The sequence below is a fragment of the Dermacentor variabilis genome, chromosome 2, assembly GCF_050947875.1.
Source record: "Dermacentor variabilis isolate Ectoservices chromosome 2, ASM5094787v1, whole genome shotgun sequence".
NCBI classification, from domain to species: Eukaryota; Metazoa; Arthropoda; class Arachnida; order Ixodida; family Ixodidae; genus Dermacentor; species Dermacentor variabilis.
The window spans coordinates 206222767-206511124 of NC_134569.1; the positions used below are offsets into that span (position 1 = coordinate 206222767).

At 46.8% G+C, this 288358-nt stretch overlaps 4 protein-coding genes across 7 annotated transcripts; 1 reads left to right on the forward strand and 3 right to left on the reverse strand.

Annotated features, from left to right (window-relative positions):
• Positions 1-19000: 19000 nt before the first annotated feature.
• On the reverse strand, positions 19001-61647 carry LOC142573060 (insulin-like growth factor-binding protein-related protein 1). Its single transcript, XM_075682570.1, has 3 exons — positions 61039-61647; positions 21763-21906; positions 19001-19253 (listed from the first exon to the last, which is right to left on the reverse strand). The coding sequence occupies exons 1-3, from the start codon at positions 61475-61477 to the stop codon at positions 19081-19083; spliced, it is 756 nt and encodes a 251-aa protein (XP_075538685.1). The 5' UTR covers positions 61478-61647; the 3' UTR covers positions 19001-19080.
• A 2850-nt stretch (positions 61648-64497) lies between these two features.
• LOC142573061 (uncharacterized) lies at positions 64498-66157 on the reverse strand. The gene has a single exon (XM_075682571.1). The coding sequence runs from the start codon at positions 66069-66071 to the stop codon at positions 65166-65168; it is 906 nt and encodes a 301-aa protein (XP_075538686.1). The 5' UTR covers positions 66072-66157; the 3' UTR covers positions 64498-65165.
• A 771-nt stretch (positions 66158-66928) lies between these two features.
• Positions 66929-154593, forward strand: LOC142573059 (shootin-1-like). 3 transcript variants are annotated; one of them, XM_075682567.1, is made up of 17 exons: positions 66940-67920; positions 72196-72290; positions 76216-76276; positions 82517-82611; positions 97269-97461; positions 100006-100103; positions 104952-105033; positions 105775-105869; positions 106578-106724; positions 108784-108919; positions 115904-116018; positions 123867-123934; positions 125876-125973; positions 129825-129881; positions 139020-139067; positions 139584-139731; positions 141356-142078. In XM_075682567.1, the coding sequence occupies exons 1-17, from the start codon at positions 67827-67829 to the stop codon at positions 141415-141417; spliced, it is 1692 nt and encodes a 563-aa protein (XP_075538682.1). In that variant the 5' UTR covers positions 66940-67826; the 3' UTR covers positions 141418-142078. The 3 variants fall into 3 exon arrangements, with proteins under 3 accessions (XP_075538683.1, XP_075538682.1, XP_075538684.1); XM_075682569.1 differs by lacking the exon at positions 139020-139067 and having other exon boundaries at positions 66944-67920; XM_075682568.1 differs by lacking the exons at positions 139020-139067; positions 139584-139731; positions 141356-142078 and adding an exon at positions 153688-154593 and having other exon boundaries at positions 66929-67920.
• A 24044-nt stretch (positions 154594-178637) lies between these two features.
• Positions 178638-223933, reverse strand: LOC142573062 (uncharacterized). 2 transcript variants are annotated; one of them, XM_075682572.1, is made up of 6 exons: positions 223828-223933; positions 212453-212559; positions 186931-186996; positions 186202-186276; positions 180897-180950; positions 178638-178820 (listed from the first exon to the last, which is right to left on the reverse strand). In XM_075682572.1, the coding sequence occupies exons 1-6, from the start codon at positions 223913-223915 to the stop codon at positions 178719-178721; spliced, it is 492 nt and encodes a 163-aa protein (XP_075538687.1). In that variant the 5' UTR covers positions 223916-223933; the 3' UTR covers positions 178638-178718. The 2 variants fall into 2 exon arrangements, with proteins under 2 accessions (XP_075538687.1, XP_075538688.1); XM_075682573.1 differs by lacking the exon at positions 186931-186996.
• Between the last annotated feature and the right edge of the window lie 64425 nt (positions 223934-288358).

Sequence of the window (288358 nt, forward strand, 5' to 3'; positions counted from 1 at the left end):
ATTGCCTGTAGTTGTCTGGAGCGATGCGCTCCGGAGTCCCTCTTCCCAGTCGGCTTCGCTGGATAGAGGGCCGTTAGGTAACGCGGGGAATTGCCAGAGCGTGTGCGCTAAGGAACAATAAATCTCATTACAGTCCGGACAGTTGGTGTCTGTAGTGATACGGCTGAGAAAGCCCCGCTAGAGGAATGATAAGGTGATTTCCTGCTCGTTGAAAATTCTGGGAGCCATGCAGGCCCCGTTTAGGATGCGTCTCCCTGCCCTGGTTGACGAGAGCATGACTACCTGAGCAGTGACCTGCGCTTCGATCACTTCATCGATGTCGTTGTGCATGCCGAGTTTGCTTAACCTGTCTGAGCAAGTGATTACTGGTAACCCCGGTACCTTTTTGATGCCCTTGCACATTAAAATGTTAAGCTTATTTTTTTCGGTTTTGGTCCAGTTAAGGGCCAAGGCTACATAGTTGATGTGACTTATTAGATAAGCGTGATGGATCCTGAGGAGGTTGTCTTCACCTAGTCCCTTCTTTTGTCCGGATACTCTAGCAACGAGTCTTAGCATGCTTTCGGTTTTGCCCGTGATGTGCATGAGCATTTTGGCGTTACATGCTCTTGTGTCAATCAGTAATCCTAGGATTTGGATAGATTCAACTTGAGGAATGGGCTGCTCGTTTCTTGCACAGAGGAATATGGGAAGTTGATTAAGGGGGGTGAGCCCTCTAACACCTTGCCTTGCCGGCCTGTACAGTAACAATTCAGATTTGTTTGGGGACAGTTGGAGGCCTGTGTCTTCAAGGTAGGACTCCGTGGCATCCAGGGCTGATTGCAGCACGTGCTCTACTTCTGCGAGTGATCCTCCCGGGCACCTGATCATGATATCGTTCCGCGTATAGCGAGTGGCCTATATTAGGAAGGGATTTGAGCCTCTCCAATAAGCCCTTCATGACTGTGTTGAATAGCAAGGAGGAAATGACCGCTATTTGGGGAGCGCCTCAATAATTGAACATTAATGCTTTTTATTTTGTACACTCATGACGTGGTGCCACCTCCTCCTTGATGGCTGTACCATCATGCACCCAATGACGCATGAACTAGGCCACACTTTTCGATGTGACGTGTGCAGTGACGCACGCATAGGCACAGGTTTAGTCAACCAGAACTGTGGAGCCACTGTGGCATCGGGGGAACATGCACCCCGGAGGCCTGGGTTCGATTCCCACCCAGACCGAAACTTAGCAAATTTTCTTTTCAAAGCCATGAATTTACTTTGTTTACAGGAACCTCCCTGAGAAATTTTACATCATTTCGAGCATTTTTGACGTGTTTTTACTTTTTACAATGTCGGCCATTTTTGTTACCTTCGCTCAGTGGCAATGCCGATGACGCCTGATTTCGGATACGCAGCATGCATAGACGGCAAGAAGAAATGCAGTGAAAGAGAACACAACATTAATTTAATTTCATTTAGTTGAAAAACGATCGGCTATAAAACCAAGAGAAACATAAGAAACACGGTAATAAACCTTGCAAAATGCAAGCTCTCTCATTTTTAAGAAAACAGCCATACCACTTTCCTTCATGCTTTCTCTAAGAGATCACAGTACTGTGCTCAATTTTACTTTCTATTTTTCCGTTTACTTTTTCTCTCCAGAAACATTATGGTCACCTGTCAATTCAATGTAATGAAGTGCATTCGTGGCCAATGAAATAGATGCTTCACGGACACTCATTGCTGGGGTTCTTATTGGTCTAATAGGAAACAAAACTATATGAAAAACAGGATTGGACTGTCTTTATTATCTTGTTTACTATTACAATAACGATAATAGCCCAGCCAAAAGTAGCGATACTTTACTGGAACTGGTTCATTTTAAACTGCAACACGCTACAACCCTGCATGCTGCATTTGCAGGCAGTGATGACAGCTTGGACAGTGCTTGGAAGGCAAACGGCGATGCTGGTGTCTGGGTGCAGGTGGTTCCGAGAATACAGTCGGAATCGTGTAATGGAAAGGGCCAGAGAGCTGCACACCGTGCGTTGTTCATTCGCTGAATGGTACTCCGTAAGGGAGTAAAGAAGTTCCTGTTTCACTGGTATGTTAGTTGGCATGCATGGTTCACCTGTTTAACCTAGCGACAGGCGTGGAAGACTTACATGCAACTGAAAACTTTCCCAACACCTTAAATGTTTTGGACGAGCTCAGCTCTTCAACTGCAGTAATACAGTTTTCAAAGTGATTTGGATGAATTCGGCATGTCCACTTAGTTTTTCTTCTGCTACATGGATGGTTGCAGTGCTGGCATTTAAAATATGCATTTATTCCGCTCTGTTTTGTTTTACTACCTGGATGTCGGCACTTATTCAGCGCCTGGAACACCTGGAAGGTCGCGTTGATTGAGTCTTCATGTTCTACAACATAGATGGTAGCCATTTCGTCAGCGCTGGAGACGTATGTATTGCACTTTTAGTTTTCTGCTCGTAAATGGCAGAACTTTGTCAGCCTTCAAAGACCCCGTTCTTGGAATAGCACACTTTTTGAGCCTTCTGGCAGATTCGAAACAACGGTGTCTGTCACTGACAGCTTGCATATGCAAAGGAAAGCCATTGTTCTGCTCTGACAGGGAAACTGAGAGGGAAAGCAATTCAGCAGTGCTTTCTTCTTGATCGCGATAGTCTTTTCATTGCTTCTTTACCTAAAGTGATGATTCGGAAAACAAAGACGTAATTTACTTGTCCCGACAATAATGCAGCAGTTTCACGCTTTTAACACAAAGCAAATTGGTTGAAAAGGTTTTGATGGAGTGAAGTTTGAAAATAAGCCATAAGAAAGGCAAAGTAAAGTGACTTGGTCAACATAATAAAACACATAGGGGTTAAATAAAGAATTTTGTCCTACTGAGCTTAGTTCTCTAGATTTATCTGGCTACGTATTTTGGAAACTATGAATGCACACCTTTAAAAGCATATCCGAAAATCCTAAATCCATAAATCTACTAGAAATTCTGTATATACCAAGTAGGTGTTTCTATATTTTTTTTTTATTGGTGCATGCTTTACAAACTTCGTGCACTGATGAAAATCGACTGCTTTCTTTTTTCTGTTCTCCTTCACAACACTTTGGACCAAGGTAGTATGCCCTATGCTGTGTAGAAATGTATCAGATAAACTGTCAACAGCTCGTAACAACTTCGGTTGAGAAGTAGGAACATAGCTGCCAACTTTGACGAGTTTATCGTAAACAGCCCGAATTTTAGAACTTGTTTACGGTTGTATGGACACGGATGATTTTACAAATTTCTTAATTTTCATTAAATTATTTACTATTATTACCTTCCTGTCTAGTTTATAGGACAGATTCGAATTCAACGTGTAAAGAATGTAGCAGATTCAACGTGCCCTGTTCGAATCTAATACAGCAAAGCTTACGAGGCAGTGTTCACGAGTACGTTCTCATCTGGCTCAAGGATGCCCTGAAGGAGCTCTAGTGCAATGCACCTTTGAACGCAACCAGCTTTATAGAGGTTGAAAAAGGCAAGCTTACTTTCTGCGCCATTTGTCTAGAATAGCCTACCTCGCCTTAGAGGCGCAAATGCGACCGTCCACGTGGTTGCCAGGCGGCGCAAAGCATGCGCAAACTGAGGCCATCTCCTCCGGTGCAGTCTCCGTGTCGCGGCCCCCCTCGCCCTCTCTATCAACGTTCAACGCCCCGCATGCTCAGACCGGCTTCCCGCCTTCTACCTTTCACGGCTGCGGGCGAAGTAGTATGAGCCATCACTTCTAGATGACCCCGCCGTCTTCACTTTAAAGCTACAAAGCGATTCAACCACCAGTTTAGGTCGACCAAAGACGATGTCTTTCTGAGCGACGATGGGGTGAGAATGGGGCTGAATCACTGTGCACGGCAACTCTCTCCTAGATGGCACCGCCTTACCGCAGCCGAGTGTGAGCTATTGGGCGAAAACGCACGAGCAGCAGCAAGCGACACTGCGGTGAGCAGGGGAGGTCGCAGAAAAAGCTTTGCTTTGAAATTAGGAAGCGATTCAACCACCAGTTGCTTAGTGGCTATGGTGTCGGGCTGCAAAGCACGGGGTCGTCGTGGGATTGAATCCCGGCCACGGCGGCCGCATCGCGTTGGGTGCAAAATGCGAAAACGTCCGTGCACTTAGGTGCACGTTGAAGAACCCCAGGTGATCCAAATTTCCGGAATCCCCCACTACGGCGTGCCTCATAATCAGATCGAGGTTGCGGCACGTAAAATCTCATACCAGCCTAAGTCGATCAAAGACGATGTCTTCCTGAGTGACGGTGGTGTGAGAATAGGGCTGAATCGCTACACGCGGTACTCTCTCCTAGACGGCAACCTCGTCTCGCAGCTGAGTGTCAGCTATTCGGCGAGAACGCGCGAGCAAGTGGCAGCCACGGTGAGGAAAAGGGATAGCTTGCTGAGAAAGTTTCGCTTTAAAGCTACAGACGCCGACGGATTTTTCAGAGCCAGATATTACGGACCCACTCGATTCAGAACAAAAACAGCGCGACACAGGACGAGCGAGTAAAGAGCACAGGACAAAGCGCTCTGTCCTGTGCTCTTTGCTCGCTCGTACGGTGTTGCGCTCTTTCTGTTTTCATTCTGACGATGAACCAACCGGCCCCTTCGAACACACTGCCCACTCGGTTATTCGGACGCATACCCGCAGGGCCGCCAGACACTCCACACAACCAGTGTAGAACGGCGTGTACCTGTGTATAACGGAAAATGTACATCGGTGCATAACCAATGTATAATACAGGTATGTAGCGTCCGCCGGCATGACGCCTACCGATGAACGCTGGAAGTGGGCGGTGACCGCGTGACTACCGCATTTGGGTGCCAGTAAAAATTAAGGAGTCATGTGAATAAGAGCGCCACAGTATAGTAGTATTCAGGCCACACGGTGGCCTTCTTTGTTTTCACGTCGTAATTACAGGCCTGGTAGCTCTGTTACGATCGACCAGCGTGTGAAAGTGACCTTCCATCCTCTCCTGCCCTACTGCGACGAATCTCTTCGTGAAGCTAACAATGCGGCCTCGGACAGACCAGCGGTGACACCAAGGCGAGCGAGACACGTCTGGCGAATAAAGCGTTGGTGGATGCCACACTGCCGCCGACACTGACGCTGGGACCAAGAAACTGTTGGAAAAGGGCGTTCTAAGCCGCTTCCTCACGGCCCCTGCTTAATGCCAAGGTCGTTTGACAGACACGCCAGCCAATTGCTGGGCCATCGCAGGAACCAAGACGCGCCACTTAAGTCAAGCGTGACAACCCCTGTACGAGCGTACCCCCCTCCTTTCTCTGGGGCAGTGACCAGGGTTCCCTGGAGGTATTTCACCGCTTATGTTCAGTGAACAAAGGTGCCGGAGTGATTGTGTTCACCCTCGCCCTCAAGGCTTCGGCGACTTTGGACGCTCCGATTGGACGAAGGCGTGACGGCAGATTTCCCGGGCCTAGGGACCTAGGGAGGACAGAGGAAATTTAAGACGACATTTTCGGCTCCTCAGTGGTCTTATTTTGTTGTAGCGCAAGCTGAACAAGGACAACAGAAAGGCACATATGACACACATCTGCTGTCTTTATTCATCTGCGCTACAACAAAATAAGATATGCCGTACCAACAAGCCCTATATAGCTATCCTCATCGTCCTCAGTGGTGCTTCAATGCAGGCATGCTATACTGTTGAGACGTAACGTTCTCTATGCCTCAGGTGGATATTGTCAATAAATCCAGTACTCTTCGTTTTCGATAAGAACCTGTTCCTTCCTCCAGCAACGTCCTCAGCGTGGATGAGTCGGACGATGGCATGGGTCAGCCTTTTGACATGCCCGACCCCAACTCTTCCAGCTCGCAACCCGACCAGGGTGCGACCGCCTCTGGCGCACATGTGGTACTCGATATATTCAGGGGGTGATTGGATGTATGGTTCAGCTCAGTCGATATTGAGCTGCGTGCGATTCGCTGTGTCTCTCGTCTACTGTGTTGTCGTCGGGCCACTGTGGCAAAATATGTTGGCAAATGCTTAGCTTTACAAAAAGGTGGCATGGGCGACAGCAAACGAAGCGTTAGGTTCTGGAAGGGCACCTTCCACCTATTCGCCACGCAAAAACGCCTTATCTGACCGCCACTCCTATTTATTTAAGACCTCTTATGTGACAGCCTTGAACTCAACCCAGTTCTTGCGACGCGCCTAAGAAAATTTGTCAATGTGCGCGTGCGTGAAATGTGCATCTTCCTCACTCGTTACAGGTGGCTTCACCACAGCGGGGGTGTTTATGCGGAGAAGCCAGTGTTTCGGTAGCTCGCTTTGTTTCGGTCTCTGTGTTTGTGTGCACGCGTGCCATGTATGTTGTTGCTTTGCTTTACCAAAGTGCTACGCGTGATTTTTGTTCTACCTGTATTGATGTCTGGCGTCCACGTTGTGCGCGCAAGATTAGTGCAAGTTGCCATCAATATGCATTATCTGCTACTATCGCTTGAGTGTCATTGCACACTGATTAATTGGCTTTCTTTATTATGTACGAAAGCTGCCAAACGGGCTATAAGAAGCGCCGTACGGAGAGGCGCCAGATTCATTTTCACCGCCTAGTTAACTCGCCTTTAAATCTCAGCATACGAGCGTCCGACCTTTTGGCACCGTCGAAACGCGGCCACGACGGCTTGTAATTGAACGAACAACCTTGCACTCAGGAGCGTCACAATTACGTTACTCGAACATAATCGGCACCAAGTCACAGCGGCAGGTAATGATCATTAAAATTATCGGACGAAAAATAACATTGTATTGTAGTTTTTTTGTGATTGTTTTCCTTTTTTTTTTTTTAGCTGTCCGAGTACGTTTAGCGCCGCTTCGAGTGGGACGCCTGCTCCCCCAAGCAAACGCAAATCTCTTGCGACATCGCGTGTATAATTCCCTAACGGGCTCGCTTGAGCTCACTTTCCGAAGGGCAGCGACGTTATTATTTGGGGGTGCATTAATTTGTGTCCAAGACTGTACATGTCGAGCCATGTTATATGCCACCATCGTCCTCGTTTCCTGCCGCTGCCTTCGTACAAGCTACTAAGAATGCAGTGACCACCGCATGGCCAGTGCACGTCGTGCGTGCATTTTTCGATTTAAGACGATCATCTGCACTGCTGTATAAGGTGCCCCAACCGCAGTGACAGTAAAGGGAGAAAGCAGCTATCAGCTAACCAACACGAACGTTTCGAGCGCATGTGTCGTCTCTAAGCGCAAGACGACGCAGTTTGGGACAAAGCGTGTGAATCTTGACGCAGCGAGCCCCAGCGTGCGAGTTTGTGACGAACACTTCGTAACAGGCAAAGCTCGTAGAAGTGTCTGCAAACTAGGCGACGTGTCAATCATGGGAACACGCGAGGCGGGTTTTCATTTTGGTACAACGCAAGATACGCTTTCTTTTGTGTGTGTGTGTGACATATTTGCAAAGCGGCCGTCGAAGCTTTTAGAGGATGCGCATTCGGAGTGGGACCTAACCCTTCGACCGGGCTACAACACCGACCCCGAAAGTTCCATGTGTCACGACCGCCGGGAAAGCGACATGCGAAGAAGCGCACTACCGCGAGAGAGGCGTTTGTGGAGAATGCGGAGAGAGAGCCGTGTACCTACGGCAGATTCTGCTCCATCGATAGATGATGGAACAGTCGCTGACAAAACACATTGCAACTGAATGCACTCATAAAGTTTAGACTTCAACGAAAGCTTCAGCATACATGTTCAAGTAGGAGCATTTTACTTTTGTGGAACCGTTTCGCCGATAGGCTTTTCACCTATCCGCTCGCAGAATAGTTCTGAAATTCCGCTGACTTGTAGACCTTTGTTTGTTCGGAGATAACAATGTTGGCTGAGAACACAAGATAGCTAACGATGTTATCGTGAGTTATCTCCGTGACGACGCTGACATCGGTAGTCGTTTCTGTTCCCGGTATCGACACGTACGAATCAATCTATCGGTGCCGCATTTTCCCCCTGTGTCGTGAATGCGTCGATCCGATCAGCTGTGAGTAGCACTCGGCTTGATCAAACACTGTTTACTCGAACTTGGCGGCACTCTGAGCCAAAGATTGGGGAGCTCGCGTCACACCATCGTGCACTTTACCGCTGCCATATACGTCGCGCGGTCACGGCCATGTTGCGGCCGCCGCAGTGGTCCATTAATATGACCACCGCACGTACTACCAACCCCGTCTAGAGAATTTAAAGCCTTCTGGCTCTCGCCTTGAGGTACGTCACGCAAAAGAAGCCCACATAGAAGTTCCGTGCAGCGTGCTACGAAGCTCCGAGCAGCGCACCTGTGTTGAAAATGAGACGCGGAAGACCGAGTGGGTGACGACGGTGATAACAATTCGATTAGTTCCGGGAACCCTGCCGCTCTTTGGATAATAATATTTGGGGTTTTACGTGCCAAAACCACTTTCTGATTATGAGGCACGCCGTAGTGGAGGACTCCGGAAATTTTGACCACCTGGGGTTCTTTAACGTGCACCTAAATCTAAGCACACGGGTGTTTTCGCATTTCGCCCCCATCGAAATGCGGCCGCCGTGGCCGGGATTCGATCCCGCGACCTCGTGCTCAGCAGCCCAACACCATAGCCACTGAGCAACCACGGCGGGTAAGCTCTTTGGATAGCTTCAGGATTATAAAAGTCCTCGCATGCTGCGACATGTTTCCGAACGCACTTTTTTTCTGGACGCTAACCGTGCAAGTAGTCTCTGCGCTTGTGCTGCGATTGCAGTTGTGCGTCCGGCAAGCCTTCATTGCCGCGGAATGTGGATTAGGTACGTTCATGCCAGGATATTCCTAATAAGTGCTGCGTGCCTAATTGCTGGAGCAATTACAAATCGGGGCCGAAAAATCATCCGTTCATGTTTCCGCAAGATCAATGGCAGAATATTGGGTGCCAATACTAAGGCAAGGAAGAGACAAGCTGGAATTCTGCGGAATAAGGCAGCTGTTTCTTTATTAATAGTTGCACGAATGTTTTGTATCTCCATTTCTAAACTCATTTGAGGTGTTGTAAATATGTGGACTGCGGTACTGTACGTAATAATGCCTCGAAAGCGAAATCGTGGTGTCGTCTGCCTTCTGTCCTTGTTCGCTGGCGCTAAATATGCTTTCCAAGTCAGTGTACCTACACACCCAACAAATGGCAATGAGAAATTATTAGTTTAGCGCCTAATCTAGACTGGGATAAATACAGACGTCCCGAATGTGAAGAAGGGCACACTAGTGAAGTTGTCTTGAGGTATGTGCTATGGTGCAGTGCTAACATTTTGTTGAAGAACTTTTGTGGTCGCATGAACGACAAACTCTTTGACGCCGACGATAAATCAAGGCAAAGAAGCTACTCTGAAGAAGAGGGCAGCACTGTGACTTTTCAATATAAGCCATGCTCCCTGTCATCATTTACCCGAAATTCGTTCTCAATCCTAAGGTTGAACCATTTCATTCTTTATGGACGGGCTTTTTAATAATGCAACAAGTAAATAGCTTTGCATAAGTAAAATCTTGGAACACCCTCTGTTCTCTGCGGGCCATCTGCTCAACTATGCCTAAAAAAGAACAATAACTGCGCTCTGGTTAACGTTGCCCATAAGGGCGCGATCCCGTCATTCAACCCGTATCCCCGAGCACGCCGCCGGCCTCTTCTCCGTGACATCACTCGCCGAGCGCTCAGGCCTTCTCTTGTCTAGGTGGCGTTGGTACTAGTCGGCAGATGCGACGTCACGCGCAACTTGCAAGCCGGGCGTGCACGTATACATACGTCACTCAGTTGCCTTTGCTTCTTGTGGCCCGTCTATCACGACCATTGTCACGAGGGGCGGTGCGTGGGCGCGCTTGTTCGTTAACGGTGCAAAACAAGTCCTCGTGTAGTTGGAGTGGGGTGCGGTGCGCGTTCGCCTCGGCGGCCGTGCTGTATTACTTCGAAGTGACGTCACAGCAACGTCTCTGCCGTGCGTGCGTGTTTGTGCGGGCGGCAAGCCTCGAAGAGCACCTCTCTTTCTCGTGTCTACTACAGCAGCAAAATGATATGCTACTTTATTAAAACGCGGAAGAACGGAAAGTAGGTGCAGCGCATTTTCGTGGGAGAGACTTCTTCTGTGTCCTTAACGTCCATCCCACGAAACACAGAACCTCTTAAAAACTTCTTGAAACGGCTACAAACGGCTATAGACGTCTTGGTCTATGATAAGACTGAAAATAGAATTTCTTTTAAACATAACCTCAGCACTTGGAATATGCTAGTATATATTCTATCTGCGGCAAAACCCACTACTGGTGTCACTAGAGTCTGTTTTGGTAAACGCATTCAGAATGTTAACTCAAGAACTTTTCTAGATCTTTTTGTCTAAAAGTGCATAAAATGCCAAACGACGTGTTAAATGTGCGCTTACCGTCGGCCGTCGGCGTTAGCGAATAAAAGACGCCACAGACAAATCGAACCCGTTGGAAGCAACATAAGTTAATTGGCTTTAATAATAAATAATTTCACACCAGAACTTCAACAATCAAAGGCGTGTTATTGTTTTCCATACGGGGCGCGCACACGACGCCTGGAAACCATTCTATGCTCGCGCAGCAGGTATTGACAGCAGCAGGAGCGAAACGCCGGTGTTGCACAGCGGTGTCACAGAGCCACCACGCTGCGATCACTTCGGCGGCACAATCCAAATTTGTTGGACATCTCATTCTGTGCTGGAAACACTGGGAGGCAGGAAGTTTGAAAAAATGGCTATTGCCGCCCGCTATGTCTCGGTCGTGGGTTCGTTATCCATTGTGCGTCATTCTAAGCCGTTCTGTACATTTATACTGGATATTAACTGGAGTCATTTAGCTGTGCTGATGCTGTGTGCCGTGTGTTTTGCATCACTGCTTCGTGACATCGGCTGTATTGCGTGTTTTCGCCGACGGCTTACTACCACAATGGCGGGATCTGCGTTCGCCGCCTTCGTGTCTCGGTGCGTCTTTGTACGTCGCACGTTCGGATAATACTTTTTCCGGTAAGTTAAATACATTGCGCTTCGTTTTTCGTCAACAATGTGAATATATTTAGGTGTTACCCACGACAATTCTTGATATATGGGCTCTTCTGCCCTACGAGTTTTTGTCATTACTTTTATACGAGGGTTCTGCTTGTGTTCAGCCGTTCAGCACTACGGCGCTCCACGTCTTCCGCAGCAACAGTCAGAACTTTGCCCTGCTTGTTAGCCTGTGGTTAACGTAGCACGAACCAACCGAAAGGAGTGCATTCGAAGACGACGCACTGACTGTAATGCTGAACCAGACTGAACTCGCCCTATTTTGTGTCCTTTTGTTCTTACGTGTGCGCGCGTGTGTGTCAGTGACTATGCAGTTTGTAGCCTTCCCACTTTATAGTAAAACAAAAAATATAACTGCAGTGTTTACTTCATCTATACAATTCCAAATTAAATCGTCTGCTGATGTACAAATTTCACTTGTGTTTTGTTCTAAATAAGCAGCAAAACCTTTAACCTAGTAGTTGCTTCATCTGGGAGTGAAATCACGACAGCTTGGCATTTATTAATGAATGACTGTGACCGGGTCACCTTATTTGTATTGCAAATTTGCCTTTCAACTGACTTGATGCTATCTTATTTTGTCCCTTTCACTCTATAGACGGCTGGACATCCTTCTTGTACCTTGGCACTAGCTGGATGACGGGACCTCATCATGATCAGTGTAAGCCAATGTACTGTACCCTCTCTGGTCCTCCCAGTGCTTTTTATATGGGTTAAGGCCAGGGAGCGCTTCGTGGTAAAATAGCTAGTTGGTGTCTCACAAATGGCCATTTTTTTTGCACTGGTCCATTATAAGCTGCCACTATTATAACCAATTTCTCAGTGCCAGTGTGCATACACAGTTCTACTAATAATTAGTTTCCCTAAGCCTTACAAAATTTACCTGTAGGTGGTCATTGCTATGTAAGAGCTCACAAATTAACTCTGCTGTGTCATAGAAGTATTCCATACATGAGTAAAAATTTTCTACAACAGTGTACATTACACCTTGCTTCCCTAATGCATAAATGTATTCAAGCCAGTATTTGATTAGTTTGGTATTCTAAATGTTTTCTGTGTGATTTAGTTTCTTTACAGGAACTTACTGTACAGCATCAGCAAGCAGTCTAATTTAAGATTTATGTGTGCTGTAATAGGTGTGCTTTGCCGCTAGAATTGATAAAACATGGGCCAAGGCTTCCATATAAGGACAAACTTCAATTTCGCTCTACCACCATCAGCACTTGGCTGGCGCTTGCAAAATGAATCACATCAAGTAGCTTGTGCCAGACTGTTTTTTAACCTTATTGTGAGGAGATCACAAAGTGATCTGTGGAGGTGCCTGCGTCTGAGATATAGATTGCGCTGCAACATATGTGCGTGTAGAACCGGCATGATGCTGAGGGTTCCAGCAGTTTGCAGAGGTGCTTTTAAAATTTTGTCATAACTGCAATTTTACCTGTGCTGTTTTTTATCACCTATTTCAATAATATCATTGGAGGTGTTATCAGAATTTATCAATCTATTTGCCCTGGCCCATTAGCCTGCCACATTTGCCTTTTCACTAGGTGGGCAATTATTCTGCATGGACCATTACTTGAATACACCTTTTTGTGTGCAGCGGCTTCTCAGTTGCAAGTCAGCATAGATGCTCAGAATTACCTGAGGCTATAGATACACTGATGAATTTGCCACCTATACGAATCATTTTGCACTTTCTCACGCAAACAGCATGCTAACACTTCCAAGTCAGTGGGCAATGTTATTGTTTGATCACATCATGATATACTTTCAACTTTGTATGACGCATCATCCAAGGTGTTGCGTCATTTGTGTGAGGTATTGGCCGAAGCCAATTAGGGTCACATGAAAATATATCAACAAAGTGATTGATCCAGCTAGGAGTGTTGCTTTGGAACACTACTTTATCACCAGTCCTCCTTTGCATGCTACCTGCTTACTCTGTACTGTGTGATGTTTAAGTTTGAAAGAAAGGCAACAGCTAGGCAGTGCAAAATGCCCAACTTGTTTTTAGTTCAACAATATAAAACGCTATTTAGCTTTTTAATTAAGTTAGTACATCATTTACCTGCAGAGTGAATTACTGTTTTAAACTGATTATATCTTGCAGGAAGCTTCTGAGACTTGTTTTACAGGTTGATAAGTGGCTTTTTAGCCACAAAACACCATACAATAAATTAAAGGCTGACTTTGACTCTGCTATGCAACTTAATGACTATATGCCAGGAACAAGGTCTCTGAGTTGTGGCGCTGGCTAACACTCCCAGCGTTCGACTAGGACACATAAATACCCAAGAAAGTGGATGGGAAAACGACGCCGCTGTAGCTCAATTGGTAGAGCATAGCACGCGAAATGCGAAGGTTGCGAGTTCAGTTCCCACCTGCGGCAAGGTGTTTTTTCATCCACTTTAATTTCCATTAATTTATCGTTTCTTTATATAATCTATTAAGCACAAGTAATTTCCCCTATGTTGTCCTTGGTGTCAGTGTTTGTTGGCTTTTTATGATAGGAAATATACTAGTCATTTTAAACATCATCGCATACATACCTTAAGATACCCGTAATTTAAGAGAAATGAGTGCTTAAATTTATTTTTAATGTGAGCCAAACTTTTTACTTAGCACATATTTCTAATTGAAGTTCCAATTTCAACATTCACATTTTTTTCCTGTTCTGTGCAGGTATTGCTTTCCTATGTCTACAAGAACCGTCACGCGTGGCCTGTGAAAGCAAGCTTTTGTGGGCAGCCAGTTGCTCTCCTACGAAGGCTGGCCTACTCTGGCAGCGGCGGCAATCATCTTGAAGATTTATCCATGATCACCTTTGCTGCTATTTGTCACTCTTGTTAATTACACTTTCTGCATCTTTTCTAATTCATTAGGTAATAAAGTATGAGTATGTGACATGATGTGAAGTTGATGCCTTGCTGCATTTTCGCTTGCAATCACCTTTTATGCATGAAAAGCTCATCATACAGTTTATGAAAAAAAATAACAGCATATTATGATTTATCTTTCAGTTCTTCTAACATGCAACATACAAGGAATTCACTAATGTATGGTATGCTGAACTCGCCATTATTTCCGCGTGATGCTGTGCAAGCATGTGGCGCTACCTTACATGAGGCACCCAGAAAGTAAGTTACAATTTACTTTTAAATGAAGCATGGACATCAGAAAAAATATATTTATATTGCTAGTTAGAGTGGTTCGCAGAGTGTTTTTCCAGATGTGTACTATCCTTTATTTCTTAACTCATTGCAGCACAGTGTTCTGTTTCGTATACTGGTGTAAGGCTATTGTGCCCCCTGTAGCTGAAACAAGGATGTAATTTTTGCCTGAACTGCAGCATCACTGACAAAATTTTTCTTTGCTAGAAACTATTTCAATTTGGTGGAGACCCAGCAGGGCGAAGTTTTGTCAATAATGACTTGTTTCACGCAGAGATGTTCTTGTTTAGGTCAATGAGTGAACATTGGAATTATATCAGCATACAATACAGATAGTTTTATTTGCAAAATAATTCTGACAGGTGGCATTCAATTGATTGGTCTAATTAAAAAGCACAAATTGACCAATGAGGCAGTACTATTCCCATGGTTCACATCTGGAAAAACTATCTCTGCATCACTCTATCCGACAATATAAACTTTTTTTTTCTGATGTCCATGCCTCGTTTGAAATAAATTGTAACTGTGGGCAAACGTTGTGTTACTGTAACGGCTGCCGCAAAAATTTGAGGGAATGTCTAATAAAAGTCTTCAGTTGTTCTTGTCAAGCTGTCCATTAGCCAACTTTTAGCGTAACGTTAGCAGGGCTTACTGAAGTATTTCTAGACGTCCATGGCTACAAAATGTCTTGATCAAGACAGCTACTAGGCTTTTGAATTAGCCGTTCAAGACATCTTTTAGACATCAAATAGCTGCTTGCGTGTTTCGTGGGATGTAATGTAATGTGCCATTCTCGCAGCTATAGCTGTTCTCGCGAGCAGTTCGCAGAGTCCACCTGATTCCCTCCCCGCTCAAGCACCCTGCAGAGTCAAGTTAAACTCCTCAAGCAAGGGATGTTTCAGACGTGTGCACATGTGTAACATGTGCACCATCAATTTCTTTAGGCTTGCTTTAGCGATGCTTACACGAATTCGAAGGGGCTGAATTGACCCGTCGCTTGGACATTCGTTGCCGCTGCTTCCTGTCAGCTCAGTTCGAGCGCGAGTGGCAGGACTCGACCGCTTGATCTCTTCAACGAGTTGCATGTAAGACGGGTGATAGGGTTTCCAGGGATGGCGCTCCAAATTTCCCCTTCACGCTTGCCGTTAACCCACTGTTCAGAAGCGCCGAAGAAGCACAGGTACACATTAAAACAGGAGGAGGAAGAAAGATAAGGCGCTATGTTATTTTTTCGAAACGGAGCGTAAATTTCTTCCTCATATATTTGTTCGTCGTGGTTCTTGCACACCTAGCATAGCGGCCTGTACTAACCTCTACCAAGCAACGAATCCCTGGAAAGCTGGACGTCTGGCCGGGAGTACTGCTTGTGCCCGTCTTGCAAAGCCGGTGGGTGTCTGGCGGTGGGAATCGAACCACGCACGTCCAACAGCCGAGCCGGGCATACGTACCCACTGGGTCACGACTGCTTGTCCTCGCTTATATAGTGTTCTGTGCCTTCGAAGCGGCGATGTTCCCAGTAATTACGAACGCTCGACTTCTTGCAAGCTCGTATGCCATATACCGTCGAAGCCAGCGATGTTCCCAATCATTGCGGACACTCGATTTCTTGCACCTCCCAACGCACTCTGCGTGCGTAAAAGTTGACTTGGCGGCGTAAACGGTATAGTGGTACTTTAGCAGCAAGGGAAGAGCTGTCACTGGGTCACCCACTTTAGAAGCTGTGTGCGCAACTGTGCGCGACAATATCGCACCATTAACTAACCTTTGGCTATTGTTCCTATAAGTGTTTGCACACCTTTCATGCGTTAATCGAAAAATAGAGTGAACGAATGAAAAGCGCGTTAAAAGTTTAAGCACTGCTTAAGGTAATGATACTTAAAACTTATCGTATACGTTTGAGACGCTTCTGACATGAACCTTTGCTGCGAATATGGGAATAAAAAGTGGCACTTCCGCCCGCTAAGCGAAGCATCGATAGCAATGACAACTGCGCGAAGTAAGGTTCGTAATTTTATCGGCCATGTACACTGCAGCAAACATTCGCTTACCAATTTAATTAAGAAGCTTGTTGTCCCACGCACTCGGGCAAACTTGAAGAGATCTCACTGCATGGCCGCGAGCATCTAGCTGTCACAACGCTGGCGCATTGAAGAGCGCCGGCAGATGGAAGGGGAGAGAACGCTTCGCCATGCTTCACCGCATCTCCGAAGCTTAAGATTACATGATTTCCAAAGCTAAGTGCGCGAGAATACAGCGCGCATTAAGCCATGCACCAGCCATTTCGGCTCACTACAGATTATACCTCCAGGATATGATGCGAGAACAGGCATGCTCAGCCACGGTCGCGTCAGGGGAGGAGATGCGCGCTCTCCTCCTTTAGCCCGCGCTAGATCGCGTAACCTCCAGCACTAGACGCGCGCGAGTACGGCGCGCACCAAGCCACCATGCATCCTCGGCTCACTCTCGCACGCATACGCCGCGCGGGGCGCGATAGGGCTATCGCTCTTGGGCATTACACGGAACATCATGGCAACGGCGAAAATTTTGCCTTGAGCGTTCATATAATTGCTATCGCAATAATAAGTGTCTTAGTGGAAGGGGTTGGAAGGTCCTGGTGTTTGCTCTCGGCGCTAGTGTGTTGTCGCCCAGCGGGTTCACTTCTTCCATTTTTTTTTTCTGACAATGTGTTACGTGAAAATTATCTCTCAAGTGACTCTGTGGGTGCGAATTCCAAGTATGGTAGGCGTAGAGTGGTTGATTTTGTAATATGTGACGTTCCTGTAGAAATATCACGCATGAGTCCACATTTTGTAATCATTAATTACAAAACTCGGAGAATGCGAAAATATGTATCTTGCATGAATGGAGTACAAATATACATATATATGTATGCATGTATGCATAATAACACAAACTGAGAATTGTCTGCTACAAGCAGAAAATCGATTTTTAGGAGCCTCCACCGATGACGTCGTTTCGTGAGCCGCATTGAGCATTCGTTCACGCAATAAATGGTCAAGAAGCAACTTTTGTAAAGTTCTTTATTGCAATATATCTTTCTCTAAAAAAAAAAAAGCGAAAGTAGACCGCGCAAGCGAATGCCGATTTCTACAACAAGGAAAAAAAAGGCATTACGGCTCGTATATTTCAGAGCACGATTAAGTGCCAACGGTCGAAAAAGAAAATAACAGACTGGCAGGACTTGCAGCACCATAAAAAAGAAAGTGCTTGTTGCTCGCACAAATGCACGGCTCTGCCAGGATCTATAGGAGTCTGTGCGCACAAAAAAGTATGTGTCGCCCTCTACATCCTGTAAGCATACAGCGAAGCACGGTGGCAGTGAGTAATGAACTGACACGCGACTAGAATCTCGGCTAGTGCGCCCATACGTGTCGTCATTGGCGCTGGCATAGTACAAATGCAGTAGAGAATGGACCGTCGTTGAAATGGCAGGATCCAGTCGTAAGAAGTCGTCTGAAAATGTGGTCAGCTTCTACTCTGTTTCTCTTCGATGTCCATTTTTTTGACGGTTTCCGCCAGAAGGTCCCTATTAATACCGGCCGTAAGTTGGAAGCTGCACAGCTTACTATACTAAAGCCCCTCCATACACGTTTCCGCCGACCAGGTTAAGTACAGCCAACTTGCCCTCCTCCTCCACGCCCGTCTCCCACTCACCCCCTTAGCTTCCGGTGCCAAGCGGAACTTACGTAGCTGCAGCTTCCTGTTCCGAGTGGAAGTGACGTTTTGTTTTTTAGCGTTGTTTACTTTCGCGTCACTGGAGAGGCTTTAATTGCACCAGCTGCGGTTGAAACTGTGAGTGCAATTCCAGTCAAGAACCACCGCCTATTGTAACCAGCGATCTGCTCGTGTTCGCTGCTTCGCGTCAACCTGCGACCGGTTGTGGCACGAGCGACAACGTACAGTGGAATGTAGGGCCTGGGCGCTTGGAGACCACTGCCGTTTTTCGTGCATTTGGAAAACAGTGACCGCCAACTACTACTTCAGGGGAATACAACAGCTTGTCCCCTTTGCATTCTTCTTATGGCGACTGCCACAGCTCAACTAAGCACGCGCGGGCGTCTCACCATCGTCTAACAGCAGTCAAAGCGGAAATTCCCGCAGCGCAACTCCAGGAAGCGGAAACGCCGGAACCGGAAATTTTAAACCGGAAATGCCGGAACCGGAAATACCGGAACCGGATTTTTGGCGTGAGGAGAAAAGCGGCGCACAACAAAGGTTGGCGCTACTTAAGAAAGCGGCGGTGGCGCGTGGATGCAGGGGCTTTAACTATACGAGCGCGTTAGCGCGGCAAGTTTTATCTCTTGGTGCAACCTCTGCTTCAGCACTAGTTCTTTTTTTTTTTTGCGTGAGTATCGACCTTTCGTAAATTGCACATAATTTCTCGACAGTAGTCTCCTTATAACGGTCTCACGTGACCACTGCAACAATCTCGCAGTGCATCATCGTCTCTCCTGTCTGCGATCCGCGGCAATGTGTATCTTTTCTTCTTCTTCCTTTTTGTGTGTTTGTGTGGAAGGTGACACGCGATGCCATGCTACAACGCGTGAAGAAGATTAAGAATGAGCGGCTTTGGTCTCTGAAGTATAGTCTATACAGTCACATTACGACACCGAAAGCATTTGTGACAGTGAACCGTGTCAGAACAGTATATACTCGAGAAACGAGACACGCGGCACTTTTACGTAGACGAAACAAAAACAAATAAAAAAAGACACACGAACGAAGTGAACGAGGCGCGACTGTGCAATCGTGTATACGTAACAAAAAAGCTGAGTCAACAAAAAAGACAAAAGAAAAGAGCCTCTCTACGGCAGCACGTTGAGCTTGGCGGAGGCCGACGCCTCTCCGTTCTCGTTGGCCCCCACGCACCAGTAGGTGGCCGTGTCCTCGGGGAGCAGATCGAGCAGCTGCAGCCAGCTGGTCACCTCGAAGCTGTCCGGTCCGCCGCGGCTCTGCACGCTGATGCGAGAGCTGTCCGCTGCGAGGAGAGAGAGAGAAGGACAGAGTTTGCAACTTCGCATGCGGCGTTCTCGTCGCGGCTGAGAAATTCGCGGCTTTGAATCGCAGCCAATGAGGCGTTGGCTCCGAACTTGCGGACCGCTTTCTCTTTAATTTCTATTCGATTCCGTTTAGTCGGTCGCTCGTATCATCGGGCGCTCGTATGATGCGTGAATGGAAACTTGAATGGCCACCGTGCCCCCCGAGATAGCACCAGCGTGCCTTATCGATATCGCAGTTGACGATACCACAGGAGCGCGCTGGTCGAGGTTCTTTGTGCGATATTTCGCGGACGGGCTTCCTCCTTCCCGGCGCTAATCGCAGCTGCCAAGAACAGAGTGCCTTGGAAGGGGGTTATGCTTAAAGTGTGGGGTGGGTTATAATTATTATTATTATTACTATTATGTGGGGTGGGTGGGTTAAAGCGGGTTATAAGGGGTGTACAGCTTGCGCACTTCTAGTCTTTATTATTTGGGTCTATGTATTTGTGTTTTATGCATTTTACACTTACCTAATGTATTTTCTGTTCGTGCGCTCCGTTATGTAATATGCAAGTTATGTGCTGATGTATTCCCAGTCCTTATGCAGTATCCTTTACAAGAGGTCTCTAATATTAAAGCGAATAGAAGCAAAGGGGCGCTATAGTAACACTAATTGAATCTCGAGCGGTGGCCATTATATATATTCTAGTTTTCTCTCATTTGGCGGAAAAAGGGATGACCGGAGAAAATGAAGGCCACACTTGCCTTTCTCGAATTTTTGCGCCGGAGCCTGCTCCTGTACACCAGAGCGACGTAATAGTTATCGCGGTTTTTTTCTAGATATTTCGGCCGTCTTGGAGCATGAAAATATTTCCATCACTTGCTAAAATAATTAAGTTAAATCTTCGGTTCTTTCAGAATGCATGCATTGTATTCCTTCTATGGTGATAAATAATTAACCAGCTCACGCGTAGACGCTCTCAAAATACATGCCGTCACTGCGAGGTGTTTCAGGAACTAAGTGCTTTATATAGCAGGTGACCTCAGGGGCGGCGGCGTCACCCTATTTCATTTTTGCGTATTTTCAATGCTTATACCGCGCTTCCTCTTACGGTAAGTGCGCTATTTCGGAGGTGCATGTAATTTGCCAATACAGTCTAACAACAAATCGCTCTTTAGTGTCCCTTGAAGGTACCGTTAAAGAGCACGTAAGTAGTGGCTGCGACGTCGATATGCGACGGTTCTGACGACGTTGGCATGCTCACGGTCTTTGTCAAAGTTCCGGACCCGCTGCTCGCGTAACTGGGCCTGTCGCTGGAGCGTGTATAGTCAGGATTCTGTAGAGTCTCAATACTCGCAGCTCCTCTGTCTTCAGGGCTCCGGAACGCTAAGCGTTGTAAAGGGGTCGGAGACACAGGCACGTGATTCGTGGGATCGGTATAAGAAGCAGTCACGTGCCCACCACTGTGCCAGTGCCGGTGCGAATGTCTGCAGTGACATTTATTCACAAATTTGGGTAAGGTCTGTCCTCGACGCCACTGGTAAATAGGTGATTTCAGTTTGACTCCATATGACTGTATCCGTTACATTAGAGAAAACACCCGTGTACTTAGATTTATGTGCGCTTTAAAGAACCCCAGGTGGTCCAAATTTCCGCAGTCCCCCACTATGGCGTGCCTCGTAATCAGAAAGTGGTTTTGGCACGTAAAACCCCATAACTTAATTTTTAATCCGTTATATTAGAGCGCAGCTGTATAGGCGCCCGTTCATGGGCCCGTTCACGTTGCTGTGCTCGTTCGCTCGGACGAAACCGAGCGAACGAGCACAGCAAAGGATCAAAGAACCAACGCGGAGCTCAGCGGGTGATGAAAGACGGCGATAGCGAAGAGAGCGCAAGGAGGAAAGTGGAGGAGGAGAGTATGGCGAAAGTGTGAGAAGAAAAGCGTGGTGCCGCTCGGGACAGGCTCTGCGGCGACGATGGCTACGAGATGGCGCCAAAGTAGCGCGCGTTGTCTGTTCATCGATGACGCCGCAGATCACATGTATGGAAGCAAAGCGGTCTGTCTGCGGCGTCTGCTGTGAATCGCGCCCACGCGCTGCCTCTCGCGATCTCCAGATCAGTGCGGCAGTCGCGCCACACTTCGCTCCATTCGCAACGTGTCGCACGAGACAGATTGTGCGCTCCAGCCAATATATCGCGAATTGAAAACATGTATAGAGTTGCGCTCAAATTTCGCATTAGGGAGTATCGTAATCGTCAGTGAATCCTTTCACTATACCAACGTTTTGTCCCTTTTGTGCTAATTTACGCCATCATGTGCACTTGTGGAAAGCCAGTTGCGCATTGTGGTACCTAAATGTCATTGAAGTGCCGAGTATTCGCACCTGCACCAGCCCCACGTTCGCAACGGTGGAGCGTTTCATCGACGAGGCCGCTCCTTGTAACGAGCTTCGCGAAGGGCGAGCGCGTCCCACTTTATGTGAACACACACTCTAATGTATACTCACTGGGCAGTGCCTTGAGTGGTCCGTCTCCGTGGTCGACGCGCCACTCGATGGTGGGCACCGGGAAGCCAGTCACCTCACACGTCATGGCGGCCCGGCCTCCCGTCCGGTTGCGGGTGTTCTCGGGAGCGGTCACCACGCGGGGCGCTGCGCACAGAAAAAGGAGAAGAAAACGGACAAGCTCCAATCGGCTGTCGCAAGGAAAGAGAGCTATAGACCTCAGACTCTGCCCAGGCGGCGCTGCGGAAAAAGCCGTCACCAGCGCCCCCATCGGAGCCTTGGCGCAAACTGAGTAGTGCAAGGAGAGCTGTCCGCAAGCGAAGGTGCATTGGCCACAATGGACCCTTCTCTTTCGTTTGTGTTGAGGCACGGTTTCCTAAAAATCAAGGACCTGGAAAGCTTCTTCCGCCCATCCACGCTTCGGAAAGGAAGCTCAGCAGAGCGAAGTACTTGTACAATATAAAATAAAGTCTCAAGTGTTATTTCGGCGTGCTGCAACTCGCAAGTACAGAGAGCATCAGGTTTGTCTGTATGCATATCAGCATAAAAATCTAAGCATTTCAAAATGGCTCATATTGAATATGTCCTGAACACAAGACTTAAGTATCTCCTATATTTTTGTGTATTTTATCGTAATGTTTAGTCTCGCAATTATTTACAGAGAGTATCCTTTCATAACCTTTTCCAGGGCAGCAAACAGCGTGAGATCATAACGAAAGAAGCTTCCTACAGTGCCTACGCGCTGCATCTTTCTTTCTCGCAGGAGCTACAGCATCGCCCGTACCTTAATTTGAACTTTTCGCAGACGCTTCGAGCAACAAGCGCGCACAAATAAATGTAAATACACACGACATTCTTTTTCTTTACATATGTGCGTTACTTCGCAATTACTCGTCCAGTGCTCCTACAGCAACTTCATTGCTCACATTTGAAAAACGCAGTCGAGCAGGCTCAGCACATTGCGAAGCGTGCTTGTATCGGCGCAGGACATACAAAATACCGAAAGTAGAAATGAGCTCGCGATACAACGATGCTCTAGAACAGGACTTTGAATTCATAAATGAACCAAAATGTTTGGTTAAGCTGACCTGCCAAATCTCTCCGTTCCACTTGTTGAATCAGGCGGAGGCGGACGTGTTAAAAGGTGGAGATATCGATGGCACAGGACGGTTCGCAACGTTGTCTTTTTCAGTTACCAACGAAGTGGCGGCTGCAAATTCTTGAGTTCTCGCTTGGTTACCACGGTCCTCCGTCATGGCTAGGCAACACAATTACAGAAGAACAAAATTGTCGCACTTTCTCATGCGAGCCGCTGTGTTGTGGGGAATGCAAGTAATCCGATTACCTAACAGGTTGAACGGTCCGTATCCAGCGCTCTCGCCTTTCCCCTTCATACGATCGCGATGGAAATCGGTAAAACTGAACGTTGTTATTCCGTCCTTCACGTTCATGGCAATTCACAACACAACAGTAGCGTCGATTGCGGCGTTTCTTCGTAGCGCGCGGAGCTAATGCGGTTGCCGTCGTTTCCGCCATCACTCTGAAAAGTGAGCCAGCAAGCGCTTTATGGCAGTTCGGCGGCGCGTCCGACTAGCGTAGAAATCCATAGCTCTCTGTCTGGGTGGTAAATGCGCAAAACACTCGCAATATGGACCAAAATCTAGTTAAATTGTTGTTTCGCCGTCGCTAGCTGCATAGGCAACTTAGCAAGGGAGTCGGGCTTCGCACTACTCAATTACTGCCTCTTCGCACCGGCAGGTGGCGCTACGCGTCTTACAAAACTCCAGAGCCTGACGTCCATAGCGGAGGCGTACCACAATTTAGAAACATACAGCTATACGACTATAGGAGCTCATTATGCAACTACGCGTGGATGTTACTGCCGCTACAGAAACCCGATTCATAGGGGGCGATCAATGGCCCTAAGACAACAGTCCAAAGAGCCCCGAGTTCTCGACACATTTCTGCCCGGAAAAGTTATATGCAGCGGAAAGAAAGGATGCAGCTTTTGAAGTCTTGCAGGGTAGCGTCAGGACCTCCTCAACACACCATCGTAGAGGCATTCGAGAGAGGACGTCTCCTTTATACAAAAAGCACAAACACATACGGTACTCGCACCACAGTATACGCATTATACAGGGTCTGTACTGAAATTAAGGAGACAGAGTATAGAAAATGTACTGTATTTGACAAAATAGTTCGATACACCTGGTATTGTTCGGATTAAGAACCTTGGACATCGGCACAGCTAGCCTAGGGGGTTTCCCGCTGTTTGTAGGCGTCTTGGAAGTCATGTTCTTGAATCTCATTGAGCACCTTCGTTGCAGCCATTTGAACGTCTTCGGCGGTGTCGTATCGGTGTCCTTTCAACGCACGTTTCATTCTCGGAAGCAGCAACAAGTCACGGGGAGAGAGGTCGGGGCTCTATGGTGGCTGGGCGAAGCGTGGTTTTTCCTTACCCGGTCTAAAACTCTCTGACAGCGGACTACATGTGCGATGGAGCGCGTTGTCGCGGTACAGAACCCATGATGTCGCGATCTCTCGACACACGCGCAGGGACGCGTTGTCTCCGTCTCTGGGAAACTTTCGCGTAGAAGCACGCATTCACCGTCGTCCCGGAGGGAACAAATTCCTTGTGGACGATTCCCTTATACCGTCACGGAACACGATTGGGGGACTTGCTCAGTTTAACGCAAAACTTCACCGAGTAGCGCTGTCCCAGCGTTAGCTCCATTGTTGTCGTAGCTCAGCGACGATACAGGGGTGCACCGTCAAGCGTGCCCACTCGTTTCTCCTGCTCGACTGAGCTCGTCGCGTTGTGAAGCTGACGATTTCTCCCCTTCTCCCCCTCTCCCCCACGGTTGTCCCGATTAACTCCACCTGCGCGCAACGCCACAACCTGTCTCCTTGCTTTCAGCACATACCCTGTATTAACATGTACCCAGGTTCCCCCCACTTGTAGAAACTGTGGAACCTATCCATAAAATAAACACGCCTTGTGGGAACTGCCCCTGCAACTTTAGCTCGTCCAGCTTCTATTGCTTTGTTATATGAACAACGGTTATTATCCACCGGCGATGGTGCGGGCAGAGCGCCGCTCGGACCGCTGACGAAATGCGACAATGTATACATTATGAGCATCGGAATAGAATTATTACGTTATCCCGGTCCAGGTTTCATTTATCTTGGTAACAGAAAATCTAGCGACCATACATCGAGGCCCCTCCGTCAAAGAAGGCGTGAACTTTGTGCGCTTCGGTGAACAGCTTGTCGATTTACAATGCGCCAACTCTGCGGCACAAATCTTGCGTGTGCAACAATTCGATCCTCAAACATTTCCGTTTTTAGGGAACTTTTATCATTGTCCAAGTATGCGTCGTCAATGTACGGTTCACCTGTAGCCGTTATTTCGAACCGTTCGTCCATATATGACTGCTGCGGGCTTGTAAAGGTGAGTCCCTCTTCGATACTCTGTTGTGCAATATGGCTCAAAATAACACAGTACGTGAGGAGAGAACCAAACCGAACGTAGACAGCATTCCCTTCGTCTTTGGTGCCGCGGTGTCGGCCTACGTATCACTGACACGTCTTCGTTGCCATGACGTGGACAACCGGCGCATAGAATTCAGAACGTCAATTATAAGCAGTGCCTGTATTGAATGCATTTCGAAACAAGAGAGGCAAACGAAACACAATCTAAAATCGTTAGTGGCAAGAAACGTTTGCCCACAGGAAAAGTTTCGGCACGGACGCGTTGGTGTGAGCCCTGTATCAAGCTGGAAATGTCTGGCACAGCCAGTTGCGACGGCGATATTACATTTCCCTCCGACTCCCCGTGTTCTGTTTGGCATGACACATTTTTCTAACAAAAGCGTTAGATGTTCTGCTCAAACCTCTGGAAGGACTTCGCTGACCACATCGTGTATGCACATGGCGTTACCAGATTTATTTCTTCATTTTTTTTGGGGGGGGGGACGCGAAAGCCCTTAAACTTCGTAAAGTAGCGACACTTTCCTCCTCCGCCTTCACTCCTCGTTTGTCCTCTCTGTCACGCTTCCTCCTCGACCGTGGCGCCGCCTACAGTGCTCGAGCGTAGCAACGGCACCAACATGCACTCCTCGCCCCTCCGTAGACGCTTATCGAGCAAAAGTGGCGATGATGCACGGCGCGAAGGCCCACGTGATGCTATTAGGCCAATAGCAGCGCGGCGTCGGCCTCGGCCAGAGCGCGCGAGGAGGAGGCCGCATTCTTCAAAGCGTGGCAGTACTTTACGAAGTTTAAGGGGTTTTAGGGCACGCACTTGACCGGGGAGGAAACGGGAGGTTGATAAGGGGGGCGGGGGGGGGGTGAGGGGGCACGTGCCCAGTGTGCCGCCTCCTCGCTACGCCACTGTGCACAATTTATTCACTTACGTTTCCGAACATGCATGATGGTTAAGGCGCACGCCAAATCAGCCAACTCGGAGCATCGCGCATGTAACTGGCTCCTCTAACACAAGACACCGAGGCCAAACCTGCACAAGCCGTGGTTATAGTAACGCGTTCGTAATTGCGAACGTGCCCTCGATGCGGCTTGTCGGCCGACCCTGCCAATTAATTAACGCGAAGGGCCGCGTATGCGCGCGCCTCGGCGTGTCACCCTCGGCGTGGGCTTCATCTTCCAAGGCGCGCGACTTGTTATCTCTGAAGGGAGCGCATCGCGGCGGCGTCTTGTGTCCTTGGCCACGAAGGCCTGCCTCGCCAGCGTCTCGTAACGCGATCCTGAGCCGCTGCCTCCTCCTCCTCTTCCTCGCCGCTCCCCTTACACGTCGGCAGCGCAGAGAACTGGGCGCCGGCCGACCCACGCAAGAACGCACGTATACCGAACGACCGAACCCGTGCAGACGGCGCCTCAGCTAGACCCGCCGTGCACCGCCAAGAACAAGGCGCGCCGCCATGTGGCCGGAAACTGCTCCGTTCCCCGCATGGCATGTTCTCGTCAGTTGGGTGCATTGAGGTGCAAGCATGGCAGGGTTCCGCGAAGCGGGCGAAAAGACTGCCGAGAGCTCCGTGTTATTATTAGCGGGTGCGCGAGCTTTGTGCTGTACTATCACTTGATGAGGGCCTAAGCCCACCACGTAAAACGAAAGAAATAAAGAAGTCCGAGAGTCCTCCGGAAAGACAATGAGCGTCGTGCGATTGCTGGCAAACAATGACGCGGATGACACCAAGAACGCAGTATGCCACAGCGCGATTTCTCGGCGTAGCCGCTCACGAGATCTGGACGCCAGTCACCCCCCCAGGTTACTGCGAGTTCCACCCTGGCTGCTGCTAATAGGGCTGGTGGCGACGCCACCTTGAAGTTCCCAGAGCTCACTGTGACGCCATAGATTTTTGACGGCGTTTGTCCGGGCCTTTAGCCGTTTTGTGCCGGCAAAAATGAATTACACTGTATTCTAAAAGAGCCGAAGACTTAACTTCGCAAGTTTCAGTAACATCTACTGCGCCACAAAGGCTCGCCAATATGGGAAGATACTTTGAAATCCGTGACATCTCACTGACACATAGGCCGACGCTAGCGTTTCGGCGTGGAATTGGTGAAATGGAAGTCTGGCGTTATTTTCCCTTCTTTTAGTCAACCCATATTACAGCGAAATGATGGAAAAGAACGTTTCGAATGAATACTTTGTCAGCTCAAATTGATTTAGCGTTGCCTTAGTGTTCCTTCCAGTGGAGAAAGGAGAGTACAGCTTTTTTGTTTTCAACTCCTACTGTGAGCTGCCGGATCACAAATAACGATGACCGTACAAGACATGAGCTAGGCACACAGGCGATGTGAGCAGAGCCTTCAACAGGAGGCGGTCTTCAACAGGTGCCGCGTCTGAGATGCGCTTGCAACGAAGACGCAGACTTGCACAGCGGACCAGCATATGTTTACAAAATGTGTTATCACGGTATTTCGTCATTACAAACGGAAAGAACGAAGCTCGTGCAGCTACATAAGTATAGCTATAGCTGCTAAACAGGAATATACGTATACTGTTATAAGCTGTGAAGCGTGTGAATCAGTGAAGCAGCAGAGGATGCATGAAATGGGACATATATGTCGCATGCGTTGGTAGTAAACGGTGCGCAATTGCCACTTAATTTTCTGATGCGTAACCGCTGGAGCCACGGGTTTATTCAACGGCGAGGCATTAGTCGCAGCGCCACGTGGTACAAATGGAGCGCTCCGTCCCCATCCATCCACGCCCGACGCATCCGACATGAGTGCCCGCGTGCTGTCGCCGACTCCTTGATGAAATTAGCAGCTGCGATCAAATTTATGCCCCCCCCCCCCTACAACGTCGATTCCATCTCGCTATTGCACTTCCGAACTTGTTTACGTCACAAGGCTACCGTGTACTGGTCCCAATCAATCAATCGACGCCGACTAATAGCGGTTCTCCTTTCTCGTACTCCGAAGCCATGCCCAGAATTTTGCCCAGCCAGTGCAACAGCTGGTTCCGTGTTCTTTATTTTTTCTCTCTGCATTCGCCTGCCGAATCTCCGCTCCCGGAATAGACGCGTGCAGCGGCGGCTGCCTCTCCAGACTCCGCCGCGCGGCCGTGTGTTTATCGTGGAGAAGAAACGACGGCGGAAGAGCGCGGACGCGAAGGGCCTCGGTCGGCGAGCCCGCCTGCAAGCTGCCCTTCGCGCGCGGTTCTCCGCCACCCGCAATAAATATACACGCAAGCACCGCGCTCGTCGGCCACGCCGCAACACGAGCCGCTAAGAACCCTCAGACAGCGCGTGTTGAGGAATATTCCGCTCTACGACGCCGCGCTGCACCCCTGCAGCAGGCTCTGCGGCTCGTCGCACGCAGAATCCAGAGGAGAAAGGGGCGCCCTTATTGCACGTCGAACACGGCGGTGGCACGTCTGGTCCATCCGTAGGATAACTGCGCTATATAAGAGCGCTGCGACACCTTAGCACGCCTTCCTGCGTGTCATATGACCACGCAATACAGTGAAGAGGGGGCAGCGCGAATGATGCGCAACGCGATTGACAGTCTGGGCGGAATTGAGTTCTGGGGTTCTGCGTGCCAAAACTACGATTTGTTTATGAGGCACGCCGTAGTGGGGGACTCCGGATTAATTTTGACTACCAGGGGATCTTCAACGTGCCCCCAATGCACAGGACACGGGCGTTCTTTTTTTTTTTTTTTTCGTTTCGTCTTCATCGAAATGGTGCCGCCGCGGCCGGGATTTGATCCCGCGACCTCGTGGTTAGCAGCGCAAAATGATATATATTCGCTAAGCCACCTAGGTGAGTCGACAGACTGGGCAGTCGCTCGCTATCAGAAAACGCACGGTTCCAGGCTGGTGCTCCTCTAGGTAACTTCTATAGCAGAAGGCTATATATGCGTATGCGTGCTCTGATAAAGTTCCTGAGGCTCGTATAGCCTTATATTAGTTATAGAATTTGAGAACGCTCCCTGAGGTCACTGGATTGCATACGCGCTTTCTTGTGCTCCCTTGTCCTCTCTTTCTATCCCCTTACTAGCTCCTCTCGTGCAGGATATAGAAATACCTCTGCATAGATTTCCTATGTAGGACCTTTCTCTATGACTGCTCCGTAGAGAAATTCATGCCCATAATAGTGTTCTGAGATACCTGCAAGTGAAACCCTGCAACACCCGACACAAGATGGAATTCCATTTTTCGAAAGAAAAAGAAAAAAAAAACTCACGAACGGGTTAGATTGAAAGGGCCTGTTCGAGCACTTGCGCGCTTTTATTGGATATGACCAAACATGATACAAGCACAATTAAACTTCGTTTACCTGTTTCTTTTTCTCAAAGAACGACGTAAAACAACGTACTATCCGGAAAGACGTAACATCCGATAACGCTTGCGGCTGCGTTACTGAAGAGACAAGACTACTATCAAACGAAACCCTATTAATATGAAGCCAACAAACCATTGAAGAAGCGCTCAGAAAAGTTTGCTATCGATGCCTGTGTGTTAGATTTGTGGCGATGTTCGGGTGTGTCTGCTACAGCGACGAAGATGACGAAGTCGCAGTGGTGTGGTGCCGTTCGCTCGGTCGCCATCTTGTTTGTTGGCGGCCCACGATTTCCCAGCGGCGACTGACCTGCGTGTTCATGTTACACTTTCTGAATATATATTTTGTCTGTCTATGATCACCGATTGCATAGCTTATTCCCTACAAGTAGTTACCATGGACGCTTCGCGAACCGCAACCTTCTGCAGCTGAGATACACCCGCCTCGATTCAGCTGCGACGCTTAAAGGGCCCCTCACCAGGTCTGGTCATTTTGAGCTGACAAGCGCAGAGTATACAATGCGCGCAAACGATCGTGTTTGCAAAGAATTACATCGCTACGCGCCGCGGAAAAGTATGAAATTTCAATCGGAGCGCCGTTTTCCGTTTCTCTCGCGGCGACCGCGCTCAAAGCCGGACGGTGATGTCATCGTGTCCCTGTGCCTACGTGCTCGTGTCCGCAGTGTGAAGTCGCTCGTAGTGACACGTGAGTTCGATCATTATTCAAGGCAACATCTGCTATTTGTGTGATCTGTTACTTGAATTGACGAATTGAATTTTAGAGAAATAATGAAACACACAAACGGAATATCTGCGTGTTTTCTGTTTTACTTCGCACAGAAGGAAGAGAGATGTACTTCCGCTTCGTCTGCTTGTTCCCACGGTTATGCAGTCACGTGCGCAAGTACCGAAACTATGCCATTTTATATCGTGTTCCAGCGCGTGATCTTGCTCTGCGATGCGCTTGTTCTGCCTCAGTATTCGTGTAGTACTGAATTATACCGCTAACAATGTGTCCTTGTGCACAGCGCGCAAAATCGTGGGCTGCGCGAACGAGAGAACAGCTCGCGCGCGGCGCCGTCAGCGGAAGTGCGCAGCGCCGAAAAACAAAAAGCCAGGAGAAAGAAAAATGAAGGCGGGGCCTGTGACGTATGCGTCACGCGATCCTCGAGGTTCGGTATGGGAGAACGCAGGGAAGGAATTTTCCTTGCGGAGGCTAGACGGGGCGAGTGGAGAGAGCGTCTTGCCTGGCAGTGAAGCCCACCTGCTGAAATCATGGGTTCGCGGCACTGAAATATTTCTATTTCGGCTATTTAACGAGCCGATTTGACAAATTTTTGCGGCAGAACGCTCCCTAGAGGACATGTAACAACTTCAAGCATATAACCAAATTTGTCATGGGACCTGGTGAGGGGCCCTTTAACACTTTCTTTGAGCAGTCGTAGCCGTAAATCGCACCAAGTGAAGCTTGCAACTTGCATTTGGCGCTTGAGTCGAAATTTCGACAATAACAGCATCTCTTCGAACAGCGATCGTTCAGTTTCCGCGCCGCCTCGTATCCGGCGAAGTAACAGCGCACGAAGGTGTGGAAGGTCACGACAGAAAGTTTGTGAGGGTGGGTGCGAGAACTCTTAATTTCTTGTGCCTTTGTCCACCTTTGTTTGTTTTTTTCAACACCCTGACCAGTGTTGTGATCGGCGATTGACGACGGTCTAAACCAGGCGACGGCGATCCTTTTGTGGCACACGGTAGATTCTGCGAAGCTTTCATTGCGCGCGCGACTTCGCGACAAAGAGTGCTCCGATAGATACGTTTCCAGTTCAAGAGAGGTCGTTGGCGCAGTTTCACCGGGCTGCCCATTTAGAGCGCAGCTCAATGTCGCCCCTCGCCAAATCGCAGGGAACTGTAGCGAATATTACTGCCCGTTTCTTATAGGCGGCGCAGCATCAAGGAACGGTGACCTCCTGAATAAAATGACGACGCCATTAACCAATCAAGCCTATAAAACGACGAAGTCGGTCGCCAGCATTTGTACCGTGACTACACTCTTAATCTCGTTCCGCACAGGTTCACTGTAAGTGGAACATGTCTCTGAGCCACTGCTATACTGTAATCTCGTGCCACATAAGTTCCGTTTACTCATTGGAACTTACGTGAAACGTGATTATAAGACACACACACACACACACACACACACACACACACACACACACACACACACACACACACACACACACACACACACACACACACACACATATATATATATATATATATATATATATATATATATATATATATATATATATATATATATATATATATATATATATATATATATATATATATATATAAGCAAGAAGGAAGAAACGGTTCTAGCCTATCAGGCAACTTCATTCTACCGTATCCTGCCGAATCCTACATGTGATCCACACATGTGAAGCGCTTCCGCATGGTTACCCAACAAAGTTCCCTCCCCGTGTTAAAATGCGTGTCGGCTCTTCTCCCGCGTAAAGTGATTCGCTCCGAGGCAGGCAGAGAACGAAGCGATGAACCTATGCACGAGTGATACGCTGACAAGGCCAAGGTCGTCGGCTGTTCCTCCCGGGAGTCCGTCTGCCCATATCGCGAGTCAGCGAGAGAGAAAGAGACCGTCAGGGCGCAAGAACTGACAGCGGACTCGCATTGCGAAAGTGGGAAGGCGGTACGCGATGAAATGCGCAAGTCGCAGCTACGCGTGCACGATATATTCAGCGGTTGAGGCCGCACGGCCACGCGAAAGTGTAACGCGAGGCGATCGCCGCCGCTATCTTTGCCGCCTAATTTCCCCGGCTGAAACGCGAGGCTTTTCCGTACGCAGGAGAGCTCGACGATTGGCGAACTGGACGACTGCGATAGAGAGACAGAAGTCCATTGAAGCACGCCTACGGAACGATTACCACTGCTGGCAGCTCCCCGTCGTAGGACGGTGGGCCACGGAGCACATTTTCACTCCTACGGCGGAGTACATCGAGAAGCTGATGTTCGCCTGCCCACGCAAATGCACGGGAAACGCATAACTGCAATTCTGGACTGAGGAGTTTACTCGCCGACGGAGAAAGAAGCAAGGCCTTCACCCGATTCCTTACCTCTTAATAAAGTGTCTCACTACTACTATTCTCTCAACGGGCGGCACTGAAACGACCAGCTGAATAAAATTGGGAGCGTTGTCTGTACAAGAATGTCTGCTCAAGTGTCGCTTCCTGAGCAGCGGCCGTCAAAGCTGGCTTCACGGCTATAAGAATCTTTGTCAGGAGAAGCCCGCCTTCGTAATCACGTTTGTCGCGGTATGGTTTGCATTGGTTTGCAAATTGGACCCGTCGCGGTCGCTCAACGGCTTCGGCGTTCTACCCGTTGGCAGCAACGTGTACAGTCAACCACAAAAGCTTACCGACTGCGCGATCGCCGAAAGAGCTGAATATATTAATACAGTGAAATTAAATTATGGGTTTTTACGTGCCGAAACCAGAATCTGATTATGAGGCACGCCCTAATGAGGGAACCCGCGGATTAATTATAACCACTTGGGGTTCTTTAACGTGCACCGAAAACTAACATACGAACGTGTTTTTTCTTAGTTCCTTTTTTTTTTTGCATTTCGTCTCCATTGAAATGCGGCCGGCGCCACCGGGGTCGAACCGGCGAGTGAAAAGCTAAAAGGTGCCGCAACCTGGGCACAAAGCCTGATGTCCTGGTTCCCAGCCCGTACTATATATACAACATATGCGAACACCATACTGTGTGCGATTTTGTTGGTTCCATTGCACAAAGCGCTCAGACATTCAACGTTTCTTCAGATATCGTGGTTCGTGAACTTTTGCGGTTGACTGCACGTTGCGCACCTTACGAATTCGTCTGCTTCGATAGCGGTTCGCTGCTCAAGTTTCGTCATCAAAAAGCCTTAGGGCAAGCTAAGCGCGCCGGTCAGCAGACGACGGCCGGCCACTGAAGACGCGGACACCATTCTGCTTTTGAGAGGTGCGTAAAACCTGCGACGACCTCAGTTGTCAAGAGTTCCTTTTTAATTCGGTGGTAAATTTAACGGTAAATGCGAGTGAAATGCATCAGCATTACGTGGCACCTCTCTGAGGTGTCCGATCCGTGATTTAAGCCGCGTTCTCCACATCGCAAAGCGTTGTTCAGAAGCTCACTCGGCACACGTCCTGCCTCTTCGAGGAGCGAAGTGCAACTGACGGTGGTCCAGAGCTGACAATATATTTGCACAGATAAACGCTCTGCTAAGGTGTGCTATCCCCTCGCTAACATCTGCCACGTGACCGGCTTCCCGTACTACACGCACGCATAGACTTTTTCGACTTTGACACTCCCAAGGCTGACTCATCTAAAAAAGAAGTAACATTTCCATTGCCGACTAGCAAGCATTGCATCTCTTTTCAAATTACGTGCTATAGTATGCATACAGCGAATAAAATATTTACGTGTTCTATTTCGAGCCGTCACCTGAGGCCACCACAGCAAGAACTGCGGGACTATTCTTTAATAAAGTTTCTTCTTCTTCTTCTTCTATTTCTCGTGTTCGAAAATGCGAACGAAATGACGGGACTACCATTCCAGCTGCGGTACCAGACGCACGCTTTGGTTCCGTAGCTTTCGCGTTCGTAGCCATAAAAAGCTACACGTGGGTGTGACGTAATCGCTACACACGCTGATTCGTGCAGTAGAGAACACAGAGAAGTACTTAGACAATCAAGCGTGGTTCGTTCTTGTCTCTCTTTATTACAAATGTACCTTATTCCAAGTAACTAGTAGTAATAGTACCGAGGCGGACGCGGTCAAAATCCATGACTTCGAAAAAGCTGCTTCGGGAAGTTCAAGATGGCGTCGCCACACGCATTTCGTACTTGAGTATTTTTGCCGCTATTGTAGGAAGGTGTAATTTACTAATACAGCTAAAATGTTCTTTCCCTTTAAACGGCCGGTCAACTCATATTGAAGACTAGCTCCGGGAGAAAAAGAGAGGGAGGAGAATCCATTGAGAGGTCGGCCTGGTGCAACAGTCCTCTATCCAGCTTTCTCTCTAGAGAAGCGAAAAAAGGGGATATGCGGAGGGATGATGAGAATAGGCGTGTAGGATGCGACTAATACACGCGTTCGTGTTCGAAAGGCATGTTCACGGCCTTGAATGCAAGCCGGTGTTAACTAAATATTCTAAGAGAGCCGAGAGACCTTATCCTGTCTCTTTCAAGAAAAGATTAACCGGTGCCAGAAGGGATAGCGTCCCAAAGGACGATGCCAACTTTCTCGTGTGTCTCTCGCCTAAAACTCGAAACGAGCGCCGCGGAACTCTGGACAGCATCGGCTCCTGGTTTGGTTATCGACCCCTCGACGTTGCCAACGACGTTGCCAGAGCGGTCGTCGGGAGAGCGGTGCTGCAGAGTCAGTTTCTGAGGTCAGCAGTGAGGTGTAACGGAGGAGTCCGGTCGGCGTCAGCTGTGCTACCCCGAAGGGCAGGCTTCGCGTTACCCCGGAGCAGCGAATCGCGAACGCGGGCGACATATCTTCTCAGTTTCTCGATGGAACTTGAGAACGCGATATAGTATCTTGCGCCGAGGAACCGGGCGCAAACCGCCTCTTCTAGATGCCTTAAGCGAAGCTGCTGAACAAGCGAGTTTACTTTCCGTTCCCGCAGTCGTCGCAGCACAAACGAGAGACGCACGCGAAACGGGTGGAAGCGAATTTCTTACTTTTTTCTGCTAATCGCTATCAGCATGCCTTATGGGCATCCTCGCGGCATCTTTAGTCCTTGCAACCGCATTTGCCCTGTTCTTGCGGCATCAACGAGAGACGCAGACAAGAGGACTCGCGGCTTTGAAACAAAATTTGTTTAGAAAAAAAAATATTTCAACGCAGAATATACCCAACCAGGATGGCTATACTGTGCGCCGGTGCGCGCCAGTATACTCAGAAATGTTCTGAATGCCATGAGTTATGCTCCGTGCAAATTGCTTAGTTGAACGAATAACATACAAAGCTGCTGCGCTAGCTCATGTGGCTATGGCGTATTCACCGCAGAGCTCGAGGTCGCCGGTTCAATCCCGACCGCGACGACCGCATTTCGATGTCGACGAAAAAAAGAAGAATTTAAAAAAAAGATCGTGTGTACCTAGATTTAGGTGCGCATTATTAAAGAAGCCCAGGTGGACAATATTCGCTTGGAGTTCCCTACTTACGGCGTGCCTCATATTCATCGTCGTGGCAGCATATGTATTCAGTATACATGTAGTTTTTATGGCTATGCGGGAACCAGGCCGGCCGACGGAAAAGCGAGCCGCACGCGTAGAGACGCGGAGCGACATGCCGCACACCACGTGTCTCTTCTGTGGTGTGCTTGCTCGAGCTCGCTTAAAATGTCAGATTGATTCGAGATTCCGCGTTAGTGTCCCTTCGAGCACGTTCCCGTCATCGCGAGTCAGCTGTGAAGCCCTATCAGCCATGCCCAGGTGGCGTTCGCACTGAGATCGTCTTGCCAGGCGCAGTGGCGAGCGAAGACGTGTCGTCGCGTATCTTCACCGCGTTTTCTTAAACTGCAAAGAAATTGCGATGCGCCGTCATGTGAGCACGGCGTGCTCTGTGCCCAATGAGCTATGCAGGAGTACAGCCGCCCTGATTTTTAATAATATAGCGCGAGCGTCGACTGAACTGCTGGTGAGCGCCTTATAACGGCGATAAGCGTGCAACAAGGCGAGAGTTCGCGCACGAGCCTTGTTGCCTTGTTGCACTCGCCTTGTTGCACGCTCTTGTTGCACGCTTATCGCCGTTATAAGGCGCTCACCAGCAGTTCAGTCGACGCTCGCGCTATATTATTAAAAATCAGGGCGGCTGTACGTGCCCTTTCAGGGGGTGCTTTTCTTTGGGCAGCGCGTTTCGAACCCAGTTTTGTTCCGGATTCTGAATTGCAGCAGTAAACGCTGTTGTAATTCAGAATTTGTAACACATATTTCCGTGCGAGCCATGCGTGCATATTTCGTCCTGCAGTGCATCTGAAGTCCTCTGGCTTGGCTACCCAAGCGAATTAAAAGGGAAAGAAATGTAGTAGTATAATAATATGTATCGCGAATTTCAACTTGGTTGCAAATCACTCGCTGGGTGTGAATATTACTTGTTGGATGTGGATGTCTCAGGCTACTCAGTTACACCTTTAGTCGTTATTAATTTCGAGGAACCTCGAAGCGCGAGTTGCTGCGGATTTTGTCTCGCGCAAAGCAAGTAATGTCACAAGTTCGGCGCTTTATTCTACAAACTATATATATATATATATATATATATATATATATATATATATATATATATATATATATATATATATATATATATAGAGAGAGAGAGAGAGAGAGAGAGAGAGAGATTATAGTTTTTCGCATTCATCGGCCCATCTCGAAAGCGCGCAAAAGAAAAGCAAAAAAAAAAAAACTAGGACGGCGTCAAATTAGGTGAACTCCGAAAAGGCAACGACAGCTCCCTCTCGCCTCACGAGTGCCACTTCTCGTCGAGCCCTCGTTCCTTCCGCGTCCGCGGTCGGCCGGGTTGATGCCGCGTGATACAGCTCGCAGGACAAGCGCAAGCATGTGCGCTCTGTGAGATCGTCGACAAGGGGTCACACACTCTACTCGACTCGGGTGGTTCACCCGCCTCCTTTCCTATATATGTGTGTGTGTGCGTACTCGCGTCGACGGCGCACAGCGGGTGCGTCCTCAAGTTCGGCGACCATCAGTCACTGTCACTCCGTGAGCGGTGGTGCGTGTGTGCAGTGGGTATAGCACAGCACGCGGCCCTCTGTTCCCCGGCTAGGCGAGGACAACGATATTTGTTCGCACGAAAGCGTGCGCCACGTTTCTTCTCAAGCATATATCTTTCTCGTAAGATAACTACAGCGTTCGTTATTTCCTTCTATTTTTCTTTCTGTTCTCTCTTATTCCGTGCCCCCTTCCCCAGTATACAGGGCAGGCAACCGGAGATATCCTCTTGTTGAGCTATGTGTACTTCCTTTGCTTTTATCTCTCCCTGTCTCTCTCTCTCTCTCTCGTCAGGTAATGTTTTCACTTAATTAAACGGAACATGGAGAGAAGAAGAACGAGATAATTGAAGCATACCGCCCGCGCCTACGTGACAGTGGATGAAACCAGGATGTCGAACCGAAAAAAAAATTTTCCGGTTCGGTTCGCTACTAGATTCAGGTTCGGGCTCAACGTGCTCCGATTTCATTTCGGTTCGGATAAATAAAAGTCTATAACAGTTCGCGAATCGGTTTGAAACACTAAACCGGTTCGCAAACCGGTTCGGCGGAATCTATTGTTATCCTGCTCCCTGGGAATAATCTGCCTAGTATTATCGAATATTCCGCATGGCGCTTGCACTGTAAGTTGTATCAAGAGGAGGCAGAAATTTGAGAATGAATCACGCAGATACGGGACAATTTTCACGTACACATTAAAAACAGAGAATCCCTGAGTCAGCGTTAGGTGTGCGTAGCTTCCACGCTCGTTAGTTTGACAGCAGCACAGTCAATTAATTTTTGTTTTGCTTGAGGTCTTAACTATACAGTATTAGCGGTGAGCGAACTATGGCATGTGATCTATGGTGCCGAATACAGCGCCAATTCGCATTGTATTACATGAACTACAACTTCAAACTTCCAGTCTGAAGCAAAAGACAAACGGTTGCCAACATTTGCCAGCGCTTGAAATATCGCGAAGTTTGCTGTTTTTTTTTTTTTTTAGAAGCAGGTTAGGACATAGATGCCTCTGGACGATGTACGATGACGTTTTGTGCTGAGTCATACGTCGATCCTTCTTGCGCACTTGCACGTGCACGTATAGTCTTGCGCTGGTTAAGGGCGGACAAAGAAGCAAAGAACACGCGCATCGTGTCCCGCAAATAATTTCTACAACCCGAAGAGCTCTGTACTTTGCTTCGCTGCGCACTAAACGTGCGTTGAACCGTGGCACGTACCGAAAGCAGATTTCGAGCACGGTTTACACAGCCACGGTTACTGCTCACGGAGAACTGAGAAAGTGACGGCATTCATTAGCGAATGCAGCGCTATAGGGTTAGAGTGAGCCATGCAGTTGAACTCGTTGACATATCCCTTCTCGAGGACATCGTCTTTTCCGCCGCTCTCCGTGTTTATCTAGTGCGCCTAGCTTTAGTGACAAGTTGACCTGAAGATAAGTATTGGGAGCGTCATGCACCAGAAATGTTATTTCCGTGGAGGCCCCTGAAGAAACTTTTCGGGCGCGGAACGTAACTGGCCCGGCCGGCCTCAAAAGTGCATTTTCCTCTGCCGAGGTCGCCCTAGTCACCATGCACATACCGATCGTCTACTCCCGTTCTCGCACACCGGGCAGCTCGTGAGTTGTAACAATAGGCTTGCAGGGTGCACCGATTCAAGAAGTAAGTATTCGACGAATAGTGCAAACTATGGAGCCCCCGTAGTCGCCTTATATAAGTATGCTTGAACCGCTTCGTGTCGAACTGGTAAGCGTTATTATATCTTTCTGTCCAGGTTCGGTTTGGGTTTAGGCACGTTCGTAAAATGTCTGTTCGGATTCGGGCTCAGTTTTGCGGTTCCAGTACGGTTTTTTGGTTCGGGTTCTGTTCGACGCCCCGGGCGAAAGAGACAGTGCGTACAGCAGCCGTTTAGGTCGACGGTCTAGGCTTCAGTGTTCATCTTCTTCTTCTTCTTCTTAATGTATCTTACTCCGTTATATATTGTGGCTTCTGCGCAGCTTTCTGAATCCTTCAAGCTTCCTCATCGACCGACAACGCCAACAAAAACCCAAGAAAAAGAAGGGTGTCTTAAAACAAGGACCAAGAAAAGAAAGATTCATTTTCAAAGCTTCTCTTGGTTCTTGTCTTATAATTCGCGCTTTAGCAGCCATGCACGTATCTATCGCAACTTGACCAATTCCCCGTCCTCTGAACCAAGCAAGCGTCTCAATCCTACACCCCATTTAAATACAAGCTTCGCACATTGAAAGTTGCGACCATGGAGGGAAAATGGCGTAGAGCGTCAACTGCAATTTCTGGTCGAAGCCAACAACTTCAAAACGGCTCACAAGAGAACGAAGCACGCGACTATATTTAAAAAAGAATTAATTGAAAACGTATGTTCGCACAGTGCCGTAGTTGTCTATTCCTTGCGGTTTATATCCTGCATGCAAAAGTAGTGTTTGTATTTGTTTACTTTTTTTACTTTTTTACTTTTACGTTCAGGACAGGTAGTGACTGCGGATCCGGATCATGAGAGTGAAATAATCAGAAGAATAAGAATGGCACTGCAAGAATGAACACTGGGGTGCGTTTGGCAGGCATTCTCAGATCATGAACAGCAGGTTGCCATTATCCCTCAAGAGAAAAGTGTATAACAGCTGTGTCTTACCAGTACTCACGTACGGGGCAGAAACCTGGAGGATTACGAAAAGGGTTCTACTTAAATTGAGGACGACGCAACGAGCTATGGAAAGAAGAATGATAAGTGTAACGTTAAGGAATAAGAAAAGAGCAGATTGGGTGAGGGAACAAACGCGAGTTAATGACATCTTAGTTGAAATCAAGAAAAAGAAGTGGGCATGGGCAGGACATGTAATGAGGAGGGAGGATAACCGATGGTTATCCTCCCTTAGCCGAGCTTTAGCTCGAGTGCTCCTATCTAAATACATGTAAAAGGAGAATTCGTTTTTCTCGGCAACCACTGCACCAAATTTGACTAGCTTTGTTGCACTTAAAAGACAAACCTAAAATCTAGTGACTGTTGGTTTCGAACTTTTGAGTTAGGTCGTCAATTTTTTATTAAAAATTGGCAAAAATCGAACATTTTCAAGAAACGAAACTATCAAGTTTACAACTCTGAAACTCAACCACTAAACATGATAATACAATTCTGTGAATTGCATCTAATAGTACATCTAAAGCGGACAAAATTGATATGTTACACATGAATATAAAAAAAAATTTAATCATAGGAAAATACAACTTTTGCAAAACTGTTGTAACCAACGTAACAAATTCACGTAAGATGTAAAATGACATATTGAATTTATCCGCTTTGAATGATCTAATAGATGCCGTTTACAGAACCGCGATATCAGTTTTTGATGCAGAGCTATGAATTTGTAAACTTCGTGCTTCTATTTTTTTCAAACGGTCAAATATTTGAAAATCGTTTTAAGAAAATTCAAGCCCTAAATCGAAATTCCGCTTCCAACAGTCACTAGAATTTAACTTTCTCTTTCAAATGCAACCAATTTCATCAAAATCGGTCCACGGGTTATCTCATAAAAACGTTTTTGCGTTTTACATGTATTTGAATAGGCCGCGTCGGAGTTGGGCCCGAGCTAAAGCTTCCTCTTAAGGGTTACGGACTGAATTCCAAGGGAAGGGAAGCGTAGCAGGGGGCGGCAGAAAGTTAGGTGGGCAGATGAGATCAAAAAGTTTGCAGGGACAACATGGCGACGATTAGTACATGACCGGGGTAGTTGGAGAAGTATGGGAGAGGCCTTTGCCCTGCAGTGGGCGTAACGAGGCTGATGATGATGATGACTATTTTACTTGGGTTGTACAAGATTGATTTAGAAATAAAACTACACTAAGCGCATAAGCCACGTGCCTCATAAATACTTTCCGGAGAACTTAATTCAGGTATTTTCGACTTAACCGGGATAAGAGCAGAAAATAATGAAAAAGTCGCAGTTTCGCCCGAAGGCGAAGCAGCGACTGCGGTAGCAAATTGTTAGACAGTTATACGAAATAAGGATAGTGGTTTTATCGGATGCATAACATGGTCAGCATTCGCTTACTAACTAAATTAACAACATTGGTGTCACGCACGCGCAGGCAAAACATGAACACATATCTCACTCTGTGACGGCGGACACTCACTGTCAAAAGGGTGGCCTGAGGAACAGCGCCAGCAGCAGCGAGCAATTCGCGCTGTCTCTCGCTTCAACGCAAACTAAGTGGCGATAACTCAGAGCACACAAAGGTATCAGTCCTAGGCGTGCGCCTAGATCTGTACCTACCACAGATCGCTTTCAAGACAGGGCCCGCGCGGCCGCGCCTAACCGCGCCATACGCTTCCGCCGCCGTAGTGGAACGAACATTCCCCACTTTTCTCTGCTGCCTTGCGCACGATGGAAGACGGCGCGCTTTCTCCCTGCCTTCCTCCCTTGCGCGCTCGAGATCGAGCGACCATCCTCGGCTCACCCTCGCATGCTTTCACTCGCAGCCTCGGAATACAGCGCACGGCCACGATGGAATCGCACTTGGATTTTACACAGAAACATCACGGCGACGTCTACGGCGGCGGAAATGCGCTTGGAATGTACATGTATAACTGTTATCTCAATAATATATGTGTGCTGGTGGTAGCGTAACATTTGTTAGACATAAATTTTCTCAACCAATAAACAAAAAAACAACTTTATTTTCATATTATTTATTCAGCCATAAAATGAAACGCGCCGAAAGAGGTCCCATTAAAGCAGTTGAAAATACTGGCCTTTAGAATTTCTTTCCTAAGGTCGGCGCGCTTTTTTTTTCAAACGGCCAGACGACCTCAGCAGTCGCGGCACAATGCGAAAACACGCAAACGAACTGCACCGTAGTGAATTAAGGATTTGAACCTTGAACCAGGGCGGACAGAGCTGGAACTTCGCGCTATTCTGGAGGGCCACTCACCTGGGTCGGTCAGTCATTGACAGCGACCAAGTTCCTGAGCAGACCAAAAATATTGTCCTCTATATATATACTCGGGCAGCGCCACGGCTCTGCGCGGTTTAGATGGACCGAAGGCGCAGCAACACCGCGCCTATACCGCATCAATACTGCGTATACGGGAGCATTTTGAGGAAGAGCGGTCATGAGGCTGCCGCCAAGTTGGTGCCAGGCCGTGCTGGAAATCCCGGCAGCGAGCGGTAGCACGAGTTGGCGTGCCCGAGACACGACTCCCCAACTCATCGGCTCGTCCCCGGATGCTCTGCATCGCATGGCCCGGAAGAGAAACGGCGCGGCCTCCATAAAAGCCACAGTGAACACCTCCTGGCTGCGATACCTGATCCGGACGACTCCCAGAGGACTATCTCGAGGAGCACAAGCAGTCGTCGTAAACAAGGCAAGAGCAGAGTACGCCGTGACAGACGACGTCATCGCCTACTGGCAGTGGAAGCGCAATGACCCCGACTGCCCCCAGTCACATCCGCAAGTGGACGATATGCATGCTCAAGCTAGGGAACTAACTTGCAATGTGCATGGCCTCGTGCGAGAATGTGAAGTACTCAAGACATTCCGGGACGTGTACCGGTTTAAGGAAGTACAGTCGTTTCATGACAAGGTCCGACCAATTGGGGCTAACATCAAAGAGACACTTGACTGGCTATGCATAGTTCCGCGTGCGAAGCTTCCGTAGTGAGCCACACAGTGAACTCTCTTCCCCTTACCCACTTGCTTAAATAGATCTAGAGCCATCGTTTAAATAAATTGTTCTGTCTCTCTTTCTAGGACAGAGCAAGGAGATAAAAGTGCATTTCAAGTTGTATCGCTTGTAAGCCCGCATTTATTCATCGCAATCAAGAAGTAAACTTTCATTTGTTAGCGAGTCTCCCGATCGTCTCGTCGCGTCCTCTCTCCTACATGTGCTTCCTGGTGCTCTTGCAAGCCACGGTAAACCGAATAAGCCCATCAATGCGTTTCAACCAGTTTTCTTTCCTACATATATATCCACTTCACTTACGGAAACAACTCACTTTTCCAAGTTGGTTCTTCTTACCGACTGGCATACGTTTCGAACGTGAAAAAAAAAAAAAAGACGTACTTTTTTTCTTTTTATGTACCCAGGCTCTATGCTGAAAGCAGCATCTCTATGCTCGTTAACAAGGTGACTGCCTCATCGGTTTCTTCTCTTTTATTACGGCGAAGCTGTATATGACTAGGGTTCCATATATTTTTCGTGTTTGTGCGTCAACAATAAAAAAAAAGGTAAGTGTGGGCCGAGCCCGGAGGGAGTGTAATACGGGCCAATCCGCGGAAGAGGTGAAGCAGGCTTCAAGCACACACCCATAATAATAATAATAATAATAATAATAATAATAATAATAATAATAATAATAATAATAATAATAATAATAATAATAATAATAATAATAATAATAATAATAATAATAATAATTCAACGAAGATGCATTGCTTCAAATCCATGGGTATGCTGGATTAGTTCGTGACTTAGGAGCAGGAGACGTTGCCATGGACGCAAAGGCCAAAATGCCTGTACAACCATACACCCTCGACTCGCAAGAAGACAATTCCACCGACTGTGGGGATGTCTGTGCCGTACAAACTAAAGACGGAATTGTGATATCCACTGTGCGTAGTTCTCCAGGAACACCCAAGTCTGACATGGAGAAGTTCATGAACACGCACTTTGGATGGATTAGCCGTGATGACACTACTCCTGTGACCATCGTTAGAGACTTTATTGTGGACATTTCTTAACCAGAAAAGAAATGGTTCACTCAGTTTGTGCTAGAATAGTTTGTTTTGAAGTGCCACGCCAGTCCAAGTCACTCAACTACTCAACAACGTTCGTGTATAGATTTAACTTTGGCCAAGAACCTGTCTAAGGTTGTAACCGAACCAATCAGTTTATCACAGTAAACACAAATCTATATACTGTCGCTGCCATTACCAAATGATGAAGATTGATACACGTGCCCCTGCCTAACCCTGCGCAATGTGCTACGGCTTCGCTGGTCATTCACCTGCACAGAGTGGAATGGCTCCTCAATTTTTTTTTTAATGGTAAGAAACCGCTTTTCTACGGCTGAACACGGCATTCAAGGTGTAACATCGTGTGGTAGGTCGGCGAGTTGATGCTGCATTCTGTATTTTCATGTTAATTCGCACTATTCGAAACTCATTCCACACAGCGGTCTCGATCAAGTCAGTGTCGAGATTCTCGAACGCTCACGGCAAGAGTACGATTTAATTAAACACTTCCAGACAGTTCCGCGGACGCCTCATTTCACATTCAACACTAACGATTTACGTAATCACTTCCTATCTATAAGGCTGTGCGAATGTTCCAATATCGAATCGACTATATTGGTCTATTCGATTCGGTCCTCAAATCGAGTAGTCACTATTCGATTTGGTCATCGAATGCCATAGACACCATTCGGAAATTCTAATACTTTTTGATACTTTTCCTAGCACTTTGCGTCGTCGACTGTACGCGACCAAGCATGAAATTAAGCAAAAATGCGATAGCTTTTGTCCGATCCACGTAAGGTACTAGAGGACAGTGCATCGCTCAGACAGCCTGATCTTTCTGGCTAAACACGATCGCTCCAAAAAGAAAATGTTTATAAACGGCATTCGGCATGGCTTAATTGCTACGATTTATAAATGCAGCACATGTGTCCGCCCATCGGATTAAATGAGAATATATTTCATTGCAACATACACTATATAATAGTGGCACCATCTTCGCCGACAACTTGAGCTAGAAATTTCACTCTAGCGTCGCCACAGACGAAAGGCGCGTCTGGTCACGAAAGTAAACACAGGTGTTAATTGCTCCATAAGGTTGCCTTCCTGAACTTTATTAGATAGTGCGTGACCGCGTATTCTCTCTTCTAAGAAGCATGAGTTTGCGGACGATCTGCTTAGTTGTTCCCTATAGTGCTGCTCCCTTTGTGATTTTAATAAGGCATGTTTTGTAATGTGCACGGTAATATGATAGAAGCTTTCAATTGTTGTGAACACCAGGATGCGATATGAAGAAACTGCCAACTTTAGCCTCATTCTTTTCGTCAACGGGCAGCCCTGTACTCCTCCCGAACTCGCTCGGCGACGGGCATCCCTATCGAAATAAAGTTAGTTGTTTTGTTCACCTCAAACGAAGCAGTCGGTTCTTTTTTGACCTATCATAATTTCCTCAATATTTGGTGCCGAAACCCGGGAGAAACGATCGAACTTACCATTGAGGCAACGAGGTCAACAGACGTCGACACCACAACGAGCTCGGGGAAAACCAGCAACGATCCTCGGGCAGGAAACGGTCGACGAGGCGCGCCACAACAAGGCCTAACGACGCCACACCCAACCGAAACCGACACCACGACTCAAGCCCCATCGCGGTAAGCGAATTGTAAACATTGATGCCACGATGGAACGGCTCAAACTGAAAAGAAGTGCATTAAGAGCTCAAGTCACTAAACTGATTTCTGAAGCGGACTTATTCTTGGAGAGTCATGCGGACGAAGGAGCTCTTAATGTATTATCTGCGAGGCTTAGCGCCCTCCAAATACAGCTAAACGAGGTGGACGCAGCCATCGAGCCCTTAGTGCAAGACGAAGACGCGGAGCTAAATTATGTGCGGACCATAGAATACAACGACCGTATCGTCACACACATGGCAAAACTCCGCCAAGATGCAGAAAAAGACCTGCTAACAAAACAAGCAGAAATGGCGGCGACGCGGGCGCAGACCGACGGCCCTCCGGCGGGGGCAAAGTGCAAAGTGAAACTGCCGAAGCTCGAGTTACAACGATTTAGCGGCGCCGCCACGGAGTGGCAGTCCTTCTGGGAGCACTTCGAGCAAGCAGTGCACGGAAACGACGGCCTCTCCAACGCAGAGAAGTTTCTGTACTTGCGATCGGTGCTTTCGGGAAAAGCCGCAGCGGCCATTGCCGGCATTCAAGTGACTGGGGCAAATTACACCACTGTCATCGAACTTTTGAAAGAGCGCTTCGGTCGACGAGACGTGCTGATTCAAGAACACCTGACTCAGTTACTCGACTTGCCAACTGTACAGAACGAAAAGGAGCACATCGGCCTACGTCGACTCTATGACCACCTGCAACGCAATATCGCTGGCCTCACGGCGCTCGGAGTCAAAACAGACAGTTACGGCGCCCTGCTCTCCTCCGCACTCCTGCGAATGCTGCGAACCGATCTTGTTGTCGGATACCATAAGGGACTTTCCGCTGCAAGCAAAGATGACGCCATCAGCATCAAGAGTTTGCAAGCTTTTCTTAAAACAGAAGTTGAGAGCAGGGAAAAGGCACTGCAACCTGGTAATCTCGCAGCCAGAGAATCAAAACATCGCGACAAAGAAAAGAGCAAACCTCAAAGAGGGTCAGCAGCTTCTCTTTTTTCTGCGGGTGCTTCGAAGCAGTCCGATCCATGTGCATTCTGTGCTGCAAAAGATCATGCGACTCACAATTGTCCGGCGAAGATCTCATTGGATGAAAAGAAGAAAAGGCTCACTGCAGCTGGCCGGTGCTTCCGATGCTGCATAAAAGGGCACACTTCAAGGGAATGCCGCAACAAAAGAATAACATGCAAGGAATGTGGCAGAAGACATGTGACTCAGATGTGTGACCCGACATGGAAGCCACCCGAGAATAAAGCCACAGAGTTACACTCTTGGACAGAAAAGAAATCTGAAAAGGCACCAACTGTGCTGCTCCAAACCGCTCAAGTATGGGCAGAGGGACGAAGAAGAGCGCTCACTCGTCTACTCTTTGACGGAGGTAGCCAACGAAGCTTTGTCACTAAGAGACTTTCACGTGAACTGCAACTAGAGGTTGTAGGTGAAGAAGACATCACAATCTACCCATTCGGAGGAGCAGGAAACATTATCAAAGAGAAGCGCAGAAGAGTAAAAATTTGGCTAAGAAGTCAATACGACCGTAAAGAGTACTCTATCGAAGCTCTGGAAATACCGGAGATCTGCTCTGATCGGCTCCACGTGCCTGAGGACATCCTAAAAGGGGTGCAGGCGGACATGGATGAAATGGCAGATATGACTGTTATGGTATGGTATGGTATGGAGAACTTTATTGGGTCCTGAAGGTCAACCATACGTTGACGCGGGCCGCTCCCACGTTGGGACTGTCAGGCCGAGCCCTTCAGCCACATCGCGGGCCTTCTGGACTGCCCGTAATTGGTCAGAGAGTGATTCACTGTGTAGCATTTGCCGCCACCATTCTTGTTCCTTGTCACGGTCTGTGAAGACCGCGGGCACTGCCAAAGCATGTGGTCAAGAGTAATGATGCCATTGCACTTATTACAGTTGGTTTGAATTTCCCTCTCCGGATAGATCCTGTTAATAAAATATGGACTTGGGTATGTTCTTGTCTGTAGCAAACGTAATGTGACCGCTTGGGCTCTGCAAAGCTTACCGTGTGGCAATGGGTATTCCCTTCTGCTTAAATAATAATGCTTCGTGATTTCGTTATATGTTAATAATCGATCCCTGTGTTCCCCGGGTGAAGTGTAAGTTGCTCGGTCTTGAAGAGCACGGCTAGAAAGTCCTCGTGCTGCTTCATTTGCCACCTCATTGAGGTTTCTCCGAGCTCCGTCCACCACCCCCAGATGTGCAGGAAACCAGCGGATTTCGATCCTCTCACTCTTGACCTTCTCTAATAATTTTGTTGCTATCCGTGTGACATATCCGTTGGTAAAGTTGCGTATGGCTGTTCTAGAGTCGCTGTAAATATGTGTCCACCGATTCGCCCGGATGGCTAAGGCGATTGCTACTTGTTCTGCTACTGTGGGGTCCTTGGTATAGACGGTGATGGCATCCTGTATGTTACCTTGAGTGTCTACGACAACGGAGGTATACGCATCCTTATTTTTAACCCAGGCAGCGTCAACGAACACCGCCTGCTGCTTATGTTGATCTATGTCTTGAAGGAGTGCCTTCGCCTTTGCCTTCCGTCTCTCGAGGTTATGTGTCGGGTGCATGTTCCTAGGGAACGGGGTCGTCTTTATTGTTTCCCGTAGTCCCGCTTGCAATTGTGTTAATAATTCTCCTTCGTTGGTGTGGTTAATTTCTACGCCAATTTCTTCAAGTAGCGACTGATTTGCGCCAGCCCATTTCATGGAAAGCGGGATCGACATTCTTATCGGTGCTGACTATTACTGGACTTTGGTGTGTGGTGAAGTAAAGAAGCTGCAAGGCGCACTAGTTGCTGTAAAGACCGAATTTGGCTGGACTCTACAAGGAGCGATTCCCAGCAGTAGCTCAGCTGCCTACTGCTCAACCGTGGCAGTGCTTCGTGCCGGAGTGTTCGCCGACACAACCAGCTTGTCCAAGGAGCTCAAATCGTTTTGGGAACTTGAGAGCATTGGAATTATCGACTCTTCTGCCCAAACGAACGAAGAAAGCGAAGAAGTCATGAGCACATTTTCGGCATCGCTAGAGAAAATGGACAAGCGCTATGAAGTAGCACTGCCCTGGAAACCCTTGAACATGCAACTCGCCGACAACAAAGCTGTTTCAAAGAAGCGCTTGACTAACCTCACAAAGAAGTTAACGAAAGATGAGTCGACACTGATCAAGTATGACGAGGCTATCCGTCAGTACCTGGAACAAGGGTTCGCAGAACGACTTCCATCGCAAGAAAGCAACAACGATGTAAGCAGATTATACTACATGCCTCATCGTGCAGTTTTTAGGCCTGACAGCCTTTCGACCAAGATTAGAGTCGTCTTTGACGCATCTTCTCACGATGCAGGTTGTATATCTCTGAACGAAGCCCTAGAACCAGGACCCAACTTGAATCCAGATTTACTTAAGGTATTGCTTAACTTCAGAATTCATCGTACTGGATTAACTGCACCACATTGAAAAGGCATTTCTGCAAATTTCGGTGCAACCGGCTGATCGCGATGCCCTCCGATTTCTTTGGTATGCACATCTTCCAACGAAGGAAGACCCAGAACCTCCTATTGAGGTCTGGAGAATGACTCGTGTCCCTTTCGGCGTGACAAGTAGTCCATTCCTCCTCGCAGCCACCGTGCGCCACCATCTGTCCACGACAGAAGGTTATCCAGAAATAAGAAAAACCATCAGCGAGAGCCTTTACGTGGACGACCTCATAACAGGAGCGAACACAGTGGAGGAGGCTACAGATTTATACCGAGGGGCACTAGATGTCATGAATCGAGCAAGCATGACACTGCGTAAGTGGAACTCAAATTCCAAGAAGCTGCAACAGCTGTTCAACGACGAAGGAACCGGATGCGCCCTTGGCTACGTGGAATGTCCAACAACAAGTGTCTCACGGGTCCTCGGACTTGCATGGGATAAGGACAGAGATCACCTAGCATTTTCCATGGAGGCCATCTTAGATTTCCTAGACCGAAACACAAACACCAAACGATTCATTCTTCAAGCATCGGCTCGTATATATGACCCACTTGGTCTCATTTCTCCGGTCACAGTTACAACCAAGTTGATGTTTCAAACACTGTGGGAATTGGGTATTGAGTGGGACGCCCCTCTGCCTGAAGAAGTCAAAGCAGGTTGGACGCAGTGGCACACCCAGCTACACCATTTAACGGACATAACAGTGCCAAGACGATATACTAGGTTAGCCAACGACAGCTGGAAGGAAGTACACATCTTCACAGATGCCAGCCCCAGAGCTTACGGCGCAGTTGTATATTTGCGCATCTCTGGGGTCAAGGAAGCAAAGGTTACTCTGGTCCTCTCAAAGTCCCGAGTAGCACCAATTAAGAGAATTTCTCTTCCAAGACTGGAATTGATGGGCATGGTGATAGGTGCTCGACTGAGGGAATATTTGGAGCGGTCACTGAGCCTTTCAATATCCAGATGGTATCTGTGGACTGATTCATCTATTGCGCTGCATTGGGTGCGAGGTCCCGCACAACAATGGAAACCCTTTGTCGCCAACAGAGTGTTGGAAATTCAGCAGCGATCGGATCCAGACATCTGGAATCACTGCTCTGGGATCGAAAATCCCGCCGACCTTTTGACAAGGGGAGTCACACCTCAGGTACTCAAGTCGAGCTCACTTTGGTGGAATGAACCTGCTTGGCTTTCGAAGCCATCTACTTGCTGGCCAAGGCATGAAGGCACCGCTGACATGATCATCGCAGAGGAGGAGAGAAGAACCCTTCGCGTTCACAACGTGACTGTAAAGGAATCTGTGTTGCCTCTGCAGAAATATAGCTCCCTCTCTAGACTGGTTCGAGTGACAGCCTGGGTTTTACGATTTTTCCACAACGCCAGACACCCCGGCCAAAAATATGAAGGACTTATTACGACAGAGGAAGTTCAAAAGACACATACTTGTTTGATTCTTCAAGTACAATTCGAGGCCTTCCAAGAGGAACTCCAGTGTCTTCGACGCTCGACACGCATGCCAAGCGATTCTCCGATAACGTAATCTCAGCGTCATCCACGACGACGATGGAGTGCTGAGAGTGGGAGGAACGCTCAATGCAGCCGAGTTGTCCTACAACATGAAGCATCCTGTCATTCTACCGTCGAGACATCCCTTCACAGAGCTAACGATCAGCGCAGCCCACCGCCGTCTCCTGCATGCCGGCGCACTGGAGACTCTTACAGAGTTGAGGGAAATGTACTGGATCGTGCGGGGAAGGCAAATGGTGAAAAAGGTGCTTAAGAAATGTGTGACTTGCAACCGTTTCAACAGCCGAGCTGCTACTGGGCCAGTCGCTCCTCTGCCTCGTGAGAGGGTGACACAAGCTCCACCCTTTGATGTTACCGGTGCAGATTTTGCTGGCCCACTGAACACAAAGGATCAAGGAAATAACCGGAAGTCTTACATCGTTATTTTCACATGTGCAGTGACCAGGGCAATACACCTTGAATTGGTGACCGACATGTCCACCTCAAACTTCCTGATGGCGTTCCGAAGATTTATCTCGAGAAGAGGAGTTTGTCGAGTGATCTTTTCTGACAACGCCAGGACATTCCGGCGCGCTTCTAGGGATCTAAAGCGACTATGGACAACAATAAGAGGAGAAGAAATTCACAACTTCTTCACTAGCCACCAGATCCGCTGGAAATTTATAGCTGAGAAAGCTGCTTGGTGGGGAGGATTCTGGGAAAGAATGGTTCGGTCCGTGAAAGCATCGTTGAAGAAGGTCTTGGGAAACAGCTACTGCAACTTCGAGGAGCTCACGACAATCCTAACTGAAATCGAAGCTGTCATCAACTCTAGACCCTTGACCTACGTCTACACGGAGGCGAGCGAACCCGAACCTCTAGCACCATCGCACTTTCTAGTGGGAAAGCGACTGACCACTCTTCCTGACAGCGGTTCCGCTACAGAGGTGGCTCAGCCCCCTGGTCAACTCACTCGTCGCTGGCACTACCGACAAAGGATGGTCGACCAATTTTGGCGTCACTGGCAAAAGGAGTATCTGACGAGTCTGCGGTCAGCACATTTCGCTGTTCCAAATTCGTCAAGCGCACTGAAGAAAGGCACTCTCGTTTTAGTCCATGAACATTATCTACCGAGGCAACTCTGGAAAACTGGACAAGTGTCAGAAGTTCTTCTCGGACGAGATGGAAGAATCAGAGCTTGCATGGTGCGCATGCCTAATGGAACCACATTGAGAAGACCGATTCAACTGTTGTACCCCATGGCATACATGGACGAATGACCTGAAGCTCATTCCGGGGGGAGTATGAAGAAACTGCCAACTTTAGCCTCATTCTTTTCGTCAACGGGCAACCCTGTACTCCTCCCGAACTCGCTCGGCGACGGGCATCCCTATCGAAATAAAGTTAGTTGTTTTGTTCACCTCAAACGAAATAGTCGGTTCTTTTTTGACCGATCATAATTTCCTCACGATAATTGTTAGTCAGAAGGCTGTACAGCATTCGCACACTATTCGAAAAATATTCGATATTCGATTATGGCCATATTTGATTCGTATTCAATTAGGTCTCGAAAGCTGCTGTTTGCACACCCTTACCCGCGATTTAATTTGGAGAAGGATTGGAGGCAATGCGCATTATAATTTACACGGGGAGGTGTCACGAGTTCACGGGGTGTTCTTTTTTTTTTTGTCTTTGGCAGATAGCGCGATTCTAACCCTTGATCTAGAGTAAACTAATCATTGAGGCGTCCATTACTTCCACGTGAAATCGAAATGCTTAATGAATTATTATCATAACTACGCGAATTAACTTTTCAAGTAATCACCTTACGGCACAAAATTCAATCTACGAATTGTAGCTAGTGAGTGTGCAAGGCATATAGACTTGGGATAAATTTTGAGGGTGGCATCGGTTTCGAGATACGCACCGTCAAACTTGTGGTAATGCACTGTTGTTCCACTTACTTGTTTAGGAAAACGCCGCTTTACGCACTGAAGCACAAGAGTAACTGGAACGCCAGTGCATTTCCTCGGACACTTTGAAAATTATTATCTCGAAACTCGCATACTCTTGAAAATTCGTTCTAAATCGATATGCCTTGCATACTGACTAGCTACAATTCGTAGATTAAGATATGTGCCGTAATGCATTCAATTAAAAAATATGTAGCGTAACTATGATAATTATTCAATTAGGTTTTTAGATTTTTCGTGGAAGTAATGGGCACCTCATCGAGTAATTTAGATCAAGGGTTGGAAAAGCTGGAAAACATTCATTAAAGCCAAAGAGGAGCTTTGACTGAAAATTAACTCCGCTAAAGAATTCTTCCGTGTGCAGATGAAGGACCTACTAAAAACTAACCAGTGTAAATTTTGGTCGTCAGTTTTACCACATGATACGACAGCTACTTCTATCTATGGTGGTTAACAATGATTCTACCAATGATCCATTCCATATATCAAATGCATATCATGAGTATTTTCCCTCCGTTTTTACTCGTGACAACACCGTCATCAAAGCAGACACCATTGCTCGTAGTGACGTGTCCATCAATGACATTAACGTTACCGAGGAAGGTGTTTTGAACTTAATATTGAAACCCGACATTAAGAAGTCTGCTGGGCCTGACGGCCTTCCGAACTTCTTTTTGGTACGATATTCATTATACACCGTGTCATACTGTCATATTTCACAACTCCCTGGCATTCTCTACAGAACCCTCATCCTGGAAAGTGGCTCAAATTCTCCCTTTATTCAAGACCGGTGAGAAACATATTATATCCAATTATAGACCGAATTCTTTAACCTCTCATTCGAGTAAAACGTTATAGAACATCATTTACAAACGCATTATGGAATACCTTGAGTCACATAAACTACTTATGTCCAGCAGATTCTGGTGCGGATTCAGCACATTAACGCAGCTAAAAAAAATTTACAAGTGACATTTGTATTAACCTTGACGCGTATAACCAAACTGACGGAATATTCATTGACTTTTCAAAGGTTTTCAATAGCGTGATTCATACGAAATTGATGTATAAACTTGACGCCATCCTTAATAATCCCCGCCTTCTCAGCTGGATGTCTAGTTTTTTTTTACCCGTCGATCCCAATTTGTGTCCTTCAACATAGCTAATTCCAGGGTGGCAGAAGTGCCTTCAAGAGTGCGATAAGTTTCCATGTTGTGTCCGTTGCTTTTCTTGATCTTTATGAATGACTTGCCTCGTCACATAACCTCAAATTTACGCTTGTATGCTGATGACTGCGTATTATATCATAAAATTTCCTGCCTCTATTACCGTTGACAGCTTAAAAAATCACTTTCTAATTTTAGCTCTGGTGCGCTACCCGGCAAATGACAATTACCATCCGTAAAACCGTCGTTATGACAAATTTCGCTAACAAAACGACGTCTCCCGTTATTACTTGCGAAATTAATAATACTCCCATTCAGAGCGCTAGCGAATATAAATACATTGGTCTTGTTTTCACACCCAGTATGTCTTGGTCCAAACACATATATTTAATAACCTCAAAGGCACTGAAAAAAAAGTTAAGCTATCGGCGCCGCGCATTGACCACGGCCCCAAGGGATACTAAATTACTTGTGTATAAATCATTTATATGGCCGCAATTAGAATAAGCTTCTCCTGTTTGGAATCCGCACAAACAATGCGACATTAATCAAATCGAGGCCATCCAAAATAAAGCGATTCGCTCCGTATGTTGCAGGTTCGACAGGGATTTTTCACCTTCCACAGTGGCTTCATCCTTATGGGCTTGCAACCGTTCTCAGATTGCCGACGCATGGAATCGCTAAAGTATCTGCATTGCATTATTAACGCCTCTTGCCGGATTTCTTCCGATAATTACCTCGCACCTGCTAAACCATCTAATACTAGAAGTCATCATCACCTAAACATCGCGCCTTATTTTGCCCGTATGGACACCTTTAAATATGGTTTCTTTCCCCGTGTAATTGAATATTGGAATTTTTGGCCCGGTCCTACTCGTTCTCTTGCTTGACCTTATATTTAGCGACTACTGAACAGGTAGTTAATATTTTCATTTGGTCTGTATTGTTCCTATTGCCTTCTATTGTTTGTCGTTGCTCTGCTTTTCACACCCACACTGTAAAATAATTTACACCCTGAAAAGTGAAAAAGGGTGTAAATGTGTCTATAACTCACACCCTTAGGGTGTTATCTATATAACGGACACCCGATGGGTGTGAGTTAGACACATTTACACCATTTTTCACTTTTCAGGGTGTAAATTATTTTACAGTGCACTCCTGCAATAGCCCAGTATGGCTGCAGTATGTATAAATAAATAAATAAATAAATAAATAAATAAATAAATAAATAAATAAATAAATAAATAATTGTGCTATCTGCAATAGGCAATGCTTCTTTTTTTTTCTTAAAGGACCGCGTAAGGGAGGTCGACTTGTGTGGGACGCGGTCATGTTCCACCAACGGTTCGAGTCGAAACTAGTCAAACGAGTTTGTTCGCGACTGGCGAAGCAGCACCTGCGTCGCAATTGTTGGCCGTCATAGAATGGCAGCGATTCGCCTCGCTCATGGAGAGAGCGGCCGATTTCTCTGTCAACATCTAAACCGCACCCCTCACGATGCCCCATTGTTTCATAGCTATACGATGCCACGATGCCCCATAGTTATAGGATGGAATCTGTAGAACGCCGTCTAAGAAGCATTTTCAGCGAAATAATTTTAGCCCGATATCTCTACTATACTCCAGGTACAAACCCAGAAAACGCCTGGTTCCATAAATCTGACCTTGAAGCTCAGCTAAGGTCAAACTGGGACTTACAGCCTGCCGCTATACGTGCGGCTGCTGCGTACGCCGCGTGGGCGCCCATATCGATCCGCGATGTGGACCAAGTGCGCCGAGTGCTGTTAGCTTCGTATGCGCTGTGCTTTCGACGCTTAGTTCGCGTTCAAGCGAGACGCAGCGTGGAGGTCGATTCGCTCGCTGCTGCTGCTGCTGCTGCCTGTTCTTTTTTGTGTGTGTGTGTGTGTGATCGTAGATACGGTAGTCGCTGACGGCGCCGAGCGGCGTCTCTGTCATTTCCCAAAGGAAAAGAAAACCGTGCTATATCGCTCGACAAACTAGGTTTAACCGCGTTCAGCCACGGCAATGTTTTTTTTCTGTTTTTTTCATATCGGTTCATTATTAGATGACATAGAAGAAATTAACTGACAGTGATCTAAAGAAGGGAAAGACGCTTGATTCTGCAACCCATGAGGGTAAACTCTCCTCTTAGTCGCTGCCAGCGGTGGCACTCTCTCTCTGTCTCTGCCTCTTTAGTAGCGTTAACAGGCGTTAGCAAGTGTTCCTGCCCTGTCTTCTCCCATACAGAAGCCGAGAGACATACCGCGGCGTCGAGCGCTGCCTCCTTTTCTTTTGCGGCGTTGCACCTTCCTCGTTGGTCGCGCTGAGTGACGAAACACTCACTGCGACGATGCATGTGCGCTGGCGACCGTGGCTCCTTGGCTGGGATCGGGCGTCCTCGAGAGGGAAGGAACGCGGCATGTGGTTTGAAATGCCAGCTGTTCTCGCGGGGGGGGGGGGGGGGGAGGTTGCGGACGCATCGCTGTACGACTTCGCAGACACGACTGTCATGGCCGTCATGAATACGCTACACTTGTTTGTTAAAGAAACCCGGTGAGAGGCCCTGGCTTTAACCATATATCACTTTGGCAGCGAGGCCACGAGCGTAGAGGATGTTCTCATTTTCTTTACAGCGCGGATGTTCAGTGGAGTTGCACGACTGTTCTCGTGTGGTGGCGCACACTGTAAAATTATTTATACCATAGAAAATGGTCTAAATATGTCTATAACTCCCACCGTTATACCCCAAAATGGGCAGGCGAACTATAAGAAATAGTGCGCCACTCTATAGAGATATTCGCCAGAGAAGGGTGTAAGCTAGGGTGCGAGTTACAGACACATTCACACCCTTTTTCGCTTTTAAGGGTGTAGAAAAAAACGGCCGTGGCTTAGCTTGGTTAAGCCTGGTGATTGCGAAGCAATAGTGACCGTAGCGCCCCTGGTGAGAGGAGCGGGAGTTAGGCCGCCGTTGGTGGCTACCGCCTCGCCTCACGACGGCGTGAGATGGGGCCCCGTTTTTACACAGCTGGTGTGACGTCACTCTAGGTCACGTGGTGTGACGTCACGCAGCGAGGTCACGCTAAAGGTCAATGGTGCCTACCACCGCCTCGCCACGGAACGGGCTGAAGTGCGACCTAAAGTAGTATTGCTTCGCAATGAAAGAAGAATAAACGTGCGCAGGCTAGTACTGCGCCAAAAGAAAAGAGAGTTGGGAGGACGAGGAGAAATAGCTCGGTGTCCGGCTTGTGGCATGGGCTCACAATTTTATTACAGAGGGTGTAAATTGTTTTACAGTGACAGCCAACATCGCATGTGAGCTGGTGAACAGCGAGGGACGCTGCTTGGATGACAGCTCGGAATCCGGGCCTGCTAAACGTACAGTCGGGGTCGGTATAGAGCCGGTGCGGAATACAAGGAACATGCGTCGTTTGTGGCGAGCACTAAATAGAAGCGCGCTAAGCTCAGACAGCACGCACGATAGAAGCACTAAACTAGGATATAATGAAGCGCCTGGAAAGACTAGCGTATACTATAATAGAATACTCGATGTAGAGAAGGCACTTGCAACTCCTTGGATAAATTTCGGGAAGCGGCAAACCGCAACCATATGTAGGACTCCCGCAGGTCGTGAGAACTGTCCTAAGCAGCTTCGCTCTCTTTCATGTATAAGTTGCTCGAATTTGAATACGTCTGCGATGGATGTGTGTGCGTGCGTTTGTGTGTGTGCGCCCTTGCAAGCGAAATTCGGCCCACGTTGATGCCTTATGTGCCGCCATGCGAGTTGAACACAGAACCTAGATTACTCCCAATTTCGTTAATCATATGCATGAATATTTGTGGAAACTGGCATTTTTTCCCCCGAACTTTCGTCAGATCCGTTTCATTTGATCATGCTGTCAAGGCGGTTCATCGTCTCATTACTTTGTTTTCTTTTCTTTTTTTTTCTGAGAGCGCCAAAAGACAGATATTGCAGTTCTCTATGGACACATGAACAGACAACCTGAAGCGGGCAAATGGGACGCATGAGCTTGCAGCCCTGCCGCGGTGGCGTAGTGGCTCTGGTGCTGCGCTACATAGCCCGAGGGCGCTGGATGGAATCCTCAGATCTACCAGCACCATCTATGTTCCATAGATGTCCATAGGACATGATGTTTCAGACATTGCACACATGCTGTAGATATCTAGATTTATCTAAACAACATTAGAAATACATATATACCACGGATAATCTAAGTCCCACCTAGATCACGCACGCTGCTGTAACGTTGTAAGGATATCGCAGCTGGACATATGTGAGCTCTAATGATTTTCACTTTAGGCAAGCAGAGGTCTATAGAATATCTAGTGGAAGTTTCTCAGTTAATGCTAGCGAGCCATACTTGCAGATGCCACATCGCGTGTACTACAAAGGACAAGTTCAGCACAACGTTCGCAGAAGAGGCTGCGCGGCAGAACGCCCACACAGCGAGATCATGTTACAATGCGGGCACACATGTGTAGTACACGTGCCCACGATGAGGAAGCGCAGCGTACGCTCATCCTCCTGGACCTCCCTCGCGGCACACTGAGCATATGAAATTAAATGAAGTTTTAGAATTAAACTGTGTCAGTAAATAGGCGGAGTAGATAAATACATACGCGATTCAGTCATGATAGGTTTCCAGCTATAATTTGAACAAATGAGAAAACATGATTGTGTCGTAGGGAAACTAGAAAAAAATGGTCTGTGGGGCGGAGCAACTATTCGTGTGTGGTCTCAGAGAGAGAGTAAACTTGTATTTTCAAATCAACAAGATTCGAGTCCGGCGTCTTTTTAGTGGGTCTGGGCACCCGCCGCGGACGCGGTTAGACCTTGTCTCGAAGCGGCTTCCTCGGCTCGCTGGACGGCCCAGAGTTGTGCTGTCAGGTCAGAGCTGAGCAGTGCGGTCATCCAGCGCGAGCGGAGGCTGGCGGTGGAAGAGACGGAGGGGTCGGCGCTGCCCGACTTGTTTGTTAAGTCCCGACACTCTCATAGCATGTGATTAGGTGTGGCAACCTCGCCACATGATATGCATCCGTTTGTAGTGTACATGTCTGGATACATAGCGTGCATGAGTCTGGGCTTTCTGTAAGAATCCGTTTGCAATTGTCTGAAGTGTACTGCTTGTGTCCTGTCTAACCTAGCGTGAGGGAATGGGTATACGCGTCTTTGTAACTGATAGTGTGTCGTGATGTCGAAAATCATTTTTGTCATGTTGCTACAACATCCATTAGACGTCTTGTGAACAGAAGCAACGCCAGGCTACCACGTAGCCGAACGAAAATTACCTGAAAGTTCTCGACGAGCCTTCACTGTCTAACCTGAGCTTCTGGCTCCACCTTCTGCTTTTGCGAAATTTAGGTATACCACATTCGATGTGAATGTCATTGCATGCGCGATAAAGCTCGGGGAATTTAGCGTTTTAAAAGATCATGCCGCATAAAACTTAACTATACAAAGCTTTAATTACACTCCCCCCCCCCACCCTATACGCCATCTTTAGTAAATCGTCAAAAAAACATAAAATGCAGCCACCCGATATGACGTAGCGCGTACATCTCTACGACGTCAGTATGTAATGTCCATAAAGAGTCTAATTCTAAAGTAGATCGAGTGAACGTCAATAAGACATCGGATATACTTGATCTTTCTTTGCGAAGTACATGTTAGTAGGACGTCCTTTAGACGTTATTAGAGACGTGGTCGAATGGATCACACCCAGATGTTCATAGAATATCGGTGGTTCACTGGGGTGCGGAATGAGGGGCGCAGTGCAACGACACCCGTGCACCATGCTCTAGGAGAACCCCAGGTGGTCAAAATTGATCCGGAGTCCCGCTACGGCGTTACCTTTTTTTTTTTCTTTGGCACGTAGAACCCCAGAATTAAATTTGTTTTATGAGCTTACAGCTCATACGAAGTCGTTCCAATATTTACGAGGGTTTTGCAAAAGTCCTGCTCACGAATTAGTGGCACGTGTCAGAGCGGAGAATAATATACATCAGTTTTGTCCGCTTTGGATGAATGAGATGACTGACCATGTTCAAATGATTTAATTTCTAATTCCAGACCTGATAACTTGGTACTTCAATTTTTCAAATTTCTCATTAAAAATCCCAAAACTTTAGAATTTTGCGATATCAACAGCTCTCGTAAAAAAACAAATGATGGTCTAAGTAAAAAGGTGTGCTCCCAGCAGTCGGTGCATTTTACGTCAAAGGTAACAGGCCGTATTGAATTCGGTGCAGTGGATGCCAAGCAAAACGATTTCTCCGTTCCTGTGTATTTAAATAACATCTCCGGAGGTAAATCTTCCTGTTAATTAAAGGGCTAATATTCAGTTTGACTGCGACAACACATCCCCTGCTCGTTGATGCTAAGTACTTACGCGGGCGGCCGATCAGCTGAGGAGCTCACCACACGTAACCGGTCCTGCGCGTAGGGTTTAAGGCAGATCTTTTCTACTGCTCCGTGTAATCACACACACAAAGGCCGAAACGATCGGAGGGTGATCGCCAGTCGACTGGCGATGACTTGACCTGTATACAACTACCGAGATATGCTTCAGGGGATACTAAATGGTTAACCATGTGAGGTGTGCGGATACTGTGAAGTTCCACTGCTTCCAGGTTTGGCCTGCGCGTTACAAACCAAATTAAAACCCTAGCCAGGATATGCATGTATATCGTACAACAGTATGAGGATTGACCCGCCAAGTTATCACGTACCCTTAAATAAAAGCGGTCTCCGCCGTCGCCCCAGTTTACTCGGCCAGACAGATATATCCAAATAAAGCGGGGACAATTGAGCCAATAAGAAAGCTGTGCTTAAAAAAAAAGAAAATAAACCTAACGAAAGAAACTGCGGCTTTTCCAGCAGCTGCGCTGGCCGTCTGCAGCAAAGACAACGAATTTATTCGTCGATGTACGCCTTTTAGAAACGCGTTTGCTAATGTAAAGTCGCCACGAGCGCCAAGGTGTGCTTCTATCTATCAGCGCCGTTGGGGGGACGAGAAGACCGCGACGGCGGCAGAAGACCCGCGGAAAACGCGACGCGGTCCCCGAGACTGATGCGCATCGCCCAGTGCTGCATACGCACCGGTGTAGCAGGGTCCCCGCGAGGCTGCCTCGAGTCCGTTCCTCTGCCTGTATCGCTGCTCGGTCAGCTGGCACACGTTGTCGTAGGTGACGCCGTCCGAGCCGCACACGGGCTCCGGCCGCGAGCAGACGCACAGTGCCTCGGCGGGGTCTCCCGGCGCCAGGTCGCGCCGCAGCCGGCACTCGAGGTCCTCGCCGCAGGGCCCGTCGGCCAGGCTCCCCTTCACCGAACGATGGTAGCAGCGCTGGCCCTCGCGCTGGCCGCACACCATGCAGCAGCCGCACGCGTCCTGCACGATGCCGGACAGGCACTGACCCCGCGGGGGCTCGCACCGGTCCAGGTCGCAGGGCCCGCACTCGCGGCGCGCCGCCGCCGACGGTTGCAGCGCGGCCGCCGCAACCAGCAGCAGCAGGACGGTGGGATGCGCGATCCTCGACATCGTTGGGGTTCGCAGTGGCCGCTCACGCCGTCTGTCTGGACTTCGGGGCAGTGAAGAAGCGCGAGCGTGTCGTCTGCGCCGAGGGCCTCTGCGAAGCTTCCAAGACGAGCTGACGTGGAGTGCTCTACTGGTCGTGGTGGGCCTCCGCCAAACTCTCCGCGTTTGGGACGTTTTGTCTTGGGCGGGCGGGGCCGCGCGGAGAGGAGGACGCGCGGAGGAGGGGAGCAGACTTTCGCGCGGCCTTCTCCGCGCGCACACAGATGGCGCGTCGGTCGAGGCCCGCGGCGCACCGAAACCGAAACTGCCGATAACGCATCTTGCTGCCGTCTTCGTGCGTGTTCCTCCTGCCTTCGCAATTAGGCGCGGATTGGGTTCGCCTAAGGCTGACTTTTGTTTACGTATCACCTAGGTAATGCTGACACAAACGGAAGTAGTTTTGCTATTATCCGACAGGCGACGCAGCTGTCGAAGGCGTACTTTATGATTGTTCTTGTTACTCCTTTTGCCTGAAGTTTGCTTTGCCGTCTACGCTGTTTGCTTTCCCTAGTATAGCAGGCCCGGCGCGCTCTTTCACCGTCTTCGGCACACGTTTTCTTCCCTATGTTCTTCTATATCTGGAGTTTCGTCACCTTCGTCGAGGCGAAACCTTTCCGCGCTCATCCCACGTTTCCGATGCGGTGACGCAAGAGCAGTACGGTACGCGGAGGCTGCGCGATGCAAGGACTGAAAATAATAATAATAATAATAATAATAATAATAATAATAATAATAATAATAATGAAACCCGAGGAGCGAACAAAGGGCAAACTGCGCTCCGGCAGGGCGGAATGGGAGAGGGCGGAAGGAACTAATCAACTCGTGCCAAGCAAAACATCGGCGCAGACAGAACCACTCGGGTAACCAGAAACCTCGCTGGAAAGGAAAGCCGCTGCTTGCGAGACGATCGCGCTGCCGGCCTAGGGTGCTGAGAAAGCAGAAAAGCGCTTCGGCAACACAAAGAAAGGGAAAGCGAATGAAACGGGAGAGGCAACGAAGCTTGGGCTGGCACAGCGCCCACCCGGCAGAGGTGGCAGCACCGTCCGTATAGCTGCTGGGGCGCGGCGCTGGCGTGGGCGGGTTGAGCGCGGCGCGGGATTGCCGGGGCTGTTTGTTCTCTTTGTGACGTTTCTTTTACAATGACTACTCACCACGTCTAAACACAGCGATAACTCCTCGGAGACGAGCTCCTTTGCCCAAGGGCACGCCACATGTACGGCAACCTGTTCCCCGTGCTTACCAGTTTCATTCGAAATAATTATCGTATATGCAAACGAGACAATTAAATGACCATGACGAATGCAAGTACCATTATATATATATAATCATGTCATGGAGAAGCCAAGAAAGACACTAAGGACAACATAGGAGAAATTGCTTGTACTTACGAATTGAATTAAAGGAAAGAAATTAATGGCAATGAAAGTGGATGAAAAAAAACCACTTGCCGCAAGTGGGGAACGATCGCACGTCTTCGCATTAGGCGTGAAGCGGCCAGTCGCGCGGAAATTTCGCGTGCATTCACAGGTTTCTTTCACGCTCGGAAAAAGACTTTTATGTAGCCCATATTGAGCAACAGAAAGCTAGCTGTATCGGGAATTGTTCATGTTGCTCTACAATTTTCTCATTGACACTTTTCATCTCATAGTAATATTCGAGAAGTTTATTAATTAAGACTAGTTATGTATTTAGTAGGAATGAAAAACAATCTGAGTATCTCTAAGCGACGTCAAACAGCTTGACTCTGTCCAGCTACGTGGCATGTGCATATTTTAAATCTTGGTGCATATGATAGTTGGGACGCCCTATGTGTATATATATATATATATATATATATATATATATATATATATATCCGCCAGTGAAGCAATCCGTGGCCCCTTGTTTTGTATTGCATCACGTTGAGCCAATGTTTAAACACGTCGGCGTCCTTCATCTCATGGTGGTTGGGCCGTGCATCAAGAGGAAGAAAAAGAAATTACAGACTACTTAAACCAATGAAAAAATATATTCGAATTTGTTCGTTTTGGTGCTGTTTATTTCGACATTCCGGATAATTCGATCAAGCCTTGCGGTTCCGCAAGGGTCCAATGAACGAGAGTGGAACTGTACAAAGTGTGTGCGATGAGCGCAAACTTATCGATTTGTATTACGAGCTTCCTCGCATGAGGCTGCTCCGCGGTTCTTGACACGTACAATCCTCGTCAAAATACTCGAGGCAACTCCGCTGGCGACTAGCTCTGATTTTGCAGGCCTGGGCTCCCATGCTCAGGAGAGTAAGGAACAATCACACTGAGCTCTCAATCTTTGGTATTTAGAGCTGTTAGGCTTCAGTAGAGTCCTTCCGACAACAGATAGGGTCACGAATGTAGTGGCTTCGTAACTATTGACAAGGAATGCGAGAGCGCAACTCTTTTTTTCATTGTTGACGAAGGGGACCACTACACCTGAACAGGCTTAGGGATCGCTTTCAAAGCGAAAATCCTGCAAGCGACTGCGAACTTGATTAGTCTTGTTTACTAGCGAAGCGATACAGCGCCTCCCACATAAGCAGCTCGCTCAAGATGAAGAAATGAGCGGTTTGAATGTGCGCCACACAGCAAGAATCTGTTTTCCCGCGCACGTGGCGCCATCCGCCGAGCGTGATGCTAACGAAGCAGCATTCCGACGCATACGCGCTTGTTTTTCTCTTTCGGGTACCGGAAGGAAAGCTTTGCGGGTTGCGCACTTGGTTAGCACGTCGGCGACGACGTCTGTTTCAGCGCATGACTTTCGGGTAACGGCTGTTTGGTCAGTAAACAACTAAGAAACAGTGACCGATAGGCAGCGACGGTCAGCTGATGTCGCCAAACAACCAAACAATCGCGCACAAGACGGCAGACTGAGGTTTGCGAGAAGAGGATCACAAAACATACGGGCGTGGCGCTTCAATGCATACTCGGTAAATGACACATACTCCGCAACGAGCCCTTCAGCAAAACGGCGACAATGCAAAGTCACTTTATTTTATAATACGAGCGTATGCGCGCGACACCAGCGTCTTCGGTCGATGACGGGTCACGCGCAAATCTCGAATGTCAACAAACACAACATGTCTGTAAAAGAAACAACAAAGCGCGAAAAATAAAATGAAAACCAAACAAGAAAGAAAGAAAAAAACAAAACAAGGTCCACTCTTGCATGGGGCGGTTGTGGGGGAGGGGTTGTGGGACGTAGCCTATGCGTAACAAAATGGAGAAAAATCCCCGCGTGCCTTGGCGTTTGGTTAAAAGGGAGGTAGAGGTACTGGTGTTGTGTTTTCGAGCTGTGCTCCACGAGCATACAGATGCACCAGTTGGCGTGGGAATCGTAACAAACTTCACTAAAAGTGAACGTAACCGGGTAAAGCAGCGCTTGAAGCGTGGTCCTCTGAACGGAGGTCGGAAGAGGGGTCAATCTGTTCACTGGGCGGTCGATCTCGGCGACGTCGAACTCTTCGGTGCCCAGTCGATCAACGACCCAGTACATACATAAACTCACGTCAAAGTATCGGCGTCTAGGAGGGGCGAAGTGAATTGGGGCGTGGTGGTAAGGGGGAGATCACTGCTCGCGCCGGCCACACATTTTTTGTCGCCGTGAGTCCGTAGTGAAAACATTCCTAAATGTGCGCCAGCTAGGGGACGGGCAGCTGTAGCGCCGCCGCGACGACCTGCTGTGCAGTGGCCCGGGTCTCGGCGACCCTGTCCCTGACACTGACGCAGTCGCAGTCTCTCAGGTAGAAGCGCAGCGGCTTGGCCGCCGACTCGCGACCCGCTCCCTCGATGCCCACACGGCGCGAGACGACGATCTCCTCGGCCGGCACGTCGCCCTCGCTGTCTCGCTCCAGCCACAGCGCCTGGCTATCGGGCAGGAACTCCTTGTTGAGCGTCTCCTTGGTGATGTTCATGGCGAGGCACAGCTTGGAGGGCCCATTGCAGAGCTCGAACAGCTTGAGCTTGCGGCCGGCGTCCTTGCGGCGAGCGCCGCGCAGGCGCCGCATCAGATCGACGCCTTGAAGGGGAACGGCGCTGCGCAGCAACACCGCGGCGCCGTCGCCCTCGCTCGAGATGTTGAAGCAGTGGTACATGCCGTACGCGATGTACACGTACGCCGTTCCCGGGTCCATGAACATGGGCTCGTTGCGCTCGGTGCGCCGGCCGTTGAACGAATGCGAAGCCTGGTCATCGCAGCCCAAGTAACACTCGGTCTCGACAACGCGGCACTTGAGCACCGTGCCGTCGGCCAGTCGCCGCACGAGGATCTTGCCCAGGAGGCGCCTGGCTAGCAGCTGGCAGTCGACGCCGTAGAAGCGACGGCTGAGTCGCGGCGTCGAGGCGCCGATCGGCTCGTTCCAGAAGCGGCTCACCTCGATCGTTGCGGCCGCGCGACGCTTGTTGGCGGCCGGGCCGCCGCTGCCGCTCGCCGACGAGGGCTGGCGTTCTTCGTCATCGCTGCAGCCGCCATCAACGACGAAGGGCCTCTTTACGGCCGAGGCCGTGGCGGCGCGGACCGGCGGGGCGGTCCGGGCGTCACCATTCATCGCTAATCGAAGCGTAGGCTCGGGCTGCGAGCTCTGTCCGCGAGGCGGCCGCCATCTTGGACAAGAAGAAGAGAAAGGTGGGGGCGCGCGAGGCGAGCAGCGCAGTGTAGGCAGACCAGCAGACTGTCCCCGCGTCGGAAACACCGTTTTTAGTTTTTTGTTTGATCGCGCGTGAGGCTCGAGCCGTTAGAGCGAAGCCTAATGACACTTGAGTGTTTTACTATTATCTGCTCGTTAGTCGTAAAAAATACATGATTACTGTGCGCTAGATAAAGTGCGCGCTCTGTACTAGGTCTTACCGCGACTGGAAGATTTTGGACTTTCTTTTTCTTGATAATTCCGTGTTTCCTTACGCCATTGTAGCAGCGCAAGTTAAGTGCGCGGCGAACTCAGTCCTCGAGCTACTTGTTACAACCAGGCTCTGTAACAACATATATATGCGGCAAATTGTGGCAGCCTTAAATATATCATCCGCTAAGAAAACACCCGCGTGTTCCCGTTATCATTGCATAGCTGGTCCTTTGGCAACAACAGGCTGGGTTTGGGCGGACGTCGGCAAAGAATGCCGGTGTAGACTGCGCAACGCGACGAGAGTGTCTTATCAGCAGAGTTATTAATCTTGTTGTTGTTCATAACTATGTTCACGACCTTGGCCTCGGTGGAAGCTGCTAGTGGTTTGCATGCATGGCGCAATCGTAAATTCACGGGAGAGGAAATTTTTTTCTCCAACAGCATTCTGCCAAATAGACGAACTACTTCAAGAACACTCAACATGCAATTACAGTACTGACTGTACTGGTCGCGACAGAATTAATATCCAACAAAGACATCGTAGCTTTGTTACTCATCTTATCAGTTACTCATCTTATCCTCATAGAGTAGCAGTTTTGACAGCACGCGCAAAGAGTGAAAAAGAAAACACTAATAATACAGAAACGAAACCAAACCTTGCTGAAAAGCATTTAATTTTTATCGCGTAGCTTACTTTGAGTTGTTCATATTTAAGTACTAATAACGTTTTGGCGATGGAAAAGAAGTTCAGTGTTTTCAACGCTCACTCAAAAGAGAAAGAATATCCAGAGTGCATTTATAACAAGACAGCGAAACCGAAACTAACTTGTGCAGCGAACCGTGTTACATCACTGAACGTAGCAAACACACGTGCGCGGCATGCCGCGTAGTTGCGCTTCTGATAGAGCTGACCCTGCGGAGGAGATCTCGCGCGGCGACGCAAGCCGGTTTCTCATCTGCCCCGCGAAACACTCCTCCCAGCCTAGGCTGCGTGCCGCCCTAAGTAAGCGCGGCGGCCCGACGCAGGGTTCAAGTGCAGCTTGTGCGCTCGACTCCGCGGTTTAATCTCGCCATCTCCAACGGGCTAACATCCGCTACCGCTCTTCCAGGCTGTGCGTTGTGCGCGCTCAAGTTGGTTTCGTCGTGCGGCGTCGAGGGGGGTGACGCTCGTGCCCAGAAGAGGTTTTCGTTTACTCGATTTTCGTTTTTTGTTTTTTTCACTTCGCCTCGACGACGCGCTGCGCCTCGTTTGCTCACGCTTTTTACTTGGCACGGCCGGTCATATTTCGGCCTGTTCCGGGATCGTTACACTCTCCTTCCGTCGACCGGTAACTGCGTGGATGTGTGGAGCGCGCAGGAGCGCAGGTGATCTTGGAGCTTATTCACGAGCCAATGTGACCATCTCGAGGAGCGATCGCTTCGACACATCTCTCTGCGGTATTGACGCTGTCGTGCACTGGCAAGATGACCACGCAAGCGGAGGGTCGGTGTGCCACTTGCGCCGACTACGAGGTGGAGAGGCCAAAGTTCGTTCGACTGACGCAGCTGTCGAGGCAAGGTAAACGACACACTTGATACGATCATCTAGATTGCGGGATTTCGCGCGCGTGTCTATAGCGTCCCAACTTATCGATCTCTAAATTTGGCCAACTTATCGGCGCGGAAGTTCGGTTATTTCGCAACCGAAGCGCCACGCCGCGACACCACCACAATGTGCGCATATCTCCTCCGCCCGTTCTTATTTTTGACGGCCGCAGGAAGCGAGCGCGCGCTGTCACATTTTCTGTTGCTTCAGTTCTGCGCGCGATGCGTGTGTGTTTTATTTTCGTACAAACGCCGCTCTTTGCATGCGTCACCGGCTCCGTACGTGACGGAGACACGTGTATACGCTTGTTTAAGTAGACGCTGTAGATTCTGGGCCAGTACGAACATGCGAGGTGTGCGTGCTTGACTCGTATACATACATCATGGCGCGGCAGCTGTGTAGGTGTGTCAATCGCGCAGAGCGTTTTTCATTGCATGCTGTAGACGCTGCAGTGCATATAAGCAGGCCTTGCCACTGCAAATGAATGACAATAAAGTATGAAGCCGGAAAGAAATTAATGAAGATATACTATGCTATAGTTGCTTATCAAATAATTCGAATATAATATAAAAAAAGAAAGAATCAACCCCCTTTTTTTTACTTAGCTATTGATTTCTTATTATGTGCTTTCTTTATTTTTTTTGTACATTTAATTGTGAAGGTGACTTTACGACAAATCACAGTGTTCAGACCATCGCATTACAATGAAGCATCAACAACCGAATTTTTCATTGCCTGCTTTATGGCATATGTATTGCAGTTGTGCAATTGATGCTGTACAGTTGTAGATTGTCATATCCGTTTGGCAGGAATCCCAGCTGACACTACCTATATATATTATTTGAGCTGTCCATCTATCCTAAAAGTGGGCAGTGACATACGCATTGACATTCTACGTAGTCAGTGCTTTTTTTGGGGGAAAATATAGAAATGGCACACCAGTGTATCCTTTCACACATTTTACTATTCTCAAGAGTTTTGTTTCAACTACACATGCCCTTATTATCCTGTCCAGTGTCAACTGCACAATTGTAGGTATATGTGCTGTGAATTATTTAACAAAGTTTATTCATTTGTTCATAGCATTGTTCACAGTGCTAGTAATCCCTGCATGTAGCTCATGGAATTGATCTTTTGTTTGCCCAAGGTGGCCTTCCTAAAAACCAGTTAAAGAAACAGAAAGATAGAAAAGTTGGTGTTGCAAGGTATGTAAGAGCAGGACGACTGGAGAATAGAGACACGAGCAATGCGTGTGCCCTGAGACACAACAAGCTAGTCAGTTTATTTCAGTATACCTGAAACGTCGGCTGCCTCAGCAGCTCGTTAAGGCCTCCCCGGCCTCGCTATTCCCTCTCCTGCACGCAACGCAATAACCCAAAGTGGGCGAGGGCAGTTTGACTGCATTCGTCGGCCAGAGTCCACCACATTGGTTTAAGAGTAAAATGAGAACGACCTATATATATTGTTGTAAGATCTATGAAGTTTTCATAATGGTATGGGCTTTAAATACATTCAATGATTGGGGTGAGAAATATGCTAAAGGATACAGAGAGTGTTTTTTCTTATGAAACTTAAGAATACAAAACAAAGTGTGATGTTTTGATGTTACATGAAGTACATTGGCCTTCCACTTAACAGTTTGTCTGAAGTGTTCCTAAAACAGTTAGGGACAATCTTTAGTAGAACTCGAATGTACTTTCTGGGAAAAATACATCTCACAAGTGGTGCTGGTCTTAGGATTGCTGCTATGTAGACATGATTGCATTAATGCTAAGCTAAAATTTTCTCAATTGCATCATGTGCCCTAAATTGAATAATTGAAAAGTTAACTAGCACAATTTAGGCAGCAAGCCAAATCGCTTGAAATGTTCCTTGTTTTTAATATCTGCCCAGCGAAGTAACCTAGCTGAAAAAATGGCACTGGCCTAAATATATGAGGGGTTCTTTAAAGAGGCCCTGCAAAGCCTTTTCATCAAAGTGAGACAAAAAGTTGCTAGATTTTTGCCGAGTATTGCTCCAAAGTCACTAAAATTGTCGCCAAGTCTCTCGGCTCAATCCTACTGATGTAGGCGTTCCTGGGGCACACTTAATATAGGCTAACATGGCATGAATGCATCTCCTGAAGCATTACTCATTTGTCTAGTGTCCTGCACGTGACAAATGTAAACAGTGAGTTTACCAGCTGTGTGTAGAGGACTCTTACTTTACTTATTTAGAAAACTGCATGATTGCAGCATGGTTCAAAACAACTCGGGTTACCTGACTTTTCTAGCCCAATGATGCACTTGGTTCTCGTTATGACTGCAAATTTTCGAGTTGACAGTGCATGTGAAAGCAGAACTGAATTATGTGAGATGAACTTGATCATTTTGTTAACATGGAGGGCACTGACAATTGCGGCACCTTTATACAGGTCAAATACTATGTTGCTGCCTCTTGACTCACCTGAAAGTGCCATGCAGTATTGATTTATCCTAAATCTGCAAGAAATGAAGGCGATGCATTCAGATTTCCATCAACAAGCCCAGCCTCATTGATTTTTACACCTTTCTGCAGTTGATTTATCCTGTAATTCACCTGCTGTATTCTAAATCTCACCCTACAGTTTACTGCAACAAGCTTTGCTGATTTAATTTAATGGTACGTTTTCCAACATCATGCATTTTGTGAGGCAATAAGAAGCCTGTTTCCCTTGACACAATTAATCGCAACGTGTAGCCTCTGTGAGTGCAAACCGGTATTGCTTCACCTTAGTCACAGAGTCCGCGTGCAGTACAGCCGAAGTCTCCTTTTTGTAGCTTTCGAAAAATAAAGCACATTCTAGAAACCTTTTACTGAAGCAACTTTCTTAACTTTGAAATCACTAAATTGTCACCATTTGTTCTGTTATGTTGCTAGAAAAAGTCGCTTGTTGCTAAACAGACCAAGAAGTCGCTAAATCTAGTGCCAAGATTGTTAAAATGGCAACGCTGCACTTGAGTGAGTGTAGTCTCTTTCATTGAATATATTCTTGGAAACGCTATTTAGTAGGGTCCAATAATAATGGAGATATAGAGAGAGCAATGTTTACTTTCCCCATTCCTTTTCAATACAACATTTTCTCTCAGCTGAGGCTGCACCAATAGCTGTGCCCTTTTGCTCTTTTCTTACTTTTACTTATTTCTGCAGTACACTCGTGCTAGCCCTTCAAGGTTGGCGTCTGACGAAGAAGAGATGACAGGGAGCGCTTACAACCTCCGCTTCCCCATTTGCTAGGAGAGTGAAGGGGGCATGCATCTGCGTGCGAGCTGTTACTCTGGAGTTACCAGTGACCGTGAACAATCACCCAGCGACTGGCATCTATGGGCTGTTGCACTAGTCCATCGTGTCATAAACAAGGAATAGAGGGGGCCTCAAAAGGTGCAGGAGCGAGCGAGCAGTCTTTTATGTGAGATTGTGGGCCCTGCTGCATGTGGTGGAGTAACATTTGGGTCACACGTTTACATATGGCAGCATTGTCCACGCGTTGTGAACTTTCCCTTATCATGTTCAAAAAGTGTTGTAGTGCCCCTTTATGCTATGTCGTCACATCTAAGCTTGTGATTTTTCAAATTTGCAGCGATTGTAATAGAGCTTTGAAATCTACCGATTTTTGTCATTGTTCAGGAAAATAATAGCAAAGTTTACTACTTTTTCAAAATGTTCAACTTTTTTTTAGACACTTTCTATGAAATGTACAAGTTTTTCAATAGGTCATTGCTAAAGCACGATCAACTTTTACTGCAAGCAAGCAATAATCAATGTTTTTTTTTATATTTATGAGTTTGAGCTTAGCCTAAAGCATACTGAACACTTCAGACTTCAAGTATGCCAGATGTCATATGGCGCATTTTCAAAACAGGGTTAATCGTTAAATCGAGGCATCTTTTTATGTTTAGTAGTTATGTAAGATTCCCTGTGCGCCATATGGTTTTTCAAAAAACATGCAGCAAGCCAAGAATGTTGGCAGTTGTTGTGCTGTGTTACTGCTTTTCAGAAGGCACACTGTACGACTAACAGTAAGCATTGTATCCATGCTGGAAAAAATTTGTTTAAAATGCCTCTTTTCCCAGCATTAAAAAAATTATTTTTTATGGAATAGTCTATTACTATTTCTTTTATGATCTGTGGCAACACTACCTATAAGTATTGTGAATCACAAAGAAGAACCTGTACATTTTCAAACTTGGATGAGCAACATGTAATAATGCATGTGCACTTTCATTCCAGCGGTGAGAGACTACGAGGACCTGCGATCCTGTTACGAAGAACTCAAGCAACACTATGAAGAGCAGCAGAGGCTAGCCAAGAAGTACCGCAATGAGGTAATGAATTTGTGTTCATTGCTTGACTTTGTTGCTTTTCGCCGTGTCGCTGCGCACTGTAAACCTGCCTTGGCTGGTTTGTGAGGTGCGATAAGTCCATTCAGCATGCAGCATAGCAACTGTGTTGAATTATGGGTCATTCCACTTCCATGATTTGCTGGAGGCATTAGACCTACCGAGACACATTTTTTCTTGTGCATATTTGGGAAGTTGGCTTAGGAAAAGTGATGACAGAGTGGAAGACTTATGTACAGTGCTGACTTCACCTCTGTCTGGTGTCTCCATCAGTGTCCACAGATTAACCTTGTGCATGACATATTGTAACTAGGTTGACACTTAGGCGAGTTGGTACTGACACATTGCGAATGAAGCGTTGTACGATAGGTGAGAAAAAAGAAAGAAGACACTACAATTGCTCACTTCTACCTGAAATTTTCTTTTATGAAACACATCTACAAAGGCAGGCAGTAGTAATTGTGCATGTTCCAAAATTGTTTCCGAAATGAACCACTTAATCTGCACTGGTAAGTACAGTCTAACCTCGCCATAACAAATACAGGTATACCAAACTATTCAACGTACTGAAGTAAATTTCAAAACATTTATCGTCAGTATTAGCATGTAATTAATGCCTTCCAGTAATGACTATTGAACATAAGTAAAGAGATAACATTGCTTGTACAATTAGCATGTAACGAATATACACTTATAACGAATATTGCATAAAATGAAATAATTTTCATGTTGAGTGCAACTTGATTATAACAAAGGTTGCATGCAACGTTTGTTGCTGACACTTTCAAACCTCATAAATCACATGGAGAAGTTAAAGGAGTTCCTGGAAGCATGCTTAACTGTGCTCTGCCTGTATTTTTTCTCTCTCCTCTCCTTTGTCTTTTTATTTCTCTTTGCTGAGATTTACCATTGCAAGTTATCCAAATTTAGCTCTTACACACAGCTACATGGTAACTTACACATTTAGTACTGTCTGTATTTGTATATGTATATTTTGACAGAAAATTTCGTTTGTGAGTAAACACTGGTGCTGTGTTTTTTTCTTTGTTCTCACCCGATGTGCTACGCTTAATTCATAATGACAAAGTGTGCATTAATTTTCTAGACACTGAAAAAAAAATAGGCTTGAGCTTGTGAGCAAGGAAAGTGTTGGTAGGCGTAATTAGGGAAATAGTCAACAATGAACACTTACTGGATTTTGACTGACTTCCCAGGGCTATATATATGTATGCAGGATGTCTCAGCTAACTTCTGCCAGGCCTTAAAAAAAAATAGAGGATGTCTCAGCTAACTTTCTGCCAAGCCTTAAAAAAAAGACAGGTGTGCTCTTTGTGAATGCAACACACTCAGCTAAAGTACCTCTTTACATTAAGTCATAAGTCATTAATTTGACAAAAATAAAATAACTAGCTTTTGAAGTATTGAGTTAAGTGCAACACATTCAATTGGGAAGTTGTAGAGCACATTGAGCATAATGCAAATAATTTCTTTCCATAAAGATAGCTATTGTGGCTTCAACTTCTTAGTGCTTCATAGAAAGTTTAGAGAAACGAAAAAGTACCACATGATAAGATGTTCATTCTCTGTGACATTAATTCTCTCAAACATGTCTCGAACAAATAATCGGTGCTGCATACAGGCAGGATGTACAAATAGACCATCAGGAACAATGATGGAAGAGGACAATTACTTTGGCTGTCACACGAGCTGCTGGCTAGCTCGTCTGTTAAAGCAGTGCAGTAAATGAAGCCTCATAATATGGCGATAAGTACCACACGGCAACTCTCGAAGCTTTATCAGCATTCTTCCTGTTGACAGACTGCATAAAGGGTGACACGAGACGACAGCTGTGGCCATCAGTAAAGAAATGTCAGTTTGGCTTGTGGCACATTCACACATTTGGTCTGCGTGCAATAGGGACTGTTCATACGACACTTGTACGAGCACCCAAACAGTGCTGCATGCAATTACTTTGTGACGCAGCACTTTTTTGGACCTCACACACTTTCTGTGGAACTCGTAAAATTTGAAACCACAGTGGCTATTTTTGTGGAGAGAAATTAGTTGGGTATTCTAAAACTTCTCGATTGAATATTCTGAATTTAAATAAATTCTTCAGATCACTGCCTACTGACATGACATATTTTGCTTTTATTTCTTTGTTCAATGTATATAGGTCCTTGGCCTTGAAATATTAAAAAAAATGCTCACAAACATCGGAGCACCCTAAGTAATTTACTGTGGTAGCCTTTTTGCAAATCACTTTCGCAGAACGTATATTTGTCATGACGCAAAATGTGCTAATGTGGGAGCATAACATTATAATAATCTTCTAGTAGATTTCACTGCGCGCAATGGTTGTAGTTTCTTTTGAATAAACATTGAGTTGTGAGTCAGCACTTTTGTTCACGTGTACCTTTCTTCTCTGGCTTTGTCGATTGTGCCCACTGAAATCTACTAAAAGATGGTTAAATACCAACTCACACTAGTTTCTTTCTTCACCAATTTTTTTGTAAAGTTTCAAAGTAGAGGAGCTTCATTTAATGAAAAAAATAAAAAGTCTGTTGAACTTAGGCTCATCATAAAAAATATGTTTAGTTGTTCAAGTGGGTACAGAACGACCCTAAGTTGGTTGTATACATGTACTGTGCACAAAATTTTCTTTGATACAAGTCAGCTAAAACACTCTGTTGTAGCACATCCTAATGAAGGTAGCATGCCTCACTGCTACTTAGTTTAGTTTGTTGCTTTATACTGACACGGGGAGCTCAGCTCGTGGGATAAAAGAAGAAACTGTACACGATAAATGGAGCACAAAAGCAGTACATAACACTAGTGAAAATGACAACAATAGAGGTCCCAACAAAACAAACAAGTGAACTTAACAATGACATAACATTGAAATATAGTTTCTGTAGTAGTACAACATTGCCACATAGTGAAAAGTCACTTTTGTTTCTAGTTTTCAGATTTCAAACACAGGGAGGTAAATTTAATAATAGTTACGAAATATCCGTTAAGGCCAAATGGAATTCATTACTGTGTTTTATTTCTGTATTTGTTTTGTCTACTTTCGTTTTCTATCTTTTACAACACCCGCTTTATTGCATTTCCACATGCAGTCTGCAGAAAGGCTGCTTGGCTGGTATGCTGCAAGCTCTTTTTCCCACAGACTCATTTTTGTGTTACATAGAAGCTATTTATATGGGTAAAAGTGAAATAAAATGCGATGTTGCTGCAACATTAATTTTACATAGCCAAAGGAAGAAAAAAAAACATGGAAGCTTGTCACAGTGCAAATGATTGGAATGCTGTGTGCGTCTCCCCAGCTGTGAAATGTGCTGTTGACAAAAAAAAAAAAAAAAGCCTGTCTGATGTGGTCAGAAAACTATAGGATCATCCTTTTTTGTGCATGGATTAGATGGGTTTGTGGTAATCTTGCATTGGCTGGCTAAAATTGAATAGTTTTTGTCCTCTCATTAAGACACTCTGCACATATTTTCAGACACTAAGTAAGAGATACTCATCTGCTGCACTCAAGCAGGTGGAATTGGTTAATTATTTGCTTTAATACATTCAGTGCTTGAGGCCATTATGCAATGATGTCATGGAAGTAAAAAAAAAAACAAATGTTGAAATGCCTTGTCATCACTGTGCATCGTATTCTTCAGTGGCAGTTTTGAATGCAGAAATTCCGGTGGAATCGGCAAGCTGTCTCTTCATTCATTTCCTTTGATAATGAGTGAATCAAACAGCAACTTTAGGAAATATTTACATAGTGACAGTGACTAGTCCGGTGGTATGTGATTGATATGTATGATGGTATGTGGCTTAGCAAGCCGTGTAGGCTTGCTTAGCGACTATTGACCACAACGAAATCGGTCATGTGAACCTTTCCCTTCTTTCTCAGAATGCCTCACTACAGCTGAAAGTACAAGAGCAGCAGGAGACACTGAACAGACTGCAAAATGGTGAGTCCCCGCAATTGCCCAGAGCATCATGCATGTAATTTCATGCTTAACAGAAATTAGGCACGTTGCACTAGTTTCTGGTTCTCTACTGCGCACTTGTGCACTCCGCTCTTGCATTTGCTGTCTGTTTTCCTGTGGTAACCTCACTGAAAAAAAAGAAAAAGAAAAAAGCATTTTGCATGCAACAGAATGATCAGGTACCAACTGCTTTGCTGGTACAATTCTATTTTGATAGACCTTGGGCTTGCGGACAGGAAGCTTGTGCATTATATGCGGTCACATTGCGCATGATATGCTTGACTTGAGTGTACTTTGTGTCAATCTCTTTTGATGTTCTATGTAGCAAAACTCGCAGCTGTATACACAGATTCTATTCAGTCTTTAGATAAGTTTATTAATTCAATAACATTGCAAAAAAAAAAACCCTATAGTTCAATCCACTTTACGATGACATTTTTATTTGGCATTTTGATGAATGCAAGTTCTTTTTTGTGTTGAATGTTTACTGGCTAATTAAAAGCAGTGTACAGTACTGAGCACCAAGAAACATTTTACCCATTTCACGAGCACTGGGATAACAGACATAAGGGCATTGACCACCAATCAATCATAATATTTCTTGAGAAATGCTGTGCTCATTATTAGTACAATGAATACTGTCGAACAGGCCAATTGATATGTGGACGGGCACAGATATAAAGTGTCCAACTACTCAATTATAATTAGAGACCTACATTTTTGGGTAAAACCCTGTAATCCCCAATATGAAAATCAAGTGACACTCATTTTCTCCCTGAAGTTTGCCCTTTCATAAACGATAACAGTAAATGCAAGTGCTGCAAAACTAACGCTGCCCATCTTTTGTGAATAAGTGGTCAAGATATATCATGTTATTAACATTAGTAATATATAAACATGATACATGTTTTGTTTTTGCTTAACATTCAAGCGAAATCTGCTATTATAAAAATAAGATATAGTCAGTGCCTGTCTGCATTGAGTGATTGAAAGCTTTTTTTAGTAGCAGTATAATTCTAGTGACAATGGTGCATTGCATTGCACTTTCCGTGTGTTGCATACACGTACACAGTGGTAATGTGCTTGGAGGCGAATTAACGCAGTGTTGACGTTGCTTTGCCTTGCGAGCGGTAGCTGTGACGTTTATAGGATGTTTACCCAACTGCTTCATGTTCAAAGGGTGGGTGATCCGTCTGGTCAGTGTTCCATTAATTTTGCAGCAAGAGTATTTATTAGGAACCAGTAAAATAGGACTGTAGCAGTCGAAGATGAAAGGCCTGGCACGTCTAGCATGAATGCAGAAATGTTGCCAAAGCGTATGATAATGTACAGTCGACCACCAAAGTTTACAAATCACGGGATCTCGGAAAGCACTAAAGTTTGCGAGCTGCCTGCAACAGTAGCCAGGCAAACCGCTCATCACAATGCTTTTCACATATACTAGTAGAGGCTATAAATGGGAATTCTGGGTTGCGTAGTGAGTTTGTGGAAATAATCAGGTTTTTCTCGGATTTCGGGGTCTGTAAAGTTTTGTGGTCAACTACCATACGTCAACTAGGGTTTGTAAGATAAGGAAAAGCATTACACCTCCAGCGAAGCATGTCCGTGTGCACTAATTTTTGTACTTTCTTCCTTTGTTAAGAAAGTGCAAGGAACAAAATAAAAAAGGCATGGTCAAACCAGTCACAATTTGTTGTTTTCGTTAATTTGGTTTCCTTTAAATGTAATAATAAGGCCTAACAAACATTTGAAGAGATGAGCACGTCTCATGGTTTTTGAGCAGCTCTCTTTGCTGTTACATGTTCCTGCGAATTATTTCGCTTGATTACATAGAATATTTGTGTCCAAAAAGACACCATAGCTTCTGTTGTTTCTAAAAGTTACCAGAAAAATGCCAAACTTTGGGCTGCCAGACAACAAAATCCCTGATTTCTCCTGTTTTTTTGGGCCAAAAAACAATGAAACTCTAATTTCTTGCCAATTTGGCTCTTTAAAAAGAACACTCGATTTTCACCCCCCGAATTTCAGGCAACATAATACCAGAAAACAAAGGTTTTGGATGAGCTCAGCTTGTCAACGGCAATAATCCCATATTCAAAGCCATTTGGATGAACTCGGAATGTCCACTTTGTTTTTTCTTGTGTTACAAAGACGATTGCAGTGGCACAGTTTGAAGTGTGTGGTTATTTCGCTCTTTTTTGTTTTACTGCATAAATGTCAGCACTTCTTCAGCATCGCCATGTTGGTCGTCTTCGTGTTTTACAACGTAGATGGCAGCCATTATGTCAACAATGGAGGGACGTGTTTAATGCGGTCTTTGATTTCTAATACTTAGATGGCAGCACTTCGCCATTACTCAAAGACTGTGTTTTTGTTATTGCGTGGTTTTTGTGCCTTTTGACAGGTTTGAATGATGGCGCCTGCGACTAACAGCTCGTATGTGCATTGTGCATGCAAAAGAAAGCTGCTGCTCAGCTCTGACCTTCCTAAGAAGTGCTAGAAATGCGAGAAACTTTCTTTGGTCAAGAACTTTGCTTTGCAGAACAGTTTCAATTCAGTTCAATTTATTGATAAGTAAACTAGTACAAAAACAGTTAAAAACAGTGTAAAATAAAGCATTTTTTCATGTTTCTAACTGTACCATTTGTGGCAATGACAAGTACATATATGTTGCATAGTGAAGAGGTAAAATGAGGTTCCCACGCTTAACCCATTAGTGCCCAGCGTACTTTTAAAAGTACAGTACCATTTTCATTTGTACATAATTAAAGATAAACCACACGGTGTTCCTTGGCATGCCATTTTGCTAAGAAGGGTCCTGCGAAGATGACTGCATTGTAGTTTTTTTGTCAGCTGCATGACGTGTTTGATCTATTGATTGCCGAACTTGGAAAAGTGCTGAACATAACAGGTGCTGCTCTACATGCAGCTTCTTTATTTTTTGTCAAGCATAGCATATGCTTCTCGAAGCTGAAGTTTTTGGTTAAGCTTCAGGAACGAAGGGTGTAAACGATGAATGCATGACATTTCATATACAATACATATTGACGTAGTAGTTCTGCAGAAACCCGCAAGGTGGAGATTCATAATTTATTCATTACAATACATATTTATAGCATCGCAAGAAAATGAATGCAGGTGTACTTTGTGAAGTACGCTGGGTCTATGTGTATGCTAGAGGGGCGTGCTTGATCTCAAAGCACATGCAATGGCTTTTTACCCGCATTTCGTCAAAATATATTTTGCTGGCTACAAGAACTTCAGTGACTGTTGCAGGAAAGAAATGTGTTTAGAGTTACATCAACATTCCTATTATTACTCCTGGTTCCATTCTTGCTGCTGACAAAGATGACGGTGCTCTTGTCGTCTCAGTCAATAAAATAGCGAGCAGTGTTAGAGTAAATTTAGATAAATAGTAACCATTTAGATATCATATGAAGAATATTTAAAAGAGAGATAATTCATGCATCCTTTATTACAGATTGGAAAATGAGTGGGAGGGAACAGAAAATAACAAAGACTACGTATATTCCTATGCCAATCGAGATGAGTAATGCAATAAAAGTAGGGCAACCCAGATTGGTGAACCAGCCATAGACCCCACCTCTTGAATTGACAGAAAATTCTAACAAAAGTTACACCTAGCAATCATACAACAGGATTGTCATGCAAGAACTGACTGTCATTGGAAGAGATGTCACCAGCCTCTTGAATATTTCAATTACCACTGAACCAAGTGTTGAATGCTTTAGTTTTGAATGCCTGTATTCATCACCAATTATCATATCTAGATCTGCGTCAATAATATATTTGCGTTACACACGCCCCTGAAAGCAACAGCAAAGCCCTTCCTTGTTACTTGATGAAGTCATGTTACACACTTGATAAATAAAAACACCTCCATTACAACCAATATTTCCCAATAAAAAGCTAATTTTGCTACCAAAAGGTTATGCGGGTTTGCGAAAAATTTTGTTTGACTTTTTGTTTTTGGGAGCTCCAAGATAGAGCATATGCATTTCATGACCTACATCAGGTTTTGCTCCCATAAAGGCCCAGCATACTTTACCAAGTACACTATAGTAGCATTTCAAGGAATAAAGCACCTCTCACAAAGCTTTCACAATGTATTTACAGCGTGAAAAGATTGTCTGACATGAAAAATCAACAAAATGTAACTGGTAGAGTTTTCTTGGGCTTTAATGGGTTACTACATGAAGTAAATTGATTGAGAATGCTTTAAAAGAGTTTTCAATGGAGAAGTTTGAAAATAAGCCGTATAAAAAGAAAGCAAGATATGGTCACTTTTGGTCAGAACAATAAAACATTTAAGGGGTTAAGTATAATTTCAGAGCAAATGTGGACCATCAAATGAAAATGGCACAAGGCTGCAGAGGAACTGCTCACGGTTCTTAAAAAGAAATAATAATAAAAAATATTTACTTCTCAATTGAAAAATTAATTCTGGTCTGAGCATCAAAACTGGTATGACTGTTATTCTGGGGTAGCTGCTCTACCAACTACCGACTCATGGCCTTGTGTGAAATATAAAGACTGGCCCAGAAAGGTTGAGAGTAGTTTTTTCAAGCCCTGCTTTCTTTCAGGTTAGGGAAACCGGGATGGTGTTCTCTTTGTAGCTTCGAATCGTTTCAGCACCTCTATTAAACAAAGTTAAGACAGGAATGACAGCCAAATAGCGGTCTGTAAAAGACTAGTGCTGCTATATAACCACTTTTTTTTTTTTCTTTTCTTTCACAACGCATGCATGTAGCAGTGACACTTTCATTTGAAAGCTTTCATAAATTGGTCACAGGGAATAGTTAGTTCGAATTGCAATTTTGCCTCAAGTATGAGTAAACGACTTTTATGGTTGCCTGCTTGCTGGTTAACTTAAAGTTTCTGACACTGGGACCCAGTTCCCTGTTTATGAAGGCTGTTACATTTTTCACCAAGGAGAATGGCTTGAAGCCATGCCATATGAACTGCCGGTTGCTACTGAGTTCTGTTTAACCCTCGGAACATTCATATTCACACTCAAGCACTTTGTTTCGCTTGTCTAAATTACTTCCCCATATTTGTGTATCACATCGTTACTGCGTCATAAATTTGTTCAGTGTACAGTGAAATTCAAGAAATACGAGTACAATATATTGATGTTACACTGTGTAGTTACTACAGAGTTACGTTATCCTGACCATATCAAACACATAACGAACAAGATATTGATGAAATGTAGAAGAAAATAGAATCTCATTGGTAGATTTCGTATAAGAGTAGCATTTGGTTGCCTTATTAAGAATAGGGCTTACCATATGTTGAAGTTCTAATTATTTTATTATGCGTTCCCTGACCTCAAGCACAGTCTTTAGATTTTGTTGTTCCAGGGGAATTTGCTCATGCTGGCTTCATCTGCCCATTTATTATCGTGACTTTCACACAAGGCATGCACGTGATATATCTTGAATACTGTATTGTAATGTCACAACGCTGTTGCAGAATATGTCACAATGTTGTGAGGCTGAATGACACTCTGTAGGGACTTTGTGAAGTAAGAAATCGAAGTATTGCACTGTTGCTGTTTCATTGTGCTTAAGGAAGCCTGTGCAATACCATACATGCCAGGAAGTTACTGCCTCGCTGTTAGGAGCGAGTCAGTAACTTTCATTCATACTAGTATCTTAGCAGTGTTCACGCATGACACTTGGAGGTCTACAAAAAATGCACTTTTTTGTCCGCTCATGACTTCTTGCAGAATATCTCATGGTTCAGATTGCACATCAGTATTGCACCTCTTGTGCCATCTGGCAATATTGTTATCAACCACTAGTGCTCCTGGTTGAAAATTTGTTTTTGCGTGGGCATTGTGCCAGTGATAAGAGGCCTGAAGCGCACTCACCGTGCCGCTATCACTGGCAAAACACCAGCATAATGGAACTTCCTTCTTTTTTGTGCCTTCAAAAGGAAGTGACATACCTGCAGCACGTTATAGAACTGAGGCAACAGCAATATAACAAGCCCTGTCACAACTTCCACATCAGTTTTACATGGCACACACGTACACAGCTATTGACTCACATCCTTTGACATCATGGGACTTGAGGGAGCCTCTATTTGCTGTTGTGCAGCTTATTCGTATCTGGCATTGAGCAGGGAAGTGCAGAGACTGGCCGCACAACAGGCGAGGGTGCTCAGATGTGTGGTTGGTGTTGTGCCTTGTTGCAGCCTCGGAAGCTGTGTGCGAGGAGTACGGGATGCTCAGGAGTCGCTACAATGCCGAGACAAAGGCTGCCTCCAAGGTGTTCAAAAAGGCCTCTCAGGTTGGTTGCATCTTCTTGTGCTTGCTTGGTGATCGTTTGGTGGTTTTCGAAGGTGTGTTTAGAAAAGTTGACAGTCACTTAAGTATGCTTAGGTGATTTGAACGCGAAAGCATGAGGACTTCTTCGAGTTATCGCCTTAAATTAAAACTCCACCTAATCCACTTTACTATACTTTGTAACAACCTTAATCCATTTTAATCTACCTTAATTCAATTTTGGGAGTGAGCCAGATTATTTTTTGGGTGTGGGCCACGGCGTCCGGCTGACGCTGTGGCTGTTCATCGTGGGATTTCGCAGCGTGAGCCATAGCAGATCCAGCCCAGGGAACGAGACATCATCACTTGGTCACATGGGTTTTCTTGCCATCCAATGTTAACGCCAGACACTGGATTTTTTGCTTCATGAGGCATATAAGGCTCTCGCCTTACAAATGTTGAGCTAAAGTGAATTTTTCGCATTGCACATGAATCGGCTTAGAAATAAAAAATGATGAAGGGTCATCAAAGCAGAACATTAGTGACACAGTTAACAGCAGTAGTTCGTTCCCCTCGTAAATTTTGCAGTAATTTGTTTTTACAGCCCATTATTATGGCTTGTCGCCAGGTGATCGTGCACATGGCTTGAAGCCAGCTGGAGAGGTAGCCTGTGCTCTTGAAAGGGCACTAAATAGGAACTTTCAGCTGTAGTTTAGACTGATAAAGTATTCTTTCGAAGTTATGTTTTCATTAATTTACAGAGGTTTACAGAAGAAGTTTGCAGGGACGGCATGGCCACAATTAGTACATGACCGGGGTTGTTGGAGAAGTATGAGAGAGGCCTTTGCCCTGCAGTGGGCGTAACCAGGCTGATGATGATGATGATGAATTTACAGAGCCTGCAGCATTTGAATAAAACAAGGATGCAAGGCAAAAAGTCATTAGTCAAAAGAGTATTGACTTTTTAACAATATCTTTTTTTTTCAATTTATTGAAAAAAAATATTTTTTTTGAGTCCTATTATTTTGAGATTGCCCGCTTCTACCTATTTGGGCTCACTTATTAATGCAAAAGCATTATATGTCCCATGAAGCACAAAATCCAGTGTTCATTGTTGTCAACTCATGGTACCAAAATCCACGTGACTAAGTGATGTCATCACATTCCCGGCGCTGGACCTGCTGCGGCTCACACTGTGAAGAACCACGGCATTGAACGGACGCTGTGGCCCACTCCCAAAATTGGGTCTAGGTGGATTAAGGTGGATTATGGTTGATTAAAGTGGATTAAGGTTGGTACAAATTAGAGCAAGGTGGATTAAAATGGAGTTTTAATTTAATGCGATAACTTAGATAAGCTCTAACGCTTTCGCATTCAAATCTTGTAAGGATGCTTAAGTGACTGTAAATTTTTACTGTGACAATACTGCTTGCATTTCGGGTATACTGCAAAGGGGCATTCACATGCATCCAATTTTCTAGCGACAGCAGTGAGTGACAGGGTTAGCCATCGTAGAGGGAGACCCGTTGCTTGTCGTGTTGCTGGCTTTTGGCCTGCCAGAAAATTTTGTTTGTTACCCAGAAGCCTGTGCAGTGACTTCTGCTGGGGACAGCATGATTGCACAGCAGCATGGCAGCAACCAGTCCACCCGCTTCGACTGAATTCGCTCTCGCAACTTCCCTGCAGGGGCATCTGTGTAAGCAGGCGTTTGGTGTGTTGCGACACCAGGGACTTGAGCGCATAGGATTTGGACCCTCCAGTGCTTAACCGTGCATGTTTAAGCCATGTTTGAGGAAAAGGGTTTGAATCGATGCTGCAAGTTTAGACCTTTATGCCTCCTTGGCGGAGGCAACACACCTTTTTGGCCTCGGCTTCAGGAAGACGGCACCCTCGGACTGACCCACCCGGGGAAATAAATAGTTACCTTTTCCTACCCTCCCTTCCAATCTTCATCTTTCTCTCTCACTTTCAAGCTTTCTGGTCTTCTCTTCTTTTTACTTCCGATCTTCCCAACAGCAACAAGGGCTAACCTTGTGTGGAACAACCAAACTTGGCTGTACAAATTTGGTTACAGCGAAAATGTACAGTTGGCATCTGCAAGACTCTTTTTTGTAAGTCCTGCCATGCTCCCTTGTTGGGCTCCACAGTGGGTGGCTGGCAGCACTGCCAAAAATTCAAGATTTCCTATCGATAGTTCTTTTCCCTCAGTGAAACCACAGAAACAAAGGCTCACCGAAGAAGTATTTAAATTTTTTGGCCTAAACACTGAAAGCGTTCCCCACTGTCAAGTAATTCACTCTAAGATACCAGGAAAGACAATGAGAATGATCTTGCCTTTCCTTGTTTCCAAACGTCTAATTCAACCTATTGGCCCAGACTATAAGGCATCGAAACTGGCAAGTGGTGACTTCCTTTTAAAGCCTCATGTCAAAAAGCAATAGGGAAAACTACATAACCTAGTGTCTTTTGGGGACATGCCGGTTTTAGTAACCCTGCACCGCACCATGAGCATCATCTGTAGTGTCATTTCCGATGATGATTTGATGGACCTGACCGAGACTGACCTTTTGGAAGAATGGAAAGGACAAAATGTTAATAATGTAAAACAAATCAAAATGAAATGTTATGGGAAAGAAATGGACACTAAACACCGAATTCTCACATTTGGTTCCAGTGTGCAGCCAGAAACCATCAACGCCTGTTATGATAAGGTTTGAGTAAGGCCATACATCCCTAACCCTCTCCGTTGCTTCAAATGCCAAGGGTTCGGCCACAGTTCACGGAACTGCCGAGGCCAACTGGCCTGTGATAAACGCAGTGCACACCAACATCGAGCTGATTCCTGTAAATATGCTCTACACTGTGCAAACTGCACAGTGCTGTGCTGCCATCCTAGAAGGGGCCATTGACCTCAGAGCTGGTGGCCTCCAGGGTCTTGTCTCTTGAGGCGAGGCTCCCAAGACGAACACACCACTCGCAAGGGTGGATGCCTAGCGCCCCAAAAGAGCCAATGAACACAAGCCAAGTGGTGCATCTAGCGCCTGAAGAGCAGTGGGATTCTCTTGACTGCTCCAAAGAATGAGAAACCACACGTTACGGGGCCCTTGAAGGGCTCCCTAATCTAACATTTGTTCCCTAAACACACAGCACACACCTACTTTTTATTATGGGAACGCAAATATTTCAATGGAATGTCAGTTTTTTTTTTTCACAATCTTGATGATGTTAAAGAACTAACTCACCCACAAATTTAGTCGCATGATGCAGTGTGTTCGGGAAACACACCTCAAACACATGCAAACGAACTTTCTTTGGCAGTAACCCATTTTTCGATAACACCACGATGATCCGGTTGCGCCATCTGGTGGTGAGGTTATTATAGTCGATAGAGGCGCAGCCTGCTGCGAATTAAATCTCTGTACAGTTAAAGCTCTTTAATTGACAACTCGTTAATTCAGAATTTCAGATAATTCGAAGTAGCCGCCGTGGTTCGTCCTATAATATATTGAAAACAATATGCAATGCATCCTGCTAATTCACACTGAAATCCGCACCCCCACCGATAATTAAACTCCGTGCCATCGTCGATGAGGAGAGTGCTAGTGGGTGGGAGCACGTTGGCGATTATCGTTGCCACGCAGCTTTGCTCTTTCCATGTGTGGCCGTCTTTTGCAGGTCGGTTCTCCCCCTCTCTCAAGATCATCATGATAAAAACGGGGACACCGTGCTGCGTGTTTTTTATTTATTATTATTATTATTATTATTTTATTAGTCCGAGCGCATTTCTGCCGTCAGCGTGGGTATCGGCGTTACTGCAATGCTTCGTATAAGGTCCAAGGTCAATAACACCGTCGTCACGCGCCCTACGCTATATGTGCGAGTGAAAGCATGCGAGGGGAGCTGATGATCACGGCTCAATCTCACCTGCCTGAAAAGGATGAATGCAAAGGGGAAGCGTTCCATCTTCCCTTGCGCGTGAAGCACCCAACGTTGCGAGGTGCCAGGGAGCGGGGGTATTCTCTCCGGCTGCACCTGTGCATGTGGTGGCTGCGCGCGGTTGTGCGGCCGTATCTTGGAGTGATTTGGGTTGGGGCAAGAGTCTAGGTACGTCGGCGACGCGTAGTTTTGTGCGTGCTGTGTGTTCTCGGCGCTCACTTTGTGCTTAAGCGATAGACAGCACGAATGTCCCTTCGCTCGCTGCTGTTGCCACGTTTCCTCACCCAGCGTTTTGACAGCGAGTGTCAGTAGTCATCGGGTGTTAGATGTTCATGTTAGCTGTGTGCGCTGACACCATGCTTAGTATTTTAGTTAGCAAGTGAATGTTTACAAGTTGATACGGCCGATAAATGTACTATCCTTACTGCATACGGCTATCTGCTAATTTGCTCTCGCAGTCGATGTTTCGCCTTTCGGGTGAAACTGCATCTCTTTTTCTTTATTTTTTTCATGTTACATCTTGGAGGCTATGCTCCTTATCTACGAGGTGTTCTATTGAGAAGCGGCACCGGGTAACATCTATAACACGGTGGCCATGACGTTTATTGGCGTTCGCAGTACCAAAAAGCATAGCCTTTGAGATTTGTGGGAGCACTACTTAAAGGAAAGTTTCACTGGATGGATGGATGGATGTTATCAACATCCCATTTGGAATATGGTGGTGGGCTGTGCCACCAAGCTTGTGCTATTATATTGCCTAATGTGCTACCTAAGTTAAAGAGAGAAAAAAGAAGAAAAAAGAAAAGGAAAAAAAAACCCTCCACGATGAATTCCCATAACCAAGTTTTCTGAGCGCCCTATTGGGAACTTTGTTTTTGTATGTCGCCGTTTTTTGTAGTTTCCCTACTTTTCTTCCACCAATCTTCCAATCACCTCTTGCTAGTCTCTACTGTGGACATGTTTACTTTCCCCCTGCTCTCGCTTCAAGGAGGCCAGTGGTTCCTAAATCGACCGCTGGGCAGATATCTTCACATTCTAATAAAACATGCTCCATCGTTTCCCTAGATTTACCACAGCAAGCACATGCTTCTTCTTCCTTCTTATATCTCGCTTTATAGGTGCATGTTCTAAGGCAACCTGATCTCGCTTCGAAAAGTGATGAGCTTCCTTTGAGTTATAAATTGTTTCTTTCCCGATTTCATTTTTTCCTGTTAAGTAGTTACTCATGACAGGTTTCTTTTCGATTGCCACCACCCATGAGATTATTTCAGCTTCCCTGACTTTTTGCTTGACGTTCTTTGTTGCTGTGTTGCTCACCCTACAGGCCACATACTTGCTGGTAAGCTTCCTAGTTCTTTTCCTCTACTGCGAATCAATGTTTTTCCTGTACAAATACCTTAATACTCTCCCAGCCCATTTACTTTCTTCCATATTCTTCAATCGTTCTTCATAATCAATTTTACTGTGAGCTGCCCTCATTTTAAAACTGGTCCAGCCCATATCACCCTGCACAGCTTCATTTGTAGTCTTCCCGTGAACGCCCAATGCGAGGTGTCCCACTGACCTTTGGTTGCCATCAAGTCCTGATTGTACCCCTGATCTCAAGCAAACAACCGAATTTCCAAAACTAAGTCCTGGAACCATTACACTTTTCCACATACCCAGGAGCACCTCGTACCTATTGCATCCCCATAGCACTCTGTGTTTCATTATGGCTGCATTTCTCTTCCCCTTTACGGTTCTTGTTTTGTGTTTCCATATATCTATTGCCTTGATTTATCCATATATCAATGTATATATATTCTTTTACCCGAAGTATTTCCTGGCCCTGTATTGCCACTGTCTGTTCACTGTTTTCTTTGAATACCATAACACCTGATTTTCTAACGCTAAATTTCAAACCTAAATTGTTGCTTTCCTGTCCACAGATATTAGCCAGACGTTGCAAATCACTTTGCTTGTTAGCTAGCAACACAATGTTGTCCGCATAAAATAAACCTGGGAGTTGCTGATCTACTACTGTACCCGCTTGTTTGTATGAGAGATTAAACCCGATATAACTTCCTTCTAGCACTCTCGCCATCCTCAATATGTACATCATAAACAGCAGCGGGGATAAAGGGCACCCCTGCCTCAGTCCCTTGTTGATATGAACTTTCTCCTCACCCCTCATCCTTTTCCATTCAACACAAACAGTATTTTCTAGGTAAATATTTCTCAAAAGCTGTAGACAGTTGTTGCCTAAGCCTTCCCCTTCCAGAATACCCCACAAAATGTTGCGGTCTACGTTGTCATACTCTCCAGTAATGTCTAAAAAGGCCACACATAACGGTCTGCTTTCTACTCTTGATATTTCAATACACTGAGTAAGGACAAATAAGTTATCATCCCAATGCCTACCTATTCTGAAGCCATTCAGAAGTTCTCCAAAAATGCCATTATTCTCTGCCCAAGTTTGAAGCTTTAATTTGATTGCCTGCATTGCTAACCTGTATATTAACGATGTAATGGTCAACAGTCCATATGAGTAAATTCTATCTTTGTCCCCCTCACTGTCATAAATTAAATTCATTCTGCTTTGTCACCAACTGTCTGATATTCGTCTATCTTTTAAATTTTTTCCACTGCTTTCACCAGAGCTCCCTTACATTTTGGTCCTAGTTCATTAATCAGCCTAACGGAAACCTTGTTAGCCCTGTGGCAGTGGGCTTAGGAATTTTCTCTTTGGCTTTCTTCCAGTTGAAATTTGTCAGCACCAGCTCCTCTTCCACTTGGATCTCTTTCATGCTCTTTTTTTCTTCAAATACGACCTCGTCATTGCCATGGAAAGATTCGGCTGTTGTTTTTCAGATGTAACTTAATGCTGCTTTTCGTCCCAGTTTGTTTTCATCTTTGTTTAGGATGTGTTGTTGAATTGTTGTTGACTTTTTCCTGCCTAATAATATTATATGGTTCCAAAATATTCTAGCCATCTCAACGTCGGGCACATCGGGCTGCGTCATCCGCGTCCGGTTATGTTGGCTGCGCCAGTGCTTCGAACTATAGACGTTGTTCTCGCCAACGTGACGTAGCGTGTGCGCGCATGCACTGTTGCTATGTCGGACAATATATGCGCCTTAATTGAGCAATTTTTTTCTCTTGACTTTCATTAGTTCGAATTTTGTATAATTCGAATTTTTGTAGCATCCCCGCAGAATTCGAATCAACGAGCTTTTACTGTATACCCCTAGAGGGTGTCCAGTACGCTATCCTAGCGGTGTTGTTTAATAATCTAGTCGCTATCAGCTCTGTACACATCCCTCCCAATGATCAAATTCATAAAACTGAATTTCAAAACTACATTGATGAAATTCCTGAGCCATACATATCGTTAGAGATTTAAATGTGACTAACACTTTGTGGGGAGACTCCTGTTGCGATGGAATAGGGATTTAATAGAAAATTTCTTAATTTCCTCTGGTGCATGCTTACTTATTAAGGAGCCAATGTACTGTGGCGTTGCACACAAAACCTATTCTTCAGTTAACCTAAGCATAGTATTCAGTACTCTCATATTATACCTTGAGTGGAGCATTATTAAGAACCCTTCTGATGAATGCTCCCCACACCTCCACTTGAAAGTTGACTCGGCCAACTGGCAACTGTTCCAAGAACTTGCGTGTTTAGACAGGGATGACAATGCTGGTTTTAATATAGGTGATGCTGTGGCTTACGTAAGAGGTTTTATAATAGATGCTGCCTCAAAATGCATGCAGCAAACTAATGGACTGACTAATAAACCCCGCATATTGTGGTAGAATCTTGAATGTCAAAAGGCAAGGAAAAGAACAAAGCAAAGCTTGAGGGTTGCTTCGTGACTTTCCAACTGCTGAAAACCTGATTAATTTCAAATCAAACAAGCAAAGTCACAGGTTAGAAAAACATGCTGACGTGCTAAGAGAAATAGTTGGGAAAAAGTATATATCCGGTATTAATTCATGCAGTGATGAAAGAAAGGTGTGGAACAGGGTGGATAAATTAAAAGGCCGACAGTCTCACCCTCTGCCCTTAGTAAATACCCAAGGCAATAGCTTACAAACTTGGGCAGATTTTCTAGGTGAGAACACAGATCTTTAGCGCATCGCACTACATGCATACTTTTCTGCGGTTCAAGGAACATGCAGAGCAACAGCACCTTCAATGCAGATGTGCAAAAATTAGGCTTACAATCGCCCATTAAATTCAGCTGAACTTCAAGCATCTCTGAATTCTAGCAAAAACTCGGTGCCAGGTAGCGATCACATCGTTTACGAAATGATCAAGTACTTACATTAAAAAACTTTAAAAACACTTCCATGTCTTTTCAATGCTATGTGCATAGCTGTGTACATTCCATCTGCCTGGAAAGAAGCTATTGTTGTACCCATACAAGCAAAGGGCCCATCTCTAGCCAACAGTTACCGACCAATAGCTCTAGCAAGCTGTATGAAAAAACAGTAAACCGAAGCCTAATTGATTTTCTAGAAATGAACAAAATACTAGACTTCCTTCTGTACAGTTTTAGAGAAGGTAGGTCAGCAACAGACCGCCTCATTCACATTGAGTCCAACTTCAGGGATGCGTTTATACATAAACAGTTCTTTCTTTCAGTATGTCTTGACCTCGAGAAGGCACATGATACAACGTGGCATTTCGGTATTCTTCGGGACCTAATGGTTGTTCGTGGTAACATGTTGAACACCATCGAAAGCTCTCTCTAATCATACATTTCATGTAAGAAAGGGCGATAGCTTGTCTTGAATGTTCACCCAAAAGATCTGTGTGCCATAAGGAGGTGTGCTTAGTTGCACACTCTTTGTCATAAACATTAATTCACTTCATACAATCATTTCATGCACCATGTTTATGTAGGTTTTAATTCATGCAATATTGCTTTCTGCGAATGCTAGGTCCATACCTGATTTAGGCAAATTATCTAGATGGGCAGATGAAAAATGAGTTTAAAATGAACATGCAGAAAAGTAATTGCTCGCTCTTCTCCAAGAAGTGAGGCATAACACCAACTTCTAGTATTTTTGTCAGTGGAGAGGAACTCACTGTCAGCAGTGAACATAAATTTTTAGGTAGTGTTTTGGACTCAAAACCAGCGTTCGCCTCCCACACTAAATATCTCAGAAAGAAGTGCATGAAAAACATTCAACCTCCTAAATCTTCTGTCCCACACCACATGGGGCAGCGACAGGAAGTGCCTATTGAACCCGTACAAAAGCCTTATACATAAACGTTTTGACTATGTGGCCGTGGTGTATCACTCTGCTGCACTGAGCACATTGGGGGTGTTGGATCTGGTTCATCACTTAGTCATCCACTTGGCCACAGCTGTGTTCAGGACAAGTCCTGTCCTCTATGCGAAATTGAGTGAGTGATCACTTTACTTGCAAAGTTCACATTCTAGCTTTACATATTTTCGGAAGGTGTAAAAGTAACAGTAAGTAATGGAATGTAAAAGTAAGTAGTGTAACATCCGTGTTACACTACTGTAAACAATGTGACATGTACCACACTGTGTCCTAGCTGACCCACAGCAGAGGAGCCCTTCTCACTGCATGTGAGGAAACTTAGTGATGAAATGGGTTTTCCATGTTTAGAACCTCATCTAAAGGCCCCAGCACAGCTCTTACCATCTTAGCAATGACAACTCAGTAAATGTGACACATCATTTGCTCATGTTACAAAGCACGCTCAAGAGGCACACATCCGAAATAAGTTCATAGAACCTCAGTTAAGGTACTCATGGCCAGAAATTTATACTGACACATCAAAGTCCCATGCTGGCATATCTTATTGGCATGATGGCTTATTGGCTTATTGGCATGATGGCATGTCTGATGGACTGCTGGCAGTCCATCATTCTCAGTATCTGATGTTATGCACCCGGAAACAAGTATCTTTTCTGCAGAGGCATATGCAGTAATGTCAGCTGTTAAATGTATCAGGAAAACGAACCTTCCCAATGCCATCATAGTCACTGACTCTGAGTTTAGTAAGGTCCCTAATGTCGTTCCCGAAACACAGGGCTCCTGTACTTAATGAGCCTTATTCACTTCTGTGCACTGCGTACATGTCAAACCAGCTTGCTGTGATGTGGGTGCTCAGCCACAGAGGCATTGAAGGGAACATGCTGGCAGACCAGATGGCTACATCTGTTACAGTGAAAGCAAGGTAACACTGTGATATCGGTCCCTGTGAAAGACTTCAAGCCTTTTCTGTACAGAAAAATTAGGGCATACTGGCAGGGAATGTGGGACGCTGAAACATTGCATAAGCTTAACTTAATTACCCTCAATTGGGCAATCGGCAACGAACAGCAAAAATGTGACAAAGTGAAGTAATTCTGTGTCTACTCAGGATAGGCCATACCTACGGCACCCACTCTTACTTGCTGTCTGGTGGTAAACTTCCCATCTGCGCTAAGTGGGGAGAGACACTGACCGTCCTCCATGTCCTGCAGGAGTGCCGCGAATCAGAAGCCAAAAGGGAAAAAGCACTTTCCTCTAGCTTACCGACAAAATATTCTTCCCCATCCGGCAATGTTCCTTCATGTGCACTCACTTTTTTGTAGTAAATCACTCTTAAACTATTTACATGATGCGGATTTATTGCAAGTTGTGAGCCTGATGAATTTATAACATGACCTCTCAACAGAGGCTACTGCTGCGTTAGTAGCATTTTGTATGGCACATGCCTCCAAAGCCTTCTGTCCAAGTTTTCTGATGAGGCAGCAGTGCTACTGGAACTCGCGCATTTTAGTACAGCATCCGTTCAAAGCTTATGTTTTATGTTCACAGTACGCTTCACAAGACATTGTCATAATTTTAATACATATATATTTTATGCACTCTACAGCAAATCTACTTATAGGCCCATGTGCAGTAGTGCCCAATCTGTGCTTTTCACGTCACTGTTCCAAGGAAAAACCCATAGTCACTTGAATGGCGCACCTTGGCCAGACTTACCAGATATCATCAGTTTGTTTTCATCTTCATCTAAGATATGTTGTTGTATCGTTGTTGACTTCCTGCCTAATAACTTTGTTTTCCAAAATATTCTAATTGCGGCCTTCTTTTTCTCACATATTTCTGACAACCAACAGTCACTTTCACCTTTTAGCTTTGCTTGCACCAGTATTTGAACCATAGATTTTTTTCTCCCGGTACATTTCCCATTTACTGGCTACTTCATCCTGTGGTAACTGTGCTTTTCTAGCCTGCCTTTTTTTGCGGGGCAGAAACCTGGAGGCTTACTAAGACGATTCTACTTAAATTGAGGATGACGCAATGAGCTATGGAAAGAAGAATGCGAGGTGTAACGTTAAGAGATAGGAAAAGAGCAGATTGGGTGAGGGAACAAACGCAAGTTAATGAAAGCCTAGTTGAAGTCAAGAAGAACAAGTGAGCATGGGCAGGGAATGTAATGAGTAGGGAAGAAAACCAATGGTCATTAAGGGTTATGGACTGAATTTCAAGAGAAGGGTAGCACAGCAGGGGGCGGCAGAAAGTTAGGTGGGCGGATGAGATTAAGAAGCTTGCAGTAACAACATGGCCACAATTAGCACATGACCGGGTTAGATGGAGAAGTATGGTAGAGGCCTTTGCCCTGCAGAGGGCGTAACAAGGCTGATGATGATGATGATGATAATCATCATCATAATCTTGCAACTTGCTTTCTGGCAGCAAAAAGTAAATAGTAAAATCTGCCATCGCTTCCTCTCATCTCAAGCTGAGGTCAAAGTATTGGCGTTGTCTTGTCTTTATTATTGAGATCAGTTGTTTGCCATGACGCTGTTAGGCTTGAGACACCACTGAGAGCTGCAAAAGTGTTTTGAATTTTGCTCACCAGGGTGCCACAGCATTTCGTACTGGTGGCACAGAACAGATTTCCACTGGCAGTGACAGCATACTAAAGCTAGGTGTATTGCACCTTGGTTAAAACATCAACCTCGTGGTATGTTTGCAATGTCTTTATGGGTGCACTACTGTATTTATTTGGACAACAATGTAAATTTGTTGCGATTTTTTTAAAATGTTTTGTCCATGTGGTTGCACCATGCTGCAATTTGACAGCATGTCAGTTGCGTCGCTTTTTGCTGTTGCTTGAATATCGCATGCATGCGGTTGCCACTTAACGTCAGGGAAAAGCACTTCCCTTGCTGCTGCTGAATCATAGGCAAAAAACAGAGGAACAACTCAAACCACTTTAGGCCATTACAGTAGTGCTGCCAAAAAGCTAATTCAACACTGTTGTGGCTTATACAAATGTGAAATTCCATTTTGCTGGAGTGGTTAGAACAGCATCCTTCCTTCACTTTTTGAGCTAATGCAACATCTCCTTGCATTTACAAAATGCTTATTTATTGTAGTTTTCATGTAAAAATTGTTAGAATTATGTTTAAATTCGGGGCAGTTGCCAATTCTTTATTCCAAAACACAATGCCATTTTTTTTCCATAGTGTGGCTATGCATCTCTCTTGTACCGCTCATGACTACATCAACAGTTTAATAAAACTTTTATTTTTTTATTTTGATATAGTATGCAAGTACTTTCATGCATGTAGCAATTTATGTTTTACTTTCTGTACATATGATGTCTATGTACTATGTATTGCCTTGTGCTTTGGAGAGCGCTTGTGGCTTTCCAGCTTGAGAGGTCATGCTCAGGGCCTTTTATTTCTTATTCTTAAGAAATTTTATCGTCTCTGTAAACATTTGACTCTTGGTGTGCAACATGTTCATGTATTGTGAACAAGTAGTTTTAAGGTGAGCGCTTGTCATAAAATTTATGCAGTACACTAAGGAAGGCGCTTAAAGCCTCATTACTATATTTTTACAGCATAACATGACTTAAATCTAGTGCTTCACTTAACTGGATGAGTGTTTTCTTGTTTTCACTATTTGTCTTGCGTCTTAGAGGCCTTGTTCTTGTTTGCCTGTCCAAAGCTAGGGGTGCCGACCCTTTAACTGTCATATTGGTTTTTCAATGATGCTTGTCCCTTGTGGAGTTTGCCTATATGTTTTGTACACAAATTTAGATAGGCATTCTCATGTTGTATAGTGGAAATAGGAATTGTTCAGATGAGTTGAGGTGTGTGAGTCTGAATGAGTCCATGCGAGCTAAGCAAGCATGAATCTAGGTCTGAATGACTGAATGACCTCCAGCAAAGCAGACAATTCCCCCCACCCCCACTCCCCTATTATCCAGGCCCCTTCCACGAAAAAACACACAGCTAGCTGACGGCCGTGTGAATAGCACCTCTTTCTTTTCTTTTCAATTCTAAAACTCGCCACTAACACACCTTCGGTCGTTGCCTCACCTACCCGCCTTGCCCCTTTCCCCTTTAGAAGAATCCTGTCCATATATACTGTGCCGAGGAAAGCATATGTCGCCTTAAAAAAGACAAGTCCACTTGTCGAAATGTTGGCTCTCACTTTCACCTTGTTCTCGTTTTTCTCACCCTCTTGAATTTTCATCTCCCGCCTTTCCCATGTTTTTTCTATGTTAAATGTACATTTCGTTAATAAGTTTCGTTTATATTGAGGAGCTGTGCTTATGTATTAACCTGCTCCATAATTTGGCATTATAAATGCCTTGTTTTTATTTGCTTGTCAGCTAGCTATGGTAAGAAAACTGGGAGAAGGGTATGATAATCAATGTCACGGATCTCCTCCGGAGAACACTCTGGCCGAAAGAATAGATTAGGCGACAGGTGTACCCACACAGATGCACATTTAATACAACTCACGCGACACAAACACCAGCACACAAACCTAACAAAACTAACACAAAATACAAAGGCTATCAGTACACACGACCCGGTAACACTGCTACTAGCGTTCTACTGTTAGTGGTTGGCGTTCGTGCTCACGTCTGGTTCGATGCGGATGTGGCATGGTATGGGTCCCGTAGCCAACGTCGAAGTGACATTTGACGTTTTAGAGCTGGCATCGCTGGCGGCGTCATACACGCTCCCGGTCCAAATGCCCATGGAGGTGTTGCTGATGATGTTGGGGTTCGGGCACCACCTGGAAGAGTGGCGACAGTGCTGGAGACACCCCTGGCCATAACAGGTGGTGGCGTCCTCCGTGGACTCCCCGGAACAGGCTCAGGAATGGCAGGAAGTCTGTGGTGCGAAGCCGTAGAACGCGAGCTCACCGAAGCAGTAGCCAGCGTCGCTCTCTTCCGGTCGAACCGTCCCTGACCCGCTGAGCCTCTGCTGCTTTCTTCCCCGCTGTGCCTCGGCCTTCCTCACCCTTTTATAGCCATGACGTTAGTCCACGTAATCCTTCTCTTCGTCTTCTTCTCTTCTCCACCAATCATCGCTTTCCATCTCACCGGATACTTCTTCTTCTTCTCTTCTCCACCAATCATCTCTTGTCACCTCACTGAGCACTTCTTCTTTATCTTCTTCAGTCTTCGGTTAATCCACGTCATCCTTAATGCCATCCTTGTCGTCTTCTTGAAACCTTTCTTCGTTTATAATTTTATTTTAGTCTCCCTCTTATATGTGACAATCAAATGGACTCAAACATACTTTCATATTTAGCACCAGTGATGTAAAGTACAGCCACTTTTCCATAACGAAGCTCTTAAATGTGAGAAGTTTTTTTTTTCATTGTTTCAAATGTTGTTTTTATTGATGCGTAGCGTGGGAACTTTTGCAGGTCCTTCTCAAATCTCTGGCATCTGTCTGATGCACATTCTCTTGCGCAGTGGTATGTGGAGAACCAGGACCTGCGACGCACATCCCAGATACTCTGGGAGAAGGTGGCCGCATCGGGCGAAGACCTGTCCGACCTGCCAGTTCCTGCACTCTCGGTGGCATCGTCCACATCATCCGACCTGACGAGTAATGGTACTGCTGCTCACGACGAAGAGGTCGAGCAGCTCAGGCAGACAGTGACGGGTGAGTGGTCTTGCTGGCCTTAGCATTTGATGGCCATAGCTGTGGGCTACAACAACTGCATCTTGTTATGATGAAGTGTGTGAAGGTCGTGAGTTAGTTCAATATAGTCAAATTCTGCATGTAATGCATGAAAACTTTGTTAAAGATTTATGCAATTCAGGGTCTTTTCGTTCAAGCAAAAATTATGCAAACAGCCTTGTTCACCAACTGTAGGATTGGCTACGCCCAATCATTACACCGTCTGTTGATGTTGATTTTTTCAATGTCAACTACTTGATCACGAATCTCTTTTTTTGTTTTGTTTTATTCATTGTAGCTTAATGGCTAGCCATCATTTTCTAGTGCCCTCTAATTTTTATCCATTCAGCATGCATGCACTGCCTTTATAGCAATAGCCATTGTGGGCTGCTCAAAGAAGTCGAGTGTTTTTTACAGCGAAGCTGTTTACTTAACAGACCTGTATGAATGAGCCGTATGGGGGTCTCATAGGGGGTTATCTGGGCTGGCTAAAGTCCATGAAATGAACAAAAAGGATGGCGGTGCTGTGTGGTCTTGTAGGGGGGGTGGTATCTGGGCTGGCTAACATCTGCAAAGTTAACAAAATAAGATAACAAACGATAGCACGGTGCAGAAGAAAGAAAGGACACGTGATTTCACCGCACGGCGCACCTGCACAGTAAGGGAGTGCACGCGTGCTGGCCGCTGTTGCTGCCAGCTGGGTCTGCTGTCATCTGCCCTCAATACAAACGGCGCTGCAGTTGTGGTAGGAAAACACCGGGATGTGTGCCGCAGTAGCCGCCATGGTGTGTAAGAACTGGATTGTGCATTGTAGAGGTAGACCATTGCAATAGTTGCAACTCCAACAAAAATGGGAAAAGTGGGAAGACCGCGCATTGTGTGCACACGGCTGAAGAACAAGCCAAGTACAAGGAGAGGCATTGACAGCAGGCACGCAACCATAACAAACGACAACGTGCCCGTGTGAAAGCAGAGAATGCAGTCAGTCACTTTCCCTCCAAAGAACGTCAGTGAGAGCAGATGCGAGAGTCAAATCGTTGGCGTCGAGGACTACCGATAAAACCCGTGCACTGGAGGCCACTTGAGTCTGCTTCCAAGCGGCAGAAGTGTGAGTTGCCACTTCCTTCAAGTTTCACTGGGGCGAATTTCAAATTAAAGGGAATGTTTCGGGACGTGGAGTTTGGCCATAGTTGCTTGGTCTGTGGTTGACAGCTCTGCTGGTTAATCAGCCACCATATACTTGGTTCTGCCTGAAATTTTTTTTAAAGTGGAATGTATGGCCTGTGTTGCACAAATCTCACAAAAGGAAGCACCAGAAGACTCGCAAGTTGTCCTCAGGACTTAGTCTGAGATCTTTGAAAGCGCGTGCTGAATCTTTCTGGCGTACAATGTATGGTCTCCCTCAGATGACACTTATGTGCTACTTGAGCCCGCAAAGACGGGCATAAACAATAGGATAAAAACATCTACCATAAATAGAAATGAAGGCTTTCTGTCACAGTAGTTCCTTTAAAAGTGCCATTGTACAGACTTTTGCATTTAATTAAAAAGTAGACATAAGTAAGCACAAAGTTTTGGAGGATGCTCTGGATCAGGGCCAACTCCACGAATATCACTAGCCTCACCAGTCCTTATTACTTTTCCACTGCACCTGAACTTAAGACAAGACTGAATTTTTTTACAGAAGATTACAGGAAAAAGAGGGTAGGGGGATTATTTTGGTATAGGTGCATCTTGCAATTCCTACTCTAATAGCACAGTCATATTCTCTCTTAATGTTCTTTTTCTCACCCCCCTTGGTTCCCCATTGCAAAGATTAAGCTGAATTAAGCATAATAAATGTAAAGCTATGCATTTCCAGCTATAGCTGCTATTCATCTGCTAAGGACCACCACAACTGGCACCCTCTATACCAAAGATGCCATTGAGAACCTTGACATGAAATCAGTCTACTATCAGGTATATACGTTGCAGAAGTCACATATAAAGATGTATTTACACTACTTAGAAGAGAGGTAACGATACATAAACAAGATAGTGTCGAGACCGATTTTACCTCTACACGTGAAATCTTCTAACTGGCGCTTCTCTTGGTTGCACCGTAACAATATCAAGCATGCCAGTCCACTCGAATCATGCTCAGAAGGTGATGATGAATTACAATGGTTGTTTTGTAGAAGATTTGGAAACCTTGAGCAAATACTGGGATCACGCTTTGATATTGCAAATCGAAATGCAGCAGAGAGAAACATTCTGCTTTGTTCTGGTTCACAGTAGAAGCTGTAAGGTGTAACCAGCACGAGTGACTCTGTGTGCTGTAGAAATTCCGGTAAAATTTGCAGAATAAGAGGAAGAGGGAACAATCTGTTGTGAAGCTCATTGTTCCAAAGCAACCTCTAGAAATTGCAAGCTACTTCTGAACCAACTCAAGGAAAACAAATTTCTTAAGGTTTAAAAAAGGAAAACTGCTCTAGGTTGAATCTTGGGAGTTCATCTTTACTTTACATTGCATGCACATGAATACAGATCTGAGGCTAGAGGTGACCTGCCTCAGGGGCGAGCTGGAGCGGAGCGAGAGCTCTGGCCGTGACTTGGCTGCCAAGAATGAGCGGTTGTTGGCTGAGGTGAGCAGCTTGTTTGACTCTGGTTCCTCAGAACCTCATGTGAATGATTGTGCTGGAACTTTTTCTCATGTTAAACTTGGTTATAAAAATGTACACTCTTTTTTTGTTATGAAAACCTTTTTCTCAAGTTGCAGTGCATTCCTCAAAGTATTTTGTTCTAGCTATGGTATACCATCAGCAGAAATTTATACGGGAACAGGAAATAAGTAATGGGAATGTCTGTAAGGTGTAATTACATAGAAGGGTGACGTGTAGCCACTCTGTAGCTGGTTTCTAAGCACAGAGTAGTTCCAAGTGTACACTTTGGAGTCTGAATTAAGCCACTATTAGAAATGCAGGTGAACCTGGAAACAGAGCAAGGTATTGGAGTAGCTTTGGAATTGATCATGTTTGAATTTATGCTGGTAGTATTCAGTACTACATTGCCACCTTTGCCAGGAAGAAATACCAGCGGAGGGGATAAGGGGTAGAATTTAGCTCCAGGTGCTAGACATCTGTACATAATTTGCTCTCGATTTTGATAACAGGCACCAGTTAAGTAATTTGTGGGCCTGAACCTGGGAGGACAGTAAGGAAACTTGAAGTTAGAGTGTTCACAGCGGCTCGAGAAACTGAAAATGATCGGTGTATTATCTATAAGAGATATCGAGATGCCGGTCTGGATTCTCTAGAGTGCACATGCAAGTAGCTGATATTTTATATTCACTGACAACCTAAGAATTCAGTAGGAGCTCCACCCACAAAACTGCATTGCATCCGACTTCTGGGCTTCCAGCAATCCAAAATCCAAAATATAGTTCCTGAAAGGCACGGATATTGAAAGAAGTACTATGCGCTAGGCTGTGATGTCAAGGAATTGAGTGAACTTGATTGATTGGCTCATGTACATCTTTTTCTTGTATGGCAGGGGTGTATTTGCCTCTGCGTTCCTAGGTTGTCACCGAATATATGTAGTTGAGATTAAAGAGCCCCTTGCTAGGTCCCAGCAGGAATTTTGGTTGCATACTGGATGTTATAAAGAACTGTTCAGGAAGTGTTGTAGCCTTAAAAATTCTTGGATAGGGTTAGTTGTAACCAAAATAGAAGCAGATAAAGCAATAGTGCGAGGAGGTGAACTTCCCTTTCTGCAGGAGTAGCTCTTGCCTCGGCCAGCGTTTGCAAGTGAGATCCCCTTCCTCATTGGAGCTGGGAGCCCACTCTCTTTTTTGTCACACCAATTGTCACTATGACCCCTATCTTCCTTCTTTTCTTACTGCATTGGGCATTTCCAGAGGGGGTTCTTCACACTGCGTTTCATGGAAATCTCCGAGTGCCAATAAGCAGAGCATTGCCACTTGGCCTTATATGTGGTATGGTTAGCAATTCGCTGGCCTGGCTTGCGACAGATTGTACCTGTCTCAGTGGCAAAAATATAAAGTGACCATGGATGAGGCAATGTTGGAGCTGACTTTTTCAAGGTCTTGGAAATAAAAAGCACCTCTTGATGTGGTCATAATGTAACCAAATTTTGCACATAGCAGCTACATTCTGAGGCTTGGGCACATAGAAGTAGTACACTATGGTATTGTAAAATGAGTGTCTGTAAGCTGTTTCTTCAGGCATTGTTCGAGCACAGCGCCTTTGTCACTGGGAGAAATTAGTGCTGACAAGGGAGCCAAACCTTTACCAGCCAGGAACCATGTTGCACCACTTAGCCCCATAGCAGTGTGGTGAAGTCTGCTTATGAAAAATTGCTTAGTGGGCCTCGCACTAGGTTTGGCCATTTTAAACAGACAAGCGCAGCGTATACGTCACGTGTTGACGGCCGTGTCTGCAAAGTGTTACACTGCTGCATGCTGCAAAAGCAGCTGCAATTTCAAAGAAAATGCTGCGCGCCCTCTCCTTCTCGAGGGAGCCCTGCTCCCAGCCAGAGTCAAGGTCACATGCACAAATGCCCCTCTGTAAGACGCTCTCCCTGCATTGTCACTCACCTTGACACGTGACTTTCGTAAACCGTTCAATGTGGAACACGAAATGCCACCACCGCAAGTGTGCTGCACATCAAAAAACGAAGAGAAGAAGAAAGAGGCTGGGCTTATCATGTAAACTTGGTGCAGTCCCTCGGCTTCGGTATGGGAAAAAGCCAGGAAGGAATACCACTTGCAAACGCTAGTCACATCAATTGCACTCGCCTCCTGGCAGTATGGCAACAGGGGGATTCAATTTCTTCGATCTCCTCCGATAATGAACCGATTTGAAAAATTATTTTGGTGTGTCACTCCCCAGATGGCATTTAACAGCTTCCAGTGTATTACCGAAATTTCCAGTGCACTAGTACTAATGCAAAATTTGCCTGGTGAGGGGCCCTTCTAAGTCTAGCAAATGTCTTTTTTTTTTCATTCTTGTGGTCAGTATGCTTAGTGGATCTAGTTCGCTGAAAGAAAGAAAAACATATGTACTTGTTACATGGTTCCAAATATTTTAGGCTGGAATTTACGACAAAATTGTCTAGCTGTATCTTCAAAAGTGTGGCATAATTGATGAAACAAACCAGCAAATGTGGACATGTGTTCGTCAGCAAATTATACAGTATGTTTTACCTGACTTTATTGTGTGTTGCCCTTGTTTAAAAGCAATTATATTTCAGAAATTTTGCTGTCACTACCTTGGCCTAGCAGTTCAAAGTGTAGTGCTCAGCGCACAGCTGTGTGTTGTTTGTTTATATTTCAGTAAACACCATTGACCTATTTCAAATCCAAGCAGGAGAGAACTTGAAGAGACAAGACTTAAGAATAGCTGTGTCACTAGCCAGTGAAAGTTATATTGTCGTAATATCTCCAAATTTGGTTGATGAATTCACCTTACGCATCTCCCTTTGTTAGAGGCATAGAAAAAATGTCTGAATGTGTCAGCCCCAGCGAAATGCAGTGTTTGTTTTTACAACTATTTTACGAGCATTAAAGTAAAGGCTGCTTTGTGTCGTCTGCTTCGGTATTGCACAAGCACCATCTTGTACAGCAGCGAGTAGATATTTTGGTTTCAATGTCATTTATTTTCTAACAAATTGTTGGGGATTCTCCAGGCGACAAGAGCTGTCGCAAACAGCTCGACGGATGTCTGGAGGACTATACAAGCAATAGATTTCATACTAGCTTAATACAGCTACACTGCTCTTCTTTTGTGTGTGTGTGTCATGGACATTCACACAAAAGAATTTAGCATTATTAAAAAAGTGATGTGTTATACCCAGTGAAACAACAGTTGAAGTGGGCAGTACAACAGAAATAAAAGAAAAGCATAGAGCTTACAACACATAGAGCTTACGGTAAACATATAAAAGAAAAGGCTCAATTTGATGATGTGTTTCACACAGATTGGCAGAACAGAATATAAACAAATGATGTACGCTATCATTAACTTGAAATGAACAGTTCCTTTAATTGATGAGGACGAAAGTTGCTAGAAAAAATGTCGTATTTTTCATACTTCTTTAAAAAGAATGGTATATGAAATGTCAGTGACTGCATCATGTAGCCACCATGTTGTCGTGGGATCAGCCATTGATCACTACTGTGTGTCTGGGAATCATATCTCAGTCTAGTGAGTCTCGATAGGTTGTGTAATGCCATTTTTTCACATTCATTCAGAAAGAAGGAAGAGTAAAACAAGTGAAATTTATACAGTTTCATTACACTTACAGTTTTATATTATATGAATAGTCGTGCGGACTGTGCCTATGAGTACAAACGACAGCAATAGTTTACGGACCACACGAGCCTGTGCCAAACTGTCATTGTGGCCCACCTAGTGGTGCGACACCTGGCATCGAGAGCATCGTTAAGCCGGAAATGAGACCCCTCGTTTTTAGGCGGTGGGTCAGTTTTCTTGTGCTGCACAACTTTTTTCTCCTTCATTCTCACGCAAAGCGCGCAGTCCAGTGGCTTACAGTGATATCAGCTGAGCAGAAGGCTGCTGGTATCAGCACTATCAGTTCCAACGATACTGCTTGTGAGACAAAGGCCCGTCGCCATGGCTGTCACAGAGCGCATTGCATCAGAAAGAGAAAACTAGACAAGCCTCATGCTGAGCAAAAAATTGATGCGCTGGCAAACAACAAAAGGACACATTTTCAGCCTAGCGCTGCTCTCAGCGGCATGGGAAGTGTCGTTGGAGGGTATGTTTGGCACATGTTTGTGCGGTCTGTAAACTTTTGTGCTTAACTGTACATTAGCAACATGTCAACTTGATTTTTTTTTGTAGTTGATGTAGGGAGGAAAGACGACCTTTTGTCAAAGTTCCCCAAACTTGTGTGTAGCAATTTAGATAGGAAACAGAAAAGGGTTTTGTGCACTTGTAGTTTTACATTTACAGGCAAAAAAAGTCAGCATCACAATAATGCACCAGCTGCTGATGACAGTGACTTCACCGATGTCTCAACGTGAACAGTCCATGTCATATTGGGTGAAAAAGTAACATCAGGAACTTTATTCTAGTTAACAACATCAAAGCTTGCACAATCAGTTATTAGTTCCTGTGTTTGTACCAGATACCATCATTCTTTGTTGAAATAAAATGGTTTCAAATTCTTTAGTGTTGACCTCTAGTGTCTGCTCTGACTTTACCACTGCTACAGTTTCAAAAGGCAGGCAATCTTTCACTCTTGTCATGACTTCTTTCAAGTAATAGCCAGAGACAAACTACTGTTGTCTGCACACAGTACCAGAGTATCAGTACCAATGTCATCGACATCGATAATGACATACATGATATAGATATAACATCGATATAATATTCATATTAAGTCTGGTCTGTGCAAAGTATGATGCCCATGAGCTGGAGGTACACGTAACAGTGGTCTGTACTTTGCAGTTGGAGGCAGAACGGACTGAGCGCAGTCGTTGCCAGAAGCGGCTAGCTGAGATGGAAGATGGCATGGGCCGCCTCAACAGGGGTGAGTGACAACCCTTGGTTTTTTGTCACAGTTGTGTCTCTTGCTTGGCACGGCAGTCGAGTGTTTTGGTGCAGTGTGGATGTAGGTACATACGAGAGGAAGTGGAGTTTAGCAAGTCGTATGCATAGGGCAGGTAACCACTGGTCCTGGCGAAATTTATGGACATTTCAAACGGCCTAAAAAAAAAAAATGCTTCCCGCCCCCCTTCGCTCTTTCAGGAAAAAAGCTTGAAAAGTTGGAAATAAACTAGGTTTCACACTGCCCTCTACAAATATTCGAAGCAGGGCAATTCTGTACACTATGCAGGTAAAGAATATGAAGAGACTGTCCATATATTTTATTCACTTTGCTTGAAATATAAAATTAAATGGATCTGCCAATGACCTAATCCACCACTGCACTGCATGCCTATGCTGGTTTTCCCCTTCAGTTTGCCATCCTTGTTGCTTGTGCACTGATTTTTACAATGAATAATTACCAGTTAGTCCATATTTCCATCCATCTATGAGTATACTTACATTACTGGAATGCAAGCCTCTTTTGTGTGGCAATCGCTTCCTTTTTGCGCCTTTGGGTAACCTGAATCGAGTACAAATAAAATATATTAAAGACATCTGTATTAGCACAAGCACTTTCTTTCACAAGTTATTTGCTACTTCTGTGGCCGTGCTTATATTTGAATGATTATATTTTGTTGCCGGTCATGAAACTTTCACTCATGGCTCTCTCCTCCAAACGCAGTGTCGGTGCTGGCTGCCCGAGAATACATTGAGCTGCGCAAGAAGTTTGAGGATGAGTCGGAACGAAACCGAGCACACGAGAAGGAGGCTGCCAGGGTGAGTGAATATTGTGCAGCTCAATTCTCTCCTGCCTCCTAAGAGAGTATTAGCCACCAAGACAGTTGTGAACTTATGGATAAATTTTTCCTTTACTGCAGAACCTCGTAAGCTTCATTTTAACAAAATTCGGAAGCTTCGTTTGAACAACACTGTCAGTTCCATGAAGTTTCTTGGCTGAAGATATGACCTCACTGTGTTAAGGTTAAATCTTAGCTCTTCGGTGGATGCATTATGGAACAGCCACTTTTATCCACATTTGTGTGATGTAATGCTAATTTCGTACGACAGCCGACCAACTGTCACGTAGTTAACAATTTTGAAACAAGTTTTAGAGAGAGACTTCGCCACTTGAGGTGCATTCAGCAGCTGTGCAAAGTACATCCAATCAGTGCCAACTGAGGTGACATTAGTGAAGTGATTGTCTCAGTATACCTTATTACCTTATAACCTTATTATTACCTTCACTACTGTGAACAGCCTGTTGTATTGTCACTAGCTGAGAGAGAGGAGCCAGAGTGTATACTGCACCCACTCTTCCACTGCTCTAGTAATTGCCCGCTCCCTAACGGTTGCACAGCAAAAAGGGCTTGCTTCAATATAACGGCTGTCCACTAGTTGGGACAGTCCATGTATTGTCAACAGCTGACAGCAGCCATGGTTTGTGTGACACGCATGTCCTCCACCTCTGTCCCGTAACCCGTACAGCTGAAAGGAGAGCGCAATGCAGCCGTCCGCCAGAGCGCCTTCCTCGTGGGTCAAATGGTGCCCGAGGTGAGGCTGCTGGCGGCACTGGACCAGGTCAAGGCAGTCGAGCTCCAGGCAGCTGCAGCCAAGGCAGAGCTCGAGGCCGAGGTGGGTGTGCGGTGCACATTGACTTTAATGGCCACAGTGGCACATACTCGGGAAGTTTCTTGCGTGGTATGTACACGCATTGTTTGACGTCTTAGAAAAATAATTCATTCCGAAAGATCCTTGTCGCAGCGTCCCTGTCTTATCGGTAACACACTTCTTCGCGCTTGTTGGTGCAGCAGTACAAGTATGTACGGTTTGAGCAGATGATGGAAGATTGTGAAATAAGATGCTCTCCATCCCATGTTGCTCCTCAATTGCTCCGCCTTCATCCACTTGAGCTGAACGTACTTGCTCCGTCTCGTTGCTCTGTACAGGAGTTCAAATAGCAGCAAGAAAAAGATGAGTTACCGTGATATCTGTATTAAGCCAGAGATTTTGCTTCTCCAAAGTGGACATGTCATCACAATTGAGACGTAAAAAAAAGAACAGAAACCACATGATGTATGAAAAAAATTATTACTGTGAATTCAGCACATGCAAATACACTAATAGTGCAAGTTTAATCAAAATCTACTTATACGTAACGAAAACAGTTTTTGATAGCAATGCCACTAATTTGTAACGATGCCTTTTTGCAGAATGAAGACTGCTTATGTACCAAGTATTTGGTGCATGTTAAACACAGGTTCATGTGGTCATTGAGGGGGAGAGAGAGAGAGAGAGAACGTGTGTTATCTGGAGAGATTAGGTTAGGCTTGACATGCTAGTGCAGGTGAGAAGGTGAGGGATGAAAGAAAGGGAGTGAGAGGAAAAAGCAGGCACATTAAATGTACTACTAGCATGCACGTTATTCACAGAGCCTCATTGAGGCTTGTAGCTCGCAAGAATTCCGTAAGTGCCTTAGTAGACTGCAGCTCAGAGCCACGATGCTTCCACGGTTTGAGATTGTCTTGCAGCTCAGGTCACGTGTTGTGTTGCATATTTAGAGAAATCCTTACGACAGCCCTTGAGGTTGTAAAGCATCTGCTAATACAGATTAAATAGTCCCATTCACACTTGCTGTAGTGTGAATGGGAGTATGAACAGGAGTGAGTGTTGGTAAGTATGAAAGGGCATGTGTAGAAACATGAAGGAGTACCAATAAGTGTGAGTACACATGAATGCAAGTGAGTACATGGCATGTGAAAATATCGGTGAATGAGTATGAATACTAACTATCGGCTTATTCTGTCAACCTATGCTTATCAGGCATGAGCATACAGTAAAAGCTCATTAATTCACAGCTCATTAATTCGAAATTTCGGATCATTCGAAGTAGCTGCCGCAGTCCGTCCAACAATTTATTGAAAGCAATATGTAATGCATCCTGCTAATTCACACTGAAATCTGCACCGCCACCGATAATTCGAACTCTGTGCCATTGTGGACGGAGAGAGTACTAGTGGGCGGGAGCATGCTGGCGATGCCACGTGGGCCGCGCCACTTTGCTCTTTCCATCTGCGGCCCTTGGTTTAGGCCTGACTGGAGAGAGGCGCATTCGCACCTGGCCAGCCATAGCCAACGTCTCTGTTGCAGGCTGCTTCTCTTCCTCTCTCAGGACCTTAAAGATAAAAAAGTGGAGGCGGTGCTGCATTTTTTTTTTCTTTCTTTGCACCTTTCTGTTACATCTTGAAGGCTATGCTCTTTCTCTACAAGGTGTCTTCACACTTGCTGGCATCCACTCACACTCATACTCGCATCTACTCCCACTCTCTGGCGCTCTCCCACATACATATTCATATCTGCTCACACTCACAAACAGCCACTCGCGTCCACTCAAAATTACTGCCTCTGACTTTTGTTCATGCTCACGTTAACTGGCACTCGTGCCTGTTAACACTCACATTCACTGAAACTCACTGGCTCTCACTCCCATTCATACCCCTATTGACTCGCACCCTTTGTTGCTCACTAAAGCTCCCTCTCATGCCTGTGAAATGAATGTATAGAGAAAAAATGTCAGTGCTCTCGTGAGTGATTAATCGACCTATGCTCGTAAGTTTGGCCACTCGCTACGTGAAAACCAAACAATCAGTCAATCAGGTAATCAATCCAAACACTCTTCCATCCCCCCCTTCAGGTCCGGGCCCTACGTGAGCAGCTGGACTTGCGCAGCGCCCCTGGGGAAACAGTGGAAGAACTGAAGCAGTGTCTGGGAGAGTCCGAGCAGAAGCTGTACGAGTCCCAGAAGAGGGTCCAGCAGCTCGAGGAGAGGGGTGAGCATTGAACCCACAACGCGGTGCACCTAGATATTCCCAGAAAAAAACGAAAAAAATGCAGTTGAAGTTATTCCGAAAAAAAAAGAAAACAGTGCAACAAAAGGAATGAAGAAAGAGAATACACAGGCACTGTCTTTCTTCAGTACTGTTGCTACACTGTTTTTCTCAGAATGATGCTTACCCAACTAGCCCAAATTTGCGCTTTTGTGCAGGCGAAGTGCTAATGTTGAGCAAGCTCACTGGATGCTGTAACAGTTGTAAGGGAAGGTTGGCATTCTTAAATGTATGGGTGCCGTCTTCTTTTTTTATGAACCAACCTCTAGGTTTCACATTCCTTTGGATTTGTGGAATCCATTTCATTCGTCATTTGTTTCATGCTTGCAGTTGTTACTTCATGCTTACACTGTGACTTGCTTAGCACCCCAGAAAGGAGACCTGGCAATATTGTGCAGTCCAGTTATAACAATATCAAGAAGGACAAGGAATTCCATCATCGCTATATCTGGTCTGCCGTAAAGAATAAGAAAAAAAGACCTACCGAACATACCATTGTTGTTCCAAAACCAATTTGCCACTTACGCTAAAAAGAGACGTAAAAAGTAGGCAGTGAAAAATAAAATGTCTATTTGTACCTCTAAACAGTGTATGAAGCATTAGGCGCGCTGAAATAGTTGGAAATTTGCACTTGCTTTTGCAGGAATTTCAGGTTCACAACCACAGTGTGCACCTAGTCTAGCTGCTGCGCGAACACTGATGGGCAATAATTTAGTGTGCATGAAATCGGTGAGCGACTCGATCGGGGTCAGTGTTAAAAATGGGCCATTGTCAATTTCATCGTCACTCCCACTGCTGTTGTCGCCTCCGTTGCACAATGCGGCCATCTGTCGCGACAACAATCACCCCGTTGAATATCTGTTAGCGGAATGAGGCAGCACTATCTGCACTCAGAAATCCCTCCACCGAAGCATCACTTGTTTCATCATCAGTAGCGACGTGCTCACAGAGCTTGGTAATGTCAGTGGCTTCCACTGTGTTGGTCTCGCTATCGTGGGGGGTTTCGCCCTGCCCTACAAAGCATGCCTTTTCCGTTGATCGGTATGGCCCCTGGATGCATCTGTCATGATTGCAGAGCTCCTTCGTGAGCTTGCACTTCTTTGGGTCTAGCAGAATTTGCAGTTTTGTCTCAAGTGACACAGCTTTGCACTTTGTCTGCACCATTTTCTACTATAGTATACAGCACCATCTTCTTTGGGGCTGCTTCCGCAGCAAATTTCCACGCTCACCGAGTGTGCATAGAAAGGGCAGATGACACCTCGAGTTTTTTAAAAATTATTATTCTCTCTCACTCTTCTTTTGACGCGTGGAGCACGTTCGCGGGCGACATGCACGTGAAGCAGCTGGCACCAACTAGTGATGCTCTCTGTGGCTTTCACAAGTGGCATGCAGGCGGGATGTGCTGTGTGGTAATGGCGGCAGATATGAACTCGTGTAGGCAAACTTGTCACCCGTTTCGGCATCGCTCATTTAAGGGGAACTTAGCAATGCAAATGTCACGATTATTGTGCATAAAAACACCGTCCAGAAGGCAAAATATTGATTTTTACATCCTGTATGCGGTGAATAAAATATCATTATTTTGTTTTTTCCCTCATAACCCTAATGCATAACAAGTTAATACTTTTAAGTCGGCTCATCATTATAGCTGATATATCGTTATGTGTGGTATCACTATAAGTGGACTGCACTGTACTGCTCTAAAGAGGCAGTTAGCCGCCTTCTATTTATGTATTGGGACAACTTTTTATTTTTTATTCAACTTTGAGGCTTTCTTTCGGTGGAACCTGTATGGTTTTTGCTTGTAGCTGCATACAGTCTGGCAGATGCCAGCTTTCACCTTGTGAGTTTCCACAACATTCATTACAGAATTCACAGACGGGCAGTCTGCCTGTGTTTCAGAGGGGGGAAAAGGGAGACGGGAGAGAGGCACGGGAGGCTGGCGATGTGGTGAAGGCATGCAGCATGCAGACGGGAACGGTGACTTGCATTTTCCTATTATTAGATTTCCAGATATTTGTGTTCCTTTTCCTTTAGTCACTGACACAGTAGCCAGATTTAGTTGTTGGGGCCAATAACATGGGATTAAAACACTGTAGCAAACAGTTTGTTTTGCCATAAAACACACAAATAATAACAGTGTCCCAGCTCCTCATAGCTATATCAGATATATTGTTAAAACTGGTAATGTTATAAGTGAGTTCGACTGTGCTTTTTTTTTGTCAAATTGAAACGTTTAGACTGGGGCCATGCGATCGCTGAAATATTCGATTTCGAATCGGATAGTGAGAGTCCGAACAATTTGATAATCAAGTATCTAGTACATTTGAACCTCGCAATAATGAAATCAGTGGAGAACGCGAAAAAGTTAACTTTTGTGAGAATTTCGAGGCTGCAAAATGAGACAGCACAGATAGGTAATGCTTTGCAGAATGAAACTTTACTGTTGAAATTCTGTTATCCTATTTTGGCAAGCCTTGCTCGAGTATAAAGAACCGCATTGTTGACAGTACAAAGTGCACTGCGTGCGTCGATCAGCAGTGGCAGCGCTGCCGTAGAGCTGTATTGTCGGTTGATTGCTTTCAGAGATACGATCACTTTTGCGAGATTTTGGTAATTTGGCTCCAGAAACAGAGCAACAGCGCTTCACGCACGCTGCAGCATTTCTACAGCGCACGCTGTCGCCCATAGACACTGACGCGTCTGGTGCCAAGCACGAAAACTCGCATACCCGATGGCAATCGATAAAGATTACGGCCCCTTCACGTAAATCTACGTCTGTCACCGAATCCACACGTGATACCTGTTGGGTGGCACCAAAACCAGTGTTCTTGAAGCAAGGGATGCGTATTCCCGGACGATCGTGCAATCACGGCCTAGAACTCAATGGTGTGGCCGCCATTTCAAGCATCGTAAACAATTCCACGTTGGTGGGACGTATATTTTTTGTTTTTTTCTTTTTTGTTGCATGTTTCTTTAGCAACATTTCATTATTTAGAGGTACAAAGTGCATTAATTTTTTTGTTTTGGGAATTCTATTGGAATTCACCGGGCAAACTAAAATACTTTGTTTTCATGAGAATTTCGTTGTCACAGGATTTCATTATCGCGGGTTTTGACTGTATATTCAATTTCTCAACTACGTGGTTTTTCTGATATTTGGTATAATTGGCGAATGACCTGGCTGTCGTCAGTGCCTTGACACGTGCAGCGTTCTCATGGTGCACTATCGTTATCAGTACAAAGTTCGATCGGGTTGATTGGACTAATCAAAATGATTAACGGTATCTGGACAGAAGGAACAACAAAAGCAATGCATGTGGAAGCACAGAAGCATGTGTGAAGATCGGGCCAAGTAGCCACCATAGGGCACGCTGATCACACTGGATATGTGTGTTCAGTGCACAGCAGCTTGGAGCTTTCTGCCGACATGCAAGCACAGAGATGAACTTGGCATGGGTTGCCAGCTGGTCAACCGCGGACGAATGCCACTTCAGTGGCCATCAATCTAACCTGTACGTCTGATCTTGAAACTGATCACTGATGAGCCACCCATAGGAAAATATTAGCAACAAGCTTTCTGCATCGGCTTGCAACCCATTATCACATCTCCCAGCAGCAAATTTTTGTCACGGCCGCACCGTTGGCCATGCTGTCTAGCCTGTTAGGCTTAATTGGATCCGCATCGTTGGGTGTCTGTGACTAAATTTACAGTTGCCAAATCAACACAGATCTATTTAGAACTCTTGCCCCGCCCTCAGAAAGGTGACAACCCGCCTTGCCACTGAAAGCGAGTGCACTGAATGATCGCTGTTCACGGCCACCATCTTTGTGAAACACCATATGGGCACACATTAGTCTATTTTTGTAGCTTTGAGGACTGCCTTAGGATTTGCATGGTAGGCTCGAAAATGTTATGTGACGAGCATGCTGACCTCTGGCTGTAGATACATTTACACAGAAGGCAGATGAAAGTGCACTTAAAAAAAAGAGTAAGGGAGAGCCATTGCGTAATCTTGCCGTGGGCCTCCTGATCTTTGAGAACTCTTTACCGTCAGTGCCGACTTTGGTCGAACTGTGGAGCACCGATGTCTGCGCAGAGTGGTGCCAAATCACGTGATGTGCATTCCTCGCTTTTGTCTATAGCTCAGATAGGCCTTAACGAGCTGACGATAGCCCATTGAAACCACTTACCATTAAGATGGAAACACCCTTGCGTTTTCAGGATGAAAACTGGAAAGCAAAACGTTTTAAGCAATAGAAGACTGCCATCAAGCACAGTATGGCCCACTATTAAACTTCAGCTTCAGAGGGGAAAAAAACGTTTGATTCTATTCAACAGCCATTCTATTGATAAAAAATATTTTCCAGACTTTCGTTTATAAACTGAGTTGTTACCAGTGCTGAAATACTCTACATCTCAATTCCTAGGTATCTAAGTTACTTATACGTAGCAAGGTTCTTCTTATGTAACTTGAGCAGCCTCCTGAGCATGTGCAGCACAGTGCTTTTTCACAAAATTTGTAAGCATTAAGGTTTGTGTTAAAATTTCTTGATTTGATTTGATATTCGATTTGAAGTTTACTGTTCAACATTCGCACACCCCTAGTTTTGATGTCTGTCCCCTCCTTGTTTTTTTCGTGCGGCCCAGTTATAAGATTATCAGTCGTAGCTATGGAATTTTTGTGGCACTTGAGTGTTCTTAGAAGTGGGTTCAACTGTACTTGATGCATAGATTATAGAATATACAGAAAATACAGTTATGCAGCTATGCATAGAATATACAGTTAAACCTTGATATAAGAAAGTCTGTAAATTGATGTCGAAATTTCATTACATTGAAATTCAATCTTTAATGCAGATAAGTACAGTTGCCAATGGATTCTTCTTACACGGATGGTGCTGAAAAAATTTTCAAATCATCGGGCCATCACTAAAAGCAAATTTCAATGAAAAAAGAAATAATTTTGTTGAATTTGATAATCGGCGACAAAAAATACAATTTCATGGCATGTCGGCAGTACCTTCTCATTGACGGTATGAAGTGAAGCCAGCAACTATTTCACGTCCACTCTGCCCCCGCGGCAGATAGTGTTGCCCACAGCGGGACAACACTACAGTCGAACCCACTTATAACGATACCGGTTTTAACAATATATCGGTTATAACAATGAGACCGTCAACTTTTCCATGTTTTCCGTGGTGAAATAACCCGCTTACTACAATTCCCCGATGCCGCATTGTCGGTTATAATGATGAAGTCTGGCTGTTGGGTGTTCGAGCCGAAACATAGTGAAATTCGAAATCCTTGAAAAGAAAACAAAAGAAAGACAACAAAAAGCTCGAGCTGCTGCACGATGGCCCACTGCTGCAACAGCTGCTGCGCGCTCATTTTCCAGCCATCTCCGCACACCTCTCTCCAGTTTCCCTTCCACCCCTCCGAACACAAATGGACTGCGCAAAATGCACTGCCCCAGATTGCTCGCACGTTGATTGTCGCATGTTGCATAAAGTTGGTTCTTTATTCTATGGCTGGCTCCTCATTCAGCCCTGTTCTGCGAACAGCTTAATTGCTTGCATTCGTGTTTGTTGGTTGCACCAAAATCGTTCCTGGCCACATGGTTTCTCAGGCTTGTTTGACTCGCCACCGAAACGGAAGGTGGCTGATCCGCCTGCTGATCATCGGCAATGTATGACATTGGCGGTGAAAGGAAAACGCACGGCTATAGATTTGGAAACTAAGTGCTTCTAACCGTTGAAACAATCGTTGCGAACATGCTTGCATCGGATAGCGACGGTAATGATGGCAGCGATGACGCAGTAGGAAAGGCTGCCTCCACGTTGTCCTCACAGGAGGCACGGCAGATGATTCAGTCCCTCCGGTGCTTCGTCTTCGCAAGGAACCTTCTGCTGCACTATGTCGAGCACCTGGATGCCTTGAATAGGATGTCGGCAAGCTTCGCTTAAAGCACGCAAGGCTGACGGACATAGAGTTTTCTCGTGCAAGCCAGTGAGAAGTATGGGTCGAGAAGTTGTGCCGATCTCACCTCAGCGTTTCCTCTGGATTTCTCAAGCTGACTGTCCGCCGGGGCAGCATGCTCACAATTTTTAAAAGGCCCCTTTTGGGGCCACCAAAGCAATGCCTTGGCGGTACTCGCATATCGCTTGCCACCCGTGACCCCTCTTGCCTTTGTTATAGCAGTGATATTCTTTAACGCCGACAGCCACGGCTTGTTGCACGCGATCAGAGCGCTCAGGAAGTAGTTAAACGAGTGAACACAATCAGCAGCTGGATGGAGGAAGGTGATGGGGAGGTGTACTGGCCTCCCCACCATTATAATTTTCTCACATCACCTCCGCCATGCCCCTATTTTGATGTATTCATGCAACCCAGTTATAACAATTATTGATTATAACAATGGAATTTTCTTGGCACTTGAATATAGTTATAAGTGGGTTTGACTGTATCATGAAAAGTGCCAGCTGCGGGGAGCGAATGCTCTATCTTACTCTCGCTTCGACGTGTGTCTGAAACTCAAGATTACGCATCTTGCAGCACTAAATGTGTGCGGAAACAGCGTACACGATGCCATGCCACCTTGGCACGCCCACTTTTCGCACACGTGGCCGATTACTTCTAAAACAGGGCGCACGGGCTTCGTGTGCACTCAGCTGTGTTAACAGCCACGGCAGCTCTAAAAAAGGAGACGCACACCAACCTTCCCTCCACTTTCCTCCTGCCCGCCTTAGCGTGCACTTTGTTTTGTTGCCGCAAGCTTTTTCTTTTTGTTGCATGCATGGTGGGTCTAGTGGTGCAGCTTTAGCTATGAGTTCACTACATTTGCATTATGATATGTAAATGGGACACATTTCTAATAAGAACCTCCTCTCCCTTTTCCATCTTTCTCCTCGAATTCATTGCTACAGTGCGAGAGCTAATCACAGAACTGGACCAGAAGACCTCAGCACCCAGCACCGTCAGCGTGCCACCGCCTCCTCCGCCCCCGCCCCCACCACCACCTGTGCCATTCAACCCACTCAGGTGAGCACTGCTGCAATCTTATTAATGCGAGTGCAAGATTGATGGTGGCGAAAAGATTATTTACAGGGTTGACTTTGAGAATTATAGAAGGATAGCGCAAAGTATGGTATGTCTCATATCAGGAAGTCTAAATTGACTTCCTGTCTGTAGGAGAGACGTGTTCGATAAAATGGACCAATGATTCCCATATTCCCCACACATCTCATTGCTTAGTCAACTAGTAGGGAGTTTTAGTTAACTAAGTGTTTGCAGCCTGTTTGGCTCAGGCAAGGGTGTCGTATCACCGTGCATACAAAAGCTAGTGCGTGCCTGCCAGATCTTCCAAGTTTTCTGTAATGGTTACGAATTTGAGTTTATTCTACAATTTTGTGAATGTTGCGTTAAAAATAAATTTTTTGCTACGAAAATGTTTTAAAGTGCCCTTGCACTCCAAGTTATGTATGTTATTTTTATTATTAAACTTTTGCTAACTATAGGACTTGACGATGCCTCCAGTGCAAATGAAAGTGCTGCAGTTGGAGCATTTTAATTTGCTCCTGAAATCAGTTTCCGCACCTACTGCAGCATCATAAATCAACAACTTTCAGCAGCAGATGTGAAGCAAAGGCACGTAACCTATGCTGTCCGTTTTGATTGCTTGGGCACGAAGAATGTACTGTATCTTAATATTTATGCTATATGTACAATGATGGCATTAAAAATAAAAACGGGTTTTTATGCTTTTTAAATCTGCAAAGGAGACGCACATATTGTTTTTCACTCTTTGGTTTGTTTGCAGCATTGGGACGATGCTTTTTAAGAGGGGGGTACTGACACGTGTACTTGTTTGTCTTTCTCTGGTGACTGCTTTTCAACAGATAACAAATGTTAAACGTAGTCACTCAGCACAGGACACGCCTGCACGTATTGGAAGTTTCTCGAATATTATCGATAGTTCGATCTATTCATTGTCTGTTGCCACCAAACCGTGTGTAGACTAACTCTATGTGTGAAGCAAATAGCGTAGTACTTTCTGGAAGGAACACGGGCAGCAGCGATGATGGTGGAACCTTCGACAAGTCATGTATAAAAACTGATGTGCTTGACCCAATGATCAGATTTTGACGATTGCCAACTGTGCTCGCCACTATCGTTTTGCTTTGAGTGTCACTTCCTTTGTAGGTGCAGGTTTGCCCAATAAATAGTTAGCTTTGTGATTAACGTTTTTTTTTCTACTGCGTTCGTCCCCATCACTGCAATGTAACAATATACAAATAAATTTTGTTTGCAACTGACACTAGGTGTGCTGTCCATTAACAGTCTACACTGAAAATATAATGCAAAAGTAGGCACTTGCACACAGCCTGTACACATTAACGGCGTGTAAATTTAATTCCGTATATGTTTGACAAACACCCGACGGGTATTTATAAAGTTTACTGTGTGTGAGAGGGCGTGTTTACAGGCGCCTTAGCTAGATGGCGCCACCATATCCAGCGCTGGCATGGTAAGCGCGTGGTGTGAAGACCTTGTTAATTCAATCCTCCTTAATTTGGAAAACCGGATAATTCGGACTTGTCCTTTCCCTCTCACAGGTGTATGCGTTATTTAATGACATCAAACTGTTGTTAATTCGGACGTGTTTGGCCGCACGGCAATTGATTTAGACAACTCCCAGAGTGTGGAGTGCCACAAGTGAGGGACGCAAAAGAGTGAAAGCAGTGCAAGCAGCCAATAGAAATGAAGCTGCATTGTCGTAGTCATCAGCAGAAACTGTACTGTAACGACAAAAATGCCGAATGCTTCGTGTCTATTTGTGTGTCTATGCGTTTATTGCCTCACATCACACCATGTTGGCTGCACGTACCTTAATTCAGAACTGCGCAGTCACGATGCATGATCGTGCCAATAGCGACCGCTATTTCGTGCGCTGCGATTGTGGCTAATAGTAGCTCCGTTCTGACTCAGTGCACTGCTTGTGTAATGTTAGGAACACGGCGGAAGCTGTTGAGGGTGAAGACTGACTCTACCGCAGCTACATCAAGATGGACGGACGATCTGCCAACCAACTCATTGACAAAGAAATAATCAGGATGTATGTGTGGTAGTGAAAAGCACGTCTACTCGGAGGAAAACGTGGGTCAACCAAACGGGCCACACTGCAAAGGAAGTCAAGAGGCCTGTGGCACTGCGAGTGCTAATCAGTCACAACATTACGAGAAATGTCGCTTGTGCACTGATATTGTGCGAAATAGAAGCAAGGGTTGCAAATTTATTCTGTAAATGAAGGTGGATTGGTGTAGCAAGCACTTATTTATTGTTTCCTTGATTCCCTCTGTGATTTCACATTCGATTAATTTGGCCATTTTTCTCGGACCGGTGAAAACCGAAACGATGAGGCTTTCTGTAGTGCGTAGTGCAAGCTGCGTTTAATTGGAAGCAGCTTAAGTCCTCACTGGGTGAGCGAAATGCGAAAGGGTAAGCTTCTTTATGTCACCTGCTGTAACGTTGAATAACTTTCATTTCATGGCATCAATTCTCCTAATTCCTTTTGCATTCAGCTTGGCATAACAGAAGGAAGGCGGTGTTATGCAGAAAGTTGTGGGTATAATTTGGTTATAGGGCCTCTTTAAACATGTTGAAACATATTTTGCCGTAAAATTGCAATAAATTCAATAAGAAAACTATCTCCAGTGGCACCTGCACTTCCCTCTTGTGGCAGCACAAGATGCAATATACGGGAAGCATAGCCTCCTATATATTTTTTTTTCAAAATTGCACCAGAGCGGCCATCCAACCTCTTTTGTTATTCTCATCTCCTACTGCTCCAATGCTTCACAAGGGGTGCTAAAGGTAAATAATATCATTAATAAGGTGTGTATGTATCCCATAGAAGGTATGTGCCCAGGGCAAACTAAAACATAAGAGTGTGCCATAGCAGTTATGCTAGTGCGCGTGTGCAGAATGCTCGTGGCAGTAGCGGAACGCAGAATGCTGCCCTTCCTTCTCTACAGAGCCAGTTGAGTAGAGTGTGATGGTGCGCTTGCGTGGTTTCTTTGTTGTCTTGCAGCCAAGCTGACTACTCATCACTCACTTCTCTGGCAGGCACACTTAGTGCATGAAATGTTGAGTGGAGCAGATCCGAATGAATGCAAAATGCAGCTAGAACTGTCTACTGTTAGTACTTGTCTGTTACCAAGAGTGGTGCTAGACAGGCAGATTAGTCAATTTGTTGCTGATGTACTGTCAGGTGTTGCGGTGCCCTTACCATCTTGAAAGCATCGCTTCTGTGCGATTGAATCAGTGGGATTCGACAATTCTATATGAGATAGTATGAGATAGCAGGTTCAATTGCCAGCTGTAGCAGCCACATTTCGACGGAGGCAGAAGGCAAAAATTTCAGGCACATTAAGGGGGGATATGGGGATCAAAGCTAACTTTTTTATTTACCATCCGATTTTGATTAAATTTTGCACAGATGTTAATAATATCACATAAACAAAACTGTGAAAATATGGTGAAAATATGGCTGCAATATCTGAAGCACTTTTTAGTTTACAAAATTGTTCTGCTTTCATTTTTGCAAAATGCCTGCACACCTGTATATTGGTGCTAGGAGTTCAAACAAACATTGATAGCACTCCTATATGTATTCTCCACACAGTGACATTCCTGTAATTTTTTTTGCCTAACAGAATTTCTTAATATTTTCATTCTTTTGCAGCTACTTCAGTTGCATGAAAATCTCGGCTGTGAAAACAAAAGATAATAAATTATTGAAGCAACTATTTTGAAAACAAAACATGTCACTGTGTGCAGTGGTGCACAATGAGTGTAACAAAACAAACGGTGTAAAAATATTCATAACGGTGGCTGAGATATTGGCTTTGCAAGTTGACCTTGGTGGTAGAAAAAAGTTTTGAGAAAAAGGTGTTTGAAGTTTTGGGCCATGTTTATTCGACTAGAAACTACCGGCCTTTTAGGTACAGGTGTCAGGTTGATCTCTTGGCTTCTTGGATCTTTTATGCTTGCTTTCATGTGCTTTTTGTGCCCTCTTCTTGCGCAAGGCATCTTTCTCAGCTGCTCGACTCGCTTGAGTCCGTCGCCACCGAGCATGCTCCTCCAGCCGTAAACCCTATCTCCCGTTCGGTTGCCGGCACAGAACCAAGTGACGCGCGGACAGTGGCGGCGGTCATATTCAACACCTCCGACAAGATGAATTGTGACTCAAGATGCGACTGCATGGTGCGACCGTTGCTGATGCACGGTTCGTCTTCACGGCCGCAGACGCTCGCGCTTCGACCGCACTTTCGTCGTTCATCTCGGTGACGGCGGTGGCACAATCGGGGTACGTCGCGGAGCATTTACAGGGCGTTGCAGGCCCGGAAGCATCGGAAAAGGCGGTTATTAGTTCGCTATCATCACCACTGGAACTCAAGGCTGCAACAGCCAACGAATTGCCCGGCAGTGCGTCGACAGTCTAAGCTTGTGCACGGACGCAACTCTGCTAGGACTACTTATCCTTCGGATGTTCGGCGGCTGCCGAAGCGGTGCTTGGTCGCGTATTTCGTCGTCCACGTCCGCCAAGTCATGCTCGAAACCACAAAATGAAATAGAAAAAATTGGAGGACGCTTAAGCTTCGCCTTCAAGAGTGGAACGCGACAGCGTTCCCGTCGACCCGCCAAGGGGTGTAAGACAATGGGCTACGGCGCAGCGACTACGCGCCCCGCATCGGACGCGGTGAGCGTCGAGCAACGCAGCGTTCGGCGCGACAACGAAATGTGCGCCTGAGCCTTAGAAACAGCTTGTTTCTAAGGCAACACCGCGTTCACTAGAGGCGCTTTTGTACCGCTTTGAAGCATCGAACTCGATGCACGACGCGGTTGTTAGTAAATAAGGGGGTGGGAGCGCGCATCCAAGTGCAACGCTCTGTGCGTCAGGGTTGCCCCCTGTCACCATTGCTTTTTTGTTTGTATATTGAACCTTTTTGTTTGAGCGTTATTGAAAGCAACAGCGTTCATGGTTTTCGTTTGCATGCGGCGGAGGTCCGCATTCTCGCGTATGCTGATGACATTGCCGTATTCTGTGCTGACTACGAAAGCGTTCGTGTTGTGGTTCAAATTGTGAAAGACTTTTGTTCTGTGAGCGGGAGTGCTGTGAACTGGGCTAAGTGTTTGGGGTTCTGGCACGGCGACTGGCCCTTAACCCCAACGAATTTCGCAAACATGACTTGGACAGCAACCCCAGTAAAATATTTAGGAGTGCCGCTGGAGAATTATCGCGACAGTGAGCCATATTGGAAATGCCAAGTTGCTGAAATGCGTGAGAAGGCCGACAGGCTCAAAGGCTTCAGCTGGTCTATTTTCGCGCGTGCCACAATTTGTAACCTTTTTTTTGTAACCAAGCTGTGGTATGTCTTGCAAGCAATTCATTGTTCTCGCGTCAATGTGCAGAAGCTGCACCGTGTATTTGCGGTTTTTGTGTGGGGAAGCACTTGGGAGCGGACACGACGCACCAATCTGTTTCACCGCGTCCGCTCTGGAGGACTAGGTTTGGCCCATCTATATCTGCGCCAGTTGGTTAACCGATTTATGTTTTTTCGTGACACGAATGACCCCTTTTTGCGAACTGTGTGTCAGGTTAGGTTGGGCAGGGTTTTGCCAAATTTGGTTGTTAGTTCGGAGAGTATGCAAGGGAGCATTTTTGGCTTCCTTAAAGAGGTGTACATGGCATGTCGCGTCTTGCAAGTGCGATTTTCGTTTGAATATTTGTCAGTGGTGTCGCGAAAGAAACTTTATAAGGACCTGTGTGAGGTCTTTCTTCCGGTACCGTTGTACAAGTCGTTGTACTGTGCAGGTCCATGGCAGTCAGTTCTAAAACGTGTGAAAAGAATGACTGTACCAGGCGGAGTTAAAAGTTTCTTCTTTAAGCTCCATACGAACACTCTTGAAGTCAAGACGTATTTGGAAGCGAAGGGTTTCTTTGTGCCTTGGGGAAATCATTGTTTCATATGCCGGAAGCCGGAAACTATCGAACATGTTTTCTTAGATTGTTGGGAAGCCCTTTTCTTTTGGGACATTCTCCAACGCACGATTAAAAAAGACTTACCGGTGGATGCTTTCGGAATTAGATTTCTGCCCGTCGAGAGTGAAGACGGGGTTCCTTTTGACATGATTATGATATTGGGCCTGTACAGTATTTGGCGATCCAGGATGGCGGTCAGCCACGCAGACATTGATGCCAGGCCGATAAGACAGTATTTTTGTGAATCTGTTAGCAGAGCTATTGAAGGATACAAGATACAAGACCCAGTGCCTGAGTGGCTTCCAAGAATGGAAGCTTTGCTACACATGCGTGAATTTTAATCTCATCACGTAACCCCAAGTGAGGGTGACGTATTTTTAGCATACGTGTTGTGTTCTTCGCGCGGACTGATTTTGTAAACTGACGTGTTGAAGTCGGCAATAAAGAAAAAAAAAAAAAAACTCGTGGCTCAGTGGTAACGTCTCCGTCTCACACTCCGGAGACCCTGGTTCGATTCCCACCCAGCCCATCTTGGAAGTTGCTTTTTATTTATGAAGTGCCTGCCGTGATTTATCGCTCACGGCCAACGCCGCGGACGCCGACGACACCGGCTTTTCTGCGAAACGAGCTCCTTAACGCTATCGCGTTAAAACTAAAATCCGAATAAAGCGATGACGCGGCGGCGTACCTCGAATATCCAACACGTAAACAAAGGGGCAGCCAGCGCGCGAAGAAACGGGAGAAGCAGACGCCGCAGCAGCTCGCTTCCAGCCCCGGGCGGCTCATAGAACGCACGTGACGGAGCAAGCCAATCGGCGCCCGCGACAAGCAGCTCCGCGACCTTCAGACTTTTTGCCTTTTTATGCTTGCTCTTCTCTCTATCAGGAAATGAAAGAGAGGAGTCAAAAGGCGAAGAGGCGCGCTTTTCAACGGTACCAGCATGGCCGCGCCGCGTACTGCCGTTCCGGAGCTAGGGACGCTCGAAAACCGCGACTTTTCCACCGATTTTCACGCAATTTTCGCTGTATTGCCTTATGTATATATTTATTTATGGTACTTAGCAGTCGTTTTCAGCGGAAATACTTGGAAAACTTATAGAAAAGGGGTCAAAGATTCGAAATCTGCAACTTTCTAAAAAGTAATTTTTGGGTCGTTTTTCCAGAGTGGATCCCCGCGTCCGCCCTTAAACGGCCTCAGGTGGCCGCAATTGACCTGGAACCCTCCATTTTGGTGACCCTCATAACCTGCTGTTTGACTTTGGGGTATAAAACCTGCCCAGTACCCCAAACATGACCACACGTGCTCAAGTGCATGTCATCGTCTCTTTGTGTCCATGTCAGTACATTCTGCTGGAAACCAATTGTGATATGTGCAACCAATTAGCTCAGGTAAACATATTCTGAAGAGGAGAATGTGTCAACAGGCTTGCTGAAGCTGAACTTAATAGAAAGTCACCTTTGAAGATTTTGGTATATTACCTCCCACACAAAGGGCAGCAGTCGCCTTATGCTTAAGCCTGACTAGGAGAGGGAAATGATTATCAGAGAAAAGCCATACAAGCAGAATTTAAGGTAACTGGTTCCTTAACTCCAGCAATACAGTCAGGAGGATATTATATGGGGAGGGGGGGATAAATGGGGATGTTTTGTAACTACATCAGATACATGAATACATAGAGCAAGCTGAGAATTGCAGGAAAACTTCAGGCACTGCTCCTTCTGCCTCCACCCCATTTCATTGTCAAGAGTGGGTACCAGTGTAAAATGAGCTATGCCGTATGTGGCTGCACTTGTCGCTTAGCCCATGGCTGCCGGGTGACGTGTGCCTCTTCCTTGCCTCTGCAGGTCCCTCATGGCGCTCATTGCCAGCGGCAGAAAGACAGCTGCACCAGCCGCAGCCACTGCAAAAGCAAGTGAGTCACTCACTTGGTTTCGTTAGTCAAGAGGCTTCTGATGGGGGATAGGTTGTACACTCTTAAACAAAATTACGCCCTTTGGGTCGTATCTTGCCACACAACAATAATCGTCATCTGTCTTGTCAGTATTTCCTTCCTTTAACGTTGTGAGCCCGGTACTTCCAAGTCGCGAACCGGATGCGCGTTATCAGTATGACAGAGCATTCTCGGCAAGTAAAGTAGCGAGTGCGGCGTTTTCAAGAAAGGAAACGCAAGCAAGGCGGTTGGTGATTATTGTTGTGTGGCAAATACACACCTCAAAGTGTGTACATTTGTTTAAAAGTGTAAAAGCCCAGCAGTGTAATTATGTTGAAAAAATGGATAGTCTGGCTGTCTGGCAATTACTCATTGTAATAACAGCACAACCAAACAAAGACAATTTGTTACACATTCCAGGACATGGGACACTTAAATTCAGTCCTATTTCCTTGAGTGCCCTTGTTTATCTTGTGCTATCATTACTGTGAGTGTAAATGTGTGACTTACACAGCGTTAATCTGCCAGTTTAGGTCAGTTGTAGACCATTACAGTTTAATAATGTCTGAAGTAACAACTGTTCTAGCTTCTCACAGTTTAAGAAGCCCTTGCACCATAGAGATCCCTCACGATTCTAACCAAGGACACAATGACAGTGCTGGTGTGCAGCACGTAAAACATTGAAAAGGCCACCTTAAGCCAAGCATGGCGAAGAATCACAGGAAGGTGGCGGCTCGATGCTGTCAACAGTGGTTAAAGCAAGGGATGTTGCTGAAGCTAGACAACAGGATGAGGACAAGTCTCCTTGTCAAAATGTTGGCTCTAGAAACATGCCTTGTTGACCACTGTCACCATAGTTGTTAGCTGCAGTTATCTAAGACAGCTAGGAAGGTTTTATGCGCCTGTAGGGACCTGTTTGGTGACATGCCAGCTCTGTTAAGCCACACTGCATTCATCTGATTAGAACCCTCTCCCTCTTGAATTAATGCGCTCCCAATTTTTTCGGGTTTAAACAAGGCAATAAAGGGGCACTTGAGTGTAACATGCCACTGATTTATTAAAGAAAAATTTATTACGCCCCCCCATGTTCACAATAAAATTTTTAAAAACGAGACGTGCAGAATTTTTCTTCCCAGAAGGATCTTTCTTTATGACCTTTCATAATAAAAATGATGCATCACTGTCCCCATTTTCACTTCATTGGCCACTGATACCAAGCACACAGGGGCGGTATTCTCGAGTGATCTCTTTTAGAGATGCTACTGTCACTTTCGCAAGACTCTGCATTGGAATTGTTGAAGTATGCAGCCCTTGCACTGTGTGAAGGTAGTGAACTTGCCACTGCACCAGAAACGCTGGCGGACATATACGCCGAGACATCCAGTGCCAAGTCGTGCAAAGTCTCGCAAAAGTGATGGTATCTCCGAAAGTTATTGACTGAGAATACTGCTCCAGATTGTAGTCGAGCACAAAATGAACCCACAACTTATACGAAAACGTGCTCTGTCGCCATCTTGTGATGGCGATGACTCTAAGTCTGATTGCTTTGACAGTAGGCTTCTGCCAATGCAGGGAATGCGGTTGTGGTTTCGTATCTGGTTATAACATGCAGACAATTTTCGGACCCATTTTCACGGAAAAAAGTACGCCTTAGATTAGGTTAAATGTGGCAGTTCACACCTGTAGACCTTTCCATCAGGACAAGTCAACAATTGTTGAGCGTGAACATGAAGCACTTATTAAAAACTTTTGAGCAAGTGCTGACATCGAATCACAGCGGAAGTGCACTATCCAAGGCCCACGGAGTTCCTGTTGAAAGGGTCTTTACACCTTTGTGACACCATGATGATGAGGAGGAGGTCTGTACCTATTAGCATATGTGAATGGCATCTCACAGAGACTCGGACACATTTCCATATGCAGAGGAAGATCAGCTGCAGGCGAAGCTGATGGAGGAGATGATTGAGCAGATCAAGAAGGGCGTCCACTTGCGGCCCACGGCACGACTTGTCCAGGAAGAGGTTGGTTCCTTTTCAGTGTAGGTCAAATGTGCCGCAGTATAGGGCCTCAACATTCCATGTGTTGAAGCCCTTGTTCTATGGGATAATGTCGTTCAGAGGACGTTATTGGCATGCACAGAGAAAAATGTTACGGCTGCTACTGCTGACCTCCAACATTGGCAACATGTACCCACCATGGTGGATAGACCAAAAAGCTTGCAGTAGGAGGAGGGAAAATAAGAATAAAAAAACAAAGGAAATTTCAAGGTTATGTAAGAAATAAATGAATGGAGGAATAAGAAGCACATGTTTAGTTGAATGGTCAGACCATGATATGAAAAACAAAGTGAACTTGAAGGAAAAGAGACAAACTGAAATTACTCGGAAAGTGCATCAGTTGGAATTTGTACGGGAACTTGAACAAGACACTATCAGAGCAACAACCAGATCGGATCAGCAGTGTTATCGTGTTATGGAGGAAATTGCTTGTGGCAGGAAGTGTGGCACACGTTGAAGGATGAGTTACCCACATGACTACAAGAAAGTGTTATCTGGTGGTTAACTTGACTAGATTCGTTAAGCATTCAGGAACGCATCAGTGACAATGGCAGAAGGAAGAACTGGACCTGCCAAGTGTAGGAAGAAATAACAATGACAGCAGTTTAGCATTCCAGAGAGAAAAGTGATGATGGGTTATTCTTAACAGCATCACAATGAATTGGGATGGAGATAGACACAAGAACGACAAGAATGAGGCACATTTCAGTGTCTATCTTCATCGCAGTTTATCACATTGTTATTGATAAAGAATTAGTACCAACTTGCCCACTTCGCTATTCTCCCAAGTGTAATGATGGCAATAATTTGAGGTGGAGGAGCAGGCACTTCAGTAGCATCAAGGATTTTGCACAGAGGTTCCAGAACCAAGGTGGGTCGCTTTTGAACATTGGATAGCCACTTGCAATATTGCATAAGACATGTGCTAAGTATATTAGCAGGCAGGAAGAGCGTGGGACATGTGCTGCTGTAGCAGTGCTGACTGTTCCTCTTCAAAGCCACTTCAAAACTGCGCTCTTGCATGCATACCAGCAGGCATATTATTTTGAAAATGTGAAATAAAGCACTCTTGGCAGTGATACACTCGAGCATTTCACATGCTTTCCTTTAGTTCCAAGTGTATGCTACGCACTTTTTTAGGAAGTTCTTGCGTTGAAGGACAAGTTGTCAACATTCAGGCATGATCCTCCGAGAAACTCTAAGAAACAGGCGAGTCGAATGGACCGTGACTCGCCTGTGGTTCTTGTAAATTACTGTGTCCAATGGAAAGCCCTAAGTGGCCTCCTGATACATTGATTGTTGGTTCACTGATGGAAACTGAGAGGGCTAATGGTAATAACAACAAAAACAATGACAGCACCATAACATCATTATGAAAATAGCACAATGATGATACTGCAGCACTATGAATGACTGCACCATGACATCATTATTAATGCGTTAGCATTAGAAGTGTCAAAATAGAAAAAAAAGTGTATGTGAAGTGTGGGAAGCCGGTCACATGGTAGAGGTATATACTATGTAGTGTAACTGACAGTCGTCTGCTCTGGACCACCGTCATTTGCAGTTCACTCCTTGAAGAGGCAGGATGCGTGTTTATTGAGCTCCTGAACAACACTTTGCAATGTTGCGAACTTGGTTTAAATCATGGATCCAGAACCTCAGAGAGGTGCGACAAAATGCTAACACATTTCTCTCGCATTTACTGCTAAATAACCACCGAATAGACCATATTTACACTATCAAATCAAGTGATAGAGAAATGTGCAGAATATAACCAACCGTTATATATAGCTTTCATTGATTACGAGAAAGCGTTTGATTCAGTCGAAACCTCAGCAGTCATGGAGGCATTACGGAATCAGGGTGTAGATGAGCCATATGTAAAGATGCTGGAAGATATCTATAGCGGCTCCACAGCCACCGTAGTCCTCCACAAAGAAAGCAACAAAATCCCTATAAAGAAAGGCGTCAGACAGGGAGATACGATATCTCCAATGCTATTCACAGCATGTTTACAGGAGGTATTCAGAGGCCTGGAGTGGGAAGAATTGGGGATAAAAGTTGATGGAGAATACCTTAGCAACTTGCGATTCGCTGATGATATTGCCTTGCTTAGTAACTCAGGAGACCAATTGCAATGCATGCTCACTGACCTGGAGAGGCAAAGCAGAAGGGTGGGTCTGAAAATTAATCTGCAGAAAACTAAAGTAATGTTTAACAGGCTCGGAAGAGAACAGCAGTTTACGATAGGTAGCGAAGCACTGGAAGGGGTAAGGGACTACATCTACTTAGGGCAGGTAGTGACCACGGATCCGGATCATGAGACTGAAATAACCAGAAGAATAAGAATGGGCTGGGGTGCGTTTGGCAGGCATTCTCAAATCATGAACAGCAGGATGCCACTATCCCTCAAAAGGAAAGTGTATAACAACTGTGTGTTACCAGTACTCACATATGGGGCAGAAACCTGGAGACTTACGAAAAGGGTTCTGCTGAAATTGAGGACAACGCAACGAGCTATGGAAAGAAGAATGATGGGTGTGACATTAAGGGATAAGAAAAGAGCAGATTGGGTGAGGCAACAAACGCGGGTAAACGACATCTTAGTTGAAATCAAGAAAAAGAAATGGGCATGGGCCGGACATGTAATGAGGAGGGAAGATAACCGATGGTCACTAAGGGTTACGGACTGGATTCCAAGGGAAGGGATGCGTAGCAGGGGGCGGCAGAAAGTTAGGTGGGCGGATGACATTAAGACGTTTGCAGGGACAACATGGCCACAATTAGTACATGACCGGGGTAGTTGGAGAAGTATGGGAGAGGGCTTTGCCCTGCAGTGGGCGTAACTAGGCTGATGATGATGATGATGAACCACCGAATATTTTATGACTATGGCACTATGATGATAATAGTACAAAACCATCAATGATAGCATGATGGCTCATATATATCACAGATCCAGTTTTATAGGTGGGTCTAAACAGAGCTTTGCAGTGAAGTGGCTGGTATTGTAAACAAATAAGCTTGTTATACTAGTGAAATGTAATCATAACAGGTGTAACTGAGGCCACCAAAATTCTCTGAAGTACCCTTCTCTTAAGCTTGTCGTACTTTTACTTCCTGTGCTTTTGAAATTTCATTTTCAATCAAACATTTATCTTTATTTTACTGCCTTGCATCAGTCAAGTAAACAGGATGCTTACCTGTACCAGCCTTTGATCTTTATTCACATTTATTTGAGTCTAGTTCACTGACCTGTGTTTTCTGAAATACAGCTGTGAACAAGCAACTGTGAAAGGAAGTCTCTTTTGTCAGTTACCAAAATGTTTTATCACCTGTGCTGTTGCTTGTAGCCTATAAATTTATTTGTTTGTTTAATGGTTGTGACCGAGTCATTATCCTTGAAGAGTGCGTGCGCACATACACCTCCATGCCTGCAGTCCTTGTTGCTTTGATTAATATATGATATGCAAATCTCCTTTGGACATGACATGTGCGTTCATGACATGTGCATGGTGGCATTCTTCTTATTGCAACATTTAAACAGTGATAAGAGAAATAATCAAGCAGGGCTTGCCGTTTCTTTTTTTTTTATTTAGGATGACCACTGCAATAACTGACACTGAAGTAAACATGTTAGTGCATTTGTTTTGGATAATGCACTATTTCAGTACTTTGTGCTTTCTTTGTCTGAGCATTTGGTGCTACATATATATCTTGATGTTCATGAGAAAACTTGTTCCGTGTCACATTGCTAATTTTGTCATCTTTATTACGTACTGTTCACACTGGCATTGTTGCTCATCAATCAGGAGCTGGAGGAGAGGTCCTCTTCGGAGCCAGCCGTCAATGAAGTCCTCAGCATACTGGTGAGCGGCACTGCTCAATCACATTAGTGTGGATTGCACTGCTGAACATGCTTTCGTGAGGCAGGTGCATATTCCTGGAGCAAGGAGGTAGCTCATTGTTGCAAGATAAACTGCGTGTAGTCTTGGAGTCTCATGGTTACAGCTCACACATTGCACCGTGATTGGTGCACTCCGATAGTTTCGTAATATGTTGTTAAGAGCAACAACCAGGGCCTGTGTTGTGAACTTCTGATTTCCATCGCCGTGGAGCATTTCCTTAAGAAGCATACTTAGTTAAAGCAGGGTAAGTGGATGAGCCTTGGTGAAGCCATTGTAGTGGGGAAAAAAAAGAAAAGAAATAAAACACACACCTAAATAAAAAAAGACAACAGACTACGGGCACTACACAGAAGTGCTCACGGTATCTGTTCCTCTTTTCTTTATGTGTATTTTGCTTGCACTACAATGGATTCGCCAAGTATCAACAAATGTGTCCGAGAATGAGTTATTTTGGGTAGCCTGTTCATTTGTTGGGAACTGACTAGTCTGCTAATGTGATGATGTGTACAGGCTTACAAAGAAACAAGCTTGTCCCAAGAAGTAAATAGCAGTTTCAACTTTTCTGTTTCTGCTGTAGTTCTGGCCTGCATAGATCTTTAATTCATCACATAGTTCTGTTCATAAAAAAGAAGTAAGCAGGCTAACTGTCATTTGTAATGTGGCAGCACATTGAAAAAGAAAAAGTCCTTTCAGTTACCAAGAACAAACAAACTTCAGTTGCCTGAACTATGACTGAAAGGATTGTGATAGCAAGTTCTGATCACTCTTGCACACAGCGCAGCTGGTATATATGCTGTTGCTCTTCAATCGCTGTTTTAGATGCAAGTTGATAACAAGGTAAGGATGCTGTGTGCCTTGGTAAAGGCTCTGTGCTTGCTCCAGTGCAGTATTGTGGTGCCATCTAGCATGCACTTGATGAGCAAAGACTGTTGCCTCCAAGATTTGGATGCCAACTCTTGCATCGTTTTTTTTTTTTCACTTCATCTGCCTCTTTGCATGAATAGACATAATGCACAAGAGGCTTCAGACGAGATCACACTATCCAGTACAAGCACCGAGTATAACTTGCTATTGCAAGAATGTAAAAAAAAATGCTGTCTGTAACGTTTCATTCAAGGTAGTTTAGTTCATTTGCATGATTCTACAGCTGTGTGAAATACATTGTGTGAGTGACAGGACATCGGATATCAAGCTCACAGTAACGGTCGCAAAGTAGCTGTGGGTCTGTCTGTAACAAGAACTGGCTTTTTTTTCCATGTTGGTGGTCATGCCTCGTTACCACTTCACGGGAGATTTCACAGTCGTATGCCTTGGCAAATCTGTCTACGCCCTCAGCCCTCAGAACATTGTGTGTCTTGTGTCTCACAATTCCAAGCGATTAATGGACCATTCTGTGTCATAAACTTTGAAGTGTTATAGTGTTTAACCTGTCTAGTGAGAGGGATACATGCCAAACTAAAGCAAGCACTTGCCAAAAATAGAAAAAATAAACAGACAAGAACACAAAATACTGTATAGGGAGCCTGTGTGGGCCCTGAAATTGGAATGTCAAGCTTGTCTCTGTGAATACAGGAACCCAGGCACAAGTGGAGTTCAGGTCATGTAATGCACATGTAACGAACAGAAGAGAAATGTATTTGGACGCAAAACAGAGAATTAGGGGGCACGATGAGGTTAGGGAGTTTGAAGGCATAGTATGAAGTTACATGACACAAGGAATGGTTAATTGAAGATCGCTGGGCAAGGGCCTTTATACTGCAGTTGACATGAAACAATCTGATAATGGATTCATATTTGCCTCGAAACATCTACTTTTGGTATGTTCTCTTTTTCTTAATGATATTTTCGACTGGACACCAGCATCCTCCATCACAGAGTTGGGTGGATCCGCCATTCCTCAAATTCAAGGGCAAAGGACAAGCAGGCATTCTGAACTTGTGACTTGCTCTTGGAGGAGGAAATGCCAGAGGCAAAACCATGTGATTACAGCAAGTGTGTGACTTTGCCTATCCCAAGCTCCCAGCGCCACATAAGAAAGACGGTGGATGCGCCGGTGGGGAGAGCGTTTGTTGAGATGCCAGCATGCAGTGGCCTACATCACTGTCATGGTTACGGGGAACCATCGCCAACTGCGGCAATGCTGTGTTGTGACGACGTGGCAGGAAATGCTCTCAATCTCAACAATTGCTTCAGTGGCATGGCTCAACACCTGAGAATGCTTGACGAGGGAGGAGAGCAATCGAAAAAAAGAATAGTCAAATGCAAGGTGTCTGCTTTCTTTCAACTAGTCGAAGTCAACGCTGCCTGTTAGAGCAGTCTAGAGCACTTTGGGATGACCAGCCGAAGATACCATGAATGTTTAACCCTCTTAGTGTAACTGGCGTTCAGGCATGTTTCTGCTTTCTGTCCCGCCATGTCACTGATGTAAGTGTATGTTCTCCACTTTCCCCACTTGGATGTGCACAGTAACACGAAGCTGGTTAACTCCAAGGTAGTTCCGCCACATGTCGTATATTTATAGAAGCACATTTGCAGTTTGTGTTAGCACGCTGTGGAACGAGCCCCTTCACGGGCAAGGTCATGCTTCATGGGGTGCACGCGTCCACAGATGGCAGCGATTTTCCATTCAAATATTCACGTCACAGCGCAAGGGCCACCACTCTTGCATGTTTGAACCATCTGTAGTACGTTTATACAACGCTGTTTTTTTTTTTTTTTTTGTCTCACTCTGTCTTAGCTGCGACATGCTTCCTTTCCAGCAACGAGGGTGCTTCTTTCATCAGTGTGCTTTCTCCAGGATTGCTTTGTCCTCTGTCATATCTCTTTCCTCTTGCTCTCTGTTTCATTTGTTGATCTCTTTGCTTTGTCTGGTTGAGTTCCAATAAATGAAAGCACTCCTCTCTTGAGTGTGGCCAAATGATTGCTTTGAGACAGCTGCTCGTTCGGGACCATCAACTGTTGCTAGGAGTGACAACTCTTTCGACTCCAAATGTGAGCCAAGCTTGGACTCAGAAAATTACAGCTTGTCGTCCGAGAAAGAGACAACTTTGACCGCGCCAAATTTTGACCCTGACATGGTGGCACCACCGTGGAAGTGTGTGCTACAAAACAAAAATAGGTGGGAGATAATGAATAGGAATGTGGGGGCCATACCAAGAGTGCCTTTGCCATTATCAGTATTATTTTGTCCCTTCTGCATAACCAAAAATAAGTTGTGTTTGTTTTACAACATCCAAGAAAAAAAGAAATGGTTGTGAATCACCTACAAAAAGAACCTGAGATTGAAAGGGTTCACTTGCCAAACTGTGAAATAGTGTTCGAAGTGACAGATTTCGTAGCTTTGAAAGGCCTGGGCTATACTCTCAAGTACAGCTTGGTCAAGTTTGTGTAAGCATTCTCTTTCTAAACAGATTAGATGCTGTCGCCTTTTTTCTGGTGAAAGGCTGACTGTTAAAGGACGGTGCTTGTGGGTCATGTTTTTCATGTCTGTCCTAACGTTCCTGTGTTCTGATTTTCTGTAATGTCATACCGACAAACCCTAATAGCTGCAGTACAGAAGTTGTCCTTTAAGGCATGCTGTGTCTGTTGAGTCGTATATTCCCGATAAATTACAAGCTAATTAAAAGAAAATGAGACATCCACCCAAATGTAGCTAAGTGCTACAGAGGAAACCCATACGGGTTCCTCGAAAGAAAAGCTTCGCAGTTGAAGAAAAATTCGTCCTGGTCCGGGACTCGAACCCGGGACCACCGCCTTTCTGGGGCAGAAAGCAAGAGTTTGACTTTTTTTTCAACTGCAAAGCTTTTCTTTCGAGGAACCCGTATGGGTTTCCTTTGTAGCACCAGAGTCCTTCCATGTTTTTTCTGGTCACGAAACTGCCGCCTCAGTTTCATATAGTGCCAGCGCCCGCCGCTAGAGGCGCAACCGTGCATGAGAGGGCATGCGAACGCCGCTGCCACTGTGGTTGTGTGTGGGGCAGCCCCGGTATTCAAGCTTTCTCAACTTCCTCAACCATCGCTTTAGTTTCACGTAACTATTTTTAACATTGAATATAATTAAATTACTGCATGAGCGTGTCTTCTGCGATGATATGAGCGCACGGGACGAAAAAAAAAAAGCCGCTCATAACATGGAGCTTGCGGTGGTCTCAGACCGAAAAAAAAAGAAAGATCTGGAATTTTAAGAGCCAGAACCGCGATACGATTATGAGGCACGCCATAGTGGGGGACTCGGGATTAGTTTTGATCACCTGGGATCCTTTAAAATGCGCCTAAATTTAAATAAACGGGTGTTTTGCATTTCGCCCCCGTCGAAGTGCGTCCGCTGTACACGGCCGGGCGGTCTCGGTCCAGATTTCTTCATCATCGCTGTTCGCCTCAACGCTTCGGTGGGCTCCGCTTTTTAATATTTGCCTTAAGAGGAAGCTTTAGCTCGGACCCAACTCCGACGCGGCCTATTCAAATACATGTGAAACGCAAAAACGTTTTTATGAGATAACCCCTGGACCGATTTTGATGAAATTTGTCGCATTTGAAAGAGAAAGTTAAATTCTAGTGACTGTTGGAAGCGGAATTTCGATTTAGGGTTTGAATTTTCTTAAAACGATTTTCAAATATTTGACCGTTTGAAAAAAATAGAAGCACGAAGTTTATAAATTCATAGCTCTGCATCAAGAACCGATATCGCGGTTCTGTAAACGGCATCCATTAGATCATTCAAAGCGGACAAATTCAATATGTCATTTTACATCTTACGTGAATTTGTTACGTTGGTTACAACGGTTTTGCAAAAGTTGTATTTCTCTATTATTAAATTTTTTTATATTCATGTGTAACATATCAATTTTGTCCGCTTTAGATGTACTATTAGATGCAATTCACAGAATTGTATTATCATTTTTAGTGGTTAAGTTACAGAGTTGTAAACTTGATAGTTTCGTTCTTTGAAAATTTTTGATTTTTGCCAATTTTTAATAAAAAATTGACAATCTAACTCAAAAATTCGAAACCAACAGTCACTAGATTTTAAGTTTGTCTTTTAAATGCAACAAACCTCGTCAAATTTCGTGCAGTGGTTGCCGAGAAAAACGAATTCTCCTTTTGCATGTATTTAGATAGGAGCACCCGAGCTAAAGCTTCCTCTTAAATTAAACACCGCGCATTCGCAACAAAACGCCAGTGGTCCCACTTATCACCAGATGAGTAAGCGCCAATTCTCCGTTGCGCATAGCGCCAGATTGTTCGCCGAGCACAGCTGTTCAGTTTCTGCTAAACTGTGGCAGAGAAGGACTCTGTGGGCAGTATCTTATAACGAGATCAAAAGAATGAAATTGCTATTGCAAAGGGCTGCTACCGTAGAATACTTCATGACAAAGAAAAGCGAACTGAGCTGCTCCATGCGCTTAAGATTTCTTGCAAAGCGATGCCATTTCTGAATAAGATAATGCAAGACGAACTTCGCTACTAAATGTCTTCGGTGCGGCTTTTAACAACGAATTAAGGCGAACCTGAAGTGTTAGGTTCAGTTGAAACTAGCTGTAATTAGGCAATTGCCTTAGCAAGCAGTCGTTTAGAAGCGTCAGTAAGCCCAGCACTTATTCACGCTGCTCGTGGTTTCGACGCAGAAACGACGAGACTAGGTATTTTGGTTCTTAATTCGCAACTATTTACAATGTGTTAAAATGTTGCAATCACCGGTCCTGATATTCTTATCATGGTCGAAAAATGAAAAAAAAAAAAACTTTATAATTCGATTAAGAAAAGAAATAAAACGTGTTGGTGCAAAAACAAAATACAAGCACGATCATTTATTTATCATGTAAAACAAGCGGAGCGAAATACAGATAGTACAGAGGCGTCCGGTCATAAATAGTCCACCATTCACAATGCAAGAAGTTTGTTAAAAGCATCTTTGAAACGGCGTTAGTCTTCAGCGTCGGCTTCTCACGCTCCAGGGACACGTCGTCACCGTTGATGTTGAAATTGTACGCAGTGACGATGTCCGAGGCGTCACAGTGTTTCGCGCACACACGCGTATACTTCGATTCGAAATTAAAACCGCCACTTTCCTGCCGCGGTATGGCCCGCTTCCATTTCTCGCGCTGCTCCTTGTTATTAGGTAAACAGAACAACGACACCTTTTCGGTCGTGCCCTTGTAGCCGGAACGGCACCCAGGTACGCAACACGTGTTCGGCATCATTGTCCCACCCCGCCACTTCGACCAAACAGCCCAGCACTCGAAAAATAGCGCAGCACATGCACATAACGCACCCGATCACTCAGCTTGCCTCGCACTGTGCGGGCGTTTCGGTACGCGAACGATGCCCTCTGTGGCACAGTGGCGCCGCGTCGCGGCACCTTTGGGCAGCATATGAACCTCTCCCATAGCGTGACGGCGGAGTTTCGTGACTAGAAAAACATGGAAGGACTCTGGTAGCACTTAGCTACGTTTGGGTGGATGTCTCATTTTCTCTTTATTAATTACTTCTCTCCACCTTGCAGGTTTCCTCAGAACTATTACTCAAACTTATAAACTGTACAGTCCAGGCATGTTTATTTAATTTTCTGCACATAGCAGTGCCTAAACTTTAATAGACAGGGAGGGAGCGGTATAGACAATTTTTTTCATTTCATTTATTGAAGCCTTAAAGGCCTGGAGGCATTACATAAGGCGGGGGCAAACAAAGTGTGAGGAACTCTTCATCACGCTAAGGAGGGAAAAGAGGAAGAAAAGATAGATGAAGAATAGAAAAGGAAACAACGCTCAGGAGGGAACCAAGCAAGCGGTACTATCATCAAGATCACTGTAAAGAAACCATAAAATACAACAAAATACATACTATATAAATACTACTAAATACATACTATGCATGAGAACGAATCGCTATCCATTAATTACTTAAAAGGGGTCAAGTAGCAAATGCATTTTTAACAAACCATTCTAGGTGCAGTGGATTGTTAGCTTCTCACGGAAAGTTGTGTGGTCGGCGGAAGACACAATACAGTCGGGCAGAGTGTTCCACAGCGCTATTGCATTTGGAAAAAAAGAATCCTTCATAGAAGACGTACGGCACTGAATGTGCGCGATTGGACAGCTGTGGTTGAGGCGGGGGTTGTAGTCGAGGGTGTCTGGCTATTGGGTGATAGTAGAAAGAGTGAAGTATGCAGAGACGTGAGATGATACGACGTGATTGGAGACTGGGAAGATCGAGTGTGCGTTTTAGTTCAGTTATGCTGGTTTTACTTGAGTAGTTTGACATGATAAAGCGTGCAGCACGATTGTGAATGGCTTCTAATTCGTAGGTGAGATATGCTTGTGAGGGGCGCCAGATAGATGATGTGTACTCCAGTTTCGGCCGAATGTATGTCTGATATGCAAGTTTTTTTATAGCGGGCGATGCAGATTTCAGATTGCGATGCGAGAAACCAAGTGTGTGCGAGGCGTTTGCGCATATTGTTTCAATGTGAGTAACCCATGATAATGACGATGTCAAGCGAACACCTAGATACTTATAGCAGTCTGTTCATGGTATTGTAGTTGAGCTTATGTGGTACGTGTAATTTGTAATGCTGCGCTTACGTGAAAAGGACATACATTGGCACTTATTAAGGTTGAGAGGCATGAACCATTTTTCACACCATGAAACGATAGTGTCTGTCTTTTTGTAGGTCAATGGAGTCACCAGGGTTATGGATGGCGTTGTAGATGACATCAGCAAAAAGTCGAAGTTCAGTTTTTGTGTTACATGGGAGGTCATTGATATAGATTAAATATAACAGCGGGGATAAACCTGCTCCCTGGGGGACACCGGATGTAACATCAGAAAGGTGCGAGTTGTGAGAGTTAGCGGATGTGTATTGTATGTGTCCTTTTGAGAAATTTCCTCATTTCAATCCCCACTTAATTTTCTGTTGTCCGTGACTGTGCTTCCCTTCCCTTGGCACCCATTCTATAACTTTGATGAACCCTTCGTTATCTGCCCAGCTTCATTTTTAGAGCGCAGTTCTTAGGCGGCCATTCCTGGGTTGAGTGTCGGTGTCCCTCGGCGTAACCGCACGAACACGTTCGTGCCACTGCTCATGCATTCGTCATCTTCCACAGCGGTCTCCAATGCCGCTCATCGTGCCAGCGTTCGCATACTGCCCCTCTCTCTGCAAAGGCACTGAAAGCACTGGCCCACTGCCAGTTGGTGTGGTGATTTTGGTCTCAAATCCTTTGCCTCAGTATATCGCGAAATGAAAATACGTATACAGCTGCATTCAAATTTCGCATTAGAGAGTATCGTAATTGTTGGACATTTTTTTCCCCTCTTTATGTAAACTAGAATATCAGCTACCACCGTTTGCTCTCTTTTGAGTGCACCTGTATACGTATTTTCATTTCGCGATATACTGAGGCAAAGGATCTGAGACCAAAATCACCACACCAACTGGCAGTGGGCCAGTGCTTTCAGCGCCTTTGCAGAGGGAGGGGCAGTATGCGAACGCTGGCACGATGAGCGGCATTGGAGACTGCTGTGGAAGAAGAAGACGAATGCATCAGCAATGGCACGAGCGTGTTCGTGCGGTTACACCGAGGGACACCGACACTCAACCCAGGAATGGCCGCCTAAGAACTGCACTCTAAAAATGAAGCTGGGCAGATAACGAGGGGTTCATCAAAGTTATAGAATGGGTGCCAAGGGAAGGGAAGCGCAGTCAAGGACAACAGAAAATTAGGTGGGGATTGAAATGAGGAAATTTGCAGGCATAATCGGCTAGCATGAGACAGGGTAATTGGAGATAACTGGGAGAGACCTTCATCCTGCAGGAGACAAAGAGAAAGGCTGCTGCTGATGATGATGGCATAACAATGTGCCCCTATTGAACACAAAGTTTGCATGAGACAAGCAGACTTTCAATGCCCCTTCGCAATAACCTGAATGGGAGTTGCTCGTAATCGCCGATTCATCAGGGTTTATAAAAATACTTAGCACGAACATTCCAGGAACTATTAAAATGTGTCACGATTCATTGCAAAAAGGATGACCGAGGAAAGCTTCAAGCTTCTTATCATTAACTTGAAAAGGGTATTCCTAATGTATCAATGGACCTTTTCAGAAACGTGCAGCCCCGCACTCTCCTGTGGAAGCCTGTTTTGGCGAGAGGGTGCGTCAGTGCACGTTTTCACAGCTTGCATCTCTGCGACGTCTTGGTGTTGGGCTTTTGTTGTCTTTCTTTTAGTTTTATAATATGCTGTGCATTTTGCAGCATGGCAACTGCATGCCACTGTCATATATTCGGCAGTGAAGCGTGGATGCACAATAACAATACTAGCGTGCAGGACAGGGCTGTGAATGATGCTCTAGTGCGAAGGCTACCTGTTGGCAGGCTGCCTGCTGCAGTTGCCGACTAGAGGCTGTGGTGAGGGCATTGCAGCTAAGATAAATACAGAGCTGCAGGAACACAGGAAAGCACAGCACTAGTAGATGACAGTGCAACCTCCACACCCTCCATCTATGCACCCAGTGGCCGCCTACCAATAAGGAGTCTTTTAAACTGTCAGGGAAGGTTCGATCAATTTTATTGCACAAAGCTAACTTTGAAACTTTCCAAGGTGCACTGAAGCATGAGACTAAGCGGTGTGGAAGATCTGTACTTGAGTCGCGCATACCCGCCATGCAGGGTGAGATTAAGGGTCGGAAGAACTCTCGAGGGGTGCGCCTGTGCGACTCGCTGGACTCTCTGGCTAGCAGCTCTTCCAGTAGCCGGGAAGAGCAGAGCGAGCTGGAGCGCCTCTTCCAGTCCAAGAATCTTCGTCACAGAGCTGAGGGTGAGTGCCGCAATTCTCCCTACTATATTTTTTTCCCTGGATAGCTTAGGATAATAGAGAACACATAAAAGTGCCATTTCTAAAGGATAATTCATAATGTTCATATTAGAAATCCCCTCGCTTCTCAATGTGAAATGATCCATCAGAGCCTTTTTCAAGAATATAATACTGTTTTCCTTTACCTGCGCAATCAAGCAGTTTTTAGAACCATATATTTCATGTCATTTCAACCATGTTTGTAATGTTTGCATTTCGATGCGCACAACCAATTAAGTCCTGCAATTGTACATAGTGCACGCATTTAAACATTAAAATTGCCTTTTCCAACTGACAGCAACAATCCAAGATCATAGATCAAAACAAATTTCAGGTCACATTAGTTCATATTTTGTAAAATTTTGTGTTGCACAAGTAGTTTTGTTCGCTGCATGTACTCCTGACAAACACTGGATTATTAGGGACAGTGTGATGCTCTCTTCTTAACATTCTTTTTGTACATGATAACTCCCCTCTGTAACATGTGTTTGCCCTGCGGGTGTCACAAACAAAGCAAAATAAAGCAGCGGCGTTCTGTGGGAAGGCAAAATTAAACTAGGCTTGGAAGCTAACATAGACATTGAACCTGCCTATGTTCACTGTCTGCGTTCACTATTTTTCCCTGGTCCAGGAAACCAGGGCTGGTATAATGTAAGTGTTCCTTTCACTTGGTTCTTTTCGTTTCTTATCGTCTACTGCTCATGGCTGGCCGATCCTGGTGATAACGAAGGTGGACTTCTGCTCTAGCCCCTGGTAAAGCACAAAGAGGAGTAGCATTCGAATAAAATTGCCACATCGACAAGCTTTTGTAGTTTAGAAGGTGCTGAGATATGTAGCCAGCATATGTTCCAGATGCATATATAATGGCTGTCCATTGTGTCCAGAAAGTCTCCAGTCCAACATGTGCTACAGCGCCAGTTGGTTTATGATTTATGGTAAAGAACAGCTCAAAAAAGATTTTCAGATGTTCATCGACCAAACTTGAATATTTGTGTTAGCACCTGACCTGTCCTTCTCATCCGTGTCGTTTTTGCACTATTCTTACCTTCACAAAGCCCAACATATAAATTTTGATACGCCAGGTTTGGTACCTCAAAAACCTGATTTTAAGCACAGGAAATCAATACAATGCCCACTGTAGCATTTTTGCTATGCTGGAGCGAGTTTTCACATGTGGATAGGACAGAAAATCTATTACTAAAATGTTATACGCTATACTAATTAATTTTTTACTCATATGTCTTTTTTTCTGTACGAATGTACTATTCATGGCTAAAAATAAAAGTGAAGCAACTTGTTGAATTAGTTGTTCATTCTTTTTCTTGATGTCAAATGGTGTTAGGTGTTTGTGGAGTTTAGCTTAACGCCTTAAGTCATTAGGGCACATGAGGTGTTTCTGATGGTTTTGCAATATTTGACTGCTGAAAACGGTGGCTCATTGCCGAAGGTTACGGCCTAACTTCAAATGCATTCCACTTGTATTGACATTTGCATGATGTTATAGCACGATACAGTGCACTGCCCACCGTGTCGCTTCATTGCATGGTTCGTGTGATTCCTGCCCATCATTGTTTCATCGTTCTTTCAGCCGATTCTGAGAGCCTGCGTTCAGTCAAGAGCCTGGATGTGGATGCCCCAGATAACAGCTGACCAACGTTGCTTCCTCCTGGACAACACTCGGTGGCGTGCCACAAGGACCACACGGCCACAGCGTGCCTCTTACAGTATTCTGTGCAATATTAGTGTTGCTGGTCTCCTCTTTCTGTTGTGAGGGAACAATGCTTTTACCTTCCAGAAAAGCAAGACTTTGACATGCATATACTCAAAGTTGTGTTGCCATTTCTATTTATCTTTTAACCTGGGGCGCAGAAATAACCACTGTTATTGTCACAGCCCAAGTTCAGTTGCTGCAACTTGCAACTACAGTGATATGGACAATGCATTGCTATGCTTCCTGCCAACAGCCATGAACTAACTCAAGGGGAGAAAAAAGAAAGCTGTGAGATGCTACTTTTAACACCAATACATTCTCAAGGTGGCATCTTGGAAGCCTCCTTAGGATGATCACCGCACTTGGGAAAGACATTTGCTGTACGTGTATGTATGCTGCGCTTGGAGACTTACTGTGGCACTTGCATTCGTTTGGGTGCAGCACATCGCTGGTATGTCAACAGTGATTGCCGTTGTCATTGTCCTCCAATATGCTCCTCAGATGTCATCGCCAATGTGCTCAGTATTATGCGTGCTGTCTTGTCTTACTGCTGTGTTGATGCTGAGAGTATTCACGAAAAGAGTGCTCGAGGAAGGGGACTTGCTCTCAAGTGTTCCTTAACGTGACACATCACCTTGACATAAGACAGCACGCCACACTTGAAGGGCCCCTCACCAGGCCCCGTAGCTAATTTTGGTTATACACTGAAAGTTGTTACATGTCCTCTAGGGAGCGTTCTGCGGAAAAAAATTTCGAATCGGCTCATTAATAGCCAAGATAGAAATATTTCAGTGCCGCGAACCCATGATTTCAGCAGGCGGGCTCCACTACATAGCGAGACACTCTCTTCACTCGTCCCGTCTAGCCTCTGCAAGCGAAATCCCTCCCCTGCGTTTTCCCATACCGGACCTCGAGGATCGTGTGACGCATACGTCACGGGTCCCGCCTTCATTTTATTTCTCCTCGCCTTCTTTTTTTGCAGTGCTGCACACAAGCTGTTGTGATTGTCTGGTTTCGCGCAGCACATGATTTTGCGCGCTGTGCATAAGGACACATGACTAGTGGTATAATTCAGTGCTACATGACTACTGAAGTAGAACAAGTAGATCGCAGAGCATGATCACATGCTGGAACTTGGTAGAAAATGGCATAGTTTTGGTACCTGCACACGTGACTGCACGACCGTGGGAACAAACAGATGAAGCGGAAGTACATCTCTCTTACTTCGGTGCAAAGTAAAACGAAGAACACGCAGACATTCCATTTGTGTGTTTTATTATTTCTCTAAATTTCAATTTGTCAATTCAAGCAACAGATCACTCAAATAACAGATGTTGCTTTGAATAATTATCGAAGTCATGCATCACTACGAGCAACGTCACACTGCGGACACGATGACATCACCATCTGGCTTGGAGCGCGGTCGCCGTGAGAGAAAAGGAAAACGATGTTCGGATTGAAATCAGACCTTTCCAAAGCGTGTAGCAATGTAATTCTTTGCAAACACGATTTTTACGAGCTGAAGTAGAAGAAGAAAAAGAAATGAGAGAAGAAGGAAGAGGAAGAAGGCTGACATGGCCTGGAAGGAGCGAGGGGGGAAATGGCAGAACACCGCTAGAGGAGAAGAAGGAAGAAGTCAGCTAGAACACTGAGCGAAGAAGGTGCTGAACCAAGGACGTTGAGATTGAAAAGTTGTTCAGGAGGAGGACACCGGTGGCTCTGCACCAATCTGGTTTGATCTTCCACGCCCGTGGTTGTGCACTGTGGTTGCCAGCAAAGGCTTGGTCCGAGGACAATGGCCCCGTCCTATGCTATGGGGACAACCTCGCCCTCACCGACAACAATGCTCGACAAGCCAGGCCTATTCTACGGAGACAACCCTCGGCAGAGATACCAGTAGTCTACCGAGCGTTGCGAAAGAACTACACCAACTCAGACATGTAAGTGCCACACCGCTCGTAACTTATTAGGATGTTGTGAGAACATCTGAAACAATTTAAGAACTCGGGAAAGATATTAGTGGGAAGGAGAGAGGTCAAACTCGGTGTAACCATTGTTGCGGATGTATGTAGATTTGATGGGGACTTATCGGTGTGATACATTACAAATGTGTTCGGTGTGTCGGTCCGGATTCACGTCACGTGCGCTGGTAACCATGACAATTGTTTGCGCACATCATATGCTCTGTGCTTGTAAGCTTAAAATGGTCAGACCTGGTGAGGGGCCCATTAAAGTGAAGTGACCACTGTGAATCACTAATGCCTCTCATTGGCAAGTGAGTTGTGATTTTTCATTATTAGACACTTTCAGGAATTTCAGTATTTACTTGATTCTATTGTACCCTCGATTATGATGCATGCTGGCTTTTCACATCCTAATGTGAGAAAGTGCACTGCCCTCAAATGTGACGTACCCAGATTTTCGCACCGCACGAAGTTTTTAAGTGCAACACTGTCTATCATGCACTAACCTTATTTGCTTCGTAAAAGAGAGAGTAACGTCCTTACATTTAAAAAGAAAATTCATTGCACCCGAGCTACAGCGAACCAGGCATCACTCACTCTTGCTGTCGGAAGCCTTCTTATCACTATCATCAGGGCAGCCCAGGGCATACCACCTTCTGTACTAACAGTGGCATTTGAGATAGTACCTCATTTCTTCAATGCTTTGCACCATTACAGCCTAACAAACAAAGGGGGCTCTAAGCTACTGCAGGTCCCATAAATGCAGCAACGTGGAGAGTGGATTGGACAATGGAAATTGTTAACACCAATGATCACAGATTGTTACTATTGTAGTTTCAGTTCTGTATTCAACTCTAACATCTATGTCACTTTTTAGTACTTCATCTTCCTGGAAAAAACGTGCATGTTAGAATTGATTCAATTTGGTGATCAAAGGCACAGGGTTTCATCCTAGGAATATTACAGGAAAATCTGGTGCCAGTGTGGTAGTACCACTGCCAGAGTGGCACCCAAGCAAGCATGAAAATGATAGGCAATGATTGATGTGGACTTCAAAACAACTTTCTTGAAGCTTTCTTGTCACTGCAAATTCTTTGTACAGCAGCCATTAATCTAATTTAATCCCTAATTTTTATCATTCACGCGTTTTCAATGCATTATAAACAATAAAGATGGTTTAGAACGTAAAACACGTAATTTCCCATGGGGCATGATTCGGCCAGGATATCACTTAATTTTGGAGGCACGCATACTTGGGGTGGTTAACATTTATTTATGCACTGTGAATTAGGTGACAGAATGAATTCCTAGTTGCGAATGTACAACACTTAACTGCTTTGAAGGAGTGCTGTAAGGCTAACACTCAGTAGGTCGAACTGCAATGAATGATAACACAAACTGTGGTGTGTTTTTTTTTAAGATGAATCTATCCAATACAATTCAAATTTTTTAATATTACCCCTGGCTCCTGCAGTCGTTTAAGAGTTGTAGCGCTGTATTCACCTCTGTTAATGTGATGTGAAACTCGGTGTGCAAAGGAGTACAAGGGTGTTTCCAAAGCAGCTCCTTGCTGCTGGAATTGCCCAGGAATGTTACGAAAACTGAAACATACCATGGGAAGCACTGCCTTCTCTCTAGGGAGTATGTGGCTGGGCATTAAGTGCAGGAACATTGAAGAGTGTAGCGCTTGAGTAGCCACAGCTGTATGGCATAAACAAGCCTGAGGCTAAGTTCTGTTGCGGAAAGGGCATCAGTTGGGAGCTGTTTTGACGTGCATGTCCTCTGTGATACTTCACCGTGGAATGATCAGCAATGTTCAAACACGGGCTGTCACTGGAGCCAGCGTTTTTGAAGGCTTGTCTTGGCTTTGTTGGGTCTTGTCTTGTCTTCGACAAGTCCCCTTGTGGAAGCGTTGGCTCCAACCATAGAGTTTCCCACAAAAATTACTAGAAGGAACTCTGGCGCTAGTGTCTGTGGGAGCTGCAATGGGAGCGGTTGTCCCAGCATGGGAATTATGGGAAGTACATGGATTTGCCTAAACTTCGTCCTTTTGGCTTCAAACGGCTTTGTGACTTTCTAAACTCGTCATTTTCAACAGTGTATTGCGTAATAAGTAATTAGATAACCATCATTGAAGTTGCCAGACAGCAGGATTCGAACACAGGGACTCTAGCACAGAAGCCCGATATTGAAACCATTAAGCCACGGACGCATGTATCGACAAGCCAATAAAACGTCCTAATGAATTTATCGCGGGCATGCCAGTGCCTTGAGACGCTTGGCACATTTCGATTTGGCCACCTGGACAAGCTCAATCGTTGCAATTAATAGCAATTGTATGCGTTCCCGGCACCTTCTGCACTTCGAAGAATATAGATTGCGCTGAAATATACGACAATAAGATTTATATAGCGTAACATACAAAGCCTTAAGAACGTCTGAATCCACAAGCACGAAGATCAGACAAATCCATGTACTTCCCATCATTCCCATGGTAGGACAACGACTGCAGCACCAGAGTTCCCTCTAGTAATTTTTGTAGGAAACTCTATGGCTCCAACGACTGCCCTTGTTCGACCACTGTTCACTTCAAGTCTACATCTTGCTGTGATCCTCTGTCTTGCTTGGCTTTCAATGTGGAATGTTGGCCATAGCTTTGTCTCACATTGCTCACTTGACTTTGCAGATTGTGTTCTACAGTTGCACACAAGATTTCTCGTATCGCATAACTTGCAACCACTTTCCCTAGAAGCTCACCTTATGTTCATGGGTCTACCCACTTCTGTGCCTTATAAGCAAATGAGCTATACCCACATATATTCAAATAATTGCCATCGCAAGCCTTTCGCTATCATCTTTTCTTTTTCTATTCCCACATAACTCCTTTAGCAAACATATTATTTTCCAGCTTCTGCTGTTTCAATCTCCTGATTGATTCAGTTTCCCACTCTTCACCTGGCTAGCTCAACTGTTGGTTGAGCTAGCCAGGTGAAGCTAGCTGTTGGTTGGTTGCTTTTGCACCAACAGCAGAAAGCTGTTGGTGCAGTGACTCTTGCAGTCTCATGACGGCCTTAGGTTACAGTGTTGATAGGGAGTTATAGTTCAAGTGACCAGTTTGTTTTTGATTGAGCAGCCTGGCTTCTTACCTAGTGTCCTTGTTACAATATTGGTGGATGGCAAAAACTGTTCCTACCAATGTAGTGTGTCCATGCTAGAACTGCTCATTGCATGATGGTAGACAATGTCACAGCATCTGGCTTTCTCTCACTTTTGTGTTCCTTTTGTGTTCTCTTCCTACACCTAACATATCAAATCATTCCGTTGTAGTGGGGCCAGTCACTACCTGGTGGGACTCGGTGATAGAAGCATAATCATCACTGTGTGGAGGCCCCCTTTGTTGCTTTTGTCTCAGCTTCCTTCAGAATGCTACTATTGCTCAGTGTTTAATGTGACATACATAACTGACTTCACTGCCTACTCAGAACCCTATGTTCAAAAGCTGTCTTTGTTTTTTGAAGGAAGGTGGCTTGGACACAGTCTGTTACTTTAATGGCATGTGCGGGCTATTTTTAATTTTATTATTGTTTTTTGATAAGAAGAGTCCCCGAAACAAAGAGATGTGAATATGAAGTGTTTGTATTCTCTGCACAAACATTGCCGAAGAAAGGGTGTTTTAGTCCAGAAACACTAGCTGTCAACATTTCAGCCTTCTAGAGATATGTTGCAATCTGTAAGACTTTACGATCGATCTGATCTATTACGCATCCAAAAATACCTAGTTAGGGCAAATGTGTGTGTAGTGACTGCTTTGACATTGTGTACAGCACATTATTTTAGGGTTTATGCTTGAATGTGTATTAAACGATTCATAGAGATGTGCAATTAGGACTTTAAAAGATTAAGACTTTAAATAACGTTATCTGAAACTTTAAATGCAGATCGAATACCTTTGTTTTAAATTGGAGTACTATTCAGTTCAAGAACTTCATAGTGAATAACTCCAAATGTTGAATTTTCGCCAACATACTAGGTTACTATGACTAATTGTAGGCTACCTGCCAAGAATAACAGCCCTGCATGTAGTCCACTAGCCACTTCAGGTGCTGCTGTAAGCCAGCTAGCGACTATGATGACTCTTCACTTCTTGTATCCTCACAGGCTGCCTAGCCAAATTAAGAGAAAAGGTCAGGGTTTCTTTTGCCACCTTTCCACTCCTGTGTTTCTCCTTAAAAGTTGAAAAATATTTGGCATGCAGAATTTAAGGCCCAGATCTTTTAAGCATTTATGTTCAGCTTGTCCCATTTCCTAATCAAATACCCCTATAAATATGCTGCCTGCATTGATGTGGTCACGTACAGTCTTTGTCAAAAGAAATGAAGCCACTGTGAGTGTCATTGTTGCTGAGTCGTAGCTGCATCATGCTGTGCCCATGAAACAGCTAGTGATGGGAAGCTCTGGAGGGTGAGCTTGAAGATTCACCTGTCTTTCCCAAACTTTAAAGCAGCGTGTATGCAATGGGAGCTCTATTAACTATTTCACAGTTTACTGTGGTGATGTCCATAGTGGCTTCATTGCTTTTGACAAAGGCTGTGCATTATTTTATACTTCAACATGTATGAACAAAGCCAACCAAATGGTGTGCAATATACTGCCTAGTTGTTGCTTCAGGTTATATATTTAAATTTGCTCAAGAACAGCTTCCAAATGGCTGAACTGTAAATGCATTGTAAGGCAAGATTTTGCAACTGCATACTTTCTTTTTAGATGTTCTCTACGGTGCAGATTTACGTAGGTAATGCAGTGTCGTCATTCTTTTTTTTCTCACAGCATTTGTTTTTTGCAATTTTTAAGGAATGTGTATGCATTGCCTTTAATGTACACACTCTGCCAATATGAAAGGGAACACTTCATCTGCATTGAAACAATGATTCTTGAAACTGTGAAAGTCAGAACCTCACTCACTACTGTATTTGGCATGCTGTTCACCTGTTGAAAAATCTCACTCAATGCAACTTTTGCTAATCATGAGCACACACAACGAAAATTACTGGCTTTGAATGAAAATTGGGTGCTCCCATTCATATTGGCACACTGTGTACTGGTTGCAGTGGGTTCTTTTAAAACATCTTCATTTTCCTTGTGATTGGAATTTAAATTGTGATATGCAGTATGAACCATGGGCACACACAAAATAAGCGAATCTCATTAACAAGATGCATCATGCAGGGCATCTTAATTTTGTTTACGAGCTTGCAGCCTTGATATTTTTGGGTGTACTTAAACCTGTCTCGTAGGGCTATCTCAAATGTATGAAGATTTCATTAAAACAATGACATAAAATAAAAGAACCATACTGGAGAACACGTGTATCAGTGTCCCATTCATTTAGAGCACGGGTCTTAAAGACATGTAAAGGGTCAGAGGCCTTTGTCAGGCATTTTAAGCCTTTAGCCTCTGCCGCTCTAGCAGGCTCTGTATTAGGTCCGTTGAAGAATAATTCATTCATTCATTCATTCATTCATTCATTCATTCATTCATGTCAGTTACCCGGCCTAATACAGTGGCCCAGGTTTATATTGCAACAAAATTAAAAGAATATTTTGCATGTATCATTGTTTTGCATTTACTAGAATTTCACGAGCATGAATTTCTCCGCACATATCGATCAGTAAAAAGTAGTGCAGAGGCCATCGACAATGATTATCAATGTAAGCAATAAGCTGAATGCTTCAAGAAAGCTATTTGCTTTATCAAAAGAATGGTGTACTTGATGGTGCATATTTGTTGCAGTAAGGATATTTAGGTAGCGTTTGTTGTTTCATTGAGTAATTCCATAGATAAAAAAAGCCGATAACCAGCACATCTGTAATGGTAGCATAGGTATGCAGCACATGCATCTCAAAAGGCTCTAATAGTTGGCGTTCAGCAAAAAACGTGTCCTGCAACTTGCTTGCTTGAGTACATACGTCATTTGCATTGGTGCATTTGTATTGGCAGTGAAAGTCCTATTTCCGACCACAAAAATGGCTTTAGGAGCCAAAGAAAGCTATTCGCGTAGATGCTTGGCATTGTTGCCTGCCTAGTACATTGCAACTTTCAATCACTAACAAGCAGCAAAGTCAGTTTGTTAGTCTAAAATATGCAAGACAATGTGAAGAAATAAGACAGGAAAAAGCATCCTACGAGTTTTGAGCGATTTCTCCCAAAATAAACATGATGACAATACTGGCGACAGACGCCATGTCGTGTAGAGAAAGTAATGCTTTAGATCTGCTGAAAAATGCAATATAGTTGTATGCAGTGTATTTCACCATGCCTATTTGAGTGCATTTGTAATAAAAACAGAGGGATGGCAAGGTGTAGCCCGAGGGGTGTGCGATGGCACGAGCAACACGTTGCTGGCCTCTTTTGAGGCCTCATATCTCTAGACACGATGCAATTATCTCATACACATTCATCATTTGCTGCATCACTTTTGTCATATGGTTTCCACAAAACTGCAATAGCTCAGTAGAAACATAACAGAAGAAGAAGAAAAAAAACTCGTGGATAAAAGTTCTACATTGTGCGCTTTAATCAGCACATTTATGTCATCTTGAGCAGATGAAAACAAGCTGAAAGTTATATATCTTTGCAAGTGATGGCTGCGCCAGGCATGTTAGCACCAAACATACTGGCTAAGTTATATTTGTACTGGTGATATAGATTATAGAAATTTTGTCAAAATCACCAATATGTCAAATATGCTGGACATTTTCTAAGGTTCTGCAAGTTGGCTGCCCCACATAATGCTGTGCAGCCCAACAAAACCCCTAGTTCACGACTACAGTGGAGTTGTCGAGGGGAAAGCATGCTGTCACTACCATGTTCTGCTTCTAGCCCACAAAATGCGTGCTGTCGCAGCTCCTATCTGGCAAGATTTGGCACCTGTCCTCCGAAATGAGACTGAAATTATCGTATCTTATTGAGGGGCCTTCACCCCAAGCATTCATTAAGGAATTCAATGACTTTTCGAAGCTCACCGCATTGAAATTGGGAAGCATCCAGATACTCCGTTTTTCACTTTTGGTCGCAGAGCTTCTACTTGCAGACAACTTTTGATTATAAGTGAAAAAGTAAGTCTTTGTGTGAGCATTCGATCTGGGGCCACAGAGCTCCAGTGGCAACTTGCAGAACACTGGGAAAAGTCCAGCTTGACTACGCGTGGACGCAGAAATCGGGAAGCTTTAGAAATAGCGTCCCCAACCTTCTTTGCTTGCCCAAAATCCAAACTCCTTCGTACACATTTTCTGTTCTTGTATGCCTGGCCTTGATAACGCCCTAACTTCTTAGCCTCTCGTTTCTAAAACTCCATATTATGTACACGACCAACTACATTGTGCAATTAATTCATAGCCAAGTTTTTTACTAACCTCATTAATTATTACTTCAGAGCAAATGTTTCAGTTGCACCAGTGAACCAAACAATGCTCAAGACACAACCGTTTTAGACGATGTAAGACAGTTGTCGAGAATACAGAGGGAAATACAGTGCAAAAGCACTTTATAGAAAAACAGAGCTTTGTGCATGTGCGGAAGAGAATGGAGAGGTTTCAGGAGAGAGAGAAGGTGGGAAAGAAGATTTTAAATATCAGTAGGCTTCAATGATACCTCCAGCTGTGAAATTATTTACTGCTACTGCAGCCGGCACACTCGCAGCGAACACCAGTGCACACCTTATCATCCCCTTTTGCTGCAGTATTGCCTCGTGTGGCCTTGGAAACACATAAACAGACCCTCAAATCTGTAGTTTGCATGGTGCACAAAACCCCACATAAATTGCCAAGTGCCAAAGTTGCATGACAGTGCAGTGGTTAGCACACCCAGATCCTGACTTTGCACTACCTCAGGGCCATGAGTTTGATCCCTAGTGGTGACGATGAAGCAAAAACTAATTCTGTTCTTCGCCATACTGTGCTGATGAAGCTGAGGGTGAAGGGATGGTCTGACCATGCTCACGATGACAGTGTTGTGAAAAACATGGATGGACGGACGTTGCAAACCAAATTGTTAGTGTTTTGACTACTGCCACCTTATAAAATAAAAGAATTAACAGTAATGTGAGCACGGTATTTACAGGAAAAAACATTTCCTAGAGCGTGTAAAGTAAGCCATCGTTCTGAAGATAAGCAGAGGGAGAGTTCAAAGCCTGATGCTGCCTAGGACAGGATTTGTAAAGCAGTTCTCGGCTTTAGCGCTGTCTGCTGATTGAGTTGCATTCATTTTACCTTCCAAGGTAGTACACTTTAAGACAACGCTGCATTTCTGTTGTGGTCGAATGGTGTACAAGCATTATATATTACACCTGAGTCACATAGGTACATTTTAAAAGCCTTCAAAACTACCAAACTCTTTTGAACTTGAAGGAGTTCTAGGTTGCTGCCACACAGCAGTTTTCCACAGCATTCGAGTTTCATTTGTTTCATCTTGCGCTGCTACGAGAGGACACGCGGTGACCACTGGAAGGCCTTCGAGATTTAGAAATAGTTCCATGAAACGCCGTCAGTTCAATTGGCTTTTGATTCGAAGACTGTCGAATCTGCCTGTGTAGCAGCACCCAATTTACCATCGAGTCGAAAGATAATCAGTTCGAAGGCCTTTGAAGTGCCAGTGTGACACCGATGTTAGACCGCAACATTACTGCAACATTGACACAAAATACATTTTATGTGATCTTCCAATGTTAATACGGTATCTGTAAAAGGTTTAAAATGTTTATATATTATGTTCGAATTAACTGGAGGCAGTGCAGCTCAAAGGCTGGCATATCCTGATAGCGCTATCATGTTACAGTCGCCTATAGTCGGGTACAACTTTAGAAGGGAGCAGCATTTGTCCCTCAAAGGGGGATGCATACGTGCTCCCACTAATGGGCACACGCTCTAGACTGACGTCATGAGCTGGACAGCCGGTGATCTCGCCGACGTAGAACATGGCAACCCGCACTTCGGACTGGGCGGAGTCGCATCAGCGGAACTATTTCTTAGTCGTGGAGGCAATTGGCTGCCGTGCTTCGGTCAGCTTGGCGGGGCCTCTCCTGTCTTCTTAAGTTGTACCCAACTGTAGGTGTGCATAGTATGTGGAGACAGCTTATTTGCCTTAATCGTTCTCCGGGTTTGGTGGCAATGTCTCACAGAGTAGACTTAGTGGCACGGAAAATCAAGAAAGCACGAACTGCTGTGACGTCAGCTTGGTGTGAGTTTGGAGAGGAAGCATTTGTGCAGTCTTGCTGATCCAAAGGACATCTTACTGATGTCTTGTTTAGCAGGTTATGGGTATGCATGAATATGAAGCAGTGACAATCATGACAATCATTCACTTTGTCAAATTTTGTCATTTTCGTGCATTGCTTGTTCCCTGAGCAAAAGTACAGACCATGGAATTCCATGACATTTTCATAGGATCAACGATATTTTTCTTCACCTATGAATGCAATGTAACTTGAAATTGAGGACCGCACTTGTAACTTGGCATTGCAAACTTCCAATGCACTCATCAATTTCAGTTTGTGTATTGGAATTACCAATAAATCCTTTGTTTTTCTTTTGAGCCTCGTTATACAGCTCACATGGAGAAGTTTTACATAGGTTCCAGTAATGAACAATCCATTAGATACAAGGTAATTTGATAAATATATTGAGGCTGCTGATGCTCTTCTATGAGGCTGCAATTTAGAAGGCAGACGCGGAAACGTTTGTTGATTAAAGTCATTTCCTACGGCAAGAGGAACGAGATGAACAATGCCTGCAACATAGTTGCCACTTATATATGAGAATAATTTTGAATGTTACAACACGATTTGATTGACAACGTAAATAAATACATTAAAATATCACGTTAAACAAACTTTGTTTTAGTGTTACACAGAGAACATTCATTGGCAGTACGTCTTGAATCTCAGGATCGGCTTGTGTTACAAACCGCGTTGTGCCACGAGGCCACACATTGTGCACTTTCAGGATAAGTCAATTGGTCCACCACCACGGATAAAATTCTCCTGGATCGCAGCCAAGTTTACATGCGGTGGAAAACTGATAGTTTAGTACTTTTTAAAATGCTACATTTTCGTTTAGTTGATCACTAAATGTGCTGAAAATGTGACAGCTCTGATTTCTTGTTTTCGTTAAGCCACCGCCATGGCACCGTTAGCACCGTCGCGTCGCCCGGCCCAATTTTCTGTGCTGATTGATTGATTTCTGATCGAAGGTATATGTACGCATGGTGGCGAAGCTCCCATGGAAGCCCATGCACCCCGCAATGGCACAAGCCACTGTTGCAGACTGCCGTTGCCTCGTAGTGTTTGCACCGGAGGTGACGGAGGCTTGTGGGGACCCGGCAGCGCCATCCAGATTTCACGGGGCCAACTCCTTGGAAAAAAAAAATCTACTGCGCCTGCACACAACAGACACAAATGAAGCGTAAGTAAGTGGGAACATTTGCCACAACATTGAAAACATCGCATCACAATGCACTCATCTGCATTTACCCTCATTCACCGGTGAGCCTGGAGAGTGTTGCATGAATTCACAGCAATGGGTTCACTCAGATCTTATAACTAGTATCACCTGCATGTGTCCTTAGTGCCAACACACATCTGTTCTTCTAGTGTTAAGATAAAATTGCTATTACATTGAAATAATTCACAAGAACCACACTTTAATCTTCACTAACTCAGCATGTGTGCCACCTTAGTTTTCCTCTGGTACTGAAGACATTACTAAAACCACGGAGAAAGGAAAAAGGTAGGAGGGAGCAACGTGGGATGCGATTGAAGCCAAGCGTGTCGGTCCAACACATGATAGTCGCGTCAGAATGCGCAGTAAACTTTAGGGCTCCCGCTCTGCATGCAGCGCTGCGGCCATTGGCCAGTGAAGCTGTGCTATCACCTGATCTGATAAACCAATGTGACGTATAGCCTTGAACTGGGTCCTGCCAAGCCTGAGCACAACGCCGTTGTGCATATTGACGTTGCGGCTACGACAGGGCCCCTGAACAAGCGAGCATCTATTAAAAACCATCGGGCACCAAATGGCTGGACAAATCTTGATTCTTGCTCTGTGATCTTGACACAAGAGGTCATGTGTTGAGCCGAAACTGAGCAGAGGGACTGACGTCATGGAGCATTCACATGTTAAGGCTGGCTGCGTGGTGTAATGCTCTCCTAACTTTTTCTTCCTCCTTGACTAAAACATATTTAGTGAAAATGTAGTTTTGACAACACTACTAGAGTGTAGCGCACTCTAACATTACAGTGTTAAACATTAAGGAAAGAAAAGGATGGGAGCGTACATCACGCAACACGATTGAAGCCAAGTGTCGTCCCAACACTTGATCAGAGATACAGGCAGAGCAGCTGATGATCAGCAGCTGCCGGCCGAGCACGCATCGATAAAAACTGCCCATAGAGAGAAAGAGAGTGAGATAGAAGAAAGGGTAAAGGTAGGAAGGTTAACCAGATGGAAATACCTGGTTTGCTACCCTACGCTGGGGAGAGAGGGGAGGGGAGATAAAGTGATAGCAAAGTAGAGATAAAGAAAGAAAGCATATACATACAATCACAGTCGGTCACTATCACCGCACAGCACAGTAGCACTTGCAGCACTATAAACATTTGGGGAGGTATTCTGTAAGAGTCCACCTAGTGGACTGTCCATTTCGGCCGCTGATGATTGGACGTAGCTGTACGAGTGAGGAGGAGACGAGCGGCCCCAGCCAATCAGCAGCGGCCAAAATTGACAGTCCACTAAGTGGACTCCTACTCTGACTCCTACAGAATACCTCTCCAGCACGGACGTATTGGGGAAAGCGTGGTGGAAGTCACGTATTTTTCGCAAAGGACCACTGGGACTGGTACCCCAAACGTCAACGTTGCCATAGCAACACGTAACGTGAAGCAACACCAATATATGCAATGGTGATCAAGTGATCAGTAAAGCAACATATATGTGCAAAAGACGCACACATACATATGTGCGTGTGTTTTTCACATATACTTCGAAACTCAATATTGCTCGTGACTCAATGTTATTGAACAATAAGTTAACAACATTTAGTCAACGACTTTGGATGAAAAAACACTGTGCAAATCAATAACATCGAACTGAATCGGCCGGACTTCTCCTGAAGCGAACTCAAATGCTCACGAATTCAAAAGCAGCAGAAAGAACTTGCATGCACGGATTGAAGATGCCACATACGCAGAAGTATTGTTGGAAACTACTCAACAATGACTCAATACTATTCAACAATATATCAAGAGAATTTAGTCAACGACTTTATTGTTGGAAACTACTCAACATTGGCTCAATAATACTGAATACTATTCAACAATATATCAACAGAATTTAGTCAATGACTTTATTGTTGGAAAATACTCAACAATGGCTCAATAATACTCAATAATATTCAACAATATATCAAGAGAATTTAGTCAACGACTTTACTGTTGGAAACTACTCAACAATGGCTCAATAATACTCAATACTATTCAACAATATACCAACAGAATTTAGTCAACGACTTTTTCGTTGTGAACTGCCCAACAACTTTACTGTTGAATTATTGCTCTGTGGTTTCAATAATTGCTGAGGTATTGTTGAAAGGCTATTGAGCCAACAATTCGTCAACAATATGCCAACAACATTTCAACAGTCATTTTCATAAGGGTGGTCATTGTTCAGTCACTTCCCCCCATGTGGTGTCAAGAGACGGATGACGTCAGGTCCCACGAATCCAAAGGTGTGTTGCCCTTTCCCTCCGGAGGGGGCTTTGTCGGAAACGCACGCACATCACTGGGCACAAACAGGGGAAGGGAGAGCGTACTCTGACTGCGCTTGTGCACTGACTCCGTCCTCGACGTGGACGTGCCAATTTGTGCGGCTGACAAGTGAAGGACCGTATCCTTGCTAATTGCCCAAACCTCACCTGACCGAGGTACTCCCATGCTGGCCATAAATCATCCGTTTTGGGAACCATTTTGACGAGGCCGTCGGCCCGTTCCCCATATCGCGCTAGGCGTGACCGGAGGTTGCCGCGGAGTGAACGGCCGATCACAACAGCCCGTCCACCGCCAGGAAGAGGCTCGCAAGAGGGCAGCTCATCGGTGTCCCTTGAAGAGGCCTTGGCTGCTCAGCAGGCTCAGCTCCGGCTCAATGTCCCGGGCTAGTCGGGAGGATCACGTCCAGGGGCAATGGCCATCTTGGAGGGAAGGGTGGCTGCTGGTCGTAGGCTGGGAACGGGCATTTAACGATCAGATCTGCACAGCGCCCGAGCAGCAACAAGGCAAGCACACAAACCCCGTCCGAGATGTGCCAGGTAATCACACCCTCTCCCATAACTAATTTCGAGGTTGGAACCCGCGAGCAACAGAAAGGCAGCCATAGAGGAGCGTCGCGCAAACGACCCTAAACAAGGTTGGAATTGTAGCGTGACTAACGTTTTGATCAATTTGTTTTCGATCGTTTCTCACAGAAGGCGCAACTCACACAGCTCTGAGGCAAGCGACAAACAAAAAGAGATCGTTTAGAACACAACAAAAAACAAAAAAACTTTTCATGCTCCCTATCGAGGCATAAACACTTATCAAAAGACATAGCTCATGAAAATGAGAAAAAGAAAACAAGAGGAATAAATAAATAGTCTGAATCAAGTCAACCCTGCCAATAACTGAAACGCCTCAGCTGGAGACAACCGCGTTTTGGTTAATTCATTGCCCCGCTGTGCAGCGAAACTCGGAAAATATGCTCAACTGAGTCACCCTGTCGCAGTAGGCGACGATCTAGGAGACATACGCAGGGCACAAAAAAAAAAAAGCAACGGACGGCGGGAGTGATCGACTGCTACAACTTCTTCATGGACTTTTCCTGTACTACTTTGAATTTTCTTGTAAATATGTAAATACAAACTTGTGAAACGTCCTGCATATTGGGCCCAGCCCCACGTTCCATTACTCCTCCACGAGTAAACTAGATTCCACGCCTTCGGACCCCAGTCACAACACCATGCACCCGAGCCTACCAGCAAAGCACAGCGCATACGAACCTACCGGCAGTATGCAAACATCGCAGATCGGTTTGAAGATGAGGTCCCGCGCTGGCGCGCACTTTGATTCCGTCCCAGAGCGCTTTCAAGATACGGCGCACGCACGACCGCGCCGTAAGCAGCAGCCGCCGGAGAAGAACACCCCTCCCCCCCTCCCCCCCATCGCCTCACCCCCGTGCCTCGCGCGCTACAGAAAAGAGTGCGCTTCCGCCCACCTTCCTCGCTCGCGCACGCGAGATTGAGCCGCCTTCTGCGGTTCAGCCTCGCACGTTTTCACTCGCACATACAGCATACGGCGCGGCGACGATTTTATGGCCCTTGTACTTTATACGGAACCTCACGGCGATGGCGACGACAGAAGTGCGCCTGGAGTGTCCATATAATTGCTACCACAATAATAAGTGGATCGTCGTGGCAACCGACTACGTTACCCGCTACGCTGAAACGAAAGCCCTGCCTAAAGTTAGTGCGGCCGAAGTTGCGAAATTGTTAGTCGAGAACATCCTGCTGGATATGGTGCCCCACAAGTCCCCATCAACGACAGAGGAACGGTGTTTACAGCAGAGCTAACCCAAGCCATTCTGCAATACAGCCAGACAAGCCACAGGAGGACAACTGCCTACCACCCGGAGACGAACGCTGCTGAACAAGGCCTTCGCCGCCATGGTAGCAATGTACGTCGACGTCGAACACAAGGTGTGGGATGCCTTGCTGCCGTACGTAACCTTCGCTTACATCACGGCAATGCAGAAAACAACCCATTGGACTACAGATCTCCAGTGAACGTTCAAAGGACGTCCTACAACGGATATTTTGACCTCCGTCGGATATCCACAGAAGTCCCAATGATGTAATACGGGTATCCGCGGGATCGTCCGACGCAAAAAAAGTACATCCAAGAAACGTCCATCGTACATCAAAATCGGATATTCGGACGTCCACAGGACGTTTGAAGATAACCCATTGGACCAACAACGTCCTACAGATGTACAGCTGAGATCCGAAATGGGACAGTCGAACGTCCCTAGGACACAACAAGCCTGTGATCATTCTTGGATGTCCATAGAACCGTCCCATGCACGCAGATTGACGTTCGTAGAAACGTCCTACGAACGTCATAATTGGATATTCGGACGTCCAAGAAATATTTAAATATGGCTTATTATTGCATAATCCCAAGTGCGTCCTACGGACATTTTTGTCAAGATGTAGGACGCTTTTGGGACATTTTGTATTACCAATCGCCCAAAGGACGTTTGTGGGAAATTCGGTTGTGGATTTAGGATATCCACAGGACGTCCATATTGATCATAAATTAATAGGGACGTTCCTTTAGTGTGCCCTAACAGTGCGGTAGGCCTGCTGTATTTTATATAGCATTAACAAAGTAGTTTGGCCTGGTTTTGTGTTGCGTGTAGGGCAATGGTGAAAATGAATTGCATGGCTCTTGAAGATCCACCCCAGCGGTCCAATAAGGCGACCAAAAATTTCTCAAGCAAAAGTTGAAGTACCAGGAGACAGGCCATGAATATAGCCCACCGCATCTCAAAGCATGCTAAAGAAGACTGAATTGTAGCTAAGCATTGTGCGCATAATTCCCTGCTACGCTAAGCTGATACATGCATGATAAAAATGAATTAAATCAAAACATATAGACATGCAAGCTATTGACACGTGTACTTATCTTTATCGGGCAACCACGTTTCGCCGCCTAACAAATGTAATCGCACAGCGTGGGACGCGCCTGCATGTATCCGAAGTTTCTGGAAAGTTATCGATGCTTCTATCCGCTGTCTGTTGTCGCCGAGCATTATGTTATCTGATTTCATCACCTGACGCGAATGGTGTAGAACTTTGTGGAAGGCACGCGTGTCCGAACGATTAGTCTGGAACATTCGACGACTGCTGTATAAAAGCCGACGCGCTTGGCCCGCTGATCAGCTTTCCGACGATCGCCGACCGTGTTCGCCGCTATCGTTGTGCTATAAGTCTAGCCTGTTTTGTGGGCACAGGTTCGCCCAATAAAAGCTAGTTTGTATTCCACCGTATTGCTCCTTCCTTCACCGTCACTACCACGTGACATCTGGTGGAGATGCTTGTGCGTTCATGTACCGAACGCCCCCACAAAGCCGCGATCAAAGCCCGAAGCCCGAGGATAGAACCAACATCGACCAAGACCAGCGTGCTAGCCGCAGACTGCAAGGACTGCCCCCAGAGCACGGACTTCTACCTGAGACGACAAAGAAGATAGTGGTCAAGACAACCCCAATGGCTACCCAAACTTCCCCGTTATGCTACAACCTCGGTACCCACCAACCTTCCATGGAGCAGCGACTGAAGACCCGGAATCATGGCTGGAGACCTACGAACGAATCGCGACATTCAAGAACTGGGACTCCGACGAAAAGCTGCGGCACGTCTACTCCGCCTTAGAAGACGCCGCCAGAACTTGGTTTGAGAACAGGGAATCGAACTTGACAACGTGGGACCTGTTCCGTAGCGGCTTCCTGCGCACCTTTACAAGCGTCGTGCGCAAGGAAAGGGCTGAAGATATATATGCTGGACGCCCGAGTGCAGCTACCAAACGAAAGCGTTGCCATCTTTACGGAAGAAATGAGCCGTTTGTTCCGCCACGCCGACCCGGATATGGCCGAGGAGAAGAAAGTCCGCCTACTGATGCGTGGTGTAAGGGAGGAACTTTTCGCCGGAATGGTAAGAAGCCCATCGAAGACCGTCGAAGAGTTTTTTCGTGAGGCGACGAACATTGAGAAGACACTCGAGATCCGAAACCGGCAATTCGATCGCGGCACGAACTCTACAAACTACGCCGGGGTTCAATCACTGGCTACCGACGATCTACGCGAGACTATCAGAGCGTTCGTACGGGAGGAGCTGCAGAAGTTCTACCCAAGGACGCAGTCCCAAGTGGATGCAATCGCTGAAACCGTCAAAGAAGAGGTTCAGCGATCGCTTGGAGTCCCTGAGGTGCAACCACGATCACCGCAACCTCAGCCGGAAGCGATGACCTACGCGGCCGTCGCCCGCCGTCAAGGTCCCCCTCCGCGACAACGCCAGGGCCCTGTAACGCCGCAATTCCGTCGTCCGCCGCTGCCGCCGCCAGCACGCCCACCCGTCGCCCAGTGCACCTACGCGAGGAAGACGGACATTTGGCGAGCCCCCGACCAGTGCCCGCTCTGCTACCACTGCGGCGAAGCCGGCCATGTATACCGCCGATGCCCATACCGCAACTTGGGATTGCGAGGGTTCGCCGTCGATGCACCGCGCCCTCGGGAAGGTGAACGCCCTCGTGACATCGCCGACTACCTCGCCGCTTCTCAGTGGAGCCCTCGACGACCGTCCCGTTCGCCATCACCAGGCCGCTACCTATCGCCGCAGCGCCGACCATACATTGGCCCAGCCTGAGGCTGGTCAGCGAGGCCATATCCGGAAAACTAAAAGCAGCAACCGATGGAGGTGCGGTTGCTGTTCGTCGAACTGACGAAGATCCTCCGCCGCCGACGAAGACGACGAAGAGATCATCTCGACGACATAACGACACGCCGCCGTCCCGACTAAGGCAGGAAGCCAAGACTACACCGACGAAGGACGACTTGACGACGCGACGTTCCAGCTTCAGTTCAACACGACGCAGTCGTGATCCGACGCCAAGACCTAATTGCAATGCCAGACTAAGAACCAGCGACCTCGACGTGCTTCTCGAAGGTCACGCAGTCACCGCTTTAGTGGACACAGGAGCCGATTACTCCGTCATGAGTGGACCCATCGCCGCGCAGTTGAAGAAAGTTAAAATTGCATGGGAAGGCCCTCAAATTCGGGCCGCTGGAGGACACCTCATCACGCCTACTGGAATCTGCACGGCAAGAATAACCATTCATGACCAGACTTACCCTGCCACCTTCGTTATCCTCCAACAGTGTTCACCAGACGTCATTCTCGGTATGGACTTCCTGGACCAACACGGCGCAATCATCAACCTGAAGTCGAAGTCAATAACGCTGTCGGAAGATAAAGTGATGCCGCCGGAGAGCCCTCGTAGTCACCACGCCTTGAGTGTGCTCGAAGATCAAGTGAGCATCCCGCCTCGCTCCAGCATTGTCATTTCGGTCGGCACCGAAACACCCGCTGACGTAGAAGACGTCATCGAAGGCGACCAACGTCTACTGCTAGACCGCGAAATTTGCGTCGAAAGAGGGATCGCTCGACTGCATGGAGGGAAAACCGAAGTGTTGCTTACAAACTTCGGCCGGGAGTTCAAGCACATCAACAAGGGCACGACGATCGCGTACATCGAGGAAATTCTGGAAACCAGTAACGCCTTTGTCCTCTCGGATTCCGCCGCATCTACCCCGACGACCATGGTTCCCGAACCAGACTACGACATTAATCCAAGTCTCCCCGTGATTAAGCAACAGCAGCTGAGAAGTCTGCTCCGACGGTACAAAGGCTGCTTTTCGACGTCATCGAGGATTCGACCAACACCAGTCGCCAAGCATCGCATAATCACCGAGGAGTGCGCTCGACCACTCCGCCAGAGCCCTTACCGAGTTTCGCCGCGAGAACGTAAAGCTATAAGAGAACAAGTCGACGAAATGCTGCGCGACGACATCATTCAGCCGTCGAAAAGCCCGTGGGCATCCCCTGTTGTCCTGGTGAAGAAAAAGGATGAAGAAAAAATTGGAGGCTTATCAAGGTTAAGCCCAGTGGATGCGAAGCATCCACTGGGCTTAACCTTAGCGTATTCTTAGCGTTTGGAGGCATCTTGACCGCATACACGCCCGGCGCAAAGACGCTGGCGCGGTTGCGGGCACAGAGACTGACGCGACGGCGGGCGCGCGCCGCTTCATCTCTGGCGTGACGTCACATATCACGTGATGCAGCGATGGTGGCGCCGCCGCCGCGTCGCGCGCGACGGCGCGAACCGAAGCGTGGAGGCCTTCGCCGGGCGACGTCCGACGGCGCGATATGAGGCCCCATCTGCAGCCGGTGTGACGTCATCACGTGACGTCACATCATGTGATCTCACTTCAGGGTCAATGGTGGCCACCGCCGGGCGTCGCGCGAAGGCCCGAAACCTACGTTAATATGCTTCGCATAAAAGGACGGAACCCTACGTTTCTGCGTCGATTATCGTCGTCTGAACAAGATCACGAAGAAGGATGTATACCCCCTCCCACGGATCGACGACGCATTGGATCGGCTCTGCAACGCTAAATACTTCTCGTCGATGGACCTGAAGTCTGGCTATTGGCAAATAGAAGTCTACGAAAGAGATCGCGAAAAGGCCGCCTTCATCACCCCAGACGGCCTCTACGAGTTCAAGGTTATGCCATTTGGACTGTGCTCGGCGCCTGCAACGTTCCAACGCGTGATGGACACGGTTCTGGCAGGATTGAAGTGGCAGACCTGTCTCGTTTACTTGGATGACGTCGTTGTCTCGGCCGGAAATTTCGACGATCACCTTAGGCGGCTTGCAACAGTACTAAAGTCCAAGTCATCAGGGCTTACTCTGAAGCCAGAAAAATGCCGCTTCGCTTTCGATGAGCTTCTGTTCCTATGCCACGTCATCAGCAAGTCTGGAGTCCGCCCCGACCCGCAGAAGACAGCTGCCACTGCAAAGTTCCCGCAGCCCATCGACAAGAAGGCAGTGCGTAGATTTCTTGGAATGTGTGCCTACTACAGGCGATTTGTCAAGGACTTTTCACGCATCGCTGAGCCGCTGACTGAGCTAACTAAATGTGACGTCGAGTTCAAGTGGGAAACGCCACAGGCCGACGCATTTCAAGAACTCAAACGACGCATGCAGTCGCCGCCCGTACTTGCGCACTTCGACGAGCACGCCGATACAGAAATACACACTGACGCCAGTAGTCTAGGCCTCGGTGCCGTCCTAGTCCAGAGAAAAGATGGACATGAACACGTGATAGCTTACGCTAGCCGGTCGTTGTCAAAAGCGGAAGGCAATTATTCTACAACCGAAAAGGAATGCCTCGCCATGCCTCGGCTGGCACGGTGCCTCGGCTGGCACGGTGGAGCCTCAGACTACAAGAATACGACATCCCTGTAACATACAAGTCCGGACGAAAACACTCAGATGCCGATTGCCTATCACGCGCCCCCATTGACCCGCCGCCGCAAGATAACGAGGATGACGACGCCTTCCTTGGAATAATAAGCACGGAAGACTTCGCCGAGCAACAACGAGGGGACCCGGAGCTAAAAGTCCTAGTCGAGTATTTGGAAGGGCACACCGACGTTGTCCCTAGGGCATTTAAGCGTGGATTATCTTCGTTCACGCTTCAAAACAACCTACTCGTGAAGAACTTCTCGCCAGTCCGCGCCAACTACCTTCTTGTTGTTCCGTCGGCGCTGCGTCCAGAAGTACTGCACGCCCTACATGATGATCCGACCGCTGGGCACCTCGGTTTCTCCCGGACGCTATCGAGGATACAAGAAAAGTATTACTGGCCGCACCTAACCGCCGATGTCGCCCGTTACGTCAAGACATGCCGAGACTGTCAGCGACGCAAGACACCACCCACAAGGCCAGCGGGATTACTACAGCCGATCAAGCCTCCTTACCGACCTTTTCAGCAGATCGGCATGGACTTGTTAGGACCGTTTCCGACATCAACATCCGGAAATAAGTGGATCGTCGTAGCGACGGACTATCTCACCCGCTTCGCTGAAACTAAAGCTCTACCGAAAGGCAGCGCAGCCGAAGTGGCGAAATTTTTCGTTGAGAACATCCTGCTGCGACATGGTGCTCCAGAAGTCGTCATCACCGACAAAGGAACGGCTTTTACAGCAGAGCTCACGCAAGCTATTCTACAATACAGCCAGACAAGTCACAGGAGGACAACTGCCTACCATCCGCAGACGAATGGTCTCACGGAGCGCCTGAACAAGACCCTCGCCGACATGCTAGCAATGTACGTCGACGTCGAGCACAAGACGTGGGATGCGGTCCTGCCGTACGTAACATTCGCTTACAACACGGCGGTGCAAGAAACAACACAGATCACGCCATTTAAGCTGGTTTACGGCAGGAACCCCACGACGACGCTCGACGCCATGCTGCCGCACGTCACTGACGAGGAAAATCTTGACGTCGCTACCTATCTCCAGCGCGCCGAAGAAGCCCGACAGCTCGCCCGCCTGCGAATCAAGAACCAGCAGAGGACCGACTGCCGACACTACAATCTCCGACGATGCTTCGTCGAGTACCAGCCCGGTGACCGTGTTTGGGTTTCGACCCCTATACGCCGACGAAGACTGAGCGAGAAGCTTTTGCGTCGCTATTTCGCACCGTACAAGATCATCCGACGTATTGGCGCACTGGACTATGAGGTTGTGCCAGACGGCACTTCGCTATCACAGCGGCGCCGCTCACGACCTGAAATAGTCCACGTTGTGCGACTCAAGCCGTACTACCAGCGCTAATGAACTTTGGGGCTTCGCCTAACTGACCTTTGGACTTTGCTTCTTTTCGTTGTTTTGTTACTTATGTTTAATAAGTGTCCTTTTGTGTTTCGCTCTCCTATATTTGTAGCATCGGGACGATGCTTTTTAAGAGGGGGGTATTGACACGTGTAACGTGTACTTATCTTTATCGGGCAACCACGTTTCGCCGCCTAACAAATGTAATCGGACAGCGTGGGACGCGCCTGCATGTATCCGAAGTTCCTGGAAAGTTATCGATGCTTCTACCCGCTGTCTGTTGTCGCCGAACGTTATGTTATCTGATTTCATCACCTGACGCGAATGTTGTAGAACTTTGTGGAAGGCACGCGGGTCCGAACGATTAGTCTGGAACATTCGACGACTGCTCTATAAAAGCCGAAGCGCTTGACCCGCTGATCAGATTTCCGACGATCGCCGACCGTGTTCGCCGCTATCGTTGTGCTATAAGTCTAGCCTGTTTTGTGGGCAGAGGTTCGCCCAATAAAAGCTAGTTTGTATTCCACCGTATTGCTGCTTTCTTCACCGTCACTACCACGTGACACTATACTTCTTTCTGCTCATACAAACGAAGCTATAGAACTAAATTCTGCAGGCTGGTGAATCATTTGACAATCTCGTTAAACACACAGCATTTATTTCAATAGAACAGTTGCAAGAAGGTCACGAGTTCAACCGTGAAATTAACTCAGTTTTCAGTAAAGCGCATCAATGCATACAAATAAAACTCAATAAATTCATCATACAGGCTCAGCCATTAGGAGTTATTTATGAGGCACCATAGTTAGTAAAAGTACGCATGAATTAAACTGTTTACAATTGCACTTTGGGTAGCAAGAAAATTTAAGAATTTGCAGTGAGGCCACTCCGGAAGTTATGATGAGTCTTGCTGCGGGCTCACTTGGGTGGTCGGAGGCACATCAATGCAAAATTTGCTGAACAGTTCAGATGGTAGAGCGGCTGCCCTGGTAAGGCGGTGATTCCGGCTTCGAGTCCCGAACCATGCAGGACAACTTTTGCTTCAACTGCGCAGCTTTCCTTTTGAGGAAGCCGTACGAGTTTCCTTTGTAGCATTTGCTACGAATGGGTGGATGTCTGATTTTTCCCTTTATTATTTACTTCACCTTGCGGGTTTCCGCAGAATTACGTCAGTTCAGATATATTAGCCACTTCAAGTTACCAGAGCCTTTCTCTAGGCTATATTTAGTAGTTACTAACACGAGGTATGCTAAAGATATTACAACTACATTAGGCATTAACGAAATTACTTGCGACTAGACTAGTTCAGTGGTCATATGTAGACGCAAACAGCTGCTGTATGATCATCCATTTATAAAGCAAATGCGCTATGCATTCATAACAAGTTCTGGTCACAGGAGCAAATATTGACATTTTCCTGTAGTGACGAGACCATTTCAGCAGAGCTAATAATTTGCAGATGAAACTCGGCCAGTAAAAGAACCTTAAAAGCCCTCTGCACGGGGGGGGGGGGGGGTTACAAAGGAAGTTAGTAGGAGGCCTACCGCGGGCTCGCTCCCTTCAGCGGTCGCAGGCACAGAAATGCATTATTTGTTGGAAAGTCCACAGGTGCCTTAGCCATGAAAGAAGCTACTCCAGACTTTCTAAGGGCCTGCTTCAGTGGTCGCACACAGCAAATGTACTAAAGATTTGATAGGTGCACTGGGCATTAATAAAATTTTTAACGGATCACTTAAGAAGTTGCAGATACGGACATTACTGGAGAGTTCACAGGTACAAAAGCAGTTACAAGAGACTAGCTTCGGGACAAAGCCAAACTGGTTTCACAGGTACTGAAAATTCACAAGATACTTGCTGTACTTGAATGGTCACAAACACAAATTCACTGTAAGTGTTCACCGGCTCGAATGTCTCTAAGCAACTAAACAGAAGCTGAATGCGACCTTTCCGTGGTGGCAGCGAAATATCGCTGAAGCCGTCACAGGTACCTTGGAAACTACACAGAAAGAGAGAGCAACGAAGAGAGAAAGTAGGGAGGTTAACCAAGGACGTTCCCGGTTAACTACCTTACACTAGGGAAGGGGAAAAGGGAATAGATAAGGAAAAAATAATATTCAGTCATTCACAGCCAGTCGTAGAGCAATCTCCACTGACAACCGTTCACACAATCCAGTGTCTTTCAAGAAACGCGGAAGGGCTTTTGTGGACTTTTGCATGCAAGAACGCATAGGCCATGGTCCAAGGATCTTTTCTTCTGAGAGCGCTCTATTGTCTAGAAGGTTGAGTTTCGGTTGTAAAGTACGTCGTCGAGTGTCAAAGGATGGGCAGTGGCACAGACGGCGCTCTAGAGACTTATTGCACCCGCACAAATTGTACGCAGCACTGTTGGCCATTCTTATCAGGAATGAATAGGAATGTGCGAATGCGACGGCCGACCTTATGCGACACAGTAAAGTTGTTTCGCGAAGGGAGAGTACAGGTGGCAGGCGAAGTCGCAAATTAGGGTCGAGAGTACAAGCAGGGTCGGATTAAGGAAAATGGGGGCCCTTGGCTAATGCGCATGCAGGCCCCCTTTCCGTATACTGACCCCCCTCCCCCTGTCGCCTGCTACGCTACTGGAAATATGCCATGTTTCATTTTAATTCCACCAAATTAAGAAGAACGAAGTGCGATCAACGGGATTATAATTATTGTTACTATTACAAGGAAAACAAGAAAACTTGCTTGAAACGCGTGATGTTGTAAACACCAACACATATGTTCACTTTGTGATTAATCTGTATTCCGTTTTCAGCAAAAGCTAGGCTTTAAGAAAAAAGTTTAGTGCACTCAAGACGAACAAGAACGTAGAAAAGACAACACAGCTCAGACGTCGATCCTTCTGAAGCTAGGCTTTGTTTGCATCACTAAGTTTAATCCCGTGAGGAGACGCATGGTTGTATCCAAAACATTCTTTATTAAAATTTAAGCATCAGACTACAGTAATCGTTATACACGTTACTTTATAAATATGCAATAGATATGTACAATACTTAAGGCAATACAAACACCATAAAAATGCACTAGAATACAGATGAAAATTACCAACTGTAATTACAAAACATTACTTGAAAATATTTTCGTTAAAGGTAAGACAAGCAAGGACGACACCAAATAAACGTGGCACTATCAAAAACAACAAAAATACAGTTCTTTATAAGCACGCTAAATATCACAAGAACAACAAGCAAGAGACGAACAACGAAGATTTGCATATCTTGAATTACACTGCTCAGCGTTTCATTGGCAACGTGGAGGCTGGGAGGCGGCACAACGAACTTATTGGAACTATTCATGTATAGCGCAAACAATCCTCTTTTAAAATGGCATATTTCGCGCCTTAGCTTTGGCTAAATCAGATATAGTCTGTTCGAAGGACAGATCGCGGAGGAGGTCACTTTTAATGGACATGATAGCAAGCGAGTTCACCTTGTCGTCAAGGGGGCTCGAAAGACGGCGATTTTTTATCAGCGACAACTTGGAAAACGATCGTTCGGTCTCACAGTTTGCCACGGGTATGTTTAAGTACATTCGCAAATCAATAGAAAGGTTCGGAAACACATCAATAACCTTTCTTTCGAGCAGCAACTTCATTATTCCCAGGGGACTCGTGTCCTGGCACACAGAGTTGTGTAGAAAGTTCGCAAACTGAACGATTTCAGCGGAAAGTGCGGGCTCCAAATCATTTTGTAGGTTTTCACCAACTTCTGAGCCTGCTGTGCCAGAGAGGCCTCGCTCCCAACTTCTGTCAGCAATTTTAAGAATCCTGACCTTTCGCAGAGTTCAATGTAGGCAGCCTTTCGCACTCGCAAAGCAGAGCCTAGACTGTCAAGTACAGCATTGTAGGTTTCTACGATAAACTTTTTTCTACCTTGTAGCGCACTATCGCTTTTTCCGTCCGGGTGCTTACTCAAAACGATGCGTTTGCCCTCATCCTGATAATATTGATTGGTACTTAGCGTGCGTGCTCTCTCTTCGAAGCTTTCAAAGTGAGGTCGCAAAGAATTAACAAAGCCTTCTAGAGAGCTCAGCAGGTCTACAGCAGTTGAAATGTCTGGCCTGGTTTCTGAAGTGCTACGCTCGTTTTGTCAAAGCGCTCCAAGCTTTCACTCCAGAAAATCGCCATGAATGCAGTCTCTAGTTTTGTCATTTTCTTGAAGAGAGAGTGCGCTTTTTTCCTAGTGTCACCATTTTCTTCCTCGTTCTTTGATATAGCTTCAAGGCAACACAAGACTGCATTAAAATTTTTCAGAATGGCCTTACATGATTCAGCGTGGTTGACCACCTGGTCTCAGAGAGACTTTTCAAAACAAACTGCTGGCCAGTTCCGCCCATGCTGTCCAAAAGATACCTCCATCGCTTAGGTGAGGCAGCAAAGAACACATGCAATCTCTGAATCACAGTGAAAAATTTGACTGCCTCAAGGCAACTGTCAACTACACGCGCCGACAGTACACGGGACGTAGACTGCCAATTTGTTCAGGTGTTCGATTTGAGCTTGTAGTCCTTTGTATTTTCCTGACATATTACTCGCATTATCATAAGCTTGGCCACTACAATCATCAATTGAGATGCCATTGGTTGTCAAGAGGGACATCACGGTATCGAAAAGATACAAGCCGGTATGCGATTCAATTGGAACAAATCCAAGAAAGCGTTCATACGCTTTGCTATTTAAATAGTATCGTAAAACAACTGACAGCTGATCAATGTGAGTAAGGTCTGGAGTCGAATCAACAATTAAAGAAGTATTTTGCGCGTTTCACTTCGTCAACGAGACGTTCCTTGACAGTCTGCCATATGCTCGATAAATTCATTACAAATGGTTTTTCACAGATACGATGGGTGACCTTTTCCTTTGTTCCCGTAGCGTTTGATGTGCTCCTCTAGAAAGGAATCAAACTTGGCAATGTCCTCAAGCACTCCCATATAATTGCCATTTCTCGGTGAACCAGAAACCTCCTCACTGCCCCTAAACGCTAGGTTGCGCTCAGTAGAAGCTTAACTACGACTATGCGCTTCAACACCTCTGTCCAGTGAGCGGTAGCAGTGACTAAAGCCCCTCCATACACGTTTCCGCCGACCAGGTGGCGGTGGCGCGTAGATGCAGGGGCTTTAGCAATGACAAGATGCTTAACCAGCTCCTTGTCAATTGTGCTGCTGGACTTAGAGCGGGCGAGCCATGCTGCCGCGTAGTTCCGGTGCTCGACGCTATTTTCATGTGCGCAAATCTTTTCTTCTGCTCTTTTCCAATCAGAAAAGCCGTGCGTGGTGAAAGCACTGGGGTTGCTTGAAATCGAAAATAGTTTGCACATGAAACAGTAAACGGAACCTTTGGACTCGGAGTACATTGGCCAGTGTCGCTCGTACGCGTCCCCATTTACAGCCTTTCGCACGAAAAGATGAGGTGACATATAACGTTTCTGAGTTTTGTATTGCCTTTCGGAAGACGGAAAATTTTCTGCCCGATTTAGAAAATATAATGGCCCTTTCTCAAGGCATACACTCCGAAAGCTGTCAGTAATAACGTCCGGCCACTTAGCGGCGTCACTCCGGGGAATCTCGCAACGTACCTCTTGCTGCGGGGGTGTCTACTTCTCTGTTGCCGCAACGAGAAGCCGTCTCATTCGTCCTCTCGAGGCACACTTTGTGGGTGGGAACATGATTATTTGAAGCCAAACAAACAGGAAACAAGTGAGTCGGTTCTTGGAGTGTTGTTTTTTGGCGCTCGTCAGTAGAAGGAGGCTCATTGGGGAGGTTTGGTACCTGCTGATCAGCAGTAGTAGAAATCGGGCGTGGCGGACCGGACACCTGGAGCTCTGTGGCAGGGGCCCGGCCGAGTAGCATAGACGTTGCTGACTCAGGAACAGGACAGGGCTCGGTTAGCGTCGGTTGCTCAGAAATATGGACCACCGAGGTTGGCACCGTTTTCACAGGATCCAGACAACCAAGATGAGTCAAACCTTGCTTCTTGCCAGGAAACCGTGGTGATGTAGTTGGCAAGTTCTCCACAGAAGCACAGTCGGTACTATTGGGAGTTTGGCACGGACTCTGGATAGAGCGATCATATTCCCCGCGGAAGCTGCATTCAGTAGGTACTTTGTCACATTTGGTAGCTTCTTTTCACGCTCTTCTCTTTCTAACTTCGCCTTTCGTTTAAACGCATCACTTTGATGCTTCCGACCAAGAATGTCCGCATGAATGGATACTAATTGTTCACCGGGCACTTCGTCAGCCCGACACGACCGCAGGTGTCCAACGGTGGCCGTCCCAATGACTGGCGCACACTGCCTGGATGGTCCATGGATGGCCGAGAGTGGTGCGTCCCCCGGGAGCACCTCAGCGGGAGGGCTTATGCAAGCTTAACCGGCGGCTCGCGGCTGAATCGCAGCCCGCGATCAACTTCCTTTTATTGACGCGTGCCGCGTCTGTCTGTTACTAGCGCCAAAGCAGGCGTTCACATACGCATAGAGTTCCTTTTACGAATTCCCTCCTTCTCCGTACAAACTCGCTCCTTCTCCCGTTCCGGTCTCGTCTTCCTATTGGCTAGGAGAAATGGTCTGTTCTGGGAGGTTCTCGATTTTATGCGAAGCATATTAACGTAGGTTTCGGGCCTTCGCGCGACGCCCGGCGGTGGCCACCATTGACCCTGAAGTGGGGTCACGTGACATGACGTCACGTGATGAAGTCACACAGGCTGCAGATGGGGCCTCATATCGCGCCGTCGGTCGCCTCCCGGCGGTGGCCACCATTGACCTTCAAGTGACCTTCAAGTAGGTCACGTGACATGACGTTACGTGATGACGTCACACCAGCTGCAGATGGGGCCTCATATCGCGCCGTCGGTCGCCTCCCGGCGGTGGCCAGCATTGACCTTGAAGTCAGATCACATGATGTGACGTCACGTGATGACGTCACACCGGCTGCAGATGGGGCCTCATATCGCGCCGTCGGACGTCGCCCGGCGGAGGCCTCCACGCTTCGGTTCGCGCCGTCGCGCGCGACGCGGCGGCGGCGCCACCATCGCTGCATCACGTGATATGTGACGTCACGCCAGGGATGAAGCGGCGCGCGCCCGCCGTCGCGTCAGTCTCTGTGCCCGCAACCGCGCCAGCGTCTTTGCGCCGGGCGTGTATGCGGTCAAGATGCCTCGAAACGCTAAGGATACGCTAAGGTTAAGCCCAGTGGATGCTTCGCATCCACTGGGCTTAACCTTGATAAGCCTCCAATTTTTTCTTTCGCCCCGTCGACGCCGAGCGCGAGAACGAAGGGGAAAGGGCGACTCCTAGCGCGGGCGAAGTTACGCGCCCTTCGTCGCCTCTGATTCATCTTTTTCTTCTTTCTGGAAAGTTTGGCGGCCAGTCTGGCCTACTTTTTCCGTCGAGTGCGCGCGAGGGTGCGCAGCCACTAGGCAGGAATGGGACCTGGAGACAGGCCTTTGTGTCCAGCTCTCCAACTTCCCCTTCACTTTTCCACAACCCTAGCCCTAACAGCGAACATTCCATGCCCCACGGCACGCGGATAAAAGCACGTGTGACGTCTTCTTTCTTTTTCTGCCAAGACTCTGCCATCAGACTCATCATCATCTGCTATCGGACTCATCCTCCCCCGCCCAAATTACCATCACAGTAAAGTCGAATGGGAGGCACCGTTGGGTACTGCAGCACATCCTTTCTATACGCGGCGTGCACGCCGATGGCCGCGCCACTGGTGGCGGCCTTGCGCAGAACGCACGGGAGAGGAGCGAGTCGCGCGCCGTAGCACGCCGTAGCACGCCGTAGCATGCCGTAGTTTGTTGCGTCGCTGATGTGCTTCTCCTTCTTATTTGTGCTTTCAGAGCAAAATAGGCAACACCCTTCGCATGTGTGGGATGACCAAAGCTTCCGAAGAATGTCGAAGAAGAATTGGTGCAGGGTGGGGGGCTCAAATAGCGGCGAAAACGTGCCGGCGATACGGTTCTAATTATTCCCCGCAAAGCCTCATCAGCAGGAGCAACGGCGGCAATGGATCGTCGCTTCGGCGCGAAATTTCTTGTTCTCATCCTTTCCTTTGTCGTTTGGGTGTTTTTTTCTTTTTTCTTTTATATTTTTTTACTCGATTGTAGTTAGACGCGTAGGCGACGAAGTTCGTCTGCAGTGCAACATGCGGTTTAAAGGCATCTCGCTAAAGTTCGGAATGCCGTTTGCCGCTTATATTGTTTTCCGCTTCTTTACCGCGTTGGGCTAGCCAGGCAGCACGACTGCATGAGCGCATTGTGTTGTATGTTAAAGCTACAGAAGTTTGCAAGAACTGAAATTGTTAGTTTTATGTGTCCCGGTAAATCCTCGCACCAGCTGTCGCGCACTTCATGTTTTTACATCTATTTTATGTGTGGTTTTGCACATGTTTAACTGTTGCTAGTTGCTTTATGCATAACTCTTGATCCTTTTGAGCTGCGAGGTTTTCACCCTGCCTCGTTTGTAAACGGTATAAATCACGCTGTGTCTTATCGGAATGACCCCAAGCAAGTGCTTCTTTAACAGCTTTATTCATTTCTCCCGAGGGCACCTTAGATATTGTGGTCTTTTGGGAATTGTGTTTAGAAAATAGGTAGCTCAGGGCGAGAATTGCTGATAGTTGCTGCATATGGTAGTTTTGTTCCATTTTTCGCTGATCCATTCTTCGCTGAATAGTTCGCGTCACGTTTGTTAAGTCATCACACCTTGATGCTGTCTGAACAGACTTAACACGCCGAGTGATTTGTTTGTTTCACAACGTAGTCGCTTCTTGCAAGTGAATTTTGTACTCAACTGAATTATTTCTTATTATGCTTACGCCGCATAGGACTAAACCCGGCCTTGCCGCCAGCGCTGGATCTAATTTGGCTGGCGCTGCTCTGCCTTTAAATATATCATGTGGCACCTCACTCTAGTAATGTAAAGAAGTACTGATATAATATAATATAAAGAAGTCTTTAGCTTTGTACGTTTCCAAGCAGCTCCCTTAGGGAACTTAACATTGCAAAAACTGCAGCGCGAACGGCAGTTCATCGGCGGTACAGCGCTAACACGCGCTTTTATTACCCCTGCGTTTGGTGGCTTCGTTGACTATAGTGTACGCGTTTCTATCAATAAATTCGCAATTATTCTTCTTCAGGCGACTTTCACTACACTTATTCGGCGGCGTCACATGTATTCATCGGCAGAAAAATCACAACGGCATATGCAGACATCAGACCGTGCGGATTTGTTATCTAAGTCTGCACTAACGACGGGTGCTTATTATTGAGGTACAGAAGCAGCATTACGGCAAGGGTAGAATTAAAAAAAACACGGTCGAGACATCGTATTAGTCCACTTCATGTAAATGGTCTTCATAGCGTTTGTCTGCGGGACGCACCTGGCGCGTATGTGGACCATTTTGTCCCAAACACCGGTAACATCTTGTTCATACCTGCTCCCACAGAGGTCTGCGTCTTCCCTACAGCTGTCACCGCTGAAGAAGCAGTCTAGCGCCCGAACAAAGGACAAATCGCAGCCGCGAACTTCAGTCACCCTTGCTGCAAAGCGTTGTCGTCTGCTACTGCTCCCGCGCGTATTGTTGGAAGCGCCCGCTAGGTGGCTATCAGTGGCGCCTCTATGGGGAACCAGCGCTGGAGTTTTCACGGCGCCTGCAGCGCCGCCCTGGCGGTCAGAACGTGCACAATGCAGCCTCCCCCGCGGACAAAAATTGCGTTGCGTGCCCTTAAAGTCGAAGGAAAACAAAAGGGCGCCGACGATACTGTTGCGTATACAAGTGCCACAACTAAGTCGGGATGAGGGAGGATGTATCCTGCGTCTTTCCATCTAAACCCTACGAACAAGAACGGAGGCGGCGTTGGATCCAAGCAGTCAGGCGAGCGGAGTAAGCTCCCGTCTTGTCGCCTTGTCAAGCGGTGTTGGGCTGGTTTCTAAATCAAATTTCGCGTGTATCCTTGGTTTATTCGCTAGTGAAGACGGTCAGCCATGGCAGACAGTACCAAACAGCAGAATCTGCAGTCGGTATTTCGTCGGAAACAAAATGAGCAATAGCATGCACCATCCGGCATATGTACCATTTTCCCTTCGCAATGCCACCGCCAAGCCCCTTCCAACGCCACCGCACCAAGTGAACGATACGAAAGGTAAAAATTATCCATTCATTGCCAAGAATTATGTGGGAGGGAAGCTGCCTTGTAATACGAGTTGTATGCGCATAGTGCCGGCGCGCGCGCGACTAAGGCACCTATGTGTTTATAAAAATGCGCATGCGGATGAAGACTCGGCGCTGAGATGCATCCGGCAAATTTATGCAATTAGTGCTAAATGTAGCCAGGATTGTTACGGATCAAGCACCGGAGCACTCAAACCTTTGCTTGCGCGAGTCAGCTGATGCGATAAAGCTTTCTTCTCCATTGACTGCTGTGGCGAAGTAACATCAGAATTTTGTATGTCTAGCCAGAGAAATATGGAATATTTTCAGGCCAACTAATACTTACGAAACCATAGCGCAGCACGACCGGAGCCATAACTGCTAGATTTGCGAGGCAAGCAGCCACGCAAGCATGGCATCGATACACGACGCAACCGTTAAAGAAACACACGTGCTCGTCGCGACGCACTGCGAAAAATATATAAAACTTAAAAAGCTTCTTTCGTCATTTCTTCACTTGATGGCGCTAGCTTCTTTACAAAAACTCCACTTGAAGCGGCGCGAAAACGGAACATACGAACTATAATACGGCTGCGTATGTGTGTGTGTCGTCTGGTTGTGTGGCTGGAATATGCCGCGTTTCGTCGCCAGGGCGGCGTGCAACGCACTCTTTTCGACGCGCCGCCTATCCAGCGCTGGTTCCCCATAGGCGGTGCACGAGGCCTATAAGAAGGACACGGCGGAACTATTTGAGAAGTGGGGGGGTGGCGTGGTGGTGACGAGGGGCAAGGGAGATTTAGGTCCACATCCCACATTACATGTTTTAGGTGTTTCCCCCTTGCCCCTCCTCTCCGGACAGCACTGGACAGACGGATTGACAGGAAACCACGAAAACTCTTCCAAGCAAACGCACTTCGCTTAGTAAGGAAGAGGGCCCCGAAATGGGGCCCCTCGCAAGAGGCAAATGATTATTTAAATAAGTGTGAAGAAGCGCGCGTGGAACGCCGCCTCACAAGTACCAAGAGAGACAATTTTAACGCGATAACGTTAAGGGTTCCTTGTCGCAGAAAATCTGGTATCGGCGTGTGGCGTCGGCGTTGGTGTCTCGTGAGTGCAAATTGTCGTATTTATATTCTATGCGGCAGTAAAGCTTTTGTTCCATCATGAAAATTGCTCATATCTGTCTTAGATTCTTTACAAGCTTATTCCTCGGAATTTTGAGAATGGCAGCCCACATCAAATGTCATGAAACAAAACACCGACAGGGCGTGCCTTTTATGTGAAACCTTCTCAGCCTGAAATATTAAATGTGGGAAACAATAACAGAAGATCGGCCCACGCAAGAGGCCGCGTTTCTGCCAGAAAGCTCGCCTTCATGAATAACGTTCGTCGCGGGCGTTTGCCGGTAAAAATTACGATTACATAAGCTGCAGTTGGCGGGAATGGTGCGAAGCGGTCGGGAGATCTTTGAATGCCATCGCGTTCCACTCTTAAAGGCAAAACTTAAGCGCCCTTCAAATTTTTACCATCGCATCGCGCGACACAACGACTGTGACGTCCTCGGGGGGTCTAAACACATGATGAATTTATACCAATGTCACTCAAGCGCTTCGAAGCGCCGTCGAGTCCAATACGGATCGGGGGCTTCAGCGTGGGAACTTTCAACCACGATGTTGCACGATACGGATACAGTAGATCGCGATCGTAGGCTGTCGTCTTCACCGTAATGCTGAGTTAGCTCAACCAACTCGATCCGGATTGTTGGACTGTGAAGCAGGTACCATTCTTGATCGCGAAAGAAAATTCTGATCCGTAACGGGCTCGACTACGATCGAGTGTGCCCGTGTTGCATGGTATCAAAGAACGACCAAGAGCCAAAGCGATTCAAACCGCCGCTGTATTCCTCTCGCAACGCAACTCGATAAACACAGTACGGTCCGCATTCTTTCGACAAATTCGATACCTAATCGTACGTCTGTGCTAAAGCGCTCAACTGCTTGCCACTTGTTACTACAGACATGTTACCGATGAAGCGCGCGCTATCAAGAAGGAGGAAAAAAAAGGGGGGGGGGGGAATGCAGAAACTGCACTGGAGTTGTCTAAGTATGCGTAAGCATACCCCCAAATTTCAATTGGCTCACGCCCAAATTTCAAGTTAGTCTACCCGAAAATTAAGTTGGCCCACTTCCGAATTTCAGTTGGCCCACCCCTACTGTCCTACTGTGAGCTTCCGAATACATTTTCTAAGGAGCCCTACGTATCTCTATGGATGGATGGATGGATGCAAGACTTTAATGAAGGTCCTGAGGTACGCGACTCAGCGCGCTGCGGGCCGCTTCCTATGGGTATTCTATCTCTTATGGGTATTCTCCTTTTATTCTTTATTTTTGTTTCAATTGTTCCTTATCGCTTATACAGTTACCAACATCAACGCTTACACTATTATAACGATTAATGGCCTTAACTTCGCAAATTAAGCATTTTGGTGCAGATACAAGGAATCACACTTTTCGCGTGACGAGGCTGGGGGTACTCGCGATAGAATGCTTATGCACTAAAAAGAAAACACGCGAGAGCACAGTGTGCGCCACACGCACAAATCAGCCGACGCTCTCTGCGTCGAAGTAGAGCTGCAGCGATATTTTCGTCTTTGCGAGCAAACTGTAGCGACTCAGCTACAAGCCGAAGCTACAGCACTGCCGCGAAAAATAGCAAACATACAATTCGACATACTTGATTCGGTGGAAGGCGGTTATCCATGCCTGCCTGCATTCCTTTTCATACCATCTACCGAGGAAACTGTAGAAATTGACAGGCGCCTGAAGGTCCCGGGTGTTTTTGTCGCGGTTGTGGCAGTTCACCACGCAACAGGGCACTTTGGCTACCAATCAGCCAAACCATCGCGGAACGACGGCAATGCGAGGAGCAATCTTCCAAAGACCGCGGAAATCGCCAGTGCCTTGAGCGCCTGACGGGGCCGGTGACCTGATACACAGTGACGCCACTCTCTGCCAGGGGAAGCAGTGGCACTGGCGTCTGTCAGCGAACTTGAGGTTGGGAGCCCAATCTCCAGACCTCAAATTTGTCGACAGACTCCAGCCCCACCAAGCTCCCAACCTCAAGTTTGCCAATTATCTTATGCTAGGGTGTGAAAGCTGAAAGTAGTCCGGACAGCCTATATACATTAAGTGATAGCCGCATACATTATGTTTCTTTCATTTTTGAAAAGTTGGTCTTGTCATGGTTGAACGCCTTAAGCAATAGAAACGATCTTATAAGACCGAAGTCTTACATATGCAAGACCAGGTCTCTGACATCTGTGGTTTACTCGAATGAAACTTTTTTAAGTTTTTAAATTTTTGTTTGATCATTTGTTTATACCCTGCTTTACTACTATGCCGAATGCTTTTTTTTTTTTCAGGCGCGCCAAGTTTGACTACTTTAGTTTAATAAAGGAGTCCTTTGTTCCATGCCATTTATTCGCCTTTATTTTTACGTGGGAAGGATCATGGGTTTCCTGGAAGTGATACGAACGCTGAAATATGTTTGCCCTAAAGTACCGGGCTAGCCAAGTTGGCAGACTTCAGGAGGTACCGTACTGCTCCCAGGAGGACAGAGACGTTCTCAGGCAGCAAGCTGTCATCGATGCAGTGCTGTAGTTGAAGGGAAAGACAAAGAAAATTGTTAGAAAGCACAAAGTCCATTTTTCTAAATACTACCCAAGCAAGCACGGCTGCGCATGAGCAGACTGTCTGGTCCACTGCTAGACAGAATGCGCCTCTCGGCAGGCCACGGCAACGATGGTCACGAATACACTTCTTCTTTCATCCAAATAAACCGGCAGTTTCCAACAAAGTGCGAAGCATTGGGAGCGACAGCAGTGTATTACGCATGCGTCGAGCTCCTCGAACGGTTCGCGTGTTGACGTGACGCAGCCAGCGCGCAAGGAAACTCCTCCTTTGCAGAAGGAACAGCGCCCTGGCCGCTACCAGGCGTCTCACAACGCTGGGGTGATGATCACCGCCAGCGGCGCCGCGGGCGTCGCACCTCGGTGGTGCACGAAATGAGATCGACGGAAAGTTGTCGGCGTGAGTCAGCGCCCAGTGAACTATTAAATAACGTTAGCTTGACGGTTACTGCTCAGACGAGAGCATGCACACGGCAGCTCACGCAGGAGCTGCTGTGTGTAGCTCTTGCTAGGTGCTTATAATGGTGCTCGGTATGCGGGTGCACACAGCGCTCACGCCGGCAGCGGAATGGAAGCCAGTGGCTGTAACTACTTGCCGTATATATATATATATATATATATATATATATATATATATATATATATATATATATATATATAGTAGCTGTGCAGTTAACGTCTGTTAAATGCTTTATGATGGCAATCGTTGCGCCCTTCCGTTAGGCAAACAAATTGTCCTGCAAGAGGACGTGTAATTATCAAAGATCAGAATTACTATCCGAGAAGGTTTCACAATAAGTTTCTCTTACAGCCCCTGAGCTTTAATTTCAAGAAAATGACTCACATGAGGTTAATTTCTTCCTCCTATTTCCTCATCCTATTTTAGAATGTTAACACCGTCACTATCTTAATGCACAAAAGAACGGAGGGAAACCGATGGGCTTGATTTTATGTCCGTCACGATCATATGAAGCCAACAGGCAATGAAGCTGAGAAAAGCATAGGGGTAATTGGCTGTGGCCGAAATCAAAACGTAGAAAAAATAAATGATATATATATATATATATATATATATATATATATATATATATATATATATATATCATAATAAGCAAACACTGCCACCAAGGACAACATAGGGGAAATTGCTTTTGCTTAATAAATGAATTAAACAAACGATAAATTAATGGAAATGAAAGATGAAAGTGATAAAAAGCAACTTGCGGCAGCTGGGGAACGATCACACAACCTTCGCATTTCGCGTGTGATGCTCTACCAACTGAGCTTTCGCGGCGCCGTTTCCCTATCCATTTTCTTGGGTATTTATGTTTCCTAGTAGAACCCTGGGAGCGGTAGCCTGCGCCACCACTCACAGAATTTGGCGGCGGATGTGGAACATCCTTTGTGCAACAGGCGCCACGAGAACGTGATCTTTTTGGGTGAAGCACGTAGTATATATATATATATATATAGATACATACATGTGTGTGTGTGTGTGTTTGTGTGTGCAAACGAGAAGGGAGTTAACCGAGGGGCCCGCCTTTTATTAGTCATATCATAAGAAGCCAACAAAACACTGACACTCCTCATATATATATATATATATATATATATATATATATATATATATATATACGAGATATATACGCGCGTGTGTGTGTGTACTGCGTTACCGGACGAATGTGTTCTTTCAACTTACACAAGCAAGTAAGCCGGCCGGCTTCCTCGGAATGGCGTCTGCTCTGAGCTCAGATGGCTCAGATCGGTCACGTTGCAGCAACGCAGCACTTCCGTTCAAGGGAGACACGCCTGGGCGCATAGCGTTTTCGACATCAATATGTTTTTCTCACATGCGTGCGCTTTTCCAGTCAAATGTAAGCCGGAGGGCTTCTCGCACGGAAGGAGGAGCTCGCATAGCACTAGGCAGGTTCGTGACGCCTGCCTCTGAACTCGGCTGCAAGTGCGTAGCCGACGACTCTCCGTGATCGATAATCTAGTGACAGCATGCCGTTTCACAAGATACGTAGTCGCGTTTCCTTACCCTGCAATATTCCACAAAGGCCTTGAACTGCTCCAATGTAAGCGAAAACTTCTCCTAAAGACAAGAAGGAAACAAGTGTTAGAGACGACTTCAATTGTCGGCGTAATGAGCACTATACTGGTTGCTCCAGCGTTAGAAGGCATACGTGCTCACAGCGCATGCTGTGTACGTGGGGCTTGGCGAACACAATTTGCAATTGTATCGGAATACGATACAAGATAATTGGGCAACAAGTACTTGACATACATATACAACATACTACAGCAATTATTGCAACCGATGCGATACTTTCCATTCGTCTCATAAGTTACTTCGATACATTCGCAAATATCTTTTTATACATCTATATAATGTAGCAGAAAACGAGCATGCACAAAAATGTTTGCATGGAAATTTCTAATCTGCGACCAACCTTGTTTCATTTGAATTAAATGTCTGTTAGTATTTAAAGTTCTTTTTCTTTCTTGTCCAAAGTATGATACTTTCATTCAGAAACAATTTGTTGGAGTTGCTTTAGCTGCTTAGCACGAAAGCTCTTTATAGCTGCGCTGTTAGTTGCTTTTGCTTGTCGCTTTTGTAATTGATGGTAGTAGCTGCACAGATTGCCGACTAGCTATCAGGCCGCCATCTAATTACACAAACGCCAATAAGAAGCCTCTGCACGATGACGCAAATAGCGCTGTGAAGCTTATAACCTTGTGGAATTTGTCCGCCTGCCCTCGCTGGAGGGATTTGGCGGAGAGATAAACGAATGTCGCTGCCTTTAGTTTTATTCAGGTGGCTTAGTGACAGCAGTATCAGCTTGAGAAGCGGAGTTCAGCCAACAGTTATAGTTTTGCACGGTGATGTTGCGATAGCAGTACCATGTGTCGTAAGGTACGCGATACATTCTGTCATGTATCGGAAATACAGATACCGGTACACGTCTTGTCAGGCCTATCATTACACAGGTACGAGATACATAAAGAGTGCCTAAGGTACTATATATAAGATGCATGTATCTGCGTGGCACATATGTATATACTTGTGGCAATCGCCAGGTATTGGGAAAGTGGCTAATGGAATCAAGCGAGGTGGCTGATGCTATTATTTAACAGAACTTAAGTAAATGCGGACTGCATGAAAACTCCGTAGAAACATATTGAGTACTTCGTGATAAAAAAAGAAAAAAACAGAAGAAAGGAACACGCGGTAGGTTACAAACGTGTGGGGAGATTTGAGGATTCAGCAGGAACGATCCAAATTAAAGAAAGAAATGAGAGATCGTAGGAATACATAGAAATCTTCCGCAGAACCTGTGGGGAAGTTTTCATGTGTGGGGGTAATTTAAGGGACGTACAAAGAAATTGTACTCCCCGCTCTCGCAATAGCCGGACGTGACATCAAAGTTCAAAAGTATCATTACGTTGCAAAACCTAATTTTATTAGAAGCAGAAGAATAAAAATTGCGATCCGAAGCACTGTACCGATGCCTAAAGATTACTTCACGAAATTTTAAATATTAAGCAGTCCCTATAGATTAGAATTGCAACGCCTGTAGCGACCGCCCTGCTGAAGAGAAATATTATTGTGATCAGGATGGTGTGAGCGCTGCCTGGGGACTACGGGAACAGCGCGTACGACAAGGAGCCACATGGCGTTTGCGATTGCCAGTCGCCTGCGATGGCGGGTTCCGAAAGCGCCGCAGCTGTCTGTCGTCAGGTCGGCCAAGTTGTGTTGACGAAATGCAGTTGACGAAATGAATTTACGGAGGTCATTTAGAGAGAGAACCCTATAGCTGCAGGCGCTGTCTGCTCCAACGGAGCTGCAACATCGTCTGCCTCACTGCAGCTGCAAGGTCATACAGTTGGCCAAGCTTCTTTCTGGATCTGTGTATTTATGCGCACTTCTTAGGCCTGAGGTAATGTTCGGAAGGGGCTATGCGACGTTAAGTACGCTGTGCTTTGCTTTCTAAAAGGTGAGTAACATGTTTGTGCCACGTGGTACTACCATGCTTTGTGCTGCATTTTCACTACGCTTTGTCATCTCGATTGTGGCAAGCTCTTAGCACACCGCGATGGAGATGAGCACAATAAAGTGATATCATTTTTAATGTTTTTGCACGCTGCATGCAGTTGTGGGGAAAGCTCCAGCGTCTGCGAGTTTACGCACGACTTAGACACGAAGCAACTATGAGCAACATGGTCCGTATAGTGGGCTCCCGCTTTCACCTTGTTCTCGTTTTGCTCATCGTCTTGAATTTCCATCTCCCGCCTTCCCTCTGTTTTTCATGGTGTGTAAAGGCTGTATATGGGCTGGCAACCAACACACTCAGCAACATAACCTATTAGTGGCCCAAGTACTGTGGCCACGAGCTGGATGCATTACGTTTTAAATAGCGTGTGCTGCCCAGTTACAGGCGCCGCTTTATCCTGTTTTCCTTCGCAATCAATAGAGAACACACATTAACTGTATCCATGCGTGACATCACTGAACTCTATTAGGAACGACTGAACATGCTGAGTGCGAGCATGGTGCACTTATAGCAGTTTTAGAGCCCCGACAATGCGCGGAAGAAAATCAAATAAGGCATTCAGCCCTATTTCTGAGCACACTAGTCTTACGTTCCTTTCTCTGTAGCCCTTAAAAATTCTTGTTCCCATAGTGTAAGGCACCGCCACGCGCTTCACTCTTTCTTACGCCGTTTCACGGTGGCGCTTCGCTGATTTGCGCTCCTGCAGTTCTGAGCGGTAGTGTAGGGTAACCGTTGTTCGACAGGTTCCTTTTTACCATAGCCATGCTTTTCGCAACCTGCAGCTTCGCCTACGTTTCCTGGGGCCGGAGCAGACGCGGAAAGGCCGGAAAAACATTGCTGCTGCGGCGACGCTTTGACTCGACGCACCCAATTGGGCAAAAGCGACACGTCGCAGCAGCACTCTTTTTGCGGGGCGTTGCACGTCTGCTCTGGCCCCAGGAAACGTAGGCAAGAGCGGCAGGCTGTGAGGTCATTGATCAGCACGGAAAGCTGATCAATGAGGCATGCAGAAGTCTGTTTTCCCTAGATGACGATTCGGATGTATATAAGTGGAACGTACGTTTGCAAACTTACAGAAAAGAGTTGCCTGATCTTATACTGCCTCTTGGGGCGCTTGAGAGGCGACACGTTAATTGACAAGCTACAGAGTGCAACAATTGCTATACACAGCCAGACGAGGCATTATGGTTTTTACGGTAGATTATGTATTGACAAAGAAAGTTTGCGTGTGCGAGTTTTAGATGCCTCTCTTGAACACACAGCACCTTTGGACTGAATTTTCAAAAGAGTTCGTTAACATCGTCCAGATAAGGGAGAAGCTCTCTCACATTCCATTGTAATGTTTGTGTATGTGTAATGAGAAGTTACTGCTGTCTGTCTAGAGAAGAAAAGTTAACTTAGAGAGCTCTTTTCCAGCTCCGTAATGCGATATTTCTATTTTTTGGAGCGGTAGGAAGATTCATGCCGCTCCTTAGGCACTTGCGGCATGAAGATGTGTCCATCAGGTCTACCGGCGCTTTGGACACCTATTTTTTCGAGTGGTTTGTTCACCTTGAAGGCGTCGCCTCGGGAGACGAGACCCTGGGAGCCAGCAAACCGGAAGTTGATGGCCCCTTCTTCTGGGACAGCGGAGAAGTGCTAGCTGAAACCGCCAAAGGGACGGATGGCCTCTCTGCCGGCTCGCTGCGTGTGGGCCAGACAGCCGCCGGAGGCCGTTGTGGTGCTGCCCCCTGACGCGCCACTTGGGCAAAACTGTTATTTAGTGTGTACGATACCCGCCATCGTACCTCCCTTAGCGTTATATTTTACTTCACTTTATTTGCAACCTATTTCCTTTTTCCAGGATGGGCTGGACCGCTAATCTTCGACGTGCTCCCCATCACAGTTAACACAGTGGGGAGAGTATTTACAGGATTGAGTGGAGTGCTCATGGGCACTGAACTGAGTACAGGTTTGGCGGCATCGGTAGTTCTGTGAACTATGGTCAAATCGCTGGCATTTGAAGCATCGCAGGCGCTTTTGGACATATGGCCTGACCAGGATCTTAACGTACCCTGCCTCAATACTCTCGGGAAGCACACTTGAACCAAAGGTAAGTATTATATGTTTTATTTTGAGCTGTTTTCCATCGCGCCATAGCGTAATTTTTTTAACATTGATCACGTCTGGCTCGCTCTAGCTTTCCAATAGCTCAGCTTCTGTCAGTTCCATCAGGCCATTGTCAGAAATACCACAGGTGGTGGTCATCGTGAGGTGCGGGGATATTTTTACTGGCATGCCCCTGAATAGGACTACGTTATGCAGCTTGTCATGTTGTTTCTTGTGGCGGAGTTCCAAAACGAGATTGCTGCTAGCCGTGCTTCGTAGCTTGCGCCAAGTGCTTCAGCTGGACATTTTGAAACTAGAAAATGTGAGATCATTCTCACCGTCTTTTCGGGCTCATCACAATGGATTACGCGGAATCGGGAAAATTTTTCAGTTCGCAGGCCAAATATTTTTGAGAAATCTTCGGTGCGCCGCCCTTTCCGAGGGCAATCCGGTAAAGTGGGGAAAGAACGAGCAATGAAAAATAATAATTTTACGGCAGAAGCGTCAGCCGCCCGCCATGGCACCAACGAGGAAACGTTGACCTGTGAACACAGGCCTGTGAACAGGCTGTGAACAAAGGCCAGCTGCGCTTTCCCGCTATAACCAAATACGTATAACCAAGTGTGGTTACGACACATAAGGTTATGCCTCGCCGCCAGGAATGTTAGAAGTAAATGGAAGAGAAGAAAAAAGACAGGAAAGATTAAAAATTAGGGAGGAAGACAAATATTGAAGTAAGGACAGGAAAAGGTGACTGCCGATTTCCTCCTGGTGGGTTAGTCTGGAGGCGCCGTCTAGACGTGAAGCAGTGGCCAAAGAGGTGGGTGGCCCCCGCCGGGGGGCCTGAAAGGTCCGAACACGCAGCACTGGCTCAACCGCCAGGATTCCCTTTTCCCGATACACGGTTAAGCCGCGCGCGGTTAGACGCGGTATGGTCCGACCCTCGTGTGCTCGGGTACGTGGCGTCGCAACACACCAAACGCATGCTGACGCAGGCGTCCCCGCGGGCCATGTCCCGAAAACTGTGTCCCAAGCGTTAGCCTGGAAAAGCATTGAACGTGAACGCCTGTCGTTAAGTCATCCGAGCTTACTCCCACGCGATATTTCGCCGTACGCCAACAGCATTTTGGCGGAATGATGCAGAAGCTTTTTGTTCGAAGAAGCTTGTAAATTCTGGAACGATTGAGAACTGGTGGCACTTACAGGATTTCCGGCGTAGAAAGCCGTGGCGCCTTTTTCCATGCAATTTCGCACACGCTGTTTCATTGCACTTGTGTTCTGGAAAATACATTTTTGAAGATCTCATCACCACGCTGAATCATTACGGTTATAACGCGAGAAAGAAGCGAAACTTTTTGAAGTGGCGATTACTGAAAGCGACAAGGCGTCTTGCAATGGCTCGAAACTGATACAAGTGACCACACATCTTCGAATATTTTGTTCTATCTGTTCTACAATAACATTCTACCATGGCTGCAATGCTCCCTCATGCAGCAACTACGAAAGAAGATATATTTACGAATTTTGTACCTCCCGATGGTGTTGGCCGGTTTACGTATCACTGTGCAAGGATGTCTATCAGTTCTAATCGCGGTGGTTAGATATATCTCGCCACGCACTGCGTACCACTGGATGAAGTGAATGCTTCTTCATGGAAGGAGCGACAACGTTAAGATACTGGCCCACCCATCGCGAAAACGAAAACATGATAATCTCCGCGATGGTATGACAGCTGAAGCAAATTATCATAAAGCAGAGCAAAACAAAACACTCGTAATACGTTCTGCGAAATTTGTGAAGACCGCTGGAGACATTTACAATCTCCGACATTCTACCTGGCATGATCACTGGTTACAAGGAGTAAGTATCGGTTTTTCGTATAGTCCGCAAGGGGTGCCACTGTACTTTTAAAAATGTCAACGGATTATTTACCTTATCGTCGCTGCGATTTTCGTATGCGTAGCAAAGTCTGATTCCGAGGCAAGCTTTCTCTGCCATCTGAAATATGCGAAGAATATAAGGAACAAGTGCGACGTCTGAACGGCCAGTATGCTAAGCTCAGCTTAAAACTACAATGCGATTTGTGGTATGCACACTGGGAAAAATTGAGGAATGGGAGAGGTGCATGAGCTGTGGCAATTAATTTGAGTCTTAGAACTTAAGTAGTCAATTTCCTCTGAATCTAACAGAATATCCGAAAACTTGAGGAGCTAACAACACATCTCCTGTTTACGAAACTGTCGTTTCAGCGGTGGGATAGTGACAACAGCATAGCGATCTCGATATTGTAAGGAACTGAGGGGTCGCAGCGGGGCGCCCGACCAAGGGCACCAGCGCAGCCACTTTCTATCACAACACTGCACGTGCCGAGCTTGCGCATCGAGCACGCGCTGCCATCCTATCCTTATTTTCCTCCTTTTTCTCCAAGGCGCCGGCTGAGATGGCCGACCTTAGCGTCGCGGCGTAGCGGCGTCGGCGGGCGTTACAGTATAAATTAACTGCCCGCTTTCTTTAAAAGGACGAATAAAGTTATTACAACAACAACAACTGCTACTACTACTACTATTACTACTACTACTACTACTACTACCGCTACTACTACTACTACTACTACTACTACTACTATTACTAGAAGGGGATTCGCCATGCTTGTTATGGTGCAGGGCGACTTGTTTATCATAAGTTAATGAATTTCGGTAATGGCTTGCTTATCACACCACTATCAGATCACGCTCAAGCGAGTCTCATTTAAATGATCCTGACAAACGAACGAACGAAAACAAACAAACAAACAAACAGTTCAAGCCGATTGGCTTTCATTAGCTAGCTGCGCCGAGAAGCAAAAACCAAACGGCTCCTGGTTCCTGTCTACACTTGGCACCAGACTCAAGGATGCAGCACCGTGTTATACTTATATCAGTAACAGAATTTTTTTCAATATATTGTACAGCGGAATATGACGCCCCACGTACACTTATTAGTTTAAAGAACCATTTGTTGGTAAATTGAACGCTCTGCTATTACCTCAGCTCGAGTGCAGATCACTAACAGGCAGGAGGAATGGCGAGCGCCTTCTGGATATATAAAAATGACTATTTCTTGAGATATGTTTGCCTATATTTTGCTTGCTAAACTGCTCCCACAAATATTCCTTTTCATTGTTACCAGCATATGAAGCACACGGAAAAAACCTATTTTTTTTTTCAACGCACAGCGCCAACCCGAGGCAGGAAGACAAACCACGTAGATGTGTGTGTGGTGCGAGAAACGTGCAAGTATTAGCCAACACACATCGTATTCATGACCCAGGAAGGACCTATAAATCACTGACATTACCTAGCACAACGCTAAATTTGCGAAACGCAGAAGAGGCGATATCAAGATTTTAAATGATCAATCACAGAAGATAGGGTCTCAGGTAGGTGCGCTAAGTGGAGCGAGAATACGCGCGAGTGCTTTTTGATGGCTGGCGCATATATATATATATATATATATATATATATATATATATATATACTTATATAATGTTATAGGGAGGTTGGGGGTACAGAAAGACTGTATTTACAATATATATGCAAGATGAGTAAGAGTAGTCAAGAGGGCTGACCACCAACAACACGCCGCAGCCAGCGTCTCGCGACCTTCCTCTTTCCGTAACAGGACCCCCGGGTAACAGGACCTTCTGTATCAGGACCACCAGGTGGTGAAGCGCCGTCTCGGCCCATGGTAGGCACAGAATTGCGAGCGAAGTACAGCTTCAGCCGCGCAAAGTCACGACGTTAACAGGCGTCGGACTTGAGGATGCATCAAACTGTACAGTGGCGAAATCTCGGAATTTACGTCGTTAACTTGACCTAGGAATTCATAAGGCCCTGTGTAACGAGAGAGAAGCTTCTGGGAGAGACCAACCCGACGACGTGGTGAGCAACGGAGCACCCAAGCACCTGGCGCGAACATCGCGCTGGCACTGGTCATAACGCTCTTTTTGTATATGCTGCGAGGCTAATAAACGAGATCGGGCGACTTGACGTGCCATGTGAGCGCGATCGATGACTTCACGAGTTCAACACGAGGCACTCGTGTTGCAACTTCACTCAGTTGCAACACGAGGCGCAGAACGGAGGATGGTGTCAAACGGCAATGTGGGGTCGCGACCATACGAAATATAAAATGGTGAATATCCTGCGGGTTCATGTTGGGACGAGTTATACGCGAACGTCACGTAGGCCACCATGGCGTCCCAGTGGCGGTGATCGTTGGAGACGTACATCGACAGCATTTCTGTGATTGTTCGGTTGAGACGTTCTGTAAGACCGTTCGTTTGTGGCTGGTAGGCGGTGAAGAGCTTGTGCTCAGTGGCACAAGAGCAGAGGAGGTCGTCGACAACTCGAGACAAGAACGAGCGGCCGCGGTCTGTAACTCTCGAGGTGCACCGTGGTGGAGAAGGACGTCGTGGAGGAGAAAATCGGCGACGTCAGTTGCGCAACTAGTCGGCAACGCCTTTGTTATCGCATAGCGTGTTGCGCAATCAGTAGCGACGGTGATCCACTTATTTCCTCTAGTCGTCGTCGGAAAAGGGCCAAGCAAGTCAACACCTACGCGAAAGAACGATTCAGAGGGAACTTCAATTGGATGGAGTCGTCCATCAGGTGGCAGGGGAGGTTCCTTCCGGCGCTGACCACAATTCGCAAGTTGCGACATAATGACGCACAGAGCGGTAGAGACCCGGCCAGAAAAAACGGCGTCGTACGCGGTCGTATGTACGCAAAACTCTAAGGTTCCCCACAGTCGGTGCACCGTGAAGTTGTTCGAGAGCAACGGATCGCAGACGACGAGGAACAACAAGGAGTAACTCAGGGCCGTCAGGGTTGACATTGCGGCGGTAGAGGATGCCATCGTCCCGCACGAACATGCGGCACGTGCCCTCAGTGCTGGCAGATTGCACTCCAGCTATGATGGACTGTAAAGATTCGTCGCGTTGTTGTTCAACGCGCACTTTGGTCATGTCAGTAAAAGCCCTCACGCAGGTCACCGGATCATGCGCAGCAGGATCAGGGGGATCCACAGGGTGATTACAGAGGCAGTCTGCGTCCTTGTGGAGGCGTCCAGTTTTGTAATTAACTACAAATGAAAATTCCTGGAGCCGCAAAGCCCAGTGACCAAGCCGACCTGTCGGGTCGCGGAGGGAAGACAGCCAGCGTAGTGCGCGATCGTCTGTAACGACCCAAAACGTGCGGCCGTACAAATATGGCCGGAACTTGGCGACAGCCCAAACTAGAGTCAAGCACTCACGTTCGGTGATGGAGTAATTTCTCTCGGAAGGTGGTAGCAGGCAGCTGGCGTAAGTCATCACGCACTCAGTACCATTCTGATGTTGAGTGAGAACAGCGCCGATGCCATGGCCGCTTGCGTAAATGTGGACATCGGTCGGTGCAGATGGATCAAGTAGGCAAGTATGGAAGGGGTGGTCAGAAACCCGATGAGAGCGGCAAACGCGTGAGCCTGCTCCAGGCCCCATGAGAATGGCGTGTTCTTCTTCAGAAGATCTGTCAAAGGCCGAGCAACGTCGGCGAAGTTTTTTACGAAACGGCGAAAGTAAGAACACAGGCTGACGAAGCAGCGCAGGTCAGAGCAGGATGTGGCACAGGGAAACTGCGCACGACGCGAACTTTTTTCGGATCTGGTTGGACACCGGATGCGTCAACGAGGTGTCCCAACACGGTAATCTGACATTACCCCAACTGACACGTCGTGGGGCACAGTTGGAGGCCTACTTTTCGGAAGACCGCAAGAATGGGAGCGAGTCGGGTCAGGTGGCTGCCGAACGTGGGAGAAAAAACGATAACGTCGTCAAGGTAATAAAAAGACAAGTGGTCCTTTCGTAGCCTCGCAGAAGAGAGTCCATCGTTCGTTCAAATGTCGCAGGAGCATTGCATAGGCCAAAGAGCATGACTTTGAACTAATATAAGCCATCCGTCGTGATGAAGGCCGTCTTCTCGCGGTCCATTTCATCAACTGAAATCTGCCAGTAGCCTGATCGAAGATTGATGGACGAGAAGTATTTAGCTCTGTGCAAGCAGTCCAAGGCGTCATCGATGCATGGTAGTGGGTAGACGTCTTTTCGCGTGATCTTGTTTAAGTGGCGATTATCGACGCAAAAAAGCCAGGTGCCACTTTTCTTTGTCACAAGGACGAGAGGCAAAGCCCAAGGGCTGGCTGATGGCTCGATGACCTCTTCTCGGAGCATTTTGTCCACTTCTGATTGGATGACTATAGACGTTCAGCATGCGACACACGATTGGGACGCCGACGAATAGGATTCGTGTCTCCACTGTTTATAGGGTGGTGAACAACAGATGTTTGGCCTAAAGGCCCGTCGCCGAAACCAAAGATGTCACTGTATGATTCAAGCAGGAGACGTATGTCCGTGGCCTGTGTAGAGGTGAGGTAAGTGAGTGAGTGAAGAAACTTTGTTATGAATGCCAGCAGAGCGGTTAGCTTTCCTCTGTTAGGGAGGCGTCACCGTGACGCGGCCATGACGTCTTCGCGGCGTGTGGCGCCTCTACGTCGGTCGCGGCCGCACTATACTTCCTTTGGTCGACCGCGCCTGCCCCTCTTTTCGGGTGGCAGCCTTCTTCAGGTGCAATCATTTTCGCGCAGTCGTTCGTTAAGGAACCAGAGCTGGGAACTGCAATTGGCGCTAATAAACCACTCTCAGCATTCAGACTCCCGATGTCAAATTCGGAACCACTAGAAACGCTGGCTGCGAACATGCCGGCTGGAATCACTCGAGGACACAGGCTGAAATTCAGAAGCGGTAGAACGACGTCGTTATTAGTAACCGTGACCAGTGTATGCGGTTGAGCAACGTTCCGGTTCAAAGGCACATCGATGATGGGGCGAAGCACATATTCACCCTCAGGAACCCGTGGCTGGGCGGTCAAAGTAGTGACGTGAGTAACTGCCTCGGGTGTCAGACGCACATCGTGAAGCGAGCACAAGTGCGGTGGGGCGGTGCTCGGAGCATCGGCGAGTTGAGGCAATGCTAACTGAAGAACGCTGTTTGCGCAGTCGATGAGAGCAGAATGAGTGGATAAAAAGTACAATCCAAGGATAACGTCGTAAGGGCAGTTGTCGATCACAGCAAAGAGAACAGAAGTTGGGGGGTCGGCTATACGCGCAGTAAATATTCCAAGAACAACCAGCACGCCGCTGCCGGCCACACGAAGCACTCGGGCAGCTGCTGGAGTCAGGGCCTTCTTTAGACGTCTACGTAGGCTAGCACTCATCACAGACACACATGCTCCAGTGTCGACGAGTGTTTGGACAGGTACGCCGTCTATTTTAACATCAATTACACTTCTCCTTATGGGCTTAGACAGAGGATTTGCTGCAGTGGTAGGCAATGCAGCAACACCTCCGAGGGCTGCATTTCTTAGTTTTCCGAAAGGGTGCGGCCAAAAGCCACAGGGGACGAAAGGCGACGTGTCTGCGGCGAACGGGAAGATGGCCGACGTCTTTGCGGTGAACGAAACTGGTGTTAGCGTGGCGATGGTGAGCGACTGTACCACGTGTTCCTAGCAGAGTTGTCGGCGCTGTTAGACTCGGCGGTGGGCGAAACACTGCGGGCATTTCCATCAAAACGGCTCAGGTTGGTCGGTGTGCGAGGTGCTGACGGCCACGAGTTGCGACAGTATCGGGCGACATGACCAATGCGGCGACAGGTGAAACATATCGGCTGGCTGTCCGCACTTCTCCACTAAGTCGGGTTGCGATAACGCGAGGAGTAGGGTCGGGGTGGAGCGAAAATAGTAGAAGCACGTTCGTTAGCTTTGGGATTGGCGACAGCACACACAGAATGTAAACCAATCTTTTCAAGTTCCTGGCCAACGATGGCTTGTACGAGGGGAACTGAAAAAGTGGTAGCATCAGGGCTACGCGAACATAAACCTGCGGGCGCCTTCGTATCCAGTTCACGTCGAACGATTCGCAGCACGTCCTCTGATGGCGACGCATGCTGCTGTGCGGGTTAATCTTCAAACGTCGACGTTGCAGCAGTATTGGGAAGTCTGGCGAATGGTTGCAAGACGCGTCGGCTTTTGGCCTGCTCGAATTGTCGGCACTCTTTAATGATTGCATCAGCTGTAGAGCAGCTTTTGCACATGAGCAGATTAAACGCGTCGTCAGCAATGCCCTTAAGCATGTGCCCGACCTTCTCAGCTTCTGTCATGTCGTGATCGGCCTTACGACAAAGTGCTAGCACGTCCTGGATGTAAGAGACACAGGACTACGTGGGGTATTGGGCACGGGAGGCCAGTTCCTGCTTTGCGGCAATTTTACGGCCGGCTGGTTTGCCAAACAACTCTGTCAACTTCTTTTTGCATTGGTACCAGCTGGTTAGCTCCTCTTCGTGGTTTTCGTACCGCACCTTTGCCGTGCCTCTTAGGTAGCACAACAAGTTAGCTAGCATAAGCGTAGGGTCCCATCTGTTGATTCTACTCACGCGTTCGTACATATCCACCCACTCTTCAGCTTCGGCGCCATCAATCCCGCAGAAAGTTTCACGATCCTTGGGTTGCACAACCACAACCGAAGGTGACAGCGACGTAGCTGGCGACGGTGATGTTGGAGGCGGCAACGAGGTTGATCCCGCGTGCTAACGGTCATTCATGGTGCGGACGGTGATGCGACGTCCACTGCGAAGCTTCGTTTCAAGCTGTGGTACCCCGCACCTTTCACCAATATGCTACAGGGATGTTGGCAGTATAGAAGTTTATATATACAATATATATACAAAATGAGTCTGAGCAGTTCAGATGGCGGACCACCAACAACCCGCAGCAGCCAGCGTCTCGCGATTCCCTTCTTCTTGCTATCTCTTCTTTCATCCTTCCGTAACACTATATATACAGTAGAACCTACTTATAACAATATTCAAGTGTCACGAAAATTCCATAGTTATACAACCGATAATTGTTATAACCGTAAAAATCGAAATAGGAGGATGGCAGAGCTGATGTGAGAAATCTATAATGGCGAGGAGGCCAGTGCCCCTCCCACCTTCGTCCGCCCAGCTGCTGATTGTGTTCACTCGTTTAACTGCTTCCTGGGCGCTCCAACCGCGTCTAACAAGCCGCGGCTGTCGGCGTTAAAAATGGCACTGCTATAAGAGCTGCAAGGAGGTGTCGCGGGTGGCAAGCGAGCACCGCCGAGGCGTCGCTTTGGTGGCCACAAAAGGGGCCTTTTAAAAGTGGCGAGGAAGCTTCCGCGCCGGCCTGTCAGCTTGGGAAATCCAGAAGAAATGCCGAGGAGAGCTCGCCACAAGAATCTCGCCACGTACTTCTCAGTGGCTTGCACGAGAAAAGCATATGTCGCTCAGCCTTGCCTGCTTTACGCTAAGCTTGCGGACATCCTTTTCCACGAAATCCAGATGCTCCACGTAGTGGAGCGGAAGGTTCCTCGCGAAAACGAAGCCCCGTAGGGACTCGATCATCTTCTGCAGGGCCTCCTGTAAAGACAATGTTGAGGCAGTCTGCCCTACCGCGCCATCGTCGCCATCGCTATCTGATGCAAGCACGTTCGCGGCGATCGTCTCACCGATTAGAAGCACTTAGTTTCCAAATTTATAGCAGCGCGCTTTCTTTTCACCGGTAAAGTCGTGCATCGCCGTTGATCGGCGGGCGGATCAGCCATGTTCCGTTTCGGCGGCGAGTCAAGCCAGGCTGAGAAATCGTGTGGCCAGGAATGATTTCGACGCAAGCAACAAAGGCGAACGTGAGCGACTAAGCCGTTTGCAGAACTGGGGCCGAATCTTATAACGGTTCGGAATACGAACCGTTCGCTTCACCGCTTACGTCACTAAATGTGCCACTCCCGAGCCGGTGGTGGAAGAAGGGGAGGACGCATCCAATATATGAGAGGGTGCCACCTCTGAAGTGTACGTCATTATATGACGCTCTATTCGAGGAATTGCAGAATGTTTCTGCTTGCTAAATAAATGTAAAATATAAATTAAATATTATATGCCAAGTTCTGAACTACAAACGTGTGGTGCCTGGCGTTTACGCAATGCAGAAGTAATTTATTAATGTCATTCTTTTTCACTCTCAGCCGACAGGCGGTATAGCAAGCGTAAATACATTACGCTTGCAACGCTATGTCGTCTGCTACCAGGGGCTCGCACGATGCACGCAACAGGAACGCACTGCCAGTACTTTTGGTAGCGAGCGCGACAAAACCGTGAACTGGTTCTTAGGGACACCTTTACTTGCCGACTATATGAATTTTCCTTCTTTTTTCGCCCTTCGTCATCGGCTCGGACATGACTCGCTCGCCGCCGCACTGCCGCTATCCCTGCGATCTGTGCCCCACGGCGCGTCGCGTGATAAAAGCAATGGAACTCGTAATGGAACATTACGATACACGGGCCCTGCATTGCCTGCGCAAAGCAAAATCGAAGAGTGTGGTGCTGACGGTGCGCGCTGTGCCGTGAAATTGAGGAACAAAGTGTTGCACTCCCGAACTAGAAAAAGAAGGGCAGCCAAATAAGACATCTTCACAATACATCTTCCCATCCTGACTGTATGGTTTGATCAGCCGAACGAAGGAAGCGTTTAACCAGCCTAGTTTGAACCCTTCTGCTGAACGGCGATCTGCGAGCTATTCACGCTGGCGATAGCACGGGGAATCCGATCTCACCTTGCAAATATCCCCTCAATTGGCACTGGCTTTGAAGCGGAGGTCATGGGAAAGCTGACTCAGCTCTTCTACCGGCCAACACAGTAAGTGCGAGAGCAACTTTGTGGACAGCGTCGGCAGCTGAGATCTAGGTAATTCCGATAAATGCTTCACGTCCGACCGACCTCTGGGAGCTGCAGGCCAGTGACGATGAACCGCAGCGCGCAATATTCTTTCCTCTGCGTGGAATGACCACTGGTACGCTTGCACCCGAGCCACCTCCATTTGATAGCGTAGCCTGCAAAAGGTCTACTTAGAAAGCCGGCAGGGGCGATGCAATTCATTATCCTTCATTTCTTCGTATCGCACTTCCAGCCGTGGTTGATACTGAAAGAGCAACGCCGCAACGCCAAGCAGACGACGAAGGCAAGTAATAGCCTCCGAAGCAACCAACGCACGCGCGCGTTACGCCCGCGTGTCTCCGGGGTCGCGCGACCGGCGCGCGCGGCCAGGGTCGCAAGCCCACAGCCAAGCCACAGCAACGGAACCCAAAGCGGATTACCCCTTCGTCGGTTCCTACGACCGGTTCGCTTTGAAGGTGATTGACAGATGCGTGACGTATTTAAAAATTGCGATACCTCCCCGCTGCCTCTGACGACCTGTGACGTAATCAAAATTTTGGCCAATCAGGTGAGGCCAAAGGAACGGTTCCCCAACCGAACCGTTATAAGATTCGGCCCCTGCACTTAATGAGGAGCCAGCGAGCAACATGAGAGCAATCTGCTCAATCTGCTTGCGGCGCAGTTGGTCCGGCCCATTCGTGTTTCGGAGGGTGGGGCGGCGTACAGCTATGGGCGCAGCCCATTCCTGTTCAGAGTGGTGGAAGGGCAACGGAAGAGAGCCGCGCGGAGATGGCTGGAAAATGAGCGCGCGGCGGCTGTTGCAGCAGAGGGCCATCGTGCAGCGGCTCGAATTGCTCGTTTTCTTTTCAAGGATTTTGCATTTCACTACCTTTCGGCTCGGACACCCAGCAGCCAGACTTCATCGTTATAACCGATAATGCGGCGTCGAGGCATTGTAGTAAGCGGATTATTTCACCATATGCAAGAGTTGACGGTGCAGCAGCTTTCTGTTGTTATTACCCATGTATTGTTGAAACCGGTATCGTTATAAGTGCGTTCGACTACACACACACACACACACACACACACACACACACACACACACACACACACACACACACACACACACACACACACACACACACACACACACACACACACACACACACACACACACACACGCACGCATGCACACACACACACACACACATATATATATATGCATGCCAGCTACTTAGCCAAGCTGTTCAACGAAAGAAAAGTTTAAAAACACAGATTCTAAGACTTACAGTGTTTGGAAGTCAGACTTATGGCGGCCGAATACGCTAGATCTCATAATTGAATCTTGAAGTGTGTTCTTAATTTCTTTGTTCGTTGAACATCTTGGCTGACGTTCGCTGCGACACATGGTATAGTCTCTTCCGATGGGTGGTATTTGAACTTATAAATGCTAGTAACGATCTTTTGGTAGTGACAGCCACTAAACCTGATATCCCTTGAAAACCTGTCCCACAACCGCATTTCCGAAGCCCTGCTTTATCTTGAAGCAGCAGCGAAAGTAAACCTATAACAGCGTCGCTGTATGACTGATCTCGCTTCGAAAAGTAATGAGCTTCCCTTTGATTTATCATAAATTGTTTATTTCCTGATTTCGTTCATTCCTCATAAGTAGTCAGCCATAGCAGGTTTCTTCTCTATTGCCGCCGCCTATGAGATTATCTGGGCCCCTCTGACTTTCCGCTTGACGTTTCTTGTTGATGTGTTGCTCACCCTCCACGTCGCATACTTGCTGGTAAGCTTCCTAGTTCTTTACCTCCACTGTGAATCACTGTGTTTTTCCTGTACAGCTACTTCAACAATATCCCACCCCATTTACCTTCTTCCGTATTCGTCAGTCGTTTTTCATAATCAATTTTACTGTGAGCTGTCCTCACATCAAAGCTAGTCCAGCCGATATTACCCTGCACAGGTTCACTTGTAGTCTTCCTGTGAGCGCCCAATGCGAGGCGTCCCACTGACCTTTGATTCCCATCGAGTCCTGATTGTACCCCCTGATTTCAAGCAAAACCGAATTTCCAAAACTAAGTACTGGAACCATTACACTTTTCCACATACCCCGGAGCACCTCGTACCTATTGTATCCCCATAGCGCTCTGCGTTTCATTATGGCTGCATTTGTCTTCCCCTATGCTGTTATTTTTTCCTGTGTTTTCATATATCTATTGCCTTCGTTTATCCACATACCAAGGTATTTATATTCATTTACGCGAGGTGTTTCCAGTTCCTGTATTGTCACTGTCTGTTCTCTGTTTTCATTGAATAACATAACACCCGATTTTCTAACACTAAAATTCAAACCTAAATTGTCGCCTTCTTGTCCACAGATATTAGCCAGACATTGCAAATCACTTTGCTTGTTAACTATCAATACAATGTCGTCCGCATTAAATAAACCTGGAAGCTGCTGCTCTAAAACTGTATGCGCCTGTTTGTATGAGAGATTGAACCCGATATTACTTCCTTCTAGCGTCCTCTCCATCTTCAATATTGCTACGGAACAGTATTTCCAATGACGAAGAGGCGAGCAGTGAGAAGAAGACGACGATGATTGGAGGCTAGCGCGGGCTGTTGCCTCTTGGCCAAGTGCGGCGTATATTCTTGTAATTATACTTGTATATAGCTTTTCGTCTGCGTCTTCATACGTAGCATATCTGGTGGAGGTGGACGTTCCCTGTACCTCGTCACGGAGCTTCGCAGTGGACGGTACGTCGAGCCTAGCTTCATGGCTCCGGGCGATGACAACTCGACTCCGCCGGCTTCGACACCTGCTGCCACTTCGACGACTTACATCACTCTCCCCGCTCCCCGGGATCCTGGCGTATTCTCGAGCAAAGATGGGGAAGACGTCGATGACTGGATCAGCCTCTAGGAACACGTCAGCCGCAATTACCGGTGGAAGCCTACTATCATGCTCGCCAACGTAGTCTTTTACCTCGGTGGCACACCTCGAGTTTGGTTTCGGACGCACGAAGATGAGCTCACCAGTTGGGATTCACTTAAGCAAAAGCTTCGAGACTTGTTCGGCAACCCCTACGGTCACCAACTTGCCGCGCAGAAGGCGCTTTCCGGCCGTGTGCAGACGTCAACAGTGCCCCATGTGACGTACATTCAGGACGTCTTGGCTCTGTGCCGCAAAGTTGACGCACACATGACTGAGTCAGACAAGGTTTCCCACATCTTCAAAGGAATTGCCGATGACGCCTTCAACTTGCTCGTTTGTGACAACGTGGCGACGGTGGATACTGTTATCAAAGAGTGCCGCCGCCTGGAACTCGTTAAAAGCCGAAGTATTGGCCAGCAGTTTGCCCGTCTGCCCAACACCTCAGCAACGTCTTCCTGTGCCAACGCTCCTCGTCCCAACAACACTGGCGATGTTACCAGGATCGTCCGGCGTGAGATCGAGGCCGCCTATCCGGCTGGCTTCGACTCCAGCCCCTCCAACGCACCTGCAGTCACGGTTTCCTTGATCCAGGCAGTTGTCCTCCAGGAGTTCGAAAACATGGGTCTTCACACCCTCTGCTCGGCCCATAGCCCTGATACCCGCCCGGCTTCGATTCTGCCCTGTCGCGCATCTTCTTACGCACCACGTTTCCGCAACCCATCTGAATGGCGCACTGCTGACGACAAGCCCATTTGTTTTCACTGCCATCGAATCAGGCACATTTCTCGGCACTGTCGCAGTCGCTGGAGTTCCCCGACCCGGTCTACTTGCACTGCGTATTCTCGCCCCCGAGGTGGCCCTTCTCGTCTATATGCCGCACGCTCCGATAATGCTGCCCCTGATTCTCCTGCACCGAACCGCCCCTATTCTCGTTCGCCTTCGCCCCAACGACTACAATCTCGCTCACCCCAGCCCCGCCGCTCCTATTCGTCGACATCCTTCGGACGTCGCTCCCAGCCGGAAAACTAGATGATGCAGCGCCTCGAGGTGACGCTGCATTGCTCCCTACGCCGCCAAATCCTCTACTGACGTCGCCCACTCATCTGAACCTTCTTGATGTGCAAGTCGACGGTGTTTCTGTGTCTGCTCTTATCGACACTGGGGAGCATTTGTCAGTAATGAGCTCTGACCTTCGTAACCGGCTGAAGAAAATAATCACGCCAGCCACGACGGTTGTTGTCCGTGCCGCCGATGGCGGAACAGCCCCTGTAACTGGTATGTGTGCCGTCCGCGTCTCCTTCGCCGATCGCTCCACTATCGCGCTATTCACAGTCATCGCCCACTGTCCCCACGACATCATCCTCGGCTTAGACTTCCTCTCCGCACATTCTGCTCTCATCGATTGTTCCGCCAGTACTCTCCGTCTTGACCTGCCTGTTCTGGATCCCGCTGAACCACATCCCAGTCACCTCAGTTCCGTCGACTTTCTTCGCTTGCCACCTTCGGCACTGACTTACGTTGACTTAATGTCATCCCCACCAGTCCCCTACGGTCACTACATCGCGGTTCCTATGCAAGACGTCCTCCTTACACACGGGTTCACAGTACCTCATACAGTTTTATGTATTACGGCGAATTGCGTCTGCCTGCCAGTGGTCAATTTTATCTTGACGACACAAGCGCTGCCACGCGGGATGTCTCTGGCCCAGCTTTTGCTCATTCGAGGATCACTCAGTAGCATCTATTGCAGTAGACGACAATTCAGCCGATCCTCCTCTACCGTCGCAGTCGGCAACTTGTACCATCGCCGACTTACAGAAAATGTTTGGGCCTGACTTGCCGTCCGAGGACGCTCGTGAGCTCTACCGCGTTCTGTTTTCCTACCACGATATTTTTTACTTTAACGATTGTCCTTTGGCCCAAACTACGGCTGTTAAACATCGCATTAGTACCGGCGATGCCCCTCCTATTCATCGCCGCCCGTATCGAGTGTCACCGGCTGAGCGTCAAGTTATTCACGCCGAAGTTCGCAGAATGCTTGCCAAGAACATTATTGAACCGTCATGGGCGTCACCTGTTGTACTGGTCAAAAAGAGTGATGGCTCATGGTGCTTTTGCGTGGATTATCGGCACCTTAACAGGGTTACCAAAAAGGACGTGTATCCCCTACCTCGGATTGATGACGCCCTTGACTGCCTCCACGGTGCTCGCTATTTTTCCTCTATTGACCTTCGCTCCGGCTACTGGCAGATAGCCGTGGACGATCTCGACCGCGAGAAGACTGCTTTTGTAACACCCGACGGTCTTTATCAATTCAAAGGGATGCCATTCAGTCTATGTAACGCTCCTGCCACTTTTAAACGCATGATGGACTTCCTTCTTCACGGTTTCAGATGGTCCACGGGCCTCTGCTACTTGGACGACGTTATAGTGTTCTCCCCAACGTTTGCTGCGCACCTGGAGCGCCTCTCGGCAGTCCTGGACGTTTTTCGTCGAGCCGGTCTGCAACTGAACGCATCGAAGTGCCAATTCGGCCGTCGCCAGATTACCGTCCTTGGACATCTCGTTAACACGAACGGAGTGTAACCGGACCCAGGCAAGATCCATGCTGTTACGCACTTCCCTGTTCCGACGTGTGTCAAGGATGTGCGCAGCTTCATCGGCCTTTGTTCGTACTTTCGCCGTTTCGTGAAAAATTTCGCCGCCATAGCACGACCACTAACCGAGCTTTTGAAGAAAGGCGCCCCTTTCCAGTGGGGCGTTAACGAGGCCTTTGCATTCTGGCATCTAATCGACCTTCTCACAACGCCTCCCGTTCTGGCTCATTTCGATCCTCCTGCGCCTACCGAAGTCCGTACTGATGCCAGCGGTCACGGAATTGGCGCAGTACTGGCACAACGCCAGCGTGGCCACGACCGTGTTATCGCTTACACCAGGAGGCTCCTCTCACCCGCGGAGCGCAACTATTCCATCACTGAGCGTGATTGTCTGGCCCTAGTTTGGGCAGTTGCGAAGTTCCGCCCATACTTATAGGCCGACCCTTTTTCTTGTCACAGACCATCACGCGCTTTGCTGGTTATGCTCATTGAAAAATCCTACAGGAAGACTTGGTCGCTGGGCCTTACGCTTCCAAGAATATTCGTATACTGTCACCTATAAATCTGGCCGACTACACAAGGACGCTGGCTGCCTGTCTCGCTACTCGATAGACGAGCCTAACGACGCCGAAAGTAGTACCGCCAACGGCATTTTCTCTGTGTCTGCTTTCGCTAACATAGCCGATGAGCAGTACCGAGGCCTATCGCTGCGAGCACTCATCGAGCGTCTGCGCTCTGTACCTAACGATGCATCCGTTCGCCGATATGTCCTCCAGGGCGGCATGCTGTATCGAAAGAACTTCCTCCCTGATGACTGATTTTCTTCTTGTCATGCCAAAACATCTACGACAGACTGTGCTCTTCGAGGTGCATGACGCACTCACTGCAGGACATCTTGGGGTAACCCGCACGTACGACCGCGTCCGCCGCCGCTTCTATTGGCCTGGTCTCGCTCGCTCCGTCCGACGCTATGTTCCTGCCTGTGATCCCTGCCAGCGTCGAAAAACACCTCAGGTGCTACCTGCCGGTCATCTCCTCGGTAGTTTTGGATGGCACCCAATCCCCGAGAGACTCTGCTGCAATGCGCGGAACAAATGCCGCTTACGGAGACATTCTCGGTGTTGCTCTTGCAATTCGATACGCCATCCGTGTTCCTGAGGAAGTGTATTTTACGACGCATCTACCGATAGCGTCCGTGAAAGAGCGCAGAGTGCATCTGGCACATTACAGAATCATTCGGTTCCACTACGTGCGTTACAATAGGGAAGCGTAAGGGGTAGTGGCCTAACATCACAAAAAGATTTACCTTACTTGCCTATTCTTTTTACAAATATAAGAAGTCTTGTAAATAAATTTCATTCTTTATCTTCGGCAATCGACACATGCGATGCAAAAATTATTGCCTTGACAGAAACTTGGCTTCCTGCACATGTGCGCGATTATGATACTTTCTGTGGCGCCGGCAATTTCGCTGTCTACCGCTGTGACCGATCTGCACGTCGAGGAGGAGGCGTCCTTCTCGCAATTTCTAAAGATATTCCATCAGTTCATATAAATATTAACACTGAACTTGAAACCACGTGGGCTTGCCTAACTCTCGGTCACACAAAGATAATCCTCGGCGTTTGCTACCGCTCACCCTCGTCATCTGCCACTTTCACTGAACAGCTACACGATGCTATTAATCTAATTTTTTCCCGTTTTCCTACAACACCATTATTCTTGCTCGGCGATTTTAATTTTCCAAATTTAATATGGAATACGCATCCACCCACCGTAAAGCCTTTTTCCATTCAGGCTAAAGATTTCTGTGAACTGTGTTCCCTATTTTCATTTTCCCAACTTGTGACTCAGCCTACCAGATCATCAGTCAGAACCGCTAATACGCTTGATTTAATCCTAACTAATCGACCAGAAATTGCTTCCTCTATAACATACCTACCTGGTATTAGCGACCATACCTTACTGACATTCGGTTTAAAAGTCTGCTATCCCAAAAGGATAAAAGTTAAGAAAGTAATACGCGATTACAAGAAAGCCAACTTTGAAGCCATTAACAATGAACTATCGTCATTTATTCAAACATTTTTTGTTGATTTTGAGAACCGTACGGTCCAGTCAAATTGGGATATATTTGTAGACCAAGTACGCCTATTAACTGAAAAGTTCATTCCTAATCGCATCATCACTTCTAATCCTCAATCTCCTTGGTATAACTCTTATATAAAGCGCCTATCTAACAGAAAAAAAACGTCTCTATCGCTTAGCTAAATCATCTGCAAGTAAAAGAACTTGGAAAACCTATAACGTTGCCAATCATCTATACTTAACTGCGCTAAAAAATGCTAAAGACCATTACTTATCCCATACATTACCTGACATGCTTACGACAGATATCCGTAAGTTTTGGCGCGTCATTAACCCGTCTTCTGATAGCTCGATCACCTTGAAAGATGAGTCTGGTGAATTTATTCCAAATGAAGCTTGCGCAAACATTCTCTGTGAATCATTTGCAAATAATTTTTCCACTTCATCGCACATTGATCAACCACACACAGATCACTACAACTATCTCATTATGCAACCCATAGCTCTTGACTTTGCAGGTATTGCTAGGCTGATTGATGATTTGCCTTTAAACTCAGCTCCCGGTTACGATACCATTAATAGTAAGTTTTTGAAAAAGACTAACACATACTGTTCTGTAATACTTGCTAATATTTTCCAGCAATCAATAAACACTTGTACTCTGCCTGCTCAATGGAAAATAGGGAAGGTGGTTCCGTTGCATAAGTCTGGTAACAAAAACTCACCCCTGAATTACCGCCCGATTTCGCTTACCAGCACATGTTGCAAACTTCTTGAACATGTTATATTTACTAATCTCGTTAACTTTCTTGACTCGAACACATTTTTTACCCCTGCTCAACATGGTTTTCGCAAAACATTCTCATGTGAAACCCAACTAATATCTTTCACTCATAGATTACACTGTATTTTAGACCGCACTTCCTGTGCCGACTGTATATTTTTAGACTTTAGCAAAGCATTCGACAAGGTTTGCCACAAACTGCTCCTATTCAAGCTGAGTCTTTTAAACCTTGACAGTAACCTGCTGAAATGGATTGAGTGTTTTCTTACTAACCGTCATCAATTTGTTACTGCGAATAATTATGATTCATCATTGACTGAGGTTCGTTCTGGTGTGCCTCAAGGATCAGTACTAGGGCCCCTACTTTTCCTGATTTATATTAATGACCTACCTTCTTCATTGACATCTCATATTCACTTGTTTGCCGACGACTGTGTGATATATCGTGAAATAATTACTAACGACGACACTAATGCTCTTCAGTGTGACTTGGACTATGTGATTGATTGGTGTAACACTTGGCTCATGGAACTTAATATTAATAAATGTAAAGTTATGCGCGTGCAGAGGAACACCAGTACTCTTCCTACTTACTATCTAGATAATATTCCTCTAGAACCCGTTAACTCATACAAATACTTAGGTGTTCATATAACAGCAAAACTAACCTGGAACATTCACACTCAGTACATAATAAGTAAAGCTAATAGCATGCTCGGTTACTTACGCCACAAGTTTTCCAAAGCTCCATCATCCTTAAAATTACTACTTTACCAGTCATTAGTGCGTCCTAAATTAGAATACGCTGCAGCTGTGTGGGACCCATACCATGAAAACCTCATTTCTTCACTCGAGCTTGTCCAAAATAACTCAGTCCGATTCATATTTTCAAATTATAACCGTACCGCTAGCGTAACATCAATGAAAGACAATCTATCTCTTCCATCACTTGCATCTCGTAGAACAATAGCACGTTTGACACTGTTTCACAAATTTTATTACCATTCCTCCCTTCACAGTAACTTCATTTCTCAACCTCATTACCAATCGAGCCGCATCGATCATCACCATAAGGTCAGACTTCAAACAGGCAACACTAACACTTTCAGTCAATCTTTCTTTCCCAGATCATCACGGCAGTGGAACCACCTTCCCTGTGAAATTGTATCTATTGTCGACAACAAACTGTTTCGTAAGGCTTTAGCTAACATTGTATAATTAGGAATTATTAACATGTTATTTCATTTACTTGCCGTACTTACAAGCGACTAAGGTCGACACTGATTAACATTGTAATAACAGGAATTATCAACATGCTACTTTTTTTACATTGTGTGTCGTACTTACAAATTTTGGGCAAGATATTACATAGTATTGTATAATTAGTAATTACTAACACACTGTATTGTTTATTTTCCGTACTTTATTGTTATACCTCCCGTTTTCCCACTCCCCTCTGTAATGCCTTCGGGCCTTGAGGGTACCATAAATAAAAAAATAAAAAAATAAGTATATATTGACGGACTCGCAACAGGCATGCCGGGCGTTCCTATCAGGACATGGCATCCCGAGAGCGGCGCACCAAATTCTCAAACAGATCCCGCAAAATACACCAACTACACCTCCCCGCATCCACTTACTCTGGACCCCTGCTCATACCTCGCTGCCGGGTAACGAACGCGCACATACGGTTGCCCGAAAAATTTCCCTCCGGGCGACTCGGCGTGGTGAGGCGACTAGTTCAGAGTGGGGGGATCCCTTGCTCCGTTACAAAGACATGCTCCGTCATTATACACGCATTCGTCGCACCCACGCCGCACCACCGCCGTCCTTCTCGCAGGAGGAAGCAGTGGCATTACGCCAGTTACAAACCGCAACTTTTCCAAATCTTGTCTCTCTCAATAAATTCTACCCACACTGTTATGGAGATCGTTGCCCTGGCTGTGGCAGCTCGCCCACAATCTTCCACGTCACGATTGAGTGCACTGCAAACCTCTTTCCTCCCTTGCCAACTCTCCTTTACCCCCTACGCAACAAAGAGCTTTGGGACGATGCCCTCCGCGACGGACCTCCCGAGGTCCTCAGAGCTGTGATACAACGGGCTCGAAACATCGCCGGAATCATCTTAGGGACCCTGGACTGAGGGTTCCTCCCACACTGCTCTCGCCATTCAAATATTATTAATAAAGATGTTTTGCTCTCTCTGTCTCTCTCCAGCCGATCACCGTCCCTGTGGAACCGTTCTTTCGTGTTGGATTAGACCTCCTCGGTCCCTTTCCCACGTCATCATCCGGGAACAAATGGGTAGCCGTTGCAACTGATTACGCCACCCGATACGCTATTACGCGGGCTCTCCCTACCAGTTGCGCCACTGACGTCGCGGACTTTCTTTTGCGTGACATTATCTTGCTCCATGGAGCGCCGCGACAGCTGCTTACTGACTGTGGTCGAAACTTCCTCTCGAAAGTTATCGCCGACATTGTGCGTTCCTGCTCCACTCAACACAAGCTGACTACATCATACCATCCTCAAACCAATGGCCTGACAGAGCGGTTAAACCGTACTCTTACCGATATGCTGTCCAAGTACGTTTCCAAGGACCACCACGATTGGGACATTGCCTTTCCTTACGTCACATTTGCGTACAATTCTTCCCGGCACGACACCGCCGGATTTTCTCCATTCTATCTACTGTACGGTCGCGAACCCACCTCTCCCCTAGACAGACTTCTTCCTGCTGCAATCTCAACAAGCGAGTATGCGCGCGACACCATCGCCCTCGCCGACCATGCACGCCAGCTTGCCCGTGCTCGACCGACGGCCTCACAAACCACTCAGCAGTGTCAGTACAACGCCTGCCATCGTGACGTACAGTTTTCGCCTGGTGCGTTCGTACTCCTGTGGTCGCCCTCTCGTCACGTCGGACTTTCAGGAAGCTCCTTTCGCGATACGCAGGGCCCTACCGCGTGCTGCGTCAGGTGACGCCTGTGACGTACGAAATTGCTGCTGTGAGTTCAACCTTTTCCTCTCCTTTGGCATCTAGTGATGTCGTGCATGTCAGCAGGCTCAAGGCCTACTACAGTGCTTCCGAGTCCGACCTTCAGTCGCTCCGGGACAGCGCTTTTGCCGCCGGGGGTAGTGCTACGGAACAGTATTTCCACTGACGAAGAGGCGAGCAGTGAGAAGACGACGACGACGATTGGAGGCTAGCGCAGGCTGTTGCCTCTTGGCCAAGTGCGGCGTATTTTCTTGTAAATATACTTGTATATAGCTTTTCGTCTGCGTCTTCCTATGTAACAATATGTACATCATAAACTGCAGTGGGGATAAAGGGCACCCTAGCCTCAGTCCTTTGTTTATATCTTTCTCCTCGTTCCTCATCCGTTCCCATTCAACGCAAACGGCATTTTATAGGTAAATCTCCCTCAAAAGCTGCAGACAGTCGTCGCCTAAGCCTTCCCCTTCCAGAATATCTCACAAGATGTCGCGGTCTACGTCGCCGCACGCTCCTGTAATGCCTAAAAGCCACATATAACGGTCTGCTTTCTACTCTTGATACTTCAATACACTGAGTAAGGACAAATAAGTTATCATCCAGACGTCTACCTATTCTGAAGCCATTCTGTAGTTCTCCCAAAATGCCATTATTCTCTGCCAATGCTGCAGCGTTAACTTAATTTCTTGCATTGCTAACCTGTATATTACCGATGTAATGATGAACAGTCTATATGAGTGAACTGTATCTTTGTCCCTCTTACCTTTATAAATTACATTTATTCTACTTTGTCGACAGCTTTCCGGTATTCATCTATCTTCAGGCTTTCTTCTACTGCTTTCAAGAGAGCTTGCTTACTTTTTCGTCCTAGTTCATTAATAAGCCTAACGGGAACCTCCTCTAGCCTTGTGGCTGTGCGCTTCGGAATTTTCTCTTCGGCTTTATTCCAGTTGAAAATTGTTAGCACCAGCTCCTTTTCCATGTGGTTCTCTTTCATGCCCCCTTGTTTCTCAACTACAACCTTGTCATTGCCTTGGAAAGATTCGGCTGTTGCTTTTCGGATGTAGTTTAATGCCGCGTCCCCTTCCAGTTTGTTTCCATCTTCCTCTAGGATATGTTGTCGTATTGTTCCAGACTTCCTGCCTAATAGCTTTATGTGGCTCCAAAATATTCTAGGTGCTGCCTTCTTTTTCTCGCGTGTTTCTGGCCAGCGCTCACTTTCACCTTTTATCTTTGCTTGTACCAGCATTCGAACCGCAGATTTTTTCTCCCGGTATATTTTCCATTTTCTGGCCACCTTATCCTGCGGCAAGTGCGCTTTCTTTGCCTGCCTGTGCTCTCGGGATGCTTTCTGTCGTTCGGCGATCGCTTCCCGTATCTCCCTGTTCCACCAGCTTTTCGCTTTCTTTTTTCCTTTCCAACGAACATGTTGCTTCTTTTTCCGTATTTCTGTCGTTATTACACTTAGGTCACTATATACCAGCCCAACAGATGACTCGAGGTTTCATACTAGATTATATTTCTACATCACCCGCTGCAAAGCTTGTGGCTATTCGGGAAGCGATTCGCCACATCCGCGGGGAAGGACCTCAAGAGTGGTGCATTTTCACGGACTCAAAACCTGCGCTGCAAATTTTGGGATGCTTCCTGCGCCACACCGCATATCAGGTTCTGGCACTGCATATCACCGAGCTACTTTCATGCGCGCAAGAAAAACACCACCGCATAGTGTTCCAATGTATCCCGGGACACTGTGGGCTCAATGGTAATGAGATGGCCGATGCTGCAGTAAGGCGCGCCCTCAGCAATGGCTTGCGAACTGTAGTGCCATTCTCCGGACCGTACATCACATGCCTCCTGTCGGAATTAATGAGGAGTGCGACGAGAAGATACCGGGCCCAGCCAGACGCTCGTCACGTCCGTCTTAAAAGGCTGGATCCCGATATGCAAATTTCCTGCTCTGCGTGGAATTCTACGCCCTCATACATGCCTGCTACACAGACTGCGATTAGGCGTCGACTTCACGCGCAAATATTGCACATCATTGGACGGACAGACTCTCCGGACTGTTCAGTGTGTGACACTGTAGAGGCTATAGATCTTGTGCTCGTGGTGTGCCCTGAGTAAGCGCGCGAAAGACTGACAATGGCAGATACCTTGAGACATTTACACAATGGACCACTGTCAGAGAATCTCTTGCTAGGCGCATGGCCACAGAGTTGGCAGACGATAGAGACAATGCGTGCTCTTTCACGCTTCTTAGTCGACACGGGCCTGGACTCACGCTTGTGGTACCAGTTATGCAATGTGTCCTTCACCTCGTTCCTCCCATTATCATCCCCATTGTGACCCTTTTTCTTCCCTTCTTCCCCTTCCCTTAAGTAGAGTAGCAGGCCAAATGCTCAATTTTCCGGCCGACCTCTCTTCATTTTCCAGTCATTAAACTACTTTTTCTTCTTTCCCGCTCTTTGCTTGGTCATTGGCCGAGTTCTTCTTCGACTGTTGTGACTATATTTGTTATTTGTTCATTTTTTCAATTTGGACAGGCCATTTTGCTCTTCTCTCTCTCTTTCCAAACTGCATATCATGTTTTCAAAATTATGCGTTTATGTTCACTCCCTATGCTGCTATACCCTTCCTCGTCAATGACCATTTCTCTCAACTTTTCATGAATTCCTTTTGTCATCAAACAGTAATCAACGGTCGATTGCCGGTTTCCCACTTCCCACATGATCTGCCCTTCACACTTAGGCCCTGTATTCACGATAACGAGGCTATGTTGCTCACAAAGATCTAGCATTGACTTCCCGTTGTTGTCGGTATAGCCATCTAAATCCTGTATGTGGACATTCATGTCACCTAATAAGATAATTCGGCATCATTCCCGAAACCCTTAAAATCGGCACTTCGGCATTCCACTAATTATTGATTCTTCTCTGTGCAATTATCTCCGGTCCACAAACACGTTTCGCCGAGCCAAGTTATCTTTCCGCTCGTTGTACCTGATATCCAAAGATGCTCTTGACATTTTGAATGCACTCTTTTTCATTTGGCTCCCTGATGAATGAGCATTCCGGATCCCACTCCCTTTCTTTCCCTGTGCCCGTGGTTGGGCTCTGCCTGGCGGGCGATCCACCAGATAGCAGCGCGGGCGGCTGCGTGCACGGCGAACTGCAGCCGCTCGATCTGCGTTGTCCGAGACGCCGTCGCCGGCGCCCATGAACAACGAATAAGATGCAGTGCGGTCCGAGTACCCGTCGGACGATTACTATGACATCTCCCCAGAGTATGAGATGGAGTTCGCCTACGAACTCGCTGAAGAAATGTAGTGTCAAGACCATGGTGCCGCTCTGAAAAGTACTGTCGAACATCGCTCTGCGAAGTGGCGTCATCGTGCTGAAAGGCAGTGTCATCGAGAAAGAACACTCAACGTAACGTGCGTTGTTCTCAGAACTACTTTTATGAGAACCACGAAAATAAAGATCAGCTTCGAGTTCGCAACAAGGCTGGTTTGTCTTCTTGCGCTGTTGCGATTTCATAAGAGGCAACATCAGACTCGGAAACACAACGCACCAGCACTAAATTCAGCAACATTTCGCCGCTAGACTAAACTCAGCGACATTACTCAGCGACACACGCAGGGACGAGTAGTGCTCTTGCAGTTAGGCATCATAAAAACTGCTTACGTGCCCCCGTAGTTTTTTATATTCTGAGTGACAAGTTACGCTTTAACCACAGAGTGATTTAAAGAGGACATTGGCAGCACGTGCCAACGTTCGGCTTTCAAGAATTAGTTCGAGAAGTTCACGCACAGAAGCAAACAAGGTGAAATGCTTTTGTTTGTACTAGCTTATTTAGAGCTACGCAAAAGAGGTGCCTCATGTATTACGGTTGAGGCCATACCTATAGACGAGAATTTTCAGCGCTCGAAGGTGACTGCTGGTGACAGCGGGAACAGGCGCATGAAGAGCTGCGATAGTCCTCACCTTGTCCTTTATCGTGTACTTTCAGCCTATGTTCCCTCGCCATCAGCTACGATTTTATGAAACCCGCAGTCGCTGCGCGTGCCCCACTGACAATGGTGACTAGGGTCGAGATTATGTGCGCTTGATCTAAATGCGGGTGCGAGAGTAAGAATTGTGGGGTTCTCAAACCCATGCTCTTGGTACAAAGGCACGACAACACAGTAGTGCAAACAATCACAAGGGCATTTATTGCACCTTTCATAGATCAATGCCTGCTAGCCGAGTTGCTATCCCCAAAACATGCCGATGGGCGCGCGACAAATCTAGAAAGTCCAACTCACCGCGACCGGATAGCGAGCGAATATGTTTGCCCCATGCTGGACACCGACGCCTGGTCGTTCGCATGTACGGTCACGCGAACGGTGGCGCGTTCAAACGAGGCCTCATGAGACGGTCTCGCAGAAGCATGGATCGGCGCACGTGCAGAAAGTCCGCAGCACTTGCCAAACCTGAACCGTAGAGGAAGCACCTTCTCCTTTCCGTGCCCAAGTAAACCCCGCCGTTACGTGGCGTGAGCAGCGCAACACTCGCGCCATCTCTCGTACTGCGCTTCAACCAGACCGACTGCCGCGGGCATCAGGCCACGCGGCGAAGCCGGATTACAAGAGACGGGAGCTATGCGGGAAAACAAGATATCAGAAGACACGTGAGAGTCACGCATCCCCACAGAATAAATTAGCTCTATACTTTCCCTTGGACATTACTCCCTGTATTCGTTATCTTTGCTGTACCATTTATCATTCTCATTCGGTAACCTTCGTTTGGTTGTTTCAGATCAGTCTTCATTTCATACTCTCTTTAACCGGAATTATCAAATATTCTAAGGCAGGCTAGGTTTCAGTTACAGCGCTACGCCGGTAGACAAGCGGTCACGAATGGTTCCAGCGCCCACTCTCCGAAAGCTAGGATGTTGCAACGTCCTTTTTGGTCATCATTACCTTGGTACAAATACGAGGCGATGTTATTACCGAGAAGCTGCTGAAACAACGTTTTATGCGAAATCCTATCAGGCTACCTCGTAAAGGATCCGGGTTCGCTTATTTTGTGTGGTGGGTTCATGCTTGAAAATACAGCAAGGAGGCAGGACAAGGACTAAAGAAGGGAACGAGATGGCGCAGTGCCTAAACTTAAGTTTTCATTGCACGGAAGAGGGATTATGTGCACACCTCGGGCCAACCTAGCCTAACAACCAACTTTATTATTGTCGTGTCAGTGCATTCATTACCTTTATTATGACGGACGTGGGCACGGTGAAACGACGAACAAGTTTCCTCGCACACTTCTGCATAATTTTGCTAGCAAGTGCAGCGCTTCTCGATGCTGTCCTGATACCTGTCTCAGGATGACAAGAATGAAATTGCATCATAAGGTCGCAGATAGAAACTGTCCTATTCTTCAATACCACCCTCCCCCCACATGCCGAAAAATTCCTACAATGTAAGGTTAGGCGCCGTATGTCATTAAATTTTATATATATATATATATATATACGGGTAAATATTCACAGTGAAGTAGACGCGCGTTTGAAGCGGGTTATTATTTTTCTGGTATATTGGAACAAAGGTTCCGGAGAAGACCGCGTTGAAGCACGTCTACTGGAAGTAATAAACCGCTTCATACGCGCGTCCACTTCACTATATATATATATATATATATATATATATATATATATATATATATATATATATATATATATATATATATATATATATATATATATATATATATAGTTAAAATTGCGCATGTCCTTCACACATAACAAAAACTATGACTAGGTAGCGCAAAATTTACTAATAACAGAAGACTGTATTCCAGCACTAAACAGTGCTGTAATACCCTAATACAGTCTGCTGCTCATCCCATTATTGCATGCAAACTTTCATTGTGTCACCTAAGGTGTATTCGGTCCGTAATGTTGGCGTAGAGCATTAGATATGGCGCACCTAAGCAAACAGAGAAAATCTTCGCGTGACAGCTCTATTGACTTTGTCCGCTCCGTTACCACTTGGAGATCAGACAAAGTGATCTGTTGCAAAGCTGTACGAAGCTACTAGGACAGTGCACACATTGTGCACTAACACACAGCTTCTAGCTGACACGCACATTGGTACAGTATCTCTGCTTCAAACCAACATGTACCCCACGCAGAACACACTGCATAACTACATGCCTGAGCTATACACAACATCATATTGCGAAAATTGCCTTAGCACACTAAAAGTACATCACTTGCTCTGACCGTGTGGTTGGATCCACGCAAACAAGAATCAAGACTCCGCCAGGCTACAAGAAGCGTTACGCCGCACGGACCTGGCGGAGCAGCTCTGGGCCGTCCGGCGAGCCCACTTGGTGGGCAGGGAGTTAAAACTCCCGGTCCTAACGTGGGAACAGCCCGCTCTATGGGGCCTTGCGCCCCGTAGCTCGCAGGACCTTTCAGTAAAGTTATTCCATCCATCTGACTCATTCTTTTGTCCACTTCCTTTCCGTATCTCTCCCTAGCGCTTTACCCCAGCTGTGGAGCAGAAGGCCAGAGGCGTGTTCCTCCAGCCCTGTCCACACTTCTCTATATATCTACCTACCTGTCATCTATGCTCGTTAATCAAGATTTGAAATGATAGCGAGAGAATTACGGCAGAACCCATATCACGATGAATGGCGATGTCCATAGGCGCCGAGTTTTGAATCTGCCGGTGGATGTAGTCAGATGGATGTAGTGTGTAAGGGGGGCACATCCTTTTCTTGATAACGTTAGTCGCAATAAAAAAATCCGGAAGAACCCATCTCACGGTGAATGTCGATGTTAATGTGATTAGCATTAAACCCCTGTAGCAACACACCCTATTGCCAAAGACGAAACGCGTTTAGACCCTTTGAGGCTTATCTTGTCCCACAACAATAATCATCATCTGTCTTGCTCGCGTTTCCTCTCTTGAGAACTCGGCGCTCGCTATTTCCTGTCGAGAATGCTGTGTCAAGCTGATAACGCGCAAGCCGCTCCTGACTAGGAAGTACCGGGCTCGCAGCGTTAAAGAAAGGAAATGCGGGCAAGACGGATGACGATTATTGTTTGGGGACAAAATACAACCCAAAGGTTGTAAACTTTCTTTTTAAGAGCGTGTATGAAGGTTACTGGTTTGGGCTAGTTGGTTGCAATTTATCGTCAATGTTAATTGCGCACCACTTATTTTACGCTTGTGTCTGTCGTTCCCCAGTCCTCGTTCCAAGTTGTGCGCAAATAACATTGGTCAGGTATGAGGCGCGTACTGCAGCTGGGCGCCCCTCTCGCTCTTCCCACTGGAAACGCGGTCCAACTCGTCGCGTTGCATGCGTGGTAATATGTATTCAGGCAAAATTTTCGGAATATATATGTCGTAAGTTCGATTTCTCCCAGGCCCGAAAAACATTGTCATTGAAGAGCGGCAAAACCCAGTGGAATATACTCAGTGACTTCAGTTGGCGTCAGAGAGGTTTGTCGAAGAGCGGAACAAGCCCAGTGTCGCACAATGACTCAAGTTAGCCTGTCGGTTAGATGGACGAAGCCATCTGAAGACCGCAGAAGACCAGCGAATCTAGAGCTAATAAAGTTTTTCACTCACTCACTCACTCACTCACTCACTCACTCACTCACTCACTCACTCACTCACTCACTCACTCACTCACTCACTCACTCACTCACTCACTCACTCACTCACTCACTCACTCACTCACTCACTCACTCACTCACTCACTCACTCACTCACTCACTCACTCACTCACTCACTCACTCACTCACTCCGTCGGTTAGTTTCGAATCCTGCTCCCTTGGCCATGACCCCACGATTGAGCGTCTTGATCGGGAGGACATGCCTCAGCACACCAGACCGATACCCATTGCTACCGACACCCACGGGCCAAAGTTGGCAGGAAAACAGTTATAGACACCATTAGACAGCAACTGAAACACGCATAAGGTATCCAAAGAATGCTAAGTGCAATTAAAAACAACGACGTAGGTTGCTGTATTCGACCTTACATTGAACTCAATCAGTGGCTCCCTGGGAGAAAGCACAGCGGCGACAAAATAGAGCCAGGAATCTCGAGTTGACTTTACTAGAAAATTGCGTGCCCGGATGCATAATGATGATGATAATCTTAAATAAGGCAGTGCCACCTACCTACAGAGATGGGATTGACTAAAAGTAGGGTCAATTTCAGACATGTGTGTGAATTTAGAAGTATGTGATTACAGCGTATAAATGAAAGCCAAGTAGAACAAAAAGACTTATTCTTGGACAGTCATCTTAAATGAACAGTAATAAAAATATATCAAACATAGGATGAGCGAAGAAACAAATTACCTATGAAATTAGCAATGCCGTCGACTGGATGTGCGAGTGAATTTCTCCACGGCGATGCATACATCCTAGTGGGGGTGCCCCAGGGCAGCAGTCTCGAAAGATGTATCCACACGAGAGTTGTGTGGCAGGCCAAGTCGTGGCAATGAAATTTGCCAAGCTTTTTCTCAGGGGGAAGAAACGCCGGCAGTCCAGTACGTAGTGATGTAATGTTTCGAATTTGTTGTAAAAGTGGCACAATGGAGGAATTGCTAGGCCAGATCGAGACATGTATCAGCTTAGGGGTTGGACTTCGCATCCAAGTCTCGTCAACGCCAAACTTCGGGCCAAAACGCCCGTGGGCGGTGGTACAAGTGCATCACTTCTCATTCTTCTTTATATTATGCTCTCATAACTGCTTCAAAGAAAACCATTTTCTACCTTTATTTCTGCGTTAAATGAAAGCCAAGTGTCTAAAACGTGTAGTTAGTTCTGCATATCAATGTATAATAAGTTTATTAGCAATTCCTTTTTTCTTTCTGTCTGAATTTGACGCTTTTTGTTTGCTCTCGCAATTTAAGGATTACTTCCGTCTATGACAAAAGCGGCTTCAGGGAAAACAAAATGTATCAGAAGCCGTCTCACGATGACTATCGACAGTAAGGCGTTAGCATATTATTCAATATAGAACCTTCGGCGCCATCTAGAGCTGCCCCCGCCGCGATGCCTGCGATTGGCCTCCGAAATGCCTAACGTACCGGTGCGTGTGAACACTGAGAAACGCGGCATGGGGCGACCGGGCTACTCTCTCGTGATTTTTGTTTTTTTGGGACACGCTGCACCATCTGGTGGCACTGCCGAGAAGTCCGGGTGTGGCCTTTGAGACGAGAATCGTGGCGCGCCGGCGCCTGCAAACGCTGGTAATTATTCCATCACTTGGCCGCACACTCAGTGGCACATACTCAGTGAACCAAGTTGGCGAGAGGCTCATTGGAGAGTGGCCCATACCCAGTGCATTCATGACACAGCTCGCTAAAGAATTGAGTGGAAAGGCGTTGTTTGAAACCCGGAACGTACCCAAAGAATTTGTGGCCCAGCCTGCTTATGCGTCGGATTGCTTTCCTTAAGGAACCCTTGTCGGCGTGGTATTGATTCAGCTCAGCATCGGATAAATTTAAGGGACTCTTTTTCCCTTGTGGAGCGGCACATTCCCGATGGCACGTACCTATAGTTAGCCAAGTTGACGCTAAAGACGTTCATTGAAGAGCACACCTACTGGCCCATACCCAATGACCCGACTAGGCATCAAAGAGGTTGACTGAAGGTGAACAAAGAGAGGGTGGCACACACTCAGTGCACGATTGTCAAAGTGTTTCTCCGGAGAGCGGTACCTACCCGGTCCCGCCTCTTACATTGACCCATATCGACGTGAAAGGGGTTCGTTGAAGGGCGGCACGTATATACACATTGCCACATACTCAGTGACCCAAGTTGATCGCATAGTTGGTTTCGAACCCTCTCAGCGAAGCAGCGCGATGCGCTACCCATTCGACCACGGACTACCAGTGACCCAGGTAGGTGAGAAAACGGCTAGAAACAAACAAGCAAGTAAAGTTACATACATACATACATACATACATACATACATACATACATACATACATACATACATACATACATACATACATACATACATACATACATACATACATACATACATACATACATACATACATACATAGCCCTCGTATTGTGAAGTGTGTGAAGTACCCTAAAATGCTAAAGCATTAAAATAGTGCGTAGCGCGTTGATGTGTGGCTCTCGCTTAAATTATCATCATCATCAGCCTATTTATATGTCTAGTGCAGGGCATAGGCCTCTTCCACCGATTTCCAATGGCCCCTGTCTTGTGTTAACTGATTCCGACTTGCGCCTGCAAATAATAATTTAATCACCCAAAACAGTTTCCTGCCGTCCTCGACTGCGCTTCCGTTAGCTTGGCACCCATTCTTTAACTCTTATGGTCCGCCGGGTACCTGCTCTACGCATTAGATCATGGAAGAAGGAAAAAGATAGGAGGGAGCATCGCGCAATGCGATTGAAGACAAGTGTGTCGTCTCAACACGTGACCAGAGATGTAGGCAGAGCACTCGAGCAGCTGCCGACCAAGTGCGTATCGATTAAAAACTACCCATAGAATAAAGAACCAACTACCGAGCACCAAACATCACGGCAAATTTCGGTTCTTGCTCCGTGATCTCGACGCAAGAGGTGAGGTGTTGGGCCGGCACTGAGCAATGTACTGAGCCGCTACTAGATGCCTGCCGCATGAGTGCAAATGCAGCTGCTAACACCTTTCTCCTTTCTCCTCTCCATTAGTGTCGGCGCAAGCGCCCCATGTCGCCGGTGGAATCACTGGGCACTACCTCACGTGGCTTCCGAAATCTTCCTCAGGCGTGCACGCCGACCTTGAAGGCCAGTAACCTTCATCATAGCTGAGCGTACGTTTGCAGGCATTACAGGTGACAGATATTCTAGTGCCAGACCACCAACCTTTAAAATGCATACCAAAAGGATTGTGCCGACCATGGCTTCAGCGCGGTAACGACCACGTAAACACCGTGCGCTGGGTCACCAGCCGTCGCCACCATAGAGTTTCTCACTATAGCACCTAGAGGGAAATCTGGCGCCACCGTCTATGGGAGTTTCTTAAGGGACGCCGTGTCGTCATGGGAATGACGGTATATGTGTCTGCGAGGCTTGTGTTGACTTGTGTTGTAAGAGGCTTCGTCTGAAACGTGGATCTGGCTACACAAATAACGCATTTCTTAAAGTAAAATCTTCATAAAATGGTTCCATTCACGCAAATTGCATCTTTACTCACCTACAATGCATGACGAAGGGAAGAAAAGCAAAAACAGACGACAAACTGTTTCAAAGTGAGCGCGAATCTTGTCTTCTGTCCTCCAACTTTAGCGGCCCGCTGATACTTTTTACGTATCATATAATTGTACATCCAATAACAAGTTCTTATAATTAGACAAAACATGCTTTTGTGTAATAATAAAGCTAAACAGCTTTTTACGTGCAGCTTTAGTAGAATATGAATCATTGTGACAGACGGAACGGTGCTTGCCTGGCTGTCCGAGAATGATGACAATCCGAAGTCACAATACATCGGCATTCCCATGCATACCACAGCGCAGCAGTGCCAAATTTCCCTCTAGGTAATATAGTGAAAAACTCTATGGTCGCCACCGCCGGCCTCCCGTGAAGATGGTTAGATGGATGGATGGATGTTATGATCGTATCCTTTGGAAAGGGGCGGTGGATTGCGCCACCAAGTTCTTGTTATTTTATTGCATAATGTACTACCTATATTAAAAAAAAGAAAAAGAAATGAGCAAAAAACCCATGATGAATTCCCATAACCAAAGTTTATGAACCCCTATTTTGAACTTTGTTTTTGTACGCCTCCATCGTTTGTCATTTGCCTACATTTCTTGCACCAATATTCCGATCGCCTCTTACTAATCTCTATTGCGGAAATGTTTACTTTACCCTTGCTCCCGCTGAATCCAAGGGCTCCAACGAGGCCAGTGATTCCTAAATCGACCACTGGGCAGATATCTGCTCATTCTAATAAAACATGCTCCATCGTTTCCCTAGCTTTACCGCAGCAAGCACATGCTTCTTCTCCCTTCTTATATCTCGCTTTATAAGTGCATATTAATTCTAAGGCACCCTGATCTCGCTTCCAAAAGTGATTAGCTAATGATAGTATCGGTCACTAACGCCACCTTGCGACTCTTGTTCACAACGAAGGGTGGGCTCGTCCCACTGGGAGCGCGAGCCATTCCGCGGGCATCTAGTAAAGGAGACAATGCATTGTGCAGAGGGACTGGAGTCACAGAGCGTTTGCTTCCCAAGGCCGTCGGCGTGACGTAATGCTCTCTTTTATTGCCACTTATATGGACACTCCAGGCGCATTTTTGCCGTCGCCGTCGCTGTGAGGTTTCGTATGTGAAGGCGTGTGAGGGTGAGCCGGCGAACGCGGTTCAATCTCGCGTGCGCGAGCGAGGAACGCGGCCCGGGTGCGTGCCCTGTCCTGTGGCACGTGAGGCAGCGAGGTGAGGCGAGGGAGGAGGGGCGTTCTTCTCCAGCCGCTGCTACGGTGCCTCGTTGTTCTCCTCGCCCACCGTTCCGTACAGAGTGGAGACAATCGCGGCGTCTTCTACTGCGTTGGCCACGCGAATCGCGGACGCCGTAGTAGACGCCTTGGCGGACGCCGTAGGGACGCGCTGCCGGCGCTCGTGTGTCTTGGAAGCTATCTGCGGCGTGACCAAAGTGCGTGCCCGCGCGGGACTCATCTTCAAAGCGATCTGCGATGCTTGCAGAGAGCGCGTAGTGCCGGTAGCTTCATATGCACTGTGCTTTCGACGTTTCGTTCGCACTGAAGCGGGACATGCATTAAAGTCAATTCGCTTGCTGCTACCGTGATTCTTCACTACAGAATTTTCACAGCGAGTTTCCGCGCTCATCGAGTGAGATGTGTTTATGTTTACCTGTCTGCGCGGGACACCGTGCTCGGTAATTTAGTTAAAACACGTTGACGGGCTAGTTGGCTGAATCCATGATACAATGTGCAAGCGTTACTTAACAAGGACGTAGAAAGAAGCAGACACACAAAGGCAACGCTGTCTCTGAGTGTCTGTTTCTTTCTACGTCCTCATTGAGTCATGCTTACACCTTATATCATTGTTAATTTAGTTAGTAAGCGAACGTTTACAAGTTTATACGGCCGATAGAACTATTATCCTTACTTCGTACAGCTATCTACTAATTTGCTATCGCAATCGCTGCTTCGCCTTTCGGGCGGAACTGCAAATATCTTTTCCTCCCTACATGCATTACATGGTCTGCCTAGCTGCATCTTAGAGCGCAGCCCTTATTAAGCACCCGTTCCTGGGTTGAGCGTCGGCGCCCTTCGGCGTAACCGCGCAAACGAGCTCGTGCTACGGGCGTTCGTCATCGTCGTATTCCACAGCTGTAAAATCCCCTCCCGTCACACTTGGGAGCAAGGGGAACCTGCAAGCATCGGTACTATCACCATTTCTATTCAACATAGCGATGACGGGTCTCCCGGCGGAACTCAATAAGATTAAATCGATTAAATTTAGCATGTACGCGGATGACATCGGCATCTGGGTTAACAGTGGGAGTGACGCAGCCATCGAACCTAAACTACAGATAGCGGCGACTATGGTGGAAGAGTATGCGGCCAGCAGAGGCTTGGCGTGCTCGCCACAGAAATCGGAGCTGTTAATCATTGAGCCAAACCATCAAAGGGGACACGCTGGGAGCAGCAGACCCATCAATGTTTTCGTAAACGGAAATGAGGTTCCCAAGGTGGAGGAAATCAGAATTCTGGGCATGTATATCCAGAGAAATGGATGCAACCTCACGACAATAAAAAAGCTAGAAGGATATGCGGCGCAGGTCACGGGATCTTTAGGAGAATTTCACTCAAAGGCAGGGGCCTCAAAGAGAACAGCCTCCTCAGACTCATGCAAGCCTTCATTACCAGCCGTATAGCGTATGCCACACCGTATCCTGTGTTTAAACGAGAAGAAAAGGAGAAAATAGATGCTATAATTAAGAAGAGCGTTAAGAGAGCCCTAGGGCTCCCAGACACGACCTCGACAGACCTCCTCCTCAAAATGGGGGTTCACAACACGCTAGTTGAGCTCACTGAGGCAGTACGAGTGTCTCAGTTGGAAAGATTAGGCCAGTCTAAAACAGGGATAAAAATCATGGAATGGGTAGGAATCCAATGCGACAGGGGTGCCCCGGCTGACGAGAAAGACATTCCGTTGGACGTGCGTAAACGCTTCCGAATCGCCCCCCTACCTAAAAAATATGCATCCTATCTACAACAAAGAGAGGAGAGCTCACAGGGCTAAGGCTCTAGTAAATAAACTTAAAAACACACCGGCGCATAAAGTAGCGTACGTGGACGCCGCTTGCGGCAGAGACGGGGCTGCGGTATAGACGGTGGTTGATGGCGATGGGTGCGTTAAGACAGCGTGCTCCACGTGCACGAGGGACGCCTGTACAGCCGAGAAGGTTGCAGTAGCGCTCACTTGTGCGGGTACAAAAGCGGGAGTAATATTATGCGATAACAAATTAGCTATCCGAAATTTTAACAAAGGGAGAATCTCGGAAAAGCCCTCCACATTCTACTCAAAAGCCCTCCCAGGAGAGTCATAACTTTTATTTGGGTACCGACCCATGAAGAAGTCCCAGGCAACGAAGCCGCTCACGAGCTCGCCCGAGCACTCTACCACCGGGCAACTCTAGAACAGCCAGTTCCAGGGATAAAAGATAGCATCAATACGTATAGGGAAATTGTCGATCATTACAAAACCGAAAGAAGAATCTTTCCGCCTCCGCATCGGTCTCTCTCTCTGGAGGACGCTCGCATTTGGCGACGCCTCCAGGGAAGCAATTATACATCACCACATTGGTTCTACTTAACACAGACGAGGGACTATGACGACGCCCTCTGCAAAATTTGTAAGCAACAAGGTACGCTAGACCATATCATATGGGAGTGTGCTGGCTCCCCAGGGGCCAAGAAAACATTGGCAGTAGAGAAGCCTGGGAGGCCTTGCTCCAGAGCGAGGCTGAAGACGACCAGCGTCGAGCAATCCGCCTGGCCGTTGAGGCCGTGAAGACTCACCGTCCTCAACGCGCGGGGACTGCTTCGTCCCCCCACCTACCTACGTGTAGGTTAAGAGGCGGGCACCCCCAGCTCGGTGGAATAATAAAGTTTTCAATCAATCAATCAATCCCCAGCTGGCTCCGTCGCCGCTCATCATGCCAGCGTTCCCATACTGCCCCCCTCCCCCCCTCTGCGAAGGCGCTGGTGGCACTGGCCCACTGCCAGTCGGTGCCGTGATTGTGGTCTCAAATTCCTTGCCTCAGTATATCGCGAAACGAATACACGTATCGAGCTGAGCTCGAATTTCGCATTAGGGAGTGTCGTAATCGTCGTGCACATTTTTTTTCTCTTAAAGTGAACTATAATTTCAGCTATCCCCGTTTGCTATCTGATCCACACCGCTCTCCTCCTGTTTCTTGACGTTACGCCTAACATTTTTCGTTCCATCGGATTTACCGCGGTCCTTGTTCTTAGGTTCTTTGTTAACCTCCAAGCGTTCGTCCCACATGTTAGCGCCGGCAGAATGCAATTATTGAATATTTTTCATTTCAATGACAGTGGTAAGCTCTCTCTGAGGATTTAATAATGCCTGCGTATGAACTTCAACCCATTTCTATTTATTCTTCTGCAAACGTCTTTTTCATGATCAGGGAGCAATAGGTAAGCAATAGACCTAGATGAACATACTCCTGCATTTTTTCCAGAGGCTGGCTGCCCATCATCAATTATTTTTGCCTTGCCAGGCTATTAAATAAACGTTGCCTTTGTCTTGTGCATAATAATATTCAACCTTGCCCCTAGGCATTGGCGGTTAAGGTCCTCAGTCACCTTTTGCAATTCATCACCAGTGTTACTGAGCAGGACAATGTCGTCTGCAAACCGAATGCCGTTGAGATATTCGCCGTTGATCCTCATTCCTAAGCTTTCCCAGCTTTCCCAGGCTTGAATACTTCTAAGCTTGCAGTGAATAACATTGGAGCGATTGTGAATTGTGTATCCTTACCTGAACTATAACGCTGCACAATAAAAATAAACTATTCCTTATTTTATGCGGTAATATGGCTAAAGTAAAAGTCTCTCTCGAAAAGTTCTCACTGAAACAAAGTGCGTGAACGTCTGGTGCACGCAGACTTCAGATGCGCGAATGAGACGCGCGATGCAGCAACTGCTAAGCATTAATAAGAGGTAATGATAATCACAAGTGGTAGCGTCGTCAAAGAAGTGCTGAAGTGCTTTGCGTGGCATTCACGTAATGAACTTAGACTAACTCATCCAAATTGCTATCCTAATTTTGTCGCTACATGTATGGTCTTTCCCCAAGTAACTCCGGACGGCTCTAACAGTAGGCTAACATATGACCAAAATATTTTAGTGCGGTTGATACAGTTTGCCGCATGGCTTGTTCTTTTGACGGGTCAGTAGATGAAATCGAGTTTTGTTATGTACGCATTACATGGTTCGGAAATTCCAAGTGATCCCTGAATGGCGATACAAGACGGACGCTGTTAAATATGGCACGGTCATGCTCTGGCAACAAGAAACACGCAACGAATGATCACTTACCTGGGCTTTTTCCACATACAGCAAGTTTTCCGCATCGCACATTGCCAAAGCTCAGGCAAATGATGAAAATGCTGCCACTCAAAAGCATTGTCAGGTGTCCTGCATTCATTTTATCGTCACTTGCGCTTATTTAGCACTATATTTTATTGTCCAAGGAAGAGTAGCAGTGACTGTGAAGCATCAGTCACATACACTCTGAAGACAGCACACTGGGCGTGGAAAATGGCGATTTCCACGGCAACAAAAAACAAGCGAATACAGCAGGCATTTTGTTGTTGAGACAGCTGAATTAAAATAATAATTAAGGAAAAGCTGACGATAGCGCTTTGCTAAAAAAAAAACAGTGTTGTGTCCTCAGCTGAGGCGAAAAATGAATCTGTAGCAAGCCCTATATATTATTATAGCAGTCCAGTGTATGATCATTTGGGCTTGAGATAAGTGGCAAGATGGAGCTTTTGGCACAGCAAATCGAAAGCAAGTTAAAAGAACAAGATTATGACCGGTCTTCTGTGATGCCCAGAGCGGGAAAACGCGAGGGGGACGGGGGATTTTTTGCTGAGACACTACCTCCGGTGTCGCATTTCGCAGACATCCTACTTCCCGGTACTAGTGCACATGGAGGACAGCTGTGTTGGCTTACTCGTAGTTAATGGAACTTACCCAGCATGGAGCCGGATATGAATGAGACAGTCGAACAATACCAAGAGGAAGCACTTCAGATGAAAAAAAAAGAGAACTACAGAGAATGATAAAGGCACGTATCTCGAAAGGAAGCAAAAATGAATAAAGTTGAAGTTCTGGCCTGCGCAAAAAAAAAAAAGGACGTTGCGTTCACTGGGGAATGTTTGACAGCGGTCAGAAACTTTCGGTGCTGGGAAACATAAAATTTGAAGAAAAAAAAAAAAAGAAATTGACACGACAATATTCTCGTAATGCGGAGTATGTTCGATAAGAAATTGACGGAGTTGATGCAATGCGTGGCTGGTGTTTGTGTATCATGTTTTACGTGGGTGCGGCAGCAACGCCAGGATGATGGTCGCACACCCGTTTCTGTTCCTTGTCCAGGTATTTGCTGGCTTGCTGCTGTCGTCTGGATCGACGCCACGCGACACACCGGTGATGCTTTTCCCGGTCCGTGACGACGGTCGGATGGCTCAGCCGCTTCACCTGACGCCTGTTCTCGAGCGCCGAACCAATGTTCCCAACGGTGCCACTCTTTCATCGTCACATCGTCAACGTCAGCGGCCAGCGTAAATGACGGCCCCCAAGCAGCTCTCGGCAGAGTGCGCGGCAGCATCGCCAGGATGATGGTCACAATTCCATTCCTTGTCCAAGTGAGCAGACACTATGGAAAGTGATTTCGCAGCAATAATGTTTGACTGCTGGTGCGGCCGTGCCCACCAACTGTTTTTGAGATACGTTGAAATTTACGATCTTTTATTGCTTCTCGGTGGCGTTTTAAGTCAAACCCAGGCCCAGGAAAGATTTCTCTTGAAGCCCAACTGAAAGTAGTTGCATATGACATCCAAGATGTAAAAAAAAAAAAAAAAAAAGCCAGAGCAGTAACCACAAACTATCCGCGATATACAAAAAAAAAAAGAACAAATTGCCGTGCTTGAAGCACAGGTCTCATTATGCCTGAAGAAAGTGGGCGAACTTGAGCAGTACGTTGAAACTATTGCCAAGAAAGTTGGCGACTTTGAAAATAGGAGCCGTCGATCTAACCTGATTGTTTACGGCGTGAGTGAACCTTAAGAAGAGTCTTATGAAATGCTTCATGGCACTGTTGCTGGTAAAATCGTGAAAGATATTCTTGAAGTTGATATTTCTGGGTTAGAAGGAATTCATCGACTTGCTAGGCCAAAACCAGATGACGAGACTTACGCTAGATAGGCAATTTTCAAACTGCATGACTACAGAGATCAATAAAAAAATCTTCAGAACTGCACAAAGCTAAAGAATAGTGGATACTCAATCGGAGAACATTTCTCGCGCAATGTTCGTGACATCAGAAACAAGCTATGGGATAGAACAATGGAAAACCGCGACCGGAAGAAAAAGGTAACTTTGACTTACGAAAAGGTTCGCATAGCAGGCCGCCTTCTTGCGAGGGACCCAGAGCGTGATGACATAGTTGAAGTTAAGCAGAAAAAAGATGAGCAACGGAACACAAATCGCAGAATCATGCGATGGCGCCGCAAATAACGCTACTGAACTTGAACGCATGCAGCCCTGTGAACAAAGCGCAATGTCTGGAAGCTATTTTGCTTGCATTAAGTCCGAATTCACTGTGTGCTTGGAAGAAGTAGTCAAGCTATTAAGCTAGGAAGGCTTAGGAGTAAAGATCGACAGCGAATATTTCAGCAACCTTCGGTTTGCCAATGACATTGTTCTATTCAGTAACAATGCAGACGAGTTACAAAAAAATATGATTGAGGACCTTAACAGAGTAAGTGCAAGAGTTGGTTTGAAGATTAATGTGCAGAATACAAAGGTAATGATAAATAGCCGGGCAAAGGAACAAGAGTTCAGAATCGCCAGCCGGCCTCTAGAGTCTGTGAAGGAGTACGTTTACCTATGTCAATAAATCACAGGAAACCCTGATCATGAGAAGGAAATTCACAGAAGAATAAGAATGGGTTGTATCGCATACGGAAGACACTGCCAGCTCCTGACTGGAAGGTTACCATTATCATTGAAAAGGAAGGTGTACAATCAGTGCATCGTACCAGTGCTGACTTTTGGGGCAGAGACTTGGAGACTGAAAAAGAAGCTTGAAAACAAGTTAAGGACCACGCAAGGACCGTTAAGGACCGGTCATGTAATGCGCAGGTTAGATAACCGTTCGACCATTACGGTTACAGAATGGGTACCAAGAGAAGGGAAACGCAATCGAGGACGACAGAAGACTAGGTGGAGCGATGAAATTAGGAAATTCGCGGGCGCTAGTTGGAATCGGTTAACGCAGGACAGGGGTAATTGGAGATCGCAGGGAGAGGCCTTCGTCCTGCAGTGGACATAAAACAGGCTGATGATGATGAATATGATGATAGTGATGATGATCGAAATCCGAATGCGGTCACTGTTTCAGAAACGTGGCTGCACCAAAACGTCTCAGATAATGAAGTTGTCCCGCCAGGTTATGCAATTCTGCGCAAAGGTAGAACTTCGAGAGGCGGTGGTGTTGATATTTTGTTGAGGTATGGTATCTCTTTCACGGTTATGCCTGATGTACCGAATGTTGAAAGCATTTGGTGTAAAATAAGTATAAATGAATTCATGGCACATATTGGCGCTGTCTATAGGCCCCCAAACGTTGAAGCTGGTTATCTGAATTCCCTATGTGATTACATGCATCGACACATATCTTGTAAGAAAATTATTAAGGCCGGCGAGTTCAAGTTTCCAGAGCTTAACTGGAACTCTGAAAAACTAAAGACCTCTGTGTAATTTCGCTTTTTAGACATTATATTTACAATCAATCTTATTCAACTTGTTCGCACACCCACTCGAGTCCAAGGTTCCTCAAGTTCGACACTGGATCTGGTTTTTGTTAGTGATTATTTTCCCGCAGTCGCAACAGATATTGAAATCCTGGACGGATTGTCAGACCGCAAACTTGCGTTGTGCACTCTGCCTTTTGCGGTTTTCTCAAATATAAGACGTGACGCAACGCAGATACTGTCATTTAGTAAGGCAAATGATGCAGCTATTATGAGATATCTCGTTCACGAATATGCGAACATTTTTGATCTGTGCATGAATGAATCAAGTACCATTGATGAAATATGGGCGCAGTTCAAGGCTCATGTCAGGCATTGCATTGACCATTTTATTCCCACCGTAAGAAAAGGCACTAAGCAACGTAATCCATGTATTACACGCGATGCTATTCACCTAAAACATAAAGTAATACGCTTAAGAAACTCGGACAAGACACGTAAGATCCATAACTATCGTACTAGCTTATCTAACTCAGTCATTCAAAAGTAAAATAAAGGATGATTACCAACACTACTGCAGTACCGCACTGAAAGGGTTCATTAAAACTTCTCTTCACAAGTTCTGGCAATATATAAACTCCCAAAGGTCAAATAGTACGGCAAAATCCACTAAAGAAATAGGTGCCGACTTCTTCAGCAGTGACTTTCAGTCAGTGTTTACGCATGATAATGGTGCTACTGGGCTTACCCTATGAAGAGCATGTGAAAACACACTTATAGATTCTCCAACAACATCCGAAGCGGGAGTACTCACACTTTTATTAAACATCGATGAGAAAGAAATGTGACGGACGAGATGGAATTCCAAATATGTTTTCGAAACGATTTGCCAAGCCTATCAGTGAATATCTATTTAATATATGAAAAATCACTAGACGATTGTCGCCTTTCCTCTGAGTAGAAGGTGGCAAAAATGATTCCAGTGCATAAATCGGGTAGTGTTTGATCTGCGGCTAACTATAGGCCTATATCCCTCACATGCACGTATTGTATATTATTGGAACAGATAATTTTAAAATTCATTGCAACCCTTGTTGAAGCCAATAACATATTTCAAAGAAATCAACACAGATTTCATAGGGGCTTGGCGACGGCTACGCAACTGATCGAAATGATTCATGATTTTGCGCAATGCCTCAATATCCAGTCACAAACTGACGCCATTTTCTTAGATGTATTAAAGGCCTTTGATCGAGTATCCTATGTTAAACCTCATTTTAAACTCATAAACATATTTGATAAAGGAGAAGTGATACGGTGGATGTATACTTATCTCTGTGACCGCTATCAGTTTGTGCAGGCTCATCAGCGCACCTCGCAATAAGTTCGCGTTCTTTCAGGAGTTTCTCAAGTGTCAGTTTTAGCTCCGCTTTTGTTTCTGTTGTACATAAATGACATTCCAAATGAACCCGATGTTAAAATTTGACTATTCGTGGGTGATTGCGTGCAGTACACAAAAATACAGGACGCTAGTGATCACAAAAAACTGAACAATGCCTTAGGAGAGATAGGAGAGTAGTGCAACAAAGGGGGGGTGGCGATTAATTTAGAGAAAACAGTCTCTATGTCGATAAAAAGAAAAAAAATATCAAAACTTGACTATGTGTATTCTTTGACTAATACGAATATCCGAAGTGGGACTGAATTACCTCTGACATAAATTGGACTGCGCATGTCCAGAGCGTAACCAGCAAAGCAATGTCCTAATTGTTCTTTCTTAAGAGGGCCCTGCGTCACTCTACGAGTGATAAAAACAGTTAGCTTACGTCACGTTCATCCGACCAGCTCTGGAATATGCGAACATAGCCTAGTTCGGTTACGCAAAAGATAACGTCAAAACTCTTGAAATTGGGCAAAGAAAGGCTATGGGCTTTATATACAACTGTTATAAACCCGCTCAGTCAGCCACAGAACTTTTACGCCCCGGAGGCCTCGACACGCTTTCCAGCCGTGCTAAAATATATCACCTCAAATTTTTGTATTTATTATTTAATAACTCATTAAGAATGTCCCGTTCTAACTTTGCTCATATTAACCTTTCACGAGAAACTAGGCACAAACATGCGCTAACACTTGAAGAATTTTTTTTGTCCCAATAACACTTTCCGATCTTCCTTTTTTCCACAAAAGTTCGTGACTGGAATCAAATGCATCTATCGACTACTGCTCAGGCAACCATGGAAAAATTAATCAAGCTAGGTGAGAGTTGTGTCCTTTCATTTCTTTTGCATTGACATTGTAAATTGCGTTCTACTACTGCAGTGCTCTCTTCCCAATCTCTTTATTAGCTGGAAATGCCTTTGTTGTTTTATTTTGCCTTTTTTGTCTATAACATATGTAGTTTGTGAATTATCATGCTGTTAGTGCTTCATAACTGAAGCCAATGAAACTAACGGGGAATGCACCACTTGTTTTTACGCCCACTCCTGTAAAAATCCTAAAAGGGATTGACAGTAGTGTGCAATAAATAAATAAATAAATAAATAAATAAATAAATAAATAAATAAATAAATATCATAGGGTATCCGTAAAGCACACGCTGGCTATCGATAAGATTTGTTTTATGTGCTATTTATGTTGAGATGTTGCACATAAGCTGGTTGTTCATGCTTATCTTCATAAAATTTCGTTATGTCTGTGGTTGAGTAATTGAGAATGGTAGTGAGTTAACTTTTTATTGCATATGCTTATACAGGGTGCCCCACGTAAGTTGCGCCAAGATTAGAACATATGTGAGGGCCACCTAACTGAGCAGAACCAAGGTAATGTTGTTTGCCATCGCTTGGAGCAAATCAGACTATATTTTTCCATTTCGCCTAATTACACAATTAGCTAATATTAATTAATTAACTTCTCGCATAATATAATCGGAGAACAGTTGTCAACCATAAAATTATAGACCATCATGAAGAACTCCCGATCCATCTTTGGCTGCTCAGTGCGCTCTGCATAAAAGTTTTTTCGAAGCGTTATAAAGAAAGCCCCGCAAAACGTGCAAAATGCCACGTGACTAGTCGCGTGGCTTTCTCGCGCTTTTGCAGGCTCTTTTTTCAGGCTTGCAAAAAAAGCTTTTCTATGGAACGCATTGAGCAATAGTTCCGTTGGATCCTAGGCTTTTCATGATCTACAACTTCCTGACTGACAATTTGGCTCCGATTAAAATATTTAACAAAGTAGTTATTAATAAAATATAGGTATGTAATTTGGCGAAAAGCAAAAATAATATGACTTGCTCCAAGTGACGGCAAACAACATTAATCCCGTCGGTGGTGCTCGTGAATCAATGACTACATTTTATCCAGCAGTAGACCTGATATTGTGTAGGCTGTTATTTATTTATTTTGTAGTGGGTAATATGCAAGTGGCACTGTAGTTGTAGTGGGTAATATGCATGTGGCACTGTGCGGACTGCGACCGCTGCGGCGCGAGACACGAGCGCGGGTTGTTGATGCGAAGCGCTAGGACTCGTGATCTAGAGCTACCTGCGATCCCTCGAACGAGCTACAATAAACCCCATTTCATTTGGTGGAGGTGCGGGGTAACCTCGAAAACTGGAACTCCGAAGCCGGGCGCTACCGACTGCTGCGACCATGCCTGACGAAACCACCCAGGAAGATGCACCACAGCCTCCGACGGTCATCGTTTCCGGTGCATTGCGCCAGCGTGATCCTGCCATCTTTAGCGGCACCGATGATCATGACGTGGAGGATTGGTTGTCATCTTACGAAAGGGTGAGACAGCATAACAAGTGGGACGACGTCACGAAGTTGCACAATGTGCTGTTTTACTTAACCGGCGTCGCGAACCTCTGGTTCCGAAACCACGAACACGATTTCACAACGTGGAGCAGATTCAAGACAAGTTTCACAGAAGTGTTCGGGCGCCCCGCTGTGCGCAAGCTTCGCGCAGAACAACGCTTACGGGGGCGCGCGCAACATCACGGTGAAACGTTCACAAGTTACATCGAAGATGTCATTGACCTGTGTAAGCGCGTGAATCCGTCAATGGCGGAACAGGACAAGATAAAACACATTATGAAAGGCATTGATGAGGACGCATTTCAAATATTGCTAGCGAAGGATCCGCGTACCGTGGCCGAAGTTATCAACTTGGGCCAAAGTTTTGACGAGCTACGGAAACAACGCATCTTAGCTCGGCGCCCACCGCCTACGGAAGATTCGTTAGCAGCATTGGTTATTGGCGACAACCACACAACTTTGCTGACGCAAATAAAAGAATTTGTGCGCGAGGAGGTCGCGCGACAGCTCTCGATTTTGCCGACCACGGAGAAGCCTTCTCAATATTTGGCTCCAGCGATCCGACAGGTAATTCAAGAGCAAGTGACCGAAGCTCTTCCACCTCCGTGTCAGCCGGCTCTCGTGGCCGCGCCTCTCACGTATGCTGAAGCCGCTGCACGGGCGCCTCGTCTGCCGGGATTCTCGCCTCCGCCTTCAGCGCCTCCCCAGCCGGTGTTCTCTCATCCGCCCTCGCCTCGCCAGCAGGTCGCTCCCTTTTTCAGCGCACAGCAGCAAGGCACAAATCCTTGGCGCACTCCTGACAACCGCCCAATATGCTATGCCTGCGGTACACCGGGACATGTAGCGCGCTTCTGCCGCCGGCGCTTGCCGGCCTTCGTGGGCACCGCGCGACCACCCAGCTCCGGCTTCCGACCATACCGTATGCCTCAGCGACCACCACCGGAAGTCTACGCTGCTGATGACATACCAGCACCGCAGTCGCAGCTCTACAATACTCGTCGCTCGCCTTCCCCTCGTCGGCGCTCACTCTCACCCATGCGTCGTAGGCCCAGTGCCAGTACTACTGAGGCGGAAAACTGATTTCCGCAGTTCCTGAGGCACGAACTGCGTCATCGTCGGAACATCAAAGTCCTCGTTTTTCCCCCGCTAACGTTATTGAAGTGTCTGTTGATGGCATCAAATGTCTTGCGCTCGTCGATACAGGTGCTGCTGTATCTGTGATTAGTGAGAAACTTTGCCGTGCATTACGGAAAGTGACCATGATGCCTTCGGTATTATTGCTTAGAACAGCCAGTGCACAACAAGTTCAGCCTGTCGCTATGTGCACTGCCAGGGTGTTGATTCGAGACATTTTGTATTCGATTGATTTCTTTGTGCTAACTTGTTGCTCCCACGATGTGATTCTCGGTTGGGATTTTCTGTCGCGCCATCACGCCGTCATTGACTGTGCACGTGCTGAGGTTCAGTTCTCCGTTCTGTGCGATTTGCCGTCTCACGACTTTCAAGTTCATGATGTTACCAGGATCTGTGTAGCTTCAGATACTGACCTTCCCCCTCACAGTGCGGTATTTGTCCCTCTTTCATGCGCATCGCTTGCCGAAGCGACGGTCATGTTTTCACCCGCTGCCGTCTTCATTCGCCGCCTACCTATATTGTTGCCTTTCGCCCTCCTCACAATTCACCATGGGATTGCAGCAATCCTGATTTCTAACCCAAATTCGTACACTTTGGCTTTGCACTGTGGCGAGACTATTGGTACCATCCAGACTGTGGACGCTGACGTTATTGTGCATTTCCCTGTTCCCGACGACGTGGATACTGCCAACGTAACAGCACTGGCACCCCATGTGCCATCTAACCGCGTACCACCGGATGTTTTTTGTCGCTCTATTGCCGATGACCTCGAGCCGACACAACGTGAGCGGCTTATTACTCTTCTAAATGATTTTCACGCCTCTTTTGACTGCAACCAAGCATCATTAGGCCGCACCAGTACCGTCTCTCACCACATTGATACGGGACACCGCGCACCATTACGCCAGCGTCCGTACCGCGTGTCATCCACCGAGCGTCGTGTCATCGCCGAACAAGTTGAAGACATGCTTGAACGTGGTGTTATCACGCCATCCTGCAGTCCTTGGTCATCTCCTGTAGTACTCATTAAGAAAAAAGATGGCTCGATTCCTTTCTGTGTGGACTATCGTCGCCTCAACAAGATTACACGAAAAGATGTCTATCCTCTACCGCGCATAGATGACGCCCTGGATTGTCTTCATGGTGCCGAATTCTTTTCTTCTTTGGACTTGCGATCGGGCTATTGGCAAGTGCCAGTGGCTGAATCCGACCGCTCGAAGACAGCTTTTATTACGCCTGATGGCCTGTATGAGTTTACAGTAATGCCATTCGGCCTCTGCAATGCACCCGCGACATTCGAAAGGATGATGGACAATCTTCTACGAGGCCTCAAATGGAAGACGTGTTTGTGTTATTTAGACGACGTGGTAGTTTTCTCCCCTGACTTCACCACTCACGTCTCTCGTCTACGCGAAGTCCTTACTTGCCTTACCACTGCCGGCCTTCAACTTAACTTGAAAAAGTGCCGCTTCGGAGCCCGCCAGCTGACCATACTTGGCCATGTCGTGTCCAAAGACGGCGTCCTTCCCGACCCTGACAAACTTCGTGCTGTCGCAGAATTTCCGCGGCCGACTACAGGGAAAGAGCTCCGCAGTTTCGTCGGTCTTTGCTCTTATTTTCGCCGCTTTGTGCGCAATTTTGCCTGCATCATCGCTCCCCTGACGAAGCTCCTGGCTGGCTCTGGTGACCTTCGCGACTGGACTCCGGCATGTGACCAAGCCTTCACCACTTTGCGCCGTCGGCTTACCTCACCGCCTGTTCTACGCCACTACGACCCGAGTGCACCGACTGAAGTTCATACCGACGCCAGCGGCGTTGGTCTTGGGGCCGTCCTTGCACAACGGAAGCCTGGCTTTCCAGAATATGTGGTTGCATATGCGAGTCGTGCTCTCACGAAGGCAGAATCCAATTATTCTGTCACGGAAAAAGAATGTTTAGCTATAGTTTGGGCCCTAAACAAATTTCGCCCTTACTTGTATGGCCGTCCGTTCGACGTTGTGACAGACCACCACGCGCTCTGCTGGCTTGCGTCACTGAAAGACCCGTCGGGGCGTCTTGGACGTTGGGCTCTTCGGATCCAAGACTTTGACATTCGCGTCATTTATCGATCCGGGCGCCAACATTCTGATGCAGATGCGCTCTCCCGTGCGCCCATGCGATCCGACGAAAGGCCACCTTCACCCATAGAGTGCCCGGTTGCTACGCTTGCCGTTAGTGACATGCCGTCTGAACAGAGAAAAGATCCGTGGATTGTGTCTCTTATTGACATTCTTAGCAGTTCTTCAACGTCCACATGCCCTCGAGCCATTCGTCGCCAAGCCACCCACTTCGTGCTACGGGACGCCATCTTGTACCGCCGAAACTATCAGCCCGACGGTCGCAAATGGCTGCTAGTCATCCCTCGCCATTTGCGTTCCGACGTATGCACGTATTTCCATGCAGACCCACAACAAGCTCATGCTGGCGTCCTGAAAACCTACGAGCGGCTCCGCCAGCGGTACTACTGGCGCGGCATGTATTCTTATGTCCGCAAATACATTCGGTCATGTGCAGCCTGTCAGCGACGCAAGACATCTTCTCATACGACAGGCCCTCTGCACCCTTTACCTTGTCCTGCACGTCCTTTTGATCGGGTTGGCATCGACCTTTATGGGCCTCTTCCACGCAGTGCTACCGGCAATCGTTGGATAATTGTCGCAGTAGACCACCTGACAAGATATGCTGAAACTGCTGCACTTGCTTCGGCTGCTGCTCGCGACGTCGCCGCATTCATCTTACGGCATTTCGTCTTACGGCACGGCGCACCGCGAGAACTGCTCAGTGACCGAGGCCGTGTCTTCTTGTCCGAAGTTATTAATGAGCTCCTCTCTCGCCGCGTGCCGCACTATTCACCGCACCACTACGGCGTATCACCCACAAACTAACGGTCTAACGGAACGATTCAACCGCACCCTTGGGGACATGCTCACCATGTATGTTGCGTCGGATCATTCCAATTGGGACGATGTCCTCCCTTTTGTGACGTACGCATACAATACCGCCGTTCAGGCTACCACAGGCTTCTCACCATTTTTCCTTCTTTATGGCCGTGAACCATCCACTACCCTCGACACCGTACTCCCATATCACCCGGATGCCTCTGAATTCACCCCTCTTTCTGAAGTTGCTCGCCATGCTGAAGAGTGCCGCCAACTTGCTCGCTCGTTCACGTCGGATACCCAAGGAATCCACAAAGATCGCCACGACAACGATCAGCCCACACAGTCCTTCGCCGTGGACTCTCACGTCTGGCTTCGGCTGCCCTTCCAAGCTCCAGGCCTTAGCCCAAAGCTTGCTCCCAAATATCAAGGTACCATTTCAATTTATTTATTTGAACATACTGCTAGCCTCACATCTGAGACGGTTGCAGGAAAGGGGCAGGATACATATTCAAGAGAATACAGTTCAAGTAGGCTCGGAAATAGATAAGTGTGGGTCAACAAGGCAGTACATATGCACTCTATAGTCATTATACAATTTCTATAACAGGAGTGGGGAAAAATGGTAGCAAACGCCATGTTGGAAGGTTTGGCGCACAGAAGAATAAACAAAGGAAATGTAAATATTTTGGATTTGCAATGCGCGAGAGACAAGATTCAGCAGGTATTTATATCAGGGCAGAATACGATCTGATTTTTGGTTCGTTCCTTTTTCGGGTTTTCTCTTGTCTTTCTTTTTTCTCCGTTTCGCAGAGATCGTACAGCGCGAACACATATATGACAGAGGTTTTCTGTATATTTTTTCACTTTTGTTTTTATAAGGTTTAGTTGTTAGTCAGTTGTCACTTGCTTTTCTCTGACACGCTGTGCGCGCTATTTTTATCGTGCTGCTTTTCCCATTAAAACTATGAACAGAAAGCACGTCGCATAGTCGTGCAGAGGCCGGAAGTACTCGAAGTGGTAGGAGTTAAGGCCCGAAACAAGGGACTTATAACCTGGAATATCGTGTGGTGCCTGTACTGACTCAAAATGTAAACACAGTATACTGATATCGATTTTTATTCTTTACGTGAAATGCGAGTTATGGCTGCTTTCCCAGCTATTCTTTCTGCTGAAGCGTTTCACTTGTTTTCTTGACTACCGGGATAGCTACAGCTTCATGCACTCTTTTCCAATACATGGCGGCGTCAGTAATGCTGAATTGTGGGAAGTGAACACGGTAGACGAAGCTTCTCATGTGTCCCACAAGACCGTCATATAGAAGCTTAAAAAATTAGCCACTATTCGAGATGAAGTGGGTTAGAATCGAAAGATGGAGAAATGATGGAATAAATAAGAGCACGATGAATACAAAAGCACACATTAAACTACAGTTTTGCGGAAAGTTACGCATAACCAGGTCAAAATTTAGGAGATAAATAGCATTGCATCCAAACGAAAGTCCTGAATCCTGCATCCTTAGTTGAATACTATGCGAAGGATACGGGGTAGCCATGACGCTATCTTGAAAAAATTAGAAACACCGCTTAGTATTCTCAGAATAAATATGACTTGCTAATTAGTTGTACATGAATGCCTCGACTCCTTGGGCACAACGATCGGTGCCGCATTTTTGGGACTTTTTACATGGTCAGTGCGATTTAAACTCTGAGAGCTGATCTTATTCCTTACTCTTTGAAATCAAACCTACCTATGATCAGCTCTCAAGAGGGAGCTTTAGCACGGGGGCAACTGCAATGTTGCTATTCAAGTGCATCTATACGTAGAAACGCTCTCTTGAGAAAATTTTGCACTAAGTTGAATCAAATTTGTTGCAATTAAGAAAGAAAGTTAAGCTCCACCAAATGTAGAAAGCAGAACCGTGATTTAGCACCTCATATTTTTTATAAATTTGTCGAAAACCAGGGAATTAAATAAAATGAAGCATTATGTTTACGAATTTGTAACTTTCCATTGGTACGGGATATCTCAGTACCGGAAAGTGAATCTGGTAGAGTATATAAATCAGATAAATTTTACATTTGTTTTAGGCATCTTACTAGGCGCAGGTGGCAAAATTGTGATATGGTTAATTAGCACTGAGAGTCGGAGTTCTAAATATCGTACTTGAGCTTTTTACGCCTTTGCTATTTTCTGCAGCTTTCGTAAAAAAAAAAAGAAATATCCCGCCTAAATAATTGTTTTTGCCGCAGTCACAAGATTTTAGCGTTTTCTTTGAAATGCGACACATCTCATAATGTTCTGCGCAGTGCATGGTGAACAATAATATTTCTCCATTTTAATGCATTCAGATAGGAGCAATATCATCAGCGAATCGCAAGTTACTAAGGTATTCTCCATTAACTCTTATCCCCAATTCTTCCCAATCTAGGCCTCTGAATACCTCCTGTAAACACTCTGTGAATAGCATTGGAGAGATCGTATGTCCCTGCCTGACGCCTTTCTTTATTGGGATTTTGTTGCTTTCTTTATGGAGGAGTACGGTGGCTGTGGAGCCGCTGTAGATATCTTTCAGTATTTTTACGTACGGCTCGTCTACACCCTGATTCCACAATGCCTCCATGACTGCTGAGGTTTCGACTGAATCAAACGCTTTCTCGTAATCAATGAAAGCTATATATAAAGGTTGGTTATATTCCGCACATTTTTCTATCACCTGATTGATTGTGTGAATATGGTCTATTGTTGAGTAACCTTTACGGAATCCTGCCTGGTCCTTTGGTTGACGGAAGTCTAAGGTGTTCTTGATTCTATTTGCAATTACCTTAGTAAATGCTTTGTAGGCAACGGACAGTAAGCTGATCGATCTATAATTTTTCAAATCTTTTGCGTCCCCTTTCTTATGGATTAGGATTATCTTAGCGTTTTTCCAAGATTCCGGTACGCTCGAAGTCATGAGGTATTGCGTGTACGGGATTGCCAGTTTCTCTAGAACAATCTCACAACAGGTGACTCGCGACACTCTCATCACGAAGAAGAGACTTCTCTGAGAAGCATTATGAGTTACGAGCAACTAAATGCCGTTACCTGCTCCTTATATTTCTTTTTTATTGCCGCTAAATGTTGCTGGGCAAGTTGGTGCATGACAGTAAATAAGTGGTTTTTTTGCGTGATGCAGATGACCAGAAAAGGAGGGCACATGTGGACAGAAGCGCGTTCGCGCTTCCTTATGTGTGTATTACATTTTTCTGATCGGCAGGTGCCATCTGCTATGTGCAGACAACACACGCACTGGAACTGAATTTGTATGCGAAGCATTTATCGTGCAAGAACTCGCTCAAAAGGTGTAGCGCAGGTTCACTTACCAACTCGAATAGGGCAAGATAATCGCAGCCTTTTTTTTTTTTTACTCAAATGACAATTCGGTTGGCAACGCCCAACAGACGAACACCGAGAGAGGGCAGCAGGCATCTCACGTACGCGTGTCCCGCATTTCTGGCTGTGCCACTCCTCGCTAAATCGCTACCCGTCATTATTCGCTAAAAAGTAGTGAATTATTACTTCGCTGCCGGTGGTCAGTCCCAAGTGCTAAAAACCGACAGCTGGGAGCATGGACGGTGGACAGTACACTGATTCGTCAGGGCTGAAACACCAGCCCAACTGCTAACGTTTGTACCACGTTTGGGAATATAAAGATAACAAACAAACGACAGGTCTCATTTTTAAGTTGGTCTTGCCGTAAGCAGATGGTTCGATAAGGTATTTGCTTTAACTGTCTACCAATAAACGGCTCATCACGTGTTTGCCTCAGTTATATAGATTGTGGGGCGTGTGCCAAGCATTCTCCGCATATTTCCTGCCTTTTCTTTTGCCGCAGCGGCTTTCGCTCTCTACAACGCGTGCATTTCGGAGTGCCTCGAATCCAGTGCCGGCAGGGAGTCGATGATGTCTTTCCTAGCGGAGATGGGACTTCCGTGGCCGCACGTTTCCAGAGGCCGACACACGCACTTCCTCAACGTCGTCCTGGACCTGAGCATCAACTGGGGCGTCCAGCTATGGTTCGAGCTCAGCCTACGAACACTACCCAAAGAGTCCAGGTACGTACCTTACATAAAAGTAATTGGCCGGTCCGCCAGGCTTTGACCACATGTCAAGCTGTGTTCATCTGTGGTGAAGATAGATCTGCGACGTACGTATCTCGACAGATCTGTGGTGAATCTTGATCTGCCCTGCAAATATTGAACGTAGCCGCTGCGGTATCTCGGTGGCTATGCTTTCCTGCTGCCGAGCGCAAGGTCGCGGCTTGCATTCTCGACCGCAACGTCCTCATTTTGATGACAGAAGAATGCAAAAACACTCTTCTGTTTCCGTCATTTTTTCGTGCCATCTCCTCCTTGCCCCACAGTTCTCAACGACGTTCAGGGGTGAGTCGTGCGCCAGCCAGTTACGGTGCGGTCGGTAAGCTTTATTCTTCACTGTCGACCAATCTCGCTTTCTCTCTATCTTACATACTTTTATTTAGGTGCATCATAAGAGATCCCAAACAGTCGTCAGTAATCCGGAGTCTAGCACATCGGTGTCTTTCATAGTCCGTGTGTCTAAAAATAATTATTCTGGGGTTTTGTGTGCCAAAACCACCACCTGATTATCAGGAACGCCGTAGCGATGACTACCGGATCAGTTTTGACCACCTGGGGTTCTGTAACGTGCACCCAGGCACGATGCACGAGTGTGTTTTGCATTGCGCCGCCAATAGGAATGCGGATGCCACGGCCAACATAGAATCTGCGACCTTGAGATCAGCAGCGCAGCGTCATAAGCACTATAGGCTATCGCGGTAGGTAGCCTTGTGCTGCTTTGGTAAGTTTAGCCAAAGGATTTGGTTCTTCTATGGGCGCATTTCATACCCTGCCGGCGTATTTTTGTCGTATTTTTATTGCCTCGCTAACCTAAAATGTGTGCTCTTTTGTACCTAAGACACCTTCTATGACAGCAATGGCGCCTAAGACAGCCGGTACGAAAGAAGCAGTGAGTGAACATCCACGGTATCGAGAGAATGCATGAGCAGAAGCGCGCGAATGAAGGAAAGCACCACAGAGGCTCAACGAACTCCACTGTGTGCTATAGGCTTAGGCGACAGCTCCATTATCCTCCATTTTACTCCATTTACAGGAATGCAATTTCTTGGGAAGAAACCTACACTTGTGACCGATTTCAACCTTTTAATGACGTCACGTTAGATACCCGCTTGCCCCCTCCCCCTCCCCCCCAAATAAAGAAAGAAAAGAACGTTTACCTTCTGTCTATATGACCGAAGCTCATCGAGAATAAGCATCATGAACGAAAGGAAAAAATAATATTTCGCCGAAACTTCTTTAACATTAACGGGGAAATCCAAGGCGGACAACTGCAAGTGGACTTTACCCCAAGCCACCCTTGCGTTTTCAAAAGAAAGCGAGTGGCGTGCCGAACTTCTCCCTGTGCTCCTGCTCTAAACCAGCAAATGATGCCTGATGCCGTCCAGTCAGTGTCGGCCGAAGATATTTAGACAGAAAATTGGTACTGAATACGAAAACTGGACAAAAAGTGCCTTTTCCTGGTATGTTGCCTGTATAGGCAACAGTCGTCAATGAAGGGTTGATACGTCTACCGAGGATGGCACAGAATACGCGTATTTGCACGAAATACTCGTACCTTTGCGCTGATCGAATATTTTGTGCCGTGGTTTCAATAGTGCGTACGCCATATCCGATACCAATACTGACTACAGGTTGTGTCGGCAGTGCCTGAAGGAAATACATTTTTACTCCATTTCATGGCCTAGGTTTTTTACTCTAATAAGCTCTTATTTGTAAATAAAGTACTATCAAGCCATTCGACTTTTTTCAATGCAAAATTTGGCCAAGGGAGCATAGTTACGAATTTTTACTTAGTTGCTCCTGAGGGGGAAAAATATGTTGGGCTGAGGAGTTTTACAAAATATTTCAGCTATAAAAGCTTCTACCGAAGTTCGTTCACGTTTACCGTGTAGTGCTCCTGTCCGGCGTAGGCGTTCCCCTCCAGCAGATATTACCTGAGCCAAAGCCTATCTGACGGGAATGTGTCCACCGGGCCCCCTCTCTAATACTACCCGTCGCCTCAACTTTTTAGGATTCCTTGCTGTTCCCTCCTCCTTGCTAGAGGCACGCGTTTGAACCACATGAAACAGTTTGTCAAGCAACACGTGATTAAACATGAAGCAATTCGGCGACAATACGGTGGGAGGCTACATTGTATGAACGCTAATCGCATTTAACGTCGGCGGTCATCCTGAAATGGGTTCTGCCAAATTTTTAAATTGAAGTCGCATAAGCGACGCTTTTCTTCCATTATTATGTTGTGTGTGTGTGTTTAGTGCTCCTTACATGCCAAAATCACATTCATGGCCAGCACTTGATGAAGGAGCCGAGTTTAATGAAGAATGCTGAGTCATGTAAAGCCGTTACTGGTCCGAGAGAACTTTCAAATTCGTGGTTAGTCGAGCGCTGACATGTCGGCAAAGTTTGTGAGGGCGACTGGTTTCGCCCAGGTACAGCCTGTACGTGAACGCGCTTCAGACGAGCGTTCTTTGGCAGCGCTGGGAGAACTTGACAACGTCTCGAGCTTCCCGGCTGAAGTTCGCGAGGGACTTCTACGTGCTGTTCAACGCCAACGACACCGAAACGTCGCTTATCGAGGACCTGCTGGACACCGAGGACGAAATTATCGGCATTGTTTTGAGGCACGAAACCACTTTGTTTTTACGTGCGCACTTTGTCGATTTCCATTTACTTCACGCGCATTCAAAGCGTGCCTAAGAATTAAAGAAATTCAAAAGAAACAAGTACACCTAGGAAGAGCTTTTAACAGTCACTTCTCGTAGGTGACAGCGGCGATGTGCGAATGTCAGCCTCTCACATTCGTATGTGTCCATAACCTACAAAAGTTTTTTTTTCCGAAATTGTCTGGATCATTCCGAAGTCTCCTACAGAAGTTGTGACCAGTTATGCATACTCGAATGTCAATAAGTCTAAAGCCATGTTCGTATTCTCTGAAAATTTTGCGTTATATACTGGAGCAAAGGCGCATTTAGTACGGCTACGCCAATGGAGATCTTGGAATTTTATATTTTTTATTCTGGGATCACATTCAAGAAGGCTGAACTTAAAGCTGAAACATGACTCATATGGTTACAGCACTCAACAATAAACACAAACATCCTACACAATGTTGGCATGTAAATGACTCATACTTGTTTGGGTTAGCGAAGAAGTAATAGAGTGAATGGCAAGAGCACAACCTCGTCACCTCCGACTGATGTGTGTAACGGGGACAAAGATAATGTATCCGCACCTCCTCCGATTCCACCCCTGTGCATGGGTAAATGTATCACGTCCGCTTTGCGTCCCCAGCGCTATAGTCTACTTGAAGTGCCGTCCATAAGAGGTAATACGTACCAAGAACTTTGGTGTCTTCCATGTAGATTTGAAATGCGATAAATGGACGAAGAACTGAAGTGCATAATGATCCAGATGCGTACCTTTAGTGGCATTCCTGAGTCTCGCTAGGTATCTGGGCCTGTTGTGGCGTCTTCACCAGGACCTAATAGATCGCAATACAATGATGTATAATGCTCACTTCGATGAGCACATCTTGGAGCACATCGATCAGCTCATTACAATGAGCACATCGTAGTGGAATGCCAAGATGTTCCCCCAGCAAGTCCCGTTGGAAACGTCCACGTTCCTGAAGCGCTGAGAGTCAAAGCGGATGGGAGTACTAACTGATGAGAAATGGAGATAAGCAGGGGTAAAAAGAAAACGTTGGTGTAAAAAAAGAGCAGGGAAGAGATTGATAGAATGGGAATCGTTGCAGCCATAGGTTACTACACAATATAAAGATAGACGTTTTGATGAAGAGAAAAAAAGATGAAAGAGGGGTAGGCAGCAAGCTGGACTGCTATGCATTAATACATGTGTTTAGCTCAAGCAGGCTAGGCAACGGACAGCGTTTTTGAAAACGGGTAAAATTATTTCTGCCTCCTGCTTCATCCTTCTCCAATACTGCCATTTGAATGCTGGCGTTAAAGTCTGCAAGGAAAACGTTATTGATGCGAAGGTGTCAAAGGGGCCCATTCAGCGAAAAAGCCGGAGCTGTGCCGGCTTTTTCGCCGAAAAGCCGGTACCAGCTTAAGTCGGGGTTAGAGTCATGTTCGACGCTGTTTCCTTGGCGCGTTGGCTCGGTTGTGTCATTAAGGAACGTATACTTGTTATCTTGCATTTTTCTTTCGAGGCACTGCCCTGCTTTCGTTGTACGCTGGTAGCCCCATGATATGTGTATTGAAATCCCCAGCTATAATGATGTCCTTGTCCTTATGTAGCTTTGTGTACGTGTCCAACCACTTCAGAGAAGAAGGACAGTCGAGCCTTGGGCCCCAGTATGCATGGATAATTACAACGACACGGCTGCCGAAGCGGCATTAGACAGTAACGTGCTCCTGAGTCGAATTCTTTATGGAATCAGTAACGATTTGTATAGATGGAATATGTTTAGCCACGTATGTCACAGTGGTAATGGGAACGGTCACACTCTGTGGAGCTCTTTTGTCTCGTTTAGTAATACTTCCTTGGGTAAAGTGTTCATATCTCGGTAATGATATAAGTCTGCAAGCTTCTTGAATTAAAAGGATATCTGGTTTCTGCGCTTCTCGGCAGATGAATTGTAAGAGAGCCGTCTTCCTTCGAAGGCTCCTGCAATTCCATTGCCATATTACTAGAGGTCGATTAGGCGCAAGCTCTCGCCTGCGTACCAACTGCGCTTTAAAGCCCAGCCCTTCTGGAAGGTGGACGCTACCCACCTGTCTTGCATGGCGCACATCTTGACATTCCATTACTACAGCATGCCGAATGGCCTCTTATGCGAACTCTTTAAAATATCTAAGCGGCCTATCCAGTTTGTTGAATATTGCCATGCCATCACGTAAAGAAGAGTACTTAATACTATTATTATGCAAATAATTGGACATTGTTTAGTGCGTAAGTTGAATACGCTATGCAACCGATGGGATCTTTCAACAAAATTGGTCGCGAATTTGGTAAGTGATGACTCAACAATATTGCGCGGTTGAAAAGGCGCTGCGGTTATCACCGCAACCCTTTGACAGCACTCACCTGCTCCTTTTCTTTCCTTTCGTCCAATTCTTGTGCAGTATTATTCACTTGAAATTATCTTTTCTTCAAGCGCACATCAGCTTTCGCCTGTTACGTTCTTTTGTAAACCTTGCAGCCTTCGATGTGTGGCTTGAAGCGGCACGGCAGCACAAGCGACTGTCTGCGAGCTGGCCCCTGGATGACACAATGCTCCAGCGTCATTCGATCTTCTCTCGCCTAGTAGAGTACAATCCCTGGTGGAACAGCGTGTTCCTGCATCCGAGTGCTGTGATGAACCCGTTGTTTTATTTGGGCGCGCCGCCATCTGCCACTTATGGTGGCCTCGGTGCAGCCCTGGCACAGGAGGTAGTCAAAGCCTTCGACTTTCGTAAGCCCGTCGTGACTTGCCTTGCGCGATTCGCCAGCCTTGCCCTATGATCCCTAATAGCCTGTGCAAAAAGAGGCTCTAAAATGTTGCTGTACAGCTATTCTAGCGTTTGTATTCGTACTCTGACGCACGCGTTCTCGATATATTCACAATGACCATAAGGATCAACTAGGAAAACACAATGGACGCCCAACTTATGTGACTGCAGATTTGAAAAAATAAACCTGACATACTCAGTTGTAACTAAAACGGTGCATACCGTTTTTCTTAAGACCACGTAGGAACGAAAACGCACTAGGAAGGAGAATAACGTCACGCAGCTGGCCTCGCCAAGGCAACATCCTATGACGCCGACCTCCTTTTCTGCGAGACCCACCGGCGCGTTGACTCTTGGGGAATAAGCCGTACGTGGTTCAAAGACCTTTATTACATGCTTTAGTTCCTGGTAGTTTAGTAACCACGTCACCACGTCCAATCATTTCCACTCGCTCGGCGACTCGAAATTGCTGCTTGCCTATCACGTGTTTTAATTAGGAAGTAACAGCGCCAACTAAGACGACCAGGAGAGGGAGAACGACAACCGCCAACTTTATCTATCTTTATTCAACGAAAAATCAGCAAATATAAGGAAAATCACAGACATGCGCGCAAGGACCATAATGCATCACCTCACGTCACGGAAGTATCACTAACACAGTTTTTTTCTCTCTTCTTTATATGGAATGCCTACAAAACCTCATGTGCCTTTGTATTTGTGCTTCTGCCAAAAATTTTCCCTCGGAACCGTGGTTCACACTTCTTGCAGTAGAGGCACTGTTTCCGTGGCGAATGTTCTGCCGCCCGGTCACACGCAGTGCAAGTTGCGCGATGTTGCGAAAGATGCGCACATCCTTCTTTCAGCGACCGCGCATGTTCAGTGCACGGTCATGCACGCATCTACCTGTTTGGCCCACATAGGGTGTCCCGCAGGTCAAAGGTATTTCATACACCACCCCAGTGCAACACTTTACAAACTGCTTGCCATGTTTTTTGGTGCAGCTGCTCCTCGTACACCTCGCTCGCGACGCGGGCGCAGAGCTGTGCTTGTTTCCGAGGAGCCGAAAACACTACTAGGACGCCGTGTCTGTTTGCCACCTTTTCCACATCGTGGGCAATCCTATGTACATACGGAGCCACTTCCGGCATCGCAGCTTGTTTTTCTTGTGCGCACGTTTCTGGACCGTGGCACCTTTGATTTTCTGCAAGATCGCTTCAGCCACTGCTGTGATAACCGTGCATGGGAACCCCACCGGAACCAACCCATCAACTTGCTTGTCACAGCTCGCACGCATTGCATGGTGACACGATTTCACGAGAGCAGACTATAGACAAAGTTCAGCGATGGAACGTTTTGCAGCTTTTGAATGCGCCGACGCATAAGAAAGAAGCTCCTTTTGTGCTCGAGGCGTGTACTTCCAAGATACATGTTCTTCACCTAAGGTAATGTTATTGTCTGAAAACTGCAATTGCCCCTGCAAGGATAGTTAATGCCTGAACCCCGCCCCTTCTCTGTAAAACTGTCTAGGACAGTGCTTACGCCATGTGTGTAAGTCAAAAGGTTCAGTTTGTTCAAAACTATTAAAAAATCAACATACCTGAACACTTTTAGTACACCCTTTCCTGCTAAAATTGGCTCCGAGGTGCTGTCAATAGAGGTTAAGAAAATGTTAGTAAGCACTGGAGCAACGCAGGATCCGATACAAAACCCTTGTCTTTGTCGATAAAACTTGTTCTCAAAAGAGAAAAACGTCACACCAAGGTAAAGCTCTAGCATTCTCATGAAAGTGTCTATTGACACGCCAGAAAAGTTTTGGAACTCTTCTGCACCGCTACTTTCTATAGTATCTCTGACAGAAGTAAGTAAGGCATCGTGGGGCAGAGAGTAAAACAAGCCCAACATCTGCTGAAAACACATAATCGATGGAAGCATTTTTTTCGAGAAACCTAACAACATCTTTTGAACTCTTTGTGGCGTACGGATCGGACGTAAGGGATGTAAGTGGAGAAACTTGCTTAACACAATCTGCCAAGTTCCATTTTCGCTAACCACTGTTCTGAATGGCACGGACAGTTTACACCTTTCTGGCGTAAAGAACAGGCAAATTGATTTTGCTATTACCAATGCCACTGGCCAGCTTGCTCAGATCTAATTCTTTGCACATCGCAGCCGCCTTGCCTTTCACTCGCGTCGCACTGGCTTTTAGAAGTATGAAGTTCTTCGCAATTGATTCGCCTGCTCTTTTCTTGAAACTCTTCCTCGGTGAGCACCACAAACGCGCCATTCTTGTCGGCTTTAAAGAGCGAGAGTCTGTTCTTCCTGAAATACGACACATAGAATCCTCGCTAGGCAACATGGCCGTGCTGCTTGTAGATCTTATCAGCGCATCCACGCCATCCAGTAGGCATCTTTCACGGTTTTCTTCAGACGCCTTTTCAGCAATGTGCCTATTCAGCGCCGGGAACTCATGTGCTTCTATCCGTGGCTCATGGCTGAATTTCGACCTTTGTTCACTACATGCCTGACATCGTGGGGAAGTTAAACTTCTCCGATGACAGCCAACAGCCTTCCCGGGGCTTGTCCTTCTTCAGAGCAGCCGAATGCAACCCCTTGTTCAGCGTCTGAGCCCACCAAAACTCAGTCATACTTTCTATAAGGCGGCGAATTCCACGAAGGTTTCTTTCGCAACATTCCGCAACTTGCACTGCGTGTGACCGGGCGGCAGAACATTGGCCACGGAAACAGTGCTTCTACTGCAAGGAGTGTGAAACATGGTTCCGAGGGGTAAAGATTCTTGGCAGAAGCAGAGATACAGAGGCACGTGAGCTTTAGGAGGGATTTCATATAAAAAAGGTAGAAAAAAATACTTCCGTGACCCTCTTTAAAAGCGAAAGGTCACATCTTGAACTGTTTGGCAGATGATGCATTATAGTCCTTGCGCGCATGTCTGTGATTTTCCTTATATATGCTGATTTTTCGGTGAATAAAGATAGATGAAGTTGGCGCTTGTCCTGTGTCGTCCCCCTCTCGTGGTCGTCTTAGTTGGCGCTGTTCCTTCCTAATTCAAGTATGCACCATCTAGCGCAAATGAATGTTGTTCTTAACCATATCACGTGTTGAAAACCTATTTTCTATGAGCTTTTCCTCTATACTGTTTTAATGACTGCACTTCAAGATTGTCACGTAACGCTACTTTCTAGTCATTTTCGTTCCTTCTCTATTGCTTTAGAACGTCTGCTGCATACAATCGGTCATTTTGCAACAGACTAGGTGAGATGGCCTTACGGTAATTCAACATAGCTTTCCGTTCCATGTGTTGCATTTTAGGCTTGCGAAATAATACGCTTTCAAATTTGTGCAGCCCATAAAGGATATAGTAATGAAAAATTAAAAGCCTAAGTTCTGAGGCACCATACTGTTTCTGACTTGGTCTCCTTGCCCTATGACGGCTGCCTTTATTTTTCTCTTGCATTTAGTTATTATTGCGTGAGGGAGATAAAAATAAAGCATCTAAGCCTACATTTCTAGGTGGGCAGCTTCCTGGATGCCAAGCGAAAGCAGCGTGACTGGCTCTCGGCCGGCGCTCGCGAGGCCTTCCTCGACAGGGCGGTGTGCGCCGAACGCGATACCGTCCTCACGGATATGGCCGTCCTGGACGCACTGCGCGAGATTCGCCGAGGCATTATTCCCCGTGAGAGCAGCTACTGTGCCGTCCCTAGTCTCGGAACGTATCTGAGGCCCGAGACGCTGTTCTTTGTCGCCTACTGCCGGGCCCAGTGCGGACGCGCCCTTGGATGCAACGAGATCGTGCGACACGTCGCCGCTTTCTCCAAGACGTTCGACTGTGCGACGCAGGCGGTCAAATGTTCCTTCTTCGGCGACTAGAGGACGCATGCGGCAGCATGTACACCGGTGACCTACGTGGACTATTGTGCTTCTTTTTTATTACGGTGCATTGACTCGCAGATGTGAGTTTGGGTCTAATATTGACAAGTTAAACAGGTCTAGCCTGTTAATTAAACGATAAATTTTTTATAATAGTGTCAGCATCGATGACTGCTTTCAATTTTCACGCTGCTCAAGGACCATAAGGCTGCACACGAAGCGTCAGTGTCCACGTGTTCAATTTCCTATGCTCGATAACTTTCTTTCACTTGTCCAAGTGACGTTTCATTATGGAATTTCATTTTTAATGTCGTTTGTTTCAGCAGCAAGAACCCGATGGCTTGAAAACCATTCGAACTTTACGCGCACTGCCAAACTTATGGAGTCAGGGTCGTAAATTTGTGTGTACATGGACGATCAACAATTTGAATGCGCGGTTATTTCCCTTCGGTTTGAGCTTACGTTCATTATTAGCTGCCCCATTTAAACACCGCAATTTGAAACGAGAGATCTCTCACTATTGCTCAAAAAGTCTTCTACGGGACTGTTATTCAGACAAAATAAAAAATAAATGCAGGTTTAACAAGAGCGCACCGTAAGAGCGGGAAGAAGGAAGGCAGGCACAGGGCAAGTGCCTGCCTTCTTTCAATCCGTTCCTGTGCGCGTGTCAAACCTGCTGGTATGTGCCAAATGGCCTGGCAGGATAAAAGTTCTCGTTGGTAGTCAAAAGATGACCTACTAAAAGGCTTTATGATCTGTCAGTAATCTCGCAAGAATGTGCGAATGGTTATCAAAAGGTAACGCGTATAGCTGCAGCTTTGTATACCATGAATAGTGCAGAAAGGGCATTGACGCTGCCAGCTGAAGTTGCCGCCAAGTAGCAGACATAGGCAACTGCGGCTTCGTGCTACCCTCGAAGCGGAGCACCGTTGTATCGTGCCTTTATGCGTCGCAAAGAAACGTCAGGCGCAATCGGGTATGCGGGATATCTGCAGCTCACTATACGCAGATGGTCCGTAAAAGTTTTTCATTAACGCAGAAAAGTTTCCTAATGATTTCTTGTCTGCTTGATTAAACTGCATTTGCGCACTACTTTCAATCTAGGCGCAATGCCTGTGTCAAGCTATAGCCTGCAAAGCGTATTATTTGCTTCACGTCAGGAATTTTTCGCCCTGCAGCAATTGTCACTAAGGCACAGTATTTGTTCTGTTACAGCAAACAAATAAAAAAAAACACTCAAACCGCTCAATGCTCATGTTGGCAATGCCAGCGTAAATGGGCGCTAACACATGCTGCCACACAGTGCCTGTACGGCAGCATGACAGCGCCTACAAAAAGAAGCTACAGGAATTCTGTGAATTGTCCACTAGCCCGTAATCATTGTTTGACTCGGCTGCGACTTCGCTTTTGCTTAGTTTCGCTTGCTTACTTTTCCTAGCTTACGCGCGTGTACTATGGAGTTTCCGGCGGCAAAGAATGCTTAGGCTTTCGTAGCTGTTCTTACCACATGCATCCAGTCGTTTAAAAGCGATCGTACCAATTAAGCCGGAACGCCGTGCACGAGAGAGAAAGTGTGTGATTGTGAAGAGGAAGAGGCGGCTATTATCTGCAGCCCTTCAGGGAGCACAATTCAGCGCCTTGGGGAAGGGGAGGGGGGCATAAAGAAGAAAGAAAAAATTGGAGGACGCTTAAGCTTCGCCTTCAAGAGTGGAACGCGATAGCGTTATCGCACCCCGTTCGCACCGCCAAGGGGTGTAACACCCGTCGAACCGCCAAAGGGGTATAAGACAATGAGCTACGGCGCAGCGATCACTCATGAGGCGCCCCGCATCGGACTTTACACCCACCAATCACGCGGTAAGCGCCGAGCAACGCAGCGTTCGGCGCGGCAACGAAACGTGCGCCTGAGCAAGCGGAACGAACCAAAGAACTCGGTGTCTCGGAGGGAGAAACGATCTACGCGAGCCAAACGTCGTGATCGGCACGGACAGCCGGGCCGCGACGTGCCATGAAGGCGGACGCGATCATGGGGCTGACGCCTCGATGGGATCGTCCTCTATCTCGCTTGGGAGCACCACGCAGACGCATGACTCCTCGGAAGCAGCTCGGCACACATCGCAGGGGACGCTCTCCCATCAGACGCGCTACGTCGCAGCGATCACGGCAGAGGCGTCCCGCATCGGACGCTGCACCTAGGAATTGCGCTGTGAGCGGAAAGAGGAGCCGCGTCGCCTAAACACGAGGGTTCGAGTGACGCACGCTGGAAGTATTTTTGTTTTTTGCATGCTCATAATTACCGATATACACTGCAGTATAACTTTCTATGGCACGTTTCTAAGGCAACACCGCATTCACTAGAGGCGTTTTTGTCCCGCTTTGAGTCATCAAACTCGTGGCTTATAGACATTGTGATGTTAAAGGCTGATCTGTGTATGAATATTCTGTGGAAATGGTTGTGAAGGTACGTTGCGTGTACAAGACGAATGACTGTGATGAAGCTGTGGTGTCAATGCTTGATACTTTGACACATATAAAACAAGTGTGATTTATGATCACAAATTCTTTTGAGGCTTGTAGCCAAGCTGGAAATATAGAAAAAAAACTCGTGGCTCAGTGGTAGCGTCTCCGTCTCCACTCTGGACACCCTGGTTCGATTCCCACCCAGCCCATCTTGCAAGTTGTTCTTTTATTTATGAAGTGCTTCCCGGCATTTATCGCTCATGGCCAACGCCGCCGACGACACTGGCTTTCCTGCGGCACGAGCTCCTTAACGCTATCGCGTTAAAAAAGAGGGATTGCAAAAAGGTCGAGGCGATTGCAAAGCTCCGTACCGTTAGGTACCGCTGTCATCGGTAGTCATGCGGCGCATTCAGAATTTACAATTCTAATTTTTTTATTGTTTAACCTAGGTAAGACATTAGGCAATATAATAGCAAGAGCTTGGTGGCGCAACCCACCACCCCATTCCAAAAGGGACGCTCATAACAGCCATCCATCCGAAGCGCGAAAGAGGAGTCTGGCTGCAGTAACCAAGGGATACATGTCGCGTTTCGGCAGAGGCAATACGGTATGTGGCTACATTATATGATCGCATTAACGTCGACAGTCATCGTGAGATTGCTTCTGACGAATTTTGTTTTCATCGGTGCGTAGTCATGGGCGAAGCCAGACGTGTTAGCTAATACGTGAGGTAGTTGAAGCAGCAAATTTACAAATTTAGCAGAGAAATGGGTGAGCATATGTTAGCACTTTGGTTTTCCGCAGATGGGCAAGTACGTGCGCCATCTTTGGCATGTTGCCATGTCCTGTTTTCCATGCGCAATGAGACACATAAATATACTTGTACGTTTTTTAAATAACCATATGGAAGATAGCGCTATGTGTTGAAATAGTTCTCTTCCATTTTCGCCTTTCAGCACTATTCTGCTTCCCACAATGATGCGGACAGACAGCTCTGAATTCGGCGATGCCTTGGAGTCGAGTTTGTGGGAATCCTTTATGTTTCGCCGTCGCCGCCGTAAATACGGAGGTGGAAGAGAGAGAAGTGGTTCTTGTGGGGAAAGGAGGAAAGGCTGGCACTCTCTTCTGCAACCCTTGCGGGAGCACGGCTCAGCGCCAGCAGGGGGCTGGATATGGGAGTGAAGGAGATAGAAGGAGGGGATAAAGGTAGAGTCGCCATGGCAGCAGTGGAGCAGCCCGGCCGGGAAGGCCCAGTGGCTTCGACTGGAGGAGTAGACTGGTGGTAGACCATAGGAGGTGGCCCAGCAAAAGCGAAGTTGAGGCGGATCAGGAGGCCCGAGGTGGTGAATAGCCGTTAGGCTATTCGTCTTTGAAGAAATTTCCTAGAGTCTCGCCGAGAGCCCCGACGAGTCGAGGTACTCGATGACACTTAGGCAGGCTGGTAGCTGATTACGACTGGGGAAGAGGATGTCTTCCTGTAGTGAACATGGGAGCCCCAGGCGGGAGAACTCCTGCAGAAGTCGGCCCCGGTACTGCAGGTGAGCAGGGAAGGCCACCAGAAGGTGCTCCAGAGTCTCTGGGTCACCGCAGGAGGCACATACTGGCGGGGTGGCTTTCCCAAGACGGTGCCGGCGGGCTGCCGTCCAGTAGCAGCCAACCCGCAGTCGGAGAAGCAACGAGGTATCCTTTAGTGGGAGGTCGTGCTGTGGAAGAGGCCATGGAAGCCGTCCCAGAGATACCCGTTTATCAGGATGGCAGGCGATGATGTGCCGGCGCAGCCTGTGTCTTGTAAAGTCCGCGGCTGTTACAGCAGGGCTGAGGGGGACGCTTGAGTGGTGGGCGCTCTTTGCGAGAGTGTCTGCCTCTTCATTGCCCGGGATCCCTACGTGCGCCGGTAGGGGTGCAGGGGTAGTGAGCATCCTGCATCCTGAAGGGCCGCCAGTCTTGAGAAGAGCAGTGGAACCCCAAGGCTAGCCTCGTCAGGGCTCTGCAGGCAAAGCAGCGCCGCCTTGGAGTCGCAGAAGATAGCTGCCGGAGTCGTTGGTAGCTCCTCTGCCAGTAGGTCCACAGCAAGGTGGAGTCCTGCTAGCTCTGCTGCGGTAGAGCTTGCATGTCTCGGGAGACGGCACAGCTTGCTCTTTTGTAGGGCCGGTGCAACGCAGGCTGCTGTGGATGAGCCCGTCTCTGGTATCACGTATCCATCGACGAAGATGTGAAGGTGGTCCCCAAGTCTCTTGGAGGAGAGGCTGTCGTCTGCTGTAGGGCACATGTTGGGGAACGGTTCTTTGAGACACCTGGCAGCTCCGTCGAGATAGGGATTGGTGGTCGGTGTGGTGGGCAAGGCTGTACGGCGTTTGCAGGCGTCTCCCCTATGACTTCCTTATAGAGGCCACACAGCCGTCCCATGTGTGATGCTGGTCGGGAGCGTAGACGGGTCAGGAGTGCTTGACCATCTGTGGCATGGTGTAGGCGATCAATGTGTCGTAGGCCCTGTTGCAGGAAGAGTAGTGACAGGGGCCAAGTACCTGCCTCAGCAAGAGTGGCGGCCGCATGTGAGGTTCGGGGAACGCCAAGACAGACCCGTATTGTTGACCGGTGCTGCAGCTGCAGTTTGCGCAGGCGGGGTGGGGGCAGCGCCACAAGAGGGAGGGCATACAGTAGTCGTGAAGTGGCTGCAGCTTCAAAGAACTGCAGGGCCCACCTGGTGGTACAGCCCTGTCCACGGGCAAGGAGCTGTGAGATCGCCTTGCGGACCTCAAGCGTCTGGGCGCACAGGGCATTGGTAGCCGCCAGCCAGGTCAGCCGATGCTTAATGCGCAGCCCCAGGTACGTGACTGCCTTGCTGCATGGGATCTGGACGCCCTCCAGGCGCAGCCGGGCAGCTGAGCGGTGGGCTGCTGCTCTAGGATGTAGCAGCAAGGCCTGGGTCTTCCTGGCCAAGATGGTAAGGCCGATGCTGCACAAGTAGGCAGGCGCTGTGTCCAGGGCTCTCTGTAGGGCCGCACGTGTCTTGCGGATGTGTTGCGGTGGCCCCCGCACCCATAGGGCGATGTCATCCGCGTAGATTGACGACTGCACGGGCAAGCGAGGATCGATCGGCAGGGCAGCAGGCAACCATGCCAAGGCCAGGTTGAAAAGGAAGGGGCTCACCACTCACCCCTATGGCACGCCTGCAGCGACTGGACGGGGGTTGCTCTTCGATCGACCCACACGTACCCTGAGGGTGCGATTGTGCAGGAACGACAAGATGAACTCCCGCAGATTGCCACAGATGCCGATGAGGTCCAGGCCCTGCTGGACAACTGTGTGAAGGAGGCTGTCGAAGGCACGCTTTACTTCGATCAGCAAGAAGATCACGAGGTCCCCGCCGGCCTTGGCGTCCTCCAGGGTGGACACCATGTCAGCGATGGAGTCCGCAGTGCGCCGCCGCCGATGGAAGCCCCTCTGTTGGTCTGCCAGGTGTTGTGTCAGCAGCGGCAGGCGGCAGGGGCCCGGCGACAGGAGAGCCCGTGGCGAGCGCCCGACGACGCCGACGCGAGAGAGGGAGGCGCAGGGACGACCGCTCTACAGGAAACCAGACAAAGGACTCGGCCGGCAAGCGGCCGTTTATTGCACGAAGACTTCCTTGCCAGATGTCACCACCTCATAGGTCAAATGCCCAACACGTGACCGAAGGGGGTGCGCCATCTAGCCAAAATAGACTACAACATGAATGAACAGTTAACAGGAGATCTCCCAGAGGGAGACACTATACGACATCATCCCCTCCTGGAAAAGCAGAGTAACCATTCAGTGAAACGCGTACCCACAGCACACGTACTTAAGACCAAAAATAATTTTTGTCCGTCACCCCCAAGTTCACACACACGTGCCCCAGTCTTTGGAGGCACAAGAACACAGACAGTCATTGACGTGCTTCCGGTGCGTTTGGCACTTCACAAAGAAATATGCAGGTGTCACACTGCACTGCAGACAAACCAACACAGTACCCGACAGGCAACACAGAGTACAAGTCTCACTGCACCGCACCGAAGAAAGCACATTGTACGTCTGTATTGAACGAACCACGTCCTACACTTAAGAAAGAAAATAGAGCCACAGAGGCCGTTTCTTGCTACGATGAGGACGTGTGCGTACCTCAGAAGAACATTGGGGGTTGCGACGCGTATCGGTCGACTTTGAAGACTCAGTCGTCCCACTATTGCTTCCCTCCCCCTGGTTTGACATCTGAATGTTGGTGTCGCACAAAGCTGAATAGGGCTGCCCAGGAAGCTCCTCTCGACATCCCAACATGTCCTGGGAGGCTACCGATTCCCCCACGGAATCAGAGACGACTGCTGACTGTGTAGAGTCTGAAGTGGTACAGTCAGACGAGCTACTTAGCTGCTCCTTATTACTATAAAAAGACGATGTAAATGTAGACGGGTCATCGGAATGACTATCCAAGTTTGAATATGAGTACAAGAAGTCTCTATCACTTGTAGACAATGTACTATCTGCTGAATCTTTTACCACTAGGGTTAACTTAAACGCATTCCACGTCTTCCCATCACTGAGTACAAAAGTGGATAGTCCTATCTGGGCCTTAACTGTACGAGGTTTACTGTACTTAAAAATCCTTTCCTATTAAACCTTATTTTGACGGTGTCTCCCACCTTGATACGGGTTGCCTGAGCATCTTTACGTTTGTCTGCATACTATTTAGGTTGCCACTGTTTCTGCGAGACTCTTTCTTGAACTTGAGGCAGAAAACTGTCGTGTCACCGTAGGTCTACACAGAGCCGCATGGTTCCATCCTTCTTCCGCATCACAACGAGTGCAGACACCCACTCAGAAGCCTCGACGCGCTCGATGACGTCGCAGTCCTCGAGACGTCGCAGTTCATTTGTGACCTGGTCACGGAGAGCCAGGGGTAGTCTGCGCAACTTTAAGGATACTGGTTTCACACTTTGCCGCCTATGAATTCGGTGCACAAAGTTTTTGACGAGACCCAACTCGCCACTGTACCTCCGGGTGATGAAAACACGGAGCTACACCTGCAGGGCTCTGTACTGAAGGAAGCGATGCCAGACGACATGTCAGAGACGTACCGTCGATCTGTATACCCAGGCGTTGGATGGCTAGACGTGATGTGGAACGTGACGGAGCACGGCCTTTGTAAAAACTGGACAGTGGCTTGAAACAGACCTTGAATGCCGATGCGTTGCTTGGAGAAATTTCTTACGTCCGCTGTTGTTTTTAACAGCGTGTGCTGTCCACCGAAGTGATTTCTAAAATCTTCGGCAGTCATCAATGACACAGATGCTCCCGTATCCACCAACAGTCGCATGGAGACGCCGCTAACTACAACCGGAACTTCCAAATCTTTTTTTTTTAGTTTCAAAAGCGCTTACCGTCAAGAGAGACGCGGACGGCTGCCCTGTGGAAGTTGATGAAGACAGTGTCTCTGCGGAAGAGAGGTGTTGCACAGCTGTTCGAGTCTTTCTGCATACTGAAGCGAAATGGCCCAATGTGTGGCAGGCGCTGCAGCGCCGATTTGTTGCTGGGTAATTCTTGTAAGACGCGATATGCATCGTGCTGCCACGTACACCAATCGCATGCACCACGGTTACCGGAGGAGCCTCGTGCGAAATGTCGACCATCTCGGCGGATTCTGGGAAGAAGTCTGCCGTCTTCATGGCTTCCCGGACGAAGTCGGCCATCTTCATGGCCTCCTGGAAGAAATCTGCCATCTTGGCCCGTCGACGGAACGCCATGTTGGGATGCCTCGATCCTTTGTACATTTTCAGAGACGAACGCGCGGTTCGCTCGATGCAGAGCTTCTAATGAGTGGCCAATTCTTCCGCCTTGTCCAGGGAAAGGTTTTCACCATGGGCTACTTACTTCTCACGAACGCTGGCGTTCGCTACTCCAAGGGTAATCTGATTTCGGACGCGCTCATTGCAAGTCGTGCGGAAATTGCACTGGACTGCCTTTTTCTTCAATGCGGTAACGAATTCGAGAAATCCTTCCCCCTCAAACTACTTTCAGTTTGTCAATTCGTGCCTTTCCGCCAATACATTCGTTGACGCGGCGAACAGCCGGTCAAGACGTTGCATGAGTTTCTGGAACTCCGACGCGGCCGGAACCGTATCGGGTGACACTGAAGCTACTTCAGTCAATTGTCTTGGTGCTTCCTGCTCCTCCTCTGCGAAATACTTGCGCTGCCCTTCTCGTCCGAGAACGCTGACGAGCGCGGACGCTCGCTGCGCATTCGTCCAGTCGCCACCGCCGGCCGCTTCAAGGTGGGCAGGGAAATTTTTTTCCATCGGTACCACGGAATAGACGGCGGGCAAGCCAACTCAAAGAAGACAGGCAGGTTCATAGCGAAAGATGCCATGCCAGGTAGGAGACAAGCCGGGGCTTGAAGCAGCAAAAGAGCAGGCAAGAGCAGCGGGGTCGAAGAAGGCTTAGGCGCTGGAGCCTCGCTACGCCAAGTGTGTCGCCGACGTTCGCATGCCGTGCGGACACGGGAAAGGAACGCTTCACTCACGAAGTTCGTTGATCCCCCGGAGCATCAGTTGGAACTGGAGCGGGGATCTCATCCTCGTCGTCAAAAAGTTATGCCGGCAGCGGCAAGCGGCGGGGGCCCGGCGTCCGGAGAGCGCCCGACGACGCCGACGCGAGAGGGGGAGGCGCAGGGACGACCGCTCTACAGGAAACCAGACAAAGGACCCGGCCGGCAAGAGGCCGTTTATTGCTCGAAGACTTCCTTGCCAGATGTCACCACCTCATTGGTCAAATGCCCAACACGTGACCGAAGTGGGTGCGCCATGTAGCCATACTAGACCACATGAATGAACAGTTAACAGGAGATCTCTCAGAGGGAGACACTATACCACACCAGGAAGCTGCGAGCACGGGCCACCCAGTCAGAAGTCTAAGTGGTCAGCACTCCAACATGTAGAGAGGAAGTAGGCGGGAAACAAATACACTTATTTGATGGCGGCGACAGCCTCGCCAGTGACGCATACCCACTAAGGCCATGAATGAAGAGACGCGACAAGAACGATCAATATCGGCCTTCAACAGGCTCAAGAAGCAAAATGAGGGTGCAAAGAAATTGTGCGTGGTCGTTAGGGTAGCCATTTGGCAAATGAAGACTACGCTAGAAGCACATCAGGAAGACAACCCATTGGCGGTTATTAAGTTCTGTACTGCAATTATTTCACTAATCCTACCAAAAGAAGCATGTTTACCGCAATATATGGCAAACATTTGCCCTCCGTTTGAACTAGCGCGTCCTACAGCAAGACACCAAATATGGTAGTATGCCCTGACGAAAAGAAAGAAGAAGAAGCGCACCTCTAATTCGAGTCGTATTTGCTATGTTTAGAGGCAACCACAACAATGTACGCCTCTCTCCCGACGCCTGTGCCTTCGCCAGACCATAGTGGAAGCCCTGAGCGTCGGCTGATCGTCACACCCATCGGCGTAACGCGCTACTGCAAGCTTTGGATAGTGCTCGCCTGCTCGGCCTGCCTGGCTGGAGGCTTCGTACTCAGAAAGAGCAACCCGACGCGGCATCCTGGTAAGGTTACGTTCAGTAAACCATCTTCTAGGAAGCGTGTGGTGGACGTACCGAGAGCGATACCGACACCCTGCCACTGCGAAATATACTTACTGATTCAAATTTGCCGCTGTACTTTACCCAAAAGAAAAAAAAAAACTAATAACTGGTAGAAGATCCTCTGTTATGGCTCGAAACCGTCAGAAACAACTCCATAAAGCTTCGATACCTTTTGCACTAATGTCGGGACTACTTCTTTCATCAACCGCGATCAAGACCTGTCAACGTCCGAACATCGACTGTACTTGCGCGTCGCGTTGCACTGGGGCCGGATGATAAGCTTAACAAATTTTCGAATGGGTAAACTTGCACGAAGGTCTCTCTACGCGTTGCGACAATGCAGTTGTAAGGGCGGTGAATGATGGTGTCACCTTTTTGCGATTAAATGTTTCTTATCTGCACTTCAGCTATACATGTGCGTCAACGTTATCTCTCCACTGATTTTTTTGTTTCTTGACTGATGGCGAATACTTTTTTCAGCAGGCACCGGGAGTCTTCGTATTTTGTGATCCCGCTGAAGTGTGGGGCGCAGCTATTCTGTGCCCATGTGGTGACCACTACTGACTTGACACGAAAGCTTGCTCATTAGAAGCAAAGAAGTCTGGGTTTTACACCCTCACAATCACATTCTACCCAATTCAACTGTCTCTTAACTACCGCGCGTCGCCTACTTCTCGTAAGGCAGGTTGAAATGCATGGGGGCGTTGCAGCTTATTGGTGCTATGGTATGGTTAAGTGGCAAGCTTACTGCAAAGAAAAGATTCTAATTTTGCGGAATAAACTTCACTTGTAGATTCAGGCGCGAAAAATGTCAGAAATCGGGGAAAATGAGATTGTCAAGAAGTGGCAACGCCATGTCTAAAAAAATTCTATAACACTGAACCAAGAGCACGTGACGCAATTTCCTAAAGCGCTTCGGAAGGAGGGTTTCGAGCCGCCCAAATTTAGATCATGCATACAACCTACGTGCTTGTTGGCCCATTTACTTACTGGCTACGCGAAGCCTCAGCTTCTTTCTGAACATACCGACGTAATTTATTGCCGCGCCTATTGCGCCAACACTGTCTGCTTTAACATCTCTACAAGGACACCTTTTTGAGAACGGCGATACCTTTTCGACTTGCAGAGTTTCGCCGCTTGTACATTATGCGTTGTCTTATTAAGACGAAAGCCTTAAGTGGCTCATAGCCCCGATGGCCTTGAAAAAAACGCTTCGACCGGTTCAATGGTACAAAAGCTATCACCATCAGCAATGGCTCATGCCCCCATAAGCAAGCGAAAAAATGCAATGACTCATACCCCCGTAAGCTTGAGGCTACAAGGGCTCAGCAAAGTGAAGCGAACAGTGCATACACTCATCGAAATCACCCACGCAACACGCAGAACAGCATACGTTTCGATCCCCCTGCGGAGAGGGTGCAACGTAATGTCGAAGAGAAACGTCGTTGGCGCGAGTCTGACCCCCCCCCCCCCCCCCTCATACGAGCGCGCGAAGCCGAGGCTGCGAAAGCAGCATACGCGACGATACGAGAGGGCGCATTCCAAGTGTGCAGCCGGCTTTCGCCTTGACGTGTTACAAGAGCGTAACATGCTGCCGAATTTTTTAAAATAGCCCACTAGAGTGCGTTCTTTTGGGTTCTTTAACGGCTAGATGAGCAGTTGAAGGAACACCGGTCACTATCCTTGGCGTTATCAAGCCCGAGGGCTTAGCAAGTTTCAGCCTCATTTCGATGGGATCGAACTGCAAAAAACAGCCGTGTACCATGCATTGGGGTACGTTAAACAAAACGTAGCCAAAACTAATCCGGAGGACCTCCCCCCCCCCCCCCCCTATGGCGTGCCTCATAATCATAACGGGGTATCGGCACGTAAAATTCCATATTTGTTTTTGTTTTAATAAAATTATTGCTATTTTAGCTGTTACTATTGAGGGATTTGTACCTTCGACATCGATTTATGTGCGCAAATTTGTGCGGACTCCGAACTAAGGCTAACCATTGATAGTTAGTAGAAAATGAGCTTTAAGTCCTCGGACGCGTCTCGACATGAACCAGAAATCTTTCTCTCGTCACAATCCTTCTGTCTCGGCCATGTTAATTTTTCTTCATATGCTTCGAGAGCAATAACCTTACTTACTCTGAGGAACTGACCACCACTTGTTATTTAGCAGAATGGTCGTATTTTATTGATCTGTGAAAAAAAGGACAGTTCGCGTATTTGAAGCATGTGTTCAATGTGTGTCGTTATTGTCTAATACTAACAATTCAGAGTTCTTGATTTTGTGTGTAACGTGAAATACAGGGTGCTTCAGAGAACACTCAAAAAATTTTTATTGTCTGTGGCAGATAGCGCAACTCTAGTATATGAGCTGGTCTACTCGAAGAGGCGGACATTGCTTGCACAAAGCAATGAAATGCATAACTGACCAATGAACAAAATTTCACTAATTAAGTTTCCAACTATTTACCTTATTGCATGTATTGCAATTTACAAATTCTAGCGGATGAGACTTCAAGGCATATCTACTTGAAAAGGTTGGTGTGGATGACACCATTCCCGAGATATGCGTCGTCAAACTTGCGGTGAAAATGCACTGTTGGTCCACTTACTTTGTTAACAATACGTCGTTTTATGCATTGAAGCACGAAAGTAACTGGAATGTGAATGAATTTCTCCGCAAAGTTCGGGAATTCATATATCGAAACTGGTGTCATCCTGAGAATTGGTTCGAAGTGGATCTGCCTTGCGAACTCCCAAGATAGAATTTGTAAATTGCAATGTGTACCATGCGGTAATTAGTTAGAAACGTAATTAGAGATTGTGTAATTAGTCAAATATGCATTTCGATTCACTGTGCAACAAATGTCCGCCTGTTCTAGTAGACAAGCTCTTGGACTAGAATTGTGCTATCTGCCAGTCAATTAAAAAAAATTGAAAGCGTTCGCTGAAGCACCCGGTGTGTATACTTCCTGTATCTTTCATGTTTCGTTATTTGCAAAAAATCCTACCACTGTTTTCGACTGTTTGCTTTGCAGGACCTGGTTTCCCGCACGCTCTTAAGCCCAATCGAAGAGTCCGCGTCGTACCTAAAATTGGTATGAATACTTTTCATCATTGGTGGCACACATTTTTTCGATTCTTTTGACATCGCGCTCTGTGGGAGACACAGAAACAAAATAGTTGCCAAAATTTTGGTTCAATAAGCTAAATTTATATCGAACGTGACTAAACAAATCTTTCAAACAAAGTGAGCATCTATTTTTTTACTATTGTTTTGAATCACGTGAAGATAATCACCAAGACCAGTGCACATTGCAAAGCAATATACAATTTCGAATAGAAAATAAGATCCTTCACCTGTGTTGACATCTGCTTGCACAGACGATACCAGCCCTAAATGGCAGAATGTTTCATTTTATTTTCGCAATGCGAGATATCTGACTAGTTGGTATTCCAGGACCGCACTTTTCTTAGGGGCGTAGACCCCCACTCCTGTGGATACCAAAGGAAAAAAAAAACAAGCTTGTGGCCTTTGTACTTCTCTTTTACCTTCTGTTCCCGTGGCTTCGGCGCGTTAAAGAAAGTGTAGTCTCTTATTATAATTTTCACATTTAAAATGAGCTCGCTATCACTTTAAGGATAATGCCTGAGCTAATAACCCTACTGTTGTATAAGATTACAGCGCGATCGTTGCTGTCTGCGTCAGCCTTACCACAATTTATTTGTAGCTGATGGCAAAGTGTCATACATAAGGAGGTTACTTGTGCGTTCTTACCGTAGAGAAATGTATTAACCTATAGTAATAATGCCATACCGCCCCTGCAGCCTGTGATCTTTGTCCCTCGCATTCACGTCAAATTTGCTATACCGTTGCAGGGTACCAACCAGACGACTTAACTCCAAATGCCACAGGAATTACCGATATGGAGGTAATGCGGGCTCGAAACAGTCATTGTATGTGTATGACACCTTCCTGCGATAGCTGCGTAGTGAAACTCATGTGCTCTGCTCTGGCCGTGCTACGTTGTGCGGTCAGGCTTTGTCCTGCACCAGCTTGACCAACGGATAGTGTGGTAACACAACTTGCGCATTTTGAGGCGCTGTCAACAGGGCTCAGAGTGAAGCGACGTCTGCAAGGATTTAGCCAGGAGCGGCCAAGAGTGAGCGCCCGTTGCAGGCGTACCTGTGGTCTGACCTGAAGTTTCACGTTGTTCAAGGCTAGCTGAGTGTTCAAAACTAATCAAAATTAGCGAGACTCAACTGCTACGACGCCGATAAGCAGGTGGCCAAAGTTTAATTCCTACGCGGTCGGCCATGGCCGAGCGTGAGCAGACGATAATCCGCTTCTTCCTGAAGTGTGTAATTATTATCGAAATTCTAAAGCACATTTTAGCTTCAGCCTGTTATCAGATATGTTAGAATGTGGGGTTTTACGTGCCAAAACCACGATTTCATTGTGAGGCACGCCGCAGTGGGGGACACAGGAAATTTGGACCACCCGGGGTTCTTTAACGTGCACCTAAATCTAATGCACGGGTGTTTTCGCATTTCGCCCCCACCGAAATGCGGCCGCTGTTGCCGGGATTCGATCCCGCGACCTCACGCTTAGGAGCCCAACACCACAGCCACTCAGCAGCCATTGCGGGGGCCTATTTATCAAACAGCGTCACTAAATAAACGCAGTGACAGTAGAAAGAAGGGGGCTGATCCAAACACCCTTCTCGATTAATGTCAGGTATCAGTCAATAGCAGGCATATTTGTGAATCTTGCATATGACGACTGAAATGCAAGTCACCGGCAGCTTCAAAGCGGCTGAGGTGCAGGCATTTGTTGAAAAGAGAGCGTTTGAGAAAAAAGAGATTTCGCGCCTGGCTGGCGAGCTCCACGCATCGCGCACGACTACAAAATTTGGCTGGCTGAGGTGTTCAGAGCAACGTGCACCATCTGCAGACTGCGTTTTTTTTCACGAAGACCGAGGTGGGTAGAGGGGGTGTTGAGCGCCGTTTTAAGTCCAACAAACAGTCACGACACACACGAGTGTCTTGCGCTTGAGTCTGGTGCCGTTTGAAGGAATGTAATTAGGTGTTTTGTTGCAGTTGTATTTGCTAATACACTCCTAAATATTGCAGTTTTTATCATCCGTGTAACTTAATAGGCATCCTTTCTCGTGCGGATTCATGAGCGCTACCTTTGGCTCCACAGATTATGGAAGGAGAATGGCAGAGTGGATGCGACGCTGTGTAGCTCTACGATGCGTATCACAAATGTACTCAGCCTGGTGACTGGTCTGTTTGAGAACGCATTATTGGCTTCTGGAAACGCAAAGATGCTTCAAGCAGAGCGACATGCTTCGACCAAACTTTGTTCGCGGTTTAATACTTTCCAAGGCAGTCATTCCAGATGGCGTACACTTGCGGGACAAACTGAACCGACCGGACTACGTTTCTAAACTGGCTGTGCTTTTCTCTCTGTCATTACAGACTCGCAAACTGCATATAGAAATTACACGCGGTGCCGAATTGCACCGCTAGCTTGCAGGATCCTTAAACAATCTGGGGTCATCGCTAGGGGCAAAGAACAGATTCGGGTGCGAGGTCACGAGGGTGTAGAGGGAAATGAGTGTGCACACACTGCCGCCCGAGCTTTTCTCCCCCGGGGCCCCTCCTGCTCACTCCCAGAAGACTCGGACTTCCCAGTGTCATTATTAACTTATGCAGGCGTATTACAGCAGTTGCGCTTATCGCGACGAAAATACCCGGGCCCGACTAGGGGATTTGATAAATCAGAAGAGTGGTAATTACGAAGATTACAAACCATGTCAGTTAATAACCCAGTCAAGCTACATGCTATTGGGCCACAATTCTTTTCGGCCGAGCGTAAATTCTGGGGGGAGAAAGCAGATTCGTACCATATGGTATGGGCCTGCCAGGCTAATAGTGCCTTAGAACCTATACAACAGCCAACGTGGGAAGACTGGGAGGCAGCCCTGTCCACCTCAACCCTCGAAGAACAGCGAGCCCTCGTTGAAAGGGGTGAGGGCGGCGGCCTTAACCAACAAAATTCCGGAATAAGAACCCGACCACCCATCTCCTAACTCCCCTCGCCTTTTACTTTAAATAAAACGTTTTCATCATCATCTCTGTCACAGACCAGCATAACTCTTAGAAAGCAGGTTAGAAAGCAGAGCTCTCTTTCAGCCTTTTTTTTTCTTTTTACCTTGCGCCAGTACTTTTTACCTTTTACCATGTACTTCAAGTAACATGTACGTTCACATATGTCATAAACTGCTCCCTTCGAACAAACGTGCCAGCTAGCTGAGCCGAACATTGGTTTTGTGCGCTAGATAGGACACACGAAACCCATAGCACCAACTGCCGACTGATTTAATGCTGCAAGAAAGATAACAAAGCGCAATTTTCGCGCGCGCACAACACGAGACTGATCACATGACAGTGATGACCACGTCTATACACTGCTACAACTTTGCCTCAAACAGGTGCAACGCTGATCAATATAACGTAACTGTAGTGTCGCTGACACACGTGGAACCTTTCCAATAAAGTGTCCCTCCAAAACTTCTAGCGCTGCTTAGTTACCGCTCCTGCCCAGAATATCAACACGCCAAGACACGCGCGCGCGCGTGCTGTTGTGTGTTGTGTGTCCTTCCTTTCGTATGTCCCACTTGGCGCCCAAAAAGAGTGTTTAATAAAGGCGCACAACGTGCTCAAGAAGAATGTTCTTTTTTTTAGTGGGTGAAATTGACGAGAAGAAATCGATGAACACAAAGCCCCTAGAATGACAAAAGAAGATAGTTCATTCGCCTGGCTATACTGTGCTCTTGACGGCCTCACACGTCCTGTACAATTCACGCACAGGAGATCTCAGTACGTGTGTCACGCGCCGCTGTTCGTTCGGGCACTTTGTAGAGCAACCAGAACAAAATTCGGCAAGTTACACCCAGAACGTACTACTGGAAGCTGACATTTTCTCTTTCTTCCAGGAGGTTCGAATGATTGATGAAACAGAACCATTCGCTGCCACTGCCGACTGGCCAGACGCAACGAGCCAGGCTGCCGATGTTACTGCGAAGTCCCAAAAGGTGACATTGTCTTTTTTTTCCCCTTCTCTTTGATACCAGCGAAACAAAACTGAAAATATGGTACTACAGGTGTATTGTCGCTATTTCCTCACTCAAAACTTCTTTTGGATGCCAAGCGGGAAGCGACGGCTGTTGGCGTATACACTAGCATGTACAACAGATACAAGTTTATAGGGTCCACGCTTTCTTACGTCAGCGCTCGGTACGCGTAAGTCGGTAGAAGCAACTAGCCCCACTTCTTCATTATTGGTCATTCATGCTAATCAGCAATGACTTGCAATCAGAGCTTTTAAACGTCCGTTAAATTTAATATGCGTGCGAACTTATGAAGCAACTGGGTTCGACATACCCAGCGATGGGCATATTTCTCGTGTTACCCGCTTCTCTGGAACGCACGGCAACGCTCCACGGTATACAAAACGCTCATGTGCTGTTCTACGGGGCTTCATAGTGGAGCCCTCCACTATGACGTCATTCATATCCCAGCGAAGTTTCGAGACGTTAAACTCCAAAATTTGATTTCCATCGCAAAAGAGTCTTTCAATCCTCCCAAAGCGATAGCTGCCACGAGTGAAAAAAAAGCTTTAAAAGGTAAGAAGTAATAACAGCCATTCAATTCTCCCACGCAATGTGGTCGTTTCAATTGTTTCCACAATGTGCCGCCACGCGCAACTTGATTACTTGATAAGCACAAACAAGCTAGGTGGCTAACATTAAGTAAAAAAGGAAATGCCAATAAACTGGAAGGAGATGCCAGTAAACTATCGTCACCGTCCTCAGCCATATGATTCTTCAGCGCACACTCGCTAGTCGAGATGGCTTATAGAAGCGCGTTTAGAAGCATCAGATCGCATTTAAAGCATACAAAACATTTGGCGTTTTACGTACCGTCACCACGATCTGGCTTTCAGGTTGCCGTAGTGGAGATTCCAGGATGATTTTGACCAGCTGGGTTTGTTGAACGCGCACCAGAAGCTAACTACACGAGCGTTCTTTCATTTCGCCACCATGGAGATGCGGCCGCCATCGCAGGGTCGACTCAAGTTCAGCAGCGTAATAAATCGTCCCGAAGCGCTTGCTGCCACGAGCAAACATCTGCAAAACTGAGAATTAAGCCTGCGCCCAAAGCCTGCGCTTGTCGTCGAATGGTCAAAATGTTGCGCTATTTTGCCTGGCAGCATTGTTCTGAATTCCACCATCAAACACATCCACCATCATGGCCTGGCATCTTGTCTCAAGCCCTCGCTGAGCCTATACTCGACTAGAACCCGACCAGCGACTGATTGACCAGGCTATTTTCTCTATGGGGCTACGCGAAACTTCGGGAGGCAAAGAGAGAAAGTCGGTCACCGCGGCGGCAGCCAATAGCAGAAGCCGTTTATGTAGGAGAAGGTGAGAATAATGTATAGGCGACTGGAACACACCGGTGGACACATATGGACACACATACTTTATCCTTTATCTGTGGACCGCGTTTCAACCACTAACATATTAAAGTTATTGCTCAGCGCAAGAAGCGCCTGAGGGATTTGGAACTTCTGAGATCTCGCCGAACCGTGTGTAATCATAGTGTATGCACGATGTGAATAGTGTACTTTCTGGAAGGTGTGTATCTACCAGCGATTCTACGCTGAGACTTTCGACAAATCATGCATAAAAGCCGACGCGCTTGACCCGCAGATAGGATTTTGACAATCGACGAGTGTGCTCGCCGCTATCATTCTGCTATAACATTGTATGTACACTCTACCGATTCTTTAACAGTACTGCGCGAGCTTCAACTGGCCGGCCGGTCAGCGCCTTCTAACATCGCCAAGCGACGTGATCATCAGGAGTAGCGCATGCGCGCCAAGTTCACGGGAAGCGCTAGATTCGTCTGCTAGGCTCTTTCCACCACCATGACACGGCCACTGGCATGACTAACGTGGTGCAAGATCCCTGGCTTATTTCGCAGATAACGGCTTCCAGTGAACTTTGTGCGCATGCGCTACTCTTGCTGATTTCGTCGCTTCGCGCTGTTAGATGGCGCTGACCGGCCGGCTAGTCGCCGCTCGCGCGTTACTGTTAAAGCATCGGTAGACTCTACGTTGCGCCTGTTTTGCTGGCAACAGGCTCGTGCAATAAACAGTAAGTATTGTGACTTGCGCTGTGCCACTGTGGTTTTTTACCGTCACAATGAGGTAGCATCTGGTGAAGGTGCTTCGTTGTGTGCAGTACCGGGCACCCTCTGCAAGCCAAGCTTGGTCAAAGTGGTGAAGAAAACGTCGTAGCCGCCACGAACTAGTGTGCTAGCCACATGATACAATGATTGCCACCAGAATATGGACCTTCACGTGAATAGAACAGGTAGAGCATGGCCCATTCGACAGCCACAATCACAGCCCCAGTGTCTCCTGCAGCGCTCGCTCTGCATCAACCGAGAGATCCACCGCAATTCCGTGGATCATCGTTCAGTGACTCGGAAAGCTGGCTGGAGACGTACGAAGGGGTCACTACTTTTAACAACTGGAATTGCGTAAGACAAGCTGAGGCATGTCTATTTGGAAGTCGCCGCCAGGACTTGGTTCGAGAACCGAGGGTCCAAGCTGTCAAGGTGGGATCTGTTCCGCAGCACCTCCCTTGACACCTTTTCGCGCTTCGTGTGCAAAGGAAGCGCAGAAGCTTTGCTTGAAGCCCGAGTACAGCTACCCAACGAGCACATCGCGAATTTTTCAGAAAAAATGACTCGCCTGTTCCGCCACGCTGACCCCAACATGCCAGAAAAGAAGAAAGCTCACTTCCTGATGAGTAATTGATTCGCAACCCGCCCAAAGCCATCGCCGGATTTTTGATGGAGGCAACGACTACCGACAAGGTGCTAGAAATGCGTACGAAGCAATATAACCGCCAAGTCGCAGCCGAAGTCGGAAGTCCAAGCACTAGCCTCCGACGACCTCCGAGAGACCGTCAGAGCAATTCTACGCGGTCACCTCAACAAGTTCACTAAAAGGGCCGTATAGCTCCTCCCACGGACAGACAATGCACTGGACCGACTCCGCAATGCAAAGTATTTTTCACCGATGGATCTCAAAACTAGATACTCACCTATCAAAGTCGACGTGAGGGATCAAGAAAAGACTTCCTTTATTACGCTGGACGGCCTATTATTGTTTGCTTGCACTGTGGTGGCACCTTTGGTACCTTAACAGAGCACCGTATCCCTACGAACTTTATTATTAACTGCAAAAATAATTCATTATTGAGCTCTAGGAACAGTTATCGCTGTGCCGATAATGTGCGTAGTCACGTGCACGCGCGCTGAAATGGCATAATTTGTTTGACGACACGCATGGAACAAAGTTCGACAGACGGCCTTACGAATTCAACGTGTGAGAAGATACGCCGAGACTGCTAGTAAAATCTTGCCTGTGGGCTGTGCTACGGCATTCGATAAACGTTGTGAAGATTGGCGTTAGTATATGGCAAACGACAAGATAAGAGCAGTATGTCACTGATTAAATGCGTTCTTTTTTTTCTTGCCGTAACGGCAGAGCCCTCTGCGACGCGATAGTAACGCGAATCGTTCGGCGGGTAGTCGCGGTATCGAATCCCGGCCACAGCGGTCGCATTTCGATGGGGGCTAAATGCGAAAACACTCATGTACGTAGATTTAGGCGCAGGTTAAAGAACCTCAGGTGGTCCAAATTATTCCGGATTCCCAGCTACGGCGTGCCTCATAACCAGACCGTGGTTTTGGCACGTAAACCCCCATAGTTTGATTTTAAATCGTTCGGCATCAAATTCCAGCTTTGTGTGCTGAAGGAGTGTTGTACATAGTCACGCTACATCATCGCCGTAAGCTCCAATACAATTTTTTTTCGATGGTAGTGGCTGACCCGTCCACTGCCACTACGAGAGATCTGCCCCGCCACTGAATTAAGGCATTGAAATAAAGGCTAGGGTGTGAACGACGCATTATCAGTTAGAGTCTAGGGACACAGAGCAACATGGTGCCTATGAGAGAGGTATTGTGGAGGACTCCAGATTGACTTTCGCCGTCATGTGTCAAAATCAATACAGTTGTGGCGAAACGTTGCGGCGCCGCTTCTGCGTCTGCGCGCCGCGTCGGTGCTTCTCAAAATGATTGCTGGTGAAGAACACTCTCGTCAATAGAAGATAGATAAACCATGTGTGCATCGTGAATGAGATCAGTTGCTGTACTGTGTTTTGACTGAAAGCGTTAAAGGCCATGCTTTCCCACAACTGGTGACCCGGAAACCGAACCTACCGCACCGCCATGGCCGACGACGAAGCCCTTGCTGCTCTTCGCCAACAAGTGCAACAACTTCAACAGCTACTGCAGGCCCAGCAGCAGGTGATCCAGAACCAAGAGCAGCAAGTTCAGGAACAGCAGCAGCGCATCCGAAACGATTCCGCACAGCCCCGCTCGGGCCACGCCCCCCAAAGCTCCGGTCCAGCGGTCGCCCTCAACGCAGGCGCTGCTACTACTGCGGCCATTGCCAATACGGACGTCTTTCGCGTCGCCGTAAAGCTTCCACCGTTTTGGCCAGATTCACCGGAAGTGTGGTTCGCACAAGTACAGGTGCATGTTTCTCTGGCCCGTACCACCCAGGATCGGACGCGCTCCGACTACATCGTCGCTCATTTGGACTCTCGCTACGTGACTGAGTTCGCGACATACTCGCAAGTCCTCCGGCTGACGATCGTTACCTGCACTTGAAGACGGAACTGAACCGACGGCTTTCACCTTTAGAAGACCAGAAAGTGCGTCAATTACTTCAGCACGAAGAGCTCGGGGACCGCAAGCCATAGCAGTTCCTGCGCCATATACGTGCCCGGGCAACACTAGGGTTGACGACTCCCTCCTCCTAACCATATGGCTTCAGCGCATACCGTCACACGCACAGGCCATCCTCCAGGTTCAGCCGAATCTACCGCTGGATCAGCTCGCCCAGATCGCGGACAGAGTCGTCCAAGTCTCTCTACCATCGCCACCACTCACCGTCCATGCCGTCGGCGCCCCACAGCCCACCCCCGAGCTCACGCGCCCTATCGACATCACGCGTCAGCTGAACTCGATTCAAAGGCACCTGGATCAACGCCCGCAGTCGCGTCCCCGCAACCGCTCCCAAAGCCACGACCGCAACGCCGACTCATCGCATGGTAACGATAACGGCCGCTGCTACTAATATCGTGGCTTCCGCAACCGGAAATGTCAACCACCCTGTTCAGCCGCACGTCAGGAAAGCTTCAACTGCAGCCCTTAGAGACGGCCGCGAGCTGCCAACTTGGAGGCCGTCGCATTTATGTCACCGACCAAGTCACTAAGCGGCGGTTCCTCATCGACTGCGGTTCTGACATCTGCTACTTTCAACGAGCCCTCCTGCACGACAAACGCCCTCGCCCGTCCTTTGATGTAAGTGGGGCGAGTCACTCGAACATTAAGACCTACGGCTCGCTCTGCCTTAACATTCATCTAAAAACTTATAACGCCCATTTCCATAGATTTTCGTCATCGCCGACGTTTCAGAGCCAATCATCGAGTCGAACTTCTTGGTGTACTACAATCTCCTACCAGTTGACTGACATGACCGACTTAATGACGCTGCAGCAGGTCTCTCCTCGCCGGGCCAGCGCACCACCACCAAATAGCCCAGCATTAAGGGGCCTGCCTTCCAAAATCAATCGCCGTACCGTGCCCTTCTTGCAGAATTTCCCAACCTGACTCGACCTAGCGAGCGCCCTAGAGAGGTGCGCCCCACAGCCGTCCACTACATACGTACTACTCTCAGACCACCGGTCACCTACCGCGCCCGTCGCCTAGCTCCGGACCGCCTGCGAATCGCCCAAGCCGAGTTTGAAGCCATGCTACGCGAAGGAATCGCCCGCCGCTCGGAGGGACCTTACGCCTCACCACTTCATCTGGTGCCAAAGAAGAATAATGGCTGGCGACCCTGTGGAGATTATCACGGCCTCAACACCAACGCCATCCCCGACAGGTGCCCCATCCGTCATATACAGGATTTTGCCCACAGCTTACACGGTAACGCCATCTTTTCACTTGTTGACCTCGTAAAGGCCTACACGCAAATTCTTTCCAACCCGGATGTCGTCTCAAAGACCGCAACCGTCACGCCCTTCGTCTTATTAAAATTCCCTTTCATGAGTTTCGGCCTCCACAGTGCGGGACAAACCTTCCAAGGCTTCATCGACGACGTCATCCGCGGCTTACACTTCTGCTTCGTCTACCAGACGACATTCTGGTCTTCTCTCCCAACGAAGACCACCGCCAGCATCTTCACCAAATTTCCCAGCGCCTCGGAGACAACGGCTTACGCATGAACGTGCAGAAGAGCATGCTCGGCGCCCCCATCGTCACTTTTCCTTGGCCATCAAATCTTTTCGGAAGGGATTGGACCCTTGCCTGACCGCATCCTCGCCCTTAAAAACTACGCTCGGCCTACCACAGCAAAACACCTCAGCCGTTTCTTCGGCATGCTCAACTTTTACAGACGCTTCTTGCTTAAAGTGGCCACATATCAGGCTCCTCACCACGACCCGGTGGCTGGCCTACGAGGAAACCAATCTGTCACTTGGACACCACCTTTAACACAAGCTTTCGAAGAGTGCAAAACTGTCCTGTGCAAAGCCACTCTGCTGTCTCATCCCAAGTGAAAGGCCCCCTTGGGCCTCTTCACTGGTGCCTCTAACACCGTCGTTGGAGCCTTCCAGTGCAAACTTTCCAGTGCAAAGACGCCCTCGTCCTCTGGCAGCATCGCCGATGCAACTTCGGCCCCTGCGGAGACGACCTGGCCAGCCTACTATAGAGTGCTTCTTGCCATCTACGAAGCGGTCCAGCACTTTCGCTACATCCTCGAGGCACAGCACTGCGCCATCTACGCCGACCACAAACCTATCACTTACGCCTTCTCCCAACGCCGCGAAAGCTTTCCACCGGCACAGCAGAACCAACTGTCCTTTATCGCCCAGTTTACCACAGACATCGAACACATCAGCGGGAAAGATAATGTCGGCGCGGACGCACTATCCCGCGTCTCCGCTGTCGATTTGCTAGCCGTGACAACTGAAGCCCTCGCCGACGCTTAGAAAACGGACGCCGAACTCCAGCAGCTCCTCGAGAATGACTCTTCTTTTTGACTTCAACAAGTTGCCGTTCCTGGGTCGACGGAAACTCTCTACTGCGACATATCCACTGGACGAGTGAGAACATATGTGCCTTCTCTGCATCGCCGCAGCCTTTTCAACCAGTTAAACAACCTCATCCAACCCGGCATTCGCGCTTCTACGCGCCTTGTGACTGACCGTTACGTCTGGCGCTCAATGCAGCGTGACTGCCGCACCTGGGCACTCACGTGCATCCAATGCCAACGCGCCAAAATCACCCGGCACGTTACTTAGCAACTCGGGGCATTTCCCTTGTCGTCGGAGCGGTTCTAACACGTCCATATCGGCATTATCGGCACACTTTCACCAGCTGGACCTTCCCGCTATTGCCTCACTGCCATTGATCGTTACACTCGATGGCCCGAGGTATGTCCCCTAGAAAGGATCATCGCAGAAGTCGCCTCGGCCTTCTCAGGCTGGATTTCCTACTTCGGCATTCTTCATTGCGTCACAACCGATCAATGACAGCAATTCGAATCTCAGCTCGTCAGGCGTCTCGGGCTCTCCACCAGGTTCCAGCGTTTACGGACCACCAGTTACCACACTTGCGCCAACGGGATGATTGAGCGCTTCCACCGATAGCTCAAGGGTGCCATCATCTGCAGCCCTAACTCAACCTGGCTTGAGGCTCTCCCAGCCGTCGGTCTTGGTCTGCGCGCCACTATCAAACATGACATTCAGGCCACACCCGCAGTACTTGTCTACGGGGAACCGCTTCACCGACCTGGGGAATTTCACTCCGATTGAACTCCCGACATCCCCAGCTCGGACAATACAGACTTTGGCGCCCGGCTCCGTCGCACAATGGGCGACCTGAGCCCATCACCAGCGGCACATCACACCAAGCCGACTCCGTTTGTGTACAAGGGCTTGGCAACATGCTTGCGTACCTTCCTCCGCAACAAAACTGTACGCGTCCCCTTCCTGCCACCTTACTCCGGACCATACCAAGTCATTCGTCGTGACAAGACATTCACCCTGCAAATCAACGGGAAGGATGTTCGCGACTCCATCGATCGACTGAAGCCGTCATACATCGTCTCCGAGGAGACTCGAAACCCCTCCCTGCGCGTCCCCCGTAATCCATCTACAACAGCCTCCGACGCCTCCGCCCATGTCCTACACCACCCTTTTTGGATGCCAGGTACGGTTCACCAATCCTCTTCAACCCTGAAGGCTCCACTCTGCGTGGGGGGGAGGGGGGGGGGTGAAACGGTGCGGCGTCGCTTCTGGACCTGCGCGCCGCGTCGGCGCTTCTCAAAATGAGCGCCGTTGAAGATAAGAACACTTTCTCAAATAGAAGCTAGATAAAGCATGCCTGCACCGCGATGGGGATCCGTTGCTGTACTGTGTTCCGACTGGAAGCATTAAAGCCATGCTTTCCTACACAGTGGATCATTTTAGCACTCCGTCCCCATTCGTACCTGCGTCCTCCTTGGCAGGGAAGCCTCTGCGCGCGGCTTTGTACTCAGCATAATAATGTGACAATAACCGAGTTAGGAGCGAGAATATGTAGGGTGGCAAGCGTCGCATGCCGCGAATGTCCTGGATGCCGTCTCTATGCGTGGCGCTGGGCCTTAAATGAGGTTAGGAGTGCTTGCATACACACAATTGGGCAGACGCCGTGTCTAGCTTGCCTGGTACTTGGGCTAATTGGTTGAAGTGCATGTTTGAAGGACAGCGCAAACCACCAGACTACACAGAGACGAAGGACCATGGAACACCGCGCTCAACTCACAGCTAAAAATTTATTGGAAATAATGAAAGAATAATGACACACTAAAAAGAAATCACGATCGCGTAAGAGTGTGGCGGAAAAGCAAACAATGATTACCTAAACAGTAATCGGTCTAGTGTCCAAGAAACCGAACCCGTAATAAATAAGCGTGATTGATGGTAAGGTGATAGAATTTTATTTCTGTTTTCTAATAAAAAAAATGCTTCTATCAGTTCTCTTTCTTCAGTGTGTCTCGAATCTCATTTATTTGAAAATAAAGTTTACGTTCTTCTTCTATCAGTTCTCTCGTGAACTGATCTTGTGCTGTTTTATTACCACTGTCTCATTGAATTTAGGGACGCGTCCTCAGCTGTTAACATGTTGAACTAGATGAGTATAACCCGCGGTTAGCAATGATTGTCCTTGTTCTTTTAATCTTACATTTAGAAATCGCACAGTCTTCTCCAATTTTCTGCTATTTCTGAAAATTAAACACCGTGAATATTTGCCAAGCGGACAACTGATGAGGGACGTGGAGACACTCAGCCGCACTATAGCACCGCAGCGTCTTGACGGCACTATGCGGAAGCGGCCGCCCATCAAATCAACACTTCTGTACTCACCACGGTAGTTTGTGGTCGTGGCTTTGCTCGAGGGGGTTCAATCGCTACCGCGGTAGCCGCATTTCAACCGGGTCGAAATGCAAAAAAAAAGCTCGTGTATACTTGGATTTAGGTGCGCGTCAAATTGTCCCAGGTGGTCAAAGTTATCCGGAATTCCCAACTACCGAGTGTCTCATAATCAGTCTGTGAGCTTGTCACGTCATCATCATCATCATCATCAGCCTAGTTACGCCCACTGCAGGGCAAAGGCCTCTCCCATACTTCTCCAACTACCCCGGTCATGTACTAATTGTGGCCATGTTGTCCCTGCAAACGTCTTAATTTCATCCGCCCACCTAACTTTCTGCCGCCCCCTGCTACGCTTCCCTTCCCTTGGAATCCAGTCCGTAACCCTTAATGACCATCGGTTATCTTCCCTCCTCATTACATGTCCTGCCCATGCCCATTTCTTTTTCTTGATTTCAACTAAGATGTCGTTTACCCGCGTTTGTTGCCTCACCCAATCTGCTCTTTTCTTATCCCTTAACGTTACACCCATCATTCTTCTTTCCATAGCTCGTTGCGTCGTCCTCAATTTCAGCAGAACCCTTTTCGTGAGCCTCCAGGTTTCTGCCCCATATGTGAGTACTGGTAACACACAGCTGTTATACACTTTCCTTTTGAGGGATAGTGGCAACCTGCTGTTCATGATTTGAGAATGCCTGCCAAACGCACCCCAGCCCATTCTTATTCTTCTGGTTATTTCAGTCTCATGATCCGGATCCGTGGTCACTACCTGCCCTAAGTAGATGTATTCCCTTACCACTTCCAGTGCTTCGCTACCTATCGTAAACTGCTGTTCTCTTCCGAGACTGTTAAACAATACTTTAGTTTTCTGCAAATTAATTTTCAGACCCACCCTTCTGCTTTGCCTCTCCAGGTCAGTGAGCATGCATTGCAATTGGTCTCCTGAGTTACTAAGCAAGGCAATATCATCAGCGAATCGCAAGTTGCTAAGGTATTCTCCATCAACTTTTATCCCCAATTCTTCCCACTCCAGGCCTCTGAATACCTCCTGTAAACATGCTGTGAATAGCATTGGAGATATCGTATCTCCCTGTCTGACGCCTTTCTTTATAGGGATTTTGTTACTTTCTTTGTGGAGGACTACGGTGGCTGTGGAGCCGCTATAGATATCTTCCAGTATTTTTACATATGGCTCATCTACACCCTGATTCCGTAATGCCTCCATGACTGCTGAGGTTTCGACTGAATCAAACGCTTTCTCGTAATCAATGAAAGCTATATATAAGGGTTGGTTATATTCTGCACATTTCTCTATCACTTGATTGACAGTGTGAATATGGTCTATTGTTGAGTAGCCTTTACGGAATCCTGCCTGGTCCTTTGGTTGACAGAAGTCTAAGGTGTTCCTGATTCTATTTGCGATTACCTTAGTAAATACTTTGCAGGCAACCGACAGTAAGCTGATCGGTCTATAATTTTTCAAGTCTTTGGCGTCCCCTTTCTTATGGATTAGGATTATGTTAGCGTTCTTCCAAGATTCCGGTACGCTCGAGGTTATGAGGCATTGCGTATACAGGGTGGCCAGTTTCTCTAGAACAATCTGACCACCATCCTTCAACAAATCTGCTGTTACCTGATCCTCCCCAGCTGCCTTCCCCCTTTGCATAGCTCCTAAGGCTTTCTTTACTTCTTCTGGCGTTACCTGTGGGATTTCGAATTCCTCTAGGCTATTCTCTCTTCCACTATCGTCGTGGGTACCACTGGTACTGTATAAATTTCTATAGAACTCCTCAGCCACTTGAACTATCTCATCCATATTAGTAACGATATTGCCGGCTTTGTCTCTTAACGCACACGTCTGATTCTTGCCTATTCCTAGTTTCTTCTTCACTGTTTTTAGGCTTCCTCCGTTCCTGAGAGCCTGTTCAATTCTATCCATATTATAGTTTCTGATGTCCGCTGTCTTACGCTTGCTGATTAACTTAGAAAGTTCTGCCAGTTCTATTCTAGCTGTAGGGTTAGAGGCTTTCATACATTGGCGTTTCTTGATCAGATCTTTCGTCTCCTGCGATAGCTTACTGGTTTCCTGTCTAACGGCGTTACCACCGACTTCTATTGCGCACTCCTTAATGATGCCCATGAGATTGTCGTTCATTGCTGCAACACTAAGGTCCTCTTCCTGAGTTAAAGCCGAGTACCTGTTCTGTAGCTTGATCCGGAATTCCTCTAGTTTCCCTCTTACCGCTAACTCATTGATTGGCTTCTTGTGTACCAGTTTCTTCCGTTCCCTCCTCAAGTCTAGGCTAATTCGAGTTCTTACCATTCTATGGTCACTGCAGCGTACCTTGCCGAGCACGTCTACATCTTGTATGATGCCAGGGTTCGCGCAGAGTATGAAGTCGATTTCATTTCTAGTCTCACCATTCGGTCTCCTCCACGTCCACTTTCGACTAACCCGCTTGCGGAAAAAGGTGTTCATTATCCGCATATTATTCTGTTCTGCAAACTCTACTAATAATTCTCCTCTGCTATTCCTAGAGCCTATGCCATATTCCCCCACTGACTTGTCTCCAGCCTGCTTCTTGCCTACCCTGGCATTGAAGTCGCCCATCAGTATAGTGTATTTTGTTTTGACTTTACCCATCGCCGATTCCACGTCTTCATAAAAGCTTTCGACTTCCTGGTCATCATGACTGCATGTAGGGGCATAGACTTGTACCACCTTCAATTTGTACCTCATATTAAGCTTCACAACAAGACCTGCCACCCTCTCGTTAATGCTATAGAATTCCTGTATGTTACCAGCTATTTCCTTATTAATCAGGAATCCGACTCCTAGTTCTCGTCTCTCTGCTAAGCCCCGGTAACACAGTACATGCCCGCTTTTTAGCACTGTATATGCTTCTTTTGTCCTCCTAACCTCACTGAGCCTTATTATATCCCATTTACTACCCTCTAATTCCTCCAATAACACTGCTAGACTCGCCTCGCTAGATAGCGTTCTAACGTTAAACGTTGCCAGGTTCAGATTCCAATGGCGGCCTGTCCGGAGCCAGGTATTATTAGCACCCTCTGCAGCGTCACAGATCTGACCGCCGCCGTGGTCAGTTGCTTCGCGGCTGCTGGGGACTGAGGGCCGGGGTTTGATTGTTGTATTCATATAGGAGGTTGTGGCCCAGTACTGCACCAGGGTGGCCAATCCTGCTCTGGTGAGAGAGTGCGTTACCGGTTCTGGTCACCGGGATCAGGCCGCACTCCAGGCCTGTTCGTGCAATTTTCTCAACACACGTTTTTTTTTGTATTTTCCGGTGGAGAATTGCGCTGCACCGGGATTTGAATCACGGTCCTTTTGCACTGGAGACGGATACTCTACCGTCCCCGCAGGAGTTAAATTAAAAATTGGAGAATGGGGTTTTGCGTGACAAAACCACTTTCCGATTATGCACGCCTTCGTGGAGGACTCCGAAAATTTCGACCACCTGGGGTTCTTTAACGTGCACCAAATTCTAAGTACACGGGTGTTTTCGCATTTCGCCCCCATCGAAATGCGGCCGCCGTGGCCGGGGTCCGATCCCGCGACCTCGTGCTCAGCAGTCTAACACCATGACCACTGAGCAACCACGGCGGGTCCCGCAGGAGTGTACGCCTCATTTAACCTACAGTGGTGCCCAATTTGATCAGTCAAGGTGGGCCAATCTGAGCTCGGTTATACCTCATGGATGGCACTCGGCTAGAGAACCTGGTATTTATGACCTGCACATGTGTGGCCACACATAATTGAGGATATATAATTTTTTTAGGAGAGTTTCCGTACAGTGATAAAATGAAGGAAAAGACATTAAAAAGAAAGAAAAAAAGGGGGAAAAAAAGGAACATAACTTGTGATTTGAACTCGTGATCCTTCAATGTTGCCCGGAAAGGTAGCTCAGTCGGTTGGTTCGTCAAGCCAGCGGTTACTTTCAAGCGCCATAGCTCCTGCTCCGAGCCTCATACTTATGTGGAAAGGGGCTGGCGTTGTCCGCGACAGTCGATTCTGAGTGGTTCTGAGTGGTTCTGAGTCGATTCTGAGTGGTTGGAAGGCATAATTTCTTGGAAGAATGGCCGCCAGAGGAGCAGCTTGAACTCGAGCGGCTTTAGAGACTAGGAAAACTGCCTTACAATATTTAGACTTGAGGGGAAGCTTCGTTAACAAACTATAACACGGCAATCAGCACTCGAATACGACGAGAGAAATTATTGAGACGTGGAAAATTCCCTTGAAATAAATCTGGTTTGCGAGACAAATGCTTGTATGTATTGAATCTCTTAAAAGATGAGGGGGAAATATGCGCTCACCGAGAGGGCATCGTCAGCACGAGACCACCACCAGGCACCTTACGGGGATGTGGAGAGCTTCGCGGCCGGAACGAAGCCTCCCCTCTCCGCCGGCCAGGCGTGGAAAACGCGCTTTCCGATCGCTCAAGGTTGCGCAGGAATAGTATAGCTCTAGCGTCTAGGAAAAGCTTTAACAGGTGCGAGGGCGGCATGCATAGCGTGGGAAGCTAGCCGCCGGAATAGCTACCTTCGAGAGCTATTCTATATTATATTATATTATACTTCGAGAGCTATGACTGATGCTTTTCTATATATATGTATTCATCTCATCTATGCGATCGCATGCGCGCGCTGTTTCTTTGTCTCTGCGTGTAGTAGTTAAGAGAGCCAGTTTAAGGGCGGAGAAGAGGGAAGGAAAGGAAAGCAAACTTGCAGCGCCGTGGTTTTAAAGCGCAACCGTGGTAGAGAAACGGAAAGGCGATATAAGCATGCGTGGCCATGATACGCACACGACAAACTGCCTTACAATATTTAGACTTGAGGGGTAGTTTCGTTAACAAACTATAACACGGCAATCAGCACTCGGATATAATTATAACCCTAATAATAATTGTAAATATTCATCTCATCTATAGGATCTAAAGCGCGCGCTGTTTCTTGTCTCTGCGTGTAGTAGTTAAGAGAGCCAGTTTAAGGGCGGAGAAGAGGGAAGGAAAGGAAAGCAAACTTGCAGCGCCGTGGTTTTAAAGCGCAACCGTGGTAGAGAAACGGAAAGGCGATATAAGCATGCGTGGCCATGATACCCACACGACAAACTGCCTTACAATATTTAGACTTGAGGGGAAGCTTCGTTAACAAACTATAACACGGCAATCAGCACTCGAATACGACGAGAGAAATTATTGAGACGTGGAAAATTCCCTTGAAATAAATCAGGTTTGCGAGACAAATGCTTGTATGCATTGAATCTCTTAAAAGATGAGGGGGGTAATATGCGCTCACCGAGAGGGCATCGTCAGCACGAGACCACCACCAGGCACCTTACCAGCACCACCACCAGCCACCAGGCACCTTGTCACGTAAAGCCGCACAATTTAATTGAAATTGAATAGTTCTGCCGCGGTGCGATGCGTGTGAGGCAATGACCATGATGACCTGCTCGCAGGCTATGAGTGATGACTCACGACAAGGCCTAAAGCAAACGCGTCTCGCTGTGTGTTCTGTCTCCTGTGTAGGCAAACACAAGCGTTGCGCGCGAGGTAACGTATAGGATGAACTCACTAGCCTCCTATTGCACTAAACACAGAGGAACTTATACATTCGCGGTCAACACCCCAGGAAATTATCGTTAACCAACGCTGACAGCAGAGAAAATTTAGCTCACATAGATTCCCACAGTACGTGGCATCCGCATAATTCTTTCTTTTTTGTCTCTTCCGCTTTTTCTTGCTAGAATCGGTAAGCTCTAGGCAACGTATTGGGTGCCTACAGTGCAACTGTTGTCATAAATATAGAGGGCTGTTGTCTGGGATAGGCATAGAAAATGCATGAGGAACGCGCTTGGAACGCCGTTTCTCGTGGAAGCAACGGCGCCGCATCTCCGACAGCTGGGGCCGTTGGGCCCAGCCACGCGGCTGAATATGCGACTACGGCTGTCACGTTCCTCCCAATGCAAAAAGCCCGCCTGACGCGGCAGGCCGCACCTTTTTATTGCGATAGCAATTACATGGACACCCTAGGCGCATTTCTGCCGCCGGCGTCGCCGCGAGGTTCCGTATAAAGTCCAAGGACGATATGTTTTTTAATCCAGTGGCAGTGCCAGGACTGGCAGCTTTGAATAGACTAGAAAGCGTCATATGCCTCATGACAAGGAAAATCCGGCAAGCATCCGGCGTTAACATCGGATGGCAACAAAACCCACGTGACCAAGTGACGACGTCACGTTCCCTGCGCGGGACCTGCTGCGGCTCGCCTTGCGAAATCCCATGGTGAGCAGCCACGGCGTCGGACGGACGCCGTGGCCCACCCCTAAAATCGAATTTAGGTGGTATAAGGTCGATTAAAGTCTATTAAAATGGATTAACTTTGTTACAAATTATAGCAAGATGGATCAACTTTGGTACAAATTACAAGATGGATTTAGAGGGAGCTTTAATTTAGGTAGTAAATTAGACAAATCCTATTGCTCTCGCATTCAAATCACATAAGGATACTTAAGCGACTGCCAATTTTTCATGCGTTCTTTCACGCCACTTTGCGTAAAATGTCTTAATTTGTCGCACCTAAGCCATTTCGCACATCCTAGGAAATTTACGGCTCAAAAGAATTACAATTACTGCGCTCGGTGGCACTGGCCTGCGTTGCCCAAGTACCCGTCTCTACAACGCTCTCTTGCCTTGGTTTACGTCTCCGCGGACAAAGCATCGGCACAAATTAATTTTTCCTCTTTTTCATCCTCCCTTGGAAAACACTGCGTCGCGTTCCAAAGTTTTCTTTCCATATCACGCAAGGATAGGGCGCGCGCACCGCGACTTTACGGTTCTTCAGATGTGTGACAAGTGTGTCAGCCTAGAAGAGCCAGTTCGGACACCAGTTTCAAGTGCTTCCTGTCAAGCGCACGCAACCGAAACTGGCATCTTTTATGTCATCGACCGGACACCAGCTTAAAAAGCAGCCTCTTGCTCGGAACAGGTCAATCAAAGGGTGGCGGAGACTCGTGAAAGGCCAACCAACAACCCGCGTTCGATGCATTCCATCCGACAGCGCCACCTGCGTTGCGCTCTCGTCAACTGAGCGGCTGGTTCATCGGTGCTCCACTGCCGTGTGCATTGCACACAGTGCGCTAAAAGCATAGTGACCCGCAGCCACAGCGACCTACGAACCGGTTCTCGATGTCAGCCGACCCGCGGTCGGCCTGGAGGAAGGTGTTGAAGTCGATCGCGAATGCCGCGGACGCTCTTGTGCAAATAAAACGTGATAAGAGTAGCCCATGTGATACCACCGCACGAAGACGGCCCTGTTTTGAATAGCTTCCGGCAATGTCGTGTAAGAAAGACGAGGAAGCGCCACGAACGACGCTGATCAGCTTCGCGAGGCTGCTTACCGTCCCTGCACTATGGTGCTCAGAGCGGTACTCTCCCAGGGTCGAGCGCCGGACGCTGGCGTACGTAAAAATAAAAATTTTTTTTCTCTCTCTCTCCCGTCGTTCGAGCAGCTGTGCCTCAGTCTACGGCTGGGCCTTCTTCGCCATGGCGGATTCTCCGAACTCTTCCATTGGCGATTATTCTCTTTGGTCACTTGGGCGCTGGGACTCGCCAGGTTTCTAATGACTCCGTAAACAAGATGGTCGCTCCTTTGTGGGAGCCGTAGCTCAGATACGGTGCTTGATAGTTATGGCTGAATCGTGTACGGAATAATAAATGTGGCCGACTTGTGCCTGGCACCATCGATTCTTCCTCCACCATCTTTCTTTCGCGAAATCTTTTAAATGGTTTGCATTCTTGACGACTTAGTTCTGAGCACCTTTAGGATTGGCTTTGCACAAAATATTACGAAAGAGTGGCAAAAACACGATCAAGAACGAGCACTTACGCTGCAGGATGTGCGTCAAATTTTACCGCAGTACCAGTTTTTCTCAAGGTCGCCCGCAGACGACTTGTCGGCCGATGACGTAGTTTGCGATCCACGAAAACTACGTCGTTCCCCCACATGATAGCGCCAAGTCTAGCCTGATCGTTTGGCTTGAGGCCAAATGAGTAGCTGTTTCTGACCCATTCGCTCTGTTAACGGGAAGTGAATGGTATTGAAAATTTTCGGTACCATTCATCTCACCTCTGCAGCAACTTTCGCGCGCTCTCACTGCCCTGTTTTTGGAGATTGGTTGTCGATAATGGGGGACGAGAAACTAGCTTATGGTAACACTCTAATAACATGCGGGTGCTTGGCCAATATAGGCGGCTTGGATTAGCGTGGCTTCAGGCAGCAAACGCTCTTCTTCGTTCGTGGTAGTTCCTGCCTTGGAAATATTCAAACGACTGACTCGTCAAAGCGCTCAATTTTATTATGCATAATGGTGCAAAATAATTTCCCACCAATGCACGCGTTAGATATATGCACGAACCACGATCGGTATTTAGCGCGTGTGAGGTACCAGACGCCTCATGCGCGTTCTCGACTGCAGACATGCGCTCTAGACTTACCGTGGTAATAAGTAGTCGAGGACTCTGCGCCATTGCAAATCACTTACAGATGCACGCGTAAATTTCATGAATGGTTCTGACACTTTGTACTCTGATTTGCTCGCGGAAGCTCCTGTCTCACGACGATTGAAACACTCATTCAGATTCACCAACGCACGAGTGCGTCAGAAACTTTGACATGTGTTTGTCGACCCCAAAACGCCATCTTACGATCAGTCCTGATGACGCAGGGGGCTGGAGAAATATTCTTTAGTCGGAACTTAGAAATCGAAATTAAAACTAATTTCGAAGTCACAAGTGGACTCCTGGTTTAGCAGTGTTTACCGAGAGTTCGTCGTGCGAAACCGCTCGCTCCGTCAACGCCGAACGTTCATCGAACCCAGTTCGGCAACAGCGCCAGGCGGAGGGTTTCCAAACTAGCCTAGACGCTGTGATCTCGATCGCTAGTCGCGCATATTGGGACTATTCGTCGGCCACGTAGTACTTGCAGCCCGGTTCACCATTGCCTTCATTCTTCCTGCAGCGCTCCCCAGCATCAGCTTATGCGGTCGTTTACCTTGGTTCATAGCTAAAGAAAGCCAAAAATTTGTGACGTGGAACGTCTTTTTAAGAACGATCAAAGGGGATCGCTCGCTGAAACCGATATGAGGAAGACATGCTATAGCATTCTCGCTCTTATCTTTGCAACCATACTACCCACGCACCTGACTTTATTATCGTTGTGTAGAGAACCCATTTCTCGACAATGCATGTGTCGCGTGCAAGGTGGCCCTATTGCTGCACCACGCATAACGCACTCCGAGCTAAATTCAGCGTCGCGCACGGCGTTGAAGGAGGCGCAGCAAGGCAGTACGTTTGTCCATCCGAGAGAGAGACTTCTTGCAGTGGCTTTGTTCGCTCTTGGATTTCGTTGTTTTTTGACCGCAATTGTGTGCAAGTGTTTTTTATATAGGCTCAGTATGGAATGAAACAAGTTTTAGCCCTTAGAAACAAACACACTGTGATATACGGCTGCTAATGCGTGATTTAGATCATTTTTATTTTTGTTGTTCTTTTCGGGTTTTTTATTTGCAACCCGTTGCGAGGATCCCCAGGTGCATGCTCGCGCGAGCGAACGCTGTTGGCGCGCAGCGAAGCATAGACGGAACGCGCGGAGTGATAAGTTCTCTTGACCGAACTTCTGGCGTAGCTTCCACAGCGTTTACTGCTATGTATGGAACGGAGTATGGGTGTGTGTAAAGTGTGGGACGTCGATCACGTGGTTATATATGTTGTGATCATTATACTACCCCTTTATCTTCTTCATCTGTATATATTCATCATCATGGCCAGCGTCATCTTCTTCAGCGCGCTACCTGCTCAATAAACCGTCGAGGCTTCACAGCTGTCTCGCAAGTGGTGGAGGCTGCTCTCGATCCCTTGGTCCTCTACGCCTTCGAGTTTCCCTGGAGCTTCGTTCAGGTCGCCGCTTGCTCCGCCTTTTCGCCACCATACCCCAAGAAGATCCTCCAGGAACCTCCGGCGTCCCCGTTCTGCCCCACCGACCGTTCCTCGTTCCTCGTCGTATTCTACCTCACTGACGTTGCCAGGACTTGATTTCTTAACCACGAGAGCACCATTCCTGACTGGGCGACATTCAAACACCAGCTTCGGCAGATTTTGGGCGCCCCCAACATCCGCTCTGAGGTCGCCAAGAAAAAGCTTGGCGGACGCATGCAACTTCCCGGGGAAACATGCACCTCTTGTATCGAGGACGTCCTCGCCCTTTGTCGCCGTGTTGATGCCACCATGACGGAATCTGATCGTGTTCGTCACATCCTAAAGGGCATTGCTCACGTCGCGTTCAATGCACTGGCGATCAAGAATCCTAATACCGTTAACGATGTGATCGCCACTTGCCAACACCTGGACGCACTGGAGGCCGTCCGTTTACAACCTGTCGCCGGTGACGAGCCTCCTTCATCGGATACCGACCTGCATATGCTGATTCGGACTCTCATACGCGAAGAGCTCCAAGCGTGTATCAGTCCTCCCGTTCTCCAGCCTCAACCTTCGGTTCCTGGCCTGCGCGACATCATCAAAGGGGAGCTATCCTCCATGGCCTGCGCTGCGAGCTGTGCCCCTCCTTCGCCATCGACCTCGTACGCTCAGGTTGCGGCTATGCAACCAGCGTTCGTTCGGACAGCGCCTCCTGCTCCTGCTACTGCTTCCAACCATCTGGCGACTGTAGCACTCCGTCCTCCTGCCACAGGCTATTACACTACCCGCCCTATGCCCCGCCCAATTTGTAGTTATTGCGGTATTCGCGGGCACATATCGCGTTTTTGCCGAAGACGACAACAGGACGAACGCCTTGGCTACGATATTTATGAGAGAGACTTGTTGCTTCCTCCGAGTCCCTACCAGCGCCGGCTTTCCCCACGCTCACTTTCTCCACGTCCCGAAGTGCCCCGCAACTACCGTCCAGGACGCCGCCGCTCGCCCTCCCCTCTCGGACGCTCGACATCGCCCCTGAAACCGGCCACCCGCACTCCTGACTGCCGATCGGAATACTAGATGGTGCAGTTTTTGGAGGGAAAGCTGCATGGCTCGCACAGACTATAATTCTTTCAGCGTGCCCGGCCAATGCTTTATTCGTGTGCGCAGAAGGTGTACCAGTCCTAGCATTGGTTGATACGGGAGCAGCTATTTCTATTATTCACGCTGGCTTGTGGTCTCGTCTACGCAAAGTTACTACACCTTACAGTGGAGCTCTTCATCGTGGTGCAAATAATGTTGTGATTCGGCCATCGGCGCAATGCACAGTTAGAGTTGCGATCGACGGGATACGCCACCATATCCAGTCCGCAGTGTTGACTTGCTGTGCTCACATGCATATACTGGAGTGGGACTTTCTCTTTTCGGCGTCTGCTTTCATCTCGTGCCGTCAACGCTTCGTTAACGTGAGAGGGACCGACAATTTCGACGATGTGCACGAACCACGCCTTCGCTTACGAACTGTTGACGATTGTATGCTGCCACCTGGCCGCGAACAACTCCTTGTAGTTAACTCTGACATCACCGATGGTGACGCTTTAGCTGTACCATCAGCCCTTTGCCTATCCAAAGCGATTGCTCTGGCATCCAGCCATGTTCGCTTCACCAACGGACCGGCCACTTTGCCCGTACTCAACACAACCACTGAGACTAGTCCTACTTACTAAAGGCGCCGTTCTCATGTGCGTCTTGGACACTCAGCTTGTCTGTGCTTACCTCGAGTACTGCTGTTTCACAACCACCCACAGCTATACATCGGGTCCCTGCTTCTGTTTTCGCTAGTACCATCAGCTCCGATCTAACGCCACAGCAGAAGGGGGAGTTACTGGCGTTGTTCGTCGTCGTCGTCATCATCATCATCATCATCATCATCATCATCATCATCATCAGCCTGGTTACGCCCACTGCAGGGCAGTGGGCCTCTCCCATGCTTCTCCAACAACCCCGGTTATGTACTAATTGTGGCCATGCCTTCCCTGCAAACTTCTTAATCTCATTCGCCCACCTAACTTTCTGCCGCCCCCCGCTACGCTTCCCTTCCCTTGGAATCCAGTTCGTAACCCTTAATGACCATCGGTTATCGTCCCTCCTCATTACATCTCCTGCCCATGCCCCCATTTCTTTTTCTTGATTTCAACTAAGATGTCATTACCTCGCCTTTGTTCCCTCACCCAATGTGCTTTTTTCTTATCCCTTAAGTTACACCTATCATTCTTCTTTCCATAGCTCGTTGCGTCGTCCTCAATTTGAGTAGAACCCTTTTCGTAAGCCTCCAGGTTTCTGCCCCGTAGGTGAGTACTGGTAAGACACAGCTATTATACACTTTTCTCTTGAGGGATAATGGCAACCTGCTGTTCATGATCTGAGAATGCCTGCCAAACGCACCCCAGCCCATTCTTATTCTTCTGATTATTTCCGTCTCATGATCCGGATCCGTGGTCACTACCTGCCCTAAGTAGATGTAGTCCCTTACCCCTTCCAGTGCTTCGCTACCTATCGTAAACTGCTGTTCTCTTCCGAGCCTGTTAAACATTACTTTAGTTTTCTGCAGATTAATTTTCAGACCCACCCTTCTGCTTTGCCTCTCCAGGTCAGTGAGCATGCATTGCAATTGGTCTCCTGAGTTACTAAGCAAGGCAATATCATCAGCGAATCGCAAGTTACTAAGGTATTCTCCATTAACTTTTATCCCCAATTCTTCCCATCCAGGTCTCTGAATACCTCCTGTAAACACGCTGTGAATAGCATTGGAGAGATCGTATCACCCTGCCTGACGCCTTTCTTTGTTGAGATTTTGTTGCTTTCTTTATGGAGGACTACGGTGGCTGTGGAGCCGCTATACGTATCTTTCAGTATTTTTACATACGGCTCGTCTACACCCTGGTTCCGCAATGCCTCCATGACTGCTGAGGTTTCGACAGAATCAAACGCTTTCTCGTAATCAATGAAAGCTATATAGAAGGGTTGGTTATATTTCGCACATTTCTTTATC

Bases quoted from the DNA above. Each gene is read 5' to 3' on its own strand.
- LOC142573061 (XM_075682571.1), bottom strand. From the start codon at position 66,071: ATGAATGGTGACGCCCGGACCGCCCCGCCGGTCCGCGCCGCCACGGCC.
- LOC142573062 (XM_075682572.1), bottom strand. From the start codon at position 223,915: ATGCTTTTGAGTGGCAGCATTTTCATCATTTGCCTGAGCTTTGGCAAT. The intron at 186,997-212,452 runs GTAATGAATGCA...CGCATATTTCAG, and splicing joins CCACGTCCGTCATAATAAAG to ATGGCAGAGAAAGCTTGCCT. The intron at 186,277-186,930 runs GTAAATAATCCG...TGTATTTTCCAG, and splicing joins AAAATCGCAGCGACGATAAG to AACACAAGTGCAATGAAACA.
- LOC142573059 (XM_075682567.1), top strand. From the start codon at position 67,827: ATGACCACGCAAGCGGAGGGTCGGTGTGCCACTTGCGCCGACTACGAG. The intron at 67,921-72,195 runs GTAAACGACACA...CTTTCATTCCAG, and splicing joins GACGCAGCTGTCGAGGCAAG to CGGTGAGAGACTACGAGGAC. The intron at 105,870-106,577 runs GTGAGTGAATAT...TAACCCGTACAG, and splicing joins ACGAGAAGGAGGCTGCCAGG to CTGAAAGGAGAGCGCAATGC.
- LOC142573060 (XM_075682570.1), bottom strand. From the start codon at position 61,477: ATGTCGAGGATCGCGCATCCCACCGTCCTGCTGCTGCTGGTTGCGGCG. The intron at 21,907-61,038 runs GTGCGTATGCAG...TTCTGTGCGCAG, and splicing joins GCGGGGACCCTGCTACACCG to CGCCCCGCGTGGTGACCGCT. The intron at 19,254-21,762 runs GTGAGTATACAT...CTCTCCTCGCAG, and splicing joins ACCACTCAAGGCACTGCCCA to CGGACAGCTCTCGCATCAGC.